This window comes from Tetrao urogallus (assembly GCF_951394365.1).
Source record: "Tetrao urogallus genome assembly, chromosome: 5".
NCBI classification, from domain to species: domain Eukaryota; kingdom Metazoa; phylum Chordata; class Aves; order Galliformes; family Phasianidae; genus Tetrao; species Tetrao urogallus.
In genome coordinates, this window is record NC_136818.1 from 8,711,967 (window position 1) to 8,942,932 (window position 230,966).

General features: G+C 42.7%; 4 protein-coding genes across 4 annotated transcripts; 2 read left to right on the plus strand and 2 right to left on the minus strand.

Moving 5' to 3' along the window:
- Positions 1-13,631: 13,631 nt before the first annotated feature.
- Positions 13,632-174,974, minus strand: MAST2 (microtubule associated serine/threonine kinase 2; the record flags this gene model as incomplete). The annotated part of the gene is made up of 32 exons (XM_079535767.1): positions 13,632-15,691; positions 16,329-16,516; positions 16,621-16,757; positions 17,764-17,886; positions 19,290-19,516; positions 21,288-21,503; positions 23,834-24,126; positions 25,178-25,332; positions 27,780-27,889; positions 29,212-29,334; positions 31,089-31,190; positions 31,907-32,072; positions 33,111-33,243; positions 33,665-33,803; positions 34,485-34,693; positions 36,400-36,485; positions 37,127-37,188; positions 39,281-39,413; positions 40,332-40,433; positions 44,551-44,760; positions 46,236-46,311; positions 52,827-52,981; positions 58,366-58,444; positions 60,725-60,745; positions 63,232-63,307; positions 70,369-70,460; positions 96,124-96,330; positions 97,165-97,197; positions 105,199-105,230; positions 157,016-157,158; positions 160,725-160,872; positions 174,789-174,974. 32 exons carry the CDS (start codon positions 174,972-174,974, stop codon positions 13,632-13,634), a joined length of 6,222 nt encoding a protein of 2,073 aa, XP_079391893.1.
- Positions 174,975-184,266: 9,292 nt separating this feature from the next.
- Positions 184,267-194,636, plus strand: LOC306946869 (riboflavin-binding protein; the record flags this gene model as incomplete). The annotated part of the gene is made up of 5 exons (XM_079535972.1): positions 184,267-184,449; positions 185,261-185,360; positions 186,475-186,603; positions 190,433-190,544; positions 194,400-194,636. The coding sequence occupies exons 1-5, from the start codon at positions 184,311-184,313 to the stop codon at positions 194,634-194,636; spliced, it is 717 nt and encodes a 238-aa protein (XP_079392098.1). The 5' UTR covers positions 184,267-184,310.
- A 9,116-nt stretch (positions 194,637-203,752) lies between these two features.
- Positions 203,753-209,685, plus strand: IPP (intracisternal A particle-promoted polypeptide; the record flags this gene model as incomplete). Its single annotated transcript, XM_079535229.1, has 8 exons — positions 203,753-204,041; positions 204,206-204,637; positions 204,727-204,882; positions 205,630-205,797; positions 207,107-207,244; positions 207,538-207,660; positions 208,332-208,552; positions 209,461-209,685. 8 exons carry the CDS (start codon positions 203,753-203,755, stop codon positions 209,683-209,685), a joined length of 1,752 nt encoding a protein of 583 aa, XP_079391355.1.
- A 3,585-nt stretch (positions 209,686-213,270) lies between these two features.
- On the minus strand, positions 213,271-214,634 carry TMEM69 (transmembrane protein 69; the record flags this gene model as incomplete). Its single annotated transcript, XM_079535429.1, has 2 exons — positions 213,271-214,002; positions 214,590-214,634. The coding sequence occupies 2 exons, from the start codon at positions 214,632-214,634 to the stop codon at positions 213,271-213,273; spliced, it is 777 nt and encodes a 258-aa protein (XP_079391555.1).
- Between the last annotated feature and the right edge of the window lie 16,332 nt (positions 214,635-230,966).

Here is a 230,966-nt window from a genome sequence, read left to right on the forward strand (position 1 = left end):
AGGGCTTGTCTTGAGGTAGCATGGAATTTGGTGAGAGAAGACCAAAGGAATAACGGGAGAGCTTCAGGTTTTTATTTAAATGGAAAATGCTTGTAAAGAAAAGTCGCTTTATTTTTTTGCCAACAGTGATGAAGTTTTGGTTTCAATGGCACTACAGGTCTTCACTTAAAGGAAACATTTATAACCAAATTGAACACACCAAAACTTTGTTGCTAGATTGAGCACTTACGGGGAAGGTTGCGTTAGCATCTGCACATAATTTCTACACCAAAACTTGAAACAAATAAAAGGAAAAGCTAAAATGTTGTGTGGCTTCAAAACACTAAATTTGTCTGATCTGATGTAACTGCTCACTCCTCTCTTTTTTCACCCCTCCTTTCCTCCCACTCCTCAGCTTGGGACTCTGTTTTCGGTTGTTAAAGATATGTGCTTCAGAATGTAAACTAGAATGAAGCTTGCACTCACACGTTGCAGTTCTCTTGCTGAACAAGACAGACTCTTGTCATGCTTGGTTTTGATATCGAAGAGGCAGGTGCAATCTCATGCTTCTGGATGGCTTATTGTACCAAATGATTTCTTGATGAGTAGCCACTTAGGTCTGTACAGAAGTGAGCATGCTAATTACAATTTTCAAGCTAGATTCTGAACTTTCGCACCACTGCTGCCAAGCAAGATTTTTACAGTGGTATAATTAAATTCCCTCACAGTTATTCTGGACATTGGGCAAAACACGGGAAGGGAAGGGAGATGTTCTCCTCAGTTATTGCGTGTCTGGTACCATCGCTTGGCAAAGGCTGCTGTCAAATACTGGAGAAGGTAGTCCTGGGCTTTGTCAAGTGTAGCAATCATCCCATAAATCCCCTCCTTGGACACCATACAAAGCAGCTTATTTCCATTCCCTAAGCTTCTAAAATGAAAAAGAGCTAAGTTTGGCAAACTGAGCCATTTGGCATCAAAGCATAACCGGCAAATTAATTGTTTAGTGTGCAACCTTGAAAGTTACTTTTGTTCCTATTACTGGAAATGGTTCCCTTGAAATGCACCCATTGTACAGGACAGGAAGCAGACAGTCATGCAGATCTGGGAATGCTGTAGACCTGTTTCTGACCCTGGGGCTGATTTCCTGTTTAAATGTGGGTTTTCTGTAATGCGTGGGGAGGAATGCCAGCCCTGTTGATATTCAATGTTTACACGATAAGTATTATTGAACTGAATGTTGTGAATTTGCAAGCAGGGAAATGACAGGTCTGAAGCACTGACAGCCCTTGCAAGGAAGGCAGTCTGGTTGCCTGGCGTGCCCGTGAGATGTTTTATTTTGCACTAATGACCCTGATGCGTCCCAGGCACTTTCTAATCAGCCAGAGAGTGTAATCTTCTGGCAAAGAATTCTGCAGATTCCACTTTTCTAATTCAATGAAACGTTATGAAACTTAACCAAAGCTGGGAAACAGAGAGGAAAGTCCTTGTAAGCTGTTCTATCAACGTGCCCCACGTCTGCGCTTGTGTTCCTTCTGTCCCACTTCCCCAAGAGAAGGAAAAAAGCTGACGTAGCCTTTGCTGTGTGTGAAAATCTGGAGTGGAATCCTCTGTTGTGTATGGATGTGGAAATTTTTCTTTTTTAAGGACCTTGCCCCACCTCTTGGGTAATTAGTAGTTCTAATCTGGTAGCTGTAGAGCCGTGTTCTCACACCTCTTGTGCATCTGACGTTCCCTCAGTGCTGGATTCAGTCCAAATGCATTACGAGGGAAATCAATTTCAAAGGCACAAATGACAGCCAGGTGCCTCATGCCTGTGGAAAAACCTTTGCTATGGGAGTTTGCGGGCGTTTTCCATGCCCCCTGATCTCTGGGCTCTCCCCTTACAGCGTTACCATTCAGAGCTGGTCAGACACATCGTTCCCATCGCTGTTTTTGTCCAAGGGACGTCTGCTACCTTCTTAGATAGCGCTTGGGCTTGCTTTTGTTTTAAAGAAGCACGGGTCTGCTTTCAGCCCACGAGTCCTGGCACGCTCTCTCAGTACTGACAGCAGCAGGGTAGAAAAGTGGGGTTGTCTGAAGTTTCCCTGTAGTGGAATCTCACTGATCCTGTGAGGTCTTGGTCCAGGCTCCCCCGGCCATGCCAACGCAAACACCGTGTAATCCCACTGGCGTCTCTGGCAGGATCTTGGCTTTGCAGTGGTGTGAGCGAGTTCAGATGCTGGCTCGTCTCTCTCGGAGATCTCTTTGCTAATCACAGGTGATGCCTTGGCTGTGAGCGCTGTGCTCAGAGCCGAAAGCCATCTCGAAGCATTCTTTGAAATTCTCTTTGGCCCAAACCTTTGGAAGAGGTCTGTGGGCAGATCAGGGCCGTGCTGCTTGTATTCAGCTCCTCCCTATGTTTTGCCACTGTGTCTTTTTGTATTTGCTTTAGGCACCTGAAGCCACGCTGCTGGCATAAGTGCCCTGTGACCCTCACGTGCCATTGCACAGATCCTTTTCTCATCAAATTTGCACTCATATGGCAAGTGAAAAAATGGGTACGAACCAACTGGCACGGGGAGCTGCCACCATCAGCTGAGCAAGGGCTTGTCCTGCTGCCTTTGTGCCCTCAGCCTGCTTCTGTTTGCTCAGCAGCATTGGAGCGGGGAGACGAACCTTTGCATCCAGTAGTTGTGAACTTGTGTGGCTGAGAAATCAGAACTGGGCCAGTGAGGTACAGGATTAAACCCTCGTACAATGGAACAGCTGTTAAGCCTAAAACAAATACAGGAAATGTGAACATAAAGGCAAAACAAAGGAACTCGAGTTCTTTTAAAGCAGTAAAATGCAAGAAAGCTTTGGTTTCAAGAGTCAAAATGTCAGGAGGAAGGAGGGGGAAGGTCTCACTGGTGTGGCAGCAGCCTCGTGTCGGGCTGCAGTCCGAGGAGTATTGATTTCATTGACCCATGTTGTATTGAATATATACGTAGGGTTAAATAAATAACTTTTGCACAGTGTTAAATGGGGGCGGGGGGTGGGGTGGGAACGTTGAAACTCTGATATGCACAGTTTCTTCTAATCTGTTTTGAAGTATATTTGCAGGGATCAGGGGTGATTCAGTATTTTGTATTCGGATGGATGGGAAATGAGGCCGACTTCCACAGTTGCCATTGGCCCCGTTACGTCAGCCAAGAGTGCCATGTTTTTGAAGTTAGTAAGTTACGATCTCTTCCCACTCGTTTCTGTACTGCTTGTGAGTAATCTTAGCGTGGAAGTAACCGACCCGGGAGCAGAGGTTCAGCTCAGGGTGTGCGGAGCAGGAGCAGCCTGTGCCCACCCCCCAGCTGGGTTGTTCCACAGCCAGGGCTCCTCTTGTGTTGGGTGTTGTTGTAACTCTCAGCTGCTTTGCACCGCTGGGTGGTTGCAATCCAGAGTGTAGATCCAGTACAGCCTTCTGTCTCTTGCCAAAAACAAACCGCTCTTTCCACGCTCGTCTCTCTTGATGTGGCAGAACATCAAGAAGTTTTCCATTTAGTGTGATGGGCCTGATTCTTTTCTCATTGACACTCGTGTAAGCAAGAGTCCCACAACAGAAAGCCATGTCCAAGAGAAGAGCTTGTACTTCATCATATCTGAATCCAAGTCATAGCGAGGCAAAAACCAAAGTTTGTCTTTTGCAAAGCCAGGCAACTGTAATGGGGACTGTGGAAATGCAGGGTGGCACTTGGTGCAGCTCTGGGGAGGACAGGGAGTGAGGGCTGCGTGTCCCCGAGCCCACATTGAGTGCAGAGTAGCTACAGGAGCGTCACAGCTTCGGGTTGGAAAAGCCCCTTATTTGGTACTTGAACAACCTCTCTTCTGTTTTTGAATGTCTTGTTTATTTTTATTTTTGTTACACTAACAGGGAATAAAAATCTGAAATGTTAGTGAGTCTCGTATGTTTGCTGCATTGTGCAGACATAGAACAGGTACTGCTTGTGGGGCGGGAGGGGTGTGAGACAGGTTCAAAATGCAGTTTGACAAAGCGTTAGGATGGGTCAGGGGTTGTTTTGTTCAGATCATCTTTCAAATCAGACTTTTGTATGCATAGTTTCCTTCTGTTAATTTGCAACATCTGCTTTTGAATCAGCAAAGTCAAAATACGTTCCCAAAGAACGAAGCAGGGAGGGGAGCGGGTTACGCTTACTTCAACTTCGCATGCAGACAGCCCCGAATAGCTTTAAAAAGGGGAAGGGTCAGCATCCCAAAGCTTCCCTGCTTGTGCTGTGGTGGAGCAGCAGCAGGTGCTGCTGTGGGAGCTCTGTCTTCAGCCGCGAAAGAAACGGGATGCAAAGCAGAGCCACTCCAGCAGCGCGGGCTGAAAGCTTGGGGTGCTTTGTTGTCCTCTGTGCGTGCACTGCAAGAAGCAGTCAGGAAATTAATAGAAGTTTTGAAGGACTGCTCCTCTGTTCTGGAAGGAAACGCGGCCGCTGATCCCTGGTTTCCTTTGGCACGGCTTGTGCTGCCAGCAGCGGGGAGTGGAGCTGCTGGCCCGAAGGAAGGCCGGCCGTACAGCTGGGCCGGCCGATGCTGCGCAAGGAGCGCGTTCTGCTGGGGTTAGGGGAAGTTTGGCCAACATTTTTGTGAATCTTGCATTCTGTGGGCAGAAATATTTTCCACCGAACGGGAAGGGAAAAAATTTCTTTTGAAATCTTTTCAATTCCTTCCTGTTTGTTCACAGGGGCAGAAAGCACCGTGCCTGTTAACTGTTCAGACGGTGGCGGTGCTCCAGGTGCGGGCTTGGGGGCTGGCTCCATACAACCGGTGCAGAATTTGCAGGTTTGTTTGCTATTGGCATAGAGTCACCGTGCTTTAAAATGATGGCATTTGTTCAAAAATTTGCCTTTACAAATACGTAACGTGAGCTTCAGAGAAAAAATATAAATCCCAATCAGTGTTCGACACAGCAGCTTTAATCTGACCCTTCCCCATCGTCAGTTCCATATCACTTCTGTAGGGCTGGTGGTTGGGCTTACCCCAACCCTGCAGTGCTGTCCCTGCACCAGGCCAGGGAAGGGGCTTTGGGATTGTTTGGATAAAGAGGATCATGTCCAGAGATGGGAACAGCAGGGGCGGCCAGGCTGTTTGGGCCCCCAGGGCTTGGCTGCAGTGCAGCTGTGTGGGTGGGTTTGGGGCTGGGTTGTGTTCCTGAGTGTCAGGCAGAGATAGTTTTGACTAAACCTGTTAATTTTGTATATCTGGCTGTTAATTGCACCACGGGATTGTAATGGTCTGCATCATCTGTGCGTGTGCGTGTGTGTGCGTGTGTATCTGTACTGTATGTATATAGATATATGTAAAATATATTCCCATACGCATCGGTATGCATTAGCTGTAAGTGGCACTGCCCCTGGAACTAAGGCAGAACTCACCGCTAGCACATCCTGCTTGGGCAAAGCTGGGCTTATTTCCACAGACGACAAGGAGCTGGTCCTCACCACCTCCGATCCGTGCTCCTGAAGTCCCGCAGGATGGGTTTCCTGGGGGAAGTGCCTCTGTTTGCGAGCTGAGCTGAACGCGGCTTCCAGCTGCGCGCTCTGGGACGCAGCACTGAAATCCTCCGAAAGCAAAGGTGTGGGGAAGGAAACCCTCCGTGCTCCACGAGGGGCAGCGGCGCTTTGTGTGCGGGGCTGCAGCAGCAGCACTCCTGGGTGCAGCCTTCGCTTTTATCCTTTCTCGTTATTATTTGACTTGGATTTTCTTTAAGGGAAACCGCCTCTGTTAGGAACCTGCTTCCCCAGAAGCTGTCGGCTTATTTTCTTTCCGTATGAATTCCAGCATGTAACTTTGGTACTCTTGTTTGTTCTTTGTGTAAAACCTGTTCTTCTGTCGTTTATGGTGTAGTCAGAAAGAAAAAAAAAAAAAGAAAAAGAAAAAAAAAAAAAAGGAATTCATGTAGTTTAACTTTAAAAAAAGAAACAAACTGCTTCATAAGGAAACCAATTGTATGTTAGTGTTTTCGGACAAGTCATACTGTAGTTTCTAGATCAGTAATGCAACACTGTACTTGTCACCAGATGTGTTACGATTTTGCTGTACTTTCTTTCAATAGATGGTTGGGCTTTTAAATCCCAGACACTAAGCATCCTGGGCCTACTTGCTCTAGATCAAAATGCAATAAAGAATTGCAATAAAGCACATTGACATGTAATGTTTTAGAAGGATGTACTGACGGCTGTTTCTAATAAATGCAGAAATGCAGCGTGGTTGGGATGTGGTGCTGTTGGCTGGGCTCGTGTCTGCACGCTGTGCTGCCGGGGCTCCCTGGGACAGGACAGGGATCTGCTGGAGCTGAGCTGGCTTCCACCCTGCATTGCTCCAGTGGGGGACATGGGGAGAAACCTGGTGACAAACAAAAGACGCCTGAGCAGCTGAGGGCTCAGTGCCTGGCCCTGTACATCCGGGTGCATGAACGGTTTGCAGACTGCTTCCTCGGGGTTTCTTTGAGCCCATGACTCAGCACTTTTACTGACAGCTGAGTCAACCATTTCCTAAAAATGCTGTGCTGGCATTTTTCCGAAGAGCTGAGTCAGCGTTTCTGCGCTCCATCAGCTCTCTATGGGGGGCACCAGCAGCAGAAGGGGCTGGAGGGCAGCGAGGGGCACAGCCATGGGAAACACCGAGGAGAAGTACGAGGCGCTCCTGGGGAATCTCTGTTTCATTTTGTTGTTGTATTTTATTTTATAAGGGCTAATAAGGCAGCATTGCAGGACGGATGTAAGTCACTGATGGGCGAATCGTTTCTCAGGGCTTCGCCAGGCGCGTCTTTTCATTTAGGAAAACATTGCAGCCGGGAGCCAGCATAGGAAATTTCCAAGCGGCTGTGCTGAGTGGATGGAAAGAAAAACAGCACCCGGAGAAAGGGCAGATCCTGGGGTTTTTCCATCCCCAGCAGCACCGCGGCGCTTCCTGCAGGTCCCTGGCTTCACCCTGAGAGCAGGCAGGAGCCGAGGGCATGGGGCCCTGCAGGGCAGGGGCGTGGGATGGAGGGTTGGACAGACAGACAGATGGACAGACAGATGGTCACAGGATGCTGACACAGGATGTCCCCCCAGGGTTGGGACCAGTGCAGTGACAGATTAATGGCAAGGCCCTTCCCTATGGGGGAAAGGAGGCTGAAAACAAGTATGTCAATAGACGGCCCTTCTCCAGCCAACAGCCTGATACAAATACTGGGATTTGGCTCAGACCTTCAGGATTTGGTTCAAACCATCAGGATTTGGTTCAGCCCATCGGGGTTAAGCTCAAACCATCAGGGTTTGCTTTGAAAGCCACAGTTTGTTGCCACAACCGAGCTGCTCTGTGTTCCCTCTGTGCTCCCAGCTCAGGGCCGGGGACCAGGAGGCAGAGCTGGTGCTGAGCCTGGAGCCCACGCATGGCATGGGAGCAGCGCAGAGTGGGCTTCACAAACACCCTCACACACAGCTGGAATGGAAATATGGATGTATGGAATGGAGTAACTGAGCCCCCAGCTTCACACCACTCCCAATCAACAGGGCCAAGCCCGCCCCTTGTTCCCAGTTTTCTCCCCCTGGGGCTCCTGCAAACAGAACCAACTAGAAAGGGATCAGGAGTTGGATGGGGAGCTCCGGGTCTCTTCCCCCACCTCTTCCCACTCTAACAGCTCGAGGGGCTGTGGTGTGTAGCAGGCAGAGCCCCACTGCCCCAGGCAGGTGCTGTGCACACTCCTGCCGCTGCCGAGCCAAGGGAAACACAAACATCCTACCCAAAGAAAGCACTTTTCATCGACAACACAGTTCCCATTTTTGCACAGGGCCGGTCTGTTCTCAGCAGCCTTCCCTGCTACACTGAGCCAAAGCCCTACCGAGATTTCCGGGCTGGGACTCAGCCAGAGCCAACCTTCCCAGCCCAAAACCGGCAGAGGGAATGCCTTGGGGGCTGCGGGGGGGACTTCAGTTGACCCCATGGGAGATGCTAGAGGGCTGGAGCTTGGCCTGAGAGTCCCTGTGCCCTGGGAACCAGAGCTGGGGATGGGGGACCTGGTGGATGAGAGACTGAGGGATATAGCACCTGGAGGGATGCAGGATCCAGGAGATTTGGGACCTTGGGATGTGGGACTTGGAGGATGCAGGATTCCAGATCTCTAGGATTTGGTCAGGAGGACCTTTGTCCAGACCCAGCTGTTCCAGCAAAGCAGATCCCGTGCCCCCCTATGCCTGGAAGAAGCTATCAGAGGGAAATTCCTCTTCCGTGGAGTGGCCTTGTGAAACAAGGTGTACCTTGTGAAACAAGGCAACAAAAATAGCTCTTAAAAAAACAAAAAAAAAAACAAAACAAAACAAAAAAACACCTAAAAAAGCACATAACTTTGGCCTGAAGTTTGGGAAGAGATGAGGAGAAGACAGGAAAATCGAGGTGAGGAAGAGGAGGCGAACAGGGACAGCAGGGCACTGGGACACACATCCTTTGGGATTGGCTGCGGGGACCGAAGCATCACCGAGAGCAAGAGCAGCACCCCGCACCTGCGGCACCCGGCGGCGATGTCGGCCCCAGAGACCTGATCCCATGGGGGCGAAGGCGAGGCCGAGAACAAAGCGGCCTTTCACTGCCACTGGGCAAACACAGCCGGGAATATTCCTGCCGGAGCGCTTCCAGCTGCGCGGGGCTTTGATCGTGGGGCTGGGGCTGTTTTCTTCTCCCGCTGTGTCACACTTATTTTTTTTTTTCTTCCTCCTTCAAGGCGTAATTTTCCTTCACGCTTGTAATTTCTAAGAGGAATTTCTCACAGCTGGGATCAGAGCCAGATCCCCCACGGGGGCTGTGGGCACTCAAAGCCCATGGGGCTGCGCAGCGCCTTCGCCCCAAAGGCTCCGACTGCCATCACCCCAAACCCACCCATACCCATACAATGGGGTGCATATGGGACCCCCCACCCCCGCAGGGCGAAGCCCTCTGCCCACATCCCGAATATTTTCCGGCAGGAAGCACGGCCTCACCGCTGCCAGTGGGAATGGGAGGGGACGTGGAGAAAGAGAGTCAGCGTCTGGAGTGAGCCGGCAGCTGAGGATCAACCTCCTCCTCCTCCTCCTCCTCCTCCTCCTCCTCGTCCTCCTCCTGGCCCGGCGGATGTTGGCTTTGGATGGGACCCTCTTGCAGCTGCTGAAAAAATGCGCAGGGCCCAGAAAGCATCCAGGGGCTTCTCCCCAAAGGAGAAGGTTGGTGCTTCTGGAGCACGGGGTGCTCCTCACCAGGTGATGTTCCCCTAGGAGGAGTGAGTGGCTCATCCCTACACTAGGCTGATAGAAGAGTAAGGATGGATGCCAGCACCCATCATATCCACACCTACCTCACAGTGAGAGCGGAGGCAGGGCTGTGGTTCAGGGCCTGGTCCTGCTGACATCCCTAGGAGCAATCAGACCCCAAAGCAGACTCCAAACCCCCACCAGCAGCGGGGATGTCCCACGGCTGAGCTCAGCAGGAGGAGGCTCAGGGCAGCTGCTGACAGACGCAGCTCAGGGATTAATGAGCAGAGAGATGTGACAACGGGGCTGTCACCAGGGCTGATGGCAGCAGGGTGGATCTGAGCCCATTATCTCTACCTTTCACACAGTTTTATCCCTTTGCCAGCTCAGAACAGCCCTTCGTGGCTGCCCAGGCTGCGAGCACAGCACAGCAGCACAAAGCAAAGCGCGAGATGGCAACGAGCCCCAAATCCCAAGGGCAGCCCCAGCTCACAGCTTCCCATCAACCGCAGCCTCAGGGCAATACGGGCACTGGGGTGGAGCTGATCCCAGAGAAATTCAGGTGGAAAATACCACATTCCTATTTCCTTTACAGTCCCGGCTCCATGTGGCAGCAGCGAGCTCTGTCACCCCAGCAGTGTCACCAGGCCCCTGGGAGCGGTTCGTGCCCACCACCAGGTGACCGCTTCATTGACAGCGCACCAAGCTGAGAACCGACTGAGCCCTCGTTGGCTGATTGCTAATTAGCTTAACATTCTTAATCCTTCATTAGCGACTGCGAAGTAAGCTCTGGAATATGAGGTCAGCCCTAATCAGTGTTTCAAATCCAAAGCCCGCCGGCACGGGATGAAGGTGGGGGCAGCTGTGGGCAGCTCTGGGGGTTTCCAGGGCCGGGAACGTGAGGACGTGCCTGAGCCCCGTCCCCATCCACTCTCACCACTGCAGAGGTGGCTCTGGGGGCAGCCAGCTGTCACAGCCCTCACCGACAGCATTTGGCTCCATCGGGTCAAGCCAACTCAGCCCAACATGGCCCGACTCAACGTAAGGCCTGTGCCACGGCACACACAGCTCTGCAAGGGGAGGAAATAAAGAGAGCAACGCAGCTTTGAATTTATGTAAAAAAAAAAAAATTTATTTTGGAGGAGGATTTGAACATCGACATGCAGGTACAACATGGATAAAAATTATTGCACCGCTATTATGTGGCAATTGTTCAAGTTTCTAAGAACACAGAGATTCCACACTTCCTCTTATCTAAGTGCTGAACGAGGCGGCGTGGCGGGGCCCACCTGGGGTGCTCCCACGGCCACCTGATATGGTACCGACACAACGCACACTGCTGTCCAACCTCCCACCAGAAGTACAGCATTATCCTTCAAGGCCAGCAAGAGAAAACCAGAGAAAGGCTTTATCTTCCCCTCTACGGAACAAAAGGATAAAATACTTCAAATCACACCTTAATGCAAAAGTGTGGCAGCCAAACCACGGTCATCCCACTCTGTCCCGCAGCGATACGAGCAGCCAAAGGCCTCCAACATTCAGACCCAGGAGTGGCCGTGACAATGCTAACGTCTAATATTTACAATAAATACCATCCATTCCTCTTAGCTTGCAACAGTCAGAGACAAAGGGAAGAGTAACACTGACGTGCCGATGGGGAGCAGCTCCTGTGCTGCAACCCCACAGTCAGCAAGGCAGGAAACGCCCAAACCCACCAAACAAATGGGAAAATTAACCAGGAAACGTCGGGTCTCGTGGCTGCCCGCAGGGCTCGGACAGCACACAGCGCTCACACAGCGCTCACACAGCGCTCACACTGCCGCCTCCCTCACAGCCAACCCCCTGCTGCTGCGCATCTCAGGGCACTGCGCCTCTCCTTCCCTCTGCAGCATGGGAATTTTGCAGTCTGAGAAGGTATTCAAGCAAGTAGCAAGGAATAAATCTTGCTGTCTCCACATACTTTTCCATCACAGTTTCAGAGGAAGTATCTTTTTTGCCCAAACTTTTGTGCTAAGGTGCCTCGATGTAAACCGGACCAATGCTGCACCGAGGGGAGCTGCAGGGTGGGCAGGGAGCAGGGACCCGGCTGTCACCAGGATGGCTGTGGCTTTTCCATCGCATCGATCACTCCGTACCACAGCCTCAAACAAGGCGGCTACACGCACCCCTCACCTCCTCTTCGGCTGGTTTGGACTAAAGCAGCAAAAGCTGTGACACCAAAGCGGTCCACTCCTTTTCAGATGCCTAAGAAAGGGTAACTGTGCCATCAGGCACTGCAGCTGTGGAATAAAGACAGCAGCAAGCATAGCCAGGGCCTGCCACGGCCACTTCAGAGCTGCTCAGGCTGACACAGCCCAGCAGATGCATTTTTCATCTGCTTTTTTGCCCATTTGAGCTACGCCAGCTCAGGGCCTGGGCTGGGTGCTCAGAACGACCCGAGTCACAAAGCTCCCTGGTTGCAATAGTTTGCCTTTCCCTTGTAATCGGTGACCAAGAGCACACGAGCAGCCCACCACCTCCAGCAAAAAGAGCCAACAGATAGAACAGGCCCTGCTCTCAATACTGTCAACAGCAAGATTTATTCACGTGTTACGTGGGAGCTCTGAGGCTTTGGCTAGTGTATTAACAACACCATACATGTTCACACAGACACACAGAGTAAACACTCATTTAAAATGTTTAAAAAAAAAAACAACAAAACTCAAACCAAACCAAAAGTTGGTCCAGAAATGAAATCCAAGCAGCCAAAATTTCATATATGATGGGAAAAATACGGTTATGCAGAAAGAAGCAGGGCGAGATTTCAGAGTTTTGTGGATTGGGCTGAAATCAAGTTGAAAGAGATGGAGAAAATACATTCCCATATAAAAACATATTTACATTTAGGGAAAGTGAATCAAAACTTCAAGCTCAGAAAAGGCCAAGACAAAGAAGAAGGCAGTGCACGATGAAGTCAGACCGCGAGGTGCTGGCTTCAGCTTGAAATACTGTTGCAGTCATTCAACTTCTAACAGAGAAAGCCAGTGAGCAGGGTGCTAGATCTGCAGATACACTCAGACACGACTGGGGTAAAAGCTGAGCACAATCTGGGACAAATGACGGGAGTGTTCAGTGACAGCAACCTTGAATTGGATGAGGAAATGGCTCACAGTGCTGGAGGTGTCGACATCCACATTACTGGTGTATAATTATGGATCTAATCCTCAGCAAAGAGCACTGTTATCCAGAGTCAGTCACGCTTAAAGCAAAGCAACGCCTAAACCTAAGGGCCAAGAGTGATATTTAATGGAACCGAGTGGAAATGATCCAGCTATCAAAGCTGAAATCAGAACATGTGTCTTGAAGTCTGCTTGCAGCTCGTCCACAGAACTCAAGGAGTCAGACCTCCTTTGTAGTTTCTTTCTTTCTAAAATGGGCAGATTTGAAAAACTCTGCAAATTTCCTATGCCCCAGTTCAGAAATGGCAAGGCACACCTTAAATCCCAACCTATGGAGACTCATCAAGAGAAGGAAAAGTCTTGAAAGCTCATTTATCATCGTGATACCTTTGCCCAAAACATACTGGTCTACAAATTTCCCTACTTTAAAATCAGCCAGTGAGGCAGCCCTGTCCTGGGGTCCCTCTTCCGAGGCAGGGCAAGGTACAAATTGAAGGCAGAAAACAAAAAAAGATGAAACGTCATTAAAATGTTAAAAACAAGGAGAAGTTGCCATGTGTCCTGCAAAGGATAAATAAAAACATCTCCCTTCCAAAGCAGCTTACAGATTTCTCTCTGATAATTCCATCGGGGGGAAATAAAAAAAAAGAATAAAACACTTTCATTTGGTTTAAAGAGAAGATAGAGCTAACTCTCCGTCCAGCTCCTCCATCCATTGCCTCCATATCCTTTAAGGATGAATGTATGCACACAGTGACAGAGCTCTTGCTCTGGAGAGGATTTCTTGCTCCAGAGTAACTCATGGACAGATTGTATTTTCTTCTCCTTGTTGAAGAAAACCAGACTGTAAATCTGAAGAAAAAAATTCAGTACCTGGGAACGTCAATGGAATTTGAATGGGAAAACTGAAAAGGAGGAGATTTTTGAAGTAAACTGCCTTTTTTGGGTTCAGAATTTTGGGGACTCCAAGGCAGAATCGGAAGGAAGAGCACAACAAGGCAAAACGAAAGGGCAGGAGGGGAAAACCAGCAAACTGTTTCTTTAGCCCTGCTTTAACGATACCCTGTTCTAAAGAGACCTCAAACAGCAAGCATTACTGTGTACAAAAATAGAATAGCAAGGATGAAAAAACACAAAAAACAGTATGAAAAAAACCCTCCCAAAAATAGATGTACACAAGTTCTATTTTATATTAGTGTATATTACAAAATTCAAACATGCAGTCTCTATTTCGAATGCAGAACGCTCCAGTCCATGTGTACCGGGGATGCTGCTATGTTTTCTTTACAGCACCATCATGTGACAGGGGAAAGTCTTGTGTTTTTAGCTGACTTCCAACCTCTCTGCCCCTCGCCGGCGTGACAGTCCCTTCTCTGCAGGGCCTGCTGCTGCCATCTGGCACAGGAGAGGCTCTCAGAGCTGCCTGTCCCAGAGCAAGCGGCAGCTCCTTTGCTGGGGCCACTTTGCTGCTACCTGCCAGTGCTTCCGATGCTTTAGTGCTGCAGGAAACTGCCTCTTTTTTGGCCACCACGGGACAGGCTGCCTCCCAAGGTTTAGCTGAGCTCAGTGACTCTGTGCAGGATGCACTCCTCGTGGTCAAACCGTCGGCGCTGGCTGGTTTGGCCTCCTGGCACACTCCTGCTTGTGAAGCTTCCTGCTTTTTTTGCTTCCCATCTCTCTCTTCTTTACACGAGGCACCCAAATGGGGGAAATCCTTTCTCTTTTCCATCTCTCCAGAACCAGCCATACTGAGCTTTAAGGGGCCCAAAACGCTCTGTGCCAACGGCACCAGCTGAGACACAGAGAGTGCCTTCTCGATAGCGCAGGGGACGAGCAGTGTGGAGCTCACGGTGCCTGCTGCCATGCCCCGGCTCGCTTTGCTGGCAGATGGAGCGCTCTCTGCCTGGGATGAGCTGGGACTTCTTTCAGATGTTTCACTTGCAGGATGCCGAAATGAGGTGCTGTCTTGTTCTGCAGATGGAAGTGTGCCCTTGTGGTCCTTCTCACCACGATCCGCAGGGCTTACCGAGCAAGGAGAGCTCACACTTGCTGTGCAACAAGATGAAAGTGCTAGCAGAGGTTTGGGATCTTGGGTTTTCTGACTGATTTCTGACAGCAAGGGGTCCTTCAGGTCAAATTTACCACACGAGGCCCCTGCAGATTCATCCCGTACAAGCTCAGGGAGTTTGACAGGTGGGCACTTTGTATTTTCCGTGCAGTCCACTGGTTTTTGAGTACCGGTAGTTCCCCCTAGATCTCTGACTGCTTCAGAAGATTTGCCTTTTGGACCAAAATGCTCAAAGGTTTTGTTTTCTACCAATTTATGCTCCTTTGAAGCGGTTTCTGGCCTTAGGAGTGGCTTTTCTGAACCAGCTACGTTTTCTGGAGAGGTTCGTGGGAGGACCTCTGATGGGGAAGGGTGCACACCAACTTGCGGCAGCTCAGAAACAGCCTTGGTCTGTTGACTGTTTCCTTTCTGCAAATCTTCTGTACCTTTTGGATCTTCAGGTAGGAAGGCATCATCTTCCATACTATCCTTGCTTTCCAATTTAGAGGAAAACTTATTATCCCCGTTGTAAGAATCTGAGCCTTGGTCTCCGCTCTCTGGGGGCTTGTCCAATCTTCTTCCATCCTGACTATCCTCCGAACCATCGTCTGTTTCATCTTCAGAAGAATCTACTTCTCTTATGGCCTCCTGCTTCTGCAGAGACTCCCTTCTCTCCACTCTGTCCTGTCGGATTGCACCCAACTTTCGGGAACCCGGCTTCTGCAACATCCCTTTTTCTGCTAGCCCGAGTTTGCCACCTGTCGTTTCATTCACAGATTCCTGTAAGCTCTGTAGACTCGGATCCCTCTGCAGCATCTCCTTCTTGAACTCAGAGTGAGAGATATCCAAGCTGTGCTTCCGTGAGGACGTCAGCTTCTTCTCAGAAGAGGACAGCGAGGCAGCTAGTTTCTCAGCTGACTGCACTCTCTTCAGCAAAGGAGATCGAGGGGGCTCAGCACTTTTGGGGCGAGAAATCTGTCTCACCAGTGGTGGAGAGGAGTGTAGTTTTACTGGAAAAGACTGAATAATACTGGAGCTGCCAATCGAGTGTCCTGGTAAAGGAGATGGGGAGCGCTGCGGTGATGTGGACTGTGGGGTTGGTGATGGAGTGTGGGCCAGTGGTGACAGAGGGATATTTCCTGCAGACTTACGTCTTGGAGATCTGTACTGCCTTTGGAGCTTTGGTGCCAGTCCGTGCAGTGAACTTGGTCGGATGTGCCCAGAGCTGGCTGGAGAATTGGGAACACTGGAACTGGGAGAGCTGCTCTGGGAAGAATTGCCACCAACTTAAGAGAGAAAAAAAAAACAACAAAACAAGACCAAAAGATTAATACGTATCTGATCATTCGAAGAAGTTACTGAAAGTAAGATGTGCGAAGTCAAGACAAAGTGTCATGTTATTATCGAGCAGTGCAGTAATATTATGAGATAATATTCCACGGTTTCTGAATGAAAATTTACACCATTGTCACAACACCAGAATATAGCCAAAAACATCATGCTATCAGAATGTTTTTCTGTAAAAAAACCCTCTAAGTAGATAAGCCACATGTTCCAGTGCTATTCATGTGATGTAAATCTCTTCACTGTCAGTAGGCTCAAAATATGAACACCAATTTATTTCCTTTTTTCCCAAAATAATACAGAAAATGTGTCAAACGGCTACAAAACCATTGCAGCTTACAATACATGTTTGCATCAAAGTGAAAGGATGCTATAGTTCAGCAAGTGCATTCTTAAAAGAGTGTATGGATTTTCATTTTTAAATGACTAAGCGAATGAGAACACATTCATTCTTGAGGAAACCACAGCTGTCATTTTACTTTAGAAACAGATTTGCTACCTGCTGCTGGGTATTTTACTTCAAAAATTTATCAATGTAAAATTCTTCCCTGAGTTTTGTGTTTTGTTTTTTTTTTTTACCTGAATGTACAGACTCAGGAGTGGATCTGTAGCTCTGTGTGGGTGACCGGGGCGACAGGTTGTGAGTTGGAGAGCCAGGCACACTTTCTCCAGAGGACAGAGAGCGGTTCAGTGAGGATAAACTACGGCTGGTGTGAAGCAGTGATGCCTGTTTGGTGATCTTCCTCAGCAAAGAACTCTTCTTCTTACTGTGGAAAATATTAAAAGTTGTTTACAAGCCCTAAGTATTTATTTACCTCTGTTGTCAAATTTTGGTCGATTTTACGTCCAAAGGAGAGCCAACACAACAAACCTTTCCTGACCATCCTTAGTTTTGCTCTTCTTGTTCCTACGTGCCATCTTGGATTTGTAGCTGGCCTTTCGAGCTGGCCCAACTTTGATGGATGTGTTCTCAAATGGCGTAGTGGAGATGGACACTTTGTTTCCACTCTGTCAGAAACAAGCCATGAACACAGCTGAAAACACAGCTTTATGAAGCACATCTGCAGGCCAAGCAGGTAGGCTGTTAGTTCATTACTGCCTGCCATTTTGTAATTGTTGTCAAACTCCATTTTCCCCTTTGCATTTCCACTTATCATTTATTAAGGAACTGCTGAGAGAGGCCCTCTTTAGTCAGGCTTTCACAAATGATTAGCTCAGATCCCAGCTGGGAGCTGGTAAAGCTTCCCAGAGCAGAGGGAACACAGCACCTGACCTCTCCCACTGCTTAATACTTGTTATCCTTGGGAAGTTGAACAAAGTGATATTCTGCCACCAATCCTATTCCCTGTGCTCTGACCGAAGGCAGGTGTGAGCACAGCAGGCATCCATCATGCCGAAGCTGCAGCACAGAGCATGGTTTGTCTCACCCTTAAAAATAAAAAAATCCTGATTGCTCCTCCCAAAGAATTCTGTCTCTCGGAACAGCCCAAAACTTTGGGTTTTATTTCCATAAATGGATTCAGCCCAGAGGAGGTATCAAAAAGCAAGTCATTTAAGTGGATAATTTTAAGACCAACCATTACAAAGCTGCTTTTAAATACCACTGGGAATAATCCTTGAGAAAGCAGTATTAAGAGCTAATAACATTAGCACAGCCTAAAGGCAGAAAAAAAATAAAAGTAAACTGGGATTTTTTTAAGATACTTGTTTCATGAAGTGCTGAGGAAAGGTACACTTGAATCTTATTAACCTTTGTCCCCAGCGCCGTCAGACACATTTGACAGGTTCTTAATGTCAAAGAGAATACCTGAGTTCAGCTTAAGCGATGCACAGTCAATTTTGGAGATTTAGGGATCAAGCTTCAGCAGAGAGTTTTTGCAAAACAAAGGCCAGGTGCGGTGTACACGCTTGTATTTCAGACAATGCCAATTAGGTATCTGCAGTGCTTTAGGTAATGTGCAAAATACGAGACAGCTTCTTTATTTTCCACTATCTAACAGCGCCGAGTCCCTACCTTCAGGATCAGCTCCACCACTTCAGTGTGCACCAGCCCATGGACCGGCTCCCCGTTGACGTGGGTTATCAGATCCCCTTCACGCAGCCCTGCTTCGTTCGCTGGACCACCTTCCTCCACGTGCTGGCAATGAGAAGGGGGGGATGACTGCTTCGAGAGGAATGCACAAAGCTGCTGGCCCATCTAACGCAACGCCAACCCAGCTCATCCTTCGCATTAGCTGCTTCAATGGAGGGTAAAGGGAACCACTGACTGGCACGGCCCACTCTGCCATTCCTCCCAGCTTCCCAACAGTCTCTCCCGATCCAAGACTGACAGCCAGGATGGTTAACCTGGTCAAGAAACCAGCTCCTGCCAAAGCAAGAGAGTCAATACTCTTCCCAAACTTTTCAGCACTCAGGAATGTTAACTAGATACTCTTGATTTCCAGGCAAGACTTCAATCTTTTTCAATTTCGTTGTCATTCTACCACGTACATGCTGGAATCCAAGGCTGACAGACTTTTAAATAGGACTCTGCCATGTGTTTAGGCTGCCTGTATTACATTTAATCCCAAACAGAGTGCCTTTTTCCACTTTCCACCCTTTACTGACCCATCCAGCTCATTGCCTTTCCCCATCACAGTTCAAAAAGGCAAACCTCCTTTACAGTGAGGTGACATTCATGCTCAAGAATTCTGCAACTCTCCCTCTAGCAGCAAAACAGTATCAGAATCTTGGTAAATTCAGCATTTTCCCAGGACAGCCAAGAGGAGCAAGGGAAAAACACAGCTTCAGATTATTTTGCTAGCTAAGAATGAGTGTTAAACGATGACCAAAATACACGAAGCCTGGATTGTCTAATGAGCAGACATACAAGGAAAAAGGACGAACCACCTTTACCCTTTCTCTGTTCTAACTGCGAAAGTCAAATCACCCCATGTCAGGGAACAGGACATTCCTAGAAGTCATACACGTTAACAAAAGAGGAACAGAGATCAAGCACCAGCAGTAACGGGGAGAAATAAATACAGACATGGAAACCAGACCTTTTAGCATAGCATGCAGCTACGCCAAGAGCTAAATCCCTCGGCAGTCAGCATAGCAGCAGTGATGCTTCAAGGCTTGTAATCAATTCCAAGTGACTGCTTGGAAAATCCCAGCAGAGTGAGCTGATCCAAAGCAGGCTACAATTGCTAACGCAAGTCTGACCAAATTAGCCGTAACTCACCCTCATGCAACAACCTCACTAAAGAGAAAGACAGTATGTACATAGAAACATGCTTCAAAGTATGTGCTACAAGTGAAAGGAAGTGAATACATGTAACCAGGGAAGAAAGAAAGAAGAAAGGTTGCTATGGTTCTGTGACGGGCTTGAAACCTGCTACAGTCATAAAGGTTTCCCCCACCCAACAAATGATAACTTTGGGTCCACGGAAGGAGAAAGAAAACAGGGTGGCAAAATGAAATTCATAAAGCTAAATCCCACGCTCCCAGCTAACTACATTTCCGGACCCAAGGGCACTCCTTAGAAAAGCAGAGACATACCCAGACCATGTGATGCACAGTGTAGATATCACTGTCACCCATATAGACGCGAATGGCACGCAGAGTGAAACCGTATTTCTTTCCAGCCCGATGGATGATGATTGGTGGTTTCAGGTTTGCGATAGCAGGAGAAAAGTCGCGGCTGGGTGAGGAGTCCCTCGAAGATGGGTTTGAGGATAGAGAATGAGGTGACATTGGACTAGCCAATGGGGAACACGTGTGGTGATCTACAGTGATGACACAAAGGTGTGCAAAAATTAGGAAAGCAGGCCTCCAAAAGAGAGAAAATTCTTGTTAGAGAACAGCTAGGAAATCACCTCTCCCAACGCTCTTAGAGTTGGTGATTTTTTTTCCTGCGACCTCAACTAATTCATGTTTCAAAATACAAAACCCAGTGAAGTTTCCAGACAGCATGTTTAGTAATGTGTAGTGTGCTTGCCTACAATTACAGCTGGGTCACAGCATTTGATTTTCCTGTTTCCTGGATTTACAACCTGTCATAGTTAATGACTCTAGATGCAGTGCTGGAATACTCTAACCCAAGGGTATGATTTATTACCCCCCTTCCCAAAGAGATCAGATCGTTTCTAGATTTTGGTGCAAATAACACATTGGTGCTGCGCTCAGTCAAAATCAGTAATTTTAAAAGAAAAATCAGTTTTGAATATGACAATATGACCTGACTATGTGCAGGTAATTTCTGGTAGTGTTTTAAATTCTTAGGGGCAAAAATACTTAGCTCTACGAAGCAGCCATTGCAGGACTTTGCTACTAGAAAACAACATCACAGGTGTATGTCAGAGTACATTTCCCACACAGCTGATGAGTTGAATTCTCACTTATGTGGCTCAGCTGCCTAAATGTGCCACTTAAGTGGCTTAGCCAGGCTAAAGCACCTGGCTGTACAACAACATCCTCTTCCGAAAATACAAAGCAAATACAGAGTTCTCACTTCAGAGCGAAGCTGGTCAATATCCGTAAAAAAAAATCCCAAATGGTAGGATTATTAAATGCAGCTGTAAAGGGTAATCCCAAACTCACTAAGAAACACCTGCTGAATTACCCAGCACATTTTTTATCTGGCAGATGAGCACAGCTTTGGAAGGACTTTTGCTGGGAGATTAAACACATATCTTAAGAGATTTTTGTGAGTTTCTGGATCAGAAAGCAACCAGTGCTCAGCCCATAAGGAATGAAATGTGCACCACCACGAGGTGCCCAGAAGCATTTCTGTATCTGTCTCTAGCTCCCAGCAAGATGGGCAGGCACTGCTCTGCCAGCAGGCTCTGCTGCTTTGGCACAGCGGGCCCACTGGAGCCCAGCCTCCTAATCTAAGGGAGATACTGCCCTGGGAATGCAGCAAGGCCTTATCCTCCAGAAAGAGGGATAAAGTCCTTATAGGGGGAGGGGGCTGTCAGAGTGGTCTGTGGGAGTGCTGCCTCCACGTGCTGTACACCAGAAGTTGGTGCCTGACGTTAGGAATCATCAAGGCATGGCTCTATGTGGAGACAGAGCCAGGACAGCAACACCGGCTTACACTGTGACTTATTTACACCACCAAATTCTTGAATGCTCAGTTATGTGAATCACTGAAACTCCCCTGAGGCACGCACAAGGCACAGACACACAGTTCCCGAGCAGGCTGTCCCCCCCACAGAATAAAGAATAACACCCTGAGGGTTAAAAGCCGTTCCACACCGACACACTTCATGCTGCACAGGAACCAGCTTCTGCTGCTCCAGGAGCTGCTTCTGATGGACCAGCTCGTGGAAAGCTGCCACGTGCAGAAGCTGCGCTCAGACCACACACAGTACTTTGTGGCAAAGCAGCACTGCTGTCCCAGTGAGCAGTGAACAGCCACCAACAGCACGGGTCGGATCGCTCCCCTCCTGCCAGCGAAGGCACCGCTCCAGGAAAGCGCAAGGGGAAGGAGCCGCCTGCGGATCTGTTGAGTGTGCGGGCAGATTCTCACAACGCCCAGCCCGAGGCACTTCTTACCTGAGGGAATCATGAGAGACAAGGCAGTGGCGGACGCTGATTTAATCACTTTATTGACTGGTCTGGAGGCGCGTTTCTCGCCCGATTCCCCGGAGAGCAACCTGTGCCGTGCGCGCCGCACTGCCAAGTCGCTGATGGCTTTAGGAGTGGTGAAGTCTGGGCCTTCGTTGCTGTTGCTGCGAGCGCGTGGATCAGAGAAGTCTGCAGTGCTCCCAGCTACAGTTTAAATTAAAACAGATTAGAACCACAGGGAATTCCTAACGGTCTATTCTCCTACAGGCAAAATACATTAAATCAAAGTCATGTTTACATGTAGTCCAAGAGTAAATTTTCCTAAGAAGAAACCCCAGGGCTTGAATTTTTATTTACAGAAATGGTGTTATTCTGAACACAGAAAATTAGAGGCTTCTATTCTGCTGGAAAAGCTTGCGAATGAAATCACGTTGCTCAGCGGCGGAGCTGCACGAATCCTAAATCCGTGCTGCAGTTCTGCAAGCAAGCCATTTGGATGGAATTGTTCAGAGATGTAAACATGTTTATGGAAAGTGCTCCATTTTTACAATCAGCAAGAACCGTCAATCCTTAAGTTAAAACCTGCCTGTAATAGCAGAACCAGGTTTTATTGGAGCTTGCACATAAAAAAGCCACTTTAAGAGAATATGAAGGTACTAAAGCCAGGGAAAGCAAAAATGTGGTTGGAAAGACAACCTTAATTTGCCCCCTTCTGCGTACCACTGCAATTTAGTCTCGAGTTACTTAACCTTCTATAATTACGTATAAAACACAAAATAATCTTGAACATCAGCCTAGGCATGCAGCATCAGCAGATGCTGGGGGTGTACATGAGCTCTGTGCCTCAGTTCCCCATCCGATACTTCAAGGGGCACTGTGAAAAGACATTAATTAGAATTTACAAGGTGCTCGGAAATTAAAGGGGTGAGCATCACTGCTAGTTCACAAGGGAAATTAATCATTCTGTCTTCAAAAGCAAGTTTTGAACAGCATGCAATAAATAAAGCCTAAGGGGCACATTTTGAACAATGAGGACAGAACAAAACATTGATCATTGCTCTTTAAGTGGGCACCACTGCTCTGCATACTAAGTAAAGCAGAAAGTACCATGAAAATAACAATTTGGAGCAGCAGTCCCAAAGACTACTCAATGCCAGTTCTACATCTAACAGCCAGAGTTAGAAAGCTAAGCTTCCTATCCCATGGTTTCGCTATGGGAGTCACAACGGGTTTCAGAATGTCATTCAAGTACGTGGTGGCTTACTTCCTTCATTCATCCCTACACCTTCTCACATGAGTTAATGGAGAAAGTGATGGTCTTTTCTGGGAGGATGAGCTGTAGAGACAAATGGGACAACTCCGGAGTAATTTTAACAGACTGGATTGCAGAAGAGGGATAATGAGAAATGGTAATCTTGGGCCTCACTCCAGACTGGAGGCAAATCTGCTTTCAGGTCTCTCCACCTCCTAACAACCCAGCATCACATCCTCCCAGTGCCCCTCAGCTTGTCCTTGCCTAGTCCTGCTGCCACTCTGACTCCATGCTCAGTCACCCCTCCATTTACAACCTATCCACAACCTCTTTGCCTGCTTGCTCTCAGCCTCTCCCAGCAACTGGTTTGTCCAAAGTTCTGTTCAGCCCAGCACTGGGATATGGCTCCAGGAAAGACAAAGCTTCAGAGAAGTCACATACTGATTTCTAACACCACTTTACCTATGCAAGATGCATTTTTTAAGACTGCAACTTGATCAAATTTAGGTGTATTTGGCTGAGACAGCAAGTAGCATGCAAACCCCACGTCCCCAGCAAATTTCACAGAATTATAGAATCACAGAATCACTGAGGTTGGAAAAGACCTCTAAGATCACCCAGTCCGACCCCAACCCATCCCACCACGCTACATCCCTCAGTGCCACATCTCCACAGGTCTCTAACACCTTCAGGAACAGTGATCCTATCACCTCTCTGGGCAGCCTGTGCATTACTGCTCTTTATGAGAAGAAATTGTTCCTAAAATCCAACCAGAATCTCCCCTAGGGCAACTTAAAGTCATTACCTCTTGTGCTATTGTTAGATCAAGCCTCTACTCAAAACGTTCAGATAAATAATCATAGGAAGTGAGGATCTTTCAGTATGGCCAAACACCCATATTTCTGCAGTCCCAACTCAGCAGTCATCTGCTCTGACTCATGCACCACATCATTTTAAGCAGGCACTGATTATATGGGTCTCAGCATGGGAAGATCTTTAAGTGAAGGACTAAAATAAAAGATGTAATTTTGAAGAGATTAGACTGATGTTATATTAAAGGGAAGCACAGCAATGAAACTATACTGGGATAGAATGGCTTGGGTTGGAAGAGACCTCAAAGATCATGCAGTTCCAAGCCTCTGCCACAGAGCAGGGCTGCCAACCGTGCCATAGCACGAGACACGCATTTCACCCAACACCTACATCCAGTTTCGTGCAGTTAGCACCTGTGAGCTAACACAGCGCTGTGGCAGAGCGTGACACCATCACGCAGGGTACGAACCTGTCAGCGCCGTGGTGCTGCTGACAGCCATGCAGGGGGTGGTGGGCCCAGCATCGCCCTCCAGCTGCAGCTCGTGCTCCACGGGCTGCTCTGGGATGGGCACCGGAGACTGCACGGCCGACAGCAGCATCCCCTCTGACTGAGGCCTCTTGAGCACGGCTCCCTCGTCCTCAGCAGAGATGGCGAAGCGGGGCATGTCCAGGAGCCCCGAGCAGCGCCGGCGCACGGTCAGGGGCGGGCTGGAGTCACTCTCTGTGTGCGAGGATTCGGACATCGACAGGCGCTTACGCAGTCTGAGGGAGAACACAAGGCAGAGCCCCTCCGTTACAGCAGTGGGATAGTGAATTTTATGGGACAAACGGGTGCACAGACCCAGCTCACACCCCTGAAGTCAATTTGAGGTGAAGTTACGAGACTGAGCTGCGCCATTAGGACTTAAAACAGCAAAGCTTTGAAGGTATCGCCCGAATTTAGATTTCCAGTATATTCCACTGTTCAGCTTCTAAGCAAACAAGGAATAAAACTGAAGAAAAATATAATGCAATAAATATGATAACAAATATTACAAAATTCACAATGGCAAAATACCAGTCACCGTCCATGTTCCTTTCGGTATTACATTAATTTTTCTTTCAAAGCGGCTGTGAACTTCAAGCCAGGAAGGCTTGATTCAAGAACACCAGTTGAAAGCATAATCTATAAAATGTTTTTTGAATGGAGTCATACAGACTAGATCACAACCACATTCTATGATCTTTCCAATGCCAAATTTCAGTGTAAAAGCTTTACAGAAGTTGTACAAAATGACAGAGTCCTTTTTGAGGACAAGTTTGACAATTTTTTCAGTTATGCTGGAAATGTGGTGGCTATCCAAATTCTGGGCATTTGTATATTTTCCTGATGTTTTTTATTAGAACAAAAGATTTTGGGGGGGATATTCTGAACTTTGGAAACTTTGGACAGTTCTAACTAATGCTCTTTGACTAACAGTTTCTCTAATGTATGACAAATGACAAAAAAAGAACAGACTTTGGATTCTCTGATGTTGAAGAAAAATCTGCTGTTGGTACATCTCCAACATAGTGAGTATTTTCACAAATGAAAACTCTACTGAAAGTTAGAATTCCTTTAAATTCACTTAAAGTATTTGCTATAAATTTAGGAAAGATTGGTGCTTAAATGGATACATATATGGACATTTGTTTTCAACTATTTATTCCACTCACTGGGTTTCACCTGTGGAAATGTATCACGTGAAGCATTCCTGACCTAACAGAGGACACAGAGTTTTGGCACAGGTCAGTCTTTCTCATAAACTCAAGTACTGAGTCGTGCTGGACTTACATTTCAGGAGACCCGATCACCCAGCTGCGGTCCCGACTCTTCAAGCCACCCAGGCTGTCCAGCCGGTCGTCCTTTTCTTCACTCAGACTCCGTTTGGTTGGTGGTGGAGTTTTCCTCTCTTCGTGGATGGAGAGGCGTTCCATGCTGCTGTACACCTGCACAAAGCAGAAGAGCCCTCTGTACAGAGAAAGCATATTTACCTTACCTGGCCCTCTTCTGATCAAGGGGCACAATCTTTCCCCCCAATGGAAGACATTCCCTGGCAGTATGGCCGTGGCAATGCTCTTGGACTAAATAATGCAGTGCAGGTGTGACATGCTCAAAGCGTGCCAGGGAGAAAAGGAAAAAGGCAACCTTCAGAAACGTTGAATAAATGTGCTTTTCCACAATGGCACCCAACACCTGTCCTCCGAAATCAGCCCATCACACCACAGAAACACCAAGATTTTTATGGAAACTCATTGATGTTTGCTTATAACAGCTCTCAAATCCACGGAGAAAAATTCCACAAGCAGACTCCTCCAGCCTGGAAGGCTGGCATCTGCATCTTGAAATCTTACTACACAAATTCAATTCAGTGATAGGCATCACGCTCATGACCCCATTTCATTATCAGCAGTCTATCAGCATTGCCCCGAGCTTCTTTCAGAACAAAAAAGTCCTGCCCTCCTCAAGGAATCTACTATAATGCTGACAGCTTAATGAAAGTGCCTTTCTTGGTTTTACAGCCGTCTTTAAATAATTAAATGATTAAGCAAAAAAAAGCCATCCTTTTAAAACTACACTTGACTGTGGACCTAATTTACATAAGAAGAGATTAATGAAAATAATGTTATTAAAAATTCAGAGCATCAACAAGATAACTATTAATAAATCATATGGCTGAATTGTCAGACAAGAATTTCAAAATATAATGAGCCTTTTATGCCTCCCACATTACAAATGCTGTATAATTTTCCAGGTCTTAAAATAAATTCATTAAAAGTGAACTTTTTCTCTTTGTGGCAAAAACATTGAACCCTAAAGAAAAGCTTCATTCTAACAGAAGAATAATACTTGTGGTGAGAAAAGTCAGAAAAAAGAAACTCTTACACGCTCACGAGAACTTTTTCAAAATCCCAACTAATCCTCAGGTCCAATTTTAAACACACTTTTGGCCATGCAAATCAGGAGCAGCTCCATAAAATTAATGTTAACTGCTACTTAAGCTACTGTAGCCCATCCGAAGACAAAGAAGAATGCAATAGTGCTTCAAAACTGACTTCAACAGTGGAAATCTGGAGGAACTGTCATGAAAAACTGAAATCTTTCAGTGTCCCTAAATAAAATGCTACTTCCGTCTCCCCAAGAAGTTGGAATACTGTTTGTAGAGCAGGCTGGCCTTAAAAGAGCATTTCTTCTCCTTTCTGTCTCTCCCAAACATAATCTGTTTTATCCAAGCTAAGTGGAGTTTTACTACTTTGAAATATCTGGGATAGCAGTTTTTTATTTCAGATCATCCGAAGCAGAATGAGAGAACTGCACAGGCCTGAGTAAGGCATATTGAATCCAGAAAGCACAGCGAGAAGGAGCATTCCCAGGGCATCCTGTCCATTCCCCTGCCTCAGAACAGAACCACTCTCTTTCAATCACCTGGCAGATGTTTTTCCAACCTGTTCTCAAAAGCCACCAGTGATGGAAATTCTAGCAGCTCCCCAGGCAATCCAGTGCTTAATTAATTTTCAACATTGGAAACTTCTTCTTACCATCTATTGCACAACTCCTTTGCACCCATGTTTCCATACCTATTTTGGGTAGAACAGGAAGAATAATGTACCCCCTTTCTTCTAGAACACTTTAGGTTTTATCCTTTGTAGACCCTGGATAATTCTTTTTGCTTTCCTCCGGACTCTCTTTACCAGTCCACATTTATTTTTGAGAACGTTTCCCAGGACAAAGCACTCTAGCTGAGCTGCACCTACTACTAAGCACATAGAAAGGATTACTTCATTTGCCTTGCAGAAAACATTCTTTCCCACTCCTTATAATAGCTGCTTTTTGCCTCAACAGCCTGGCATATTTAACACACGATCCTTTTCTTTCAAACTGTCACCTCACCTTTTGTTCAAAACAATGAATAGCACAGGTGTAGAACTTTGCATTTACTCTTACTGCATGGGATCCCTTCAATATTAGACCACTATTCCAAAATGTCAACATCAGTCCTCATCCTAATACCACCTTGTCACCTATTAGAACACCCTTTTTAGAACAGCGTCTGTTCAAAGCAAACAAGTTTTGGACGCTCCCTACGCCAGCATCCAAGTCATAGTAAAAACATCACTCAGATACACAACAGACCTCTGCAATGCCCCGCATATTAGCAAAACACTAAGAAACACAAAATGTCATTCACCAATTAGCCTTTCACCCACCTTCTAGCAGGTCACAAACTACCACAGAGCTAACAAACACATACAGATTTCTTTCCCTCCTCAGCAAATACTAAACTCTGTGTGATTCCCACATATCATCTGCGTGATTAAAATCTACCTCATACGAAGCACCAAAGCCTCAAAAACAGTGTTCCTCTCTAGATTTGTGTTTTCTACAAGGCTCCTACCTTGCTAAACCTTGGTGAGCACGAGGAAAACTGCCGAATTTCCACATGATCATCATCATTAGTGTCCTCTTCCTCTTCTGAATCCAGGTGTTGGTACCGTTCAGAACGGGCTGCAAACCAGGCATGGCAGATTTCATCAGTGCATGAAGTATTGATATACCTCAAGCAATATGTGCTTACCCCAGAATGGCCTTTGTATCAATTCCTACTTGTCCACTTACAAAAAACTCTAAGTGTTCTTATGCCATGATGTGTATTCTCTATAACAGTGAAACATATTCAGGCAGTTTTGTTCACCCTGTACACATAGCAAGGAAGAATACCTCCTTCCTACTGAATTTATCTTATATCATCAGCTATATTATGCTTGAAATGCTGATACTCAGCACAAATTCTCTGTGTGTCTAATCCTGCAGACCCTTTGTAGTAAGAATATTTCTTCCCTAAGGCACACAATCCTATGGAAAGAAACAAGGAAATAATTCATTGCCCCAATTTCCAATCAACAGCTTTATGATCGCAAGAAGCCTATCCTGCATACATAGATGCAAGCCTTCTTTAAAAAATAAAAATATTTACCCCTCAAAATATTTCCTCTCCTCCCTTCCAGAACTAGAAAAGGATTAGATTTTATGAAAGAAAATGGGCAAGCAGCCAATATGCAAAGCTATTTTTAATGCAAAAAATCTAAACTGCCTCCAAAGAGATTTTGTGCTATGAGATTTGCAGCACTGTAATTCTAAGCCAGCCACATTAGATTTTGCAGAGGGGGACGTTAATAAGTTTGGCTACAGAAAGCTGATAGCTGTACTGAGCCAAATTTACTGCACTGTATCAGCCAGAAAGCTACTTTTATAAATTCTAAAATTTTCTGCATTAGGGTTTGTAACAGCAGTGCCAGCTTTTATCAATGTTTGTGTGAGATACTTCTTGATGTGAGGCTCCCAGCCTTTATACAGTGATTGCATCAAAGTCATCCCGATAACCTGCTGAGCACGTCCCCTCCCCTACCTGTACCCCTAGGCTAAAAGCCTGTCCCCCAAACAGGGTTGTGGTTTTTTGTTGGGTTAGCTGAAAACAGCTGATAGGGAAAAAAATATATCACTCAAAAACTCAGGGAAGTTGGATACACCAAACGCTTTGGAAGTACTGCGATAAATCGAGCACAACAAACACAGCATCTCTCTGCTGGGCCACGGCTGGCAAGTTCACAGGCACCACTGAAAGGCCAATTGACTTCAACAGCGACGTTTTTTCATTTAAAACTCATCTGCTTTCAAAGAAGCCTTACTTGGCATTCTACAGAAACTTTCTGAAGTAATTTCCATCCAGCGCTCTATTCAATTTCTAACAATGTCTTATCTTGGACAATTTCAGAAATGAAGCAGGCACAAAAAGTATGATGCAGTTTATGCCTAATCTTCAGTCTTACTGTCAAAATAGCTTGTGTCATCCTCGGACTCCAACTGGGGGATGAATTCAGCTTTCTGCCGAAGTAATCCATTCCAGTCCAAATCCTTAAAGAACCGATGCTGTTTCACTTCAAAGGCACTACCTGAAAGAAGAATCTTTTATTGCAGGCTATTTCTTTCAGCATTTGCATAACAAGAAAAACAAACCCTAGAAATATCAAGAGTCTGCAACAATGTACCTGAGTACGTTTAAGTCGTACTTTTTCCAGGAATTTTGAGAAACAACTCATCCTTTTACCAAAGTGGTTATACAGGGTAAAATCTGAATGATATTTCTCCCTTCCTACCTCCTCTTCATATTTAATGACAACACATGACTAAACGGGCAGGAAGACAGCATCTGTTATTACATTCTACAGAAAATTGCAAGATTAAGAACTAATTAACATATTAATTTGAATTTTCCAAACTCTAAATACCGCCTTGCTCATAGCTAAATAAAAAGAACAAACTAAAAGGTACTTAGCATGCGAGTAGCTCCACTTTCACAAACTCATCCATTTGCTTAAATCAAGGCAGGGCTTACGTATCTTCCTGAATTAGTATCTTTTAACTACTATCTTCTGAGTTATTAACCTCGTAAGTACACAAAAGGAAAAACTAAGAAGGATTATCTGCATGCTAGCATGCGGGCTTATTCTTTTTCCAGATGAAATTAATATTCATAAAAGATGCCACTGCCTTTTTTAAAAAGAGAATAGCAGAGGAAAGGAGATGAAAGGTTTGCTGAGTGCCAGTGGCAGTAAGAGATGCCAAGTGGAACAGCAATCTCAGCATTACAGGTATATAAGAAATCAGAAAATCAGTCCATCAACTCACGTTGTAAGGCAAGAAACTCTACATCTTTTCTGTGACAGAAAAACCTTTCAAGTACACAGATTTCAAGTAGAAAAAAACATGTGAAAATCATCTGATTATATTATTAATTCATGACCTATTCATCACCCTCATATGCACATGGGTTAGGTCTGCTGAATACATGCCTGTTGTAATTGCTATACATTTTTGGTTTTTTTTATCCTTAAATTGTGGTTTTCCAATCAAAAATCCAAAATTAAATCAGACAAATCAAGTCAACAAAACAGATAACCTGTCCAACCCACGTTGGACAAATGATTTTAAAACAAGTGGGCTGTTGAAGTTTGTTGGTATTTCTTTACTACCAGGAAATGAGAAGCATTGGCTCATAAAACTTCAAATCTGATATTATAATACAAAAAGATTAACGTACGTATCTGACTTTGCCAAACAGATTATCAGACTTTGTTGCATGTTTGAAGGATTCTCCAGTAGCCCTCTAAGAACACGTGAGTTTTCATTTATTTTATCACGCCCATGAGCTCACTTCAGTGTAGGGGATTAAGCCCCCAGTTGAAGGAATTGCAAAGAAATCTGATCATGCACTGCTCGAATTGAGGCAAAATCCTCAAGCCTGAACTAGAACAGTAGAGATTTGAGAAGTTACGAACTTGATGGTGCCCTTTCCTTGTTTTCCAGACAATACAGTAATATTTCTTAGAATCATAGGAAGGTTGGGTTGGAGAGGACCTTCAAGATCATTGAGCTCCAACCCCCTGCCTTGGGCTGGCTGCCCCCACCAGATGAGGCTGCCCAGGGCACCATCCAGCCCAGCCTTGGGCACCTTCAGGGATGGGGCACCACATTCTCTGGGCAGCCTGCCTGAACTGTGTGCGCATTACTTTTCAGAGCTTCATCAAATCCAGCATAAAGCTTTCCCCAGCTCTATACCAGGATTTTTCAACATGGATTGGTGTGCCTCACAGCCACAGTAGCTTCTTTTCATGCTTCTGGCATTTCCTATACGCTAGGCCCCTACCTGTCCCCATTCTTTCCAGAGGATTCTGGCGGAGGAGCTTAGAAATGAGGTCCTGGGCATCTGGTGGCAGTGCATCATCACCTTCTGGCCAGGCAATTTCATCTGGGGACAAAAAAAGACTTGACATTTTCTACCTGCTTCATGACCAATTTGAATAACCATTCACATTCCTACACCGTAAAATGCAGTGCTCAGTACTTCCCCAGAATTGCAAATACCTTGAATTCAGCAGCTTGCATACTTAACATAATTCAAGCATTGACATTTTCCAAAATGCATAAAATCCAGCCTCAGCTAGAGCTGCTGTCAATCCAAGCACTGCTTGTGGAGGAGAAAAAAGCATTAAGAACTCTATTAATAAGTATGAAATGGGACTTCCATGACAATCCATAAACAATGACACTGACAATACTGTGGCTGTACCTCATGCCCACACATTCCACACTAGTTAGACTTGGAACAGAGCGAACAATTTGCAGGTAAGCATTTCATACATTAAGTTTATTTCTTCACTGAAATTCACTTCTTACAAAGGATATTTGCCAAGTGTGTTAAAAATGTACTGTTTCAGAAAGCACTCCCAATAGGAAATGTTTTCAGTGGCATATTCATTGAGAAATGACAGAGCTATTAAGCTAGATAGTACTCGACAATTTTCAATAGCTGGAATCAAGACAGATGTTACTTTGACACAAAGATAAATGCTTGCAAATTAAAAAGCCTTTGCTTTACATCTAGTCTTTCCTGAGCAAACTATTGAACCTCAATATTTTCAAGCATTTACTTTGCAGCAGAACACGAGCAGAACAGAAACATACCACTGATCACTTGTCCAAACAGCTCCTCAGGTGTGTCACCAAAGAAAGGAACGCAGCCAACCAGAAACTCATACAGGATGACTCCCATGGCCCACCAGTCCACCGGCTTCCCGTAGCCCTGCCGGAGGATCACTTCTGGGGCAATGTATTCCGGAGTCCCACAGACCTCGAGAGAAACACACAAGAAAGCAATCACCTTCAGATTGCCAAATTCAAATCATATTCTGTCTGCATACGTCTATCTGCTTGACGGATTGCTACTGGTATGACTACATATATCAGGGACTGAATTTTTGACACAACTCCCACTTCTCTGCATCAGCAGAATTTAGTCCCACTGATGCAGAATTAGCAACTCAGCGTGGTGATAAACGTCATCATTTAAACTTGGGATGTACAGCTGGCACAACCGCTAAGGACTTCATGTTGGAAGTACCAGGTTGCCTTGGGCTTCAAATCAACAACAGAAGCAAAACAGCTGTAAAAAAACATAATACTGCAAAATGCAAGACCATGAACTAGTGACCAGAGAACACCTGCTACAAAAAATACCATGATTCAGAAGCAAAAGGAGACATGGTCCTGTGTGTGCTCTTAGTTTACCACAGGATGATTATGAATTAACACTAGGCACAGAAAAACAAGAAAATTCTGCTGTGATCCTAGGTATTTTCAGAAGAGATAAGCACTTTTTAATCCCATTATACATGGCACCAGAAACCTGTATCCAGAATATATTATATAGTTCCTGTTAAAGATGCCCAGGAAATCAAGCTGAAACAGGTGCAAGGAAGAGCTATTAATTAATCAAAGGAAAATCTATCCCATTATCTAAAAGAACTTGGCTGGTTAAGCCTAGCAAAATGAAGGCTAAGGGGGAAAGAGACCCCTAGCAAACACCATGGCAATGAAAATCAATTATTAAGCCATCAGACAAAATTACAAGAGCCTATGGGAACTTGCCACAAACTTTCTAAGCACCAGAAGGGGGAGACTGCGAAACAACCTTCCAGCAAAAGCTGTATTACATCCCTAAAAGAACTGTTGTAGCCCAGAGCACACCTTTGATGTCCTGAACTAAGAGCTGAAGCACACCACTTTAAAACAAGGAACTGAAACAAAAAACAATACAAACTGGTGCACAGGTAGAAGAAAGGACTCGTATCTTTTCCTCCCATTGTAAAAACAGTAAGTTCAAGCTTACCTGCTTGTCCAGAAATTCCCTGGTATCCTTTTCAATGTGTCCCTCATAAAGGTTTGTTGTAAGACTCATTAACCCAATTTTAGACAGTCCAAAGTCTGTAAGTTTAATGTGACCCATGGAAGTTATCAGGAGACTAGAAGAAAGAGAAGCAAAATAATCCAACATTCAATTAATTGTTTCCCAAAATGAATTAAAAACAGAAGAACACAAGGCAATGCTAAGCATGTTCCCAGTGTTCTCATAAACTCCTGGAATAAACCTTCTATGAAACAGAACATCGTGGAGCAGCTAAGGCAGGCAGAATTCAGGCTGCTTTCTGCCATGTTTCAGCAGTGGAGCAACAGCTCTAAGGTAATATTTGAAGATGTTCATCCTATTCCCTCTGTGTCTGCTTGGTTCTACACATCAATAGCAAGAGACTCCCTAAAACCTCCTGCATGTTAGATGTCATCAAGAATCAGTACTGTCTCTAGCCATCTCATGCTCTTGCCTGTGAAGAAAGCCTCTGAAGAACTGGCTCTCATCGTACAGCTTTGGAAGAGTTCAAGACTTACTTGTCAGGTTTTAGGTCACGGTGAACAATCCCATAATTGTGTAGGTACTCCAACGCTAGAACAGTCTCAGCAAAATACATCCTCGCCATATCAACAGGCAGGGCACCGATGTTCTTGAGAAGTGTCGCACAGTCACCCCCTAGAAATAAGTTCCAAATACGGCACAGTGAAATGGCAAGTGTCAGCAACAAAAAAGAATGGCTACAGCACAACAGTACTAGATAACTACAGAGAGCTTCCCAAAATCCGTCTCCTTCAACCTTGTTATATGGAACTCAAAACTCCCTCTTGAACTTCAAATAAATACAAAAATCTTAGTGTTACGGATTCAGCCATACCATCCCCTAAGAGAGCAGGAGGATCTCTTTCCAGTGAGGACTGGAAAGTTCATACTGACTTCTGACCCCAACAGCTTTTCTACATGTGGCTTTATAATTCCTCATCTCCACTGTGATCATGTTGGATTAGTCACTGGGATTCACAAATGAAGTATCTTCTTATGCCAAGCTATACTAGGGGTAGAATGACTCACTTCTCCAGCCAAAGCAGTCCATATACTCTTACTTAAAAGGATTTCATCACCTCCCTTGTAGCTGCAGGGTTGACTGACCTCACTCTACACGAAGAAAGAAACAGCACACACCTAAGATATTCTTCCCATTTTCTGCAATCAGAGCAGTGTGCTCATCAGTATCACATCCAAAAGCACATTTCTTATAAATCACTTGGAAACAGCATCCTTTGAGATGAAACACGCTGTATACATGCTACGTGTACATCCTTGGAGCCATTTGCTCTTTGTAGGTTATGACAAACATACCTTCCACGTACTCCATAACCATGCACAGATGGCGCTTGGTCTCAAAGGAGCAGAACATGCTGACTACAAAGGGGTTCTCAGCAAACGTCAAGATATCTCTCTCAACAAATGCCTGCTGGATCTGGTTTCTCAAAATTAGGTTCTGTTTGTTGATCTTCTTCATGGCAAAACGTTGACGGGTGGTCTTGTGGCGCACCAAATACACCGCTCTGGAAAATCACATACCAAGAAAAAAGGTCCATCTTCTGTTTGAACTATTTAAAAAAACAGTGGATGATAACTCTTCTGGATGGATTCTGATTGACTATCTGTGATTCCATAAAATCTCATCTCATTGCCTATCTTCTCCCCTAGAAAATGAGGAACGCCACAATGCTGCCCTTCAAAACCTATTCTGCCTTTGAGAATTACGGAACATTTTTGTGGATGTGGCTAAAAAGTAAAATTATATATTTCAGGCACAAATATCACAAATTTCTTTAAGTATCAGTGCGATAGGGCTTATATTTTTCAACACTATAGTCACCATTTCACTAAAAAAAAAGAAAGAAAAAAGTCCAAAAAAAGTATGAAATCAGCATGATTGCTTTCCAAACTCCATAAAATTAACTTGATGCAACACTGTCACCAGGGATTTCCTTCAGTATCTCTTACATTTCTATCATTTGCAGATCATTAGATTCCTGCACATTAATATTACAGTTTGCAAATAAAATTTTCATCCAGTTTCCCTGCCTGATTGAATCAGTACTTGCTTCCTTTTCTCTAGAGTATATTACATTTAACATGGTATTTTGTCTCACAAGCAGCTGACTATAAAACACACCCAGCATGGAGACAGGAATCAGTAACAGCAGAACTACACCTCTCCCCACTTTTTGAAAATTTATGTTTAAACCATAGAGGCTAAGCAGATATACGACTGAAAACATACAAAAGCTTCTTATCTGACAATATGGAGCTTCAACATGCTCCATCATGTCTTCAAAGACCAAAAAATGCACTTTTTCCACCGTTTTTTTTTTTAAATTTGCAGTTAAATATGCACTTACTTCAACAAAATACTCAAGCACATGCTTAAGTTTTGTTGGTTATTACCTACTGAATCACTGCTCTTAGTTATGGCCTAATGAATATGAATATCCCTGGTAATGATAAAGAGTCAGGAATCTTTCAAATTCTGGATAGACTGTACAACTAGTTCAGGTTTTAACTGACCAGCAGCTTCATCCTTGATTCTTCAATGAATAACAAAATCTAACAGCACTCTTACAGTATGACAGATTTCAGCAGATTCACCCCAATGTATTTGAAGAGCTCACAAACAGCCACAAAAACATAATCATAAATGGAAGAATGGAAAACTATAAACAAAGCCTTCCTCAATGTTCCTGCTGTTTGACTGAGTCACTGATAACATATAACTACAGAACGTTACCCACACCCACTGAGGTAGCCTTCACACAAACAGAAATCACAGGACTTCAATACTCATCACTGAAGGAAATTCAGGCAGGGAGGCCTTGATAAGCAGTAAAGAAATGGGTACAAAATAATTTTCTCAGACTCTTAAAACTCCCTTAAAAAAAAAACCCCAAAACTACCACCACCCATTGTTTAGGAAATCCCACAGTAAACTAGGGGGGTGGGTGAACTATCAGTTCAGTACAATGTTAAGGCTGTCATAGTTGGGAACCACTTCCAGGTATGGGGGTATAGGGTAAGAAATCCAGAACACATAAAAGAAATGGCATCTCAACCAAGAACGCAGAAGACATCGCAAGTGTGGAGCTCAAGACCTCGGCAAAATTCATTTATGCTTCGAATCCATTCACTTCCTTAGCTTTGCTATAATGCCTTGCTGGGTAGAATGACAGCAGTATTTTCTTCTAAAACAAAACCTAGAACGTCTTACCCATAAGCACCATTACTGATCAGTTTAATAGTTTCAAACTCCTCTTCGGATGGAGTTTTCTTTGACTGGACGGAGGCTCCACGGCTCTGGGGAAAGAAGGCAAAGAAAAAGAAATGAGGACTGCAGGAACAACTTCATTCTATATGCCACTTCTTTCTGTCCATTTCTTCTTTGAGTATCATTCATCCAATCTCAATCCATCTCTAAAGCTCAGGAGCCCTCAGCTTTGGGATAACTGTCAGTACTCCCAGCAGCCCTGCGCATTCGCCCCACAAGCATTAGCATGGTAAATCAGAGGGCTTGGACCTTTTCCAATATTATTTAAGTACAAATAAACTAAAAAACTACAGACGTTTGAAAATTAATGAGTTATATAACTAGTTTTTCCACCAGTTGATACTAATGTCACCTCTCTTCAATTCTCATCATGTTTTACAAATGCAAATAAAGTTTCTCCAAATGATTCTTATGCGCAACTTGAAGAAACATCAACAAAATCTGATGCTAATGCCTGTTTGCATCTTCAGTGATTTCACCTCCACACTACTGAGATTTGCACATTTTTATAAGTGTATACTTTAGTTCTAATGTGCACTTTTGAATGTCAGCACTTTTCTCCTCTTTTAATTAAAATTACTTTGCATTATCATTCATCCTTTATTGCAGACTACCTCTTTGCAGAGAAAAAAAAGAGCGCCAGACAGTATTGAGTGTATTACTGCTTTACCTCGACTGAATCATCTGTCTCAGGAGTGTCTGGGCTGTCATAGCTATTCAGCTGGGCCATTTCTGAAAAGAAAGAGGAGAGATTACTCCTAATGATCTCAATCAAACACTATTCTCTTTGTTTGTACAAGACAAACAGGATTTCAATGGGTGCTTGTAGATTATGAAGGACATACTTCCCCCCCTCCATAAAAAGTCACCCCAATTATACACTGCTAACCTTTAACATCCTGTAAACTGTAGGCAATCTTTTATATAGAGGTTAATATAATTAATTGCCCTAATCTCAGCATCACTTATTCTAGATGGTTTCTAAAATAAGCAACAAATGCAAGTTAGGGGAAACTGCTGGCTAGGTAATGTTAAACCTATTCCAAGCATATTGCCCCGTGGCACCTCTGTCCTCCAGAAAAGAAAGAGAATTACATTTCATACAACCTCTCTCCATGAAATGTGTCTGAGTTTGCAAAACGCTGAGTAGCAGCTAACTGTGAGAAATGCAGTTAGTTTAGGCAACTCAGCTGTCTTAGGAGATGCTATAAACTTTGCAGAACTAAATCCTACATTAACTACTGGTCTCTGAACAGACATCACTGACATTTCTGGGTGCCCTCCTTACAGAAAGGAAATAAGGCACCTTAACATCTCCACACATTTCTAAAGAAAATTTGACTTTAGTAAGGGGAATTAGTGATGGAAAGGTTCTCTCCCATGACAGGGATCAAAGAAAATTTCTCTTTAATGTCAGATTTCAACAAATGCTATTAAATTGCATTTAGCAATCTTTGGTATAAATTTTCCCGAAGAGCTCTTCACTTGAAGTCAACCTGTCACTGTCATTCGGGTAAACACCGTACAAGTTAAACTAGACCTATCCAGACTACTAATTTATGCTAAAATTATGCTCTCTTGAGGAAACAAAAAGTACGGTTCAATCGCTGAAATATTCTGCAGCAATCTCCAGTCTCTGTCACACTTTCTATTGTTGCTGAGCAAGCCATGCGTGCTCGTAAAACTTGTCATAGGAGAAAGTCGGTTAGCAAAGTGCCAGACAGAAATATTAACTCACAAATTCCAAAGTCAGGATCTTCTGGGGCCATCTACATTTACAACATATTCAAGTTACTGTTTGCAATTCTGGGACCTAGCAGAAAAGCTGTTACTTTCTTCTAAAACATTACTCATACAGGAACCTGAAAAGCACTGTAATCTCACAGACCTGATCAAACCTGGATGTAACAGGTAAAAAGCAAATTTGTATGGCTTCTTAGAAGTGTATGAAATGTTGAAGCGCAATATCCAACATTTCTTAAAGCTGGAAGGAGTAAAATAAATCATCTTCATCACAAACTAGACTTACTCTGAATATAAATTCATGTTAATTATCATGAACTGTCTGGGAAAATATCTTTTGGGAACAGAAATAAACACTTTTATATCCAAGAGAACTCCCAATTAACTGACGTTATGTTTATAACAGACCTACTTTAGAAAATTCAGAATATATCAACTCTCCACTGAATCATGCATCGATATTGCTGCTATTCTCACATGAAGTATTCATTTATCAGACAATCCAACGAGGCACTCTTCTTCCTACTCTGGTGACGCACTGTGTTGGATATAATCTAGTCTTTTCGGTTTCACTGCTATTTAAGATGTAGAAATAAAAACATTCCACTCAAAAATCTGCACTAATCCTGGCTTCTCATGGAAAACCTCAACTTCTCCCAGAGAGGACAACAAATGAACTGAACAAATGACTGAATCCAACTCAGTAGCACTCCAGCAGTGGCAGAACAGAAATAATATATTTAATTTTAGTGACCAATAGCCCAGAGAAAACAGTTACATCATAAAGCCATTTTCTATCATTTTTTTAGCTATAATACAGGCAGACATTATTAACACCATAAGTAAAGAACTGTCAATTGTGATGCGTGGTCCTTAACCCGGCAATACTCCTCTGAGATGTGGGGATGGAAAGGACAGTCTGGAATTTGACAGCAAACAGGAAAATAAAGAAAAATGGCCTATAAGTTAACTAACAATAATAAAAAAAAGGCTCCTTGAGCTTGTGATGACCAGGAGTTAAGAGTCTGGAGATCTGGTTATCCTCTCAGTAGTGTGGTGAGTACAGAACCGGAGCTCTCACCTTCCAGGGGATCCCTGGTGAGTCCCAGCTGGCTGATAATGTATCGAGGAATGTCGCACTTAATTCCTTGTCCTTCCTTGGCATGGCCTTCTGCTGCTTCTAACAAGTGGTAGAACTCTTCAGGATCAAACTCCTAAAGCAAGGTGGTGAGACAGACAGAAAGAGGGGCACATGATTCAGCTTTACAATTACCAGATTGCTATACAGGAGAGAGAGAGAGAGAGAGAGAGAGTGGGTTGAATTATCTGGATTCCCCAGAAACACTCAAAGCTAATTCTGGGCTCAGCAAGCATTTCATTCTGCTCTGCAAAAATAGTGCACATCTATAGTCTGCTGGCTGTATATCTGCCATTCAAAACATGACAAGGACAGCAGGAATGTTAATGAAAACCAAACTATCAGATAATATGCTCATCATAATGTAAGTGTTAACCTGGACCCCCAGTTTACCTTTGCCATTGAGATGTCCTAATGAGAGGTCTAAAGAGGGCTGAAGTATCTTTTGCCCTCTCTGACAGGTGAGATAAGCCAATATGAAGCTCTCCTACTTTCAAATATCACTTCTAATCAAACCATAAACCCATTCACCTCATTTTGTAACAGTCCCAATATTAGAAATCACTAATAGAATTGTTAATAAAATTATTAATCTACCAGCAGAATATTTCAACCTCTGTATAAGAAATACTGTTACAGGGTAGGTGGTGGATTATCCTTTCAGCTCAGGTTTGGTATACTTGGAAAGCAAAGATTATAAGCAGGTGTGATCTCTTTTACTGCACCAATAGATATAGTTGGAAATCTACAACAACATTTGGGTGCAAAAGCACTGCTGCAAGATCACAAAATTACTGTAGTTCTGCCCCTACAAACCTCATCATTCATCATTTGGGAGCAATGAGAAAGGAAGATTCTTCCAAAATTTTTTAGTGAAATGTTAACAAATTACCCCCCAAAAAAAAAGGAAAATCGATTTAATTTCCATGAGAATTTAAAGCCTTCTCTTGCGTTCCTTATCTCCTGAGGTGTCTCTCCCAAGGCCCAGACTCACCAGGCACTCCAGCAGCCGAGCTGGTCGCGCTATGATGATCATCAGCTTCTTTACCAGTTGGGTAACAAAGGCAACCTCGGAGCTCTCGGATCGCTCGTGGGCCTGTGGAGAGCAGCACATCACATTGTGTCCTAGCAGAGAACTGCTCATTTATATATGTCAAAGCTCAGTCGCTGTAATTCAGCAGCAAAGTCATGACGGAGTCAGGCCAGGCAATGATCTCACTCACTCAAGGATGCCAAGTTACATACAGCTTTCCCATTCCAACTGACTCCTTTTATCATGGAAGAGCTATTTCGAAGGCTTTACTTGCATTATATCACCTTTAAGTTGTATTTGATATGATGTGACTTTTTTTTTTTGTAATGAAAACAGGATTAATGATTTTTTCAATTTTACCTTCCACACAACGCTGAAATCTAGACAATGACCAACAGCTACACCTATTTTCAGGCTGTGCATTCAGCTGGAATTCCAACTACTTCTGTTCATCATCACGGAAAACCTGAACTTTGTTTTCTCTCAGTTCCATTTCATAAACCCTGCCTAACAACTCCAGCACTGTACTGCATGCTGTGGTGTACGAAGCACACCAACAAAGAACATACAGAAACCTAACTCAGAGATTTTACTCCTGTCCTCTCCTTTTGATTTGCAGGACTTGAGTATGAACTCAGTGTTTAGTTTCAAGGGAAGGAGGGAGATGCCTTTTTACAGCAGTAAATACATTAAAATGGGTAAAGTAGAAAGCAAAGACAAATTTGAGCACCAATACCCATGCAACTCAATTAACTCTTCTTTTGCTCAAAACCTCTGTGGCTACTTAGGGAGTCCTGAAACACAAATAACAGAATATTTCACTGTAGGGTGACAAAAGATGGTTCCAGGGACATGAAAAAACCTCTGAAATGAAGTATAGGTTTTTCTTTCCAAGGTCAAAAAACAGGCTTTAGCACACTCACAAATACAAAGTCCAGAACTTAACCAATGTTCTTATGCTGGCAATGAGACAGTAGCTGCTTATAGGAGTGATATTTTATCAACGTGCAGCAAGAAATGAAAAGGTTTGTTTAGCATTGTTCATTAAAACCACCTAAGAAAAAGACATATATGGCTAAGAAGCCAAAACACACATGAAATCACCTGGCAGAACAATAAAACACAGGGAAATAGAAATTCATAGCTAGAAAAACTACATAATTGCTAGTTCATCACCTGAAAACAGCATCGGAGATGCTTCCTGGTAATAAGAGTCTTACAAAAAAATATTTTGAAAGCATTGAAATAAATTGAGATTTTTTTTAAACGATATTTTCTAATTATAAAACAGAGAATAACCAAAATGAAGGTGCTTAGTATTCACTCAGTGCCCCTTAATGCAATATCCAAACTCATAAGTTACAATATGAATTCTATAAAGAAATTAATGCTTTCATAGCTGAAAAGCCACTCCAGATCACCAGGGGTTAGCTGCTTTGGAATGAATAAATAAAACATCAACAACTTTGTATTATATGAAACATGAGACATGCAATTGGAATATCCTTTCCCCCCTTGCATATTATGAAAATAGATGTATATACATTTATGGCATCTGCTTATGGTGCTGAAGCAAACTTATTCTTTTTAATCAAGTCCTTTTGTTTTCTCTCTTTCTCATCTTCCCCAGCTTAGGCAAAATAATTTAAAAATGTAACTAATGTAATCAGGTGTCTGTGATGAAAATGAGAAGCCAGACCATGATTGCCAAACGAGAAAGAAAAGGAAAAAAAACACCACCACAACAGAGTAGAGGATAGCAAAAATGAAACACAACTTGGAACAGCCACTCAGCCTTCATCTCTGCACAGCGCTGCTCGTCCAAGATCCGCAGCAGCACTGCCTCTTCTTGCTTCCTTCTCCCCCAGGACAGCTCTGACATCCCTACAGACGTCTTGTTTAGCAGCTGTCCCAGCAGTGTCCCCAAAGCAGGCAGGGTTATATAGAGCTGCTGCCTCCATGTGTCTTGGTGTGATGCGGGACACCTCATTAGCAGCTCCCAATGACGACACGCTTGTCTGAAGGTTGGCAGTGTCATTTCAGGGTCCCCCCCCCCGCCTCTCGAGGGGAGGGGAGAGGAGCTGAGGGGCTGTGGGAGAGGCTGATGCCATTCCTGCACACATTGCCAGTGACACGTGTACGGGAGGAAGCGAGGGGTAATTTACAAACCGATTCCCTTATCTGAAAGACCCATCCGTCACTAACTGTAGCCACTGGGGCATGAAATTAAAATCACCATCCTCCCCTGGGGTTTCATGGGACCAGTAACCCGGGATATGCAAGTCACAACGCTGTAATTGAGCTAATATACAGATGGAAACCAAAACAATAGACCTGCAGTGCCAAGAAACAATAAATTTACACTTAGGCTCATATTAAGAAAGCAATTCCAATCAGAGTATCAATTTTCCAATGTGCAGTATCAGTGAACATAGTGTAATATCACTACCTTCCTCTTTTCCTTTTGTTGAATGCACAGAAATACCTGCAGTCCTTCATTCCCTCCTCCCAGTGGCTGAGCCTCCATAAAGCCATGGAACTTTTGGGTAGTGTTCCTTGTTCTTTGGCATGGAGGCACTTCAACCAAGAAAACAACTCCTATCACCTTTCTCATCGAAGGAACCTGAGCTCCTGTTCCATCCCCTAAGCAACCCCCCATGCTAATGGAATCACAGAATCAACAAGGTTGGAAAAGCCGTCCAAGATCATCCAGTCCAGCCGTCCACCCATCACCAATACCTCCCCCCTAAACTTCAGGTCCCTTAGTACATCATCTAAACATTTCTTCAACACAATATATAAATAACCAGACGTCCTCTTTTTTTTCAATAGCTATTTTAAATGTAAAGGATAGCATCCAAGTTCATGTTTCCCAAAGTAAAGAAAAGCTATTTCATTTTCTACTTCAGGATCGTTTCAGTGGTGCAATAAGCAATAGCAATGACTAAAAGACAGTATTTCACGCTCCAAACGAGAAAGTATCTCATTTGCCATAACTAATGAGATTTGTTGGCATTTTATTACAAAAGCCAAGATCTAGAAACCTTAAAAGCTTTCTGGCTTGGTATATTTAAACAGCTCATTATTTACATATCCAATTACTCTATGCTACGGATACATTTTCACAACATAAAGTAGCCTCAACCTGCAACCTATTAAATGGAGTGTTCTTTCTGTGGTTTGAAATTACTGTGTGAATTTCACAGTAAAATTCTACGAAAATCTGTGGGCCTTCCTGATAGTTCCTGAGCTACCACTACTCATTTCCTTACTGATCAAGCAGTCACCTTCTCAATCTTTCACATTTTATAAAAATATACCTAAGACTATATATCCTACTGCACAGATCACCAAGTGAAGGACTTTTGGGGTTGTTTTTTTGTTTTTTTTTTTTGAGATTCTACTTGATCTTATTTCTATAGCATACAACTGATTCTAGGTCTCCCAGTGACAGTCAATATCTGAATCTGTTATTTTTGCAAATCCTGTACTTGCAGCTCGCTATCTCCTTAAATCAAAGCAGAGAATTAGAAAGATGTTCCCAAACAGAGGTCCAAACCCTGCAATAAGTAATAGCACTGACTGCTCACAACAGCTACAGCATAATATTAACTTCAAAAAATCCCTCAGAATTTATCTTAAAGGAAAAGAGCAATTTTAATGAGCAGCTGAAGCATACTGAGCACACATTAAAATTGTGCCCCCTTGTGTATTTTCAAATGCTTTGAACACCACAAAACACATCGAAGTAGTAAAAAAATTACCCACAACTGAATTAAGTTCAACTCAGGAAAATCTTTTATGAAAAATTTATAGCAACACTACAAACTGTGGTGCTTTCACTCCTTGAAGGCACTATTGTAATTAATAAGTCATTCACAGTCCTGAAGTACATGAAAGAAAAGTTCAGTAATTTCCTTCATCTGTATGAACCCAATTTTCATAAATTGTGAAGACTGCCTTTGACTTACTCATATGCATATTTAGCCTTTGTACAAAGATGTACACAGGTGAAGTGACCTGCTTAAATCCGCCCATGGTGCATCAACAGCGCCTTGGAACGCCCCACGTCTCCTGACACCCCTCCCCACTGCCCTTCCCCTCTCCTGAAATCAAAGCTCTGCCTTATTGTCTACAGCTTCCATCACCATAACATATTCTACTTCTCAAGAGCACTTACATCCTGGAGAAGTTTCTCCAAGTTTTCCTGCAGCTCATAGAAATAGCGAGAAGTAATGAGACCTTCACGTGACTTATCTAGGCAGTCTCTAGCCAGCTCAATAACTTGATGGTGGATGAAACTTAGGACCCCATCTGCTAATTGCAGCACGTTCTCTGGAGCATTGGAGGCAATAAACTCCGCCAGCCGCTCTTCCATCTGCGCTGTGGCCTAAGAGTACAGAACAAAAAAATTATTCTTAAAATCTGACTATCCCAAAATCTAAACATAGACAAGTAGGGTTCTACAGTCACATCCTCAATCCCAAAAAGCACCAGGCTTAAAAAACTGTCCAAAATACAATGACGGTGTTTTGCTTTGAATAAAAATATTATTCTGTAGGCAAAAGCTGCGTTCACAAGAATAAACAACAACATTCAATCAGGACATGCTACTCGAAAATGGAAATGACTATAAAAATATCCTGCTTCTGAGGCTGCTTTCCTCCCAGGTCTCCAAAATAAGGATATGAGATACAAGGCAGCTCTCAGAAATTGTAGGCAAGAGCATGAAATCTGAAAATCATTGCCCCAAGCAACAGACAGACAGCATCTCTTTCACTTTAGGCCTCGATATTCTGTCACCAGAGCAACATCTATTTTTACTATTGGTAAAGCAGAAAGGGAATGGTCATATTGACAGCTCTGGGATAGATGAATGTCTGCACTCATTTCAGTGAGGCATTAACTCTGAAAACTTGATTCCATGGATTTCAATATTCAGCTTTAAAAGAAATAAGCAAAAAACCCTCCGTTTTATTTTCATTGCAATCACTTCAGTACCGAAATAATTTGCTTTTCTGAAAACTCAAGTTTAACTTCATTGCTTCTCTGGTACCAAAGGCCCCAGTGGCAAGCTTTGCTTTTGTCAAAATCTCTAGCGTAATTTGGAATGACTATAAAAGAAAACATGCATTTCCAATATGTAAATGTAAAGCCTACCAAGACCAAAAAGTTTGGATTGGTATAAAGCAAACTTAATGTTATTATACAGAGAATGTTGGGAGAATGTTACTCAAAGTATTTTTAAATTACTGTCCAAAATAGTTTGTTTAAAGTATGCACAGAAGTAAGCTAAGCATCCTTGTTCCAGCAGAGTCAGAATTCAAAGCAGAAGCTGAGGGTTAGTTTGCCCAGAGGGTTGGAGAATGCCTTGCAGACATTCAGGGTCAGGCTGGATGGGGCTCTGAGCATCTGATGGATCTGTAGGTTTCCTGTTCACTGGAGTTGGACTGGGTGGCCCTTAGAGGTTCCTTCCAACTCAAATGATTCTATGATAATATATGGAGATGCTGGCCTCAAACAAGTGAAATGGATAGAGTAGCCGCAGCATGGCCATTCTCCTCATTCCCATGCTCATTTATCATGCCAATTGTGAGAAAATTCACATGAAAATGCCAAAATGAGAAATTCAGTAAATACAAAGTATATACATAATACGCAAAGCCTTTCATACTTTTCTATCTGAATACATTTTATCTATTTTTTTTTCCACTGCAGAATTAATACAGAAATGTATAGAAAGCAGCTTCCAAACTGCACTGCTCAGAAATCAGAGGTAAGACAAGGGGTCCGTCACAGTATTACAAATTAACTCAGCTTTGTCACAAGTTCATTGACTGCATTATTCAAAAAGTGATTCCTTACCTTTGGAAACCTTTCTTTGTACACATGGTTCATCATTATTATTTCACTGTCAAAGGAAATTGGCGAGCGACCCGGGCTAGAGGAGAAAAGAAAGTACATCATCATTTACAGGCATCACAAACATCGCTCACCCTGTCTGCGGGGGGCAGACAACCAGCTCCTTGCAGTGAACACAAGCCCTAACACATGGGCACAGACAGAGTGGGACACATGTTACAGGTACATCTGCCATTGCTTGCTGTCTCATTGCCTTCTTGGCGATGGCACCAGGGCTGCACAGAAGTCCCTGATATCTCCAGTCTGCAGTGCCAGGAAGGCATAGAGGAAGTGCAGAAGGACCCTGAGATGCCTTTCCTGTCCTTTGTCTGCTGCAGCAGGGATGCATGAACAGTGCTATTCAGCTAAATCCCATATATAAATACCAATGCAATAGGAATAGAACACTTATAGGAAAACTGCACTCCCTTGAGGCACAGTACACAACAGATGCATATGCATGTATGCATAGGCTAACAAGCAACTCCCAAGGCACACCAAAAAAAAAAAAAAGGATGGTGAATCTTGGCCCACTGTTTTTATATGACTGCTTGGGTGTTTTTTAAAGAACAGTTGCATCTCATTTCATCACACGTGATGGTACGCAATGCTCTGACTCATCCCACTGCTGAGGGCAGCCGAGTGAGGTAATGCAGATAATCCCCAGCCACGGGATCGCCTGCAGCGCTGCGTTTTCCTGGTGACGTCGCTTTAGCAATTGGGATGAGAGAAGGCTTCTGTTATTTGGCATATTATATGACTGCTGCCCTCACGATTTTAAGAGTCGTGCATACTGCTAAACATATTTTCTCTACGTAAAAGCACCCAACAACAATACTACCTGAATCAGTTCAAACATTATAAACTCGTGAACGATGAGTCTCCCTACATGGAATAAATGCATTTTAAATTCTGAATGCATTACAGTTCCTACCTTGCTGCTAACCTATTTAGAGGAAAAACATTCTTTCGGGAATAGATATTTACAATTCAGAGAAAATTTAACTGACTGGTTCACAGAATATAGCAATACAAATCTCGTTTCATGCCCGGTGCTGGAATTCCATGAATTACGTTGTGCCTTGGGTTCATTAAGTTTCATTCCTCAGCTTGAGAAAATGCAGTTTGGCCTAAATACCTCACTAACACGTATGCTACAAGAGAAAACCTGATGTGGGTGCTCAAATGTTACTCATTAATATATATTTTTAAGAGAAGGCACGTCTTAGCTTTGTAGATAGCTGTTTTTTATAAAGAAACACTTTCTTTCTGAAGAAGCCTACATTTACATTCATAGAGAGTATGCAAGATAATGAAGGGTAACAGCTTTTAAAAAGTATTTTATACATACATACATACATACCTATATACATATATATATACACCTTATTTGGAAGCAAATTTCCCCACACATCTAGCCAACCACATTTATTCTTCTTTCTCTAAGCTCAAACACACCAGCAAAAACACACACTTGTCTCCTGGAAGTTCATCTGGAGCAAAACATTTTGGTGAACATATTTTAGGAAGAATTTATTTTTATGTAATGAACTGTTTCTGTGTGATTTGAGTGAGGTATACATTACAAGGACATATGAATCCTTTGATACTACAGAAATATGTAGGCACATACATATGCCATCTCAATGCTGAAGCAGTACTACTAAAATCTGTGCATGCTGAACTATTTGCTGTCCTACAGCTACAATACATGACTTTTTTTTTTTTTTTCCTTGCTTTCAAGACATTTTATTCATATGAATAGAGGAATTTAAGTGCTCTGTGGACATCATGCTTCTTGGCAGCAGTTGTAGCATTTCCTTAAGAGTGGCCACAGTGGTAAGAGGAACTATGGGGCTTTTTCCTACAACTCTAAAACACTGTAATTCTTATTTTCTTTGCACAAGAGTCTACTGATATGCAGAAAGTAAAAACTTAAATCTCCTTAACTTCCTTGGGTACTGGCAGATTTCTCTCTCATTTTTGGCAGCTGATTAATACAACTTTTTCATAAAATCATAGACTCAGCAAGGTTGGAAGAGATCTCCAAGATCATGCAGTCCAACCATCCATCTACCACCCGTTTTTCCCACTAGCCCACCTGGAATGGTGAACACTTAAGCAACTGAGGATAAAAGCCAGGAGGAAGCTTCAAACTCGCATTCTAAATGAAATTCTCCCAATATAACGTGTCAAACTAAATGTCTAGCGGACTACAGCAAGACTGCAGTATATCTATACACTGCCTCATGTTGAGCTTGAGCCAAGAAACTACAGAAATGACTCTATGGGTAAGTGACTAACCAAGGCTGGCTGCCAGGCACTGCTGGTTATTCTACAGCATTGTGCAGACATAACCAGGAGAAAAAGAAGCCAGGACCAGGCAAGTAATGAATGCTACTGTCGGAGAACGGAAGAGAATACAGGAAAAGAAAGAAGTTCAGATATATTGTACAGGCATGACAGCTTTTCAAATGCAAAAGCTCTGCACATCTATACAGCACGCACAAGATTTCACACACGGTACAGAAACAGTCTAACATTTCAAGCCTTACAAAGGAACAGATTATTTTCTGTAAAACAGGACACATACTGTGCATGTGCATAACATCTCAAGACAAAAAGCAGGCTGCTTCTCTCTTCCTGGTGCAGACAGGCAGGTCAAAGAAATGATTATTGTCAGGGAGTTTTTCATCTCAGCAGAGCAGACATTAGAAGAATAATACCTGTCCCCTTAAGCTTAACAGCAGAATGAAAAACTGCTCTCTTCTTCCCCTTCCCTCCACTTCATGAAATTATGTTGAAGACTTTCAGCGACATCTTTCTCCCACAAAGGTTTTTAGCTTGTCACAACTCAGGTCTCTTTATCTGACACTATAGCTCACAGACAGCTATTTCAAGGAGTAGCATATTCATAAATTTAACCTTAAAAAAATTTAGCTGAACAGTGACTACATGTAACTGAACTGTTTATGAATCTGCATTTTTTTTCTCTTTGACAGCTGTAATTAGAAAAATGCAGAGAAGTTAAATGCTCTGTGTCACTTCCAGACACAGAAAAGAACAAATTTTAAAACTATAGAGCTATGGTTACATAAAATACAAACCATACATGTCCTGAAGGTGAGCAGAGTGCTGGCCTTCCTCCTCCTCAAAAATTCATTTTCTAAATACTCGGCCTCGTAGAAATCACATCATGACTGGGTGTCAGAAAGCTCCCACTGATAAAGAGAAGGTAATGCAGAAACACCAGATCCAGCACTACACATGGACCACAGCAATCACACCTTGGGCCTAGTTCTGTTTCTGGACAAGCCAATGGCTAAAAGAAAACTGAGCTTGGCAGAGCAGGATCAATTTTTGAGATAAAATTGGACCGCGTGGGCCACTATTGTGCACTATCTAATCTTTGGTCCCATCTTGGATGCTTTTTATGATCAATTTCTTCTGATAACTGACATTTTCTAGGAATTACCTCTGTACATTCTTAGTGGCAGGGTCTAGCACCTGGGAAGTCACAGTAGAGGACTGTATTAAAGCAGCACTGCTCAGCAAACTGATGAAGCAGCACGCTTGACTGAGGATGACCTCATCTACTTCAGCAATATAAAGGTTCACTGCTGCAATCTTCAATGCTTTCTATCTAGACAATCTTTTCCTGTAATATGCAACTATTATCAACTATTATATGTAACTATTATCTCCAGCATCTTCCACTCGTCAGCTGAAGGATGACAAGTGAAGAAAACCAAGTAAAGATGGAGGGCAGCAGCCCAGGTTTTGCATGAGAATACATGCTCTCCATGCATTTTTACACCTGGCAGAGAAGACCTCCTTTGGGTAAAGCCCAGGACTGTTGCAAGAGAAGTGATTGCAGCCCAGGCAGCTCTCTGTAATCAGTAACTTGAAGGATTTGAAGGTCACATTACATAAAAACAAAACAGTTGAGAGATGGTAGTTAAGAAGTACCTCTCTGGACAATAAAGAAATATGCTCTTCTACTAAAGCACCGAAATGGGTGCATCACGTAAAGATTCAGCCTTTCATTTTACAGGTGAGTCTGAATCACTTGCAGACAGATGGGAGAACACCTGCCTTCAGTGACCAGCTCTACAAACATCACTCTTTTGAACCCCACTGCAGTGCCAGGCCACCTCCTTCCCCTGCATATCAAAGTCATTAAGGGTATACTGAATAAATGTTAACAATCAGTCATAAACATCAGGCCATCTTTTAATTACAACGATACGACTGCCCATCTGATGTATTTTGTTCATCACCTTTTCATTAAAGCTGATCAAACAGAACCATAAAGTACCTTTTAAAATATTACATTTTTGGGGATTTCCTGCCTGACTTTCAACACAGTAACTGCTCAGATTTTATTTTTTAATTTTTTAATTAAGTAAAAATGTCCTCTCAGCAAGTGAGCAAATTCTTATGTGGGCAAACAAATAAGCAAGCTGTGCACTGCATAGGGTCTGGTCTTCACATATGTCAACACTTGTTGTTTACAAGGACGTGCTACCCCCTGCCAAACAGAGTGCTAACTCCTACAAACACTGATACATCAATACAAACAATTGGAGCAATTTTCTCGAGGACTGAGGGCCAGGAGGGATGTTTGTTAGCAGTAAGGGTGCTTTAGAGCCACACAGCTTAACAGTGCTAGCCATAAGCAAAATGAAAAACAAAGCAGAAACAGTAAGTTTAAAAAAAAAATGTTGCTTCACTCTAAGATTTGGAATACCAATCAGGCTGGCTACTATCACACCGAAAACCAGAGAGCTAGAGAAAGTATTTCAGAAATGAATATTGAGCACACAGTCATGACACACTGGATTAATCTAGTCTTGTCACAGATTATAAGGCTATGATATGATAACTCTGCTTTTAAATGGGCTTACAGAGATCAAATTCGCAGCAAACTTGTAATTCATATTAACAAGAAAAAACAGAATTTGGCTCTTTATTTTATTTACATCTTCCTGGCATCAAGAATAGTGTTTTGTGCTTCTTGATGCCGACAGCGGTATGTCCGTGTTAGAAAGGACAATAATTACTTTAGTGATGGTTGTCTACCTACAGTAACTGTCCTACCTACAACGAATTAGTACTGCTACAGCTACACTGGGCAGCGACAGCTGGTGTTAGGAGTGACAGCAACAGGACTGAAGTAGGACTATCATTCAAAGAGGCTTGAACAGTTAGTCCAAATCACATCACTAATCTCTTACTACATGGCATTTGGTAGAGACTAAGTGTGCTGCTACCTACAGGACTTACCAGCTCTTGTAGATAACTGAGTAACTACACTTAGCAGTTCCATATGCAATTATCATGCAGCCTGCACTGTGGTTTAGAACATACAAATAATTACAAATAATCATTAACTGTCCCTTCTGCCATAACATGATATTCACCACACATTTTCTTGTTAACTTTACCTATTTCACTTCCTTCTATTACAAACTCCAGTCGACGTCCTGAGCTAGGGCACAGTGATTCAGCATTTCCAGCTGACCATGACATAAAAGCAGTATTACCTCTGATACCCTCAGATGAACAACATGAGGGAGATTTCACCTCTTCATCCCCTGCTTGCATGAATCCTTCTGGTTTCATAACAAAAGGTTATGCAGACACTGTAGAAGATATGTGTCTCTCAACTTTCATTCACTTGGTCCAGCAGTAAATTCATAGCGAAACTCAAGGCTTTTGCTATGATATAAAATGTTGGTAAATTTGTTTTTGTATTTTTTTAAGATTGTTAAAGAACTGCAAGAAAGACTGCCCAGAGAGTCTGTGGAAAATTCAAGACCTGTCTGGACGTGGTCCCAAGGCAATCTGCTTGAGCAGAGGTTTGGACAAGAGGACCTCCAGAAGTCCTTTCCAACTTCTATCATTCTGTAATTCTGTGAAAGATCAAGTCTTAGTTGCTTCTATTTTTAAGTATGGGGAAAAAAAAAAAATCAACTACAGAAGGAAACAACCCCTGGATAGCTGTCTCCTGAAGAACTGATTCTCTGAAGCAACAGTAAAAATTACCCAACTGCTAATGCAGTTTTCTGTGCTATTATAAAATTGCTCGTGGGTGCAATTCTATTTAAGGTTTTGACTTCATCTACTCTAGTTTTCATTCCACTTTAGAAGCTCTGCTGGAAAAGTTATTAAGGGTGACTGTAATGGCTTCCCTACATGACTGCAGCAAAAATTGAGAAGAAACTTCACTAAAGGAAATCTACATCCTCTAGGGTTACTCTGAGATGCTTTTGGATCACATTTTCTTAGTTACGATGGAGATACAAAAGCAGACTATGCAAAGCATGTCACAACTCAAATCTTCAGTGTCAAATGTTAAAACAAATAATAAAAATTATTATTTTCTGATTAGGCGAGGTGGGGTATAAGCTCATTAATTTCAAAACCATGCAACAACAACAACAAAGAAAGAAACAGTTTTCTCTTACTGTTCTTAGAACTGAAAACACACATGTAAAATGCAATACTTGTGCCCAACATTTTAAAAATGCAATAAACACCACCTGAACTCACCTGAGACTGCGTGATCGAGGCCGCAGGGCTGGAGAGTGACGCCCTTCCTCATCAGTGATGCTCTCAGTACTGAAATGCTTTGTCAGGAAATGAAGTTCGTCTGCCGTGGGCTGAAAGGGCAGCTGGTGCAGCTTCTCCTGAGATGAGCATGATGACTGAGTACAGAAAAAAATACAGAAAAGAAATGCACTAAACGCATGCATAGGGTCAGCTAATGAATGGAAGAGGAACGGATTCTGCCAGACACTGCACACTCCAGCGGAAAAGAAAGCTACTTATCAGACCAGGTGCCTCTTTTTAACATTCTCAGTAGGCTAAGCCAAACCTTCTGTACAATGACAGAGCTGGTGAGACCAGGACAACTTTGGGAACAGGCTAGGAAAGGAATACATATGATTCTGGAACTGTTGTGAAGGTAATTACTGTTAGGAGACAGAAAGGAATGTACATTAACACCAGTGCTACCCTGGAAAGGACAAGGAGGTTCCTGGAGTGGTGAGCAACTTTCCTTTTCCCTCATGCTCTCTTAGCTCAGGAGTTTCACTGGCATGCAGAATGCTATGGAGCTGTGTAGACGCAAGAGTTTTCACTGATCACTGGCTCTCCTTGGAAATTGCTGCATTAAGTAGTCTGTATTTTACTTCTCCATAATCTCCATTTAATTTCTCCCTTTCTTTACCCATCACACTTCCTTTCTAGCCAAGTAGGAAATAATAAAATGGAAGTAGCTGACTTTGCAGAGCTGTAGGATTAATAGTTTCCTGTTACAAACACTAAAGCAGTTCATCTGTGTTTAAATAAGTTAATAAACTTATATGACATGTCTTGTGATAAGGATAGATGTGAAACAGATTTAATTCTTGAACCTGTATGAACTCAAACTCAGAAAAAAAAAGTGTTGGTAACATCAAATGTTGGATGAGGGGAAAAAGCTGTAGGCAACGAAGGGCTGCACTTCTTCTTGTGTGATTTGTTTCAACATCCTTTCCATTTACAAAAATAAGGAAACGTATTACATAAGGACAGATTATAAAAACCTCTGAAGTGCCAGAGCAGCACTGAGTAACACCAGTGGGGCTTATGAAAAACACGACACTAACCTAAGTTCTGAGACTCCTTACTGATCTGATTAAATTTAATTGTGCACACTTTCCTGGTGGAAGATTTTCTCCTTTTGCTACAATGGCCCTCACCGCAACAGGAAAGCAGAGCATCCTAGCACCAGAAGAATGTGTTTTAAGGACTAACACACGATCTGATGCGTATGACCGAAGTTTTAACTCACCTAGCATGCTGTTCTAGACAGTGGTTCTGGGAATAGAAAGCTAACAAATATGGCTGAGCCGTGAAAGCCAAATGCTACCAAGGCTGCTCACTGACTCCAGCACGTCTATAATGCTGATAAAGAAAATATTCTGAGATCACCTAAATTAGGTGCATCCAAATTTGCCAAGAGAGAAACAGCGACTCTTGAACTGAAGAAAAACTAAGCAGACTGCTGCAGAACCAATCAGATGAAGAACTGAATGTGAGCACTTCCAAACCTGAAGTTCTTTTCCTTTGATAACAAAGAAACCATGCAGTGCCCAACACATTGCAGAGAAAAGAATCCATCTGAAAGTTTTAGGGTGTGAATGAAATCATCAAGGATGGCTGGAACAGGGAACCATCAATTCCCATGTCTTCCTTCAGGCAGCCTAGGTGCACAGATCACGTTAGGAAGTCCCATCCAGCCATGTCCATCTAGAGACAACTATGCAGATGGTGTAAAAGCTTACACTGCCCTGATCTACGTTGAAGTCACAGCAGAGTCTGAGTATCTGACAGCCCCTCTCCTCACAGCTATTCTGCTCTGCACACTGCTTATGCCAAACACAGGAAAGATTCTCTTTATTACAGAATGATGCAAACATTCTTTGACTTCAGGAGCCTTCTTTAATCACCTGTCTTACAGCATACAAAGAGTAAGAAGCATCTGCTTATGCAAAAACAGCAACTCTTTTCAAACTAAAGGTGTTTGTCATTCATGATGAAGAACACCAAGTCTGCAAAAGGGCAGGAAGACTAAAAGCACAGGCTTATGAAGTGCTGCATTAACAGGTACTCGAGCTCTGGCATTAGAAATGCATTTCTTATTCAAAACAAAATTAAACTAAAACTGCTACATTAAAAAATTTGCACATATCAAGTTACTGGAGTTAGAAAAGAAAAATCAAAACTGAAATTCCAGAAGAAAACATGTCTCCTAACTGCAAAGCCACTGGCAAAGCTGTGTTAGTGAGCTCATGGAGGGCCCTCCAAATTCCTTCCTCTCTTTAAAAGAAAACAGATCATAAAGTTTGTAGTTCCAGAGAATAACTAAGGACAGCTCTGGAGATAAAGACCATGATGAGAAATGAACTTTCCTCTGCCTTTCTAGCAGCCTTAGGGCATGCAGCTTTCTCAGTAAAAAAGCACAAAGTGAAACACTTCTGAAATATTGATTTTTAAGTAATCATAGCACTGTACTCAATACTTGCAGCAGCTTAACACAAGCATTCCCCTGGTGTCTTAATTACAGATGCAGAATTGTTCAACTCTTCAATAAATAAATTATTAAAAAAAAAATCAAACTAATTACATAATATTGCACACAAACCCTGCATCTAGAAAATGAATAGCAAATTAGATGCTTAAAAATAATTGTGCATTGGCCCATTCAGCTGACTATTCTACCCATGTAACTTGAAAGATCTTCTCCAGCTCTTTCAGTGTTGGTCTGATGAAGTCTTCACTACTGTTATGAAAAAGATAAATATAATGGGGTTTATTAAGTGTTGTCCATTAACTGGAATCAAAAATTCAAGCAGAATCGACAGGTTTTCATTGACCTTAGAACAGGTAATTGCCTCAGTTTGTTCAATTTGTTGCTTGGTAGAAAGCAGATCTATGATCATAGAGATATATGACAGCTCTGAGCTATGCAGAAACTCACGCCCAGCAGAACACAGTGACATTTTTCTTCTTGATATTTCATTTCCTACTGATACGTACACCAGAAGGAAGGTTTGCTGCCATCCTTCTCTCTTGCTTGAAAATACAATCTACAGCACTGATCACACCAAACGGAAGCCCACCATTCTGTTATGTCTTTATCCATGGGATTAATTTGTCGTGCTCTTCTGACAAACCTCTTAAAATCTTCTTACTTCAGTTTTAAATTCTACACAGGCATAATGCTGCTTATCAACTCCAGAGGTGTTATTCAGATCAGTTCAAATTAACTCTAATCTACAAAATACTATGACAATAGTGTTGTCGTTGATGAGTAGTAAGGAGGATTGGCTTAGAAACGTGGTACTAAGTTTAATGGCTCCAAGACTGCTTCAGTACTTACTAAACATCATGTTTCAATGTCTTTCTGGGATTGTAAAACTGGATCAGAAGGAAGACAAGAGAGGAAAGACTCAGCTACATAGAAAAAAGAAAAAAAAAATTGGAAATAAAGGTTTTAATCTATTTCCTGCAGGACGGTGAACTCAGATCTACACATGACTATCCCCACTTGCTTTGCACTGTACCATTCTGTCATCCATTGCTTACAGCTACAATACTTACACTATTTAGACTGATGCTTTCTACGTGACATATCTATCTCTCTTTTATGGAAAAGTTTCAATCAAAATGATCTAGCTGTTTCAGGAAACATAGCAAGACAGGAATATTCTTTCTTCCCTGTGTCAGACAACTGGTAACTTTCTAAAAGTAGCTTTCATGTTCCTTTTCCAAAACAAATACTGATACAACCACAGATTTATCTTGCTACTTTTGCTCTCTCCATGAACAACTACCCCAAGGCTGGTCAAACTATAATTTCTTGGGAAAACTGCTTATCACACCAGAAAATAAGGACTTAAGACACTTAAGACACTTAAGACACTGCAGACAGTTTGGTCCAACTTCATATGCATCCTGGAAGCGTTCTCAGTGATTATCAATGATCTGACTATTTATGCCACCACTACATAAAGTAACTACATATGTTCCACGCTCCGATAAACTGTCACCTGCCTGCTGAAGAGGGCACAGCGAGGGCTTATAGTGATAAAGGTTTATTTTAAGACAACAGAAGCAAAAGCAAAGCTCCTTTTTAAAAGCTGCCTTCTGGTACATTAATACAAAATAGTATTTTGTTCTGCTTGGCAATGAAACCAGAACCACCTTTTTCCACATTTCTCTGTGCTCCTCTCTATATACCTGTACACACACTTCTTGTCCATTGGGAAAGCGAAATCAAGTCTAGTCTCCTTCTAAGGAGAGGAAAAGTTAAAAAAAATAAAAAAATAAAAAAAAAAATCTTAAAAGTCCTGAAGGACTAAAGATAACAAACTGTAGAAGTAGTGCAAACTAGGGTCTGCAGGAATATGTCTGAACGTGTCTGAAGCAATCAGATGATATTAATGACAAAAAAAATCAAGTTTTAATAATGTTAACTTATAGCTAAAAGGAAAATTTTGACCCCAATCTCTTCTCCTAAAATATGGAATGAATTTAACACTCGTGTGCCAAGGACTTATGAAGATCAATTTGTACTTGAGAGGGTTTATGGATGAACTTACTAGAACATTTCAGAAAGAAAATAATGATACTGCACTCAGAGTAAGATTATTACTCATTAAGATTAATTACTTAGTAAGATTAATATTCATGGAGTACTGAGTCCTAGCTAACACAAGTATTACAATTACTAGGAACACATTCTAAACAGTACATATAAAACAAAGCAATCAGTGTAAGTATTATAGAAAGAAGGAATGATACGTGACCACGCTGTTAAGGTACTCACCATTAACACATACACAAAAGCATGTTAACTCAAGGTAGACTTAGCATTTCCAGTCTTTCTATGCAGGGCATTGTAAGATTGTCAGGTAGATAAACACAATTTATATTCACAAACTAAAGAATAAGATTAATTGTATGAAGTATCTGAGAGCTATATGGGTTAAAATGGTGTTGGTGCCTTACTGATGTTAACAACATATTAGCCTTTTGAAAGTACAGAAGAATTCAAGCAAACTGCAGACAACCTTTCTAACGACAAGTAAGAAATTAAAAGCTACATTAGGAGATTCAAATTATTGGAGTTAACAGATGTGGATTATCAGTTTTTCCTTCTGCTAGCAGATTTTAACACTAAGCACATGAAAGCAGATTATTTCCCAGTTAAAAAGAGCTGAGGTCTTGCTGGCAATTACGCGCTGTCTCAGAGCCCTGCCATTTCTGACACATCGTGCCTCTCAACCGAGCAGTCAAGCCAAGTGCTACACTGGGATTTCACCAGTAGTAAAGGCAAAGTGCAAGATGATAGGAGCTGGGAAATGGAGGAAGAAGCAGTGGAACCAATAACTAAAACAATTTTTAAAAAATAATTAGTATATTTAATAATGTTAGCAAAAAAAATGAAGGAAGATCAGATATTTTAGTAAAGACTCAGAAGCAGATTTGTTAGGGTGTGTTTGTACAATCCGAATTGTTTGGAGAAGTCTGGGTCACTTACTGAAACTGTTGAACTGGGAGTGTTTGTTCCATATCCTGATGAGGGAAGGGAGGCCAAGGACCAGCGGCGTCCATCCGTTCTGAGGAAAGAAGCAAAGGAAATTACTGTGATAGACATAATACGGTCAATACTTGGAGGAAATAAACATCTACCCCCAAACCTCTTAACCGTACGGGTTTTCTAAAGTCTTGAGATATTCCAGTAGACCAGGTATCTTTGTGAAAAAACAGCAAAGGTACATTTCAAGAGAAACAAATAAGTGACCTTGAAAAAGATAAAGCAAATGGGCATCAGATTCCTGCATTACATTAAGTAGTTGCTTTTTAAATGCTGCCAGTTGTGCAAAAATTGGCGTCCCAGGAATGAACAAATAAAACGGACTTATTTGAAAAAGGCTGTCTTGCCTAAAGCTGTTATACAGTTCCTCGTCTTTCAAATAATGCTGAAAGTTGGGGGGAAAAAAATGTTTTAAATCATGAGCTTAGTGAAAGTGGTCTTGTTTGCTTACTTTGTCATAGCCAATAAACACGGTTCCCACAGAAAATAGACAAAATACCCTGGAAATACTATCAGACAGTTTTTGTCCTTACCAATGTCAGAACTAAAGACGGTTCTTCTTGGAGAATAATCAGAACTGCCCTTCTTGAAACCCTCTTCTCCCACTAAAACCCACCTCAGTGAGCTTGGAACCCAAACTCAATTCATCCCAGCTCACTGTGCCTTTTCTGCCTCTAATTTCATCTCACTCTTGAAGGCATTTTGATTCCTGTAATTACAAGTGTGTCTTGTTGCATTTTGGGATGAGTGCTAAAGAAGTCTCCCTCACATCAGTTTCAGCTCACTCGCTTGCTTTGCTATGGCAGACTATCAGTAGCTGCTCATAAAGGGAAACTGAATTAGAGCAGTTCCTCATTCTAACTGACTTTGGAAAGACTTTGTGGTTTTGGATGCACATTGATACAGTGCATTTCTGCAGGCACACTGTAAAATAAGATGCCTCTTATGGATCTGAAATACTGCTTATAAAAGCTCAATTGCTGTCTCTGTAGCAATATTTCTCATCCCACTACGAATATACAATGCCTCAATCTACAGAGAAAACTTCAGTGCACACCCAGACATAAAGATCTGTTTATTTTCAGGTACTTTGCCATCTACTTTAGAACAAGAGGGAAATAAACCTGCTGTTCTATATTACTGAAAAAGTATTATATCAAGAGAGTTTTTAAAAGGACTCATGCTTCATGCATAAAAATACTCAAGCTGTAATGCAGACTTCTATACATGCATACATTATAGCTAAACCCCATTTAGCCACAAGTCGTGTTCTCCTTGGCAAGACAAACATGAAAAAGGCCAGGAGAAATTCTTCTCTTAACCCTGAGAAACCACCAGCGTCAGCAGTGCAAAGTCACTGTGCCGTGTGGCAGCAAATGGGCACCACGAGTCAGCTGCAGAGATCTTCATTCAGCTTCTCCTAGAGCACATGGGTGCTGGTGGGACCTGCAGGCCAATGATTTGATCTCAGTTTGGACCCTCAGCCCCAAAGGAGAATATCTTCCTATCTTCCCAAAGAGTAGATAGGAATGAATAACTCCATTTTTTGCAAAAGGAAAGCCTAACTCTTCTTCTAGTGATTAGCTTAAATTGGGCATTGAAATAACTTTAGTATTTTCATTTTGACAATGTTAAAACAAATTCTTCTTCATTAGAAAGTTACAGGATACCTCCTTATGCTTGGGCTATTTTCTACTGATGCAATCTAGGCAAGAAATATGCCAAGCCATCAGGACAGCAGGTATCAGCTCTACATCTAATAGAAAGAGGTGAGACAGGAAAGAAAACTTCCAAATTGAAGACAATGGGAACCAAGACTTTAATAGAAATTTCCTCTCTCATTTATGCAAAACATTTCAAAGTTGCTTCAGTGCTCTGTTAATAAAAATTTATTTTCAGAGAGACTTCATGCAATATTCCTTCAGGAAAAGATACTTGGAAAGTAATGTTTAGGTCTTTTATTGCAAAATAAACTTAACTAGGACATGGAAGCAATGAGTTTTGCCTTTTAAATGTCATTTTGTTAAATTAATTAGGAGGGTTTTTTTTATGGCAGTTACAATGCTATTTCATGAACACAGATGAATTTCAAAATGAGGTGTTAGAAGAACAAAGCATCTTCTCACAAAGCACTACCGCTTTAACATTTTAGGTCAAAATGCAAACTTTTATTCTTTGGTAATCAAAAGCTGAATGCCTAAATGGGGTTTTCATAGCGTGAACTTGTTAGGGACACAGGCTGGTGCCTGGCTGCACAGAAGCATGGTTCATACACACACACAACAGCAGTACGATGCATTACCTGTCTGCTCTGTGTCCATGGCTGTACGGAAGAAATCATACAGTGGTAATGAGGGACAGAGAAGTCAAAGACACACATGTCATTTGAGGGGAAAAACAACAACAAACCTTCGTGCTCTGTGTTACTGATATTCCACTACGATCATTTTTACTGAATACAGACAAAATTACCACGTTTTCTTACTCATACAAGAGAATTTCGGAATACACTGACTTCATGGGTGTGAAGTAGCCATTGAAATGGCACCTAGTGAGAGATTTTTGATTAAGCACTAGTCAAATTAAGGACAATCTTGCAGTCTATTGTAGTGAATTTGGTTTTACAATAGACTTATTTGAATGTGCTCCCTACTCCAACCCAAAAACCCACTCATCACAAGGCAATAAGCAAAGAAGGAAAATCACAAACAATGTCCAAACAGAACAATAAATGAAGAAATTGTATCAAATATAAAACGCAGGAAAAGAGCAAGAAATAGCTTCTGTGACGACCATGGGAAAAAATCAGGTACGAACTCTCCCTTGAGACCCAAACAAGGCTGAACAAAAGGGTGCAGTGACATATCCATCTGTCTGAGGTAACAGTGAACAACATTTTGAATTACTTAACACCATACTTCCCACAGATGTTATTGTGATACTCTGCTTGATAATAGAATACATACATGTTGTACTGCTGGCATAGCTATTCAGGGTGTAATACAAGTAGAAAATAGAAACAAACTTCTAAAACAAGCTGAGCTTAAGTGTTCTTTTCAGTGACTGAGAAAGTATGCAGAGCAGCATGCATGCTGTAAAATCAACCACAGCATACAATAGGACAGACCTAACTTTTGTTTGTCTATTTCTTTAAAAATAAAGAAGAAAGGAAAGTAGGAAAGAACACATTTCTGAGTTTTAGTATTAAAACTTATTTTCTGTTTGGAAATTTGGAAAGCAATTCTACTAAGGTGGCTGGAGCAGCCAACAGCTGATGTTGAGCTTTGACAATGGTTTCAGCTGCAACTTTCCTCCTGTGATCCAAAATCCAGATATTCTGAAAACTGGTAAAATTCCAGTTGACTTCAACAGAACATATGAAATACATTCAAATTAAGCTCAGATCCCTCTATAAAAATAGATGTGGATGCATAAGTCCATTTTAATTGTTTTACCACCAGGCAAAACTTTATTTTTTCCCTCTAAGGGAATATGAAAATACATATCCAGCTCATCACATTTCACAGGATTTTATGAAGTTTCTCTATCATATTAAGATCAAAATCTACTTCAAGCAGTATTCAGGGACACCTGGTATTCTAGCAAGCCACTTCACTGGAAAAAAAACCACTCCAGGATTTACCCAATGCCCAGATAAAAGGTATGCCTCCAGCTTCTCTAAACTCAGCCTGTTTCCAAATCCCAACCCTCCACTCTTGTTTGATGTTTTAATACCTAACCTTTTCCTATCTAGTCCTCAAGCTGATCTCTCTTTGTCAGAAAACTTGCTGCCTCTCAGAATGATCACACTTTTCCTGTTTTCAGGTCATCTTAACACAGATGAGAAGCTGAAGTTGAAGTGTTTAGCAAATTAAAAATATCTTCCTCACACATGAATCGAGCAACCCAGCTTCCCTGCCTAAATTTTGCTTGGGATCTCCTTTATTATTTTTTTGTTGCTGCTTTTTTCTTTCTCAACCAAATTTAACTTTCTGCATTGTGATCCATTTCTGCCTTCCTGATGAGATACGAAATTCAATACTCCATTTGCCTGCTTCTCCCAGATGTCTTTATTCTTCCTGTCCTGCTCCTTACACTAAATTGATCACTAATAGTATCAGATTTCTTTCCAACAGTTTGATCTACAGTGTAACAAGCATTTGTCTAGCACTCACTACAGGACAGATGATAGCTTTGCATTCAAGTCTTTCAACACTGTTCTTCTTTTAGCAGTTCCTGTAGACTTGTGATTTCAATTATCAGCTGTCTTCCTTGTCAGAGCAATAACATATTCCTGACACCAATGCCCAAGACAGTAGAGAGAGCTAAAAAGTTGCTACCCCTCAGAAGGCAGTGAATGAATGCAGAGTGCATGCCTGATTTTGGTATGTCTGTGTCTTTGTGCAGACAGAACAGAAGGGCAGACATACAAAGCACCTCTGTTACTCAGAGTGAAGAGGAGCTAGGATTACCACTGAGACAGAGTTATTCTATTCACAACTTAGGCATTGTGACTAAATGGCTTGTTATCTCACACAGCCTATATGTCATCCTCCTGGGAGAACACTGCCTCCTCCCCAGGCTCTATTTACAGCTTTATCAACTTTTGATCATTTCTATGCCTCAAAAGCACCTAATACATTCTCAGTATTGCCAAGGCCTAAACAAAAAGAGAATAAAATAGAACTACAAATATCAGAGAAAGCAAACCATGACAAAAAAAAATACTTGTAACCTGTAGGCAACATCTAAACTTAAGTTTAGAAACCCTATTTGTCTGCCAATCCAGGCGAATGTATCCTGACTTACCTTCGGGCAGGAACAAAGGAAAAATGAGCAGGAGCATTTGGAGAGAAGTTTCTAGGGCTGTCCAAAGGGCTGCCACCTGTTTGAGAGAGCAAACAAATTCAGTCACATTTGCAACAGAGGAACTTCTCACTGCGCAGAGACACCTTCCATCCCAAGTTGTACCTGCAAATGATTGAGCTTTGTGCTCTTGATCATTTGAGCATTAGTTTGCCAAAGAAATACGATTTGATCAGAATCTTACCTCCTTTTGAAGTAATTTAAGATGCACACTTTCATACTTGTTCTTAAATAAGTAGTACATCATATATACACAATATAGTCTCTCAATATTATGTAACAATCCTTATACAATACACAATCCTATAGAAACCCAATGTTTCTCAATGAAAAACCTGGGTTAGAAATTATATTGATGACACTTTCAGGAATAATAAGTAGGAAGAAAATATCTTCATACTTACTGTGTTTATTGCTGCTGAATGTAAAATTCACTGAGGGGAAAAAAAAACGCCACAGGAACTACATGTAATAAAAGGACTACAGACTCACAGAAGATGCTCAAGCGAGAAAGTATTAACATTCACCCTAACCACCACTTCATCAAAAAAATACAATGAAAATGAAAGAGCCAGTGACTTCATACACTGAAAAAAAAATAACATTAGATTTTCAATTGGCACAAGAATCTTTTTTCCCAGCTTTGTCGTATGATGTGTAGGCATACAGTTGGTAAGCAGCGCTCTGCAGTGTCTTCAAAGAAAAAAGCAGCCACTTACAGAAGCCCTTCTGAAAGCCAGAATCATTTACAGACTGCAGAAACCTTTGAAATTTAGAAGATGAATTAGTAGCTTCATGTCAGCGAGTGTACTCTTTCTATCAGGCATATTCTTAAGTGGTTTGCTCTTTCAGGTCCTTAATACAAGCACAAAAGAGAAACTACCCATAGTAAGCATACGCCAGCAGCAATTTCTCTGAGTAAAAACAACATTAAAACATGAGCAGGAAAACAAACGGATACAGGACAAGCAATGTTCTGCAAGCTACATGGTCATCAGAAAGGTCCTCAGGTGTAGCATAAAAAAGTCATGTTAAAAGTGAGCATCATCAATGGGCTAATCCCCAAAAAGTTACTCGTGTACCTTAAGTGTTATGCTGAGCAGAAGGCGAAGACAAGCACTGTGCTCACTGGAAGGTTTGCAGTCACTCCCACCTAACACACACATGCAGGTAGGAAGGGGGAAGGGGAAGGAGCCGACGCTTCCAGGCCGTGACGGTGTCCCAGCGCCGGGCAGCTCCATCTGGCCTACATGTGCACGGGGACAAGAGCAGCTGGTCGGGATTACAGCAGCCTCCGGCTGATGTGCTGTGTGCCAAGGGGTGATGGGAGAGCTGGGGAGGGAAGCATGATCCAGCACAATCTGCTTCACCGAGAGCAAACTGAATGAAAAACAAAGGGTGTGGGCAACAAGCTTGTTTTCCTGTGGGTCTGTTTGGTTTGAGTTTAATGTGTTGTAAAATATTAGTTAAGAACTAACGACAGCTCAGCGTAATAGGACACAATGCATGCCTTCACCCAAAACCGACTGCCCCCAAACCCATTCCCAGTGTATCGTGGGCAGCAAGGAGAGAAACACCACCAGAAATCAATAAGATGACAAATACTGGCACTTCATTTATTAAGCTTGCACTCACTTGGCTCCTTATGGGCACACTGAAAAAACAGAGCCGTTTTACTGCTGGGCTAAGACTAGTTTTCAGAGTCTAGATGGCACTGCAAGCTTACAAGAACAGTGAAAAAAGCTACAATAGCAACAAAATGACCAACTCAAGGTGCAGAAGCACATGTTCCCGCAGCAGCACAAGGCTAGGGCTGGGGTTGCCACGTATTTGCTAGGAGAACAGAAAGCTGAAAGAGCAGCTAAGATCAGGAGATGTGGCAGAATGAGTCCTGCAGGAAGCAGTGCAGGCATCCCAGCAAAGCAAAGGAGCCTGTCCTGGTAGGAGCCTGGGTGTTCACATACCCACCGCAGATTTGCTGCTTTTGCTGGCATCGAGATGATCTTTCTCGAAACAAAAAGCCCACTGCTGTTATAAACAGGCAGTGAACTGTCATCGTCTGTTTAATATCTTCATCAATCTTTTGTAAACTCTCCACATTATGATCAAAATAGGATTTCAGAGTAACTGAGCAAATTGGGTAATGACAGTTTTTAACTTTTGAAATTAACTATGTGGGTGTTCGAAGCCTTCTGAGCCTGCACAATCTGGTACGGAGATACTGTTAATTTTTAAGTAACAACTTTTTCAGATTTATATAGCATATTTCCTCCCAGACACTGGAATTTTAATTAGATCCCCTGTGAGTTGCTTCAAGTTTTAAAATGAAAAGCAATTAGTTTTTCTACTCAATTCAAGTCTGGGTGAAGCTTTTAAAACAACAACAGGGAGAAGGGGAATTTCTACTTTCCCTAAAATTTCCCAGTACTGCTGCATCTGCTCTAGTTGAAGGAATTTTAATAAGAAAAGCCTTACTGCAATGCTCTCGTTCACCGAGGCTGATCGAAACTCTATTTATTCTGTTAGCAAAGGTAAATTCCCCTGTTGCTCAGGGGTTATAGTTGGCTCCTTCTGAACCTGGAATGACTGTCTCAGGGGAGGCTGTTACGCAGAATGATTACCCATTAGGTAAATCAACGCAGTTACATCAATGTTAATAATTCAGGCATGAACTTTTACATTTCCTGGACACGTGGAGAAGGAGGTAGCTAAAGCACCTGTACTGCTCTGAAACTAGGAAAACAGACCTTACAGGGAGGAGACAGGCAAAAGCCTCAGCTGCCATCTACAGATATGATGACATCGCACAGGTTAACAAGTCCAAAAGCTCAAACTAGAACCTTTTTGTAATGCTTGCTCCTGAGATTCTGAGAAATGCAATAAAAACAAAGGTCCAATTGTTGTGGCCATCTACATATTAATGCTATTTGCTGAATAGTAACAGAAGCAGAACACATCCTACTGCACGTCACAGAACTTCCCGCATTCTAGCACATCCCAATGTTAGGATGACTCCAATCACTTCAGCATCCCATGCACCACCCAGCTCAAAGCGAATATCCTGGCTTCTGTCTGGCATCCAGGGATCACATGCACACAGTGCAAATGAACTGCAGCTCTGATGACCAGGACAGGATCCAGAGCTGCACACAACACACCCTGCACAAGTTTTACTGTTTGACCACTGCGCAGATACACTGTTCATGCCCTTGGATCCAAGGATATTTGGATCAAGAAGCAGGAGCATCGTGCACTTTTGTACAGCACTGATACATGAAAAAGAAGTGTATAGAAGACTTAAAAATAATCTCTTCTTTCTTTCTTTCTTTCTTTCTTTCTTTCTTTCTTTCTTTCTTTCTTTCTTTCTTTCTTTCTTTCTTTCTTTCTTTCTTTCTTTCTTTCTTTCTTTCTTTCTTTCTTTCTTTCTTTCTTTCTTTCTCTCTCTCTCTCTCTCTCTCTCTCTTTCTTTCTCTCTTTCTCTCTCTCTCTCTTTCTTTCTCTCTTTCTCTCTCTCTCTCTCTCTCTTTCTTTCTTTCTTTCTCTCTTTTCTTTCTTTCTCTTTCTCTCTTTCTTTCTTTCTTTTCTTTCTCTCTTTCTTTCTCTCCCTCTTTCTTTCTCTCTCTCTTTCTTTCTTTCTCTCTCTCTCTCTCTCTTTCTCTCTTTCCTTTTTTAAAGCCAGAAGAAGGAACTGAACTTACAGTGAGAGACTGAATGATTGAATTCAGTATTATCACACTGCCTGTGAGCAGCTCCCTTCACACATTATTACAGACAGGAACAGGGACAAGTGTATCCACTTGTAACCTGGCAGCACGGGAAGCAGTTTACAGCAGCGTGAACCTCCCTCATCCAGCTTCAAGAATCTCTCATTCTTACTATAAAGATGATGCTGTTTCTCTGATTTATTTTAACCTTTTCATTGTAAGATACAGTCTAAGGGTAATGTATTAATCTGCCTTAGAATGTGTACACTGTAATAGGTGTACGTTAGATAAAAAAAAACATTTTGAAGAAATACAAACACAGGGAAAGTGTGTGTACACCTTCCTTCCTCTGATTTGAAAGAAATACAAGGAAGATTTTCAAACCTGTCTTCCCAAAACTGCACTTCAGTCAAGATATGGGGGAGTAAATAAGGGTGGCTTTCCCATGACATTAACAAGTCGTAGCTGTTTAATAACAAGGCTCCATGTAATTTTGGAACAGAGTATTTCATAAAGTTTGAAAACTGAACTAGTGCACTTCAAATCCATTAAGAGCTATTTTTTCAAAAATGTTTTCATGGCAGAGTTAAAAATTGTTCAGATTTACTTTCATCTTTAGACCTCTTAAGTATTACTTTTCCTCTCCATTTTGGGGGATATGGAATTGCCTGACATCCTATCTTGAAGCTGCTCTGTACATTAAAATGTGTAGTTTGCAGGGCCAGTGTTCATTAGGAGGAAGGATTGTGCTACATCACACCCCACCTTCATGAACAGAACATACAAAAGAGAAACTCCTGCAGTTAATGCCATAAAGAACTCCATTTTCTGAACAGAACTTTTTTAGAAAGTCTTCCTTATTCCCCTGTATGCTTGTCACTCCTTTCATTTGTGGAAGCGGTGCACAATGGACGTGAAGAGGAGGTTGCGTGTTCACAACGCAAGAGGGATGGGAGAGGCTCCAGCTTTTTTTAGTGACTTATCAGTGTGTGTCTGAACAAACAGATTGATCGATTCTGTTCAAATACTAAACAAATATCACAGCCTGTTCTCAAATTCACATCTCATATATGATATTTCTTAAGAAAATATTTGTGAATCTACTCTAAATTTCATCTACTTTTGTCTCTTGAATAAATTACTTGACTCAGGTAAAACTCCTAAGCACAGTAATGGGAGGGAACTGAGGCTACCAGTAATTTATCTCCTTGTTCTCTGCTTGCAACTCTTGGAGGTCACATAGGATGTCCTTTTTAATTAATAGTTTCAAATCCCATATGCAACATTAGAACTAGAAATAGAAGTATTTGACAATTTCTGCTAAAGACGACGACCTACCACTGAGTAGCTACTCTAGTTTTCCAGACAGTCACATATGTAATAAAAGATAAGCCTGCAAAGCCCAAGACAGCATCAAAAACACTAAGATCAATTTTTGATTTGAAAGATGGGAGAAAAGAAAATACAGGTGTGAACATCTCTGCCTTTGTCTTCTGAGCAATGATCAGATCAACATCTTATTGCAATCTGAAAAGCAAAAGCATCTTGCTTCTTTCATATTCCGAGGAGCACCTTTCTCCACCGTTTTACTTAAATGCTTATATAGCTGACATAGAATTTATTAAATTCAACATACATACAGATTCTTAATATAAAGTAAGGAGCACAACATAACTAAGCAGAGAATCCCTACCAGGAGAAATATCACATTTTACAAAGCTATCACTACCATAAACACCCATAAGAGAGCCAAGGGAGTTTGGAGTGAAGTGGAATTCCTCTAGCAAATGCAAGCTTTTGGTGCAGTAATGAATTCAACAAGTTACATTTGAAAATACTTTATCTGAGTTATCTGAGATTCTGAAGGAAAAAGTGTTATGGTTCTATGTTTCTTGTTTGTTTGTTTGTTTTTACTATGGGTTTCAGTATTCCACATCAAAACATCATGTAGTGTACGGGGCATTAAAGTGTCACTGCCCCAATCCCAAGTACCTATCCCTGTACATCACAGCAGTCACGGGATCTGGCCCTTCCGGGTGGGGGGGGCGCTCTCTTGCTGCCTTGCAGTGGGTGCTGGAGGGTGCTTTCCTAGCCGTTCCAAGCTTTTTCAGGTTTGAATCGGTCCCGGGAACTCCCTCTCTCTTATCTTGTCTGATTTATTAATCTCAATTTCAATTAAATTGTATATATTGTGTTATTCTGTATTCCGATATTATAGTAAAATAAGTTTTCCTCCACAGATTGTTGCCGCTGTTCTTTTCCTCCCTTCCTTCCTTCCCATTTTTGTGGGACTGGAGTGGGGGGGGAGGGCAGAGGCCTGTCGCCCCTGTCACGGACATAGATTGATCTGGTCAACTCTGTGACAAAAAGAAAATAGCCTTAATATGCTACTTTTAAGATTGGAAAATGAAAATCATGGGTCATTTAAAAAACAGTGTGAGTACAGCAACTTCCCAGCCATTCATGACAGGGCTTTACAGCATACTCAGCAAATCTGTATGAAAATCTGACTTTTTGAGGCTTTCACGGGTATCCCTGGACAAGAACTTCTGTCCTTCCAGCTGGCTGAATGTCCCTCTCAAGGCACAATGCTCTGCAAGAAGAAGCAGATGGCTCCTTCTCCCTGAGCCACCACCACTTTGCTGTCCTTTCTCAGCATTTCCTTTGTTTCAATCTCCAGAAAGTACTTTCAGGACATACTGCCATGTAGGATGAGAGAAGTCTGATTGTAATGAAAACAATTACTTACACACAACTGTGATGTGCTTCCACATTGGCTCAACAGTGGGCGAATATGTGTGGCAACGTTTGGGCTGTTTTAAGTTCAACTTGTACCCATTAGGGCCACACCTGAAGCCCAACTGCTTTCTCTGGCATTCTGAAATACTGAAAGCAATGGAGGTGTACATCACCTGTCTCTCTCCCCATAAAGGTAACAAGGGAACACGCTATTCAGGCAAGCTGCTGAACCCACTGCATGACCCCTTCTAAAACTCTGTGGTGACCGCAGACTGAATAAACACTTCTTCTTTAGAAAGAACATCTCTCCACACTTCACTCTGATGACTAACAAGCAGTTGCCCATTTGCCTGGAAATGAGCATTTCACCATTGCTGAAGTGATAAAACTGGCAGCAATGCATAAAGCAATTTTCAAACATCTCGTGTGCTCAGAGTAGCAGATAGAGACCGCAGATGGCACACTGATGGGGAATATCAACGCGTTAGGCAACTCAGCTCATGGCAGGGTGTTGGAGCAAGGTGATCTTTGAGGTCCCCTCCAACCTAAGCCATTCTATGATTCTGTGTTCAAATTCAATGCAATGAGCACCGACATTTTTCCCAACGATTCCCAGCACGGCAGCCCTCAGAGTTACCTGCATGTCCATGGAGGGGGGAATGCGGCCGCGGGAGAGTCGGGGATGTGCTGGACGTTACAATCAAACTCTTTCTGTTGCTTGTCCGACAGCTGGAAGAAAGAGATACAGATGATGAGGCAAAACCAGAGTAATCAAAGCACCCGAAGGCTGGTCCTAAAGAACAGCCTTTAGCTAAGGAGAATAATCTCTCAGATTCGGGTCGATATTTCTTCTCTCACTCGATTTTGATATTGACTGCTGCGAAGCAAACATACAGGGCCAAAAGGCACTTTGTCAGCAATATACGTTTTAATGTGCTAGAAGCAGCACAAACATGCCTACTGAATGCCCAATGAATTTTCAATGGCTACTGAAAAGCATGCAAGGTGAGCTTCCAACAGCCCTCTGCCCAATTTAGCTCTAAAGATGACGGAAGTAATCATAATGGGCAAGTGAAACATTCTCATTTCACCCGGTCCTGAACAAAGCCTACTGGATATTTAACCCCCTTGCTGATCATCCATTTTCCTGTGGCATATAGGAATACATACAGTGCATACGCAACACACGCTTAGGTTGCCCAGCAGAGCTCCACGGTGGCTCCAGGGCTGACATCTTTAGGGGAAATTCTTTACCCAGAGAGTTGTAAGGCACTGGAACAGGCTGCCCAGAGAGGTTGCGGATGCCCCGTCCTTGGAGGTGTTCAAGGCCAGGTTGGATGGGGCCCTGGGCAGCCTGGTTTAGCATTAAACGTGGAGGTTGGTGGCCCTGCATGTGGCAGGGGGGATGGAGATTCATGATCCTTGAGGTCCCTTCCAACCCTGGCCATTCTGTGATTCTGTGACCTGCCCCCATCCCACCTGGAGCAGCCCCGATAGATGCGCTCAGTCTGCCAAAACCACAATTTAATGCAGAACTGCTTTGCTGCCACAGGATACAGTATATCTGACTGTTATTATTTGTAAGACCTCTTATTGTTATTCTGTAGGAAACTGGAGAACTCGAAGCAGAAAAAAGCACAAGGGAACTGCCAACCATAATAAACAGGAATAAAGTTGAAGCGCCATTAACTGCTATTCAGGCTCTTTAGTGTACTTAAAGCATTCCTCAAAATTGTCCAACTGATTCCATACAATCTTCATTTACATTCATGTATTATTCAACAACACTCCATCCAAAAACTGATTGCCATTGTGTACATCATACAGACAAACGAACGACCTGATGTTAAGAGGCTTAAAATCTCAGTTTATGGATTTTTTTTTTAATGTGTTCAGTCAGTCTATTCCAGTAACTGTTGAAAAAAAACAGAATACTCAATTCCAACATTAGTAGCAGATAATCACTATGTTTACATCACGATGAAAGTCTCTCACAACACCAAAGTGCTGAGTATTCTAATGTAACGTAGATGACTGTGAGAAATAAAAAAAACCTTGAGCATTCTAATGTAAATTACCATGTAAAAACTGCAGATCTTGCTCAATACAGAACACTAGTGTCATGAGAAAAGAGAGCTCCGTCCTCCGTGGCGGCATCCTTTTGCTAAGAGGAGTCACTAAAACACTCATCATCACAGCCCAGAGCGTCCTCTGGAAAGTTGGTATATTTAAATCACAGAATAATGGGGAATAAGAGCTGTCTCAAGCTCAGAGCTATTTAACTGATGGCTGCATCTGCCAGACTGGACCAGGTTTTACAAACCCATTTTCTCTGCCATTGCTGCAGAGAGGACAACTCAAAAGACAGAGGGTTAAGCTGGAGAGCAAAGCACAGCTGAGACCCATTAAAACAGGTCAGGTTTGCACCAATGCACCCAGGGGAGGAACGGTTTTTGAGCTGCCCAAGTTAGGAATAAAGAATATTCTTTTTATACCCCCAAAATTTGGTAACTTTCCATTTCGCTGGATCTCTCACCAGGGAAGGAGGAACATCACTGGGGCCCATTCAGCCATTTACACCATCCGCATGTGCTGGCAATAAGGCAAAGCTCAGACATAAAGGCTAAGAACAGAACTTCCAATTTCTTGAATTCATGTTATATGATGGGAAAAATACACGCACACAGCCACAAATGCACTCTCGACTGGTTGAAGAGAGCTCTCTGGATAGATACATAGATAGATATAACTTCTAAGAGAACTTGGAATCAATGAGAAATTACAGAAAAGCAGCAATAAAGACCTCATAGTCACAAAAATGAAGAAAATAAAAAGGGAGAAGTGGAGCTGTAGGTGCCCCTGTTCCTTGCAGGGGAGTTGGACCAGAGGTCTTCAAGGGTCCATTCCATCTCAAACCATCCTATAATTCTATGAAGAGCTAACGTGCAGCCTCCAGTTGGGCAGCTAACCTCAGGAATTCATCACAACAGCATTTAAGCACCTTCTAAAGAAGAACAGCTGAATATTAAAGAAGTAAAGCTAGCTTTAACCAGGAATTTGTGCCAAAGAAATTTGAGCGAGTCAATTTAAGTGCTGGCACAGTTCACATGAAGACAAAATGCTTTCCTGGAAGATGCACTTCAGCCAGACAGACGGGGCTCAGCACGGGGCTACATGGCCAATAGTGAGGAGATCATATTATTGAACTCTTACACTACATCATTGCTCATTACTGTTCATGAATTCTGCAAGAAACCCTCTAAAAACAATCCAATCTGCATAAAAACCAGGAATAGAAGGAGAGAGTAGAAAGGGAAAAGGTTAACTATACAACTCAGAGTACACTGACAAGAAAAAAATTATAGTTCTGAACCAGTCCAGAGAGACTCTGAGAACTACTATGTGCTTGTAAGCCAAAGCTTTCCTACTTTCATTACACACAAGGTCCCCGACCCTCCTCTCCTCACAGTTTGGTGTGGGACTCATTAAGGTTTTTCCCAGATCCCACTCCATAACTTGGAAAGAGCCAACCCCTGCTGCATGCCCTGCAGGGCCACTGCCAAACTCCAGGAACCTGCAAGCCCAGGGGAGCATGAGAGCTGCCTGATTTTATTCAGAACAAGCACAGCAAGACGGGAGTTTACGTGGAGAGAGGTGAAACAATGCCTCTGCCATCACCACGGAAATGGTGGCTCTACTGTTTGTGAGTTGAGATCTCTCCCCACAGTAAAAATAACATTTGTTACGTGCAGTGGAGCGTTCCAAGATGTGTTCTTGAAACTGAACACTGCAGGACATCAGACGTGGGTCTGGTAACTGGACACTAGTTTTGGACCCGCTGCAATGCGCTCGGCAGCCAGCAGCAACCTTGTGCAGCAGTGCCAAGCAGGATGCGTGGTACCTGGGAGCTGCGTGCAGCCCCAGCACACCTTGTCCCCAGCCAACAAACCTCCACCAGAAGGCAATTTGGGACTGATCTCCAGTAATATCACTGCAGTGCTGGTCATGAGGAACGAACAATGAGGTATTTTGTCAAAAAGATAACGCGCTTCTCTAGAAAACACTCTCAGGACAGAAGATGTTGTGCATGCAAATAAACAATATGTACAGAAAAAAAATCATAGCTTTAATCACATTTGTTACTAATCATTGTTTATGATCCCTTTTAATGATTTAGGAACAACTTCTCAGAAAGAGCAGTGATGCAGTGGCACAGCTGCCCAGGGAGGTGGTGGGGTCCCCGTCCCTGGAGGTGTCCAAAGGATGTGGAGATGTGGCACTGAGGGACGTGGGCAGGGGGCACGGTGGGGTGGGCCGGGGTTGGAATGGGTGAACTTAGAGGTCTTCTCCAACCTTAATGATTCTATGAGCACTTAACCAAATTTAACTAGATTTTCCTCTGATGTTACAGGAGTTTAGTTTCAGTTGATTTGATTTACAAAGACTTCTTTATGAGAAACAGAGATTTTGGAAATGAAAATAAGTATTTAAAATTTTTATTCACAATGACAGAAAATTTACAAAATCTGAAATCTGCATGTCAATGAATGCACCAGCTGCACAGCAATGTTAACTAGATGTGGAAGTTATCGCCTTAATTATAGTAATTCAAGGATGGAAGCAATTTTGTAAGCTTTAGCACTACCAACAACAGGAATAATTAGTTCTCTAAAATAGATAACAATAAGTAAGCATCTGGTACAATGAATTATTTTTTCTACATTCAGAATGGTTTAAAATTTTTTCATCCTAGAATAACTTGAAAAAAACACATTATTATTCATGGTGGAGGTCTGGTTTGCAGATTCCTACAATAACCACTTATCTTCTCTTAAGGAAAAAGCATTATACTCATTGAATATATGAAGGATGGAAGTACGGGGCCATCTTTAGATACCACAGATCCTCCATCATGACAGACTCAGCAAGGGAGCTGAAACTAGATGATCACTGTGGTCCTTTTCAACCCAAGCCGATTCTATGATTCCCTCCTCCCTGTGTCACCTACAAGCTATTGCAGCCATCTGCACATCCCACCTTTGGGGTGGATCCCTTCCTGCTCACCTGTGCGGCAAGGAGCATGGAGATAAAAGAGAGGGCTTCTACCAACTGTAAAGTGTGGGCCGAACTTCAGTATAGATATCCAGGGAGAACATGGACAGTAAATGTGTAGAACATCTGCCGGGGTGGTATGTTTCAGCCTGCTAGCAAACACAAAAGCTGAAGGGAACAAGGTGCCAAGCAATGCATGCGTGAAGTTGGATGTAGACTGGTTCTTTTGTTTGAAGAAAACTAACATCTAAGTATTAATGCACAAAAGTAATTTCGTTTCATCTCAAACAAGCTATTTGTTAGATAAACCCTTCTAGTTCTTCATTTATAGCTCAAATTTAAAAAATGATACAACCTCATGTTAAGAAATTGTGAAGAAATGGCTGAAATTGCCAGTTAGTGTCTAATTTATGTTTAATTTGCCTAATATGTGTGGTTGCTGTACACCTGCCTGCATCGTGCTGTGTAGTCCAGGCCTTTTGCATTATTAACAACAGAGGAACACAGGAGCTACTGCAAAGCCAAACAAAATGAAATGTCACAACAAATTACCATGACTGGCACAGCCATTCCCAACTAAATCAAACCACTCTATTCTGAAACATTCCTCCCTCACAAGCATGTTTCAAAGCTATATTCATCCTTATATGATGAGAAAAAAAAAATCTCTGATTACAGAAGAGAGATGACAGAATGAAAATAGACAGTATTTAATGGGAGAAAACGTACACGGACCTCCTCAAGCATTACTATCTCCTACTTCAGTTGTGTTATGCATGATGCTGCCTTGAAGTTACATCACAAAGTGTGAAAGGACAATTTAACGAAAACTAAACATAACTACATACTTTCATTTCCCGTTTCCACCAACTCTATTATTAAATGCTTCACCTAGCATGACTGCTTTTTCAATGGGTGTCTCAGTAGTCATAGAAGACAGATTATCACACTTCTTTTGCTTGCAAAAATTTGAGCAAACAAATTCAAGAACAAAATGACAAAGTGCATTTATAGTGTTTGAAAGCTTTTTTTTTACCCCATAAATATAAGGATATAGAGGCACGTAATAAAACAGACCCATTCTAAACACGGTCTCCAAAGATGCATCCTGAAAACAAATATGTGAGCCAAAATGAAAAGAAACCATTATTCACAATTCCAAAGTCAGAGATTTAATAGCAATCTTCTGCACCAGGATATGAGCAGTCCTGTTGCTACATAGCGCTTAACATGAACAGTTTTCTTTGTTTCAGAGCATTTTCTTCATTTAAGCATCAAAAGATGTTTGAAATTAGCTCTGTATCAGTTAATTGTAGTTTCAAGTTGCATAGTGACAATAAATCACATATCTAACTTAAAAACTGTTCCAATAGTACATTATTCTGGAAATAATCTCCATACCAGTGTCTCAGTGGCCTTTTCTATACAGAACACAGATTTACACACAGCAGTATGGTTGTGCTCTGCACATGTAAAAACAGGCAGAGGGGTGCACTGAAACTGGAACCAAGAATGTTTGTTGTTGTGTTTGTTTGTTTGTTTTTTTAACCATTTTCTGCTTAGCCACAGAAAGAAGAAAAATAGAAGTGATTAAATCAAAAGGAAGTAGAAATAGAAGATGGAAGAGAAAATAACTGAGAAGTATTCAGATAAAAAGGAGAAAATGTAGCACCTCTCTGCAGGCCTCTCCTGCTACTGAGCAGCTGGAAGAGCAGAGACGGAACAGCAGAGTTCATGCAGCCCTAGTCAAGCTGCAGAATTTAATACAGAAGCAATACACATAGCTTGATAAGATTGGCATATTCTGTGTCTTCAAAACCAAAAGCAGCTTTTAAGACTCTTGGAATAAAGCTGGGAGTTTTCGTTGCTGAACTGCTTATTATTCTAACTATACATCTACTGTAAAAGGTATTACTCTGCAGTCCTGGAAATAATAGCAAAAAATCAAAAATAGGTCAGGCTATGGAGTGGGAAAGACTATTCAGGGAACATCCAATAATTAGCTCTAAGTGTAGAATCAAAATACTTAAGAAATGTTTTCCTTCATGCTTAGAAAAAAACCACAACAATGTAGTTTCATGGTGAGGTGGTCAGTACAAAAAGCGTTCTGCACCTGGCTGAGGTTTTTGGCCTCCAGGAAGGTGCACGGTGATAGAAGATGACATACCACATCATGTTCCTCACAGTTCTTCCAATGAAGTCTGTTTTTTATAGGAACATTTTGCCTGAAGGTGCTTTACAATCCCTAGTTCATGTCAGCATTCAATTGCCGTTGAGGTAACGGGAATCCCAAGCATCCTGGAGGGCATACTGCTTTGTTTGCTCCTTGTCCAGTCCTACAGAGGGCACACACGTGGGCCTGCAGAGAGGAACATCACTGCGCAGGTAAAAGTCCCTCACAACTGGAAGTACCCACAGTGTTTAAGTGCCAACATATCGAGCTGATCTCGCATCGGCCCTTCCCTAGCACAGTCTGTTACCACCACAGACACAAGACTTGAGGAGCCAAGGGTGAGGCTCCCCACAACATTATGGTGACCCAGCCCCACCAAAACATCACTCTGCAGCGCTTAATCACCAGACACCACGCTGACAGACACTCTGCATTTAAAATGCACTTGTTGGAGACAAACAGCAGTTGAAATAAGCAGATGCACAGACACGGGGAGGATTCCTAAACCCAAATGTGTCTCCTTGAATTAACCACAAGCCCTGCACATCTCAGGCCAGGCGCGTGCCCACGTGCACCGTTCCTGTCGTGCTCTCAATCCTCAGAAGGCCCGGCCCCCGACTGCCCACTGCCCCACTCACAGCATCCCCTCCCTTCTGAAACCAGACTCTTGCCCCAACAGCCATTTTTTATGTAAAATCATGTTACATTCAGCCACCTCTTCCCGAAGATCCCAGCAATTCATAAAATCATCAACGATCTGCATGTTGCTCAGTTTCCACTCCGCAGAAGTTCTGACTCGAAAAACTGGTTTGGCCTGGGCAATAGCCAGCTGGTTGAATGAGAGGGTTTCCACCAGAACAAATTGCTTCCCAGGCTCAAAACCTCAGCATTAACTCTGTAGGACACTTTGGATTTTGTTCTGAAGAGAAGCAAGACCACAAAAGCATTCATAATAAATTTAAAATCTACCATACACAGACAATCCCTGATCAACTAGAAATTACAAACAGTACAGGCAACGTTCCCTGAATCCTTGCCCTTATTCTGTATATTAGGAGGACCATCCTTCCATTCTTGGCACAGCAGCCTCTTCCATTGTAGTTAAGTAGCATAAATATCACATGTAGAGAACCCACTGACAGCTCCCAGTACTCCTCCACCACCACTCTCATCTCTCAGCTGTACAACAGGCGGGTTTCTCACCTAGCAGTGATGTGCTGGCACAGCTGCCCAGGGAGCCGGTGGGGTCACCGTCCATGGAAGAGTTCAAGAACCGTGGACCTGTGGCACTGAAGGATGTGTCAGAGGGCATGGTGGGATGGGATGCCATCAGACAAAGATTTTAGCAGTCTTTTCCAATCTTAATGATTCTGTGATTCTACAGTAATACCCACTGCAGCTCACTCAACACAAAACACACAATTCTCATGATGAGCTTTAATAATAATAATAACCAGAAGATGAGGTAGGAACTTTGTTTTCCCCCCAACAGTCAGTGCTTTTGTCCCAACGTTGAATTCCTAGCAGAAGTAATTGAAATGAAATTTCCTCTCCAATTAGGGGTGTCAGTTGGAGACCGTTTATTATGCTGTGCTAAGTGAAAATTGGATCTAAGCGTTATCAAAAGCATCAAATTTCCAGATCTTTCTCATCCTTCTCAACGGAGTGAAAACATTTCTTACTTTTCCCATTTAAGCAAGGAAATGTGCGGCGTGACAGCTGTCACTTTAAAGTTAATTATAGCACAAACAGACATTTTTAAATTTAGCTTTACGTTATCACAAAAATATTCTGCTTTGCCTTCTTCCTCAGGGGCAACGTACATATAGAAGGCAGCATCCTCCTGACACACACAGCCTTGAATGTCTATCTGGATGAATCAGCGTAAGAAGACACTGCGTGCAGCTCCCCATCTCACACAACCCTGTTGCAGCAGTTACAGCTGCCAGGAGCACACCAAGAAAGTACCCATGATGTGCTCCGAGCACCCAACTATTCCCAATCACTGCTTCATACCCAGCAAAAGGTGGTTTCTTCTGTTTTTGTGGATATTTAAATGGGAAAGAACATTCAGTTAGTTATCAAGGAAGTGATTATAGGAAATATTTATAACGATTTACATAGAATCACTGACCTATAGAGGTGGCTTGCTACTTTTCACACTCGCATGGTAGTTCATCCCAATGGTTTTGACAGTTATGGAACTAATGCATCACTAATTGCCTTTCACCAAAAAGAAGAGGAAGGAAATTTAGAGCACCAGTGGCTGGTGCTAATCCTGGAGACTGAAGCAGTACATCCTTCCTAACAGAACCCCACCTTTGTGGTCCCCCCGGAGTTATCTTTCTCAATGTACAAACAAATCTTCCCTGCCCAAACTGCATCAAAAAAACTCATTAAACAAAGTCAACTTCCTAAAATCCATACAAAATACTCAAAATTCCTAAAAGTCACAGCCTGTTCCTCCAGACAGGGCTAAACATTGCTAGAACAAAAATGAGGTAACAGTAGAAAACATCACTCTAAGCCAATCTCTGAAAACCAACACATGGCCACTTGCACAACGACACACTGCTGTTACCGCACAGCACAACTTAGAGCATATTCAAGAGAAGTCATGCCCAAACCACAAGAGACAAAAGATTGAAAAACAAAGACATTTAATTTAAATATGTCAAAATCACGCTTAATCTCTGCACAGCTCAAATCCAACAGGCAATGTCTGAGTACAGCAGTACGACAATACTGCTCCGCGTGAGCTTTGTACCAAGAAATTCCCTTATTTATTCCGCAGCTTAGAATTATAAATATTTATACAGAACCAGTTAGACAGGTAAATCTGATTTACGTTTATGTCACCCCTCCCATGACAATCTCCTCAGCATTGCTCTTGACTTCTCCTATCCTTCCGGGAATACGCTCAAGAAGAAACGGCCCCATCCCTGACCAGAGGAGCAGATGGCTCACTTTCCCACTGCCATTAGTGGTGCCGAGAAGCCCCCAGCTGCACCAGACAGCTCATTTCAGCATAATGCATCGCAGAGGAAGAGCTGCCCTGCACAACATCCTAATGCAGAGAGGCCATATGGGAGCAGAGCCCTGTAGGATGTTTACCAGGGATCAGTCGCCGTTGTTATAGAGATGTATGTCACAGCACAGTGGTCAGAATGCCGCCAGTGGCCCAGAATTCAGAGCACACAACACACCAGTAGTGCAATGACACTGTATGCAAAAGTTTTCCGTATGGTCATGGGAAAACTTAGTCAAATATTTCATACAGCAAAATAATCTCTGCCACCAACAGTTTCAACTCCATATAATAAATTTATATTGCAATAACAACTTCTAAAAAGTAATAAACGTACTAGAAAGTACCACACATTACACTTTGAAAGGGAAGCAATGAAAACAGATGTTACCCAGTTAACAATATGATACTTCATTCAAAGTGCAGATGTGTCATGATGCTGGGAATGCTGGTACCCAAGGATGCCCTGGTGCTGCTGCCGCAAGGACCAAGACGTGCAATGGCTTATCCCACAGCCAGCTACTGCTACGAGTAGTAGTGTGCTCATGTGTCCTTGGGACCAATGCCCCAACATGAATCCCAGCACAACATGATGTCAGATGAACCAACTCATTTATTACGACGCACATCACAACAATCCAACCTGACTGCCCATCTCCCCCTGCCCCGAGCTGGGCAGGCTGCCAGCAGACATGGCAGAAGGTGATATTCCCAGCAAACTGTCACATGTGCTCAAATATTTTATTTCCAGGGTTGATTGAAGACTGTGGCTTCGGTGCTGTGCGAAATAGGATTTCCACTGCCCGGCTTGATGCAGCTGCTCTCTGCTAGGGCGTCTCATATAGCTGTTTGATCATTTTCAAATGTCCAATATTCATTTATCTGGTTAAATCAATGAAAAGTACTCTTTTTTCCATTAAGATGTGCAGCAGGTTTACAGATCTATTTCTTTCTTTCTTTTCTTCAAATACTAACAAATAAATGGACTGTAAATTTCAAGTGGAAGTTTTCTAACAAAGTAATTGTATCAGAAAGCTTGTTAGCATTCCCAAAATTGTGCCAGTTCTTGACAACCAATTTCAAAATTCATAATGGCACATCGACAAGGCTTTCCAAGATAAACATACCTCATGCTTGTTGTGCAAAAGCACTACAGACACCCATTCTGCATGGAAGTCCATGACTGTTGAACCTGCACAAAGAAGTCAACCTTTTTGCATGCAGAACACAGTTCAGAACAGAGTGAGCTTTACAAAATTCAAGTTCTGCAAACAGGAGGAATAAGGCTGCTCCAGTTGCAGTGGTCCCACAGAGGCGATGTTCCTACGGACATCACCCACATCAACCCAGCTTGGCATGGAAGCCACATCCTACCTGCCTCATCCTTTGCAAACAGGCACAGGACAGTAATTTACCTCCCTTTCCTCTCCAGAGTCAAGCTCAAGAAACATATATGGAAATAATGAGCTTCAGCTCTTACACTTCTGTTCGTCCTTCACATTCCTACTGACACTGCTCCATGAGTTTGAAAGGCAGACCCATCAACAACTGGAAACTCAAGGAGCTTTTTCTTCTCAAAAAAATGAAAAGACAATAAGGCTTGTATTTGTTAATAAAGCTTCTAACACAACTCTTTGTGACCAAAATCTAAATTTTATTTTTTTTAAAGCAAAATCTTTCTTTGTTCCCAGTAAAATTTCTAAAAGTCACTGTTAGCACAGAAGCAAACTGATAAAATTCAAACTGTAAAAACAGAATCAGGAAACAGAGTAGCCCCTCTCCCCTCATTCAATATGTTTCTATGTCCTAAAATAGATTAATTTCATTTTTGACAGCTCATGAACAAAATTCATCCCAAAATCAAGTCAAAGCTTATATTCCAAATCTTACATAGATTTTAACTCTAACAGCCTATCAACCAATGGGAAATTATGATGCTCATGGCAGCCGTTTACTCATAAACCTATATCTATTGTGTTGGTCAGGATTAGCACCTACCTCACTCACCAAGCCCATTCCTGCAGTAAGTTTTTGGGCTATGTGCACTAAGCTCTGCAGAACACCTGATGAGTAATAATTATGTCGCTATTTCTCAGTCTTGAAGGGGTACCACTGTACTGCATCAGAGCTATTAGTGCACACAATTCAATGGGATTTTATCAAAATCCAAAGAGTAACGTGTGACTAAGAGCACTCATCCTATTTACTACTACAGCAACATATTAACATCTCCAAGAAGAAAAAAAAACCTAGCAAGGATGATTTAAAATTCAAGGTGATGCATATCGCTAAGAAAATCATGAACTATACGTCAAAACATTTCCAAGCCCTGCCCAGTGCTGCCTATATCATCATAATACTGTTTTGCTACTTTGAATACTGAGGCAGCTTGTTCTCAGTAAGGCATCCATCCATCATTTTGTAGAAACAAACCCACGTCACATTCACATACTATGAGAAGCGAGGAACGATGCATTTAAATAAATATCTATAAAAAGAACAAACCGTGAATCTGAATGGTATGATTTTTACAATGAATACAGCTACAAATCATGAAGAAATTACGCCCAACGTACATGATTTAATCTGTTCATAAAGGAAGAAAGCAAGCCTAAACAGCATTAAAACAAGAAGCTTGGAAAAACATTGTAAGAATTACTTGCAAAATCCTTAGATTACCTTTTGGATCGTCTCAACATGCTGGTAGCAGGCAGAGAGAAATTGGACAGCACAGTCCAAAAGGAGTCAGACATGATCTTTAAAAGCTTTCATTGCTGGGAAAATACAGCACAATCAAGCCACTAGCAATAAATAAGGAACTAAATAATACCAGTGACAGAGCCAATGCAAATTCCCTGTAGACCTCGCAAGCTGTTCCATTAATGCGAGACAGGCAGGCAGGCGTGCATGCTGCTGCTCCCACCGCCTCCATCCCTGCCTGCTGCTCTCTACCTTAGGAGGCAGTGCAAAATGAGATATTTATTCCCTTCCCATCGTGTACACTTTAGAACCGGAGCTGCTTGTATACACAACAAACATTATTTATATACATCTCTGCCTGTTCCTCCAATTGCAATCAAAACATTTTCAAGCAAAGCCACGAGCGGGGATCTATTGGTAATGCTGAATAACATGCTGCTTCCAGGCTGTGGCTGCACACACAGCACCACTCACTGCTGACGTCGGGGTTTTATTTTGAAATGGAGGCCCTCCTGCTTTGTAGCAAGGAGAGGGGCTTTTTGCTTATTTTTTTAATTACCCTTCCATCTTCAAATGAACCCTATGTTCTGTGTTTACGTGCCCCAAGTGGATTTTAAATAAATAAAAAATAAATAAATAAGAAGGAAGCCACCCACCCATGCACACGTCAGGCAACAGCAAGTACAACTCCCGGTGCCACCAAACAGCTCCACCAGCTGAATTTCAACTGCAAGGAGAGGAGAGCCATGAGTGATGCACATCAGAGGTTTCCCACACACACTCCTGCACAGCAGCCACGTTGTCCTACACAGCGGGTTCATGTTGTCCCCTTTGTGCTCCTTGCCACGTTTTTGCTTTTTCCAGGGGCTACACGAAACCTCACTGTAGCTGCTGCGCTTTTTGTTTGTTTTTTAATTTCAATGCGCAATCTTTTTTCTTTCTGTTGTGGCTTTTTTAAGCACTTCTGCCAATAGGAAAGCTAATGACATTCTCATATTTCAGCCTTCTTGAGTGGCTTTTTATCACAGACATGAGGAAGATGACAATCAACAGCTGGCACTGCCTTCCGTGCACAATGCACCCCTTAAAAACACATGGAAACGGCTGGGAGGAAGGAATCCCAGTAGGCTCTCATTAACTTTCCACAGAATTGCATGAAAGAATTAAATGACCTTCCTAACTAACGCATAAAAATGCATGGTTTTTAATACACACATATATCAAAACTCACACCAGCAGATTCAGCAAAGCATCTCCTTCCATCTGAGCTTCAGAACACAAAATGCAGCTTTGCATGCTGCAGAAAGCAGAGCTATGTCCAACATGGCCATCCCTTCCAGCCTGTTTTAGACACTTGCATCAAAAGGATCTCCATCACCTTTTACTTTGATTTCATTTAGAGTGTGACCAGGTAAAGCTCTGCCCCTATCTATTGCTGATCAGAAAGCAGCAGCACAATAATTTACGGATCATAGAATCATTAAGGTGGGAAAAGACCTCTAAGATCACATAACCCAACCTCAGCCCACCCCCCCATGCCCACTGACCAAGTCCCTCAGAGCCACATCCCTACGTGTCTCAAACACCCGTGACCCCACCACTCCCTGGGCAGCCCATGCAAGTGCATCACCGCTCCAAGAAATAACATATACCAGTCAAGTCTAGAAACCAAAGATCAGCATCACAGCATTACACTCAGGGTACCACATGACCTTCCAACTCCAACAAACTTGTTTTCAAAAAGGTTTACAAATAGTCAGATTCACACCATCAGCTGAAATGTGAATTGAAATTTCCAAGCAGTAATGAAGACAAAAAGCTCTTTATTAACCAACAAAGTAGACCTGACAGCAAAAAGAAATTCCAGAATGCTTACAGACAGCAAATAACCTAAAACCAGCTAAATCCCCCTAAATTCATATTCATTACGTCTTTTTCTCCAAAAAGTGACTGGAAAAACAGCAACTGGAGACATACCACACAACATTCTTACATTCCCTACAGAAAAGGCATATAAAGGAGAAGCCATTTTAGGAGAATACTCTCCGTGAACACCAATGGCAGCATCAATCAGCTGAAACTCTGCTCCACTCTCAGTGTTCAGGAGGCACCCAGGGCCCCCAACTGGGCAGGCGAAGCAGCAGCAGTGATGCTATCTGCATGGTTCTGCAGAGCCCACGAATTGCAACAAACACTTTGGAAATTACATAGCATGGTTTGCAAAGAGCAGGAATTTCTTTAACACTCCTCCTCCCTGCTTTTCACAACGTGTGTTCCACGTACCAATAAAAAGCCTCACCTTGCAAATTGGCATCAGCGAAGTGTGCATTTTGGGACAGTTCCCAAGTGGTTAATACAGAGACGGGCAGAATAGACTGAAAAATACAGGTAAGCAGTGATGAGTGCTGACGAGATGCAGCGTTCTTACTAGAATAGCAGAACACACTGAAACTATCAAAAATATGCCCTATCCTAAAGTATTACAGTCTCAACATTTGAAGAATGCACTCTAGTAATAAAAAAGTTAGAAGTGTAAGCATTTGCTAATAATAAATGAAATCCTTCCAAGTGACTATACTATCATCTCTGTATGATAAGCAAAACATTTTGCAGAAGTCTAGAGACTTCTCACTGGTTCAAAATCACAGCCTTCTGCATGCCAACAAAAATACCACAAACACAAACATGTTACCAGATGAGCTTTCTACTTCATTAAACTCATAAATGAGATAATATGTCTCTGTGAATTCCCAAACATGAGCTATTCCCAGCCTGAAGAAACAGCCTTCCTTATGGAACACTCCCACTTGCCATTCAGGGTGTTTATTTTCCATTCATCTCCTTCACCCAATTCACGCCCAAATTATCCTCAGGAAAGACCAGAGGGTCAGCAGCTCCTGCAATGCTGGAGTGCTTCCCTGCTGATCACATCTGTCACACCCAGGGCCCTCCTGACATGGAATCCATTGGATATCACACATCAAAGACTTCCCCAGTTTCTCACCTTTCCCATTACCTGGGTAGGACACAAATTAAGCCTGATATTACATGGGATTACAATTAGGCAAACAGTCCATGTGAAACCCATTGCTCCCCAGGCTTCTTTCATAGCAGCCACATTTCTGACTTACAGATCTTAAGTTCACATAGAATAAGACCATCTTAAATAACAACTGTCCTTGTAAAAGTAAGCTGAACTTACCAAGGAGATCACTGATGTAATGTTAAAAAGAGAATCGCAGAAGTCAAACCTCTTGTAACTGGACAGATTTTAGGTGAACTATTCATCAGGAAATGGTTCCCACAGCGTTTTTTCGCTGAATTTCTGAAGTATTTCAAATAGAATGAAACTTGAAGTACCCAAAATTTCAAGTGGAAGTAACTTGAGTCATGCAATAAAGGAAAACGGTGTAACAGAAACCAGTTGCAATACTACTTGGGAAAACCTACCTAATTATTCAATCACTTGAACAGTTACATTGTATTGAGTGTCACAAAAACAAGTGGTAGTCTCACAGTTGACATTTTTGAATAGCTGTATACCTCAAATGCACAAATCAGGCACTAGAAATATCTAAAAATTAAAACTTTTACTAGCAAAAGCTGGATTGTTTGGAGGCATCAAAAACAAAAGATGCACTATTCAATTTTATTTGAAACTTCAAATGGCATGTTTAGCAAGAGAAGAAAAGCACTGCAACTAATATTAATTAACAGAAATAAAACTGATGAAGATCTGAAGAGATCGCCGCTGTATATTGCTATGGTGTTGCCAAAACCGTGCAATATGTAATAACTCCAGTTTTGAGTTTGAACTTTGAACTTCAGTGTGAAGAAAGGAAAGAAGTTCTTCTTACATACCTCTAAAATATAAAAATCTGGGGAAAAAAAAAAAATCAGAGCACCGTTCCTTTAAAAAGAAAAAAAAAAAAAAAGAAATACATGGAAGACGTGTGCTGATCTATTTGGAGCATCATTATTATTTGAACAGCGGCCTACCGAGTGCCGAGCAGGCTGCCATCTCGAGCCATGTAAGCAGCAGTCGGGCAGAGGACACGAAGTCGGATAAATCTTCAGGGCCCACGTCTCTATTGTTACTGGCTAGCTCACACGAGCTCCTCTTTCTTCATTGTTTGGCAGAAATCAGCCGAGCTCCATGCACCCCAACTACGACCAATACAGAACCAAAGACCTGCGCCCAGATTTCAAGCCCCAGCTCCATACAGGAGGACTCCAAAGGACCTGTGCTGCTCAAAATTAAACCAACCAGGTTTCCTGGGCTGAAGAATAACCAAACTGCTCTCTGGTGTGCATTTCCCATGCAGATAACAGCCTTCGTTAGTTTAGATAATGATTCAAAGGATCAGAAACGTTTGCTGAGCTGCGGCAGAATTAGCTATAAGGCATTGTATGCTCATATACCAGAATAAAAGCTGCCAGCTTCTCATGTAACTTTAATCTGGCGCTGTTACTGAACTAACTGGGGTTGTCATCATAGCGAATAGCCTGAAATGCTAGCTAATGCATTTCAGTGTCACAGCACAGCAGCAGCCCTGTTAAAGCACCGTTAAAGATTGATAACAAAGACTTTTTACCAAAACACAAACTTAATTGTGCCCCAAATTCTACAATGTTTATTCAGATTCTCTCTTTGGATTCCTATTAACAAAAATACCACTTTCTAATTTGCTAGAATTCCTTACTCCAGTCACAAACTGCACTAGCAAGATATTGGCTATTGCAATAAAACGTTCATTTAATGCGATTTCCAGCTCAGCAAATTGATGAGTGGGCTCAAATGCCATGGAAAGGTCAATTAGTCTCTTTAAATGCGTTACTAGAACTAGCATTCTTTTCCTATGCTGTTTTCTTCATGTATGATTCAAATGTCAGTTATCTTATTTAATCAAATGCACCCTCAACATGCAATTCAAATGCCATAAGAAACGAGGAGCCACTTGGAAAATAACAATACTGAGCATTAGTTTTGAAAACTTCACTTCAGTTGTAGACAGAAACCTCCTCTTGTTTTATCCAAAGTGTTCTTGAAGACACCTGGTGACCACTGAGCACCTCAGTTCTGTTCTGACCTCCAAACCCTCTTGCAAAGATTTTCCCCCCTCTCTGCCAGCGAAAACTCAGTCAGAAGAAAACACAAATTGAGCTTCCTGTTGCCACCGTGGCATTTTATCATCCTAATCATGAATAATTTATCATGATGCACTTAAAAGATGTGCTTAAAACATTTATTTCTAACCTGCAAGACTCTGTTACTGAATTAACTGTGCAACCATATTTGCAAACAGGAATCACAGAATCATTAAGGTTGGAAAAGACCTCTAAGATCATCAAGCCCAACCAAACCCATCAAAACACATCATGCTGTACCCTGGCATCTTCACGTCAGCCCCTCCTCTAAGCAGCTCAGCACCAACATCTCTGCTTGTTCTCTGCAGAGCTCCTCCAGCACTGATTCCCTGCCCAATGGGGTCTTGTATATCTGCCCTTGACAGATGCTGCCATAAACCATTCCAAAAAGACCTCAGCAAAGCAGATTTGTAAAGCAGGTGTTTGCTATCCTCTACTTTATGGGGAAACTACAGTACAGAATTGAAAGGACAAATTAAGAGAAAATGCAGCAACAAAGGTACTTTGTGCTGTGTAGGGATGGAGGGGTGAAGAACTTACCAGTGGTTGGTTAGAACCAGAGACAACACAACCTGGATAAGTGAAAGAAGCAAATGGTAAGGATGGGGAAACAACATAGCTATATAAGTGGGTGAATCAGACAGATTTTGTTACTCAAGACCACAGCCATCGGCTTCCAATACCAAATAGGGCTCCCATCACTTACACAAGAGCCCAACGTGTAACACTCATTCCCCGCAGCACCATATCAAATCCCAGAATCATTAAGGTTGGAAAAGACCACTAAGATCATCCAGTCCAACCACCAAAGCATCACCCACAAGCCATGCCCACAAAGGACAAAGACCAACACTGCACGGCTGGCAGCCAGCCTGAAGGAGAGCTGCTCCTTTGGGCCGCACATCACACAGAGGCAAATCAAGCCTGAACTCCAACGCAGTGCTACCACCTGATTTGTTTCTGGGTACAGATCCACCTATCTGTTGTTCAGTGCCAGCACTTCCACCCCGCAGCTCATTTCCTCGCTGCTTGTTTAACACACTGAGGCTCAAAGGGTAAGGATACTGTAAAGCCCTCGCATTTACCATGGCTTTTCTGAAACAAAAGGCTTATTTTGTAGGATGTTGGCTAGGAAGAGTTATTCTGGGAGCAAGGGGAATGCTAATGCAGCGAACAGACTAAGAGGATGAATTTTACATTTTCAAGCATAAATTCTTAATGAAGTTAGAGCATGGGATAAGAATAGACTTTACAAAATAAGCCATGGTGCAGATGATACATGAGAAATCAAAACCATGCGAGGGAACATCATGAGTACTGGTATAGGAAAAAAAGAAAGGATAAAAAGTTCACCCAGTTCTAAGGCAGAACTGCATCCTAATTTGGCCATGAATTTTTAACAGAAATCGGTCCCTATTTTAGTTATTCCTTTGGAATAATATCTATCTTCACAGCAAAAGCTTAGCTTTAATCTGAAAGTCTGGGAAAGCAGTGATAACATATCATCTACCAGCAGGCAAACAAACTACTCGAGGTCGCGAGCCTCTGAGAAATGCACAATGTGCAAGGCAGATGAACACAAGAACAAGCATGGAACACTGATTTCTGTATAATTACAGATCAATACATCTCTATAAGCTGGTTTACAGTAACTCTGGGGAACCCACAAAGGTGATATATTAGTAAAGCAACATTTCTTAAAATTTACACAATATTTAGAACCTCACTTGATACATATTTATTTATATAGGTATGTAAAAACAAAAGTAAATAGGGCCATACATGTCAGAAGTTTGAAACACTGAGACAGATTTAATAACTTGCAATAAATTTGTCCAGGGTTAATTCCTCGCTTGGAAATGAAGTGCAGAATAGACAGATATGGAACTCAATGACTTCTGCAGCCTCCAATGAAAACCTCATTTCAAAATACTGCAAACAGTATTTAAAATTTTGCAATTCTAGATTTTATTATACTGTATTGTAGCACATTACAAAACGGCATAAACAAATGATACAATTAGTAAAAATACAACACAAGTATATAAGAGCACTGCTCAGACACTTTTAAAACAAATACAGCCCCCCTCCCTTCACCAACCAACCTTTAAAATATCTCAGATCTAAGGAAAAAAGAAAATATAGCTAAAGAAGTATCTCCATCTCACATTTCCTTACTTGTTCCCCGGGCTCTGACCAGCAAAGCAAGCACTGTGCAGACCTGGTAGACAAAAAAAAACAAACACCTTCTGGACTTTTGATACAAACGTGGGCTTCTGTGCTAACCTATAAAAAAGAAACTAGAAATAAACCCAAGTAATATTTTCAGCTCTTCAAATACTGTTACACAACTACTGATCACACCCGTAAAGCAGCACCACCTGCTTGCCCACAGAAGGCACTTTCCGCAGAGCAAACATGACTTGCGAAACGATAAAGCGAAGTCCTTCCAGCAGCGGTCACTTACAGCAGCAGTACGCACACAGTGGACGGCGGCGTCCTGCGGCTGCCCTTACTCCTAAGCAGGAGGGAGAAGTTGCAGAAGCGACAGGTCCCGGTGCTGCGCTCCATGGCGGTGCCAGGAGGCTGCGCGCGGACCGAGGCTGCAGGCTGGGACACGTCCCCAGGGCAGCTCCTCCATGCCAAGGGTGCAGCTGCAACCAACTCCATTTTGTCCAAACTAATCGCGAGTTGTCTGCGAGCGAAATGCTGACACTTGTGACTTAAAGGAATGCTTCCACTAAACGTCTGTGGTGATTCATGTGGAAAATTGGGTGGTTTTCTAAAAGAACCCAAGTACTGCTTCCATAACTTCTTTCCCTTCCTTTTTTTAAAATGCAAACAAATCCCTATTCCAACCCAGAGAGGTGGCACTGCTCCGATGCCCTTCTGACCACGGGTCGGTGACATCCCTGCCCCACAGACAAGGCTCCAAAGCAAGGCGAGGGCAGGGCACGAAGCACATGGAGCTTTTTCACCACTGCAAAGATTATGGTTCGAAGATTTTATTTTAGGACATTAATAATTCATACTGACAGTGTAATGTAAACTAGGCTAGAAGATTGCACTCTCAAGTACCACACCAGGGATTGAATGACAGAAGAATAAACACTGGCCAAAGAAGCGAAATTTTAGGAGATATGGGGAGATGGGACTGCAGGAGAATCTGGCAGACAACGATAAACATATTTTAGATGAAAAAAAAAAAACACCGACAGGAGAAAAGAGAGACTGAAAAAAGAATACAGAATCACAGACTCATTAAGGTTGGAACAGACTTCCAAGATCACCCAGTCCAACCCCACCCCATCATGCCTGCTGACCACATTCCTCAGTGCCACATCTCCATGGTTCTGGAGCACCTCCAGGTGACCCTACCACCTCCCTGGGCAGCTGTGTCACTGCATCACTGCTCCTTCTGAGAAGAAATCCTATGCAAACGCAAGCAGCTGTGTCATGCAATCACTGCTCCTGCCTGATTCAGGTCTGTTATATTGGCACTGGGTGCTGGGGATTAGTACTTCTCTGTTAGCATTGTGAGCCTGTTTGCACACTCAAAGGTTTCCAAGACAAAGCCAGAAGTAGTGCCTGGTCACCTCATAGCACAGTCACAAACAACAGGTACGAATCACTCAGCTTATCAGTGAAATTCATTCTAGCTCCCCTCCCAGAGCCTCTGGCCTCCCAGACCTGCAGCTGGTGCTTCCTCAGTGGTTGCAGAAGGCAGCCTGCAGCAAGGAATTCACACCTCCTGCTCCGAGCCTGGGCTTTAACGCTTCCACTGCTGCAGCGCCAGGGGGGACGTGGGGACTTGAGCATTTACAGTGCCTCTGCATGAAAAAATTATGCAGCCCAACATGGAAAAAACTGCATAATGCTGCCCCTGAGGATGGTAAGGTCAAGTGAGCACCTCCTGCATGGACACCCACAACACAACCCCCAGGGCGCAAGAGGAGAGAGCAACCGTGTGTGGTTAAATGACAGGGCAGAAAATCCACGGGTTTCACTGGGGCACTCACAGCCTGTATCTCAGGCCCTACAGCTTTACCAAGTTGCTGATGCTGTTACCAACATCACCGTGCAGCGTGTGACAACCTGCCGGAATCACCAGTTTCCCAGTTCAGCTCTCAGCTGCACACTGGTGTAAGCCAACAAGGCTACGGAGCTACTGGCAAGGTACATGAACTCCTTCAATACAAGGCACAAGACTCCCCATAGTCGCCATCTCCTGCTTGTAGTCTCAGTCTCCATCTGCTACTTCCAAGAATAACAATTGGTACAAAAGAAAATACATTTTAAAAATTTATTTATTAAAAATAAACGAACTCTGGGAAACTCATTCATTAAAAGTGAGATGTGCATTACAGTCCAGTTGCAGAAAGATGATAAACTCAGAATTCACCATTTCATATAAGGCATCATGACACAGCCACAGAGTTGTTCCATTACTTGTTACTGAGTTCTCATCTACACTGCTTCCTTACGCTGCTATGCAGTAAATGCTGACCCGTTATTTAGCACAATTAGGAAAACAGAACCTGCACAAATCAAGCACTAATCCAGGAAGGTGTCACCTATTGCCAAACCAGAACAATTCCCAAATGTCATTGCAGCTGAACACAGCCCTTTTCATTAATGCTCAGACATTTGTCAAATAGGATACTAACTAAAACAAACGTACCAAGAAGCTGTATCAGTGACTTTAAACTAAGATGAAGTTTAAGTAGAGAAAGGAAACTTATCACCAATTCTTGACACACCTTGAGGTATTTCAAAACAAAAACATTAACAATCTCATCAAATTTGAATTCTGAAATGTTTTTCACCTTACCTAGAAAAACAGAACTTCTGTTTGCAGGTGCTGCCCTGTTGTTGTAAAGCGCATGTACTCCTCAAACCAACAGCTTCCTGTGACTGTTGTAGAAATTCTGTTTTTCTAAGAAACTCTGTGACAATGAAATTATAGCGATGAGGGTCTTTAGTTACTCAACCTCACCAAGAGGCACAGACGTTTTAAAGAAGAGAGACATCCGGTCCCAAGGAGTCTCAGCAAGGTGGGTGCAGCTGAGCTGAGGGCTCGCTGTGCTACATGCGACCCTCAGACCTGGCTGTGCCCTAAGCCCTGCAACAGCCTAAACAGGAAAGGCTTTACATCAAGGCAGGCTCAGAAATGAAGTGTTCTGGAGCAAAGTTAGGTTTCCTGTTTTGCTTCACGTATTACAGCAAGGATCTGAGATGGTGACCACATCTTGCATAGGCTACAAACAAAAATTTTAAAACTTTTTTTTAAAACTTTAAAACTATTCCTCAGAGTTATAAAAAATCAATAGCTATTATCAATAAACTTTAGAAAGGCTAAAATGCCTCAACAAAACAAAATAAGGCTAAAATGTCTCAATGAAAAGAAGAGCAATCTCAATTACGTAGCTCTGTAAGAACATGTCCCACAGTTGGCATGAGCTCACGAAGTCAAAATAGCCCAAGAAAGTGTCCCTGGAGTAATACAGTGGAATCCACCTCTTTCCTTGATAAAGGATAATGAAATTCCCACTGAGATTCCACCTCACCTGCAGAGCCGAGAAGCAGAACCAGGGCACCACAGCCCAACGAGGCCCTTTCTGGAAGTACTGAAAGTAACTTGTCTCTTGCTGAGGAATTTACAGGGTGCAGTGCTCCTCAGAACGGAGGGAAGCGCGTGCTGCTTGAGTCTCAAGGCTCCTCACCTCCAAGAACAATTAAATTCACTGCATCTTGAAAGCAACTCAGTATCAAGAACTGCAGTAAATCCACCTTTAGATTGAACTAAAGGGCTACTGTGAGTGCACAAAGACTCACCAACTCATAAAGAAGACAAGCTGAGAAACACGGTTATCTAGACTTCCTGGCTACCCCTAAATGAGCACAAGGCAGAATGCAAACACGAAGCCCACAGTTTCAGTTCAGTTTTGGACACCATTCCCTTTTCTTCCTAAAGACACATGATCTGAATTCCAACCCACGACTGCCTCAACAATAGCACTCTTACTTCATCTACTATCTATTTATTTGTATTGTAATCATGCCACTTTCACATCCTTTACTCTTTAAAAGCTTTACATTATTTTCAGTTGTCCAAAGGCTATGTGTATCAAGTACTTTTGTTCTCAGCTCCATTGATTCTTCCTGAAGCCAGGAAGCCACTTCCATGCTAACTGACATGCTAAATGAACTAACAATTGTTCATTTGTCCACGTAGAAACATCAAAGGTGCCACACAAAGAGGGGAAAACTATACGGCTACTTGCAAATGCAGTATGATGGTAAAAAATAAGAACATTTAACATGAAGCCATACACCTTTCAGTTACACTTTCCACTAGTTCCCAGTACTATTTGCACAGAGATGGAAATGAGCCACTGCCTGGCTAACCTGGGGGTGTTAAGCTGTGCAGATCAATGACAGCAATAACTTGCCAGGATGAACCTTTGCTCCAAGCAAGCAGCAATGGCTATCACAGGCACTGTAACCAAGTAAACAGAACTACAACAAACAAAGGCAGGATAAAGCTGGATCAAGAGCTGCACAGGTGAAAGCAACAAGGACAAAAATAAAAAGTTATTATAGAAGACCTAAGCTCTTACACAGAGCCATGTCTCTGTGAATCATCAACCACTCATCATTTAAAGAGCAGATGGCTGGAAGGTCCCCATATGTGAAAAATATTACCAACAAGAAGAGACCATAGTAACAGTGAAATATAACTTGATACTGTGATTTTTCTATGAATTCTTCTTAATGATAACATTGATCCATGCCAGAAGCCTGAAGAGTAGAGCACTTGGAGGAAAAAGAGCAGTAAGCACCAAAAAGGCTTTAGGAATCAATAAATAATCATTATATATCCTCACAGAAGGAGCAGTTCTCGACCTATTTTAATAATCTAATTTAATTACTTATTACCAGACTGTTAATTAGCCTCAATTCTAAACAGCATTCAGCCACCTTTAAGCACCCTTACGAAGGAACTGCCAACAGCTTTTATGTAACAAGAATTCATTCCCAATCATATTGGTGACAATGACATTAAAACAATAAGAGAACTCTTCCATCACTGCTTCCAGAACAGCACGGAGAGCTGCTCCCATTCTGTAACAGCAGCAGGATGGGCAGCCACCTCTCCTCATGGCAGTGCACAACGAGCCAAGAACAGACATGAACAACGTCTCTATCCTTTGCTGACAGCCCCACTTTCACCCAACAGATGCAATATACATTTCTCTCCATTAGAGGGACAGATGCTTAAAATAGCTGAACTTCACATTTTCTTGTTACTCCTCCCAGAGCCAGCCAGCAGGAGCATTCTCCCTCTGAAATAACAGGCTAGGTTTAGAGGCTATTGCATTACCACCTGATGAGCAGCTGAAATTTGACCAGCTACCTCCACAGCGCAGTATGTGAACTTCAAAACCAGCTCTCTGCTGGCTCAAGTTTTAAGCAGGTACCACTTAGCTCCAATTTCATAATTGCACACACAAAGATCTCTAGATCATGTTAGCCTTTGTCTGGGGCAATCCCACTAGGTATCATTAGTAAGGGAGCCAGAGGTTTCCACTGGGGTCTTGCACGTCCTGTAACAGCACAGTATAGAGCAAGAGCTAATCCTGAATGTGAAACACGTCAGCCAAGCTCCCAAGCACCTCAATATAAACTGAATTGTTTTGGCCTTTTTTTTCTTCCCCCAGTTTACAAACTCCTTACTCATATTTAAGTTTACTGACACATCAGGATTCATTTCACTCATTATCCTCTTCAGACATTGTATTGCAGATAGACCTCAGAGTGCTGACTTCTCATAGAAGTCAACAAGGATTTACAGTGAACAGAACAGAGTGCAGTAGGTTAGCACAGACCCATGTCTCCAGGCAGGGCTTCTTAAGGGCCACACTCCAGCTGCTGCATTTTGAGGTTGCTTTTCTTGATATCAGTGATACCTGTGGGGGTTCCTCTGCTGTTTCACACAAGCTGAAGAGGCACATGTAAGGCAGCAAAAGGTACACTCAGGAAATTGCGTGCACACTCAGGCAGACAGGGCTCCATTCATTTTATCTTCTGGCCTTAAACTACAAATTAATTAAAAAATGTGCAGAAATGCAACGTAAACCTATACACTACAAGGCTGAAAGCAAATTACACATCACCAGGCTCTGCCCTTCTGTTAGGTTTTATTTCCTCAAACAAAAAAGCTGTTAAGTTCATAAGTGTTTACAGCAACACCAAACGGTTAGAAATTCCTAGTTGATACCTCTCCTTACCTCCACTGAAATGGATGGCTGTAGCATGGGCTAGACGGATTGCTCTGGGCTTGTGAGTTCAGGTAAAATACAAGAGGAGAAGTGACAAGTGCACAGTCAGCACTAAATGGGAATTTAAGGTGCTGCAGACCTGGAGCAGATGTAGGAGAGAACGTGTGCTGATGAACATCACTTCCTCGGCAGTGGGAGTACAAAGGAGAGGAGATTCTGACAAGGTGCCACGGTAGAAAAGAAAATAAATCAGGGTCAATACCACATCTTCTGTTTATCACATCAATAAAAAGGAAGAGAAAAAATAAGACTTTCAAAACACATGTTCTATCTTCTATCTATCAGTATAATAAACTCAGTGGTCAAAGTCAGCCAATTGTCATCCAAACCAAAATGTACTTATCAGTCAATACATAGTATCTAATCCATATTATTTTTCCACTATGAAAATCTTCTGATCTGGAATTACCCAAATCCTGTTTTTGAGAGATTCCCAGGTTTTCTGGATCACACACTGCTGTCCATTCTGTTAACATTAAATTTTAGCTGGGAAAAATCGACCAAGATGGCAATGGCACCAGTGACAGACACGGGCCATTTGCAGCACAGCCTTCGCAGGCTGCAATCTGGGAGCCGGGTTCTACAGCACAGCTATGGCAACGATAGAAACAGTCAACAGTGAAGACATGAATTACACAAACCATTACCTTGAGGACGTTTAGCACTGACAATGTTTTAAAACAGCTAGTTAAGCCTGAGAGCAGCACTGCAAAATGAGTTTATTCTAACTGAGCAGTGGAGAAACTGAGGCACAGAGAGGTTACGTGACTCGTTCACAGCACAGCCACAGCAGCATTAGGATTGCAGCTAAGAAGGCCGATCCCCAGCTCTGTGCCCAGTTCTGCAAACTGAACTATTACACCGTGCCCAGAGTTAGCAGCCAACAAGTATTCCTGTAAGCAGAGAGCACAGAACATTTCATTAAGTAGCTGCTTTTCAGGAAGCTGCAAACAGACTTCTGCATCAACATGAAAAAGCTTTAAGACCTACTTTATTGAACTACACACGATGAGATGTCCTTCACTGGAAATAAAGGAAAAGTTACCTTACAAATATTGATATTATAAAGAAATCCTGGTTAACCAAAAAAAGTATTGTGAAATACACTTAAATGATGAGAGCCTTCTGCCCAGATTCCCATAAAGTGACAAGATAACATGTTTTGAACTTTCAGTTATCTGAAAAAGGCAACAATATACTGCATTTGTTCCTGTGTTGAATCCTTACACGGTGAACGTATCGGCTGTAAGTTTGGGACAGGATGGCTGTCACCTGGTGTTAGGGCAGTGTGGAATGGCCGCTCAGCTGGACCCCTCATGGGGGTAACTGACAATAATGAAACTAAGTGCTTTAGTCTGGGAAATTTATACAACTTGCTACCTTACTTCTAACTTGTTTTCTTTCATAAGCAGCGATACAACCACTCTTAACTTTTCAGTGTAGGGAATCCAAATGGAACCATCAGTTTGACCAAAAATAAATCACCTCTGGTTGGAGTATGTGGGGTTTTTTTTTTTGCACATAACTGTGTGTAACTACACACGATCAAGTAAAGTTACAAAAGAACTGTTATTAAACATTTAATATCTAAACAGTGGAATTCAGTGTTACGATTCACCTATGCTCATTACTAGAAAATGCAAGTTCTCTACTACCTCCTCCTCAAAACCATGCAATCCCTCCTGCAAATAGGGAGCACAGCACACAGAGTACCAGCCACAGCTGCTCTCTGCTATCACTGTACGTTTGGCCTTTTCCTTTTTAAAACGTGGGCAGTGCTGGGCAGCGCTCACTGTGCTCCAGCGTTAGAACAAACCAGTGCTGCCATATGGTTACAACTATCACTGAGGGATGAAGAAAGTTTCTATTTGCTGTCCTTAGACATAACGCCTAGCAAGAAGGAAATCTGGGACGTGCTCCAGCTTTTGTTGGGTATTCAGACATTCCCCATGAGAAGTCCTGGAGCCGAGCACGTTTGCTGTGAATGTTCAGTGCTTTTAACTCCCTACTGAATCCGAATAGTTGTTATCAGTCAGCAACCTTTAGGTACAGGCAAACTTCCCCAGGAGCAATCTCTGCTTAAACAGCTGGTGGGCTCTGCAGGCTGCAGACTGAGGTTAAGCCGCCTCCTGCCTGCTCCTCCCATCCCTGGGCAGCTCCAGTAGCCCTGCTTGCACACACAGCACTAAATAGATGACTTCCTTCCCATAACCCATGGGAATAATAACGTCGCTATCAATAAACTGCCATTCTCACCAGTAGATTTTTCAAAGTGCTTGTAAAGTATTGAAAAGGATTCATTTTAATTTGTAGAAATAGCACATGACAATGTCAATTATTTTTTTTAAATAATAATTATTTTTTTTCCCTTCAAATTTAGAAGTTTTCATATGTCGCCTTAGTTTAAGAAGACAACAAAGGTAGCAAAAATTTCTCTAGATTAGAGCCCTGTAACAGCTTTCTTTGAAGTACTTATTAGGCTTGGAAGAGTGATCTAATTAGAAAGAGAGTTACGAACATTTAACTGCACTACATTAATCAACACCAGGTGCAAAACTTAAACACAGTGCACAATGTACATAAACACTTAAATACTGCTCTTCTTTCTGGCTATACTTTGTGGTAAATGGTATACAGAAATAAAATGCTCAAAGTGAATAAAATTCTCAAAGTGAAATTTTGCATATAGCGAAATAAGCAAGATGGATAAATTTTAGCAACAAAAAGCAACGTTTCTTAGCACAGAATACCCTGCCTTATTTTCTTCACCATCTCCACTTGAAATGTTTAAGTGCAACTCATTTCTCACAGCAGCCCTTACTGGATCCGCAGTGACGGGGCTCCCAGCCTCTGCTTCCTCCGCTTCATTGCGGTGCTCTGTGGTTCTGCCCCCAACCAGAGGCTTCAAGGAGAAGAACGCAGGGCACAAGCGCTCAGCGCGATCCCGAGTGCTGCGTGTGCCCCAGTGCCACAGAGACCTCAGGAGTTCAGTAGCAGTCCAGATTAGTCACATGGCTCACATCCAACACGTAATTATTTAAAAAAAAAATCTTCTGTGAATCGATCGATCCAGAGAAAGGCAACAAAGCCCACTGGTTTACGACAGGAAGGCACAGGAGAGTCAGACACACGCCGACCTGAGCTGCTGGGCTGACAGCAGCAAGCCCAATTTGGTGCTCAGCAAATCACCAAACTTCTCCCGGACTGCATGGGGCAGCTCTCCCCAAATCACATGGCAGGCACGACGTGAAGGCACACTCCAAAGGGTGTTGGCACAAATCCCACATGCCAGCTTGCAGACTCACACCGCGATAGGAACAGAGTCCCCACGTGCACCCACAGCCTTTGCAGAGTCATCCGCGGTGCAAAGAGCAGCTGTTCTCTGCTGGCGAGCAAACATATGAACCTGTCCCATCAGAATCAACCCCCTTCAGCACGTGCACGACTCTGTACTCAAACAGTCCCCGTGCGGCTCTGTTCAGCTGCAGCTCCCATGGCTGCCAGCCCTGGCCCAGGAGCAGCAGGGCACAGGGATGTATGTCCTTCAGCAGGGCACAGTGCTCCCCTGCACCGCGCACGCCGGCACTCCGTGTGCAGATGGTGGCTGCTATCAGCTCTCCAGCAGTGTCATGTATTGCGGAAAGCATCTATCTTCTAAAGACAACTACTCCTAAAAAGCGTCCTCCGTAAGAAGTCAGCTTTCCAAATAGAATTTCCAAATATGTATCTTTGGTAGATTTTAAAGCGTTATGCCAATTTTCTTGAAACCCATATTTAGGCATAGGAAGCTGCTGCTATCACAAGCTGTCATCAATCACAGCAGATTCCCAATTACAGCCCTTATCTGCAGGCAGTGGCAGGCACAGATCGAGCCCCTGCAGTCCAGTCCCATCAGGAGCACAGACCACTAGCCCGGGGTGTCTGGAGTGCATCCCTTCTTGGGGGGGGGGGGCTCTGCTTCTTTGATAATAAGAACAATGCTCCCAAACCACTCTTAAAGCCTCGGGTACAAGCAGCAGCATCCCACAGAACCCCGCAGGAAGGACTCGGCAGATCCCTCCCTCAGGGCCAGCCCCACGGACAGCTGAGAGCTCTGGGTTATTTTTGCAGCCCGTGCCCCATGCAGAAGGATGGAGCAGGCAGTGCACGCCACCTCCCCAGCTACAAAAATATCACAGCAGGAAGCGCTCAGGAAGGCACCATCCCTTACGCTGCTTCCAGACCCAAGCCAGGGCACAAACACAGCAGAACTTCTCACCCCTTCCCAGAACTGCTCCTTTCTCCTTTGGCTTCTCTGCATTGAGGCCCAGCACAGACCCCCAGCAGAAACACCCACCCTCCAAGATGGGCAGCAACCAAATGTCCTCCACTCCTCTGTAGATAAAGCACTTGGGCAGAACAGGATAAAGACATCAGGCAGCACTAAAGCTCACGTTTTTTATTCCTGCCATCAAATTTGTTATTTCCAAGGTCTAAGCATTACAGTTTAAAAAGAACAGAAGTAGAGGCCAATATAAGCTGGCATCCGGCACATCCTCCCAAGAGATGCCTTGGTGTCTTTAAGTGTTATTTTGTCAAGAAGCCAGGGATAAGGTAAACTGTTGTTTAATGAAATACCCTGTGAAGCTCCTAGGGCTGCAGAGTGGGGGGAATATTTCCTTTAAAATACACTGAAAGGCATAAAGTCCACAGTAAGAGCCTGGCACGTGTCTTTATCATACATGGTTACCTTGCTCACCATATTTCATACAGACAGACATACAACTTCACGGTTCATACCATCTCCTGTCAGCACCTATCACCATCAAAACAGCAGTTGGTAATATCTGAATTATTCAAATCTTTTACTGTTGTCCCACCCCTCCTCCCTCCCCATATCTAACTGCAATTAATCTCACACAACAAGGCCAGCATTTCTGAAATCTTTACAGACATCAAAATATGCTATTTTGGGGTGAAAAAAAAAAACTGTTTTTACTGAATATACTCTGGATAATGATTATTTTTAATGTTTCTTATGTCTCCAGGCTCATTCTCCCCCAGACATGCACTATAAAGGTACATTTGGTACAGATGTCTGACAGCAGGGAAGAATTAGTACCAAAATTTGCATCTGAAATTAAAAGCTGGTGTTGCAAATTTAGTTTGCAGAGGAAATTACTCTTTTCAAATTTAGATACAATTTGGAAAGATGGTATTTTCTTTCTAATAAAACATTACCTTTAGACATTGCAAAGATTACAGCAATCCAAGCTGGTCAACTGCCCAAGAAAACATGGGGAGTTCAAACAAACTCACAAAGTTCATAAAAAACCTGAACATGTCAATAAAGTTTGTGTTATGAACAACTGCGTTCATTAATACTGAGACAGCAAACAGGAAACTGGTTGGTTGGTCCCAATGCACCTCCAGCCAGATCCAGTGACCACTGGGCAGCCAAGGCAGCAATGTAAGCAACAGTGAACCCCCACAGCCACCACCCAGCACTGTGTCACACACACGGACATGAGCCTCTGTCCTTCCAGGCCTGGAGCATCCCTGGTGCACTGCAGATGCAGGTGCAAATCCAAAGCACCTGGGAGCTGAAGGCAGCAGTACAAAAACAATCTCTAGCACTGAAAGGAGAGAACAGGGTAACGGCCCACTTCCACTAATAAGAAGGAGATGAAAGTTTGGGTCTTTCACTCGGCATTTGCTGTTTGATATTAAAGAAAATATTCATGAATGGTAATTATTTTTGTGAACAAAATACGAGAACAACATATCCAATACATTTATATGCATAATTTATTCAAGGAAAACTTTGAACTCTGATTATTGAGCCACACTAGAGACAGAATGCCACTACCCTTTCCTCTACTAATACTTGTGTTATTCAACCTCTTTACAACATACAACTCAGCTGAGTGAGATTTCTTTGAGTGTACTGAACTGAACCCTCCATAGGAGCACACAGACTTCAAGCACAATGACAACAAAATGGTATCTCATTAATTGAGCCATTTATCTTAATGATGCCCTGCACACAAGTCTCCCACCTGTTTCAGGTGCCTACTTACTCTCTGTTTAAGATTAGACTGCCAGACCTCCAAGGGCAAAGCCATTACGGTGAGCTTGTGTTCCCTTCTACTGACGTGGAAGAGCAGATAACAGACTTCCCACGCTCCATTCCACCACTCCTTTAGTTCAACTTCTATACAAGACCTTCTTTAAGTGGCAAAATTGCTCATGCTCTCAGTACTGAGACACATAACTCCACTTCTTTTCCTCAGCACAAGGAAGGGAAGCAACAGTTGTTCATGCCTACAATCAGTTCCTGCATAAAAATAGAGTCAATAATGCAGACAAAGGCAAATATGAAGCAACGAGTCAGATAAAGACTAAGTTAGAAGTGTTGTCAGAGAGGGCTCTCCCTTCTCCATTCAACAATGACAAGTAATCTATTTCAGTCTAAAACCTTTCTAACTTAACAGTCAACCAACACAATGACCTAGCAAGCACAAACTGGAGCACAGGAGGCTCTGTCTGAACACGAGGAAGCACTTCTCTGCACAGGCTGCCCAGAGAGGTTGTTGAATCTCCATCTTGGGAGACCTCCAGAAGCCATCTGGCCATGGGCCTGGGCACACTGCTGTAGGTACTGCTGCTGGAGCAGGGGTTGGGCCATGTGATCCTGGAGATGCCTTCTCACCTCAGCCATTCTGTGAATAATCAAGACTTCCTTTTACCTCTGGCTTGCTGGCAAATAATGACTAGCTGCCATGATGTGGTTGTTTTACAGCAGTTAATGCACCCCAGCCTCCTGACCAGCAGAGAAAATGCTGAGTGGCTATATATTTCTGTATAACACAGTTGACCCTGAACTGTGACAAAGGCTGGAGTCTGTACAGAAAATGGATGCACCGCTTGAGGATTCCTGGCTCCGAGCCAGAGGCTTCATCCATCTGTCAATTCCTGCTTCCCTCCTGCCAGCAAACAAAAGTCAGTGAACGACAGCCAGTGACTCAGGGCCTCACTACATCCATAACCACCCCTACTCCTCAGCCACAGTACAGTGCCTTTGCAGAATGCATTTCTTATTGCGTATTCGCTGGTGAGTTGATGCAGGTAGAAGAAAAGCCTCCAGAAGAACTGATATACATACTGCCTACAGCATATATCTCAGTGCACATTCTTAGGGCACTCCTTTTGACAGAATAAGTAAATTTATAAATGTAACATATATACTATATATATACATACACATTATTATTATTGCTGTTCTTGATAAACACTTCTCTAATTCCTGATTTAAAGACTAACAGTGGATTATTATTTTTTTTTTTATTTTACATCAAGTAAGCACTCTGATATTGGGATATCTAAATCAGATGCCTCAGCTCCATAGTACCTTCTTCAGTGATCCCATATGCTTATCAGTATGGCATCAACATAAACATACATAAGCCATAATGCACCACTGAGTTCTTAAACACTTACACTTCTCAAGGAAAGAAAAGTCATCTGGTAGAACTGACAACAGAATCTGTAATTCCAGAAAATACAAGTAATCAACTACGTAACAAATGCAACTAATTGAACACATTTCAATTCCTCCCAGGCTTTAGTCTCACCAGTAGCTGTGAGTTTTTGCTTTAAATTTATTACCTGGGTTGCCTTGACGTAGATTGCTATGATGGCAGAAAACTAACATCAAGTAATAAAAACTGAAGGTGTTAAATCAGTGTAGAAATAAAACAGTCATTGTTTAGTCACAATCAAATAAAACATTACACACTTGAAGGATTTCATTTCTATCTCAAGTATTCCAAATGGAAATGTATGAATAGTTCTGTGCCATGCCCATCACCGTACTTGAAGGAAGGGAAAATCTCTGGCATCCTCAATTGCAAACTCACATTTTTTGCTACAAAAATAATGTTGTGTTAAACAAACAAACACAAACCCTACTGGTAATTCTCTGTTCCACCATATGTTCAAAGAACCTTCACTATCTCCAACTTATCAGCACCACCATTCCTACACATCCAACAAATGTAGTGAAGCTTGCCTTCAAGGAATGCTGGCAAAAAAATACAAATACTGACAGTTTCACATTCTTATTTTCATGACTCATTGAGCAGTTGACTGCTGTCATGTGAACTAAATTAAAAGTTTTGATCATATCCCATTTAAAAAAAGCCTTTTGTCTCACTGCATTGTTCAGGACTGAATCAGTGGCACCACACAGCATTTTCTCCTCTTATACAAAGGAGAGAGCTTGCATTAAATGGTTCAAAGTTATTTCTCAGTAAACCCCGAGGAAGAAAGGTTATGTGCTTTTGTGAGCTTCACGTCTGTGGCATGGGAAGCCATTTCAAATCACAGTGCAACAGCAGCCAGTTCACATGCTTTCCCTTTCATACAATGCAATCAACAGTGCCATCTCTTGCACAGTAAATCTGTAAGCATAGCAGAAGCTTAATTCTCTTACTGTAACTGTTAATTCACTACGATTTTTTAAACATCACAATACTAGAAGTCTGTTACTTGTTTAAACTTCATTTTAGAAGCCTGCTTATCCCAACATTTGCTGCTTGGTTGGAATATCTCTGTGACACAGAATGCTCTGCATGCACCTGACTGCACGGCCCAGGATCTGTGCACAGAGATTTCTGCCAGCACAGACTGAAGAGCAGTCATCAGAGCAGTCCAAAGCACATCAATAACCAGAGATGGCAGCCGAATTGTTCTGGGGATGTCACAGCAAGTAACACTCAACACCGCCGCTCCTTCCATGGCAGGATCAGCTGCAGCTGATCATTAGCAGTAAGCCTATGCTACTGCTAACTATCCTACTACACGTAAGGAAATGAATAGAAATTTAACCTCAGAGAAATGCAAGCTGGCTGCTTCCAAGTGCCCGACAGATTTTTGAAAACACCGACAGAGAAAACAGGACAGGCTATTTATATGGCTTCCACAACTGAATGCTATACACGTTCAAATCAAACCACATAATGAATAAAGAACAGTTCTACTTACAAGCTTCCTCTTCGGGGGAGGCTGAGCTCCTTCTGGAAAACAAACAGAATTAAAAAGCAGAGTTAATTTCACTTGTTTCTGTATTCCTCCCTTATTTCTCAGCAGCAGCAGAGCAGCCACTAAGGGCTGGGGCCGCCAGGTGGCAGCAGCCAGCCGAGCTCAGGGGAGAGCTGCAGCTGCTGGAGCTAACAAGTGAAAGCACAAATACATTTATTATTTTCAAGTACGAATTCTCTAAAGTTTGGAATTTCATTACTGTTTCACAGCACTGAGCAGATTTCATGTACGAATTCTCGCAGACCTGACAGCTCCCAGCATCGAGGAATAAATTCCTGCCATCAGACAAACTTGTCAAGATCTAATCAAAACATTTCAAGTGTAAGATAATAAATCGTGAGCATCTATAACAGGTTGTATGTTTTATATTCTGGAAAGGTATTTCGTCTGCTCTCATTTATTTGGAAGAATTAAAAGCTTCCAACTGTGAAGTCTGCATATCAATGAGTGCTCTTTGCCAATGCAAGTAGGTAAGTAGGTAGGGTGTAATTATCATATACCTCGCACTGTTCCACGTTTGTGTGCAATCTATATGCATATATACACACACACATACACTGGCACAGGCTGCCCAGAGAAGTGGTGGATGCCCCATCCCTGGAGACACCCAGGGTCAAGTTGGACCGGGCTCCAAGCACCTGATGGAGCTGTGGGAGTCCCAGTTCATTGCAGGGGAGTTGGACTGGATGAGACTCAAGGCTCCCTGCCAACCCAAATGATTCTATGATTGAATGCATCTCTTGCACCATGCGAGCGATCTATGTACAACCAATTAACCCACGGTACAGCAGACCCAACAGAACAAAGGTGCCTCCTCCACCTAAATGATGATCTACTTCTCCCAAAACAATCCATCCCAGAATTGGCCCACACAGACAAATGAAGCACTGACATGTCATGGCACTGGCTGGAAAAGGAAAGCAGTGGTCCTTAGATCTCTTCATCTATCTTCTCTTTTTTGAGATGTGAGGCTCACACGTTGCTTTGCTCCAGGCACGAGGGCTGCAGAAGAGCTCTAACACTTCCTGTCATTGAGATTCTGCCACAAACTACTGCAGGAATCATGATCCAGCAACAGCAGCAGCCAAACCTCTTCCTTTCCTCTGCTGGACACTTGTTTTACTCACATGATGAAAGCCTTAATGCTTCCTACACTATTAGCTATTTCAGGATCAAACACACCCAAGGTTAAAAGAAGGATTTGAGCATTGTTCATGAAATCATCTTTCGAAATCTGTCATCAACTGAGTTTCCAAATAAAGAAGGAAACATACAAGCAGATAACATCTCAATGCAGCTGAACTGTTGCCCTGTCCACGCAGTGATCCTTTTCAGCCCTGACAAGCATCTCGTGGCTGTGGGATCAATAGGCTTCCAGTTAACCCAGCAGTGCTATGGCCACTGGAGACAGCAGCGAGCAGCAGAACCAGGAGCTCTGCCTCTTTGGCGTCACCTAAAGAAGTTCCATCTCAGAGAAAAAGGCAATACGCAATGGCTGTGGATGGAAGCAAGGAGGGAGCAGGCAGCAGGCAGAACTGATGCCCATCTCAGGACACTCCCATTGAAAGCTGCAGAGCCCCAAGGGACACGGTGCCAGCAAACACCTGAGTGGGGATGTGATCACAGGGCAGACGCTCAGCTGGAGTTCATGCTGGCTTAGGAGTTGTGTGTGCAGTGGGACCCATTAAGAGCGGGTCCTACAAATGATAGGATAATTTCAAACACGCAGCAGCACTACAAAAATGCTGATTAAATGACTGTGAAACATAACTGAGAAGTCCAACAGCATTTCGCAAATACCCTCTGAAAGTGAAAACTGCTCAGAATCAGTTTTATTGTGCAGATTAAATGTTTCAGATACTAAAAGATGAGGGAGGTGTGATTTGACTGGCGCCCACCCACTCCACAGCTGAGCATGCCATTACACATCCACCCAGCCTTTCAAAGTAAATCACATTTAAAGAGCTAACATAACTCCTAGAAGAGTGCTCAGCTGCAACGGCTTGGTCTGAAGCACTATTTACAGGGTGCAGCTGTAACCCTTCATGCAGAAGTGCTATTTTCACATTGACCACCTTTCCAACAAGGACAAGCTGTGAATGCTTGGGATTTTGGATGGCCTCACCCAAAGGCACACCTGTCATCCCAGCACTTCTGCTGCCCCTACCTGCAGACACCTCCACCATCCCACAGCCATCCTCCCTGCTATCTGCTCTGTAGGGTAACAGCAAACCCCCCACACAGAGGCTTACGTTTTATATTTGGTTTACACTAAACGTTGCATACTTTAAATGACTGCTGCACATTATTCACCAGGAAATTCTGGAAGTGGAAACAATGAACCTCTTTCACAGATCCTACGTCAGAAAAAAATAAGAAGCAAATTAAACCCTGCACAACCCCACACAAATGGCAGCAACAGACTGCTCTGAAAGTTAATCTTTTGTATCAGATCCATGTTTCAAGGCACAGTTATTAAACATGCAGCCTGTGCTCCACATGACAAAAGCGGCAGCAGGTTTGCAGACAAGAAGCGAAAAATGAATTTTGGGAAAGAACTACAGCATCATAGCACTTATCAAAGCTGGTTCTGAGCCCCTTCTTCAAAGCAGTACCTTAAATTTGTTTCCCTCTATCTTATCATCTCCAATAATGCAGATATAAAATCATGCTCTAATAACACACTACAGTTCTGATCTCACAACACAACAGCTCCTCACCAGCCCCATCATTATTCATGAAGTCAAAACAGAAAACGTTATATATGGTCATAATAATTTTTGGTTTCTATAGTACATGGTTTTCTACATACATACTGAAAACGTATTCTATAGTGATCTCTCATACACAAAAATTGCCATAAAACATAATTGTTTGACAGAAGAGAAAGAGTGCTATCTTCTGTATGCATATATGCACACTAGATGGAATGGAAATAAAGTCTATTTGTTCATTGACCTATGCGACAACCCACATCCTTTAAACTGATACGTTATGTTCTGAAAGTGTGGAGAGAACAGGAGCCCATCGCTCACTATTGTCACTTGATCTCAACCCCGTAATTTGCCCTTCAGTGTGGAGCTGCACATATGGCACAGACCCACAGGCAAAGTTGGATGCTGGAGCCGCACTGATGGCAGTTTAAATGCAGCCCTTTCAGACTGAAGGGAGAACCACGGCTGCCTTCGGGATGCCTCACACCTTTGCCAGAGCAGCCAGTGTGATTCCTGAGGTTGCCTGTGACCTTGGCTTCCTGCATGGCAGCTCGCTATCATACCAGTTGGGACAATGGACAAATATTTTTACAGCTATACCAGTAAATACATTCCAGTTAATAAGTTAATAATTCACAGATGATGAAACTCCACTGGCGCTCATTGACCTAGTACCGTGCACTCGTGTTTTAATTTTTTTCCTTTGCTGACTATGTTTGCCTTAGGGTATCCACCGACCAGCAGGGGATTAATTAAATCTCTTTCTATACATAACCATTTGCATTACAGAAATGATATAACGAGGGTTAGAATCTCCAGTTCTGATGGAAAATACAACCTGGCCAGGCAAGGACAAACTGTAATCCATCCATCAGATTAACAGAAAAGAATTTTTCATGGTGATTAAGAAAAAAAACACCCACACCACACTAAGCTCCTCTTTTTCTATCAGAATCTATCAAGAAAAATAATTTCCTTCTTCTCACCATATCACTGTAAATGGTTATTAAAACAATACTTCTCAATTTCTCTCTCAGGTAATGATTACATCTGATATTGTTTGCCAAACTCATCAGCAAAGAATTTTAAACAGCAACACAAACCATTTATTAGCTGTACTGAATGCCAGATTAGCCTATGGAATATACTGCAGATGCTGTTTTATATCATATACTGTCTTTTTAGAAATTAAATTCAGAATCATATGGTTACATCATCTGCTTAACTACAGTGATGCTTAAAATTCAGAAAACAAATACCCAAACACTTTCTGCTGTCATTCAAAACACAGGGAGGACACCGAGCTTCACTCCCAGACCTCACTGGAGCCCCGTACCGAATTTATACCTGCAATCAATCGCACGCATCCTGAACTGCCAAACCCAGAGGTGCTCCTGTTCCCCAAAGCACCCTCCTCAGCACTCTCACCTTCGTGGCTGCGGGTGTCAGGTCCTTCAGGACCACATGCATGGCACTACGATGGTCTGCAGTACACCTGTTCAGCTGGTGCTATCCTAAATAACCCTACACACCCAAAGCAAACAAACACATTCTTTGGATTAGTTCCCTGCCTCAGCAGAAGTTGTCTGCCTGTAGAAACATCATTTGCAAAGTGCACTAACGCATAAAAGCAACAGTGGGGAAAAAAGAAAAAAAAAAAGACAGCTGTTGGGCTGACAGATGACCCCATTTCTCTAAATAAACAGTTTATATCAGTCCTGAAACCAGTGGGTCAAGAATCAGCCAACGATGCATTTAATGTTTCTAGCATCCTCTGGCCTTTTTGTACTCTTCTGCAAAAAAAAAAAAAAGCCTTGGGTTTATTTCAAATAATGGCAAAGAAGAAAATAAAGCCCAAAGCCCTTCCAACTTTAAACAAAATTCTCAATCACAGCCAATTATTTCCTTGTCCCCCACGAGCCCTTCTGCCTGAGCAACACAAAGTTCCCCCTTTGTAGCAAAGTGAAGGATCTGGGCCACATCTGCACATTAACCTCTCAACAACATATGGCTCTGCAAGTTGCCCACTAACCTTTTGTACCACTTAACCTCTGGGCCAGTCATAGGACTAAGGCTACTGGTGACTTGACCTAAAGTAATTACAGAATACATCTCAAAACCGATGAGAATTTCCACTTTTCACATAATATTCTGAGTAGGCTCCACTTCCATAAATGTGCATATCATATATGCATGTTCCTATGTGTACGTACAGACAGATAAATATTGTTTTCTTTTTAATATAAGCTGCAGTGAGATCTCCATGTTCTGAATACCACATCACATTTTGAAGCCCACAGTACAACACGATGCAGCACACCATGGGCCCAACCAAACCCATCCATGTCAACAGATGCAACTGAAGTCACACATCATAGCTTGAGCAGACAGATGACAACACGAACAGCGTATGCAAACCACATTTCCAAGTGGGTGAGCAGAGAGCTGCCCGAGCCCGGGCCCACAGCAGCTGCAGCTGAGCTGTGGGTCTGCATGGACGCTCGCAGCCAAGGCTCACTAACAGCATGGTGAATGACTTGCAATTCTCCGAGTCTCATTTCCTCCGCAGCGTTCATTCCTATCTCTTATTCGGGACTGAGAGCCCAGGGTCAGTCTAATTCCATGCTATCGGTAAAGCAGCAGTCTTTCATTCACGGTAAAGAAAATAGCTACCTTCATATTCGATCCCAGGCTTTTCAACTGAGGTTAAACAGTGAATGGTTTCTGAAAATTAAAGCCAACCCCTGAGAACCCCAGTCACATTAAGAAGAGCAGGTACAGTAACTCAGCTGTTCAATCCTGGATGTCAGCAAACTAATTTGCCATCAGCTTGATTGTCTTCCCCAAGGCTAAAAAAAAAAAAAAAAGAAAAGAGCAATTGTATAGCAGCAGCTCTCTTCAGATACATTTGCCACACTTACTTTTAATACATAGCACATAAAAGATCGCAGATATAACTTCGTTTGAAGATTACAACTTACACATTGCAGCCCCAAGAATCATAGAATCATAGAATCATAGAATCACTAAGGTTGGAAAAGACCTAGAAGATCACCCAGTCCAACCGTTCACCTATTCCCAATAGCTCCTACTAAACCATGTCCCTCAACGCAACATCCAGCCTTTCCTTGAACACCCCCAGGGTCGGTGATTCCACCACCTCCCTGGGCAGTCCATTCCAGTGCCTGACCACCCTTTCTGAAAAGTAATACTTCCTCATGTCCAGCCTGAATTTCCCCTGGCGTAGCTTGAAACCATTCCCCCTGGTCCTATCACTAATGACACGAGAGAAGAGGCCGAGTTGTAGATGTGGCGCAGAAGAACAGAACAAGTAGCAGAAAAGACTTGCTCTCATAACAGTCGATATATAAAACACAACAGCAATAGCTTCAGCAGGCTGTCAGATAACTGACTCCCAAAACAAAGTAGCTGTCCAAATGTATGGACCAACTACACACAAGCTGAGATGCATAGTAGTCTTCTGCCTTTTATTTAGGCAGGCTATAGCTTAAAATCTGAGAACTAACATACTTAACCAACTCCAAATCTTTATTACATACATTATATTTCTGCACAGATTAGCCTGCGGGAGAGGAATACTGGGAGGAATAACGTGCACAGCTTAGACAGCTCATTAATCTTTCTCATTACCTAATTCTAGCTTTACAAGGCCACAAAGCAGATCACTGATCCAGGCTGTGTGCAGAGCAGGCTGCCAGCTCTAACTGCCACCCAAATAACAGGAGCAGCATTCACAATGCTCACTCATTCTGCCAGGCCACGCCAGCCTGAGAAATTTAAGTCAGAAGGTCATGCTGTGCAAAAGTTTGGAAGATGCAGAAAGGAGCGTCATCTCAGAGACATACAGGAGCACGCTATTGTTAGACACTGCTCTGTAAACTATCCTGTCTTGACTTGCACCAAAAATTCCTTCAAGACTGGGCATGCAGTGACCCCAAGGAAACGGTCACAGCTGCTAAAGATGCCAAGAGCATTACAAATAAACAAACCCCGTTTTATTCCCTCTCCCATTGGCTCGTACTAATATTAATCTATGATTAAGTCGGTTGTCATTTCTACAACACACGCATCTACTCCTTAAGCTGTTTCCAAACGAATTGACAGTCGGCTTCAGTGCTACCTGACCACTTGTTTTATTTACAGAAATCATCAAGTATCTTCTGTTCAATTTATAACTGAGTACTCAAGCCCAGCGCTCACGTGGCTTACCTTGCACAGAAGTTCTATAAAACAGTGGGTATCTCATGTGAAAACTTCTGGGGCTGCTCACCAGCTCACATCCATTCAGTGCATTGGTGATGCAAGCGTGAGCAAGGATCAGTGGTTACAAAGAGAACTGCATTGAAATTTGTAGTTTGAGAGAACTCTGATAGTGAAGATGGACCCAGAAAGGTTCACCGTCAGCTCAACATTAACACCATCATCAGGCATCTCATGACATCCAGAAGGGTCCTGGTTGTTGTCAGCTTTGCCTCTCACCAAGGCCTCAGTCATGCGCTATTTGGGAAGCAGACAGGCAGGAATGAAGTCAGTTGTGGCTTTTTCCCTCCACGTTAAGCTGAGACATTTAACACAGAATCACAGAACATTCTGAGTTGGAAGCGACCCCCAGGGATCACCGAGTCCAACTCCGGGCTCTGCACAGCACCACCCACACCCCAACCCCACAGCTGAGTTCCTTGAGCTCCAGCCGATTGGGGCCATGCCGCTGCCCCAGGGATCTTTGCAACCACGTATTTCTCAAATAATTTAGGCACCAAGAACATCTGCATCAGACCTCTGAGCAGCCCCTGAAATAAAACCAAGTTTGTTAACATCAGATCTCTGGGAAAAAGCCTTATGGCACAGGAACAGCACTGCTCCTCAAACAGCCCCCACACTGCAGGCGTCCCCCACCCTGCCCAAAAGCTGCACCACGTCCCTTCCACATAGATCACATGAGAACACTCTCAGAAATTGAAAGCATAAGCAATCAATTTTAAAGATATTTAGTCATTAGCCCTAAAAGGGATTCCAAGCATATAAAGCTCCCTTGCCTTCATCCCGTTTATGACTGATAGCATCTGTAACCTCACGAGGCATCCATTAAGTTCAGTAGTTAATTACATCTGCTCTGAACGGACGTTATTTAGAGAATAAGCAGATGTAATTTCTCATTGCTTTGCTAATCTGCACGAGGCACTCCAGCTCACCCCTCTCCAATCTCTGCTTCTCAGCAGCCGCAGGGCAGCGGGGACAGGAGGAAGGTGGTTGGTTTTGCAAAGGATTACAGACAGTTCTGTGCTTTATGAGGACCTCCATGAGCTGGGCACCGTATGAAAGTCTGGAACAAGCAGGTGCCCACCAGCACTTGTATCTCTGTGAGCAACCAGCAGAACTCTTAACTTCTTTCTGTCCTCATTAGTGAGTGGTGCAATACTGTTCACGTGCACCGGGCTTCAAATCGTAGCCAAGCTGAAACCTAAATCCTCCATACAAGTAAAGGAAGAAAGGGCTTTACTGCTTCATTCCCAGATAATATTTACAGCAAAAGCAAAGAGCTACAGAAAGTCTGTAGTCATGTTACGAGCACAGGGAGAGACTGATCCCCTGGAAATACAAGGTGCGACTCACCCAAGTTATGCACTAAGTATTTCTACAGTTACCTGCTTAGAATTCACTCTAGAAAATAGTAAAACAAACATTAAAGTGAAGCAAGATCTCCCACCAGCTCTTACATACATACTTAAAGAGAAGCTTTATTTGCTTTGAAATACCTAGATGATCATAACAATTAGAAATACCTGGCAATTAAATGTTCTCCTTGGTTTTGATCACGTAGAAGAACTGTAACAACACCAACCTCATCCTTACTATAGAATGACAGTCTTGGGCTACCTTCATCTCATGGGAACACTGCTCCCTGCCATGTTCACATGGGACAAGAAGGTGGAAAATAGAATGCAAAACTGCAAAGCAGTGCTAGGCCAAACCCAAGATTAATGTACAGATCAAACTGAGCGTGGTGACAGGTTTATACCGATGTACACAGGACAATTTTGGGCTCGGAGGGGGCAGAGCCTATCTTGGGAAAGCAACATCTATTGCTTTCGAAATGAAAGTCTGCAGGGCTGGGAATTGCAGGCGCGGCCTGACCTCATCCCTGGGCATATTTTTAATCAGCCACAGCCATGCTGTTTTTCAGGTGTATTATAAACTGTGCAAATGTCAAGTGAATTAAGGTTTTTCAGCTCTCTGTGATTTCTCATATGAAGAAGCACGGGATCTTTCACAGATTTATTTCTGAACAACCTCACATTTAATACAGTTGGATAATTCAGACTTCCTTGGTGCCAAGAGATCTGTTTCAGAGCAAAGGAAAATTCATCCTCAATTACAGAACAAGTAAAATGCAGACGCGCTCTCAAAGCAGATTTGAGAAACTGCAGACTGTGCCTAATGACTTTAGTTCTGATGGGTGATTAGTGTGCTCTGTAATGGACTGACAGAAACAGCTGATTCTATTACAAGGACATGTTCTGGCCAGAATTTTCTCTCTGTTGCACTTAAATTATAAATATGTACTCTCTTGAAAATATATGGAGACAAAAGATAGGAATCAATCTCTAAAACTTCTGCCTTCTGTCTTCTATAATACTTCAAATTAGAACAAACAATGACTTCACCACTGGGAAAAGACTTTCAAGCATTCGGAACTGTCTGCACAGCCATTATTCTTCCATACTACAAAGCATTCAGGTCTCTTCATCCTCCACACCTTCCGGCCCTCAGGAAGGAACTGCGAGGTTTGGGCTCATCCAGGTGTTGGCTTCAAAGGCATATTTTAAGGAATATTCCACTTTGTACCTACAGAAGAAATTTACAAGATGTGCACATTCATCAGAATTTGCCATTCAACAATTTTTTTCTACGAGCAGGGTTTAGAAAGGGGCTATTGCTGGAGCTGACAGATCACACAGCAGCGCGCTCATCAGTGTCTTTGTTCATACTTGGAGGTTCAATTCCAAACCTGCTCACAGCACTCAGCTCACGTTGGCTCCTGGGTAACAAGCACAGTGGCTTCATTTCAAAAGTCGTTAACACACTGTTTTCAACTGAATGTCTTTAACTTACTTTGAAGGCACTGGAATGCCAGAACTGAAGCCCATACGCATCTCACACAGCCTACAAAAAGCCAAAGGTGGAAAAAGTAGCACATAAACCTCAATATAGGCAAAACAAAGTACCAGAATGGTGCAATCACAAATAAATAAAAACAAAACACGTGCTATATATCTCTAGGCAAAGTTGCTCACAGCTGTTTCTTCAACAGTTTTGTTGCAATTTTCATCTACCCATCCCACTCTAACAATCAGCCCCATCCAGAAGCATTTCTCAGAGCAGAAGTGAGTTTTGATGTGCTTACCAGGAGTGTCAGAGGATTTTTTTTATATAAAAAGCATTTGTAGCTGTTAAAACTCTTGATTGTCAAGATAACTGTTAATAAAATAAGAATACTCACTGAAGTATCAGTATTTTTGTTCGAGAGGGACTGGACTATGAAGAAAAAGCTGAAATGCCCATTTAGTTTAGTGACCATCTGTGAAGAAATAACCCGAGTAACTTACAAAGAAAGCCTTTCCAAGAGCAACCTTCTACGTGGTGTGCCATAACACACTGTCTTCTCCATCAAGAAAAACCTTGGTTTATTTTGTTTCAGTGTTTAACTCCTTAATCCACACTCAGACATGAATGCATTCTCTCAGGCGCTGTGGCCGATCCTGTAAAACCATTCACTGCCTACAAAAGCACACCTGGATTCAATTCAGCCATTTACTTCTAGATTTAGCACTGTGTTCACCAATGTGTTTCATTTCTATAAACAGTTTAGATACAGTAGTTTCCCCATACTCTGACTGCAACAGGTTCAAAGCTCTCGGAATGTTTTCACTGTGTAATTTCTCACAAAATAAAGGCTCAGCAGAGAAAAGCAAGGAGGATGATTCCCATTTAATCTCCTTCAGGATAAAACATTACTCCAAATCCAGCTCAGTATTTTGAGCATGTCAGTTTATTCATTGAATGGTACACCCTCCACCAAAAAATTTCTGGATTTAAGGTTTATTTCTAATGTGGATCTGGTATTTGCTGAATTCAAAATTCTGATAGCAGAAAGCAAGACCACTGTCTAACCCAGAAATTACGGATGGCTGGTAGTAGGAAGATTTAAGCATCATCTATAATAACCCCAAAATAATCCTAGTGTTGTTTCTGGGGTTATTGCAGATTTGCATATATGGTAAGCAGCATTCTTGACTTAACATCTTGAAGAGTCTTTTCTCTTATATGACAAAAATAACACGGGTTACAAGTAACACATTTACAAAGATGCTTTTCCACTTCTATCAGTTCTCCACCATCTTCTTAAGTAACAAATCAGACTTTTTTTCTGCCCATCATTTATTTTCATCATTATTTTCAACTGTTCTAAAAAACATCAGCTGGATGTTTAGGAGAAAAACTCAGATGGCTCCCAGGGATGGGACCTAACAGAGGTCTGGCAAAAAAAATGCATATCCTCAGAGGGAAAACCACCATCTCCTCTGGTGTAGCTCTGCACCACAGGGCTCACCTCCTAGTGCAAGTGCCCTGCTGGAAATATTTCAGCAGGAGGTAAAGCAACCAAAAATCATAATCTCTCTCTCTCTGCTGAGGCTGCCAAAATCCAGCCAGTGTTTGTGCCTACTCTGCCTGCACTGCAATTACAGCTTGCTTAAAAACTAACAGGCATCACAGATGAATACAATGTTATTTTAATTTTCCCAGTAATTCTAACATAGTACTTATAAGCCTCTTTCTACCCCAGTTTAACCATAAATGCAGATGTACGCAGCATTTCAATGCACGCTGATTCTACAAAGCAGAACGTGTACTGCAAAACAAACTATGGAGCATCATTTGCAAAACATCTAACAAACAGTGCTAAGTCTTACTTTTAAGACTAAATACTTTGAGTCTTGTTAATTTTTATTATATTGAATAGCATTCCACTGCCTATTCAGTTTTAAAGAGATAATGAACAGGACATAAAACCAATGAAGCAAACAACTGACAAAAATAAAGTAACATTTCCAAACATTTGTCCCAGGGTAGGTTCACACTGGATCTCAAGAACTTCTCCAGAGGATATGGTCAGGCACTGACATAGGCTGCCAGGGGGGAGTCCCCATCCCTGCAGGCGTTTCAGAAATGTGTGAAGAAGGCACTGAGGACACAGGTTAGTGATGGGACTTGGTCAGCCAGGCTGATGGTTAGACTGGATGATCTTGAGGGGTCTTTTCCACCATGGATGATTCTGAGTAAGATTAACCTCTTCCTGGCCCATTCCGCTCTCATTGAGCAAATCAGAAATAAGCAACATCTATTCAAATCCTCACTTTTTGTTGGTTCTCTTGTTCACTGTACGAATTATACAATTACTCCAACTCTTCTATTCCTGGGCAGGCTAAGCATTCTCAGCATCCCTCATGCTCACACAGAAAGCTGGGTAACGCTTTCAGTGTGCAACATATGGCACATTAAGGACCAAAAGAAAAAAAAAAAAAAAGCAGATCAGAGGTAAATAATTGATTTTATTATAGCAAAATGCTAGATGAGACTTCAGTGTTTACTGTTAAGTCCAGCACGCAGTACATTAGTATATACTGCACAAGAGCAAACATCTCTAAAAATGTGAGGAATTCATTAGGTGAGGAGTCAACACAATGCCAGAACTGATACATACACCTCTAACTGCTCGTACTCCCCAATAAAGCCAAACTAACACAAATTTTAAACATAAAAGAATCACAGAATGGTCCGGGTTGGAAGGGACCTCAAGGATCATGAATCTCCAACCCCCCCCCACCACATGCAGGGCCACCAACCTCCATATCTAATACTAGACCAGGCTGCGCAAGGCCCCCTCCAACCTGGCCTTGAACACCTCCAGGGATGGACGGGGCATCCACAGCCTCTCTGGGCAGCTGTTCCAGCACCTCACCACTCTCACAGTAAAGAACTTCCCCCTGACTCCAACCTAAATCTTCCCTCCTTCCACTTAAAACCATTTCCCCTCGTCCTGCTGTTATCTACCCTTTCGAATAGCTGACCCCCTCCTGTTTATAGGCTCCCTTTAGGTACTGAAAGGCTGCAACTGATGACAATGTACAGCTGGAGGCTGGAAAAAAAGCAAGCAAGTTGATAGGCAGCATCAAGGACAGGATGGAACTTAATATGGAAATTACTATAATGCCATTAGCTCAGTCAGAAACATATCTGCTGCTATGATGCCAGGCCAGGCCCTGGCCATGCCATTCACACAGACACATCCCAGGTCCCTCGCTGAGATAGTGCTACTGTGCTTAAAATTAATTTTCCTATGTAATACATGCCTGGAAACTTGAGGGGAAAAAAAAGGGACAAAACTATCATCTGGACTCAAGGCACTAAATCTAAGGAGCAAGTTTTTAAAAGAGAGCAAATAATTAGTCCTTCTAGCTAAAAGAACAGAAGTATCTCCAGAGGTTTGCAGCATGGCAGCGCGGGCACAAAAGCTGTGCAGCCTACGTTCAGAGCAGGAGCATTCCCAATACTACAGAAAGAAAGTAACTTTCAAAAGCTGGCAGCCATCATCTCAGCAAAAGGAGACTGGCTGCAAGCGATGACAGCCTCTTGGATTCATTGAGTAAAATCATCGGAAAATTCCCATGGAAAGAAGGCTGTTCAGAACAAAGGACAATGCTGGCACAAGAACTGATTCATAAAACGGGTGCGTATAAAAGTGCTGGAAACTGAAGTAAAAAGTTTCTAATTCTCAGCTGACCATATTTCTGAAACCACTGCAACATGGATTATGAAGCACCTACGCTCCCTGTGATCCTCAAGACATCCAGCTGAACAGAGCATACGCATTAATCCACTCGTGCATGTACACACCACGCACAACAGCAACACACACGCACACAGTGAAATTTCATTTCCTACAAACATGTAGGAAGTTCACACATTTTAACGTGGACACATCCAAGCTTCAAAGAAAACAGATGAGCAAATCTTGTTTCAATGCACTGAGAAAGCACAGACTCTTGTATTATTTGAAACACACCTTCTCTTACAAGAGAATTCTTTCTTTGGAAAACAAAAGGTTTAAAAGCCACAGGTTTCTGGAATGTGTTTTCTAGATATGCAATCTATGGAGGCGCTCAAAACCAGCCCACAATATATTTAGCAGGCAAACTGCTAGAGCTTAGTACAAGAGGAATTTTCCTAATCTGCTTAAGAACACGATATTTCAGCGGCAGCGTGGCTGCTGCTGTATGCCTGTGTTTCTCTACACTAAGACTGTTTATTTTTTGTTTCCTGTTCACTCTGATTCTCTGGGGGGGATTAATTATTTTTTTTTCTTTTTTGCCCTCATGGTAGGATCATTTTATCATCTGATTTTACGGCTGCCATTGCCATTTTCTGTCGGGATGCTTTGTTGTTTGCTTTGTGGTTCATCGCCAGTGAACCCTCTCTAGTTATGTACAACCTTCTTGGCTTTTCAGCTCCACTCTTAATGCACTTCAACTTATCTTACGAGAGAGATGCTGCACAAGTACCAGCTCCAGTTTTCACCGAGTGAAGACTACAGGAGGAGCCTGCCAAGAATCCAAAGGTTTTCTTTGTTAATCTGACTCTAATTCCACTGGCTATTACTGTCAGTGGTTATTTAGGGGTTTTGCAACTCTAAACAGTAAAGCTTCCACTATTAAAAAAAAAAAAAGAAAGAAAAAAGGATGAGCACCTTAATGTCAATTATGAAAATATTTAATTTTAACTTGGTTATTATTAAACTTCACTTTACACATTTATGATGCAGACTTTGGAAATGCACTGGTTGATTAATCTCTACCATTACTAGTGCAATGAAAAGAAAGTGGCAGATCTGTCACGATCAGCTCAGTTCTGAAGACGCAAGCTTTATGAACTGAGGAAGGATCACCTCAGATCATCTACACCGACTGTGGGATGAATTTTCAATGAATCAGAACCTTGTAGCACTCGTAAAAATTAAAACTTTGTATACTTAAAAATTCCATGTTGTTCGCCACCAGGGGACAAAGAGAGTCTATACAGTCTTTGGCTACTCTTTCAGTATCAGCTTATTATGTATTAAGCACCAGAATGTAACCACATACTTAAAAGATAAAAGCAATATTTTGCTTGTTGATAGCTGGTTGCCTTCTGCTATGGTTTTCTCTGTTATAAGCTTAAATTGTGTTTAACTAGTACTCTTGTTGAATATTTTGCTGCCAGTAAAATTCTAATGCTTTATGTGAAGCCAAAGTTACCATCATAAAACAAAGGGAATATTGGCTGCCCTTACAAATTGCAATGAACTTTTTTGCATTGAGATTGTCACTGAAGAATAACAGTCTTCTTTCTCAATTAAATCCCAAACTTTCTTGATTCTGTAATTGAGGCTGCAGAGAAACCATTGCAAGGATCAGGTAAGGACAAGAAACAAAGCAGCCTGTCAGTTCAGAGGCAGAAGCTAGCTAGATGCACAGCTGCATGTATTTTACAAGCCTTACTTACATTACACTCATTAACTTTGTCAACACTCTCCTGCTCTGGTGAATTCATCTGATGTTGAAAGCTGATTTCTGTTGCTATTTGTTCTCAGGTTGCAATTCCATCAGATTTGCAGCTATGTCTTTCATCTTCCAGATCAAAATAGTACAGATGGATTTTTACCTGAATCAGAAGACCTCACTCACATTAGTAGCGCTAGCACTTTTCTTCTAACGTTAATAGTATTAATGTTTGTATTTTTCATCTCGATCCAATACTGGCTACTGATCCCTTGTGACAGTTTTACTTTGTTTACAGTCAATCCTGGGGAGCTTTAAGCATGATAAATGCTTTAGTGCTTGCTTGACAATCATATTCTTAGTAGGAAATTTTCATGAGCTGAGCTCCACGTGACGATTTCATATTTCTACTCAAATAGCTCTTACACAAATTCTTTAAGGCATTATGATTCACATTCTGGTCTTTCTTATGCTATTTAACATATGTCAAAATAAACAGTAGAAAAATCCTTCTGAATTAAAAAGAGTATCTGCATGGATATTGCACAGACCTTTATCAACTAAAGCAGTATTTGAAGATTTCCATTCCAAAGTAATTACCACTCCTGCAGAAGAAAGCAGCTGATGAAACAGGGGGCAAGAAAGATCAGTACTTAATCCATTATCACATCCCAGTAATGCTAATCTAGGTGTAAGATTAATTTGGACTTCAAACATATTAAAGCAGCAAAATAAGATTTGCTTCCAGAAACGTTCAAAAGACAGTATATCCATATGATCAGCTTCAACTTTTATTGCAACCTTTCTTCCATTTGAAGCCAATTTATAAATCATCTTGGAAGGTAAAAAGATAATGCAAATAGCCCACAGAAGCATTTTGAAGACTCAAACATGGATTTTAAAAATGGGAAACAGAACTTCACTAGATCTTAATTTTCTGGTGAAGCAAATAAAAGACAAGAAAAACATTTCTCGAGTAAATCCCTTTAAGTGTTTTTCACATAAAAAAATATAAAATGATTTAGAAGTTCCTACGATTTTTTTACCTTTACTTCAAACCTTCTGCCCAAGAACTTGCCTGCTACTCAGTAATTTGACTTTGAACACAAATGGTTTAGGCAGCCTGATCTTAGCAGTTGAGCGTATAATTTCTACACCCATTTTTATTGAACAACAATTCAGTAATCCATCACCTTAATTCTCAGTGCTAGTGGTGAACAACCTCTAAACACTGTACTGTTACTTTGATTTTTGCTCAGTTTATTGATGAAAACTGCCTAGCAGGTTTGACAAACATCTTATTTTGGGTTTCAAACTGCTCAGTTTACGTACCACTGACCTAAGAAAGAACTCATCAGTGTGAAACAGAGAGGTGACAGACACTGCTGTTCAGTGTCCTTCTGAGCCCTTACAACACCTACGACCAGCCTCCCAGACCTCAGGACCCATCTTCCAGCCTGCAGAAACCTTCTGCTGCTTATCACAAGTTCTTCTATCACCTGGCCAATATCAGAACACAGCTTCCAACACGCACTGCTACTTCAAGCTACATTTACTAGAATTCTCCTTCACTATACTCCATTTAGAGGCACATATGCCAAAACCAAGGTCTGGCAGAATATGTTTCTTTTCAATTTTGCTAATGTTTTGCTTGAGTTTGGTTTACCTTCTGCTCCTTGTGTTTAATTAAAATGTGATTTCCTGTCGGTTTTGCTAGAAAATCCAGACAACGGTTTTTAACCATACAGCACAAAGAAAGGTAACGGTTCAGCGCTGGCAGTGGGTGGGTGGTCTCTCTGTTCCTAAAGCTCCCTCCCTTGGTTTACCTTTTCAATATTCTCATTATTCTATTAACTCATTGCTTTACTTTTACTTAAAACAGACTTCCTCTGAATTTTGTTTAAAATTTTAACCTTTGAAAACCAGTGCCATGTTCAGTTCTGTGCGTGTTTATCTCCACTTTTACTGATCCCTCTGCTGTATTTTATGATCTTTAGAGTTACTTTGACTCCCTTGTTTGCACTTTTCAAGCAGGAGCCTTTAAGTTATGCCCTGTTTGGAAAACCTTTACTCCATTCAAGGAATTAAGAGGGGTCTCCTGCTACAGCTTAGTATATATTTACACGTACTTTTATTCTTTGCATCATTTCTCATTTTCTGTTCCCATGCACTCTTTTGGCCGCTATGAAGTGCTACAGAAGGAACCACAGAATGGCCAGGGTAGGAAGGGACCTCAAGGATCACGGATCTCCAACTCCCCTGCCACATGCAGGGCCACCAACCTCCACATTTAATGCTAGACCAGGCTGCCCAGGGCCCCATCCAACCTGGCCCTGAACGCCTCTAGGGACGGGGTGTATCAACAAGACACATCCCAAACATAAGATTCAGAAGGGAGAAGAAAATAAATGTTCAGTGGTAAAGTGAATGTTATTTCAAACTGATTTTAAAAGTTAGCATGATTTCGTACATCTGCTTGCCTAGTTAGAAGACTGTGAGAAAGGGTATAAACGAGAAGATCTGTAACAGACCAGTAAAACCATACAGTTCTGCTCTGCATTCTTCCAAAATACTGCATCTAAAAGCAATTTCTAAAGCTGTAACACCAATCACTGTTACGCCAATGAAAAGGCTCCATTCCGTTTTTTCTTTTTTACATCTGACACACATGCCAGGCAAAGTGGCAGAGAATGGGGGCTGACATTTAGGAAAGCCAAGAGTTGCTGATTTTTTTTCCTGTACTCATACAGGACGATACAATCCCTTTACCTGCTTGTAACACAGCCATCAAATAGGAATTCCATTTTTTACAAGAGTTCTACTAGAGAATGCTGACTCAGCACCTGCAGCCGTGTGAGCATTTACTGCTCTCACATACAAAGGATGGGGAAGAAGGGTGGGTGACCCCACATAACCATTTATTTCTCACAAGATGACAATAAGTGTATGCCAGCTTTTGGTTCATGAAATACTGTTGTGTTTTTTTTCCTTTCTCCTTTCATAAAATAAAAAAGAGCCCAATCAATGAATTCCATAAAAACACTTTCCAAACATCCAGAAACCCAGCTCACATACCAGGGGAGCTTATTTTTTATTTTCAGAGCTAAATATCTTGCTCTATTTCTTTTCCCCCTTCAGGAGAGCAGAGGGGCTCTCGAAATACATAACAGACTTATTTGATTGCTTTCTCAAATTTGCCTCCCAGGAGCAGCAATCTTTCACCAAGAATATCGGGGAGAAATTGAGCTGACTAGCTGAGAATAAACAAATATGCAACAGCTCCGCTTGAAGCATCACTTCTCCCCCAGCGGTCAGACTTCACTTGCTCACTGCACCCTGCTGCCAATACTTTGAGTTATTGCTGCTAAACTCCACAGTTTGCAGGCCTTAGCACTTCAGGCAATAGGACAAACAAGTGCAAAGCCCCTCTTCAAGCCTTGTTCTACAACAGGCGCTGTTCTGATGTGTTGTTCAATCTCACCTGCACAATACTTGCATCTGCACACTGTGGCTTAAATGTATAGTATTGAAGGGAGATGCAGCCCCCATGAGAAGGCTTTTTGCCTAAATAGCAGAATTTCTGTAAATTTGAGAATAAATAAATACACATTTCCTGACATACTGAGTTTTACCCGGTGCTACTGAGCGGCGCGTAGAGAGAAGCAGGACAACACAGGTTACAAGAACAAAAGGTACTGTGATGTTTTGTTTAAAGTATCGGTGTCTACATTAGTGGTATTCAAGATTAACTGCACTTCATCTGAAGTCATCTGAAAGTTAAGGAGAGGAATAAAAGCCATACACTGATTTTTTTAAACATTAGGAAAACATGTCTGTTTCTAGTTGTAAGGTGAAGGTAGTAAACCTGCTTGTTAGCCTCATATCAGCTCCAAAAATGCAATAAAGAAACAGAAATCACTTCATCCCATAACTGACCTGGTATAAAGCAGGAGAACTGCTGCATCTCAGAAAAGTCATAGCTAGAAAGCAGTCACAGGCCACACAGGAACAGTTAACCTCCCAGAAAGTTACTGCAAGTCCTGCTGTACCATAAGTGCTATCTTGTCTTTTATTTTTTAACAGGAAAAATAGCAGTTATGTGATACAGACGCTACGCAAAGAGATCAAGTCATTTGTGTTGCAAATAATACAAGGAGCTCTCATTCTATTAAACCTCTGCTTCAGTTTCATGCAGGTTATGGAGAACTAACTTTGAAGGTATTCTGCATTCACCTGGTGTAGGGAACCTGCTTTGGCAGAGGGGTTGGACTCGATGATCTCTGGAGGTCCCTTCCAACCCCTACAATTCTGTGATTCAATTCTGTGATTCTGTTTTTTCAAGTACAATTCAGGTACAGGGAAAGTTGGCAATTCCCAGCAGTTACACATGAAGTATCTCTCAGGATTTTATTCATTTTTTAATCTTACTTTGCTTTCACCTACCTACAGCCATCTCCCACCCCTCTCAAAAAGGAGGAACTCTCCTACCATCCCATTTTTAGGTAGCTCATTTCACTAAGATTGCTGCGACCATTCAAGCAGGCAAGATACAAGCTATTTCTCCTGATTCATGGTAAATCAATGTTATGTTTCCAGCACCACACAACTGAATTACATCTATTGCATCTGCTGCTGAAAGCTCTACGTAAGGCCATGGTTTTTCTTTAGTATTTCATTTTTATCAGTCCCAACGGTACAGCATTGCATTCTAAGTTATATTATGCCTTAACAGAAATGATTTTACTACATCACTCCATCATCTGTCTAAACTTAATCAAGCACAACATTGCTTTCTGAAACTCCACAGGAGTCCCGTATCCCTGAGGGGCTTTCTTCATGGTAGCCACTTTAGAAGAAAAATATCAGCTCAGCACTGTCAAACTATTAACATTAACAAGCAAGCAGTCACCAGCACAGCAAAATTGTTCCCTCATATGCAGTTGTTAAAAAAAATGAAAACTTTTTTGCCCACTTCAAAACAACAGGTTTTGGGTGTTATAAATAAATGTTTTGAGACACAGAGTGCTACAGAACTGCCAGGGTTAAATGTGGCTCCCAGAGATTTACAGCCAAAAGAGTCAACAAGTGGAGAAAATGAAGGCGCAGAGCATTCACACTTAAAGGGAGAGAAGACAAAAGCCAGAAAAATAAATACTTAATAACTTGAAGCCATCAGAGAGAATAATTCTCACACCAGTCCAAAATGCAAAATCACTTACACTCCTGTTTAAGTCGTGCCCAATCTTCTTCTCACCCTTACCTCGCCCACAGTCCACTCTTCTGGCCTTTAAATTTTGTTCTGGCTGTTTCAGATCCCAATCCCTTCTAACAGGTATCCAAACATTGCCCCCAGAGGGGGAATCTCTCTTCCAGTCAGTACACATTCTTCTACAGTTATCAAAAACAAAGTTAAATTACACATATGTTACAGAGAAGGAGATCACTATGTACCCCAAAGCTACTTTAAAAAAACAAAAAACAAACAGCATGGAGTTGGAAATCCTTCCTAATAGGCTGCGTCCCCCCATGTTTCTGGGAAGAAGAGCAGGGGCTTGGCTTGCTCTATTCATGCAGCCCAGAGTCAGACCCAGGATTTGGAAGCCACAGATCGTGAGACAAATGAAGCAGAAAGGACCTTTTGCATGGACTACAGTAACCTACCTCAATGACATCTGATATCATCGCATTTTTTGGCTGCCAGTACAAGCGACGTTTATTAGCCTATGCTGATATAAAACAAGTGATAAATGTCAAAGTCAATTAATATGTTCTTATTTTGATGAAAGGACTTTAAAAGTAATTATATGAGGTTTAAGCTACGCCATACAAGAGGCAGTAATTATATTCATCCTCATTCCAAACATGATTTTATCATGCTAATATCCAAGAACATTTTGGAAAGAGAAATCTCCAGCTACAAACGCATCTGTTGTGCTAAAACAATCTGATTGTTAAAGAGCATTGCCATTAGCAAAATGAGCCATTTACAGATTTGACTAAAGATAGGTTAAAAAAAAAAAAACAACAACAAAAAACAACACAAAGTTGAACCACTTTCCATCCTGAAAACTCTTTGTCAGCATTTGTAGGAAAAATGCCGCTAATTCCAAAGCCGCCATTTTAATGACAAATCTCCAAAGACAAACAAGAACAAATAAATAATTGCAATCACTTCATAAAGAAGAATAAGAATCCTTAATTGACTATTGCTAGAAGTGGAAGGGAGGTGGAGGAATTGAATGTTTATTCACTATATTACATAAAAACCTGTAGTAGAATGCTCCATTCAAATACCTGCAGCAGACAGCAGCGTGCTGGGATGGGGGGAAGAATGGACTGTTACCTTCCAGACACAGCTGTCCACTGCAGCAGTTTTATTGACAAGGACAGTGAGGTTGAGCATTAGAACACAGACCACCAAAATCTAAAAGAATACTTTTTTTTTTCTTTACTGGATAACATTCTTGATCCTTAAAGCAATGGGAGAAACTTCAAAGTTTACTCATATAGAAATATTTACATAAATTGCCATTTACTATATAGTTACGATACATACAACAATTAACCTCAGACTGAAATTAGCTTCCTAATATTCTCAGTTTTCTAACGAATTCACATGAGAAGATGCAGAAATGTAGCAGTCATTTTTTAAACTCTGAATCACAAGAAGTGCTTTGTTTTCCAAAAAGAGAAAACGATTTCAAAGCCCATAAGCCACTATTAAGGAAGTCTGCACTGCATTCTTTGTGATATGAATACAATTTTTTCACAAATATGAGTAAAGTGAAAATGCCTATTTGTAAAACCAGTCAAATAAATCATTTCTATACGCCTGAATTTTGTGTATTTTGGTGGCTTTTGTTTCATACAGCAATGAAGTTACACTATTTACCCACTTGACAGTCAAGAAAAACAAGGTGAAACGTGACCATTCACAGCCAGCAAGGTCTGAGTAGGGCCACCAACAACCAACCTCATCTCTCTGATTCCTGAAGGAGTATGTAAACCTTCAACAGTTTGCTCCTGTAAGTGAAACGGCCTCTGAAGTATATTCACAGAGCTGACAATTCAGAGAATATCCAGACAGCTGAACACCAACCAAGAACAGTACCTGAACTGCCTGAGTTGAAAGCACCACAGCTGCACTGCGGTGCCCTGGTGGGCACAAAGACTATTCCTCACACAGCTGCTGAATGAAGCAATCCAGATGCCAACCACCTCTCCCTGCCGTGCCAAGCACACGCACCAGAAACATCCAGGAGATGCAGCTCTTCAAAACAGACCCTATTTGAGGATTCAGTATGACATACTTGAGAGAATAACAACTAAATACCACCGAGACATTCCGCACAGCCATTTTGGTGTCTATCAGTTACTCTGGTTGTTGTTTTTTTTTTATAGTAGCTTCTAAATATTTAAAAACAAAACAACCTCCCAAAGCCTATCGTGTTCTGCCTCCAGAAATGCCCAAATCCCACCAACTCACAGAAGTCCCATAAATACCAACAGCTTGCATAGAGCAATTTGAAGTACAATAGAAACAACAACTAAGCCATACAGGAAATGCTGCCACGTATTTACAGCTGGCTGTCAATGTCTCCTGACATTTAAGATAGCGTTTCCTAGGTGTTGTTAAAACATCACAACTCATCATATACTTTTGGCATTTATTTGTCTAGTAGCCAGGATTTACAAGTATTCAAAATGCTGAGATATTTCATCTTTATCCCTTGAAAATACAAGGCTACTACCTGCCCCCAATTAATCCTGATAGCTTTTCAAAATTAGATTTCCACTCGGCATGTTTTATTCGGGTTTCTTTCTACAACCACTGCCCTTCAGCACATGAGAGAAACTGAAGAGGCAACCATCAGCAGCAGAACTGACAGGAAAATAACAAAAAGTGCTTTAACCAATTTCAACTTGCAGCCCGATGACATAAGCCTAGAAGCAAAATCCATGCTGCCTCGCTGCAGGACATAGCTTCTCATTAAAGAGGTAAGCGGGTCTGCGTAAGCAGCGAAGGCTATTAAAGATAAGCAGATGAAACAGCACAGCAGCAGCACGTTCTGTTGCCATGCTGGAGAACAGGTTTTTTGTTTTGTTCTGTTTTTTAAAGATTTGGGATTTCTGTCACTAAGCAAGAGCAAAAAGAAACTATATTGACCCACGTGAAGCACCCCAGCAGCTAATGGCTAGGAAAGGAAGCAAAAGCCACGCTCCACATGGCAAGCCCTGTGACTACCAGCAGCAGCACAAACAGCATGGCAGTGTGAAAGTTCACCACGAAGATGCCTTCAAGCCAAATGTTGGAAAAAGATTTTACAGTTTATCTTTGGGAAGAACCCCTTTGTCCAGCACCTCCTTGTAGGCAGATGCACACACAGCCATTCTTTCTTGCAGTCATTTGCTAACAAAACCTTTCTTCCTGAAGCAGAAAAATTAATTACTGGTATTTTATCTTTTCACACAAGCAGAAAATAAAAAGTTTCGTTCGGCTATACAAGCATTCACGAAGTCCTTGCTGACAAACTGAAAGCAGTTATTTAAGCATAACGATAGCAAATTATCAGACCAATTTAACAACACCCTGAAGACAGCAGCTAAATAGTATCTTTTCCGTCTGAGCAAACCATTTAACCTTTTATCCTTGCCCATATCTCAAGGACATTTTATTCTGACAAGCTTTCACATTTTCCCCTCGGTACATTTCCTATGTCTTCAGAGCAGATGCCAGAAGCACGTGCTGCCCAAACGCGGTGCCATTTCCTGCTCCACTGTGAGGAAACCACAAGCAGCAGGTCTGGAAAAGCCAGCCAGTGTGCCAGCTTGTGCCAGGCAGGCACCACGACAGCAGCAGTGCTTCTCACCAGCCATCAGTCCTCCAACGCCCCGTAGTTACGTATGGTATAACGTACAGCACCATGACAGTGGAGCTGCGTGACAGAAGCTGCTTACGATACAACCGCCAATGAATCCCAGCAGCCTTGAATCAGCAGTCTGTGTTCCCTAGACCTCCCCCACGCCCGATTTTTACTCTCTGCGAAAAAAGCATTAGGATTTATCTTTAGAATGAGAAACATCCCTCTGCTGGTTTTACATTTGGTTCTATTTTAGCCGAACGTGCTGTGGAGTGGAAAACACCAGCCAAGATAAACACATCAAGTAATGTGATGTGCTCTGTGTTTCACATCGGCACCGAAGCCAGTAAAAAAAGGCTCCAACAAAGTAATTTAGATAGTTGAACTTAACTCGAATTTCAGCACTATGTAGGAAAACACTGATGCAGAGAACGCTGGTGTTGAGAACGCCTGACCACATCTGAGTGCAGCTCAAATACCACAAGTGCTGCAGATAATGACTGACAAGCATCTGAAATTTGACACACCTCACTCTCCATTACTTTCCTTATTTGCACTTACAAGTAAGATTTTTCGGACAGAAACTCTAATTTCATACATATGTGACAAGAGTAAAAGCAAACATACAGCAGCTATTGTAAAGCAATTCACTGCCCATTTTGACTCTGAGATGACGTTCAAAATACGAGTTCATTTTCACAGGGACTCAAACGTCCCCAAACATTTTTTTCCCTACTATTTCTCTACACATATGAGCAACAATAAACCCAGATAGCCTCAAACATTCGTAGCCACCTTCATGATATAATTTACATTGTGATACATCAAAAATAAATAAATAGAACCACACGCACAGCTCTCTGCCCAGTACCGTAGAAGCAGCTCCACGTCTGCATTACCACCTGTCCCTAGGGAGTAACTTATGTCAGTAGTGCAAGTTCATTAGCCAAAAAGGAAGTCCACAAATTAAAAGAACATTCCATTATCAGAAGTACGTTCTTGGTCCTCCATCAATACTACCTCACAGCTATGTCAAACTGGGTGCGCAGTATGTTTGTGTACACACACACACAGAAATACATCCCGAGAAAATCTGGTTTGTTCCACCTGGATCTTCATTTCCACTATTTTGCTACTTCTTACGAGCAGTCAGCACTCACTGTTTGAGACCAAACAGAATGCACTGAAAACAGACTGAACAAACAAGGAAGGTGATATATACAGGTCATACAAATATACTGATTTAGCCTATAGGAACAATTGCAGCTTCTTTAGGTTATTTGCTTACACCACACGAGGCCATTTACAGCATGGATCACAGCAGAAGAAGGCCCCCAGAGAAGAGAAATTACACAGCAGTGATCTCGAGTGTCTTTCAGGTAATAGAGGTAACAGAAGCATGAGGAAAAAGCGCACATACTTTTGTTAGGGAACTGGATGAAGTGGTGACGGCTAATGGCTTATTTTAACAGGGCAAAAAGAACTGGATTTGAACAGAAAACGCTGCCTGTGAGGGAAGAACACAAGGGAACCTGAAAGTCATGCACCGCAGGTCCTTCAACAGGTAGCCACTGAAAATGAGAAAGGAACAGATCCAGGGTATTTTCAAAACAACTGGAAAGAACAAAGCGAGAGGAACTTCAGAAACACTGCTGAAAAGAAGTAACAGCCTCATTTGAAATTTCTGTTGTTTGAACAAAGAGTTGGGAGACAGGAAAGGCACCTGCTCCTTCTGATTGCAGGCTCCTGTACAGCTCTCAGCAGTGACAGAGAAAAGGGAAACAAAATCTCTGTTTGCTTTTGTTAGGCAGCAGGAATAACACACAAAATAAGCGTTTCATCATATTTAGGCTGAGGACTCAGTTGCAGGAAGCAAGAGAAAGACTGAAACATCACCAGCAATAAGCAGGAGTCCACTAAGATGTCCAATGGACAGGAAGATACAAAAGCAAAACAAAACTCTAAAACATTGAAACCTTGGGAAAACCAGAGTAGCACAAGTCTAAATCCACTCAGTTTCAAAATAAAGAATCTCAGGTTATTGAGATAAGGCAGAAACACCGTGGTCACACAGTTCTGCTGAAAATAATTCATCTGTTTGTTTCTGTTAATCTGCAAAAGTCAACTTAGATGTGAAATAGTACCAGCAGGCTGACCAACACATTCTTCTCTATCAACTAAATATAAAGGAAATGAGATTTTTCACAGCACAAGTGGGTAAGTACCAGAACAGGTGCCAAGAAAAGCTGCAAATTCTCCATCCCTCGAAATACTCCAAACCAGTCTGAACAAGACCTTGGGCAACCCGATCTCACTTTGGAATTAGCAGGGCTTTGAGTGCAGGGGTTGGATTAGAGGGCCCAATTTAGGCTGGGATGTTTATTTCAAAAGTCACCAACATCCTGATTGGAATGGGGAAGTAATTTGTTTTCACCAGTGACTTTCTAACACCAAGCCACCAGCACCCAGACTCCTAAAAAAGTAATTAAAATGCATTGCCTCAGCAGAGCCAACACAAGCCAGTGGTTTTGTAATTTTTCCCAGGGAATCTTTTCAAGAGTCACTTTCGTGAGCCACAATTTCTCCTAAAAACACCCCCAGCAGTCCAAGATGGAAAATAAATCCAGCATTACCTTACTCCTGGACTTGCACATCTGCCCTACTGCCTGCTGTCCCGTGAGTGCATTGTCTGAAGCATTCTTGGTGGAGCTGTGAATTACAGCTACATAAGCACATGTCATTTACACGTACCTACCAAGCACGTACAGACAACAGCCCTTAGAGACGGTAAATATGGAAGGCTACTAAAATTATCAATTCCACCACGCTGCACGTGTTAAACCAGTCCCAGCACGTCTATTGCTGTCACCAGCAGACATTTGGGCCCCTCCAGCCTCACAGTGCTGATCAGTGCTCGCCTGAAGCACCCTGATGAATTTCACTGAGGAAGAGCATCGCCTCCCCAGCTGTCACACTCACAAGGAGGAGAGATGCAGTGCTCAGGCTGCAGGGTGCCTCACCTGGCATTCATCACGTGAACTGCTTTAAGATTTACTAGCACAAGGATTTCTTATTCTTGTTCCCCTCCTTCCCCCCCCCCCCCCCCCGTTTGTTTTTTTTATTATTATTATTATTTTAGAAGCTTCTCTGTGAAGCTTTTAGGATTATTTTTGGAACTAATTAGCACAATCATTGATGTGGGATGAAAACCGTTGCAATACACTTATTCCTCATTGTTATTATGAAGATGACTGCTTTGGCCAATGAGGTGTTAGTGTGCCAATCCTGCGTAGCACAAGAGCACACCAAATTAACTTTTCTCTTCCTTCACAGTACGCAGGCTTTAACCTCAACCACACGCTTGAAGGGCTGACAGCAGGCAAAGCTAAACATCACCAGAAGCACATTTACCATGAGACACTCCACAGAAGCCACGGGGATCTCAAGTCTAATGGCAGTATTCCCTTCCCATTACCTGCCACGTTTGTTTCCAGCTCAACAGCAAAGTAACATCTTCCAGAGCAACAGAGAAAACAGTTTGGGTTACTGGGACCTTAGGATAGCTGGGGAGCTTTTTCTGTCCCATCAGAGGTGCAGAGAAACAGAGGAGAGGCATATTAACTTAAATTCTTCATTAAACTTGCAACATCCATGGGTCAGTTCCAGGCCTGTTGCTGATCACAGAGATAACCGCAGGGTCTGCCCCGACGTAGCAGTTCACTCCATTAGTGTAACAAGCTGCCCTGGCTTTCCTGAAAACACTTAACGTATTTACTCAACTTTAATGTGTTTCTCACCATGCTTCAAAACTTCTTGAGTGAAATCTTTACCAGTGCAATTAATGTTATTCTCCAGTTAAACCTCCATCTACGTTGTCCAAAAATACTTTCGTTATAGAAATATCCCATCCCAAATCTGTGATACCATAAAGTAAAGAATAAAAATGAAGAAAAAACATATTAGAATTTTTTTTTTTTAATTTTATTTCCAGAGTTGAACCAACTTCTTAGATAGCATTTACTATTAAGGAAGGTATGAAATATTTTACTATAATTTTTCCTACTAAATATAATAACCACGCCCCCACAGACCACACAGATGCAACATCTCAGACATTCTAAGCTCACATTCTAGGCTCTGAACAATCAACACACAGGGAATGATTTAGATTTTCTCTGGTCAGGAACAATTTTCTTCGCAAAGTCCCAAGTAATTAACACATCATCACTGAAAACAATAGTCCCAATCCTATATACTTCAGTTAAAGAAAAATGGAATGCAAGATGTTTTATGCTGAGCAAATGAACTAGCACATCATGGTAGTGCTGTGATTGATGCAGCACATTATGTGAAACTAAATCTCAGAAAAATTAATAGGCTGGCACAAAGAAAAATCAAAACGTACAGTAACTAAAATGGTGAGACAAAGCACATGCAGGTAGTGCAACAGTAACACCCTGATTACTTTAAAGTGTCCCTAAACTATGAATGATAGCATTTCAAAATGGTGAATTCACTTGCCTCAAAGGAAGTGAAATTAACTGTGCCTGTCAGCTGTTTTGTTTATTGTTTAATGGACAAGCTTCATGGTCTATAAACAATTATTTATGCCAGCATGTATGTAATAGGCTATATCACATTACAATGCAAAAAAAAAAAAGAATATGGTGCTTTCAAGCAGAAATTGATTCCATTTCCAGTTCACACCAGATTTGGGAGCTCTCTCACTTCCAGCTGTTTTACTCAGAGAGAATCGGCTCTGCCGTCACACCCCATTGACACTGACACAGATCACCACATTTGTCACAGCACTGCAATTTCACAAAACTTCACTGGGATGTTGAAGCTTAAAACAAAATGCAGGAGAATCTGTGTCAACGTAACAACAGTTGTTGAAAAAATAGATATAAAAATAGATATTGAAGAACTGCTTTTCTGTAGCACTGCATCTGTATTTGGATTGCTACGCATTTGAAGTAATAAATAAGCATAGCTCTAATAGATTAAAAATACTCACTCTGCTTTCTCATTTAATTTCTAAGTAACGCTCAGCTAAAATGGCTATTCTGAGGCAAGTCAGAAAAGTCACTTTGCAAGGTTTAAAATACCTCCAAAAACCAAAGTTTCAAATAGAGGTAAGCCTTACAGTTTAGACATTGCTTCTTTCCATAAGAATGTTTTTCAAAAGGCTTTACAAGACTGAAATTTAAAGCAAGTTAACAAAATGTATTTTATAACTTCATGCAAAAATCTTACTTCTACTGATGAGTATACGTGTACTAGGTGAAAACAAGCAAGCTTAAATGCTAGCACTGCACACATACTGACTTGATTTACCATGAAAGACTGTCATCATTTCTGAGAACGCTGACGCTGCAGGCAGCTGGACAAAACAGACAAGTTGCACTTACCTGCAGCCCTCTCCTCCGCAGAATACTGGAGTCATCCATATCCCCGCGGCGCTGCCTCCCTTGCTGCTGGCCAGTTTTGCTCCCTAACTGTTAGAGAAGTCCATTATTTTCAAACTTTTTCTCCCCTCTCCGCCCCTCCTCCATCCACTCTCTAAAAATAGGACGCGGTCTTTCACTCCCCTGTCATGAAGAACCGCAGCCAGGGTCTCCGACTATTTGTCTGTCAGTTTGCCTGCCCCTTTTGTGACAGATTTAGCAGGTCGCATTGGAAAAAAATCTGTTTGACTTCCCTAAGTCTTTCCAAGGTTGGATGTCTCTTTCCCTTCATATACACAACTGTCCAGAAATGTATAATAATCCACAGCTCCACATAAGGCCGAAGAGTGGAATTTAATTCAGATCCCCCACACGCTTATTTCTGCTTTCTTTCCATGTACTTCAGCTACATAAGGGATCCGCAAACTGCAACAGCTGCCTTCAGTTACCGATCATAATAAGCTCACAAAATCCAGGTCACATTTCATTAAAAAAAACCTGAAAAACCTGCACACTCACACAGCTAAAAAATTCATTCTGTGGACAGAGAGGGAATGGAGCTATTTAAAATTAGAAAAAAATCACAATGAAACAACATTAAATTTAATTTTCCCAATTCTGAATTCCTCTGCTCCTTTGTATGACAAAGCCCATGTCAGAGATACCATCGCACCCTCTTTTGTTTCTGCTATCTCTGAGGTATGCTGCTCTCCTTCTCACACGCAGCCGGCACGGCGCATTCTTGAGCTTCTTGCTGAGATCTTGCCTCTCTTAGGTGCTGAGGGGTCGGGAACACATGTTGCAAGTTCTGAACGTGTAAGAATTCATTCATCTATTCATCACTGACAGAGCTGTCTTAAGAAAGCCTTCCCTCTTCGTCATCCATGGCGGAAAGGCAAAAAAAAAAAAAAAAAAAAAAAAAAAAAAGGAAAAGCAGCCCTCAGCTGAGAATTCTGCAGCCTGCCCTGCAGTTTCTGTTTGCCTGTACCTTCAACTCCAGCAAGGTCAAAAGAGACTTTCTCCCTTGCTGTACATTATCTACATTCGCGTATTAAAATAGGAGCTGTGCTGAAAAAGAAAAGGTGTTAAGAGCTGCAGCTATTGCAAACAGCCCTGGAATAAACAAAAACCTAGATGCATTCATCCCAATCGCTGAGCATCTCATGGAATCTTTGTGCTACCCCTGTCCTTCCTCTAGCAGAGAGGGAAAAAGGAAATGCTGCAAATATCGCCAAGCGCCGCAATGACCTACAATTTCTTAGCGGAAAGCTAAAGCAACAGATTTCATCACCAGATAAAAGCTTCAGAAGAGCCTATTTATAGCTTCTGAATATAAATACTGTATTTAAAAGCAGCCCAACTTCAGCCTCTGCAGGATTTCAGCAGGCACACGCAAGAAACCAAACTTCACCAAGAGCTGTGTTTACGAGGGGCTTTCAGCAAACGCACCAACAATGCGCCCGGAGCGGCGGCTGCCGAGCACGGCTCGATGAGACGCTGCTGCTCCCACAGTTGTGACAGCTGCAAACCAAAAACGTCTCCATAAAAGCACACAGGTTGCTGGTGCTTAACGGAGTAGATATTTACATGGAAATCTTTAGCTGATCTTCACGCTAAGTGACCGAGTCACATGAGCTAAACGCATCATTGTAAAGTCAGCTGAAAGCAGATACAACTCAATCCCATTCACCAGGCTTTCTCTGATCCTCTGCAGAGCCGGTGTGGTCTTTTATTGTGAGCAGCTAATAAATCCTCATCTCGCCGATACCTCCTTCCATCTGCCGATTTAAACAGGCGAATGCTGAATGAGGTCTGCGGAGCCTTTGTGAGCTCCCCAGCAGGGCAGGCAGCCACGCAGGGCTGAGCGGGAGCTCATTTGCATGGAGTATACTGTACGGGATAAAAAGCTGTGCTGCAAACAACTCGGTGAGCCACTTGCTTTTAAAGGCACAGGATCTGCTTTTGCAAATCCAAGTGGGAAGCGTGGTGCCAGACACAGAGCTCCGCATGCGAACTTGAGAATGTGGCATCAGGAAGAACAGCAGCGGGAAAACGCAGCTCAAGCCCCGAAGAAAAGAGGCTGAAACCTAAGGTGATCGGATTTCTCGACTCTGATAATATTTGTGAGGGATTTCAGTGTTACTTCCTGCATTCTGCCATCAAATAAGCTTCTTCAGAAAACTAATCCTACGACCATGACTGCACTTTGCAGAAATCAGCATCAAATAGATTCTGTTTTCACATAAAATCCCACAGAAATATTTTGGCACACGCAGTCACATACATTACATGCATTTTGCTGTTTATGTTTGTCTGTAATAAATTTTATTAGTATTTATGGTAGGCCATTAGATTAGCTGGATCATTGATTTTCCTTCTTGACTGAGGCCACCTGCACTAAATAAAATATACTGGGAGGGGAAATCAAGCAATCTGAACAATTACACGATACCTTTCACATGGTATTTTCTTCCCAAACCAACCATTAAATCAAACACTGTAAGGCTGATAACACAACAGTGTACATTTATAGTTCCTTTATATACATATAACTATATCTAATACAAATAGGTTCCACTTCTTTCTACAATAAAATTGGAAACATTCTGACTAGCACATAAATATCTAATCCTCCCTGGATTATTTACCTTAATACTCAGGCATTGCCAATTCTCAGAATGTCTTCACAAGTGACTGATAATTGATTGAGGCTGGCACGGGTCTCAAAATACCATGAGAATCATCTGTTCTCTTCCAAGTTTCAGGCTTTCTTGAGGAGAATGCTTTCAAGTTGGCTGCCTGCCACACTTACCCAGCTCCTGCGGCAGGGATCCCAATCAGAACTGCTGTGAAGAAGCAGGCATGGTTTCTCCTCCAGCTTCTTCTCCCCTTCCTTTCCTCAGAGCAAACAATTCTGATTGTAAATGGCAGATCAAAAACCTCCAGAAAAAAATCTTAAGTGTGGTGACTACCTTTTGCTTCCCTCCTCTTTAACTATTGACAGTCACCCCCTTCTCCCCTCTTCTTCCTTCCACAAAAGGAAGAAAACCCACAAAAGCCATCAGGAAAGAGGGTGGGAGAGGAGATTCGGTGCCATCCTTTGACAATCATTTGAACATATTAAGAGATCTGCAGATGAGTTTCCAATCAAAGATGAAAATATACCTGCAGAAAAGATTTCACTAAGATAAGCATTACTAAAGGATATTAAAGAAACCGAAGTACATAAAAAAGAACTTTATCATTTATATAAGAAGTCATACAACAAATTTCTCCAACAGTTTCCAGATGCTGGCACAATTTATGAAGCGTCCAATATCATATCTGCTTATCAGAAGAAAGGACTCACGTAATCTTCCAACCCTTTAAGAATTAATTTAAGAATTAAGAACTTAGCATTCAACCTCACTCAAGGGAAAAAAAAATATATTAGCCTCCCTCTTTTTGGCAGTCTTTCTGAAGTTACTGGTGAATAATCTTTGACAAGCTCCTAACTCAATGCTTCCTTCCTCTATTGCACTAACTGAAATATGGGGAAGATTTTGCACCAAGGAGAGAAGATGAGGAGTAAAGGCAGTGAAGTACCAGGATAACCTGGACATCATTAACCAATTCCAGAGCTGATCCTCCTCACTTCCCACTGAAATCTTAAGTAGGGCACAACTGAAAAAAGACAACAAAAAGTCAATGTAGGACAATTTACATTCTTTGAGAAACTATAAGCCAGATGTACTTGTATTCCCCTGTTGTGCATCAGGAAGGAAAGGCAGAGCTGTGCCAAAGGCTTAATTCTCAGCATTTTTTCAACTAATGAAGAAAAAAAAAGTGCCAAAAAAAAGAAAACCAACATACACACAATTATTTTCTACCACAGTCTGAAATGGACATCATGTGACTTTCTGTATAAGCAGAAAATAAGTTTTTTTCCAGTGACCTTCTGTACAGAGCCCCAGATAAATACTGTTTGGCTGCAGCGTTCTCTGAAAAAAGCTATTCGTTCCTGACTCGAAAACATCAAAAAATGGAAAGAGCCTTGACCTTCCAGCAAACGTGTTCCTGTAATGGCTAGCTTGATGAGTAGGCAAGGACAGCTTATCAACTTTCCAATACCAGGTGAATTAAATGAAGCCATCAGCCCTTTCCAAACAAACAAAAGGAAGTAATGCTTCACACAATGGCCACATTGTAGCATTTCTTGCCATAAAAAGCACAAAAAGTTCAGCAGCGGGGCTAAAAGCCTTCCGACAAATTCATTGAAGAATCCGCCAAGAACTCTCAAAACAGAAAAATATGCTGAAGATAGAAAGCCACAAATAGCTACAAGTATTCTGGGAAAGGATTCTGCCTTAGCAGCTGATTGCAGGTGTCTGTCAGAGACAAGTTAATGCGCTAACCAGTGTAACTGTTCCAGGCCACAGAAGCTGTGGGTGCCCCAGCCCTGGAGGCATTCAAGGCCAGGTTGGACGGGGCCCTGGGCAGCCTGGTCTGGTGGGTGGCAGCCCTGCCCATGGAAAGGGGGTTGGACCTGGATGATTTTTAAGGTGCCCTCCAATCTGAGCCGTTCCATGATTCTACACTCTTACTCACACGGAAGGTGGTATCTATTGAGTGTCTATTGAGAACTGCATCCTAAATGACAAACCCCACAAAGGAACTAGGGGTAGCAGAAAAGGGGTAAATTGAAAAATAGTCCTGAAATGGGGGTGATAGCTATGACAACTCACATAAGCATTGAACAGATCTTCGTCTTACAGAAGAATCTGAAAGTTTAGAACAGTTCCAATAACTATGTCTGAAGATGACCAAAGTTTTCCATCTGATAACTGCAGTATAATCAAAGAAAATGCTCTTTCAGTTTATTCTATAGCCCAAGGGTTTTTGAATAGCAGTGAAAGACAACTAAAGGCATACCTATTTCACAGGAAAGTAATGACCACAGGAAGATGCTATGAAGTCGTTCTGATGTACAATGAATCTTACAACAACTGAGAAGCTGTGGAGCTATTAACCTATTACTCACATTTTCTTATCACCAAAGAAACTACAAAGGAGGGAGATAATTAACAGAGGAATCTGTATCTACTATATTAGCGTGTTTATATACATGTGCACTTCCAAGCTTCTATACAGATTTACACAACGCATTTTAGTAGCATCCACTCAATACTTGCGGAAAATGTTTCACCCAGCTTATTAAGAACTAAAATATGAAGAGCAATTTGTTTTGTTGTGACTTTGTAGCCCTTTCAGGTCACTGCATCCTGCTATCTTCTGAGGTCTGTACCACTGTATCAGAAAGGAAACCTGCAACTACTACAAAAGCAAAACCAGTCAATGCTCTCTTGGCAATCAGATCATTACACTGTGCACCAAAGCTTCATGTACTTCCTAGTTTAAATGAATTCAACAGCTGCACACATTAAACTCACAACTCCCAAGTTCTAAAACCAGTGACAATTGACAGCTCACCCAGGTGACACATTCAGCCACTCGTGATATTCAATATTTGCTGCAGAAATCCTCTCGATACAACTTGGACCCTGTAACCTGGAGATGTGGTGTGGAGGAAGTCAACAGCACACAAGATGATCCAATGAAGAAGAACCATCCATTCATGGATCACTTGCCACACAAAGAGCAAAACCAGATCACAATAAGCATAGATTTTGGTTATCTATACAATGCTTTTTATTGTAGGCTTTTATCATAAAGAAAACTTTGGAAGAACAATTTCCCAATCTAGCACATTCAGATTAAAAATACACATTTTTCATGATTCAAAACTCTTCTTTTTCCTTAGTAAAAACTAAAAACAACCAGACACCAAGTAGTGGCAATCCTTAAAGACATAACATTTCCTCACACCACACACTGCCTGCTGTGAAAGATGACTTTCCAGAAGATTATCAGCTGTCAATTTCAATGAAATCTTTCCCTTAAATCTTTGGCGATGTCTGTCTGTGCAACCAAAATGAGCCAAAGGTTTGACTGCCAATATGAAGCTTAAGTATTTTGGGGTTTTTATTTATTTCTTTTGATCAAGCTATGTTTATCTGGAGATTTATAAACGTATCCCTTTGAGACAAGCTGACAGGCTACCAAAACAAGGAAGGTTGATGAGGTAACTTTAAAAAAAAAAAAAAAAAAAAAAAAAAAAAAAAAAAAATAAGAAACTTGGCAGTCAACCAAAGGAAACTCGCCTGACAGCTTGTCTGAATTGCTCCTGGATTTCCTGCCTATTTACAAGAGGCAATTTGAGAAACTAAGACCTTTGGAGCAAAGCCCTGCATTAACAATGAATGGTAATAGGAAATCATTCTGAACCACAATAAACTCCGTTATGAGGCTTGGTTATAGGAAGAAGAAATGAAGGAAAAAACCCGCCTAAAACCCCCAAGGTTTACACCATCATCACGCTTTTGCATGATTTCAGATCCTTAGGCTTAGACTCCTGTGCAGAACTGCCCCCTCCCCCACTCGATCCACCACGGAAGGCAGCACCACTCATCTGCCATACAAATGTAAATTTGCTGTCGACAAGGGTGGAGGAAATGGTTCACTCAGCTACAGACCAACTGCTCTCATCCTGTACCATAGACGGTATATGCAGAAGAGACACAAGCTTCCAGACAGAAGTAAGATCCTTGGCTGAAGCCCCCTGGAAAGCTAACATCTTTGGAAAGGAATCTTCAACTAAACTTTAATATTTACATAAGATGTTATACTCACTGTGTAAACATTCTCGCTCTGGAGTTAAACTGGCATTAGAACAAAATGGAAACTAGCTGCTCTGATGTTACATTTCAAATACAGTTCCTATTTTAAAATGAAACATTTCACGATTGGTGGAGAAGTTATCACTGCAAATTTGAGCGTTAGGAAATGGAATTCCTGTTCAGTGAGTGCTCCAATGACACAGCCAACATCAGGGCTCCTTTAATAGATTCTATCACAGCCCTCATGCTTTACAGACATGGACTTTAACATCACCGATGAATACCTTTAATGAGGATGTGAAAGAACCAAAGCTCAAGGACCCAACACCAATTCTTGTCCCATTTTGCCAGTAAAAGCTATTCACATTTACTGAAAAGTTCACAGAAACAACAAAACTGGGAGTTTCAAGAATCTCATAGAAAAGACACTGTGAAGCCAGGCAGCCCATCATTTATTTCGCCACAGAAACTGGTTCTATAAAAGCTACAAGATATGGATGGATTGCCCATCGAATGCAAGGCATATGAAAGCAACCTCTTTCCATAAAAGCAGCAGGTAAAAGCAGTATGAAATGTCTGGATTTCATATTAAACAGAAAAATACGTCAATCACAGTTCCTGCAAATTATAATTACTTTTTACTACAAATTCAATTCATGCACACAGTCATTTCCATGCCGTTACAACACTGCCATGTCCAGCAACAACCACTGGATAAGAACAGATGTGCTTGGTTACGTATTTACAGCACGTGCTGTTTAGAGAGTTCAGACCTGTGGCCAAATTACTCAGACAACACTGAGCTTCAAAGTTGAAATCTTTCTGGGGAAGAAAAAAGAAAAGAAAATAAATCAAAGCTCCCCAGTATGAAGTTAAAATGCAATATTCATTTGTCATTTGAATTGTCATCTTGGCTTTTGTCTCAAGAACTGACAGGAAATATCAATGTGTTAATTGAAACAAGCACTATGCAATCCCCAGGACATCTTTAGCATATGTTTTCTTATAAGAACTGAAGAACTTTCTTGAATTTTTCAACTAGAACCGAAGGTTTCCATTTTCAAGCTAAAAATGCAAACAAAAATGTTGCACATTTACACAAATACGTATTTTCTCAGCAGTATCTTCCCACTAGACAATATTGTATCTGTTTTATGATCCCAAAAAAGAAAGTGGAAGCATGGCAACAGTTGCATAAAAGCACTGAAAAAACCTTTAAAGCTGTATTTCTCTTCACAATTCAAGAGGCTAGAAAATAAATCAAATTAGAAACCTAGCTCCATGATGGAACATTCTTAAAGATGAAGGAGAATGAGCTAGTGGATGTAACAAGGCAAAGCTCAATACTCAAAGCTATCATAATTTAAAATTAGACATAATTATCCTTAACAAAACCAGGCACTGTGGAAAGGGGCTTTGGAACAGCTGCTCCTCTTCAATTTAAATGCTCATTTGTTTTACATTGACCTAGAAATCAGTATCCTCCTAACCAAAAGCCAATTAGATAACAGTCTCTCTTTCAAGCTTGTAGAATACTTTTTTTTTTTTCTTTTTTTAATGCCTGAAGTCCTGGAAAGCAAAGAAATCAAATGCAGATGATGCCAAAAGCGTGCTTTGCACTCACAGCCAAATCTGAGGGTTCCTCTTCTCCCTGCTTTCTGGATTTACAGCCCAGGGAAGCCCCTTGTCACTTCCCTGCACTAACCTTTCAGTGCAGCTCAGGGTGGGGCAACCACAGAACGCTGCAAAAAAAGGCACATGGAAAGATCTTCCATTAGCTGCATCAGCTTTCCGGCATTCCCTCTACCAAACTGAGGGCAAGCATTACAAGAAGTGTTTACAAAGCTGTCCTTCCAACACTGCCCAAAGTCAGGTCACTAACATCAGTGTTTTTAGAGACAGAAGGATATAAAATTCTTTCAATACTTCAACACTTACGAGTTGCTTCTCAAGCAGCAGAATTAAGAACACCAGGTTTCCCACAGGCTCCATTTTGTTTTTTGTTACCTTGCTTCCTCCCACGCCCTTTCAGATGCAAAGTCAGCTCTCCAACTTCACCTGCACGCTCTGGGCCAGCACATCCCCAGCTGACTGCAGGGCCGCGCGCTCTGCGACATTTGCGTCAGCCGGCGCTGCCAAACCACAACAAGCAGAACCACAAAACTCAGAGAGAACACACGGAGGTGGCTCCTACTCTGCTCCAATTCTTATGAAATTGCAATCGCAATTATTTTTGACATTTCTTCTCCTCCTTAAGCCTGGCTAAAAACGGCCAGCGGCTTGCAAGTTACCAGGAAAGAAAGAACAATTGCTTAAACTTTGGTTTCCACTGCTCAATGTTTCTTGCAGCCATGACCACGCGCACCGCTGGCTTCAGGGAAATTTGTAAGCAATGCCAAAGCGTGCCATGTGCACCCACAGAGCTGTTCCGGCTCTAATGAGACAAAATGATGGTGAGAGGCAGTTTGATTACAACCAAATACAAATCCATAACACTGCCTGGTCTTCTGAGTCTTGGCATCATCACTAGAGGAAATTCTTTCTGTGAAAGTGGAGTCTTTTTTATATACATCAACAAAAGCAGCTTCTCAGAAAGCTGGTAACATACTGAGTCTGACAGGATACAGGACAAAGTTATGATAGAAAAATATAAATTAAAAAACAGAATTCAATTCTACCGAAACATTAGGTCTTCACAGAAGAAAACAGGCCATCACCAATGGCAACCCACAGTGATATGCCGAAAAATCATCTGCTAAGGCAAAAGGCTTAATATTGAAAGGAATCTTCTGGAGTTGCCAACATCGTCAAGTAAAAAAACACTATATTGGCAGGATGATCTCATATCGAATGCAAATCTTTACAGTCACATGGAATCGAGGGAGACACTTTCCAAAAGAGGCAATGAAGCTGAAGAAGAAGGTTTCCATCTGAAGTCAATGAAGTATAACACAACTGAACAGAAGCTAAGATGGAAGGATGCAACAACAACAGCATGGTTCTAAATAAACCACAAAGCTCTCTGACATCAGCATCAGTCTATTGTAGAAGTCTGCTCTGCTCTGTGCCAGCTGGAGAAGCCTCACTCCTGAATTCCCCACACTAGCAGCCCACTTTCCTTCTTAGTACCACCTGTAACGCTCCTGCAACAAGCAGCACAAGGGAAATGTCTAAAAAAAGCCCATTCCTGCCCTGCCAAGCAAGAGTTAAGGAGAAAGCAGATTATCCAGGAGGTTTCAGCAAAGCCCATACGATGTCAATCCCAGGCAAAATAATTATTTTAATCCCGTATCAACATTTCCAATTAAAGCACAAAAGTAGAAGTAACATCAGTTGTTGAGGTTGTTATGCAAAATAAGGTTCCAAATAATTCACTGCAATTTCTGAGAAGAGTTCTTAGGTGCTTTTAGACAGTGTCTGTGTGTGTTAAAATACTGCCTCTGCTGATGCTAACTCCATTAAAAAAAAAATCTCTGTGAAACAGCAAAACTGTCTGATCAAGAACCAGTCATTCCATTGGATTTTAAAAAGTAGCTGTCAGAAGATGAATCACTACTGAATAGGACCATTTTGTGTCAAGAGAACAGTCATGCATATAAGATTATTCAGCATTTTAATTGATGACCTAGAAATAAATATAAAACCACTGATGACAAACTTACTGTAAGAGCAAAATATAAACTGTGCGATCAGCACTGTCAGGGCTATGTGAATGACTGTAAGGCTGCTCTATTTACATTTTGTTTACCACAACCCAGTGGTTACACTGCTAAGAACTGGGAGTCAGGCAACTGCAGCACAAAGAGAACACCCACACGGCCGATTCCACAGATCTCTTCTGGATCTCCTTTTCTGCTTTTTGAAATACCAGTACTGCCTTTGCCAGTTTTCGGTTCTTGTCTACTGAAAATACGTTAAACAATAGGCTACACAGCACAATTAGTAGTTCACATTTCACTCCTGAATTGTTTTTAAAGCTGTGTCAACCTCCTTTATCCTGTTTGTAACCACTTTCCCTTTAACCATTCTTAACTCTCATTTGCAGGTGGGAAGGAGGAACTCAGCATTTCTGTGCCTCTAACAGGAGATCCTTAACTCGGTTCCCTGGGGGCTATAGAGATGCAGGTCTCTGCTGAGGTTCCTTGCTCCCCAACAATGCTTCTTCATCCTAAACCAGGTTGCTTACTCGAATTTGAATGAAACCTCAGTGTGGTCTTTTTTTTGTGTGTGCGTGTTTCTAATTTGCTTATAAGCTCTTCCTGCATATATTTTAGCTGCTACTAAAAGCTGGCTTTTTGACTTACATTTTGAGCTAGAACTGAGCACAGCTAAGACTGAAAGCAACGTTGCCAGTGTCTCAAAGTCTACGTATAAGTAACTGAAAACTGCCACTAATTTCATTCTACAGAGGCTGAGCTTCCTCAACACACTGCAGTCAGCATCACTTCCCCTGGTCCCCAGTGGGTAACACAGACCCCAGGTTACTGCTACTTAATTGGATCCAGCTGAGGTCAGAGGGCTCCCTAAACATGCAGCAGCACTCAGCCACAATCCCAACATGCTTAGTCTTCCTCATATATATATTTTTTTTCTTTCTGAAGACAAAATGCTAGAACACAAGAACTAGCTGTAAACGAGACAGCCAGAATTAGGTCAGAATTCAAGCATTTTATATGATTAAAGTAATTATCTGAAAAACATAGCAAACAAATTAGTTATACCTGTGGTTGGTGGATAATATTATACACTTCTCACTACATTGGACCGAGGGATTCAGCAGAAAATGCCAGCTTCTAACAAAAAGGGTGAGCTCAATTATGCAGCTTGGATGAAATGGAGTTTAATAGAACTTCGTCCGTTTTAGTTAGCACAAAATGGAGTTTAACCAACCTTTCACTACATGCTCCAGAATGTGAAATTGCAACCACCTACTTTTAAACCTCAGGAACCTGCTAGGGAAGTTTCCTGATGTGCAAAGAAAAGCAAAGCTAAAAAAATTACTTAAGGTTGCCTACAGCCATTCTCAGATGGAGATTCCATATAACACAAGCAAAGTGTTATATGGACATACAAGACTCGTCGACAGTAGGACTAATAAGGAAATCAGATAGCAGATAGAAGGGTGCGCATCATTAATGCAGTGGTTAATTAAAGAAGACAGGCACCACAATACTTCACTACAAGTTGTAGTAATTTTAAGAGAAAGCCAGGAACAAGAGCAGTTTCACTTTTAGGTAAGACCGACCAGAGGAACTCACCAGCCAGAACGATTACAGAAATCCACAACCTCATTGTGGAGCTGATTTTAATGCCCAAATACCCTTCCAATTAAGTAGGTTTTAATCTATTCTTGACACTTTATGGGGGAAGTTGGTACACAGATCTGTCTGACAATAACCCACATGGAACAAGATCCTTCAATCTTCTCAGTGCCTCACGTACACAAAGTTCTGCTGCCATTTTCTTTTTAAAACTAACCCAAATGTAACTGACTGCCAGATAATCTTTAGCACAAAAGAAGAGAAACATTCTATTACATTTGCTCGACTGTCTCCCTGGAATGAAGCTGGTGTTTAAATGACCAATGCTTTGCTTGTAAATGTTACCTGATATTTCTACACACTCACATCAGCCATGAGATCTGATTTTCCTCCTATTCTATGTCTGGCATAAGTCAAACATTTCTCAGTCTGCAACAACTTCATCACAGTATGTAAACTGCATCAAGAAAATAAATATGTCAGCAGACAAATCATCGACTAGAAAATAAGATGTCATTGGAAAGTACATCATTTTAAACAGCTTCCTGTTCAAACAGGATTGATGCTGATGCCTAATCAATATAATCTGACAATGCTGGCATGGTACTTTTCCTCTCCGTTCAGATGCACCTGAACTGATACACACTCATATCAACTGTTTCTTTTAAGAACAGTTTATTTTGCTAAACTTCTTTATTTCATTAGCCTGCTTTGTTCTAATTAGATACATCACTTCTAAAGGAAATCTTAGATATGTTTTCAACTCAGAACACAATTTTTACTTGATTTTGAAAGCCACATGTTTTGAGTGAATTAAAACAACAAAATTGCCCTAAAACAACCAGTTATGTAATTTTATATTGCAAACTGTCATTTGAGCAGAATCAAAGAGCTTATGGGTCGAAAGCTCATGATTCAGAACACTGTTCATTTATAGCGAGGAGATACTACAGAAATAGACGTTGCATGAGACCCAGTTACTGTGGGATAAAAAAAGCTAAATGCAAATTTTAAGCAAAAACTGTGATACAAGATGCAACACTATAGCTTTTACCTGAACATTTCCAGATCAGTTGATGACAGCACAAAGAAGCTAGAGTGAAAAAGCACTAAGGAGGTCACAGCAGAAGCAAACTGGTGCACAAAGCACTTTGAATTCACAGCTCTTCTAGTTACTCTTGCATGGAGAGAATGGATTTTCACTGTGGGGAGTTTTGTTCCTGCTCTCTGGAGATAGGGGAAGTAATGGGAAAAACAAAACCAAGAGCTTTTAGAAGAACACAGTAGGAGCACGAGAACCAAAGGACCTCAGCATAGGCAGGAGTCCTACACGGGTTCTAGCTCACACCACACACAGCACAGTATGCAGAGCTGCAAACTGGCAGCCAAGGCTGACAGCACTGATGAAATGAGAGCAGAACGTCTGACCTTTGTCTTCAACCTTTGGATTCTTGACACAACACTCAACACACCATACACTTTCCTTGGCAATGCTCCTCACGCAAATTAGTTCTATTATCAATATTTGGAAGAGCCAAGATGCAAATTGTCCAGAAGCACCTCCACAGTTAGCTATCTGTAACAAACAGGTAACGATGCCTCTTCTAAAAGGCAATGTGGAACCTTTGGTGTGTGCTACAACCAGATCTGTGCAAACAAATCCTCCAGCACTGCTCTTTGTTACAGGGACCCAAATACCTCTACTTTTGAGCTGAACCCATCTTAGGCTTGAAGTTGCACATTTTATTTAAAATCCAAGGCAGAGAATGTTAATTTCAAGCTTCACACAATGATTTATTTTCATGGACAAATTGTGCAACTCTGCAACAAGAGTTCATCATCTGACTACTTTCTACTGCTGCTGTACTACATTAGCACATTAAAATAATGAAGTTCAAACATTCATATCTTCAACTGGGGCTCTGTGGCTTCAAGCAGCTGAAGAACAAACGCTGCCATTAACCCAGACCTTACCCCTCCAACAGGCACCAACTATATTAACAATGTTACTCAATCATGAGGTCATTGTGAGAACGAGCGAGTCTCAGCGGATTCCATTACAAAGCAAAATTGGGGGATTTTCATAGGATATTATTTAAGATACAAAATTAAAATCTCTCATTAAGTTATCTCCACAGCTCATTTAATTTACTGGGCTTAAGAATTTTTTAAAGGTTATTTTAGGTTAATTACATTTTACATTCCTTTATGACAGATCTGGAACTCAGTACTTTTTCAACCCTCTGTTATAAACATTTTCCCCTTGCCAGTAACTTAAAGTAACTTAAAGTAACTCTGGCACACACTGTTGCATACCAGCAATACCGTCTCAACACGACACCATTTTACACTCATGATGTACACAGAATCTCTTTTTATTTTTACCCCCAATGGAAACTTGGTCTCTGCAATAAATAACAAAAGCAAGAAGCACCTCTGTCAGTCATTCCACATTATTTGCTGGTCAGGCAGCTCAGGTAGACTGCTTTGTTTCAGACACAGTGTCAGCCAGCAAAGGGAAGAGCTACAGGTCCTGCCTTCAAATCAAGCTTGCTAGCGTGACAGCTTTCTGCCTGCATGCACATCTTCTCACACAGAAGGACTTTGCAGTTCCCGCCTTTGAAGAGTTGAGGCCCACAGAAATGCCCGGATTGGCAACAGCGGTAGAAGACCTGAAAAAGACCAAGGTGTTTCCTGCTTTCAACAACTGATTTCTGAATCTAAGCAATAACTGTAACAGAATCAGAAATGAGTGATGCAGGTACACTACATAGAAAGCCCTGTCCGTCTGAGTTCTCCAAGCATTATTAACCTGAGCTTCATAGGAAGTCTGTGAGTTACAATTTATTCCCAGCGTTACTGACGACCAAATGATTTAAGCTCCCTGTATCCTAGGTTATCAAAGGTCAGGTATCAGAACAGTTGCATAAGTCTCAGACTTTGGTGCTCTGCTTCAGCTGCAAGGCCAAACCAATCTCTGCCAAGAGATATCACCTCTTCCCCTCCAGTAATTACAAGGCAGACAGGGCTGCAGATCAACTCTTGGGCAAGATTCTGAGCTACAGCTGGGCAGAGGTGAGGCAGAGAAACAACCACACTCCATGCTCCTCAAAGCAGTCAGATGAGCCCTCACTGTGCTTCTGGAGCTGGAACTGTTTGCTTCGGACAGCACTGCACAACCTGGAGAAACTAAAATAAGACACTGGAGCAAAACACGCTGAACAAAAAAGTGGCAGCCAAACACAGCAGATTATGCTCCTTTTTACAGCATTTCCAAAGCTTTTTTTTTTTTTTTTTTTTTTTTTTTTTTTTTTAAGTCAAGGACTGAGGGGGCTTTTATCAACATCTTCAAGCTCAAAACCATTTGCATTACTGGAACGAAGCACTTTGAAACTCAGACAACCAAACTATTCCATGCTTGAAGACAGACCCTTCTATCCCCTACCACACCCTAGGAAACAGTTACCAGATAGAAAAGGTAGTTATATTAAAACACTAAATGCAGACAGCTCACTCACACTCTTTCCATAGCAATATCTACTTAAAACAAAAACAAAAAAATCACCAAAATACACAAAGCTACTTCAGAATATTTTAAATTTAAGAAGAGATTCTTGCTGCTTGCGCTGCTATGTTCTTGCGTAAAGGTCAGAAAGAATCACGTAACACTTCTGGAACAAGGCACCATTCCAGTGACAAGTATATTCAAAATGGTCTGAATTACTCCCTGTATTTTGTCTCAAGCCCCCCAGAGCTCTGCAAACAACAAAGCACATTTTCCACACACGCTACAGCAGTTTCTCACTTCACACCTACAATGGCGCTGCTGTCAGGAGCGGAACTGGCTGCGTGTGCCAAAAATCAATTCAACATATTCATAGACAAAAAGTAACACACAGCATCTGAAGATAATGAGAACTGCAATCATTCAAACTGACAGTCCAGTGCCTAACAATTATCACAAGGCAAGTTTTATGAATTCATAGTTTCCTATGATGCCAAGCCTCAGGTTACACAGAAGAGCGTTCAAATTTTTCTTTCGAGTATGAAGATCTCCTTTGAGCCAACGAGTTCACTCCAAAATGAAATTCACTTAACTGAACTGAGTAAAAAATAAAAAAAGCTGACCTGAAAAGACTGAAGTTTCTTCACAGTGAGATGTGTGCACTGTACATTAAGTTTAACTTTGGTTCAGAATTTATCGCAATTATTTGCTGTTTTTTTACTCAGATGCACATGAGTTCTTTAGAATGACATTTACTGGTGAAAAACCTATCAGGATTATCAGTTCTGAATGCCACTGTGAAGCACACGTTCCTGAATCGGTCATGAAAATATGCAGAATTATAGCAGATACGCGCTTTAGTTTTCCCACCAGGGCTGCCTTAAAGCTGTGACAAAGATAAATCTCCACAAGCATTCTAAGCGCTGCCCAGTGCTCTGAATTCTTAAGTATGTTCAAAAAAGCTCTTCTGCAATTTGCTCGTAGTATTGTCTGCTCCTCTGCATTATCAGATTCAAGTTTCTTGTCCTCGCTTTGAGTCTTACCATTCAGTTCATCACAATACGTTCAACCCCTCCCTAGCTGGAACTTCCTCCCCACTTCTCCCTCAAATCCAGTTCCTTCAAACCAAGAAACAAGCTTAGACATTGCTTTAGTTCCTCAAGCAACATTTACCTTCTATCTCACCTCCTCACAGCCACATCTGCCAACGTTTACAAAACTTACCCTCTCTCAATTACTCATCAGAGACTTCACAGTGTAAGCAAATGCAAATTTTTCATTAGTATCCATAAACTCAGTCTTAACATGACCTTAATTTGGAAACCCACTTACTTCCAATCTCACATTTTTACATTTTCCCCCTCAACTACCATTTTAAAATGCAATTCCCATGAATTCACAAAGTAAAAAAAATATCCATGCATTCATATAACCATGGGTTTCTGCTACCTTCCACTTTGCCAACAATATAAAACTTAAATCCCACTTCTGCAATCAAGTGTTGAAAGTTCTTTACTCCTTAGATCAAGTATGCAGTTTCATGAGCTGTAAACGTGAATGAGCATTTTTCATTCAGAAGTTTCTCAAATGTGTTCTGCAAGAATTTTCTTTTGAAACAGTATAAAAAGATGGAACTTCACGTCACATTGCACTTTGCCAGGATTTATCAGTTGCTAGCCTTTATAGTGATATTGCAGCAACAGGAGCTACAGTACACTGGAAAACAGCTACTGCACTTCTTTAGATAACAATGATGTCATTTTGTGCTGAAAAGTGCAGCTCACTGTGATGAGATGGAACCTCCAGCACTTCAGCACCACCTAGCAGTTCACACGCCAAAACACAGCCTGGCAATGCAGATTCTGACCCAAAAAAATACACAAAAAACAATGACTTACGTAATTACAAAATAAAAACATCTTATCTTGTTCTTACCTGTCCCAACCACCAATTTTCTGGTAACAGAAAAACAACACTGCAAGCCATGGTATTTTGAAATACAAAACTAATTCATACTACAGCCAAAATATATATATATACAGAAAAGCCAGATTACTAGCAAGTAGTTACTGCTGAACACAATCCCATGAATAACATTGCAGTGCTTCAGTATCACCAACACTTACCAGCATCCCTAAGAACATTTTAGCAATAGTTTCTTAAATCTTGGGGTTTAATTTCTTTTATTTGCCACATGCCCACCAGCAGATGGCAGAACAGGACTAAAAAACCTCACGAGGCTTTATAGATATTAACAATTGGTTTCAGTCTTAAAATGAATTTAATGGGAATTATTTAAAACACCTTAAAGGAGTTTAAAAAAAAAAAAAAATCTAGAAAATCAACATTGAATATTCTCTCCTCCATCTACTGGGCTTACTTCATCTTGGACACCAACGTTAACATGCCATGGGGCGAAGTCCCAGTTACCTCATTGCCAGCAGAACTCCTCACTGCCCTGAGGACCATTTGGCCCCTTCCACTGAGTACTGCCAAATCCACAAGGCTTTCAGTAAGTGAGCCTTCAGAACAGACACAGCTGAGAGCATCACAGGCTCAGTGGTATTCAACACAGGAAGTTCTCTGGTGTAACACCAAGTCCTTGCATGTGAGACTTTCTGTCCTCCAGATTCAAAATCCGAGAGGCTTTTATTTTGATAAATTACTCCTTAACGAACAAAACGGGGGAAGGCAAAATGACACACTACAACAGCATGGAAAACACAACTGCATCATTTTGTTGATCAGTTTCCCTGTTCAAGGGGCACAGGAAACTTCAGTTGTGTGCAGGGAGAAGTTTAGAAAACCACAGTTTGTAAGAGGAGGAGAAAAAGGCCCAACATTTTTCAGGGAAGTATCACATTTTCCAATGACAGGCTTCTCTCAAGTGTTTTCTCATCACCACAGTTGGCAAAAGTAACACGTGTGGTTTCTTATTCTTGGAACATCTCTAATTTTTCCAAGCACCAGACTGTGAGCAATGCATGAAAGATGTCCCTTCCAACTTGGGATATTCTGTGATTCTATGACTGTAATTCATGGTAGCACACTATCAGATTCCTTTACAAGTGCTTGAGCTGCTCTCTAATAAGATGTTGGTAGGCAAGGGTGCAGAAACCACACGTCAGAAAAGCCTTTCTCATCACAACTGTCAATATCTATTTGACATTAGTGTGGTGCATCAGCTGAGCAGCACATCCAGAGGTGACACACTGCAGCAGGTTGCCCAAGGAGGCTGTGGATGCCCCATCCTGGAGGCATTCAAGGCCAGGCTGGATGTGGCTCTGGGCAGCCTGGCCTGGTGGCTGGTGACCCTGCATAAGGCAGGGGGTTGAAACTAGATGATCGCTGTGGTCCTTTTCAACCCAGGCCATTCTACAATTCCATGATCTTCAACATATAAAGGAAAGGAAACCCACCCTTTGTCCATCCACACACACACACACACAAACCCCAACTCTGGAATATTAATACCTTATGGCATTGAAATAAACTGCTTTTGGCAAAAGCCATTCATTGAGTTTTGTCAAAGTAAGTGTTTGCAATAAAGACCCTCCCAATCTGTCCTCATAGTACTGTCCTCTCAAACTTTATTCTTTCTGAAATTAGTAGATCTTGATGCTTTTTATGCTTTTCTTCATAAGGGAATGCATCCTTATTTCCAGTGATTCTCTGTCAACCTAAGCATAGGCCAAGTTCAAACTCCTTTCAAGGCACAATGTCTTCAAGCCAAAATTTCAGACAAATGAATCCCCAAACTATTTTCCACATTATCTGTTTCATATATACACACTTTATACACATTTTCCAACCCATCACCATTCTTCCGTTTGGTTTTTACTGCATCTGGGTCTTGAGAGCAGACAATGCCCAAGCATTCTCTCCCTCCCTCCATTTACTTCCTTGGATATCTCAGGGATTTAAAAGTCTTAAATAAGGAATAAAAATCACAGAATGTTCCCCACCAAATGTCATTCTACTACAATGAGAGCCATCTGTCTTCTAGTAGTGATGAGCTTTGAAGGTCATCCTCCAAAGTCCTCACCCACATACTTACAAGGCACAGAGATACATTCATCATCTGTCACTCCACAGCACCAATGCTCAGCATTCGGTCTCTGCAGGCTTCCTTCAATCAAGAATCAACTATGCTGTGCAGACACATTGATCCAGACCATCACACATGCAAAGAGCTGGAAGATTCTAACAATAAATTGTGCTTACAAAATTTAGCATGTTAAAATGTGATTTCCAGTTCTTGAGCTGTTGCTAATAAGTAATCCAGCTACCACTCTTGTTTCTGAAGTTGCAAACTATTTCCATAGCTACTATCTTTAATTCATTGTTCCACTTAGCAAATACTTTAAATTTGAAGAAAATGCAATTGAAACACAGCCAACAATGTGTTGGATTATTAGTGCTTAGAAGAAAAATCAAAAAATGCTACTGCGTGCCAGCAAAGCCATTTAGCAAAGGAAAACTGATATCTACAGGGCTATGAAGCGGGGACGCAACGCACACAGCTTTGAGCACTGTGCATTCCCAGTACCGCACTCCCAGTTTCTCCCTAGCATCCATCTATTGTATTAGTAACAAATAATAAGAGAATTAAATGCTCCAACAATCAGGGCTGGCACATTAAAATGACACTCTGCATTACTGAACCTATTCATCTCCTAATAGAGCTATTCTTCTAAGAAGATTAATTATACTGGCAAGAAACCTTTTGCTGTTCTAATTTGTGAAACATACTTCAATACCACAAGCATATTAAAAGAGCTGCAAACATACAAGCAGCACCAAAATCCCAGGACTCGCTGCATTTAATTAGGAGTTCATCTTATGATCAGCTCTTTATTCATTGCTTCAGAAGCCCATTCCATACAAAAAAAAATTCAAGGCTTAATTAACTACAACTGTAATTAACATACAGCCCACCATAAAGTATACAGAACTAGGAAAATGGCTGCAGACTTCAGTTCCTAGCAGTAACACAGAGGGACAAACACTGGATTTATAGCTGAATTTGTCTGCTTTCATTAGATTATTATTTTAAAATAAATCATGGACACTGTGTATCATATCAGAGCATTTGATGGACAGCACAAACTCTGCCATGGTAAACTGAGAATACAACTTACTAATATGCAGCATTCAATGCAAACACATCTGCAGCTCACTGAGTTGTGCAGAGCTGTTAAATAACAACATACTACTCCAAATTATACAAATGAGAACAGAGCTTTGTTTTAAAGCACAGCTATTTTCATTAACTTGAGCTATAAAGCTTCAAGGCATTTGCCTACCACTAGAGAACAAGTCTGTGCTTTAATGCGTTGTTTTTTTCATCCTTAAGTCCCCATCAGAGAAATACTTCGATGTTCATGTGAGAATTTGTATTTTCTATTCGTACAGTGCAATAAGGACCACTGCTAAGAACAGATATTTGAGGCAGACTGATAGAACAGTACCTACTGACAGGCACCAAACTAAAACGTAATACAACTAAATCAAATCAGCACAGTAGCTCATCTAAAAAAAGCTAAGTGCTAATATGTCACTGTAAAATCAAAATTAGTTTTAAGCAACACAAATGCATGGCTTTTTTAATTGTAAAGATTTAAGTTTCTTTTCAAACCCACGGTTTGAAGTGAAAACTGCCTAGGATTCCCCCCAAAAGTTTGAGGGGTCACAGTCTTAGGGCTAAATATGAGGTACACCCTTTTACTTAAGGAATCGTTGCTTCTCAACAGTCTTACAGAATAAGAGACATTTACCAAATTACTTACACAGCCCTGGAAGGCAGTGCAACTGACAGACCATTTCTTCATTTCAGTAACACTTGTTAAACAGACAAGGCATGGAAATTCAACAGAAAAAGCTTCTAGCTTTGCTTTACATTTAATGTTTATCAACACCTCATGTTGTATATATGACTGCTCACAAGAAGCTGACTGATGCCTTTTCCTATTCCTGTGCTTTTCTTCTCACACTTCAGAATGTAAAATAAATAGAGGAAATAAGGAACATCTGAAAACAAAAGTTATGTTGCTTTTGGTTTGCAGCGAAATCATGACTACAACCAGTTGAATTTCCTTCCCACACAGAATGCTCTGCTCTTAGAGAATGCTAATTGAACAGATGTAGCTTTCTTCAGCATTCTTCATTTCTACCAAACGCCTTTGACAGAAACCATGCAGCAAAGCAGATGTCAGCTCCAGATCTCCCATTCCATGGACAGTTATCCCTTGCAGCTTCAGCCCCCTAGCTGCTCTCCAGGGAAATAAATCAAGGCAGCTACTCAGAAAGCTGTTTCCCAATTAAAGCTGTTTTAAACGGTCAGGTTCTCATGCTCCCATCTCTCTTTCAGGAATCAGACAGCTTAAGAAGCATCAAGAAGGAGATTCCTCACAAAGAAGTTATTCTTCACACATACATTTTTTCCCTTTCCAGCTTTTTGTCAAAAAAAAAAAAAGGTGAATATACTCTCTCTGTAATTCACCTCCAACCTAAAAAAGCGTACATAACATGAATGAGACAGTCATTCATAAAGAGAGGGAGGTAAATAAAGCAAAGCACGGGATCACACTACTTTTGATTTACAACACAAAATCATCAAGTCTGCGCAGCCTTACTCACCAGACCAGCAGTAAGTGAAGGAGCAGACTGTCCCAGAGACTGGTTTCTCATGCGGACCAGGTTAGAGGTGTCTCCAGGCGGCTGCCAGATCGTCTGTCCCACTCCACTGTGGACACTATTCGATAAGGGAAGCAGCTGCTTTCCTTTAGAAACAAAAGCAAAATACCATCAACTTGCTCTCAAAAAAATTTCCAATTCCACGATACAATGCAGAAAGCAAATACTGCATGTGGAAAACAATCAGTAACTAGAAAATGGATTCAAAGTTTCAATAAGCTAGAACTCGTAAAACAACGTTACCTGTGAGCTCATTACCTCTGCTAGTATTTTTTTTTAGTTTACTTTCATTGTTAGGCAATGGGCAAATTCAAAACCTTTTAGAAACAGACTTCTATCTTTTATGCCTTTCTATACTTCACGCAGCTTAAAAAGGAAACATCATTTGCTGCCAGTTCAACATTTTGCTGCCCTACAGAGAGAATGCTCACACTGCAAAGTCCTTTAAATGCAACTTTAAAAAAATCTGAAGACAATATATTCATAATTTAAAATATTACCTCTCCTAGATAACCTAGCCAACCAGACAACCCTGCTTTCCCCACCACAGCAACATTCAGCAGCAGATTTCATTCAGCTGTGAACAGAAATCAGTGTATATTTAATCACTGTTTCATTGTGGATCAGGGATCAATATTTTCTAACAGAAAATTCATCGGTCAGCAGCATCACATCATCCCAAAAGCAAAACGTTCTGTCACTTTCCCAAGCCTCCTTTACATCTGATTAACAGGAGATGCTTATCTCCCATGCTGTGCACACAGCAGAAGAGCAGCTCCTATCTCAAGAGGCTCACATCATTGCACCTTGCTGCAGGAAGTACAGGAATCAATTAAAAGGATCTGCTCAGTGTATTTTCTCTAGTCAATATAACTGTGTTTTTAAAAGCAACAAACAGTAAATTTCCAGAACAAGAGAGAAGCAAAGTCAAAGTCCTGACTGCACCAAGCCTGAAGCGTCCTCTTACATGCAGTGTTACTCACAATAGGAAGACAGAGACTAGTGGTTAAAACACAAGTGAAAAAGTATTTAAATTGGGTTTCCATTCTTAGCTTCCAAATGACTTCCTCTGTAACTCTGGTCAGTCAGACTCTGCTTCAGTTTTACAGTCTGCAAAATTTTCCTTAAAATTGAGATTGGCAGACTAAATTAATGTCTATTTGCACAGCCCAGAGATGAAACGTGGGCTGTTGATAGTACACTACCTTAGACATCATCTCCCACACTAAAACAGCGCATGACATTTTAGAGGCACTTATTCACACAGGGGAAAAAGACAGACTGATTCCCCGCCCCCTCCCTCCCAGGCCCGGTGAACAGGGCTGCATCTGACACATGATCACATGCTCAGGTTCTCCGGGAGGAATCGCAGGGGGCCGTAAGGCATTTGTTGCACTCAGTAGCAGGAAGAAGCCTCCACCTTTAATCACACCTACTGCAGAAACCCCCCTTTGCAGCAGGCTATTTTTCTGCAAATACTTCACCTGGCCTTAGAATTAAATACAAAATATTACATTCACTAATTAAAGCTGCTACAATATTTGGAGAACTCAGTGTGGTTATCCACAATTCCATGGGGGGGGTGTGATTTTTCTGTTGTAATTTTGTTTATGTTATTTTTCTGTAAGAACTACAAGCAATGCACCAAGTACACATTAATGGAATGAATCACAGCGTGAGATGAAAAGCCCCAATGCCAGTTAGCAGACACAGCTTATTGGCACCTCACTCTCAGTCCCATTCAAAGCTGCTTACAGCTGCAGACGTGGTTTGTATAGCTTGCTCATTTTCAAGACTACATGTAAATACAACACCTACTGTTGTCTGCAGAGCTGTAGAACTACAGAAACACACATTGCTGTATTTATCTCAGTAAAGCACTAGCAAAGATACCTTACTACAGCAATTCTAGGCATGGAATTACCTAACTATTCAAAATGCTGGTGCACGAGAACTAGATTAACCTTTAATTCTCTGTAAGACACAGCTGTCAATATTCCTTTTTAGTTCCACAAAGCAGCTAGCATTTAAACAAAACAGAACCTTTTCCAGGAAATCAAGGAGCCACCAACTGCACAGCCTGAATTCAAGACAACAGATCTCCACTGAGAGGCAAACTGAACCATGCAGTTTGCATGCACAATCTTCTGTCATCTACAGTCACTATTATTTCTCTGAAATCTGTTTCTTTCATTAAAGTAGAATTGTTTTCAGGATGGAGTTTGATGCTAAAGCCTTTTCCTACCATGCCTCAAATCCTATATACGTTCCCAACCTGCATTTAAAATATCTGTCTAAACATGGCAACACTGAGAACTACTGCTGATAGGTGGACAGTGGGACTGGATGATCTTGTCAGTCTTTTCCTCCAACTTGGTGATTCTATGATCTACACTTCATTTACCCAATGGAGTCAAAATACTCTGAATGGAGCTTTTTTCTCCCTCCTGTATCAGGTTATAGCGGACTGAAAAGTCACTAAGATGCAGCAACAAGTTATGGAAGATGTTACAATTTCAGACTGAAGATTTACAGAGCATTATATCCAAACAGAAGAATACCCTCCTCATTTTCCCGTTTCCTCCTGTTTGCTTTCCCTGGCATACTTCTGTTCAAGAGAAAAAAAAAAAGACCACTACTATCTTCAGCCATTGTACTCAGCCAACAGTTACGTAGTTTAACCTCAAACATCAGTGTGTTTATCTTTTTCCAGGTAAAGGAAGGAGAGAATAAGACCGGTTGTATTTTCAACTGTTTAAGTCAAGCCCACACTGCTGCCAAAATGAAATGTTCGCTTTCTTCCTCCCCCTCCCACCTGAGAGTTTCCAGCACTTCTCATTCTTGCTCTAACATGCAAATACTCAAACAGTGAGCCTAATTAGAGAGGAAACGTGCTGAAAGTTAACTGCACAGAACAACAGCATATTTAGGCAGATCAGCCATTTCATTCTAGACTGACCATGCAGGTCTTTATGGTCTCATGCCAACATCACAGACTTTAATACAAGCTTTAAACTATTGTGAAATCTTCTCCTGTCCTGTGCATTAAGTCTTTCAGAAAGAAAACTACTGAAATGTTGCTCTCCATTTTTTGACTCATTACCAGATCATGCTCACTGTGTGGTTCTACAGTAGAAATGAACTAAATTCTCTGACAGAACTGACAATTATGTTTAGAAGAGAAATCTTTACACAAACTGAAAAACTATCTTGGTTTTTCAAGCAGCATTCCTGTATTGAATCATAAATGTTTGCTTCAGAACACTTGGATTTAAAAAAAAGCCAACAATTTGAACATGCTATAGAACTCAGGTTCCTCGTAAGAAACAACACAGAAAAGTAGGTAAGTTTACAGTCAGTGGTGACTTTAAAAAAGACAAGAACGTATCATTGTGCTGCCTGAAGCTCCAACTAGTCCTTTAATTTTGCACATCAAGTTTTAGCTTTTAACTTTTCACTCTGGACAACCTACAGAATTTCACTCCAAATCCACTCTTTTCCTCTCTTTTCTAAGGTTTCTTTCTGCATTTTTCTCATATATAAAATCTTGTATGCCTTCCCAACAAGAAACCATCTCTAGTTTAAAAGAAATAACATAGGAGTATCTCTTAATTCTGATGAATTGTCACGTGGTTCCTACCAATTGCCATACCTGACAAAGAACTTGCCAAACTGCCTCTGCGCAGCTTGCAGTCATCTTGGCTCAGCTGCCGATGGAGTTTAGTTTTCCCAGCAGATGAAAAGATGTCAGGATTGCTGAGCTTCCTGCAGCGTAACGGAGCGGACTCTGTTATTGGTTCCTGTACACAGAAAACAAGAAAAAGGTTGTTAGTGACAGTTCAGGTCTGTCTTCTCTGAAAGGCACTAACTGACTACAAGAGAGACCTGATGTTTACTTAAAAATGTAAGCCCCCCTCTATGTGTCACCAATCTGTGCAGAACACACATCACAAGAGCCCAGTCAAAAATGGTTCTTGAACAGCTACAGCAATTATTTCCTATTACAGGGTGTAGGAAAAGAGACAAATTCTTTTCACAGCACACAACAAACCTTCAAGCAAAACAGAAGTAAGTAACAGAAGAGCACTGAGCACAACCACAGCTTTTTCCTGCTACATTCAGTGGTTCTGGAGGTGTCACAGTAACTCTCACCGAGTACCCGAAGGAAAACGACGAGCACAGCTATCATGTATGTGCCTGCAGAGATGCACTTGGGCAGCCTCCCTTCTCTGCAGCTGTGCAGTAAGCTCTGCATATCTTAATGGATTCCTCCACTTTATTACAAATGCCTCTCATTAGCTGCTTCGAGCCAAGCTTACCCATACAAAATCTTATCTGAGGCAGAGAATAAGCTGCAAGCAGTTTCCCTATGTGATACATTACTACGTAGCTTAACATAACTTTAAATCGTGTCTTCTAAATTATGTTTAAATAAGAAAAAAAATCATCTATCACCAGTGGCTGTTAATTAAGATTTGCAGATCGCAGTCAAAAATCTATTTCTGAAGTCATTAATGCAAATCTATTCAGCCTACAATGTTATGCCTTTAACTGTCAAACGCAGACCAGGACTGCACACTCTAAAAACTTCAAGATACTTTCTGGAGAGGAAAAAAAGACACAAAGTGGCTTTATGTGAAGAAGAAAGTGTGGATTTGAAATTGAATCATTCTTAGCCTTCCCAAACCCCATCTCTTTCTAGCACAACATAACAGTAACCTCACTGTTTGCCTGGGGAACAAGAACACACCGCTCCACGTTTGCTTTAGAGGTGCACGTTTTATAGATTGAGAGCCACTGCCCTAACACCAATTCTTCCTCTGCTTACCATTAGACGTTCAGCTGCCACACTGCCTACACCGAAACAAAAATGAGACCTGGTAACAAAGTAATTCAGCTCACTTACCACCAGTTCCTCACCACCTAGCCCTATTCCTATCCTAGCACTGGTAAACTGCTTGGAAGCTGCTTTAATGTCACCTTACAGCTCCCCACACACCTCAAAGTAGACGCTTAATTTCTCATTCAGTTCTGAACTTCCCCACAGAGGCACTGAAGACCCTCATTCCCAGAAGCCAATACTTCTGCATTCACTCTACCATGTGTTTCAGCTGCACTTTGGACTAAGCAAAGTGCCTTCAAACTGTGGCCCTTGCAGCCTCCCAGCACACCTCTGAGAACCACAGAGGCCCAAGGGAGAAAGTCCTTGCTGTCAGAAAGACTATATAATTGCCAAGTATACTAAAGAAAGGGACCCCAGTCACACACTGCAGGTATATACCTCTTAAACTCATCCAGTAATCATTAAAAAAAAAAAAAAATCCAGTGTACTGTTCTCAGTTTTCAAAATGCAAAACTAAAAAGCAGCACTTTCAAACTTCAGTTTCAAAGAGACATGCATAACTTTGTCAGAAAAACAAAGAAGAGGGAAAGTCTCAACTCCACAATAGTTGTCTTTCATGAGACTGTAATTTATTTCACATATCCATCAAAATGCAGCTCTAGTATTGCAGTTCACAAATGAAGTATAGCAGTATTACAGTAACAGCCCTAATAAAGCCAACGGGGAAAAAAAAAAAAACCCACACAAGAAGTGCTCTTCCCATGTGCTTGTCCCAAAGCAAGATGTAATAGGCATGAAGGGCAAAGATCTTAGGCAACATCCCAAATCCATGGTAAGGACAAGTCTTTGCAGTGCTAACGCAGTTTGGTTTCCGTGCTTTCCGGTTACTAAACGGAGCAGTGGCTGAAGCATTCCTTATGTGGCACAAGCTGCCACAATTTTAAGGGCTCTACTTCCACTCTTGAGTTGCAAAAAAGATTTGCAGCTTCAGAAAAATCAGCAAACACCCAACAGAAACACTTCGCTCACAAAGCAAAGTGAAAAGGATTCCTTCAATTTCTTCTCAAAGGCAATAGAAAAGATGCGTACGAATTTTCTTTGGCCCTGTGGCTCTTGCCAGAAGACAGAAGTCAGGCTTGAGAAGCCCTTTCCATCCTTTAAAGGGCAGGGCTCCAGGTAAGAGCATCACAATCTTCATTTGCCAGGCTGAGATTATTCCTATCAGTTCTTTCAACAGTACACAAAGATGTTTGTTCACATAACTTGAAGCAGGAAGATACGAAGAAGAGGAAAGGATTTTCTTGAACAGTGAGGAGCCCTGCTTTCCTCACCTCAGACACTGCGCACACTTGAACAGAAACTCAGCACAGCTGTGGCACTGGAAAAGGCACACAAATCTGCTGCTGCTGCCTGACATCTCTCAGTAGGGCTGCACTGTGCTCAGCAAGGAGAATCAGACATTGCAGCAGTAGCTGTAAGACCGAAGACAAGAAACCAGATGTTTCTTCTGGCAGGTAAGAGCATGCAGCACAGCACAGATCCTTCACCTGCAAACAGCACGAGAATGCAGGAAGCGTGGCCATGCTGTGCTACTCGGTGATCAGCTTCCCTGAACCAACAGATGAAGTGCTGAATCACACAGCTGGTGAGACCCAAACAGCAGCAGGCAGACGGTAGGGCAACACACCACTGTAGGACCTGCATGGAAGCTCTAACATCACACATTACTCTGTGTTCTAATTCAGAATGTATTCTGGAAGCACATGATGTTGTATGACCATTAACCTTCCTTAAAAGTAAACCTCTAGAAGAAACGAAGAACATTTAGCTTTGACTACTGAACACACAAATCCATAGGCCAAAATGCTTTACCTAGTCACAAATGAAAGGTTTTTCATGGCCAGCAAGCACAATAGCCCAGGGTGAAATGAATTCTCACAAACTGCTGAAAGAAAGAAATGAAAAAGATGACAAGTTTGCCAAAAATACATTAATATGACCCTGTTTTGTAAGGAAGGCAAGAAATCAGTAATGCCAATCAAGTATAACTGAAGACGATTTTTTAAGCAGTAAAAATGCTACCATTAAAAACAGAGAAACTTAAAATCAGGTACTGTTTGTCATTAAATAAGAGCCAATTGATTCAGGATTGTGTGCCAGTATCTGAAAAGCATTTTCTTCTCAGCCTTTCCCCTTTGTTTTACATAATAAATGCACACGTCCTTAACAAAACTAGCAAGGATACAGCACCCTGCGCAGCAAATCCCACCATCTCCAAAGGTAAATATTTAAGCTTTATTCATTACCACTGCGATGTTTTCAGAACATCAGGGAGCTGAGTATTATTGCTGCAGTGACACAGTTACACAGCACAGCACACAGCCCTAACTGATGAGTACCTCCAGCTTCTGCCTGCACTCATCCACACTTACAGTGCAGATTACACAGGAGTGACAAGAAAAACAGCTGAAAGCAAATGGAAATGCATCACAAACTGACACTGTGAGGTACACCCTCATCTCGCTCCTCCGATGGCAAGATTTTTCCCTTGTTAACTCCTCAGGAAACAACTCCAAGGCGTGCTTGATTACAACTAATGAATTGGAAGCTTTCATGTCCTTTCACCAGGGAAGTTCAAGTTGTTAACTTTGGTGCCAAGTGCTCCCAGCTGCAGGAATGCATTCAAAGCCTTCTTAAAAAGCAGAAGTAAATATTTACAACTACGTGCACCATCACGCCCTTTTTGAAGATCATTAAGAGGCAGAATCATTTTGTTCCTAACACCACAGCCTGGAAGACAGAGTGATTTGTGATTCAGTTCTATCAGCCTGAATGTTCGGTGCTAACACGGCAATACGCAGCGCCATGATTCACACCACGCGTTTGATCCCACACCTTAGGAGCTCCGTATGAAGGATAGTGCAGTTATGGAATTCTAGGCCTCAGGTACAATATTGGCTACATTTCCAATCTCCTTCACAAAAAGAGCGGCACTTTCCAAAGGAAAAAATGATAGAAGGCTTAAGTTTCAATGCAGCTTCAAATAAAAGTCTCTGTTGGTCTGAGACAGAGCCCTTGAAAACCATCCCAACACAGAGGGGCACAGAGGAAAGAGACCAAACCCAACTGCTGCTGTGGGCCCTCTTTCAAATGAAGCTGCCTGCACAGAAAGAAGGCAGTAACTCGTGAGTAAACTTGGGCACCAGCAATTCAATTACTACAGAGGATGAGTAATGCAATTTTAAGACCTAACCTTAATTCACTGAACTTATTTAAATAATACAGACTGCATAGGGGAAAAAGTTGTATCTGCGCTGAAAACAGACCATGATTAATTTTAATGTGTTCTCATCACTAAGGAGGGGCATTGTTTACATCAGGAAAGAAAATGAAATGCTTTTTCTGGTCTGCAAGAGTCTACGCTCCAATCTCCTGGCATCACTATTGTTGCCATGAACAACCTGGAATCTTCTCACTTCTTTGCACAGATGAGAAGCACCTCAATCCACAGCAAACAGAAAAAGCACCATGCAAAGCCTTCCTGAGGAAGATCTCCCTGAAACTCAACAGCAGAGCTGCACATATGATACACGGGGGAAAAAATCATCCTTCGATTACAAGACTGTACATAAAACAACCAATAGCCTTAGAACCAAAGGAGACAGGACACTGGAACTGTGGAAATGAAGTTAACCTTCAGATTCTATGATAAACATAGCAAGTACTTAATCCTTACCTTTTCTTAATAGAAATCACATGAAACGTCAGGCAAAGATACTGATTCATAATTCTTATCAACACCTGCACACAGAAATTCAGTTTCCACAGTTGGACAAAAGCTCCTCCTCATCAAGTTCCACCCCAAAGAAACAAGAGCCAAATTTTGTTCCAAGGACAAGCTGAGTGTTTCTTCCCTTCTGCTTGAGAACAAAAACAATGCTCGATTGTCAGGTTGTGCACATCAACACGAGTCAAGTTCACGCTGAAAGCCCACAGTCAGCAGAGTCTTCAGTGCCTGCTACATTGGCAGAGCAGTGCTGTAAACAGATTCTCCCCATCCTAAAACCAAGGATCAACGCAAGGACCAAAGAACATACCAATAACTAATTGAATGCACAACTGAGATTTCACAGTCATGTATTTTTGCCATGTCTCAATGCAGGTTCAGTATCAGTCACTTGACTAATCAGCAGCCTTATCCTTTGTTCTGTGTCACTGCAGCCATCTACACCTAACTGCCTGCTGTCACTGTGTTAACTATCCAGCTCCTGGGTAGGTTCTCCCCTAAAATACTGACCTTCATTTATTTATTTGCACACTTAGCATCAGTTCTGACCACTGGGTTCAAACTTACCCAAACATCATTACACTAGGTGCTTCAATAACTTATTTTGCCTTGATACTGTTAGAAAACGATTATGGTGCTTAACACGTGACAGCACATACTGACAAAAACATTACAGCAAATGTTCCTGTAGAGATCATTCACGAAGATGTGTGTTCTGAAAACAAGTCACAAATCACGTTACAAAACCTCAAACTTCCCACAGTGCACCAGATACTTCACCACCAATGGGATCAGTGTGCTACCTGCTCCTGGAAACGTAAGCACATCATGCAATGTCTGAAAGCACTGTCTTGCTTTTACATCTCTGAAAATCCACACCAGCTAATTGTCTTCAGAAAACATTTTGTTGCTGTAACACAACAGAAAGCACAGCAATAGCAGTAAAGCAGCAAGGTCCCAGGCAGCAGCAAGTGAGGATTTGCCCAAATGCAGCAGCAGCTACGGGCACAGAAAGAAAGGAACAAAGCTGCTTACCTCCAGAAGGCCTCAAGTCCACAGGGATCTCCAGCAATCCCCCTCTGCCTTCACTGCCAGCCCTTAAATGAAGGCTGGGAAGGACTGGATCCCAGCTCCAACCCTTCCAGCTGCACTGCACACACCTGATCTCCCCTGGGTTGGCCCTGCCTTCCCTCCAGGTGCTCCATCACTGCTTCAGGCCCTGACTCTGCATTTCTGCTACAGTTGTCAATGTTTTTATTGTATACATTACAGCATATACCTACGTTATGTGCATATAGCATAACAACAAGTATTTATTATGCAATTCTAACAGCAGAAACATTTTTTTCTGGAAATAAACAGTGCATTGTATTTCCACATAAATAATGGACTCCCATTAACACTAGAGCAATTCCATAATCTTACAAGCAAGACAGCTAGATTTTTTTTTTCCAATTACTCTTGGGCTTTCAGCCTTGAGATCCCTTCCCCCACTGCACTGTAATCTGTGTTTTTAACAGAACATTTGAAACTAATTTCTTAAAGACTACTAGATTTAGGGTTCACGAGACCTCAGCTTAGTTAGATAGCCTGCTGTCACACAGAAACACAGCCTAGAGAAATAGCAAAGTAGCTAATAGCAAATAGTAAAAAGCGAGCAGGTTTTAAAGCAGGTTTCAAAGGCAATAATACAGCTAATTCAATTAAATAAGGCTTCAGATGTTTTTAATACACTGAGATAGTAGAAAGCATCAATTTCCTACAGCCAAAAAGCAACACCTGTCACCATACCCAAAAAAAGTAAGAAGTAAAAATGTGTCAGTTCTCTCTGTTCAGCTGAAACAGGTTTTTGTAGTGACTTGCAAAAAGACAGGGCATTGAGAAGCCAGGGACTCAACTTCTTCCTCCAGCAAGCAGCAGTTTGATCAGGCTTCAAACAGTACCACATCACCACAAGAAAGACACCACAGCATGACATAATCTGATGTGGAAATCAAGCAGTGTAAGACTGTATGACATAGGTGTTATTTGGTTTCTCAAAGCATACAGTCATGAATATTTCCTACACAGTCTTTCAGGCTTTTGCAGATGCCTAACCTAAGCCCTGGATCTTCTACTGCTCTGTACCAGTTCATAGTGGTGTATGATGGTAACAACAAATACTCCCACAGCAAATCCATCCCCTTCTGACAGAAGGCTTCTCCTGGCTCACTGATTTGTATGCTCCTCTCAGACAGCAAACACAGGGCACTGCTGAAGCCAGAGGCAAACCGTCAGCAATGTGAACACCTACATATTCATCATCCCTCCACTCTCACTTAGCTGTTCTAATATGCAAGATATTCGTGTGCCTAAAGCACAAGATTTGCTCTTTTTCTTCACTAGTGACGGAAAATTTAAATCTCACGTGGCCAAGCCAAATCATCTATGCAGTGATGAAACACCTACTTATATATCGATTATAGAAACATATCATAGGTTTGTCCATTAATATTTAACTTTGAGAAACATTATGTTTTTATGGCATCAGACCAGAAAAGAGCCATACGCCCTTTGGCTCTATTTTGCTAACAAACCCATTACAGAATTGGTCACTTGACTCCATTCCCCTTTGCCTGATTTTAGATGAGCCTTTTCCTCAGTGTTTTTTTTTCCCTTACTTCTGGACATCAGTAGAAGCATACAGGTGAATTCAGACCAAGCAATACGTTACCAGCAGCTGCCACTGCTGCCTGACCAACATACAAAAAAGCAAAACCCAGACTAACGAAGGCACTGAACAGGAGTAGCTGTGGCATCAACACGAATCTGGAGAAGGCAGTGAGGCATACCTACAGAACCGAAGGGGTTTGCTCTTTACCTTCTGTTCTTGCTTCCTCAGGAAAATGAAAAGAAAACAGAATCATATACATCACAGGGAGCAGTTCCTTCTTCACCTGCAATGCTCTGGCATCTTTGCTACCTTTTTGGTGCTTTTTTTTTAAACCAAGGAAGAAAGGGATCAGTACAAGAAATTAAACTCCAAGCTAAATTAAGAATGCCTGTCAATCAAACACAGAAAGAAGATGCACTCTGGATGACCGTATCAGAAGCTAAATGGGCCAGAACTTGGTACCTTCTCAGAAAAACAAAATTGTTTTGCCTTCTTACTGAAATTAGAAAAAGAGCTATAAGATGGCAAAGAAAGGAAGAAGGGGAGAGCAAGTCTGAGGTCTAGAAGCAGCAGCTCTGAATTTTTAATGGTAAGTCATAGTGACAGCTCATGATTTGATAGTCTTCAGCAATGTCTTCCACAAGTATTTTCTTTAGCTCCTTTGATGAAACAGTCACAGGACAGAGCTGTCTTATAATCAGCCCTAAATAGCAGGAAGACCCCAAAATATGAGGCTGGAAGGATCTCAGATGGTTGCTGATCTCCCAGAACTCAGCGGAAGTCCTCCCCTCTATTGATAAGATGGAGCAAAAATGTAGATGAAACATATTAGGCTATTTTTAACCTATATTTGCCTTTAAGGAATTTCTAATTTGAATACTAAAACCTGCATTCTCATGATAGGTCCATTTGGTTGTTTACCCAAATTCTGAGGAAAAAAACAGAACTTTCACCTTCTTAAATTTCATCCCAGTTTCTGTGCTTTGACACAAAAGCAGAATGCAGAGCATTGTGAGCTGTTAACCGCAGGGCCCACGCTGACAGCACAACAGCAGCTGCAGCAGAGCTCTCAGCAGCAGCCCGAGAAACAGAAGGGTACAGAAAGCTCAGAAGCAAAGCACCAACCATCCCCAGAAAGTTGCTTCTTCACCTATCATGCAAAAGGAACGACTCACAGCAGATAAAACCAATGAATCCCAAACTGACAGGCAGTGTATACAGAGCTCATCACAACAGAGGTATAGCCTTCAATAGCCCTGAAGATACCTAGATGGAAAAGAAAAAAAGAGAGCAAGAACACTTACTACATTTGAAGCATCATTTCTGAGTAAGACAAAAAAGATGTCTTCAATTTCCAGGCTTGCCCCACAACAAGGAAAGCATGGTAACAGCTCATCTGCAGCTGTGGAGGCAAAACAAATCTGAGTAGGACTCGGAGTTTGGCCAGTTTCTTTCTCCCTGCTGGTTACTGACTGCTTTCCAAAAAAATGAACAGGATGAGAAGACAGTGGAAAAGATACTTTGCTGTTCCCTAAAAGACAACACAAAAGCGGTAGAGAAGCTTTCTAACTTAATGTTTAAAAGTAGTCTTGGAATGATTTGTGCAAGTTCCTGAAAACAGGCATTAGAAATATCCACGTAGACATTACCAAACTGTCTCCCATATGATACACCCAGCTGTGGCAATGCAATCCCTGGAAATGTAAGAAGACAGATATCAAACAGCTGAGAAGTAACTTGTCTGTGAGCATTGGATATTGGAGGCTGCCAGCAGAATGTTGCCCACTTTTGGTGCACCCATTCCAAGAACAACTGGGGGAAAAGTGCAAAGAGCTTAAAGCAAAGGAACTCATCGTCTTCTGTTCCAAATGAAGCCAGATTTTACATTTCAAATAGTTAATACATGGAAAATATGTCAGATAATAGAGTTTTTAATGCCTATGCTAGCACAGGCATATTTCCACAGCTGAAAGTTGGATGTCAGACAAAACAAGCTTTGAAATAAGATGTGGTTTAGTTTCCTAACTGCAGGAATAATTAAACATTGGCAGAGCTTTCTAGAAGAGGTGACAGATACACCATGATCTAAGCTTAAGATAAGATCAATTTCTAAGTTGTTTTAATTTCTCTCTCAGGAAAGCTGCACAGCCTAAGCAAATGGAGGAATGACAACTGATGGCCACAACAACCCACTGCGGCTGCAGGACCTACACAACTACAAAATTGCAAAGACGGGAAGAGAAAGGAATACTTCTGCTACACTCTAAAAGTGTGTAGCACTACAGTTCCAAATGACTGTAACATTGAAAGTGTGCAGGCTGAGGAACAGGTAAGGTCTCAACCTCTTTAGCCACCCCAACATGTACAGCTGGAGACAGACAACTGTGCCACAGGAAGGAGCATGGTGATATCAAACTAAACAGGACGGAAGAGGTTTTCCACCTTACTCTATATTCTGTATATAGCTTACCTGCTGGCTTCAGCTGAACATCTCCCATACAACGAACACACGTAGCAGAAGAGTCCTGACTGTTAGAACATTTCAGCCCAACTCCTGGTCAGCAGCAGCCGAGTTAAGCTTTATACAAAATCAAGGTTCCACCCAGAACGCTGCCTCTACAACTTGCAGTCCCTCAGCCAATTAATTTCAGTTCAGTTTTCCTCAGTAATCTTCACCATATTCCCCATACAGTACCTGAACTCCGAATGTTTTCTCCATCCATAATTTCCAGAGGCAAAACAATGGTTTTGCTCACTGCCTTTTGCAAGAAGGCCCACCTCTTTTTAAGTCTGATTAACTCAATACTAATGGAAACACTCAGCTGCTGTTTGCTACCTGCCCTCTCCATACCAAACGTGGTCTTGTGTACCTTCATCAGAAGCCCCTTGAGTCGTGTCTTCTGAACATTAAATATTCCTCTCTAAGAGAACTTTGATCCTTGACTTCTACCTGAAGTAGAAAACAATCATAAAAGCAACTCTGCCAAGCACTACGTTGCATGCAGGATCTCTCATGGCAAATATCACAAAGTATCAAACTATGGAAGCCTGGTATAGAAACAATTTAACGCTTATAATGTTTAAATACTTATGAAATACCATTTAATGCCATGGATGAGGGCAACTGTCATCCATCTCAACCATCGTTAACTTTCACCTCAACTCCATCTTTCTCCTTCAGTGCAGTTGGCAAATACATGAGGATGAAGTTGATCCTTTACAGAAATCCAGGTGGGCTGTGTTTGACAAAGATGCCACCAGGCAATGATACCTAACTGCCATGGGATGAGAAGCACAACTCAATTACTAATTGGCTGATTACCAGATAGGAAATAAGAGGTTGGAGCAAACGGCCTTTCCATAAAAAAGGAGGATTGTTAGCAGAACCCCACAAGGATCTGTTCTGGGATCAATACCTTCAATACTGTAAAGGAAGACGTAGCAAAGAAGTGTAACATTTACAGCACAGTTTACTCAGTTTTCCAAGGTTGCAGAAGTGATGGCCAAGGATCTGAAGTCAACCTTAATGATAGCTCTTAAGTATCATGATGTAAAACAGCAGATAAGATAAGATGTAGATCAGTGCAGCTATGCAGATGTAATAAAAAAAAAAAAGCACCTGAATTCATATACACAATTATGAACTCTGAACTTAAAAGAGTAAAGAATGAAACGTAACAAACCCCAACTCTGTTCCTCTGATCCCTGCATCACTGTCTCTAAGAAGAGCTGTAAAAGATGCAAAATAACCAGTAAGGACAATGGAAAGAAGAGAGTCACTTCTTGCAAAACGTCCTCAGCATGTCACACGAGTGATGGATCGGTAAATAAGAGTTATCAGTGCATAAGCAAAACAGAAGAACGTAGATTCTCTTTTTCGCTGCTTCTTCCAGCGGTGAAACTACACAACGATGAAACAAAGGGGTGGGAAATTGAAAAACAAACAAGAGGAGGAGATTTTTCCACTCAGGTCGTGCTTATGCCATACAACACTCAGCTGCAGGATGTTGCGGACACTACAAGTACACACGGCTTCAAACACCGATTGGAGAAACTCACAGAAGAAAAAACCCACTGGGGGCACTAAAAACAAATCTCACCTCTAGTCCCGGAAATCTGAGAGCCACAAATTGCTGGAGGCTGGGAAAGGTATTTCCTCAATACACACTGTGCTCTTCTCTAAGCATCTGCTTTTGGCAGCTCAGAAAGACAGGTTAGCGGGCTCTGTAATGTGACCGAGTATGGCCAGCATAGCGTTCGTAAGTGAGTCAAAAAGAAAAAAGGGAAAACGTTAGCTGTGCGTACGGGGAGGATCTATAAGCACAGCACATTAAAGGATCGGCTGTTCAAAGGCCCAGAAGGTCAGCGCAGCGATTAACTACCATGGTCACAGTCTGATAAGTACTTTTTCCAATGCTGCGAGTAGCTTAGTCTTTCCCAACCACAAACGTGTGAAACTGCATGCTGAACACGCAGCAAAACCTGCCTTCGCCGCCAGCAGCTCCCTGCAGCCACGTGCACTGCTGTGGGCCTGCGACACAACGGCTGCTTGAAAGTGGCCCCAAAGGAAAGCTTTGTCTAGTTGCATCGATGGAAATAAAACATCGCTATCTTTTGCATCTCGGAAGGTCTTTCCAGCACCCTCTGCACCAGCAACTCCTGACCTTTACATACTGAGCTGCTGAGATTAAAGACAGACTCTGCGAGAAGGCTTCTTTGACTTGTTTATTGATGTTGCTCAACACATCCATTTATTGCAAGTTGCTCAGTGCATTTACAGAACCTCTACCACTTCAAATAGAATAAATAAGGGGAGAAAAGATGAGAGGGCATCCTCTGGAGTTTGCGGGGTTCTTGCACAGGCTGACTAGGTTTCCAAACGGTACCTCCCATCACACCAGCTATCTGCCAGAACAGCAATCTGTTCCTACAAGTCAAATCAGTCCTCAGTCAGAGCACCTGAGCTAAGAGCATACTGCCAGTTTCTCCCCTTCAATAAGTTTGTGTGTCTCAAACACTGGCACTTCAGAATTTGCAGCCTTTCCTGTTTCACATTAATGCTGTTCTGATGAAGCCTCCTGAGCATTCCACACAACACGATGCAGTGCACTCTGCATACAGTTTGTAAACACTCTGAGTCAACTTCCATGTCAATATCACACCCAGGGTCACAACAATACAGCAAACACCTTGCTGTTGTGTACAGCAGTTCCACCAACCGTTATAGGACTGGAGCAGAAGGCTGTCACCTCTTCAGTTTTTACTTATTCCTTTTGTTGGTTGCTCCCAGAGCCCCGTCTGAGAAGAGCCTATATTCAAAAGGCACCCACTAGTCAAAGCTGAAATACCAGCCTGCTATAATTGAAGGCAGCATTTGGTTTTTAAGAATCCTAACAGTTTTTTTTCTTCTGCAACATCAGGACTGATTCTGAGCATGGCAAACTGTGTTCCATCACTGGGGCTTCCAGAGCAGCCTGCCATGGGCACAGCCCTGCAGTAAGCAGAGTCCTGCCAAGCAGCTACATCTGGGGGAGGAAGGCTCACAACTGAACAACTGAGGCTTTCAAACACAACTGTAGAGGTATTCCTGTTTCAGCCTGGAGCTACATCTGCCATAACAATGTAAATTTAAGACTCCTCCTCCACCAAAGGTGTCCAAGAATAGGCCTTCATCTTGCTCCAAAAAAAAAAAAAAAAAAAAAAAGGCAAAATAAAGCAACGAGGGAATTTTTACTTTTGTGTTAATTTCTTCATCAGTTGCCAACTGCATTTTTCAACTGATAAATCTCACCTTTATTTCTCTCCCCTGTAAAACCAGGAACATAAAAAGGTGTCCAAAGCAAAGTTCAAGCTCTGCTGGGTCTCTCATCCCCAAAATCTTAAATAGGGAACTGACATTTTTTGGTGGGGGTGAAACCTATGACAGTGCGTGTATTGACCTATGATTCTGTGTAAATGTTCTCATTTTTCTCTACCTGTATTAAATAAATCACTTTTCGTGTTAAAAATAAAGACGTTAAATGACAGATACGCACGAAAAAACCGCATCATCACTGAAGAGATGATCAGAAGCAACCGACAGGAGGTGCCGAGGAAGGACCTATCACCGATACAGCAGCCGGCACAGCACAGCGCCCAGCCGAGCTGTCAGCACAGCCTCGCCTCGCCCCGCCAACCGCCCCCCGCACCGCTCGCCCACCCAGCCCCAATTCCGACCCGGGCTCCACCCTCCCGTCCCGCGGACGTCCACCGCAGCGCGACGAGGACGCCGGCGGGGCTCCCCGGAGGCAGCACGGAGCCCCCGCTCCCGGCCGGCCCCGCACCCCGCGGCAGCCGCGGCGCCGGAGGGCGGCAGCACCACGCGGGGCGGCCGTCGGCACGGCGACGGCCCGGCACCCGGCAGCCCCCCGCCCGGCCCCGCCGCCGGCTTTACCCTCTCCGGCGCCTCCCGGCCGGGCGCCCCCGCGGCCCTGGCGTCCTCGGGCTCCTTCCTGCCGCCGCCCCCCGGCAGGCCGGCTCTCCGCTCCGCCGCGCTGGCGGCCACCGCCCGCCCGGCTTCTCTCCGCGGCGGAGGCGGCGGCGGCGCCGCTTTGTCCCCCCGGGAGCGGCCCTTCCTCATCTCGGCGGCGGCTCCTCGGCTCAGCGGCGCGACCGGGGCTCCCGCGGCTCGGAGCCGGCCATGGACTCACGGAGAGCCGGGGCGGCGCCACCGGCGGCGCCGCCACCACCGCCGCCACCTGCGCGCGGGGCGGAGGGACATGCCCGCCCGCCCGCCGCCGCTCCCGCCGCCCGCCTGTCAGAGAGCGCGGGCGCTGCGGCCGCCGCGGCGCCGCCCCCCCACCCGCTCGCCCGCCCTCCCGCCGGCCGCTGCTATCGCGAGAGCGCCGGCCTCGCGACGGGAACAGGCGCGAGACTTGAGAAGGGCGAAAGGGGAGAGCGCGAGACTTGGCACGAGCGGCGGGCGGGAAGGCGCGAGGCCGGGGGAGCGGCGGCGGGCGCGGCAGGCGATGGCATGGCTCGCCTAAGTCGGGCCGTGGTCTGTAGACGCAGCACCACCGCCGCGGGAGCACGGGGCTGCGAGCCTGCCTTCTGCACTCCAGCATTTAGAGTGAGATGGCGGCAGGGAGCAGGCAGCTCATCATCTCAGGAGCGAACACAAGCGTGCAGAGATTCATTACCTGCAGCAGCCATCAGTGCCTGTCATCACATCGCGTTTCGTCTCAATAATTCACACCCGTTCTGTATTCTTGCCTTTGCAGGTTATTTCCCCAGGGTGTAAGTTAGCACTTTCTGCACTGTGCTTCACAAAAGCAACTTCAAAATCATCCCCTTTCTCTTCCCTTTCATATTAAACAGTCGGCATCCTCACACTGCTGGGAAACAACCACCCTACCTCAAGAAGCCATCTGGGCTCTCATTTTGTTTGGGAGGTTTGTGGTCACTTTGCTTCAGACTCCTTATTTCTCAGCTTCATCCCTGGGGAGTGCTTTGGACTCAAGATGCCTTTCCAAGATTTTGGAAACAAAAGGAAATGAGTGCTTTGTCATGCTGAATGAATAGGAAAAAAACATTCATCTTACTGCTTCTCTTATATTTTTCCTATTTAAACTCCAGATCCACAAACCAACCCGACTGCCTGACTTCTCCATAGGAGCCATTTCCTGAGCCTTTTTTCTCAACTGAGCATAACTGTGAGAAGCTTAGCCTAGAATAAGGGTGAATGAGGCAGAGCCACACCTGTGCTCAAAGCCTTGTCTCCAGAGATGCTCCATAATGCTTAAAAAAAGTAGAAGAGTAATTAATACATATTTCTGAAGGGACTGATTCTTCACGTTACCAAGACTGACTGACAGCACAAAAGCAAGGGATCACAGAGAGCCTACGTGGCACACTTACAGATACTCACTAGTAATTAATTCTGTTTCTCTTTGCTGTTCCAGATACTAAATTTCCCTGGCTTCCACCTTCCTTTTTCTCCGTATTAAGATGTCTAAACATGCCTTTCCAATCCAGAAGTTAGACAGAATTGTGTTATCCAGGAAGCATTCCCTTCATTCAGTATTTCTGTTCTGTGTGAGGTGGAGGAAATGGCTGTAGCTGCTCTGCACCTTAAACCGTCACACACCTTGTGATAGTGATACGGCATTCACAGGGAGGTCTTTACACTGCAATACCAATGCTTGGCAGTGGCAGTAAGACAGCACAGTACTTTGGGATATGCTGTACTATAGCTGCATAGAATGTCAGTAATGACAAGTAATTATGTACGCTACACGTCGTTAAGATGACTCCTGTCTGGTTTTCTAACCACCTCTGTAACATTCTTTTTTCAAGATTCACTTAAAAGCAGCAGGATACAACTGAAGAAAATGAGGTAAGCAGTGGCCCACCTCCGTCCTGTCAAGGTTTGGCAATACGGCCACCACACCAGACAGCTCAGTGTTACCAGCTAACTTGCTTACGGTGCACTCCACCCCACTGTCTGTGCCACCAGCAAAGATGTTAAGCAGTGCTGGTCCCAGCATCAATCCCTGCATCACTACTCATCACTGGTCTCCACCTGGACGCTGAGCCACTGACCACAACTGTGTGAGCACAGCCATCCAGGCCATTCCTTATGCACTGAGTTGCTCATCCATCAGATCCATGTCTCTTCCACTTACAGACAAGGATATCATGTGGGACGGTGTCAAATACTTTGCAGAAGTCCAAGTAGATGATGTCAGTTGCTCTCCCCCTACCCACCAATCATCATAGCAGGGCACCAAATTTGTAAGGCACGATTTGCCCTTAGTGAAGACGTGCTGGCTCTCCTCAGACGCCTCTTTTTTTTTCCAGTTGTGAACAAACCAAGAAATAAGGGTGAAAAAGGAGTTACATAAACTGCAGGAGGAGTAAGATTTGCTAGGAAAGATTTAACTAAGACTAATCAAATAATCTTTATAGAATGATGCATCACTTCTTGAGCAAAAAGCAAGATACCAATCCCAGCTCTGCCAGGCTACCTAAGCAATGGTAAGACAAATGGTAAGAAAGACAGGGTTTTCCAAAACAATGCAGGAGAATTTTTAAATCTGAGGCTTTGACACAACCCAAGCCAAATTTACTAATGATCTGAATCTAGTAAGGTGTGATATTTGAGAAGTCCTATATTAGCCATTTGTGTAATTAATAAAAACACTCCTAGTTACAGAAGAACACCTATTATAGAAAAGATATACATGTTTCAGGGCACAAGTTAATCACTGAATTAAGAAAGGTTAGGAAGGAATTTCTTAAAGGCTTATCACTCAGTAAGAGTATGCTGTAGAGATTTTGTGTGTTCACTGGAAACCAAGAGCATTACTCTGTCCCCAGTACTGACAAATGGAGTAAACAAACTGACAACCAGGCCCAGGATGGCAATTTCAAGATCTGTATCTAACAAAAGACCAGTCATAAGAGGATATGATTTCTTTTCCAATTGTTATTTTCCTCCATTATATACTGTGAAGAACATCTATACTTGTTTGCAGTGATGCAATTTGTCATTAGTGACAGCTTTGTTCTGTTGCATCTTGTTCTAGATACCATTTTACATCTGATATAGAGTAGAACATGTAAATATACAAATATATACAATGAGTTAAAAGCTCATTAATTTTAGTTAAAAGCTAAATTAAGAGATTTAGCTCCTGCACTAAGCCCTCTCTAAGTTAACAGCATTTCTTAGCAACAAAAACTCATCAAACACATCATAGCTTTAAAGAGACAGAAAGAGATCAGTGAATATGCTGCCTTCACAGACAGCCTGGACTTGATTTTACAGCAATTGCCACAGTTGAGCTGTTTTCTCTAGGGCTAACAGAATACCAATTACATGTGTATAAACATGCATATTTTGTGTATTTCTAAAAGGTTCAGAAAGAGAAGCATGTGGGGGACAGAGATGCTGGCCAGCAGGAGCAGCATCAGATTCTAACTGCTGTCACCCTCTTTGGGCACCCAAACAAAGATGATAAAACTCATCTAAGGGGGACCAGGGGAGAATTATACATAATTTCACTGCTACTCAAGGAAATAACCATGCAGATATGAGATGACACACACAGGAAAGCAAGCCATTGAAATCCAGCAGGTGTGCAGTGGAAGCTTGAATTGCAACACTTCTAGAGACTTAACCTGTCTCTACTGAAAGAGAAGAGATAAAAAGGGTGTCCATAAACTGCAAAGGGATTGGAAAAGAAAGGTTTTGAGCGATGCACCAGAGAGATGTGCCATTCGAGAGATGCAGAGAGAAGTGCAAATGTAAAGAAAGGCATTGGGAAAAAATACCTTTTCCAAGAGTGCTGTGGTCAGTTTTCTAAGGACAGATGCACAGGGCAATGAGTAAAGCTTTCTAGAACTAATAAGTCATGCACGGGAGTCATTCCTCACAGAAATCTGCAGAAACACCCCACTGACCTCAACCGTGTCCTACTTAAAACTCATCCCTGCTCTGATGTTAACAGGAAAAGCTCAGCAATGATTAATCCTGTGGTTTCCTGTCACTGCCTTTTAACATGCTGACCAGTATGATCTCACTGTTACCTTGTGTTTGCACTGTTTTCTTTGTAGACCTGTTGGCTCTACGTTTTGATTACAAGGTGTTCAATGTACCAATCAAGAAAAAAACAGAACAGTAACACAATGGGGCTTAGAGGCTGGCAGTTCCACCAAAAGTACTGAAGTACTGCCAGTCCTACCCACCACTGTTTGTCTCCCTCACTGTGATATACCGCCCTTTTCCTCGCAGCAACAAACTGTTTCCACAGCTGCGCTATAAAGTGGACTGGGAAATTGATTTGGCTAGCAGCACTGGAGGCGGGATAATTGCTACATTTCTATTGCTGGATCAGTTCCCCACCTGGTTGGGAGCACAACCCCACTAGGCTGTGCCAGCACAGTGCCCAGAAAGGAGCAGTAAAGAACGAAGGCACAAAATGGGGCTGTGGGATGCGGCCACCCATAATCCAGCACTGGCACCAAACATTTCACAACACCACGCCGCTGCTTTACAGGGCCAGCCAGCGTTACCTCTTCACAATAATAAAAGCACCTACAATTAAGACTAAATTAAAAAATATTCCCCTAAAAATAAATTCACCATACAAGTAGCTGTAGAAAATTCAGTCCAATATTAACGTTCTAAATCAGGGACAGCACTGCAATTGGTTACTTCTGGAGCACTGGCCAAACTGGACTGCGTTTTCTTTGTCACTTGGGAGAGATCACAGCACAGCACAGCACGCAGTCAGTCAGTAGCTATCCAAGCCGGAGATTGTTCTTTGGAACAAAAGAATAAAGAGATGTAAAAAGCTGCAACAACTGCTTGTGGATCCAGGAACCCCGCGGTAACAGGCCAACAGAACGTGAAAGGCAAATGAAAGAGTAAAGCAAAGGAAGAGCATTCAGTTATGCTTTCAAGAGGTTCTTTCAACTTAGCAATAAGCTAAAATAAGTAGGTTTTTGTCCCCTTTCATTCTGAAAAAAAACTAACATAAGGGCTTGAAGTAACATTTTTACAGTGATAATTTTGTTGTTTGGGTTGTGAGTGTTTTTTAAACACACTATGCATTAAAACCTGTGGGTTTGCTTTTTGTTTTTGTTTTTCCACTGACTCATTCTCCTGGTTATATAAAAGTACTGGTGATTTTGTCAGTCCTGTGCTCTTTTGGGCAACTTGCACAGCAACATTCATGTACTCGAAATAAAGCAAGCAAGCCTGACTTCATGCTGTGCTATATTTCTTACACAAACAAAATAAAAGGAAAAACACTGGCCCTGCTGAAATGAACAGAAACAAGTTGCACCTTAAATTTGGTGGCGTTAAGATTTGATCTCAGCCTTTTTTTTTTTTTTCCTGGAGCCAGGAGTGCCAGACTGAGTCCATCTGGAGCCTCTCCTCTGGCATTCAGCTTGACTTGTGACAGGATGCGTTCAGCAGACTGGTGGATACGAACCCATGGTTCTGAAGTCTAACAAAATAAAAGTCAAGATATATTCTTCACTAGTTGGCAAATAATATGGCACTTAATGCAACATGAAGTGCAGTTCTGCAAAGGAGCTTCAGGAATGACACGAAGTTAGGAAACAACCTGTGTTCTTCATTGCATTTCCTGCTAGTTAACAAGAAAAACACTTCCAAGTTTGCAGACTCCCACTGAGATGTGAGGAAGCAGCAGATTAATTCCATTAGCACGCATCACCATATGTAATAAAGCTACAATAGGCCAAATGCTCCAATTTACACTCGTGAAACTCCATCTCACTCCAGCCACAGTGTTGTTACACCTTCATGAAGCCAAGGAGGGAAACAGATCTGGCAGCTGTCACAGGGTAGAAGTACAAACAATTTTTCCCTTCACCACTACAGTTTTGTAGAGTTAACAAAAATATAAAACCATGAAAGCTTACTTCACTCATTAAAGAGCTCTGACTCACTCAAAAGGGATCACTGTGTTGAGTCAGAAGATGTCAGTTTGACGTGGATACCAACTCAATGGCCAGAAGCCGTGAAGTTAGCAACTAGCTAGAGTTCCTGTGTCTCTTTTGCCTTTTTTCCCTCATTACCCAATGGTGGCTCTTGCAGGAGGAATTTATGCAGGCAGGCAGTAGCTCCTGAGAGCTCACATGGCTGTGCCTGTGATTTTTGGAATGGATACATTCTTCTGCTGGCCATTATCAGATCATCAGATGATAATGTGATAATGATAATTTAATGTAACAGCACCCGAATTACTGTCTGTGGCTACCTTTAGCATCATGCATGCTTTAACGCTGTATAAAAACTTTGAGAAGATCAATATAAGTTCATAACGCAATGCTATTAATGTTAAAATTAAATGGTAACAGGAGTTTTATAAGTACAAGAATATTAGCGAGCCATATAGATGTTGGGTTTTGTTGTTGTTGTTTTTTTAGTTAACCTCTGTAAATTTTAAACCGACCCCGGTCTATGTGTAAAGACAATCCTCCATATGTTTTTATAGAAATATATATATAATGAAGGATTATCCCCCCCTCTGTTCCCCATCTATTTTTTTTTTTTTTTTTTTTTTTTGCCCTGACTTTGTACAGTTCGGTGTCACCTATTTTAATTCCTTTCTGCACTGTATAAAACTGTAATGATGTGGTTGGTTTTGTGTTCTATTCTATTATTTGAAATAATAAAATAACTTGAAAATAAGTTCAGCATTAACAAATGAAGACAATAATCCATTCAAGTATGGAAAGCAATAAGAAACATTCTGTGATAAATTTCTCCATATATGACTCACAGTCTTATACTGAGACCTTTTTTTACTCAGAATAAGAAAAAAAAGGATCAAGATGATGTATGGCTGAGATCTCTAGAAGCTCCTGTGCCTGAGTCTGCTTATATCTATTGTTAACCAAAGCCAAGTCTGAGAAATCACAAACATATGACAATTTTCCTTCCTGCTGCTAGAAATTCTGCCTAATCTCCCAGCAAGTGGTCCCATTTGGCTTGTATTCAAAGCTTGAAAAAGATCCCAGTCTCCTATAGCTTAATATAATTTGTATGTCAGTTCCACAAACAGAGGCATTACAAGAAACCTCCTGGCTGCTAACACCTTTACAAGCATGAATACATTTCATACAGAGCAAGCAGTAAGGAGCAGAACGTGCTTTTCACCAGGCTGGCTAGCACAGCTACTCATCCTCAGGTTGAAATGGAATGTTGATATGGCACAGTGGTCTTTGTTTGGTACAAATACACTGATTTCAGTACCAAGCAGTATGCACAAGTCCTTTAGGTTACAAATCAGCAAGGAGCCCCATTAATTTCAACCAGCACAAGATCAAGCCACATGAAGCGAAGGCACAGGCAGTAAGGTATTACATTTACTTCAATTTCTCCTATACTTAAGTCTCTTTGCATTTGTCTTATTTGGATTCATTCTGGAAAATGGAAAACACTGAGATTTCAACTGATCTGAAAATCAGTTTTAAAGGCAGCAGCACTTTTGCCTCAAGGAAGGCTCCAGCCAGAGTAGGAATTGGTGCTTACAGCTCAGCAAAGATCATTATCTCACTCTGAGTTTGCTCAGTGAGATTCATTCCACACTTCCACTGTGCCAATGTTTGCTTTATTCAAGCAAAAAAGGTTCATAATTACCGACCCACAGTTACTACTTGACAAACCACTGTTGTGTTTTAAAACAGAAACAAGAGATGCTATTTTCCATTTGCACCTAAATAATTGCAAGGTAATCAGTGGTGCGTGGCTAGTTAGGGAGCTCGGTGAGATTTAACCTATCAAAGTAAGTGCACCTATTTGTAATCACCACATCTGCCTCCTGTGATGGTTCATGTTCAGATGCAGAATCCTCTCTGCAGAAAGCACATCCTGTAAGGAAATCCAGTCTGCAGCTGCTGTCAGTGGTTCACACAACAGTTTTTCCTTGTGCTTGAGACACCCGTTGGGAAGCACAAATACGGCAGGTAGAGCAAGAAGGGCAAACAGCAGCAGGTTGAAGAAGGAATCTTCTGGACAAAGAGCAAAGGCCTGAGAATCAGGAGACCAATTCTCTTTCAGGGGCTGCAGTAAAATTACTGAGTAACACAAAGCAAACTGATATATTTACATTTAAGATTAAGCCAGTCAGGCCGAAATACGAAGTGTCGTTTTTAATGTCTCTAATTCAGTGAAATCTGTGATAAGAGCCCAATTGAGCTGTGGTAGAAACGAATCTAATAATTATAGCAAAAGGAATCATTGCAAAATCAGGCAGGGGATGGGAGGTAGTTGTATTTGGTACACTGGAGAGCTGTTGTTTTTCTAATTCTAGTTTATGTACTTTCCTGGTCATTATGTCCACATTTGCAAGCAATAAAAGGGCATTATGTGCTGGTCACTCCATCTGCTTTTGAGATAAATCTATGTTAGCATTTCAAAGGGTCAAGGAACTCTGCAGGGCAAACAAATTCTGGAGTGCTGATGCCAGATGGCGGGTATATAAAGTGGAAAGCGAGCAGAGCAATGCACTGTGCTTCTGTTCTAGGGAGAAGTTTCACCCAGAAGGCAGCAAAAGAGGTGAGAAACTACTGAGAAATCATACAGGCGGTTTTCTTCTGTAACATGTTGCTTTCTTTACCTCCGAAAAGTTTAGGTAAGGAGAGGAGCTGCAGCTCTTGTTCAGGCAAACCTCTGACAAAAAAGGCATCAGGAATATTTAACTAAAGAATTAAAGGTTAAATTAGTTACACCATAAGGAATTATGCATTTATTTACGTAGGAGGTTCTAGATTTATCTGCATAACTCACTGATATGTAATCTGTACTTACAGAAGCTCTATTCTCGCAGATAAAATGGTTTTTATCTTGCATTTTTGACTGAACTCTACAAAAGAGACAGAAAACAATCAATCAGATTATTAGGTACAAGTGAGCATAACCTCCATGAAGGCATCTTATCTACACAATTTATCCAGCTCAAGTGTTTCCTTATACCATATACACTATACATCCTACTATTAGCTTGTCAATTCTGTAAACAGAAGCATTGGAATTAAATGGGTCATTTCCCAGTGCACAGAAGAACTCAGTAAGTTTAGGAGCTGATCAATCTTATCTTCAAATCTGTGCAGCAGTGGGATGGTAAATTCATATCTGCATGAGAAATTTAAAAACCTTTTCTTAAATACTAAAAACTGTAACATACAGCCTGAAGGAATGCTTTTTCACAGGCCACCAAAGATTGGAAATACGTGGCAGAAGAATAAGTGTTTAGACATAAGCAAAGAAAGGGAGAATGAGTGTTCTAATATTTACATGTATACAACTCCTGAGCATATTTTAGTCGTATATATATGTAGCTTTTTTACAGCAGCTCTTCTTATTATCAAGACTTTTCCTATAATTAAAGGATATCAGTAAAGACTTCTCTCCATACAGGAAAAGAACTGAACAACAATGCTGAGGTTTGCCATCACCCTCCTTGCTGTCATCACATCATCTACCTGCCAGCAGTATGGATGTCTGGAAGGGGACACCCACAAAGCGAAGCCAAGTCCAGAGCCAAACATGCATGAATGCACTCTGTATTCTGAATGTAAGAGTGGTTTAGCTTTTGCTGCAGCTAGTCTAGAAGTCCAGTTCTGTACACACTGATTGTTCTGGCCATTCTTAAGCTTCTGAGAGATACGTTAGATGCAGTATAAGTTGCATTTGAAAAACCTCCCTCAATATCATTTTGCTGCATGCAACTCAAGAGTAAACTCTGGTCCTTAACAAAGTCAGCTGCAGAACTCCCACTGGCTTTATCCACTGTCTGTTTAAAAAGCCTACGCAGTTTACTTTTCTGGAATCTCTATCTGCTTTAAAAGGTTTACAGAAAAGATGGACTCAGCCCATTGTCATAAAGTATAAAAATATTTAAAACATATTTCTCTCTTGATCGTACTAGTGAATTAACTATTGTCCCCAGTAAATTATTAAAAATAGCAGTGTTTAATTAATTGTAGCAGATTGCAATTGCCTGTCGTTTCCCACACAAACTGCAGAAGGTTAAACTTTCATACTGAGCAAATTACAGCAATATTTTTTACAGTTCTTCAGTTCTCTTTTCCTGCTTGGTAACTTATAAAATTACCACCCATCAGCATATAACATCCAGCAGAGCAGCAGTAAACCTCACGGGGCTTCCTGGACACACCTTTACAAAGCAGTGTTCATGCCAGTCTTTCCCACTTAGCATTCACACTGCTCTTCCAAAAACTAAAACATCAAGCTCGGCCGCAACTTTTGCTTAGTATCAAAAGACTTCATCACGTTATGGACCAAAGAGATTCACCTTATATTTTAAGCCTTCCAGAGTGTTCAAAAAAATCCTTACTGTAAGATCTTTGTTTCATTCCTGACAGCTTCCTGTTGCTATGCAAACTTCACAGAGCAATTGGCTCATTCCCCAGTAATTAAAGTAAGCAACAGCTACTGGAACAGATGTGGGCAGCTCAGTAAATCGTAAGTCAGCTTTGATGTTGTCTGTGTCCTGCTTCTCTGGAGCTATGCTGTAGCAGCCACACGGCTAGCACTAACTGCCCGCAGATGGGCTGGCCCTACGCCGCCCGCTCCGCTCCCCATCATCTCTCCTCCACACCAGAGCAACATCTGGCTCTTCTTTTTCCTCTCTCACAAAAGCCCATGAATCCTTAAGTACAGACTTTTTGTGCAGAGAGATTTATGCCTTTTTCTCAAGGAAGAGTTATGCTTGTTAAAGTTTGCTTTCAATATAGAACCAGATCTGGCAATGTGAAGCAGTCATAAACCCAGCAGGTAGTGACTGTGCTGCACCTCTGTACAGCAACCATCACATCCCAGTGAGTGCACACCCTGCAAACCCCAGTCAAAAAGATCAGCTTCTTCCTCTCCGTTGAGAAAGCAGATCCACCAGATGATTAGATCTTCCAAACAAAATGCACAAGAGGCCAGAAATAAAAATATCTGATTATTTAGAATAAAAAATCTTGTAGTCTTGTACTCCATTTGGTAACCATGGAGAATCGGAGAACGTCTTCATAATTCAGGTTTTTAATACCCTGTTAGATGCTAGAGCTGTGAAACAGGGCAAGTTAGAGAAATAAAGGAATGAAAGTACAAAACAATTAAGCAAAAACAGATGTGTGGAAGTCACAGCTATTGCCTGCCACTCCCAGAAGAGCAGCAACACTGTTTTTAAGCAATTTCAGCTGGGCTGTGGGAAAATACAAAGATTGGTGAAACTGTTAGACTACAGCTTAGAAAATATTTTATACTACAATTCTAAACTACGTTTTATTGCTGTCTTGAGTCATTTCTGCCAGGAAAACTCAAGGCCCCAAAAGTTTATGGAAAAGCTACACAAATAGGGCTGAAATACGCATGGGAACATTTGTGCACTCTTTAGTTGGCTGTGGTAATTGCAGCCAGAGTCTGTACACAATAGCAAAAGAATGATACAAACAGGGCAAAATGAAACTTTTCTGCTTTTCTCCTAGTCTGTAGTACTGCATCCACATCAAAGCAGATCTAGAAAATTGAAGTCGTAGCCTTAACACTGAGCAACATGTTTATTTGAGGCTTTTCTCACCCACAACAGCTGTGAAGATTTCACAAAGAAAATCGAGTGCTTTTACCGGTGTTCTCCGCACGCTGCTCACTGGATCAATCCCAGATATACTGCTGCTATTCAGTCTGTTCCACTGTGCCAAAGCTTCTGTGATGACTGGTAGGTTCTAATCGTTATCAAAATGTCTTTATTTAGCTTTAATAGGCCTGGTACTCAGGAGTCAGAGAGAGCAGGTGGACGGAGCACGGCCTTCCCAAACAATGAGCAACAAGATTCCATAGTGCTGTATCACTTGTAAAGCTTTTTGCCTGTTCCTCCTGCTCCTTTCTAGTTTGCCATCTCTACCTTTTCCCCTGCTGAGCTGCTGCCCTGCACAATAATGTCCCAAGCTGAAAGCAGGACGGAGTCACTCTCTGTCCCAGTCCAGGGACTCGGCAGCACCACGCTGCTCTCCACGAGGGCACTGCGCTGCTGCTCAAACACCCGCCTGCACAGCTCAGCTTTGTGCAGGTGAGATTTTAAGTCTAAATATTTGATTATGATACAGCACATCTGTGTGTATTAAAAAGGCATTGTGAAATCATGGAAGCAGCCGCTTGCAGTGTGGTTCTCAGTTAATAGATATAACAAATTAGCTTCATTTCTAAGTTTTTCATCCTTACCCTTCACTCTTTCCTTCTGTCTCCCTGACTCTAACAACACTTCTACAAGCCCGAGCTTCAGAGAAACAAGAACAGTAACCAGCGAGCAGAGCAGCATTTGACTTCGTTTCCCAAAATATAGCATTATGGAATCAGATTACTTTTTGAGTGCAAAATATGTAGCAGCACCTATTTGTCCTTAGTCTTGGAGTAGGAACATGGTATCTCAGCACTCAGAATCTCAAACCTCCAAACTAAATATTTCTGAAAGGTGAAAACATTTGGATACTAAAGCAACAGAGTTCCCAGTGGGCCTTAAAACGCAGGCAAAGTAATTGAATACCGATATCTAAGGCAAATGTACCCCGAAACAATGTAACCATAGAATCTACATCAGTAACAGCACACAAAGCAAATTGCTACATTCAGAGAAAACATAGCAACGAAAGGAAAGGGACTTAATTTTACTTCGCACGCACTTCAAATCCTTCTCACAAGGATGAATTGGTTTAAACCTGTCTGAGTACCTATGAGATTTATACCCGTGTACACAGTGGATCAATATTACATCACAAAACCCTCAGTATTGCTTGGGTACTACCAGAACCTCCAGGTAAACAGCATTTTTAACTTTTAAAGTATTTGTGTATGTGATTGAGAGCTGCTGCACAGGGACAAAGAACCAGTCCCTTTTCCTGGTAGGGAAAAGGCTCAGCTCTAAGCAAACACTGAACAATGATCCGTTGCCCCTGTCGGCGTCACAGATGCTTGGCCTGAATCAAACACGTGAAGACGAGCCATCACTGTGCATGCTGCTTTGTATGCCTGCCTGACCCAATGTCAAACCCATTCCCTCACCCTGCTTAAGGCCCGAGGCCAGAGAAGAGCTTGGCCAGAATTCCGATCCTTTCTGGTGATCTAAAGTAACGTTCTGTGTGTGCTCTATTCATCGGAGTGCGCTCAGCACTGCTGGTGATGTGACCTACTTTCCCCAGTGCCGTCAGTGTGCCTGCTGCATGCCGGACGGCTTTGTGGCCAGCAAAGTGCAGAGGGCTCTGAATGAGCAGTGGCTTCATTTAAAAGAAATTCATCTGACTGGCTTGGGGCCTTCCTTTTCTTCCTATTGTCTTAGAATTGCTTCCTCCCACTAGCTCTAAACCTATTGCTTCTGAATGAGCCCCGTATCCGTGCCCTTGTCTGACCCACCTGTGAGGTGACCCCGCACCATTTCACAGAGAAACAGCTAATTATAAATAGAATTAAAAGACAAAAGCTTCAAAATAAAAATACCCCACCCAGTGCGCACAGGGAGCTGGTATATTTGGAGCGGGTATTTTAAATATTCATGTTCAAGATTCTCACAGGTTATGATTAATGTCTGAAGAAACTACTTTTGGGTTTCTGGACAGCAGAAAAATCAAACTTATCAGAAGTCATGATTTGTCATGAACTTAGCTTCCTAATTACTTCCACAGGGAAAGAAAAAACCCATAAAATAGAATTATGCCTTGCTACCTTCTTGTAGCGAGCCACAGGGTCAGGAAATAATTGTAATTAGGAAACCTCTCACCCAACAATTCAATAGGTAACAGTGAATAAAAATATAAATATTTTAATAATCATATTTAATTCAGATTCCCAAGCAAGCCAGAGATATAACACGGATACCCCAGTTCAGTCAAACTCTGAAATACACACTCTTAAGTTTGAAAAGTATAACTGCAGGTGACACTAATTTACAAACCAAACAATAAAAGCAGTTCTGCCCTCCCCTCAACTCCAACCTTGCTCCTCCATTCCTGCACCTGTCCCACCTGCCAGCAGCGCTGTGGAGCAGCCATGAAGCATCCCAGTCAGGGAACACGTTGGGCTGGGTCACTGAATCACAGCTTCTCACCTGATCAAAGCTTCAGCAAAGGTCTTGACCTTCAAACATTGATTTTAATGTGAAAATGAGAAGCAGGAACTTTTCAGTCCTACTACAATGTTTCTGTGTGCACTGCAAATACATTTAAAATCACTTTGTCTGCCACTGCAATAAGAAGTACAAAAGGTTAGGCTCAAATGCACGTAGTCTACTCACTTATAATTACTGCCTGTACTTGAGCAACAACTTAGAGCCCGTGTGCTGCCTGTGAGCTCGTTTTCCAGGCACCGTGCAGTGACAGTTCTGCAGATGTGCACCTTCTTACCTTGCACGTTCAAATGTATTACAATGTCCAGATCCTGCAGTTCTGTGACTATGTGACAGCCTCGTGTTTCATTTTACAACATAAGTCTGCTGTCCTTGTGACATCAAAGTCATTTTGGAAACGTGACCCTGAAGACTTTAAAACCAAACAGAAAATATACCCCAAAGCATTAATTATAATGAACGCTACTTGCATTTTTTGAAAGCTATGCCTCATGCTTTTGGCACTCCCAGTTTCTGGTGTGAATAGACTGCCCCAAGCCATGGAGACAAAGTCTGAGTAGATGTTAATTGATCTGCAGAAAGAGATCCTTAACAAATTAAGGATTTGAACCAAAGTAAGAGCCAAAAGCAGAACGTGAAGTGGAAGGAAGGAAATGGTGTAAGGCGATGGGTAGGTCATGAGATCTCATCACATAGAACAGTCAGTTGCATACCTTAGTGATTCCAGCCCACTTACAAGCTTCTCTTCACCTTATTGCTTACAACTTAAAAATCACTTTAAATTTAAAATCGTAGACCCTACACCTCACAGAGCATTTATCTTTGCTCCTGCACTTCAAGCTTAACTTCTTTGAAAACGTTCTGAGGCTGACGGCCTTAGCTTATCCGATTTTATTGCTTATAGGTCTTCCTTATTTCACTGAGCAGTTCTCATAACTGTCCCATGCTCAGGAATTACCATCCATCCTTTCCCACAGTAATTCATAAATCTCCCCCACTTCTCTCTCAAGTGCCAATTCACACTTAGGATACCTGTGCTACACCACAGCGCTGATGGTCAGCACTCGTTGAACTCCCTGCCACACAGCATTCCCTCTCCTCAGTAACGTCAGCAAACTTCACCAAGCAGAACAGATCACCGCGAATGAACGCTGCTTCCCAGAACACAGACCACCTCCTTAAACCTGTGAGCATGAAATGTCATGGCTCATCTGCTTAGTTTTTGTTGGGATTTAGGCCTTCCTATCTGGTTCAGTTTATGCACATTCAAGCTAAGATCACGTGCACCTTTCTTGAAGATCAGTTGATACAGAGCGCTGTGTGACCGCACACATTACTAGCGCAGCCCAGGGGCTTTTCAAGCTGAATCCCTGTAGTTCACTGGAAAACACTAAGGAAAATAATTGTATCTTCCACACTGATCTCCATGAAGGTACGAAGCCTGCAAAGACGATTCCATTTGTGCCCATAACTGGCTGACGGACTGGGAACGGGATGAAAGAGGAGAAAACCACTGTAAGAGTAAATGCATGCCATACAGGGAGGTAAGAAAACACGGCCAGTTGGGGCACTAAATAAATAATCTGAGTACTTTCTTTTTCCTGAATACGTGGGCTTAAAATGCAATATCTGAATTATTTTCTATTTCAACAATTTCAAGCTATGCCTATACCTACCACCAGATTTCTCAAATATATAGTTTCCAAAGCATTTTATGTAGATCTCTCAGTAAATATACACACTTCTAATTAATCACTATTCATACCACTTGCGAAACAGAAGATGTTCCAGCAGAACTGATACATTAACCACAGCAGAGGTCAGAAAATAAAAGATAAAGGAACCTGGATCATGTAACAGAAAGAGGCAATGAATTTATCTTATAAGACTTGTCACACGGTGTAGAGCTTTACACACCTCTGCCTTTTTACACTGAGAAGCAGGTTCCCAGGTCACTAAGGAACTTCCAAGGTTTTCTTACTTATTAGGCATCCTTGCCCTCCCCTCTATCTGATGTTGTCACATTTGAGTCCTCCATACTTCAAGGCCCTAAGTCCTTGCAGTCTTCTAGTTGTCTCCCTTTTACTCTCCATAGACCTACCATAATTCTGCTGCTCTCCTTTGTGTCTGCCAATTGCTAGACACAGCTAGCTTTTTTCTCTTCAAATCTGTTAGTCAAAAAGCAGCACTGAGAAGCCTTCTGGGAGCCCATCCCGACTTTCTGGTGGTTGGGATAACTGATTTTATGAAGAAAAGTGTATAAAATGAGAAATTAAAAGACTTATGGGACCAAAGTTGCCTGGAACCTGATTCACAGGCCTTCAAGAGTCAGGGGGGATTTCTCTCAAGTGACTCAAGTATGTCTAGGATCAAGGCTAGATTATACAGCTCAAAACCACAACACTTATTGGAATATTATTAACAGTTAAACCTCACTGAGTCTATAAATCCAGTCCAAACTAAAGAAGTGAACAGAACTTAAGTGCAGTTCTTAGGGACTGGTAGCACATCTTGCACAGATCCCAAATGGATTGTTTTGAAATCTGTACAAATTTGTGTACATCCAGAAGTTTGTTCAGCGACTGATGTAAGTCACAGTCCAGGATTTGTGCCTGCTCTGCAGTGACACTGATCAGCAGGGCCAGGAAGATGGCCAGAAACCAAACAGGCTGTGGAAACTCGCAGCCTAGCTTTGCAGATATGCTAAATCATCAGTAGCTCCAGATGAAATGAAAGCAAAATGATAATTGCCATAAACAATCTTCAGTCCCTGTTTAAACTGTTCCTAGTCCAGAGGTAGAAGGTTCAAACTTAAACCCCCATGTAAATATTTCTTAAAGAAAATATAGCATCGGCTGGGAAAAAAGCCACGCAGCAAATCCAGAGGTCTTATCACTGGAAGGCAGATGCAGCTATTCCTAAACTAAGCAGAACCACACCCAACACTGCCCATGTTTTTTACCAAAAATAGGCCCGCATGGTAAGTATGAATAAATATTTATTTTCTTCAGAGCGATTACAAAAACATATTTCCCGTATGAAAATGAAATTACACGCAAACACTGGAGTCACTTGCTTTGCACTCAACTCCTGGAAAGGAACGTTACGGCCGTCTGGAAGGCCCCAAAGGTTCTCCCACGTCAGGGCACTGTGGGCAGAGGCTTTCATCTGATGCCCTCAGCAAATGCAGAGAAGCAATGAGCAGTCCTACGCGTGACGTATGCAAGTGTTTGCAAGGACTACTTGGAACAAGTGAGGAGTATTAAGAATGTACGTGGACCGTAGCCAGTGTTGGTCTGCACATTTTATCATTTTTTTCCCAGCAGAGTGCTTCCCAAGTGATGTTAATGCACAGACCAGAACAGCGGCCAAGAAGCTGAACAATCAGAAGCAATAATTTAAGTACGCTTTTGTTAAATGGGCACATTTTGTTTGCTGCAGCATTCTGGCCATGCTATGATTTTTAAGCAAAGTTTGGAGGAATGTCAAAATTAAATGGCTAATTTAACAAGTATCAGAGCACGAATGTGTGCTACAGAACCTGTGGAACCTAATAGGACGTAGCCATGACTCCTGCATATGGACCTCAGAAAACTCATAACAGCTTTTAAATATTTTCTCACACGACCCGATAAAAGCAAGATCTGTACAGGAGCTGGAAGAAAATGTCTCATGCTGCTTGAAAGTACAGGAATAGCTGGAAAGAGACAGCTAAGATCTGGCTGCCCAAAGGAGAGCAATGGGAGAACCAGATGCAGCAACTTGTCTGTTTCTGAGCCGGCATCTCTCCCAGTGCACTGACCAACCTTCACAGTCCTCCAGCAACCGCAGCATCCATAGAGCAAGCTGGTGAGATGTAAAAAGCTGTATTACAGACCGTTGCCTTTGGAGCTATTTAGAATGGAGTCTCCATTATTTGCACTGGATAGATTTCTAAATCAACTCTGATTAATGTATATCATCTCACCTGCCTTCTGCACAAAACCTAGCCAGGGTTGTTTAGCACGTGAGGAGACAAGGAGACAAGGATACATCTCATAAGGAGAACTTGTGGAAAATATGTGGAGCAGAAGCAGCCGCAGGACTACAGATGCCCAGTCCCACTTCCATATAATAGATTTAAGTCTATAATCACTAACTGTTGGCACACAGAACGCTTTCCATGCAGAAGTCTCCTGACCATGAAGACAGATCACTGTCTCCAAGATTCACAGATCTTTATATGTGCTGCTGCGACTGGCAAACCAGCTCAGAACGCAGAAATCACAGCACAAAAGGGAATGCCAAGGGAATAGTGAACCAAGGTCACAGGCAAGGACTGCGTGTGATATCACAGCTGAAACACAGCTTCCTTCTGAGAGATCCTCACAAAGCGACTCAGGGACACAGTCGGCAACAAGACCAGCAGTCCAGCTCCCTAGTTCTGTTTCAGTCATTTGCAGTCTCTTCTCCTTAATTCCTAAGGCTTCTGCTCCTGTCATCACTCCCACCCCCAACTCCATTTTTAGCATTACTTGGGAAGTACCTCAAGTTCCTTCCAGAAACAGGAAAGACCAAACTTCAACAACAAACACACAGGAGAAATGCAGGCAAGATAAAGTATACATCTTGCCCACTCTGTGGCTGAACATGGTAATTGCTAAGCTTACACTCTAGGAAAACTCAAGCTGGGAGGACAGAAGATTGTCACGATGTAAGCCTGGCAAACAAGAAATATTTTTGTTGTTTGGCTGCACAGGTCCTGTGACAGAGGACTAACAAAGCAACACAGCACCAAGAACAGGCCAAATTCACCTGCAGAGAGTTGCTGCAGCTCACAATTTCTCGAGGCAATAAATAAAGCTCTTTGGAGGCAGGCCGGGGCCCACAGCTGTAAGTCTTCTTTTTCATCAAGCAGTTTCTGAGTTATGCCTCTTCTCTTAGCAAGGTTCTGCCTGGTCATGATGTGCACTGCAGCAGGCTGTGACTCCACTGGACTGCCTCTAGCTTGCCAATAGAGTCCAGTTTTCAAAACACTCGGTTTGGCACTTCCAGCAGTACTCAAACCCAGAGACGTGTCAGAGTGCCCTGACATGCTGCAAGTCGTGCAGCCTCTTGCACACAGCTTTACTCTGTCAGCCCCGGGGTGGAAACAAAGGGCTGGCTGTTCATCACACTGCACTTTGTGTAATCGCTTGCTGTCACAACTGGCAAAGCTCTTCTGCCAGTGGTGGAACTAAATAACATTGCAAAGGGATGAAGTACAGCGCAGAGCTGTACAAGACAGTGGATGACTGCAGACTTTTTCATAATTTTGTACCATTTCTAAAAAAAGTGATGTTTCTCAAATAAACACAACTCGGTTTTAACTCCATTCTTTTTAAATTGTGTTTGATGTATTTTTCCTGTTTTACACACAGATGTATGCAAATGGGACCGACATGTGCCAGAGCATGTGGGGGGAATCATTTAAGGTCAGCGAATCCTCCTGCCTCTGCTTGCAAATGAACAAGAAGGACATGGTGGCAATCAAGCATCTCCTCTCCGAAAGCTCAGAGGAAAGCTCCAGTATCAGCAGCAGTGAGGAGCATTCCTGCCAAAAGAGACTCCTGAAGTTTGAGGCACTGCAGCAAGAAGAAGGGGAAGAGACGAGATGAATTTTGGTGGGTGAATGTCAGGAGGAGGGAAATCATTGTGAAGGTTGGGCTCAGGGCATCACAGCAGCCTGTCTTATCCCTCACTTCTGAGAACTCAATAAATCAATGGTTGGCTATATTAATCCTTCTCTGAGTTTTTCCTGCATCTGCATCACAAAGCTCCCAGGCAAGTTAGCACAGGTGTAACCTTGTGACTTGAATCAGAAGCCTGAAGGTAACTTCCAGGCTTGATTTTCAAAGACAAGAAGCACAGGCAGTGGTTGCTGATTTAAGGTGGAACAGTGAGAGACTCTAGAAGGCCATGCCAGTAGTGCACCAAACCTTCAACACGGATCCTTCATTAGCATAGGTATCATCACTCATGTCACAAGTTCCTGTGTGCCACACTCTGCTCAGACAAGGGAGAAATGTTGCAGGCAGAAATAGGTCAGTAGGTCTGGCTACTGACAACTGAAAATGTACCTATTTTGTATCCCAAAAACATACTTCTATATCAGGGGATTGTGGTGTATTAGATAAATCCCTGGATCCATATATGACCAGTATACAAAATACAAAGGCTGCTGCTCTGGGCTTCTACTTTAAACTACAGTAGCACAAAAATCTCCTACACCATGAATGTGAAGAATACTTGTGAACGCAATGAATCCCTTGGAATGACTACAGACAGAACGCTCTCTACATCAGGGAGGACCCACATGAGGGGTTTCCCCATCGGTATTTCTGCTTGCAGCATCACTGCTACCATCAAAGTAAAACCAAAGTCTGCACCAGTCCCAGAGGAACTCATCAGGTAAAGATTAGTCAAATGCCGGTTTTACTTAGGCTTGCATCCTTCCTCCGACATCACTGGAGAGCAGAGAGTTCCATGCCATTCCGTACAGCCTTTCACAGTTGTATCACCAGGGCAACCATGAAAGGATTTAATTTTGGGACTCACATTATCATCAAGTGAAAATCCACATCCTCTCAGTGCTTGCAATGGAGCTCGGCACCTTACAACATGGAAGGATCCGGCCTCCAGCTGAAACAATGACTCGGCACACCCCCTTACACCAGGAGAATGTTAAAAATCCATCCCACTCTTCCCTAGACTGCTTGTTTACTTCAATGGTTTCACACAGCTGCAATAGTAATGCTAGACCCATCAGGTCAAGCTCTGCCTCTCACTATAGCTAACAGTGGCATAACTCCTACCGGTACTGAACTGCTTTTGGAACGATACGCCGCCAGGTCTGTACTTCATGGCTACTCAACCTGCTGCTTCTACATTTTGAAAAGAACAGCTAGCCAATTCTTACAGAAAATGCACTTCTGTGAAGCTCTGCTAGTTTTTTTTTCCACCCTGATCTGTTTTCTTTGCCGTCATTCTTGATTGCAGAGACACCTGAATCAGAGCAGAAAGCTTCCTGCTTTTTATTTTGCTATGCAACATTAATTCACTAATTAATCATTCCCTTTCACTAGCATAACAGCAGCTTATTCTGCACAGCCACTGCCAAACATTTCCTTTATGTTCTTTGCTAAATTTAGCACATTTGTCTCCGCCTGCATCTCTGCTCTATTTTTCCCATCTGCCCTTATTCTCTTTGCTTTAGCTCACCAAATCACCCTAGAAAACACTTTCAACTAAGTTCTTCTATGCTTACTTTCAGAACAAGCCACAAGACTGGTGACACATGCTCCCGAACAGCACTGGATCCTACAGCAAAACCAAGGGACCAGGACAACTGAAGTGTCTCTGTATTTAATGCCACCAAGATCTTTATCAGAATGTCACAATGGTAGATGAAACGTTGTGTGAAACATGTTGTGAAATGTATTTCTACACTAACCTGTAGGAACCAGACTTACAAACTTTATTAATAAGTTAACTTGGATTTTCCAACAAGATAAATTTGATAAAAATAAAAAAATTGTGCCAGTTATTGACTTATTTACTATATGACTAAGCATCAGCTCTTGTACCATGCTGCCTGGCGCTGATGTCATGTTAACCATAACACAGCTAGCTGGGTCACTCTGCCTGGTCTGCTTATTTAGTTTTCTTTCCTTAAATATTGGCACAGCAGTGTGAGCCTTCCGAAACCCCACTGCACTGCCAGGAGCCATTCCCAACCAGATCTGTGCACTGCCAGGAGCCATTCCCAACCAGATCTCACTCGGCAGTTCCCTAGAGCTGGTTAAGATAGGTGAGCTGAGCCTGCTGCTTGGGAATTATTGATGTCACTTATGATGATGAACCTCAGTTTTAACACTCACAGACTGAAAAGGACTTCATCGTCCTTCTGCAATACAAATACTTAATTCTACGTATATTTCACTACCAAGTGTTATTACCAAAACTTGCTTCCTGTGCCTTGTGCCACTGGAAGGCTTTCTTCATCAGGTTACTCAACAGTTCTCACCTTCAGTTTAGTTGTGCCAGCCACAATTTTCTCCAGTATCTCTAGAGCCCTAATCTATTTTTATAGTTCCTAATTCCACACTGATATTGACTGCAAAATAGCTTCCCTTTTGCAAAATAATAAATACCAATAATGGCAGCATTTTCAACTAGTGCTGCATTTTTCACAGGCAGGTTTTACTAAAAGTATTTTATAAATATTAATTAATCTTCAAAATACACCCGAGAGGAAGAGTGAGCAAACTGAGTCAGTGGGATGGAGTCAGTAAGAAACTTATCTGATTGCTGCAAGTGTTGCAGAATGAGGACTAGCACAAACAAGTCCTCTTTCAGAGACTCATTTCACCCTGGAAATGAAGTTGTGCTTTGCAAGGTAAACCTTGGACAAATGTTAGAACTTGCAGAAACCTGAACATTAAGGAAAAAAAAAAAAAGCTCACACAATAAAACACAGTATAAGAAGTCATTAAACAATGCATTTCCATCACCTTGAATAACAAAATGATAAATGCTATCACTGTTAGCTTATTTCAAACAAACAACATCACAACGGGCTGATTTTCCTAACTGAGATACAACCAGCCTGCTGGAAAAAAAAGAAAGCTGTAGATGAGGGCTTCTGAAGGATTTTGGTAACATTTGATGTGACATTGTGATAAGGAAACGGAGAAAACTGAAGTGCAAACAAAAACACTGCAACAGAGGTTCAGAACTGCTTACAAACAAATTACAACACCACTACGTTTACGTCGTCATTAAATTCAGACGGGTCTTTTGTTAGGAATCCCAAAGGGTTTGCTCCTATTCTAGTCAATTAAGCAGACATCATCTCAGCCCCCAAAGGTGAAGCTCTACAAAGGGAAATGAAAAATGCTTGCACTGCAGAAAGGTAAATCAAGGGGGAAAAAAAAAGCAGGGAGATACACAGCAAAGGAACAGCAGAGCAGCCACGGAGCTGGGATGGGTATTAGTTGCCGATGCCATTTACAGTCAAAACATTATACTGTGGAAGTTTTAATCCTTTCAGTCTTCAGTATACACAGAACCCTGGATGCCCTGACTCACAGAGCATGCAGACACAGAGCTCACAGACATCCCACCAGCAATTACTCACGGCCTTCATGACAGACCTCACATTCCACAGAGGCTGTGCTTGTGGAATGACCCCACTACACGCACAGGCTGTGGAATGTGGTGGGTATCAGGCAGAGATCCCCGCACACTGAGATTAAACTCCATCCATCTTCTCAGTAAAATCAGCTCACACGTTCTGTAAACACAAGTGCAATACTTTCTGAGAGAAAGACGACGATCCCAGTATTGATGTAACACTACATAGGGAGCAGGTCAGTTGAAGCTGCAGGACCACTCCCAACAAACAGTGAATAGAAGAGCCAGCCGAGGAAATCAATCACCTGCTTCAGCTAAGCATGAAGACGCAATGAGGATCAGACCCAAACCATCTGTCACCTTCTCACACCCCCAAGAAAAGATTGCAGCGATCCCTTCCTACTGAGATGTAACATCTCACAGAAATGAAAGGAGGAAACTCATCCTGCTGCACATTTTTGCTTCCTTTAGCTACTAAAAGCATCTCTGTTTTGATCACCAATTGCTATCTGAGTCTTAGCATTCTTTTGACCTCCTTCCTTGGAAATGCAGTGAGCTCTCTGTGGAGTTTGCCTTGGTTCCCCTCTCAGACAGCTGTGATTAATTCCATATTCAAGCTCTTGAGTTAATTCTCTCATTAGATCACTTTCCTTCTTCATGGAATGATTATTCCCACAAGAGAAATGAGAAAAACTAAAACAATATTGTGTTAGTATTTGACACACTGCATCCAGGATGTTTACTTTAAATCAAGTTGCTTGGAATTGCTCCAGGCCTTCGGCTTAAACAAGAATCTTCCAACCAGTGGGGAACTGCAGCCACATGTTGCACAACGTTCCTATTTCACTGGAATTTCAACAAACTTCCTGCTAGGTAAGTGTACCCTGAACATAAACCTCTCCACACAAGTAAGTCAGAAGACAACACCTGAATTGCTGGAACATACCTTAAAGATTTTTCTTTTCCTGACTGTTTTGTACCATACACCCACCAGCTCTCTAACCAAGACTAGCTGTAAAAGTGCAGCTTACAGCAAGTGCTGAAACGCTACCAGTGCTCCTGAAATCACACACCATTAGCTGTGAACATCACGTTCTGTCTGGAGGCTCTCACAGCTCAGACTCTCCCCAGCTGTGCTGCCTGCCAGGTGGCTCTCTGGGTCTGGGTGCCATTGCAGGACATGGTGCCCTTCAGCTGGACTCCAGCACAGCCTGCTTCTCAGTGCTAAGTGGATGCTCGGGAGAGTTTCTCAGTAACAAGTTTAAGAATGCTAAACCTGTTTAAACTGACAACTCTCTTATCAGGCAGTTACCTGAATGTTATCCTTACCTGAAGCCATATTACAGTGAGAGCAATGAAAGTACTTCATCACTTTATCAATTAATTCCAAAGTAGACAAAAACATTGAGAAAAGCTGAGGGCAGGAAGACAGGGCAGGGGAAGAAAACCTCAGGTTTTCATGCAAACCATATGTGCTGAGGCTGCCTATGCAGAAAAGCTAGCTTTGAAGACCCCTCTTGTTCTCCATCTTTGACCAACTCCAGTTCAGATCTTTACCCTACACACACATGCATAATTGTTAAGATGCGTTATTTCTTGCAGGAATAAAGCTCATCTTGCTCATGGGTCTGGCCCAATCCTGCCAAGAGAGCCTTCTCGTATCTGGCCTAAGTCTGGAAAACCTGTTATCTCACTGTAAAGCACAATGAATTTTCCTACTAAGATGGGAAACACCCAGCCCCTGAAGGAAAGCTTCTTCAGCCACTAAGGCTTCAGTACACCTGAGCCAACAGGAAGTTTGTGTGGGTATCTAATTAGAATCTAGTGCCCCCAGCTCATTAGAGGCTTTTGACTGAGAGCAGACAACATGATTACCAGCTCCATAGGGACTCATCACACAGCTCCACCACTTCACTAAGAAAACACGCACGGCTGAGACTGATGATCTGCACGACTGCTTTATGCATGCAATGGTACTCACATGACACGTGGGCACGTGTAGGCCTTAGCAAAAAGAAGGGTAGCTTGGAAGTGTAAAGAGCATAGTTCAGTGCACTACAGGTATTTCTAATCCGCATCACCTCTCATAAAGTGGTTCTGCACTTCTCCAGTTTCAGCTTCCCTAGAAGTTTTACTTCAAGTTCTTACAAAATGTAGGGAAATTGAGTAAGAATGGTTGCATCCTATGGGAGTTTTATGAGCTGGACACCAAAGCATGATAGAAGCTCCTTTCCTTTTTGGTGAGGCCATTCAACACTCATCTGGTAGGTCACGTGTACTGAAACACAAATGGTAGCTACAGCAGGTAATGAGAGAAGAGCTGAAAAACAGCAACTGAAAAGTGATTCTCTATCACAAAACATTCCACAAGGTTTGTCATACCTACAAACAGCCAAGGTCTGAGTTCCACATCTCCTCTGCAACAGAGAACTTTAGCAATGAAGTATCATAAGAAATACTTTGGGATTATTCTTTGATTATTATGTCAAAATGATCCCCAAAGATACAGGTACAGGAGACAGTACAACACAACTGCACTTTCAAATCAATTATTGTTCTTGTAGGTTTTTTTGTGACTAAAAGCCCTTCATTTTATGGAGATCAGGAAAAAAAAAAAAAAAAAAAAAAATCTAAGACCTTCCTATAATAGAGAACTACAATACCCAGACAAGTAACACATATTAGCCACCCATTCTTGCTGCATGTTCAGAAAATATCATCCTGTACAGACAGCACCACCTGCAGGATTTGAGAGTGGAAGCAGACACCTCACTCAGCAGAGCACTGCCCAGGTGTCTGGACAGGTTTCCTGTAGAAGCCCTCAACCAGAGAAATCTGAGCGGGCAGGGAACTCTGTGAAATATCCCAAGGAAGACTGCAGTTCTTCAGCCCCCTGGCACAGCACAGGGCTTTTTCAGGAGAAAGCCTAAAAATGTTATTCGTCAGATTGCTCTCACTGAGAGGTCTTGGTATTGCTACAGCAGCACTTCTGTGCAGGTGTGGCCAGTGGGGCACACAGAGGAGTAACTGCCATGCCTTTTTTGACACCTGTCCTATGGGTCAGTAAGGGCTCAGCTGGCTTCTGGCAAACACCACGTTAGGAACCTATTAAATTAAAACTGAAATGATCTTTAATTCCTTCACTATGATGTGTTGTCATTCTTGGTATTAATTAAAAGGCTTCTTGTTACACAGTACAATTTCACTGTCAAATGTACTTACAGGCTTATTACAAAAAAAAAACCCTAGTCTCCTTTAGGAGATGCACAACAGCATACGGGAGCATTAACTCCATCTTGTATGGCCTCCGCGTGGTTATAAAAGAAACATGCTGAAGCAGTGCCCTCTTCTGTACACACAACTAGTCAGCCACATTAACACAGTGCAGGACAGGCCTTCAGGGCAAAATTAGCAGTCTCAACAATGCTATTCTGTGCCTGTAAATTTGGCACTATGGTGTGAAATCCTAATGCTGGCCAAGCGTCTACCAGCTGACATCAGCCTGCGCCTGAGCACTGAGAGGAATTCTAAGCCTTTTACTCACAGGCCACTTCCAATGAATAAAATGTCAGCACAAAGACAGCTCTGGATTCTTTTCCTGATTCATCAATGAAAGAAAATTCTCAAAGAATTTATCAGCCTGGCCTAAAATATATATTGAGCCATATCAGCATGCACCCAACGCATGCAACTGCAGGAACCTAACTTTTCTATTTAAGTATGTATTTTCTATGGATGTTTTTTTAAGACCGGCTCAGAAGATCGTTTTACCATTCTAATGTCAAGAAGAAAATGCTGATGAATGGAGAAAGCAACAGTCCCCAGAGAGTATCACAATTCAGATTTCTTTTCTGGAAGCTCATTTAAAAGTTATTACAATGAAATACTGAATCATAAGAAAAGCCTGAGGGGCCATGACCATTGTAACTGTAAGCAGACATGTTTCTCTTTTCCCATACTCACAGTAAATAGATATGGAAGTGGTCCAAGAGGCTCTCTGATTTTTTTTTTTTTTTTTTTTTTTTTAATTTGGCTGCATGTCACGTTGCTGAAATTGTCATGGAAAATTCAGCAGGGATGCTTTTGTATCAGTGCTGGCTTTTTCAGACACAAGGAATGAGAGGTGTAACTCAGTATGCGAAGCTCTTCCCTTGGTCAGTGCCCAGACATGCAGTGACTCAGTGAATTACACAAAGACGGCCCTGCCTCAGGACCAGCTCTGACCCCAGGCACCCTCAAAGTACTACAAGGCACTGTGGTGAAGCATCCGTACTGGAATGAAGAGGAAGACCCAAATGCAGCATGATGCCATACTGAGGTGTGTGGGCTGGCCATCCTTCAGGCAGTGCTGACCATGATGCCACACCGAGGATACACAGCCCCCATCATCCCATTCTCTAGGACTGCCTCAGGCAGAGGTTAGCTGTCATTTCTCCTCAGAAAAGAATGTAATATAATCACAGAATCATTAGGGCTGGAAAAGATCACCAAAACATCTAGTTCAACTCCACTCCACCATGCTCACTGACCACGTCCCTCAGTGCCACATCTCTGCAGTTCTTGAACACCTCCAGGGATGGTGACACCATCACTTCCCCTGGCAGCCTGTGCATCACTGCTCGTTGGAAGAAGAAATTGTTCCTAATATCCAACCTGAACCTCCTCTGGTGCAACTTAAGGACATCACTTCTCATTATCACAGCTAAAAGGAGAAGAGGCCGACCCTCACCTCACCATAACCTCCTTCCAGAGAGTTGTAGAGAGCAATGAGGTCCTCCCCGAATCTCCTTTTGTTTCAGACAGAACAATACCAGCTCCTTCAGCTGCTCCCCATAACACCTGTGATCCAGACTCCTCATAGCTCCATTGCCCTTCTCTGGACACACTCCAGGGCTTCCATGTCTATCCCACCACGAGGGGCAGTCAGTTTCCCCCTCACAAACACATTACAGTGTCTGGGATCACAGCTTGCAGAGGTGAGCCTGAGAGGAGTATGACTGAGTCTGTAAGGCAGTGCAGAAGGCCACTGTCACCACACAGAAAATCACATTGCACCCATTATTGAAAGGGACTCACAGGTATCACAGAGTCCAACTCCTGGCTGCACACAGGCCCACCCAAAAACCAAACCATATTTCTGAGAGCATTTTCTAAATGCTTCCACATCTCCAACGGGCCCTGTGCCATAGGAAGCCTGTTCCACCTGCTCATCGCCCTCAGCACCGCAGGCAGTAATGTCATCTATCAGGAGAATGATTGAAATCCACATTAAAAAAGCACCTTACAGAGAAGGGTCCATGGGAACGCTGGCCAGAGCTGCGAGCAAACAGGCTCCACAAGAGCAAGCGACCAGGCAGGCGCACTGCGAAGGCAGGCGCACTGCGAAGGCACTCGAGGCCGCCGCCGCCACACACACCCTCCTCGCCGCACGCCTCACGGACGAAGGCACAGCACTCCCACCACCGGCACCGCGCATGCGCTGCGGAAAGGCGCGAGCACCGCCCGCTGCAGGCGCGGGTGGGGGGAGCTGCGCGTGCGCGAGCTCCGCCCCTCAGGGCGGTCAGAGGGCGGGAGGGGCGGTCGCGCCTCAGTGAGCGTCATGGCGTGTGCCGCGGCGGGCACCGCCGGCGGGAGCTCCTTTTCGGACCGCCACGCTCGCCTCCTGCTGGCTCAGATCAACCGGCTGCGCGTCGGGCAGAGCTTCTGCGACGTGCGGCTGGAGGTGGGCCGCGAGACGTTCTCCGTACACCGCCTGGTGCTGGCGGCCAGCAGCCCGTATTTCGCGGCGCTCTTCGCGGGCGGCATGAAGGAATCGGGGCGGGACGTGGTGCGGATCGCGGGCGTCGAGGCGGGCATCTTCCACACGCTGCTGGACTTCATCTACACGGGTAACGGTGGGGCTGGGGGTGAGGGGGGAGGGCGGTGGTCCCGTCTGTGAGAGGGGCGGGCGGTCTCTGTGAGGGGTCCGGCTGTGGGGTGACGGGCTCTGGCAGCGCTCTGTTGCTCGCGCACGGCTTACAGCGGAGCTCCGCCGTCCTGTGCCCGCCCGCAGGCGTGGTGAGCATCGGCGAGCACAACGTGCAGGAGCTGATCGTCGCCGCGGACATGTTGCAGCTTAGCGAGGTGGTGGAGCTGTGCTGCGAGTTCCTGAAGGGCCAGATCGACCCACTGAACTGCATCGGCTTCTTCCAGTTCTCCGAGCAGATCGCCTGCCACGACCTGCTGGAGTTCACAGAGAGCTACATCCACGCGCACTTCCTGGAGGTGCAGGCTGGGGAGGAGTTCCTGGCGCTGAGCAAGGAGCAGCTGGTGAAGATCTTGCGGAGCGAGGACCTGAGCATTGAGGACGAGTACCAGGTGTTTCTGGCTGCTATGCAATGGATTTTGAAGGATCTGGGAAAAAGAAGGAAGCACGTGGTGGAAGTGCTGGAGCCTGTGCGATTCCCTCTGTTGCCGGCACAAAGGCTCTTAAAGTACATAGAAGGTGAGCGCAAAAAAGCCAGGAGTATCAGATGTTTGTTTTCAGACAAGCCGTTTTAACCAAGTCTTTTCTAATCTGTTTCTTTCGTCAAGGTGTTCCAGATTTCAGCCTTCGGGTGGCTCTGCAAACTCTGCTGAAAGAATACTGTGAAGTCTGTAAATCTCCTAAAGAAAACAAGGTCAGCAGTTTTCTGCAAGCTTCTAAAGGTCGTCCACGGAGGAAAGCCAGGAAGTACCTTTATGCAGTAGGTTAGAATGTGGCTGTTTGAAACTTATAAAACAAATGATGAAGTAGTATCTTGTATTACAGTACTGACAGAAATGCTGGACTACTTTTTATTCAATGGGAAGACACAAAAAGAGCAGTACGCTTCATCTGGCTGATTTGCAGTCTTGGCTGCTTTCTACTTAAAATTGCACAGTGGGGGAGCATTCGTATTTTGCATCGTTATGACATGGCATTCAAAGCCTAGATCTGCCTTTAAAAGTTATTTGCCCTGGGTGGAAAGCTGCAAATCAGCATGGTTCACTAGAGGAAATGCATACTGGCATATACAGATTCCCTGCACTTTTCTTTTTTTCTGAAAGCTGATGTTGTCTCAGTACAGAATATTTATTTGATGGGATACTTGCGATCACAAGTTTTCACCAGAGCTACAGCACTGTACTGAAAATAAATACTTTTTTTTTTCCTCCACCCTGTGAGAAGTAACAATTGTAAGATAGCAAAAGCTGGTCTCTGCCTTTTACCAAGAATATGAATGTATGTAGTGATACACTGAAGTGTAGTAGCACAAGTTACCTGACCTTCAAAGTGACCTTTCTTCTGTATGTGATGGAGAATTAATGCAGTTTGGAAAAGCCTGATTCCTACTAACAGTAGAGTGCTGCTGCTATGGATTTTCTGTTGGCTTTTCTTCTGCGTTTTACATGTTAAGATCCTGGGGTTGAGCAGGAAGCTCTTACTCAGCTGTGACCTTTCCATTTGCTTTCTAGGAGGGTACACCCGACTGCAAGGAGGACGTTGGAGTGACAGCAGAGCCCTCAGCTGTGTGGAGCGATTCGACACTTTCAGCCACTACTGGACTACGGTGTCTTCCCTCCACCAGGCCCGTAGCGGGCTGGGTGTGGCTGTTGTTGGAGGAATGGTCTATGCCATTGGAGGTAAAACCTGAAACAAGCACTTACTTTGGGCACGTTCCTAATGCTAATGGTAATATAAGTGTCTGTTATATGAAGTATGTATGTTCTTTTGAAAGAGAATACCCAATGAAATTAACTGAAGAGCTGATATGCATCGGAGAGAGACATTGTTGTCTTGCTATGATTTCAGAAAGCTGAATAGATTGTGTTTATTTTAGGAGTATGTGCCCTGTAGTGGTACAGTAAATTCCTGTTCCTTAACTGCAATGTAAGAATATCATTTTTGTTATATTTTGATCATTCTTAGGCTAGAATTGATAGATGCAGAGGTTCATTTCCTCACAAATGAGTGGTTAAGTAGCCAGGACGTTATTGGTGCTGTGTCCTGCACTGACTTATTAACTTGGTAGGGATCGGTGCTTTGTGCTTTGTTTGTGGATGTGTTTACTCTTGGGGATGGACGTTTTCTTCAAAAGTAAGCCTGCAGTATTGCATAGACCTAACACTGCACAGTCTAAAGTCCAGTACTTCCAGTTTTCCTGACTGAATTTAAGTCCTTCAGGGATGTAGAGTCTTCTGTTAAAAAGATACTGGAGAAATCATGGGTAGAGTTTTTAAAAACTATTTTTCCTTGAAATAGTACTGAGGAAGCCAGCAGTAGGTAATATAAATTGTAGCTTCAGTAATAGCTGAATCTAGGGTATCTTGCTTCTCTATTGTTGCTGCTGTGAGTGTACTGGTTAGGGTTCCAATGTTGGCCATTTTCTTTCCTGTTGTGGTATAGCAACTCTCAGGTAAGCATATATCAGTGTTCAGATGCACTGAGAGGTGTTAGGTACTCTGCAGTTTTGTGTGCTATGGGTAATTGCGTCTCTTCTCTCACTTCTAATCTTGTAGAAGCACACAGAATGAGAGGCAAGACATCTGCTTGTCTGCCTACTTGGAAGGGCTTGTTATGTGTGTTTGCTCAGAGATGTGATGAGTACCTCTACCTGCCAGTCTTTAAGGAATGCATATGTATACTGGCTTTGTCACCACAGAATGCATTCTTTAGCCTTGAAAATTGTCAGTTGTGCTGCGAAATAAAATGTGTATAGCACTGGTTGTTCATTCCTGATGTTTTCAGTAATGTTTCAGGGAACTGTTGATGAATGCTGTTTCAAGTGATGATTCAGTTCTGGGTATCAATGAAGCTTTTGCTGTTCTGGCTGTTTGGCTAGCTGAAAGGAAAATCTTGTATTCTAACACTCTTTTGTCCTAGGAAGAGTTGAAAAATTTGCATCTGCAGTGCAGATCTGTAGTTCCCGTGTCTGTGTGCTTTCTCTTAAAGGTGAGAAGGACTCAATGATTTTTGACTGTACTGAATGTTACGATCCTGTCAGTAAGCAGTGGACGATTGTGGCTTCCATGAACCATCCTCGCTGTGGACTGGGAGTGTGCACATGCCGTGGTGCTATCTATGCTTTAGGTAATTCTTTTTTCCACTAGGTGAGGTTAATCTTAGAGGTGTTCATTCATGGAACCTGTAAGTTGATTTGGTTTTTAATATTATGGCTTAATGTTACCTATCTGCAGCTTTGAAAAAGACCTGTTCAAATGAGCATTAGTATACCAGGTCTCTGTGGATTAGTTATTGTTCAGCTCTAACTTATTTCCCTAGCAGAATTGATGTTGTTCTGTTGCAGGACACACAGTATTACCTGCAATTTAGGCACTGCTTCATACCATTAAATGCTTTCCCATGTTTGTTGGCATTTGCAGGAGGTTGGGTTGGGGCAGAGATCGGCAACACAATTGAAAGATTTGATCCTGAAGAAAATAGTTGGGATGTGGTGGGAAGCATGGCTGTGCCCCGTTATTACTTCGGATGTTGTGAAATACAAGGTGAGGATTGTTAAGCTTGCTTCCAAAACCCTCTTGGGCTCTTGGAACTCTTCAGAAACAGTTATGTTTCAGTCACGAGTTCTTACCTTTGTCTTGTCCTGTCAGTTGCAGAAGATTGTGCCTTGCTTTTTTGTCCTCCTAACATGTGTTTCTACAGAAATTATACTATAGAGGTCTTTCTCTGTCTGCTGCCTTTTATGTCATGAAAGTAGTTTATATATGGCTGTTGGTATGATTATCCAGCTAATCTATTAAGTTGATTATCCTTCCTGCTATTGCTTTTATGTATCTCCAGCTTTTGGGTTCATGTGCATGTTTTTTTGACAACCTGTGGCAATTCTTCACATTATTTCAGGACGGTTGTGTCTGAAGGTTTAAGCTGTATGTGTGCTTTTTATGCATCCGATCCAAGTATTGACAGAAGCTCCAGCCTTCTGAATTCTCCACCCTTCACTTGATTGACAGTTGCTTTCATCACAGCTTCTAGTGCTTGAGCCTCAGGGTTGCTTACCTGAAAACTTTGTATGCTAATTCTGGACAAATAAAGGATTCTATTTGGTATTCTTGAATCGTCTTAGTGGCAAGCTGAAATGGATGCCATGAGAAGCATTTTCTGTCTTTCAAGACTTCATATTGTGAAACCTCACATAGGAAAAACTATATTTCTACAGGTCTAATTTATGTTGTTGGTGGTATCAGCCATGAGGGAGTAGAGCTGCGTTCTGTTGAAGTCTACGACCCACTATCTAAACGTTGGTCTGAGCTTCCTCCCATGGGCACCCGAAGAGCGTATCTCGGTGTAGCTGCTCTCAATGATTGTATCTATGCTGTTGGAGGCTGGAATGAATCTCAAGATGCGCTTGCTACTGTAGAAAGATATTCCTTTGAAGAGGTATGGTGGAGTCCCTTCCTTTCAGAAATGTAGACTGCATGGACTTTGTGTAAAATGCTGTGGAAGTAGCCTGCTTCCTTCCTTTAAAAAGAAAAAGTGAATAATTTCCAGCTCTGCTTTTCCTACTGGCTGGTAATCCAAGTTGGAGGTTGGGGATGGAGAGAATTCCTGTGACCTCTGAGTCAGTCTGTCCTAACCAGCTTGTAGCATTCTGGTGATCTAATGTTTTAAAAACTGTATGCATGCTTTTGGGAAACTGGAAGCTAACCAAGCTCGGATACTCCATACTTCGGTAAATACTTGTCAAAGTAGAGGTAGTGGAATAAATTTCCCCTTCTCCTTCTGCGATAGAATGAATTACACTCTCCAGAGAGAACAAGTAAGAGTTGCCCTTTGCTGCGTGACTTTAGAATCTTTCTTCTGCATAAAAATGTGGTGGTTGTTTCAGTGCAACTAGAAGAATCACTTTGAATGCAGTATTAGTCCTGGCTATTACTGCTCATGTTTATATGATGCTCTTTGCAACAGAAGATAGTGCTGAAAGCAGCACGTATTCTGTGGTGGCATTCTGTTCTGCACTGTTCTCCTTGTTTCCCATCTCAAAGTGCATATCATTCTCTGATCTGGAGACGGGCTGCATCACACGGTAACTGAAGAAAGGAAGGGGTGTTGTGTAGACAGGGTGTGATCTGTTCTTTAGAGACTGCTACCACATGCACCTCTTGTGAAAGTACTGGCATTACATTATCAATAACACACTTGATACTATGCACATAGCATAGTGTTTGAATTGTGATGTTTGCATAGTTAACGTGTTTCAGTCTTTAAGGCTAAAAAGCTGCTTTTATCAGAATTGGGACATACCCTAAAACTACTTGTTGATTTTCTTTTCTTCATGTTCTCATTAGGAAAAGTGGGTTGAAGTTGCACCAATGAAGATGCCAAGAGCTGGTGTCTGTGTTGTGACTGTGAATGGATTTCTTTATGCCTCGGGAGGCCGTGCTCCCAGTCATGACTTTGCTGCTCCGGTAACCTCTGACTCTGTTGAAGTTTATAACCCTCACATGGACAGTTGGACTGAAACTGCCAACATGATCACCAGCCGCTGTGAAGGAGGTGTAGCTGTGCTGTAAAGTGCAAGGAAGAAAACTCATCCATGAGTGAGCATCTGCCTCCTCTGGTTTCCGGTTTCATTGGCCAGAAACCTCTTCTATCAGCAGAACCTTCAGTAGAAACAGGGGCTTAGATCAGAGGGCTTTTCCGAAGCAAAAGGAAGTATTAAAACTCTTTGCCCTTCAAAGTAAATGGGCTTATCCCAGAGTAGGAATGTCTCTTATGACTGGATTAAGATTTATTAAATGCCAAATTTGCCCTGTACCGATCTGAAGAAATCATTCCAGCACACTGGAGATGTTAGATCTCAGATGTGTCAGTCAGTATCTTCAGCTGGCCTTACAGTCTGGAAGAAGGTTGCTATGGATGGCTAGGAGTTCCCTGCCGATAAAAGCAGGCTGGCTGCTTGACCGGCATTAGTTGTCCTTTGCTGATAGAAAACAAGAAAAAGAAGAGATGGGAGAGACTTGGTACCTCCACTTAGGACCTAGATGCATTTGAGCCTCTCTGCTGCTGCAGGGCATGGGCACTAAATATTAATTAGATGTTTACTTTCCTGCCACCCCCAACTTTGATGGTAAGTGGCTGAGGACTTCCTATTATGGAAAGCTATTCTTGCAGTTCTAATAATGTCATTCCACTTCAGCACAGGCTTTTTTTATTCAGTGGAGTCAGCGACAGCAATAGAGCTCCTTTTCTGTATAAACTGATTATTTTAAATGGAAGTGGCATTAGTTAGACGAGTTGTTTTTGCAGTAAGGACAGCTCTTAGACTAAAAACCTAAGGAAAACCTTTTTCCCATTTTTTTTTCTTTTTTGTTAACTGTGTTTTATGCTGTGTGACACGTGCTGTGATTTGGCATCTGAATACATGCTCTTATACAAGGTTCACACGTTCATCCTTGCTGCATCTTATACCTTGCCTCTTCCAAATTAGTGTGGACAGAGCCTTTTGTAGTGGAAATAGCTGTGTTCAGCATTGAGGTGATGCTGTTAGTGTGTCTTTCCTTAAGGAATTCATATGTAGCTTGGATACACTCCTAGAATACTCGCCAGGAGTTTGGAGTTATTTCTAGCTTCATCAAATGAGCGTTGTACTTGAAGTTGCTTTTTGCACACTGCAATTGCATTGTCTGCACAGCTGTGGATGACTCGGATAGGAGTCTGAAATAAAGCTGCTTGAACTTGAGATACAGTGTTACCCTAGACCATAAAATCACAACTGGAATGGCAGAGAACAGGAAGCCTGCATTATGAGACAAGGGGGCACTCGTACCAAGTCCACATCTCTTTCATGCAGCTAACAAATTAACAGATGAGTAAAAGCCCCCAGAGTCAGTGTTGCAGGTACATTAGGAATCCAGGTTTTGCATTCTAAGACAGGACTGAGAGATTGCCAGGTTAAAATGTGCTAGATGATGGAGCATTTGTTTTCTCTGATCACTCAATCATTGTATATGTTTTACTTCAAAATATTTCTTAATTATGTCTATTTGTCTTTTTTCAAGTTTGAACTTGTTTTAAGCAGTTTTTGTAATAAAATACACTTTCATAACTGAATATGGAATACTCCTGAATAGGGTGTTTTCCTACCATAATGACTTGTATTGTTGCTATTTTCATCTAGTGAGTTGTCCTGTTCTTTAACTGAAGTCCTGTTCCTGGTAGGACGCTGGGAGAGAGTGATGATACATTTTGCCTGCTTCAAGCTGCAAATACCACACTTGTGTAGTAAAATTCTCATTAATTTCTCTTCAGTATAAAGTCAGTGCAAGTGTGGCTGCCTTATCAGCTCCATGCAGCCCTCTCTGAAATGAAATTATAGGTAATATTTCTTAAGTTTTGTTATTTGTTGAGGAACCTTCTTGAGACACATGAGAAACACCGTCTTCACTATATTTTATTCATTTGGGAATTCTATACACTCACTTCTCCTTCCCATAAACTTTCAGATTATCTTGAGGGCACCTGCTGTTGGTCTGAAGCTGCCTTCTCCAGTTCCTGTGGTTGATTTTGATGTTTGAGCTTGGAGGCTGTAATCAACTGCTCCCAGCTACTCAGCAATCTTTCCCTGACCAAAATCTGGATCCACTTAAAAAAACTGTCATATTTAAAAAAGAATAACACTGTGTTTACAAATAAAGTTTTTATTTATTTTATATTCAGAGAGCATCAAGTATACTGCTGATTCGGGGATATGGTGCTGTTAACACATAAAAGGTAATGGGGTAAGAGAAGGAGAGATTCATGGACATAGCTGCTGTTTCAGCAACACCATAGAAGAAGATGGCATCATCTTTAGGCAGGTTTCCTAAATTGTTCTTTGCAGAACGAGCAGATAAAACTGAAGTTATGGTGGGTGCTTTGTTCTTCACTAACCAACAGTGCTTTATGTGTACTATGAGGATCATATAAATTGGTCCTGAGGGTACACGGATATCAAACATTGCCTTTCTTCTTGCATCTTAAGATAAAAAGCCTATAGTAAATATGCTCATATGCAATGTATTGCGCTTCCTGAGCTAGCTGAGGATAGAAAAGAAAATCTGTGTGATGGGCTCTTGTTTCTTCCTTGAGATTTCGTTAGGAAGTAGACTTACATGCAAAGTTGTGTCAATAACCAGCTACTCAGGGAGAGCGTGCAGGCCACAGCTGCGTTTATACCTTCCCAGGGTGCACAAATAAAACTACTCCTGAGGGAGAAGACACAAACTTCTTTCAATTCTACTGCCTGATCCTTTCGTGTTAGCAGTAATCTGTGTCCTACCAAGCAGCAATCGATGGTACTTTAACTTAGGAATATGATGGTCCTTTATGATTACGTGTTGCAAGCAGCTTCACTGCTTAAGTAGCCCTAAGACCAAGCAAAATCTAGGAGCAGATGGGCTGGCTCTCCTTTCTATTTAAGTCTAAATAGTAAGATGATCTTTTTTTGTAGCACTTCATTGAAGATAAAAAGTTGCCCCTTCCAGCCTTCCCCATGGCAGCTTAATGGTATACTTCAGGTGAATTCTGACCTCAGCTTGCCACTGCGAACAAACCTCACCTACCCTTTCTTTCCACTTTAAGTTCTATGTGATTAAGCTCTGGACATCTCCTCAATTTGAAATAAGGTTGAGTTCTTGGTGGTTTTTTTTTCACACTTCCACAAAACAGGAACTGAAGGTGTATGTACTTCTGCACAATTCTCTATTTCTTTCAGTGATAAACGTACTGCTTTCACCTTGACATCATTTAGAGCACACACCACTACATCATTGTTCTCCCTCCCACAGAATGTTATCACATTATAGTCAAACCAGATACTTTGATAATTCAGAACAGAGCAATTCATACCCACGACACGTGAATCTCCATTTTAAATTCATCTAATCTCACTCAGGAACGATGCTTTGTTCTACAGATAATGGCAGATTCTGGCCTGCCTTGGACACAATCAGTATTTAGAGTGCTTCCCTTCTAAAGCTGCTATGAACTTACTTGCTGCAAGAATAAGCATCTTGATCAATGCCCTCTTATGACTTCTGAGCACAAATAAATCTTTATTTCCATATGACCTCAATGCAAATACATTATTAACAAATAAAAAGCTTTTTCCCCTTGCTTTATTGTTTTGTGTTCTGCTTTTCGGGTCTGCTGTTAATTAAATTCTCATGATCAGAAACCATCTTCACGGCTAAAGTAGCTAACAGTGATAACACTGCCACCACTGTTACCACTATCCTCAGTCCTTTAAACCAAAGAGGATAGGTAGGAAGAAGGGAAAGGTCATAGTGTAATGCTATCCCTAAGCTCAGTACAATCATTACTGCACTGCTAGCGATATCTTTAAAAAGCAAGGCTTGCCAGGCGAGCAGAGGAAGAATGGTGCTGTTGGCCAGGTTCAGCCAGTCTGGCTTGGCTGGGCTGTTTTCTGGGACAGCAAATCCCCACCTCATTCCCCCTATGAAAGAGACGATGACAGCACCATACGTAACCTGAACAAATGCCAGCTCTGGGTGGTAGGTCCTTTGGAAAAGCATTAATAGCGGCATAGAAACAAGTGGAATTAGCCCTGCAAGGCTTAAGTAAAGGGCTGGCTTTGGAGAATCCTTCAGTGATTTCATACTCTGTCGCAACAGGCCTGGCTCTCGAGGAGGTTCTTGGGGAGGCTTTTTCTTTAAGAGTGGGAAAGACGTGTGAAAAGCCTGGAGTTTGACTGCACACACCGATAGTCTGCTGAGGCTCAGAGGTCTTGAGAGAAGACAAACATTTCTCTGCAGGGAGAGACAGGGAGAGGAGCACCTTGTCTTATTCTTTCCATGCAGGAGTAGTCTGGGACCAGTTAGCTTCTGCAGCTGCAATTAAAAAGTTTGTTCTTTTGAGCACCTTACAACACAGGCATTATTGTCCTACAGTTACCTGGAGCATCTATAAAATATTGAACTGAAGAGTTTTCTTGGCTGGATAACCCCACAGCTGCCCTTCCTCAGGGCTTTCTCATGTTTTGATCTAAGCAATTAAGCTGGCACAGCTGCTCAGCTCTTCCCAGTGAGCAAACAGACGTTGCTCCCTGTGAAAACACTTTCTGCAGCCACCTCTTCTCCCACCCACCCAAAAGGCTAAGGGAGCCTGCATCAGGCCTGACCAGAAAGGAACACAGAATGATCATTGGACAGTGCCATCCCCGAAAGCAGCTACTATCCCATCATTGTTCAACAGCATCTGTGACGGTAATTATCAGAAAGAGAAAGAATGTAAACATCAGAACGTGATTTAAAAGAAAAGGAATCAGAGCTTTGGCCAAAGGCGGCTGTAAAAATAGGGGACGTGCTCAGAATAGCTGCAATGAATGCAAGCCTACTTTCGCTTGTGAGGCAATGCTTCCCAACGCTCCAATGGCACGTTTAAAGAAAAACGGAGCTTAAAGCCTGCAGGAACTTACTTGGAGAGGCGTGCGGGAGCAGCACCGCTGTATGAGGTGGAACATGCTTGCTTTGTCCGGGTCCTGAAACAGCAGCCAAGCGGGTGGCTGGCCGAACCGCGAGTAGCTCAGCTCTTGCCGCAGCCCGCGCTCAGCATTCAGACGTGCGCTTCTCACCGTGCTGTACTGAGAGGTAAAGCCTCGACGCGCTCTGTAATTATTTATCCACCGCGGGATGTTTTGCTGCGGGTCGTTTCGGGAACCGACGTTGCAGGCCAGGCGAGGAGGAAGGCCGGCCGTGCGGGACGCGGCGCTTCCTGCGTACTGGGCAGCGCTCCGGCTGGGCTCCGCCTCGGCGGTCCGGGCGGGAACGTGCACGGCGCCGCTGGTTCCGCCGCACAGGGAAGAACGCAGCCGTGCGCGGCACCCAATACGCGGCCCGGCACGCGCCAGAAGGGCGCCGCGCGGCGCGCAGCCGTCGTGCCGCCTGACAGCCCGGCCGCGCCCGGCCCAAGCGCCGCGGGCTCCTGAGCTGGCCGGGCCCGGCCCGGTATTTTCTCAAGCTTGCGCACGCGGACGGCCGCGAGACGCCAAAGCGGAATACGACTCCCAGGCTGCCCCGCGGCGCGGAGCTTTCTGGGACTCGTAGTAGTTCTCCGCGGCGCCCCAGAGACCGCGAGGACGGCGCCGATTGGCGGGGCGGGGGGCGCGCGCGCACCCTTATCCCCGCTCTGGGCGGCGGGCGCCGGGGGTGGGGGTGCGCTCCGCGTGGCCGCCGGCGGAGCCAAGTGGGCGTGGCCCTTCCGCCTCCCGGCCCCGCCCCCCTCGCTCGCAGGCCCCGCCCCCTCCGGCCCCCGGCCGGGCAGGGCCGGGCAGCCATTTTGGGCAGAGCTTTGTTATGGTTCTGGGGCCGCAGGAGGCAGCGGGAGAGGCCTGGCCGGTGAGTGCGGCGCCCACCTCCGTTCCCCGCGCTTCGCGGCGTCTCCGTCCGCCGCTCCGCCGGGCCCGGCGCCGGCTCCCCGCCTTCCACTCCCCGATCACCGGCCTCGCGGCCTCGGAGCGGCCCGGGATGGGCCTCCCGCCAGGCCGGGACCCCTCTGGCGGCGGCGGCGGGGGGAGCGGGGCGGCCGCCGGGGGGAGCTCGGCGCTCCGGACCCGCCGCTCGCGCGGCCACGGCCCTTCCGCCGCGGCGGGGGGAGCCGCGCTCCCGGGGGGCTCCGGGCCGAGGGGTTGGGGGGGGGGCGGCCGGGGCCGAGCTCCGCGCTTATTGTTTCCTGCCTCGGCGGAAAGTTTTGCCGAGCCCTACGCCGCTCCGCTGGCGGCGCGCCGTGTCAGTGAGGGGCGCGGGGGCAGAGGCCGGGGTAAAGTCCCCGGGGCCGCGCCGGGCTTCTGCGCGGCGGCGCCGCGAGCGCGAGTTGGAAACGAAAGTGGGAGAGTCGGGCCGAGGGCCGATCCGCCGCCGTTCCGCGGTGGTTGGTCGGCTGGGGGGGGGGAGGAGATCGGCGGCGACACGCGTGCCCGGCCTGGCGGAAGGAGGCCGGAGCCCCCGGGTGCCGCCCGGCCGCGTGCGGCTCCGGGTGCTGCGCCGTGTGGGGCGGTGGCGGCCGCGGGCGGTGACGGTCGAGCTGCCGGGAGCGCGCCGGGCTCCGGGCCGCCGCTGAGGGCTTTGAGTTTTGGTTCCCGCGGCAACTTCGGAGCGGCTGTTCGTGCGGCCGAGAGCTTTTCAGCGGCTCGAGGCGAGCGGCCGCTGCCGAAATCCTTCCGGCCGTGGCGGAATTTCTTAAAAACATCGGCTTCAAATCGCCTCGGATAAGCTGACCAGGTCAGCTGGCGCCGCCCTCGAGCTTCTAGTGACACAGGCGTTAGTAATGCCGATAATATTCCGGGAGGTTGGAAGCGGCCGAGGCAGGGACGTAAACACGGGCTGGGAGCGCACCTGGGCGGCTCGGAGCGGGTGGGGCTGCGGCGGGGCCCGGCGCCGCCTGCCTGCATCCCGGCTGCGGCCCGCAGCGCTGCTGGGAGCGCCGGGCGCGGGGGTGGGAGCGCTGTGCTCGGCTCTTGTGTCTGCCGAGCGGGGCTGGAAACGTCAGGTGTGGGGCGGGGGGAGAGAAAACATCGCCGTTCAACAAAAATAACCCTGTTTTTTAACGTTACTTCAGATCGCTTATAGAGAAAGCTGCCTTATGAGAACTTCTAAAAGTTTTTTTTTCTAGAGAAAGCATTCGTTGGCATTTTCCTCATTTACTTAAAGCCGCTTCTAAGGAAGCACGACCTTTGCATATTTTATACATCTGGTTTGTAGTCTTAATCCTGCGTGGCACTGAAGTTTCCATTGCAGATATTCTGCTTGGACTTGGAGTGAAAATATGCAGGGAACAGATGGCATTTAGAAAAAAAAGAAGTCCTGTTTGTTGGTTGTTGTTTTTTTTTCTATGAATGTTTCTGAAATAAGGAAGGAGCAGCGTGCAGATGTGATACGTATCACAAACTCAATGGATGTGCACGCTGTGCCGACTGCTGGGAGAAGTGCCTTCCTTGGAGATGTGTTTCAGGTTGCTGTCACCTCGTCTTGCTGATGGCACTGCTTGGTGCTTGGCTTGAGTGCCTCTTGAAATCAGTGTTTTAAATGAGGGGATGAAGTCACGAAAGGGAACTGATCTTCACAAACAGCTTTGGGAAATGTTAAAAATACTTTGAGAGCTGTGGGTTATCTTTTTTTTTTTTTTTTTTTTTTTTTTTAAGAAAGCAGTGCTGTGGATGGATCTGTGAATTTCTTTGGGAGTGTGGGATGTCGGATAGCAACGACAAGAGTGCCACAACAGAACAAACACTTCACTGGATCAAGAGCTCAAGTTGCATTTTTTTAACGTAGTTTCAGCATTAGGGGATTTTTGAAGCTGCTGAATGGTTTGGTTGCAGGGTGTACTTCAGGGCGTGCTGTATTCATTCATATGAGCAGATTGGTTATGTTAAGCAGGGCCAAAACACGAAGCACTCTTCTCAGCAAAGCGCTGGTGGTTCCTGCACCGGTACGGCTTTGTCTGTGAAGGCACAGACGTGGGCTGTAGGTTGTTGCTGTAGGTTACAGTGAGCAAGGTCATTGCTAGCGAGCTCTCCAGCTGGTGAGGCGCTCTGCGTGCAGAGGAGTTTCTTTGGGGTTTGTAAGTCCTGTGCTAACTTATTTGGCATCGAGTGCTTTCTCTCTGTTTTAGATGTTGTCCTTCTAACATGGCGGGGTAAGGAGCTGCTGCAGCGTCACTTGTGCAGCGCCTGGCATTCTGAGTAAGTGGTGCACATCTGTCTTTTGCAGAGTCGCACCAGTTTGGGTTCTCCTTACTTGTCAGGTTTGACGAAAGGCAGCGAAGTTGGCAGAAATGTGGTTCTGCTCAGCACGCCTCCCAAACGCCAGCGTGTTGCTTCACTGGTGTTCTGGAAGGTAACGTGTTCCTGTGACAGTGTGCCAAACTTGAACGAGTTATTGTATGGTCAGAGGGTAAATTTACATTTTTGGGAGTGGATTTAGATGGGCCGATAGCAGCCAAATGCTCACTGTCCTGTATGTGCAAACACTGTGCAGGCTGAGAAGTTTTGGTCACGTCAAGGCTGCTAATGTGGTGGTAAGGGGGGGGGAAAGCCTATCAGCTACATTAATCATATATATTAGCAATTGGACTACATGACTACAAATTGGGATTTCTTAATTAAAGCGTGCTTAACACTGTTCAGTTCCTGCCTTCTCTAGCTGGGCTCCAAAAGTGTTTGGCAAAGAGAAGAACTTCAATGCCTTGTACTTCTCAGGCTTTTCTGTAATTAAGCAGCAAAAAGACTTTGTAGGATGTCGGTGTGTGCAGTTCCCTAAAATGACTAATGTGAAATGGTTGCACTCCCAAGGTCTGGCTTAGGACAAACCCTTTGAAGCGGTGCATCCAGATGTAACTGAGGCTGTGTACAAGAAGTGATGATCAGGCCCAAATAGTTTGTGGGATATGACCCAGAGCCTCTGGGACTGCTGGGCTCACCAGGAGCTGCTGAAGTCCTAGCAATAGGGTCATTCTAGAGGCACTACCAGCAGCTTTCTATGTATTTTTAATTCCATCCTTGAATCTTGTGCTCCGTTTCCGTTTGGGGCTTTCATTGCCTTATCCTCCACCTTGAAAGGAACATCACAGCTGTGTGGTGCGGTGTTGGTGCCTCCTGATAAGCAGAGGTGTGTGCGCACAGGGTCTAGCTTCATGTCCTTGTTTTTTTGGAATCTACTTTTTCTAATACAAGAAGTGGCCAAATATTTTAATGGATTTCCCATGGAGCACTTTTATTTTCAGCATGTGCAGCAGGTTTAGGTAGATAGTGTCAGAGGACAGTAATGGTGTGGCCGGGGTGGGTGATGCTGGGGACAGAGGCTCAGTGTGGCAGGGGCTGCTTTCCTGGGTATCTCTGTGACCCACATAGCACACAGCATGTGACAGTGACCGTAGTGCTCTGGTGCTTTGTCATCCTTAGTTCCTCATGAGCAGCTCTCTTGTAAACAAAGGGCTGAGTCTGCTGTGGGGCATCTGCTGTTCTTTTGGACGCAGATTATCGATACCCAGAAAGTTGTGGGTGAATTTATAGTCAAGTTATCAGCAGACTTCTGGCAGTAAACACTCCAGAAAGAGCGTTCTGCCATTGTGTTCCAGTGCGCCATCCATCACCCGGAGATTAATCAGTATTCACGTGAGGTGGTCTGAAAAGTTTTTCAGTGCTAATCTTTAAAAGCTTGCTGGGGGAATTCTTGTACCCTGCAAATGTTAAATATATTATGCTTTTGACTTTTGGTTCTGGAAAACTGTCTTTTCTATATATTGAGCTCCATTTAAGTAGAAGAATTGGGTTAAGGATGCCTTAAATGTCTTCAGATTGGCTGGGCCTTATGGAATGTATCCCACAGTACTTCGAGAGCTGAGAGTCTGTGGGGATGGGAGAAGTTCCAGCTGAGGAGTGGTGGGGAGCAAATCCACTCCCAGCATTTGGAAAAAGACAGGACAGGAGCCTGTCTGTTCAACTCATCTTGTCACAGGGAGACAAGTGATGAGTGCTCGTATCAGGAACCTCTGCTGGGTCATGTACTGCTTGGTGTTTTGTTTTTCTGTTTTGAAATGATTTTGTTGCTAAATGCAGATGGTATGATCTTGGGAAATTCAAGAAATAGTGTGAAGTCAATCCTGTTTAGCGTAGGTGAGGTTCAAATTGTAAAGTTTAGGAATATTACCTCATGCAGACACGTAGCAGCTGGCGAGGCAGCAGTTCTGTGAGAGAGTATTTGGGGTTTCTAGTGGTTCCTAAATTACCATGAATCAGCAGCGTTGCTGTCATGAAAATTCACTTGTTGTACTGGAATACATCGAAGCATCATAAATGAGGTCATGAGGCAGTTTTTCCATTCCTCTGAGGAGCTGTAGGTCTCCAGCAAAAGTGTTTTGTTCAGTTTGTCAAACTTTAAGAAAGGTTATAGCTGGGCAAGAAGAACTGTAACGAAGGCCTGAAAAGAGAACCTCTGAGTGAGGATTGAAAAAACTGTTGAGCCTGGCATGGCTTTGTACCACTGGTGGCTCATCAGACATCAGCAGGTTAAAGTTACGCGGAGGTGGAAGTGGGAGCCAGCTGTCTGCAAGCTGTCAGGTGTGCTAGGTGGGTCACATTCGTTGTTATCACCATCAGTACTTTGAACCTAAATAGCTCCAGCAGTAAAATTGGAGTGGTCGTGACATGTATTCATTTATTAAGAAAGAAATGTGACTATATTCAATCCTATAATGCACTGTTACATCCTTTTTCTGCTGGGATAAATACCGACGTGGAGAGATGTCTTCAGAGGTGGCTGTAAAGAGAGGTGAGCTTGCCATGTCCCTGGTGAGCAGAGCAGGTAGTCAGGGGCTGAGGAGGCAGCTGGAGGTGTTCAGTTGGGCACTGGCTGCAGGGACAGGCTTCCAAGCTGTAGGAACAGCCAAAACGAATTGTAGAGATGCTCTGGAGAGCACTGATGTGGTAATCTGTGATGTATGGCTCCTAAAAAAATACTCCAGTGTGGGTGTGAAAACCTGCATAATGAATTCTAGTCCACTGATAGTAAACTTGTTTTTCTGGTGATTTTTTTGAGACATTTTAGGATTAATTTTAGGATTATTTTTTGGACCTCTGCAGTCTGAAGGTGACTGTACAGATCCTTTAGGGAGACACTGTTTAATTTATTTTCAAAGACGTCCAGTGTGAGAGAGTAGAAGGTCTTTTAAGCCCCAGGAGAAGAAGATGATCTATGAAACCTCTCAGGGTCCTTCCTAGGCACTTTCCTGGTATTCCCTAGCTTACTGTAGGGCACAGGGGTAGAAGAATGACATTGCTTAACTTTTGACTCACACAGTGTACATGCAGAATAGCAAGGCAGTAATTCTCTGCAACAGAAGCAGCCTTAAAGACCAACTCCAACCAGCTGAACAATATGTTGTCAGTATCTCCTTGGTTTATTTTGTGGAAGTCTGTCAGAGCTTCGCTGCCCAGATCACAGAGCTCTCACCCAGAGAGGAGCTCCCTGCCCGATGCAGCAGGTCAGCACAGCTCGTTCCTCTTCTGAATTTTCGAGGCCAAAACCAAACGAGTGGAATATTATTGCGGTTTATTTTATATGTGTAGGACTCATTTTAAACAGGGCTGTCTTTGGTGGTATTTCTGCACCTTTTGATAGTATTTTATTAGAGAGTGCACTGAAAATTTTAAGCTTCCTTACTGGAAGGAAAAACGTAGCAGAGAACATAAACTTTGATAACGCAGGTGCTGTGTGTGTGCTGAGAAGTGCTGAGTGAGCGTGTTTTTGTCATATCATAGCCACAGATGAATAAATACTATGTTTCTTTGAATGGTCCTGGACTTGAGGTGGAATGGTTTGGGAATAATCCTATAATAAGGGAGGGGTAGAGATTGTGTTAGTGGGGCAGGAAGTAGCAACAACTGGAATGCGCTGCCCTGCCAGTCTGCAGTGCTGGGGAAATGGTTTGAGGGGAAGAATTACTGTAATACCCTTTGGGAGAACAGTCTTTGACTTCTGGATGTCCTTCTCTGTTCTCTTCATTGGCTGCTTTTTCTCTTTGCAAGTGACGTGCCTTCTGTTCTTTTCTTATCCTTCATCTGGAATGCAGCTCTGTACTCCCCTGTATGAGATCTATGGTCTGGCTTGCCTTGACACAAATATTTGATATACTCTGCCTGTATTTAATGTTCTTTTCCAAAGGAAATATGGTTTTTCTCTGCTCTGAACTGAATATATTTAAATGTAAATGTGCTACGGTAGTTTAAATAACACTGGTAAAATACTGAGTTACAAAATACCCGTGGTGAGCAACACTCATCCCGTTCTTTCAAGGTATTGGAGAACTTTTTGTTTCATTTGTTTGCCATCAACGTCTCTAGAAGGCAGGTAGGCAGGAGTTATGTAGCATGCAGCAGGGATAAGGAAGTAATTACATATTTGCAATTCCTTCTTTATGATGAAGAGCATTACCCCAGTGTACATTACTGAGAGTCAGAAGGGGCTGTCCGTAAGGCTCTGGGCAGGCTGTGCAGATACACCGTTCAGTGCCACAAGGTTTTCTGCTTTCTAATGTTCTGCTCTGTGCTGACCTCAGGTGTTTTCCAATGGTCTGTAGATGAAAGTGCGCTGTAAGATGGTTTTTCGGTGTTTTTTTGCTCTTCAAAAGCTAAAGAGACCTTTGGATCTGATGAAAACTAGCAGAATGGCTTCTTTGGTTTTTAAAATATCTTACAGTGCAAAATGCTAAAACTGTTTGAAAGTTCAGAACATTCGATTCAGTTTTAAAGCATAACACTGTTTAAATTAGCATAGCACTGGGTGTGGGGTGTTATTTTGTTATCAGTAATGTCAGTGGCCACGCTTGTTTAACAGCAGATATGTATAGAACACCCAGGGCTCCCCTCCATGCAGTAGGGGACAGCAGTGAGCAGGCTTCAGTGTGTCGGGTAACTTGCTGTTCTCCAGTATCAGCAGCACTGAGGACTGTAAAGGGCCACCGAACAGGAATGGAGTCAGAAGTGGCACAGGAGAGGTGCATAAGGGGTGACACTGTCACCACTAACTGTAGGTTGTGCAGGCTGAGGGAATAATTGTAGGCGCAGTACCCACGTCCCAGTGTGTGCCTGGTAGGTGCTGAGTCGTCTTGTTTCTCTGTTAAAATAGTGCCATCTTTGGACTCGGTGTAAACTCTTCAGATCCCACTGGTATGATTCAGTTGTAAAGTTCATGCTTGCTGAGGTTCTGAGCCTCATCACCTCACGCAGGCTGTTGTAAAGGCTGCCCAGAAGCAGTATTTTCCAAAGTGTGCTTTGGGCTTTTGTACAAAATGCAGCTTGCTTTTGTAGGCAGACGTGCTGCCTCTGGGGGCTGTGTTCTGCTTGGTGCATCCAGGAGCATTGCTAAAGCTGAGTTGTTTGTCAGTGGTGTTTCCTTGCTCGATGGAGAATCTTCCTGTTGTTGTAAACCTAGAAGTCACTTTTGTATGATTTGGTTCTGTTACTCTCGTGCATCCTTGTGTCTTTGCTGGTAAGAATGAAATGACCTTTCCTCAGACCTTGCTGTCAGTAATTACTCACAAGCCCAGGTGGTGCAAGGTGTGTGGTTGGGTGGATGCATGTATTTGTTTGAGGAGTTGAGAAGCAGGTAGGATTTGGTCAGCGTGACCTTAGAAATGGGAAGAAAGCCGTGAGTGGAGAGCTGTTTGTGAGGCAGCTCTGTACCAGGCACCTGCCTCGGGAGGCCTGCGGGTACTGCAAAGGACTTTAAGGTATAGATGTGTCCTCGTGGACCTTTCTCAACCTGTTTTCACATCACTGAAATTAGTCATCTGCTTTGCAAGAGAGGTCAGACGGATAACAGGTGGGGATCTTCCCCCAGCCCTACCTGTTACTCTGCAAAGCCATCTGTATTGGTAAGCTTCTGGTGATTTTGTCTTGGAGCACACACAGGTGCAGCGCCGCTTCTGGAGCACAGCACAGCTCTGGTGGTTCTGCAGGACAGGTTAATTTGCTTTGAACTTGAAAAGTAAGCTGTTAATCTTTCAGCAACAGATGGTTTTCACACACAAAAAAAGAATTTTAATATCTGCATTTCTGTGCATTTTTTGATGCATTATGAGCATTTTAGCACGTTATGTATGGTTTTAATGGGCTCGTAGTTCCTTGATTCTGTAAATCCAATTTGGGTGATGCTGTGCATTTTTAGATGGTACTTTTTTTCAGCCAATAGCTACAATTCAAACAACGCTTCTGAATGGTATTTTCATTTGTGTAATTGTCAGTTGTGTTCAGATAACCCTTTGGAGCTGTGGTTGTGTGCTGCCGCAGACAAAGAAGGGTGGCAGCTCCGTGTTCTGCGGCGCACCACGGCACGGGGAGCACTGCTGGTTGTTCGTGTCGTTCTGCAACACCTCCGCTGGTCCTCTCCAAGTGCAGCCGTGTTTCAGCAGCAGGATGGGCTGCAGGTGTGTCTGCACGGTTGTCTTAATAGAAGCTGAAGGCAGAATGAAAGTAAGTTTGTTTTGCAGACACTTTGTGTAGGTACAAATAACCCATCTCAACCGGAGACGATTCAGCTCAGCAGTTGTTATGACAACTCTTGAACTCGTAATGCTGCAGTTGTCTTTTATAGTAAGGCTCAATAATATATGCAAGGTTGGAGCAAGATTTGTAATTATGTTATTTTAAAATAACTATGTGCACAAATATGATTATCTTATTGAAAAGAAAAAGTTTCTATTAATACCAAGCTGTGTTCTCTCTGAGTTTTTTTGTTTGCCAGCTAACTTACACCTGGAAATGACACTATGCTCTAAAGAGTAGCTAAGTAGGAAGTTCTTTTATGTATGTTTAGGCGTGTCTGCTTGATTGAATAACTTTAAAAGAGCTGCACAGAAAGAAAACTGATGAGGGAAGTAAATTCTGTTCTGCCTTATGCATCCATTAAATTGCTCACTAATTTTTCTGAATGCATTTGCAACCCAGCTGACATCTGATCGTTAGGAATACTGTTGAAATCCCAGTTGAGTTTATAAAGATGACCAGTTAGGAAAACAAATCTTATTAAGCAAATGCGTTCTAGTTGGAGAAATACATAGGAGGGCAGTGAGGTGGACTGAAATTGTGGCAGGGATAGACAGATACTGTCTCTCTATTACAGCTGCCGTGTGCTGTATTGATAAATGTATAATGAAGGGTAAAAGTTTGTCCAGTTGTTTTCAGCAGAGGCTCCAAGACTTGTATTTGCTGCCGTGGGAGAGGAGAGATTGAATTAGGTGCTATGTTTGATAGGATTCTACCTAAATAGATTTGAAGGGACCTGAGGAGGCTCGCAGAGAACCCTGAAGCAGGAAAAGCATCCAGTAAAACTTGGAAATGTGCTGGAATATGTAATGTGAGCAAAGGCCAGAAGGGCACGGCACAGCTGGCGGCCTCGGATCTGGTCGGTAGCTCAGGGCAGCTCTTCTGCCTGGGAGGAGGAGGTGGGAGGTGGGAGAGGAAGCACAGGAACAATGCACGGCTGGTCGTGCCAATCTCTGCGTTTCCTTATGGCTTTAGGAACATCTTCATCCATTTCTCGTTGTCTTCAGCTTGTTTCTCTCGTCTGATGTTCTTGGCTTACTGAATGCTTCCCTGGTTCCTACTGTCAGGTTTATATGGAAGGCTCAGCTTGGGAATCAAAGTTTCAGAGACTAAAGGAGAGGGAAGGGTTGCAGTGCCTGGACAGCTGTTGGAAACTGTAGCACAGAAGGGAACTTTATGGGTGGCGTATTGGGGGTATTTTGACCTGAACTGTGTGTACTTACCTTAATCTGTGTCGCTTTTAAATGCCTGTGAGTTCCTTCCATTTTCACGTTAAGCTTTTAATATTTACTTAGACAAATACACAATGACATTTAATTATATAAAATAGCATTTGGTTTCTTTTTCATTCACTTCTTTCTGACTCCAATGTTAGAAGTATTTTTGTAGCAACAAAACCTTGGGAAAAGATGTGGCTTTTAGTTGAAAGATTTCTAATGCAACATGTGGATAATGATCATTTAAATCATTTTTCAAGAGATTAGAACTGTTAGCAAGTCGAACCCAAGTGCTCATACAGAGTAACTATTTTATGTCCTTCTCTTGTCAAAAAAGTCTGCCTTTTGATCAGTGAAAGAGTATTTTGAGGTGCATGACAGCCTTTTTTATTTTTTCCACCAGAGCTCCCTACAGTGAATATAATTGTTCTGAGAGGAGTGAGACTTTAGAGTGCCTCATTTGATGGTACTCTGCTTCGCATTTCCAGAAATAAGTCAACCACGAGCACGTGGAAGAGCGAATGGGTTAAACTTGCATTGACAAGCACTGTTGGTCGACTTTTTTTTTTTTTTTTTTTTGCCTGGAATTGGGAGTGGCCATCAGGGCTGATCTTTGTCCTTGCTGCTTTCCATACAGTGAAGCAGTTAAAGAGCAGATTGGCTGAGCTGTGAGTGCAGGATGGCAGAACTTCTCCTTGGGCTGTGTGTGTTTGCTCCGCACACGGACCCGCCGCCGCGTGGAGGCTCTCTGCTGGCTGGCAGAGGTCACTTCAGTTCTGCATGGTAATCAAACAAACAGGACGTGGTGTATTGGGAAGAAAGATTTGAAAAATGCAGAATTGTGACTATAGATGTTCAGACTGTGAGCACTTCGTGCGTTTTTTTGCTAAGGTTGAGAGTGTGGTGTAGAAGAGAGCAGGGTGTGGTTGGGCGCTGGGAACACCAGGGAACGTCTGCTTGAAGCCAGGCTGGCGGTTGTATTGCCCCAAATGGACTTCCACACAAAGCACACGTGAGCTCTGCCCCCTCTCATCTGACACACAAATAGATGAATGTGATTGAAAAGGAAACAATTTTACACAGAAGCACTGGTAATAAACTGCAGTACCGTCTGGCTTAAATTCTGCACAGCTGAGAAGGTATGCTGGGATTTCAGCTGCTATTTGTGCTTGTTCTTGCAGTTTTTTATTATTGATTTACTGTGAGTTGCTGTCAGAGAAAGTTATCGATAGACTCTTGGCCTTGCTTGTTGTGATTTAGTGGTATTGGTGCTGCCAGTGGTACGATAGGTTATAGGAGTGCTCTGTGGATGTGTGGAAGGAGTAGTGTTGGTCAGGATTCAGTGTGTGTGAGAGAAACCTATGGATTAATACCAGAGATTGAAGTGCTTCAGCAGTATTATCTACAGCAATTCATCTAATGGCAAGCTTTTGCTTTAACTGAAAGCAAGCATTGTGTTTTCATGTGTCACATACCTTACTTTTTGTGATGCTGCATGCAGAGGAAGGTGATAACCAAAGAGCACTTTGTTTGTCTGATGGAATTAGGAGCCATCTGCAGGCTGCATTGGCACACAGCCTTCCCTGCTCTGCTCAGGCCAGGAAATAAACTCAGGCACAACTCTGAATTTCCAATTTGAAACCTATCATCTGTATGCTACTTGAAAAGGGTGGAGATGAGCTTAAGCATCTTGCTTTAATTTGCAGCTCTCCTTTCATGCAGATTTTTGTAAACCCTCCTGTAACGGTGACACCCACGAGTGAGATTGTTTCCCAGTAGAAGTTACGTAAGTACCAAAATACTTGCTTAGAAAGTTGGAGAGGATGCGGAGGTCCTTCCTGTAACAAGAGTGAAGTATTTTGGTTTGGTGGTTCATGGGAATAGCAAAAGCACGACGTTTGTAGGACTTAAACAGCAGTTCAAAGTATCACGTCTGTGAGTTGTGCTGGCCTGTCTGCGTGCACGTGAGAGATTGCTCCTTAGTGAACTGCTCTGATCACTGGTAATCCCAGGGCTACCAAAATAGCAGATTAAGAGGTCTGCATGCGTGTTGGTGGTCGGAGTTTTGCATGGAGTTTCAGCATGCTTCTGGCTGTGCTGAGATACAAAGCCACCTGTTTTGCTGACTGCTGATAGGCTCTTTCATTTCTGGAAAGTCCTGGAAGCCTTTCTCTGAAGTGAAACCTGGTCACTGTAATTCAGTTGTGGTTTTACTCCTGAACTCAGACCTCCTTCCTGCTACGGAATGGATACAGAATTCTGTAGCCTTGGTTTACCTGGCTCCCTTTAAAGACAAGGAACAGTTTTGTATGGGTTTTGCTGCTTGGTCCATTCTTCACTTCAGTGTGAATCATTCTTGAGGTACATTAAATCAACATCTTTAAACGATATTACTTGCCTCTGTCAGTAATTTGACAAGGCTTAATTGCTATGCAGGTTGTTTGTAAAGCATATTTATTCAGAGGGTGAAGTAATTAATCTTACATAAGTATATTCAACTGTGCACTGTCTGTCCCTGTTTTATCCTCCACTTATGCTGAATTGTGTGGTAGCAGCCTCAGAAGGTCACATCTGAAGGAGTCGGACCCGTGCTGAGTTCAGCACAGAAGGCAAATTGTTTTGTCTGCAGCAGACGTTCCATGCTGCACTGTGCACACTGAAAAATTACCTGTTAATATAAAAACAGCTCTTGATAGGGTGGCACTTGTGTTGTTTGCAGTGTTGTGACGCTTAGGAGATTGTGGCAGTGGATGTGGTGCTCACGGAGCTTCCAGGTCTGTATTGCGTGTGCCAGAACTCTGTTCTTCCATCAACAACAACATCTTGTTTCAGATAGATCCCCTCATTCTCATATCATTGTTTTCTGTTCTATTAAAAGGAATTACCTAGAGGATAAAAATGTGATGATTCTTACAGTATCCCTTTTCTTTGTTTATGTTCAGCTTCTATCAAAACAGCCTTATACTCGCGCGCACAAAAAAGGCATGCTCTGCATGCTCAGCAGAGTAAAGAATGGCATAGCAAATGCAACGAAAACCAGAATTGTCCAAAGAATGGAACCATACCAAGGCAAGGAAAACAAACACTGATAAGTCAGTTATAAAGGCAGAATGAGGCCTGCCTGAAGGGATCCTGAGAAACGGAATGGCTTGAAAACAGTGAGAAATCATTTCAAATGTTTCAGGAGTGGTAGACCTGTCAGTTTTCTGCTGGTTAGGTAGGATGGTTGAAGGGAAAAAAAGCCATGACAAGAAAAATAGTTTTGTTGTGCTGCTCCCCAGTGTGGAGGCTCACCTTACCATGAAGTTGAGTTCCATCAAACTGATGTTTAGACATTCAGAATAATTGATAAAATCAATAGCAAAAAATTACTGGTGTCATGTGGCATTTGTCAGGCTGGAAACCAAAGGGAAAAGCTTCAGAGGAGCTGTGTTACTGGGGGCAGAGACACTGGGGTGCCTGTGGGACCCTTCTGTACAAGCATCTCGTTATTTGTTCTGTTCTCATTAAACCATGTTAAAAATGAATAAGAAAAGAACAAAGCCTGGTGTTTTCTGTTAGAAACCCATGGTATACCCCCCTCTTGAACCTTCCATAAAAGCCTGATGTCTTGGAAAGATTGAGTTCGTAGATGGGGGGAAAAATGACAAGGATTGCCATTGAATATCCTTTCATTCTGCTCTCTGAGTGGAGGCTGGATGGATCTCCACTCTTAGCAATACATCCATCCTTCACATTCCTTACAAATGCTGCTTTTGCTTCTTTCAGCTTTTGTTGAGACATAAATATCGGGGGTGATTTTATTTAATAACCTGATGGTTTGTGAGGCTGACTTTGAGTTTGTAGACGAAGCTTTCCTATCCTGTCTTAGTACTTCAGTGCCTCTTGAGGCATTGAAGATGGAGAGCGTGGGTAAAGGGGTTTAACTTTTTTATGGTTTGGTTTTAGATGATTAAATTATTTCTGCCTTGGTTGTGATCAGAGATCAAATAGCTTTTGGCACTTATGCAGTAGTTGCTCTGTTTCTCTTTTTGTTCTTCTCTCTAGTCATTATTTATCGTGTTTCTGCCACTTGTATTGATGGTCGTGTTTTTGTATTTTTTTTTTTCAGTGACTACAGTTCCTGTCTCACCTCTTTGATGGAAGAGGACTATGACCCAGAAGTGAACTCTCTACTGTAGAACAAGAAGCTCTTGTGGAATAATTTGTCTCCCTTTAAAAGCAGTACCCAGTCTAGAAAAAATAGAGTAGAAGAGATTATTTTTTGACCTAGCATTTTTCTGTTCATATGACCTATATTTCAGCATGTAAATGGTGAAAAACAGGAATATAAACATTTGTGCCTGCTTTTGAGCTTTTACATCAAGTAGTGCTTAGCTTTGTGGAGCATTAACCAAGCTACGTGAAGTCTAGAGTATATCCTAACATTCATTTAAAAAAAAAAAAAACAAAACTATACTTTTTTTTTTTTTTTTTTTTTTTTTTTTTTAGCAAATGTATCTGGTAAAAATGAAGTTTATCTTTTAAGAGCACTTTGGCGGATGCTTCTTATTTAGATCTCAGCATTTGGGGCAAGCTTTTTCATACTTTGTGATCCTTTCTTCAGAGCGTTTGGGCTGATCTGCTGCAGACCATGAGCTGCCCAGCCGACTTGGGTGTACGTGTTCAGTGTTAACCATGGCGCTGTTCTGAATGCTGTCATTCAGGCTTGGCAAACCTTTTTGTAATGTAACTGACTTCTGTAGTAGCACAACTAGAGGATATTTAATGAGGTGAACGTGGTCGTGGCTTTTTTTAAAATATAAATTACCTTCTTAGGTTGTTTTTTTTTTTTGTAGTGAGAGTGCAAAAAGAGGTTAAAATGAGCAGCTGAGGGGGTGGAGGGTACAGTTGGCACGAAGTGCGGCCTCTCGTGCTCTGCTTTGAGACGCACTATTGCCTCAAGGCTGGCCTTAGATATACTGGAGAAGAAAGGAACCAGAAGGTTGTTGAAGCAAAGGAAAAGTGAGGACATTGGACTGGAGAGGCCAAACTCTGGGTGAGTTATCATATTTATTTTTTTTCCTTTGCTTATGTAGTATTGACTTGTTTGTGGCTGAACTGAAGGTTGTAAAAATCAACTAACGCTGTAAACCGGGGAGCCTTCTATTAAAGGACGAAATTCAGTTATGTAGAGAAGTAGTGGAGTTATGTTTGCTTTAAGCAGAGAAAGTTGCTATGACAAGCTGGAAAGAAAATTTGGTTTCGGGTTCCTCAGTGGGAGACACATCTGCTGCTCTTTGGTGGAACTTCCATTAAGATATAGAGCTTTCAGCCAGCTTGTGTTCTGCTCCTAAGCACTTGGTTTCTTTGCTATGAAAGCAGTTCTGACATAAGATGTTCTGTGGAGTGTGGAAATTGGTGTGCTGGGCTACAGTCTTAAGCTGGGGTGCAGGAGCTGGCCTGCGGTGGATCCTTCAGGACTCTGATCTTCTCTCAGTGTCAGCATTGTGGGCTTGATCGTGTTCAATGTACAACCTTTGCAATAAAATAGGAAGTG